The sequence below is a fragment of the Malus sylvestris genome, chromosome 4, assembly GCF_916048215.2.
Source record: "Malus sylvestris chromosome 4, drMalSylv7.2, whole genome shotgun sequence".
NCBI classification, from domain to species: Eukaryota; Viridiplantae; Streptophyta; class Magnoliopsida; order Rosales; family Rosaceae; genus Malus; species Malus sylvestris.
This window is the reverse complement of record NC_062263.1, coordinates 30,389,054-30,644,388: the sequence shown is the minus strand read 5'-3', so window position 1 is coordinate 30,644,388 and position 255,335 is coordinate 30,389,054. Positions and strand designations below refer to the sequence as shown.

General features: G+C 38.0%; 33 protein-coding genes, 4 long non-coding RNA genes and 4 pseudogenes across 82 annotated transcripts; 23 read left to right on the top strand and 18 right to left on the bottom strand.

Moving 5' to 3' along the window:
* Positions 1 to 3,148: 3,148 nt before the first annotated feature.
* LOC126618394 (CBS domain-containing protein CBSX6-like) lies at positions 3,149 to 6,065 on the top strand. Its single transcript, XM_050286447.1, has 3 exons — positions 3,149 to 3,732; positions 3,828 to 4,181; positions 4,961 to 6,065. Exons 2-3 carry the CDS (start codon positions 3,838 to 3,840, stop codon positions 5,892 to 5,894), a joined length of 1,278 nt encoding a protein of 425 aa, XP_050142404.1. The 5' UTR covers positions 3,149 to 3,732; positions 3,828 to 3,837; the 3' UTR covers positions 5,895 to 6,065.
* Positions 6,066 to 6,102: 37 nt separating this feature from the next.
* On the bottom strand, positions 6,103 to 9,342 carry LOC126618392 (probable glycosyltransferase At3g42180). Of its 4 annotated transcripts, none has more exons than XM_050286444.1 (4): positions 8,976 to 9,342; positions 8,645 to 8,808; positions 7,093 to 7,453; positions 6,103 to 6,836 (listed from the first exon to the last, which is right to left on the bottom strand). In XM_050286444.1, the coding sequence occupies exons 1-4, from the start codon at positions 9,213 to 9,215 to the stop codon at positions 6,174 to 6,176; spliced, it is 1,428 nt and encodes a 475-aa protein (XP_050142401.1). In that variant the 5' UTR covers positions 9,216 to 9,342; the 3' UTR covers positions 6,103 to 6,173. The 4 variants fall into 4 exon arrangements, with proteins under 4 accessions (XP_050142401.1, XP_050142400.1, XP_050142402.1 ...); XM_050286443.1 differs by having other exon boundaries at positions 8,645 to 8,811; positions 8,976 to 9,341; XM_050286445.1 differs by having other exon boundaries at positions 8,645 to 8,802; positions 8,976 to 9,341.
* A 1,885-nt stretch (positions 9,343 to 11,227) lies between these two features.
* On the bottom strand, positions 11,228 to 22,176 carry LOC126618391 (probable glycosyltransferase At5g20260). 9 transcript variants are annotated; one of them, XM_050286434.1, is made up of 5 exons: positions 21,992 to 22,172; positions 14,866 to 15,067; positions 14,617 to 14,771; positions 12,585 to 12,939; positions 11,228 to 12,022 (listed from the first exon to the last, which is right to left on the bottom strand). In XM_050286434.1, the coding sequence occupies exons 1-5, from the start codon at positions 22,123 to 22,125 to the stop codon at positions 11,354 to 11,356; spliced, it is 1,515 nt and encodes a 504-aa protein (XP_050142391.1). In that variant the 5' UTR covers positions 22,126 to 22,172; the 3' UTR covers positions 11,228 to 11,353. The 9 variants fall into 9 exon arrangements, with proteins under 9 accessions (XP_050142391.1, XP_050142394.1, XP_050142398.1 ...); XM_050286437.1 differs by having other exon boundaries at positions 14,866 to 14,984; positions 21,912 to 22,171; XM_050286441.1 differs by having other exon boundaries at positions 14,866 to 14,978; positions 21,912 to 22,171.
* A 6,300-nt stretch (positions 22,177 to 28,476) lies between these two features.
* Positions 28,477 to 30,934, top strand: LOC126618331 (uncharacterized). Its single transcript, XM_050286361.1, has 5 exons — positions 28,477 to 28,791; positions 28,921 to 28,980; positions 30,249 to 30,291; positions 30,623 to 30,733; positions 30,902 to 30,934. The coding sequence occupies exons 1-5, from the start codon at positions 28,709 to 28,711 to the stop codon at positions 30,932 to 30,934; spliced, it is 330 nt and encodes a 109-aa protein (XP_050142318.1). The 5' UTR covers positions 28,477 to 28,708.
* A 7,781-nt stretch (positions 30,935 to 38,715) lies between these two features.
* LOC126618330 (uncharacterized) lies at positions 38,716 to 39,476 on the bottom strand. Its single transcript, XM_050286360.1, has 2 exons — positions 39,075 to 39,476; positions 38,716 to 38,982 (listed from the first exon to the last, which is right to left on the bottom strand). The coding sequence occupies exons 1-2, from the start codon at positions 39,474 to 39,476 to the stop codon at positions 38,716 to 38,718; spliced, it is 669 nt and encodes a 222-aa protein (XP_050142317.1).
* Positions 39,477 to 40,927: 1,451 nt separating this feature from the next.
* Positions 40,928 to 43,322, bottom strand: LOC126618395 (LRR receptor-like serine/threonine-protein kinase FLS2). The gene is made up of 2 exons (XM_050286448.1): positions 43,172 to 43,322; positions 40,928 to 42,204 (listed from the first exon to the last, which is right to left on the bottom strand). The coding sequence occupies exon 2, from the start codon at positions 42,134 to 42,136 to the stop codon at positions 41,075 to 41,077; it is 1,062 nt and encodes a 353-aa protein (XP_050142405.1). The 5' UTR covers positions 42,137 to 42,204; positions 43,172 to 43,322; the 3' UTR covers positions 40,928 to 41,074.
* Positions 43,323 to 47,328: 4,006 nt separating this feature from the next.
* LOC126618396 (uncharacterized) lies at positions 47,329 to 51,073 on the bottom strand. 13 transcript variants are annotated; one of them, XR_007621674.1, is made up of 8 exons: positions 50,741 to 51,073; positions 50,543 to 50,652; positions 49,802 to 49,880; positions 49,425 to 49,489; positions 48,981 to 49,064; positions 48,692 to 48,809; positions 47,752 to 47,860; positions 47,329 to 47,396 (listed from the first exon to the last, which is right to left on the bottom strand). XR_007621674.1 is itself a non-coding variant. In XM_050286449.1 (6 exons), exons 3-6 carry the CDS (start codon positions 49,866 to 49,868, stop codon positions 47,822 to 47,824), a joined length of 303 nt encoding a protein of 100 aa, XP_050142406.1. In that variant the 5' UTR covers positions 49,869 to 49,880; positions 50,543 to 50,652; positions 50,741 to 51,073; the 3' UTR covers positions 47,650 to 47,821. The 13 variants fall into 13 exon arrangements, 1 of the variants encoding a protein (XP_050142406.1); XR_007621675.1 differs by having other exon boundaries at positions 47,752 to 47,854; XR_007621681.1 differs by lacking the exon at positions 47,329 to 47,396 and adding an exon at positions 49,605 to 49,708 and having other exon boundaries at positions 47,650 to 47,860; positions 49,425 to 49,507.
* Positions 51,074 to 52,181: 1,108 nt separating this feature from the next.
* On the top strand, positions 52,182 to 54,308 carry LOC126618398 (uncharacterized). Its single transcript, XR_007621686.1, has 3 exons — positions 52,182 to 52,544; positions 53,244 to 53,303; positions 54,078 to 54,308. It is a non-coding gene; the product is annotated as an uncharacterized LOC126618398 (long non-coding RNA).
* A 1,896-nt stretch (positions 54,309 to 56,204) lies between these two features.
* Positions 56,205 to 57,555, bottom strand: LOC126618329 (probable glycosyltransferase At5g11130; annotated as a pseudogene).
* A 1,220-nt stretch (positions 57,556 to 58,775) lies between these two features.
* Positions 58,776 to 61,748, top strand: LOC126618592 (flavin mononucleotide hydrolase 1, chloroplatic-like). 2 transcript variants are annotated; one of them, XM_050286703.1, is made up of 7 exons: positions 58,776 to 59,081; positions 59,384 to 59,460; positions 59,716 to 59,766; positions 60,663 to 60,704; positions 60,840 to 60,926; positions 61,040 to 61,127; positions 61,272 to 61,748. In XM_050286703.1, the coding sequence occupies exons 1-7, from the start codon at positions 58,936 to 58,938 to the stop codon at positions 61,405 to 61,407; spliced, it is 627 nt and encodes a 208-aa protein (XP_050142660.1). In that variant the 5' UTR covers positions 58,776 to 58,935; the 3' UTR covers positions 61,408 to 61,748. The 2 variants fall into 2 exon arrangements, with proteins under 2 accessions (XP_050142660.1, XP_050142659.1); XM_050286702.1 differs by having other exon boundaries at positions 58,777 to 59,081; positions 60,663 to 60,777; positions 60,856 to 60,926.
* A 565-nt stretch (positions 61,749 to 62,313) lies between these two features.
* On the top strand, positions 62,314 to 64,461 carry LOC126618593 (uncharacterized). Its single transcript, XM_050286704.1, has 3 exons — positions 62,314 to 62,694; positions 63,655 to 63,924; positions 64,135 to 64,461. The coding sequence occupies exons 1-3, from the start codon at positions 62,472 to 62,474 to the stop codon at positions 64,188 to 64,190; spliced, it is 549 nt and encodes a 182-aa protein (XP_050142661.1). The 5' UTR covers positions 62,314 to 62,471; the 3' UTR covers positions 64,191 to 64,461.
* Positions 64,462 to 64,532: 71 nt separating this feature from the next.
* On the top strand, positions 64,533 to 68,630 carry LOC126618591 (uncharacterized). 2 transcript variants are annotated; one of them, XM_050286701.1, is made up of 6 exons: positions 64,533 to 64,914; positions 65,470 to 65,570; positions 65,916 to 65,987; positions 66,433 to 66,504; positions 67,139 to 67,236; positions 67,625 to 68,630. In XM_050286701.1, the coding sequence occupies exons 1-6, from the start codon at positions 64,537 to 64,539 to the stop codon at positions 68,209 to 68,211; spliced, it is 1,308 nt and encodes a 435-aa protein (XP_050142658.1). In that variant the 5' UTR covers positions 64,533 to 64,536; the 3' UTR covers positions 68,212 to 68,630. The 2 variants fall into 2 exon arrangements, with proteins under 2 accessions (XP_050142658.1, XP_050142657.1); XM_050286700.1 differs by having other exon boundaries at positions 65,910 to 65,987.
* A 548-nt stretch (positions 68,631 to 69,178) lies between these two features.
* Positions 69,179 to 72,900, bottom strand: LOC126618590 (uncharacterized). The gene is made up of 9 exons (XM_050286699.1): positions 72,478 to 72,900; positions 71,781 to 71,872; positions 70,944 to 71,644; positions 70,761 to 70,831; positions 70,524 to 70,613; positions 70,260 to 70,448; positions 70,019 to 70,123; positions 69,717 to 69,852; positions 69,179 to 69,493 (listed from the first exon to the last, which is right to left on the bottom strand). Exons 1-9 carry the CDS (start codon positions 72,844 to 72,846, stop codon positions 69,330 to 69,332), a joined length of 1,917 nt encoding a protein of 638 aa, XP_050142656.1. The 5' UTR covers positions 72,847 to 72,900; the 3' UTR covers positions 69,179 to 69,329.
* Positions 72,901 to 74,281: 1,381 nt separating this feature from the next.
* On the bottom strand, positions 74,282 to 80,992 carry LOC126619244 (ATP-dependent RNA helicase DEAH13-like). Its single transcript, XM_050287548.1, has 11 exons — positions 80,757 to 80,992; positions 80,578 to 80,655; positions 80,424 to 80,498; positions 80,271 to 80,320; positions 80,104 to 80,164; positions 79,613 to 80,017; positions 78,955 to 79,200; positions 78,617 to 78,847; positions 77,853 to 77,966; positions 76,528 to 77,766; positions 74,282 to 76,043 (listed from the first exon to the last, which is right to left on the bottom strand). Exons 1-11 carry the CDS (start codon positions 80,844 to 80,846, stop codon positions 74,586 to 74,588), a joined length of 4,047 nt encoding a protein of 1,348 aa, XP_050143505.1. The 5' UTR covers positions 80,847 to 80,992; the 3' UTR covers positions 74,282 to 74,585.
* Positions 80,993 to 83,348: 2,356 nt separating this feature from the next.
* LOC126618803 (sugar transport protein 10-like) lies at positions 83,349 to 85,484 on the bottom strand. Its single transcript, XM_050286974.1, has 2 exons — positions 85,052 to 85,484; positions 83,349 to 84,876 (listed from the first exon to the last, which is right to left on the bottom strand). Exons 1-2 carry the CDS (start codon positions 85,173 to 85,175, stop codon positions 83,474 to 83,476), a joined length of 1,527 nt encoding a protein of 508 aa, XP_050142931.1. The 5' UTR covers positions 85,176 to 85,484; the 3' UTR covers positions 83,349 to 83,473.
* A 419-nt stretch (positions 85,485 to 85,903) lies between these two features.
* LOC126618804 (protein PELOTA 1-like) lies at positions 85,904 to 90,563 on the bottom strand. Its single transcript, XM_050286975.1, has 16 exons — positions 90,189 to 90,563; positions 89,980 to 90,062; positions 89,443 to 89,521; positions 89,295 to 89,369; positions 89,153 to 89,209; positions 88,972 to 89,017; positions 88,665 to 88,740; positions 88,238 to 88,313; positions 88,119 to 88,151; positions 87,967 to 88,035; positions 87,643 to 87,749; positions 87,227 to 87,299; positions 87,094 to 87,132; positions 86,520 to 86,614; positions 86,302 to 86,408; positions 85,904 to 86,197 (listed from the first exon to the last, which is right to left on the bottom strand). The coding sequence occupies exons 1-16, from the start codon at positions 90,237 to 90,239 to the stop codon at positions 86,124 to 86,126; spliced, it is 1,140 nt and encodes a 379-aa protein (XP_050142932.1). The 5' UTR covers positions 90,240 to 90,563; the 3' UTR covers positions 85,904 to 86,123.
* A 548-nt stretch (positions 90,564 to 91,111) lies between these two features.
* LOC126618802 (eukaryotic translation initiation factor 3 subunit B-like) lies at positions 91,112 to 94,969 on the bottom strand. The gene is made up of 11 exons (XM_050286973.1): positions 94,675 to 94,969; positions 94,231 to 94,468; positions 93,923 to 94,069; positions 93,701 to 93,829; positions 93,458 to 93,586; positions 93,289 to 93,372; positions 93,090 to 93,214; positions 92,805 to 93,003; positions 92,140 to 92,690; positions 91,953 to 92,061; positions 91,112 to 91,642 (listed from the first exon to the last, which is right to left on the bottom strand). The coding sequence occupies exons 1-11, from the start codon at positions 94,794 to 94,796 to the stop codon at positions 91,307 to 91,309; spliced, it is 2,169 nt and encodes a 722-aa protein (XP_050142930.1). The 5' UTR covers positions 94,797 to 94,969; the 3' UTR covers positions 91,112 to 91,306.
* Positions 94,970 to 96,360: 1,391 nt separating this feature from the next.
* On the top strand, positions 96,361 to 99,442 carry LOC126617790 (uncharacterized). The gene is made up of 4 exons (XM_050285844.1): positions 96,361 to 96,550; positions 97,015 to 98,501; positions 98,621 to 98,727; positions 98,896 to 99,442. The coding sequence occupies exons 2-4, from the start codon at positions 97,016 to 97,018 to the stop codon at positions 99,121 to 99,123; spliced, it is 1,821 nt and encodes a 606-aa protein (XP_050141801.1). The 5' UTR covers positions 96,361 to 96,550; position 97,015; the 3' UTR covers positions 99,124 to 99,442.
* An 831-nt stretch (positions 99,443 to 100,273) lies between these two features.
* LOC126618916 (uncharacterized) lies at positions 100,274 to 102,611 on the top strand. The gene is made up of 2 exons (XR_007621888.1): positions 100,274 to 101,300; positions 102,022 to 102,611. It is a non-coding gene; the product is annotated as an uncharacterized LOC126618916 (long non-coding RNA).
* A 4,223-nt stretch (positions 102,612 to 106,834) lies between these two features.
* Positions 106,835 to 109,764, top strand: LOC126618915 (probable UDP-arabinopyranose mutase 5). Of its 4 annotated transcripts, none has more exons than XM_050287134.1 (3): positions 106,835 to 107,159; positions 108,157 to 108,290; positions 108,532 to 109,764. In XM_050287134.1, exons 1-3 carry the CDS (start codon positions 107,046 to 107,048, stop codon positions 109,571 to 109,573), a joined length of 1,290 nt encoding a protein of 429 aa, XP_050143091.1. In that variant the 5' UTR covers positions 106,835 to 107,045; the 3' UTR covers positions 109,574 to 109,764. The 4 variants fall into 4 exon arrangements, with proteins under 4 accessions (XP_050143091.1, XP_050143089.1, XP_050143090.1 ...); XM_050287132.1 differs by having other exon boundaries at positions 106,836 to 107,159; positions 108,173 to 108,286; positions 108,386 to 109,764; XM_050287133.1 differs by having other exon boundaries at positions 106,837 to 107,159; positions 108,157 to 108,286; positions 108,386 to 108,681.
* A 2,535-nt stretch (positions 109,765 to 112,299) lies between these two features.
* On the top strand, positions 112,300 to 114,810 carry LOC126617619 (uncharacterized protein At4g13230-like). Its single transcript, XM_050285640.1, has 3 exons — positions 112,300 to 113,872; positions 114,048 to 114,107; positions 114,201 to 114,810. Exons 1-3 carry the CDS (start codon positions 113,750 to 113,752, stop codon positions 114,423 to 114,425), a joined length of 408 nt encoding a protein of 135 aa, XP_050141597.1. The 5' UTR covers positions 112,300 to 113,749; the 3' UTR covers positions 114,426 to 114,810.
* Positions 114,811 to 115,870: 1,060 nt separating this feature from the next.
* On the top strand, positions 115,871 to 118,013 carry LOC126618455 (probable rhamnogalacturonate lyase B). 2 transcript variants are annotated; one of them, XM_050286534.1, is made up of 2 exons: positions 115,871 to 116,232; positions 116,479 to 118,013. In XM_050286534.1, the coding sequence occupies exons 1-2, from the start codon at positions 115,881 to 115,883 to the stop codon at positions 117,927 to 117,929; spliced, it is 1,803 nt and encodes a 600-aa protein (XP_050142491.1). In that variant the 5' UTR covers positions 115,871 to 115,880; the 3' UTR covers positions 117,930 to 118,013. The 2 variants fall into 2 exon arrangements, with proteins under 2 accessions (XP_050142491.1, XP_050142489.1); XM_050286532.1 differs by having other exon boundaries at positions 115,871 to 118,013.
* Positions 118,014 to 118,112: 99 nt separating this feature from the next.
* LOC126618454 (DExH-box ATP-dependent RNA helicase DExH12-like) lies at positions 118,113 to 125,837 on the bottom strand. Its single transcript, XM_050286531.1, has 4 exons — positions 125,662 to 125,837; positions 122,480 to 125,470; positions 121,661 to 122,050; positions 118,113 to 121,506 (listed from the first exon to the last, which is right to left on the bottom strand). Exons 2-4 carry the CDS (start codon positions 125,438 to 125,440, stop codon positions 118,315 to 118,317), a joined length of 6,543 nt encoding a protein of 2,180 aa, XP_050142488.1. The 5' UTR covers positions 125,441 to 125,470; positions 125,662 to 125,837; the 3' UTR covers positions 118,113 to 118,314.
* A 7,418-nt stretch (positions 125,838 to 133,255) lies between these two features.
* On the top strand, positions 133,256 to 140,367 carry LOC126620008 (uncharacterized). The gene is made up of 12 exons (XM_050288463.1): positions 133,256 to 133,316; positions 136,407 to 136,503; positions 136,883 to 137,184; positions 137,284 to 137,434; positions 137,714 to 137,883; positions 138,096 to 138,231; positions 138,350 to 138,459; positions 139,082 to 139,181; positions 139,525 to 139,602; positions 139,696 to 139,775; positions 139,914 to 140,014; positions 140,138 to 140,367. The coding sequence occupies exons 2-12, from the start codon at positions 136,432 to 136,434 to the stop codon at positions 140,146 to 140,148; spliced, it is 1,311 nt and encodes a 436-aa protein (XP_050144420.1). The 5' UTR covers positions 133,256 to 133,316; positions 136,407 to 136,431; the 3' UTR covers positions 140,149 to 140,367.
* Positions 140,368 to 140,979: 612 nt separating this feature from the next.
* LOC126618448 (protein LUTEIN DEFICIENT 5, chloroplastic-like) lies at positions 140,980 to 146,676 on the top strand. Of its 2 annotated transcripts, XM_050286518.1 has the most exons (17): positions 140,980 to 141,262; positions 141,347 to 141,509; positions 141,862 to 142,078; positions 142,173 to 142,244; positions 142,357 to 142,467; positions 143,143 to 143,334; positions 143,459 to 143,620; positions 143,767 to 143,862; positions 143,937 to 144,038; positions 144,179 to 144,211; positions 144,337 to 144,417; positions 144,521 to 144,603; positions 144,920 to 145,051; positions 145,880 to 145,940; positions 146,036 to 146,101; positions 146,254 to 146,416; positions 146,512 to 146,676. In XM_050286518.1, the coding sequence occupies exons 1-17, from the start codon at positions 140,995 to 140,997 to the stop codon at positions 146,526 to 146,528; spliced, it is 2,019 nt and encodes a 672-aa protein (XP_050142475.1). In that variant the 5' UTR covers positions 140,980 to 140,994; the 3' UTR covers positions 146,529 to 146,676. The 2 variants fall into 2 exon arrangements, with proteins under 2 accessions (XP_050142475.1, XP_050142474.1); XM_050286517.1 differs by having other exon boundaries at positions 146,254 to 146,676.
* A 427-nt stretch (positions 146,677 to 147,103) lies between these two features.
* LOC126618449 (sterol 3-beta-glucosyltransferase UGT80A2-like) lies at positions 147,104 to 152,175 on the bottom strand. Of its 3 annotated transcripts, XM_050286520.1 has the most exons (14): positions 151,962 to 152,175; positions 151,696 to 151,868; positions 151,343 to 151,594; positions 150,943 to 151,054; positions 150,470 to 150,640; positions 150,006 to 150,069; positions 149,694 to 149,751; positions 149,422 to 149,599; positions 148,925 to 149,055; positions 148,484 to 148,586; positions 148,286 to 148,362; positions 148,001 to 148,048; positions 147,763 to 147,912; positions 147,104 to 147,629 (listed from the first exon to the last, which is right to left on the bottom strand). In XM_050286520.1, exons 1-14 carry the CDS (start codon positions 152,077 to 152,079, stop codon positions 147,456 to 147,458), a joined length of 1,809 nt encoding a protein of 602 aa, XP_050142477.1. In that variant the 5' UTR covers positions 152,080 to 152,175; the 3' UTR covers positions 147,104 to 147,455. The 3 variants fall into 3 exon arrangements, 2 of the variants coding, with proteins under 2 accessions (XP_050142477.1, XP_050142476.1); XM_050286519.1 differs by having other exon boundaries at positions 151,696 to 152,175; XR_007621722.1 differs by lacking the exon at positions 147,104 to 147,629 and having other exon boundaries at positions 147,812 to 147,912; positions 148,001 to 148,176; positions 151,696 to 152,175.
* Positions 152,176 to 152,650: 475 nt separating this feature from the next.
* LOC126618450 (ferrochelatase-2, chloroplastic-like) lies at positions 152,651 to 156,898 on the top strand. The gene is made up of 10 exons (XM_050286521.1): positions 152,651 to 153,110; positions 153,367 to 153,510; positions 153,660 to 153,761; positions 154,097 to 154,200; positions 154,281 to 154,407; positions 154,909 to 155,061; positions 155,679 to 155,779; positions 155,949 to 156,150; positions 156,326 to 156,527; positions 156,715 to 156,898. The coding sequence occupies exons 1-10, from the start codon at positions 152,757 to 152,759 to the stop codon at positions 156,768 to 156,770; spliced, it is 1,545 nt and encodes a 514-aa protein (XP_050142478.1). The 5' UTR covers positions 152,651 to 152,756; the 3' UTR covers positions 156,771 to 156,898.
* An 896-nt stretch (positions 156,899 to 157,794) lies between these two features.
* Positions 157,795 to 162,523, top strand: LOC126618524 (uncharacterized). The gene is made up of 4 exons (XM_050286619.1): positions 157,795 to 157,982; positions 159,628 to 160,676; positions 160,771 to 161,078; positions 161,157 to 162,523. The coding sequence occupies exons 2-4, from the start codon at positions 159,752 to 159,754 to the stop codon at positions 162,360 to 162,362; spliced, it is 2,439 nt and encodes an 812-aa protein (XP_050142576.1). The 5' UTR covers positions 157,795 to 157,982; positions 159,628 to 159,751; the 3' UTR covers positions 162,363 to 162,523.
* On the bottom strand, positions 162,463 to 175,849 carry LOC126618525 (putative wall-associated receptor kinase-like 16). Of its 3 annotated transcripts, XM_050286623.1 has the most exons (3): positions 175,545 to 175,849; positions 163,980 to 164,491; positions 162,463 to 163,753 (listed from the first exon to the last, which is right to left on the bottom strand). In XM_050286623.1, the coding sequence occupies exons 1-3, from the start codon at positions 175,847 to 175,849 to the stop codon at positions 162,627 to 162,629; spliced, it is 1,944 nt and encodes a 647-aa protein (XP_050142580.1). In that variant the 3' UTR covers positions 162,463 to 162,626. The 3 variants fall into 3 exon arrangements, with proteins under 3 accessions (XP_050142580.1, XP_050142579.1, XP_050142578.1); XM_050286622.1 differs by lacking the exon at positions 163,980 to 164,491 and having other exon boundaries at positions 175,033 to 175,849; XM_050286621.1 differs by lacking the exons at positions 162,463 to 163,753; positions 163,980 to 164,491 and adding an exon at positions 173,570 to 174,808 and having other exon boundaries at positions 175,033 to 175,849.
* A 3,639-nt stretch (positions 175,850 to 179,488) lies between these two features.
* Positions 179,489 to 182,240, top strand: LOC126617784 (general transcription and DNA repair factor IIH subunit TFB2-like). 3 transcript variants are annotated; one of them, XM_050285836.1, is made up of 6 exons: positions 179,489 to 180,735; positions 180,841 to 180,971; positions 181,187 to 181,296; positions 181,556 to 181,639; positions 181,765 to 181,848; positions 182,034 to 182,072. In XM_050285836.1, the coding sequence occupies exons 2-6, from the start codon at positions 180,878 to 180,880 to the stop codon at positions 182,055 to 182,057; spliced, it is 396 nt and encodes a 131-aa protein (XP_050141793.1). In that variant the 5' UTR covers positions 179,489 to 180,735; positions 180,841 to 180,877; the 3' UTR covers positions 182,058 to 182,072. The 3 variants fall into 3 exon arrangements, with proteins under 3 accessions (XP_050141793.1, XP_050141794.1, XP_050141795.1); XM_050285837.1 differs by lacking the exon at positions 182,034 to 182,072 and having other exon boundaries at positions 179,493 to 180,735; positions 181,765 to 181,872; XM_050285838.1 differs by lacking the exons at positions 181,765 to 181,848; positions 182,034 to 182,072 and adding an exon at positions 182,129 to 182,240 and having other exon boundaries at positions 179,766 to 180,735.
* Positions 182,241 to 182,312: 72 nt separating this feature from the next.
* On the top strand, positions 182,313 to 191,891 carry LOC126620015 (uncharacterized). Of its 3 annotated transcripts, none has more exons than XM_050288471.1 (11): positions 182,313 to 182,378; positions 183,288 to 183,377; positions 184,969 to 185,083; positions 186,177 to 186,235; positions 186,440 to 186,525; positions 186,649 to 186,711; positions 187,099 to 187,199; positions 187,345 to 187,459; positions 188,834 to 188,995; positions 189,190 to 189,325; positions 191,489 to 191,891. In XM_050288471.1, exons 1-7 carry the CDS (start codon positions 182,328 to 182,330, stop codon positions 187,109 to 187,111), a joined length of 477 nt encoding a protein of 158 aa, XP_050144428.1. In that variant the 5' UTR covers positions 182,313 to 182,327; the 3' UTR covers positions 187,112 to 187,199; positions 187,345 to 187,459; positions 188,834 to 188,995; positions 189,190 to 189,325; positions 191,489 to 191,891. The 3 variants fall into 3 exon arrangements, with proteins under 3 accessions (XP_050144428.1, XP_050144430.1, XP_050144429.1); XM_050288473.1 differs by lacking the exon at positions 188,834 to 188,995 and adding an exon at positions 188,364 to 188,464; XM_050288472.1 differs by lacking the exon at positions 191,489 to 191,891 and adding an exon at positions 188,364 to 188,464 and having other exon boundaries at positions 189,190 to 189,498.
* Positions 191,892 to 196,721: 4,830 nt separating this feature from the next.
* Positions 196,722 to 198,381, top strand: LOC126618035 (uncharacterized). The gene is made up of 2 exons (XR_007621634.1): positions 196,722 to 198,029; positions 198,179 to 198,381. It is a non-coding gene; the product is annotated as an uncharacterized LOC126618035 (long non-coding RNA).
* Positions 198,219 to 212,838, bottom strand: LOC126618032 (receptor-like protein kinase FERONIA). The gene is made up of 2 exons (XM_050286104.1): positions 212,809 to 212,838; positions 198,219 to 199,689 (listed from the first exon to the last, which is right to left on the bottom strand). Exon 2 carries the CDS (start codon positions 199,497 to 199,499, stop codon positions 198,342 to 198,344), a length of 1,158 nt encoding a protein of 385 aa, XP_050142061.1. The 5' UTR covers positions 199,500 to 199,689; positions 212,809 to 212,838; the 3' UTR covers positions 198,219 to 198,341.
* On the bottom strand, positions 199,980 to 205,150 carry LOC126618033 (receptor-like protein kinase FERONIA; annotated as a pseudogene).
* Positions 200,265 to 202,953, top strand: LOC126618034 (uncharacterized). Of its 2 annotated transcripts, XR_007621633.1 has the most exons (4): positions 200,265 to 200,615; positions 201,138 to 201,263; positions 201,615 to 201,651; positions 201,736 to 202,953. It is a non-coding gene; the product is annotated as an uncharacterized LOC126618034 (long non-coding RNA). The 2 variants fall into 2 exon arrangements; XR_007621632.1 differs by having other exon boundaries at positions 200,267 to 200,615; positions 201,615 to 202,953.
* Positions 206,997 to 211,346, top strand: LOC126618029 (putative disease resistance protein At1g50180). Of its 4 annotated transcripts, none has more exons than XM_050286101.1 (3): positions 206,997 to 208,246; positions 208,702 to 210,486; positions 210,716 to 211,346. In XM_050286101.1, exons 1-2 carry the CDS (start codon positions 207,214 to 207,216, stop codon positions 210,474 to 210,476), a joined length of 2,808 nt encoding a protein of 935 aa, XP_050142058.1. In that variant the 5' UTR covers positions 206,997 to 207,213; the 3' UTR covers positions 210,477 to 210,486; positions 210,716 to 211,346. The 4 variants fall into 4 exon arrangements, with proteins under 4 accessions (XP_050142058.1, XP_050142060.1, XP_050142059.1 ...); XM_050286103.1 differs by having other exon boundaries at positions 210,691 to 211,346; XM_050286102.1 differs by having other exon boundaries at positions 210,688 to 211,346.
* LOC126618328 (receptor-like protein kinase FERONIA) lies at positions 210,494 to 212,628 on the bottom strand (annotated as a pseudogene).
* A 56-nt stretch (positions 212,839 to 212,894) lies between the features above and the next one.
* LOC126618031 (receptor-like protein kinase FERONIA) lies at positions 212,895 to 214,504 on the bottom strand (annotated as a pseudogene).
* A 1,021-nt stretch (positions 214,505 to 215,525) lies between these two features.
* Positions 215,526 to 233,909, top strand: LOC126617597 (vacuolar protein sorting-associated protein 54, chloroplastic-like). Of its 4 annotated transcripts, XM_050285614.1 has the most exons (20): positions 215,526 to 216,532; positions 217,047 to 217,109; positions 217,225 to 217,304; positions 217,619 to 217,736; positions 217,894 to 217,971; positions 218,113 to 218,269; positions 218,450 to 218,538; positions 219,457 to 219,713; positions 219,952 to 220,123; positions 220,248 to 220,331; positions 220,420 to 220,838; positions 221,047 to 221,200; positions 221,502 to 221,583; positions 221,704 to 221,783; positions 222,156 to 222,317; positions 222,408 to 222,475; positions 222,646 to 222,726; positions 222,813 to 223,061; positions 233,572 to 233,687; positions 233,770 to 233,909. In XM_050285614.1, exons 1-18 carry the CDS (start codon positions 215,729 to 215,731, stop codon positions 222,946 to 222,948), a joined length of 3,084 nt encoding a protein of 1,027 aa, XP_050141571.1. In that variant the 5' UTR covers positions 215,526 to 215,728; the 3' UTR covers positions 222,949 to 223,061; positions 233,572 to 233,687; positions 233,770 to 233,909. The 4 variants fall into 4 exon arrangements, with proteins under 4 accessions (XP_050141571.1, XP_050141570.1, XP_050141572.1 ...); XM_050285613.1 differs by having other exon boundaries at positions 233,572 to 233,909; XM_050285615.1 differs by lacking the exons at positions 233,572 to 233,687; positions 233,770 to 233,909 and adding an exon at positions 223,225 to 223,571 and having other exon boundaries at positions 217,897 to 217,971.
* On the top strand, positions 224,285 to 224,947 carry LOC126618327 (F-box protein At2g02240-like). Its single transcript, XM_050286359.1, has one exon. The coding sequence runs from the start codon at positions 224,285 to 224,287 to the stop codon at positions 224,945 to 224,947; it is 663 nt and encodes a 220-aa protein (XP_050142316.1).
* Positions 230,026 to 254,815, top strand: LOC126618325 (uncharacterized). Its single transcript, XM_050286358.1, has 7 exons — positions 230,026 to 230,374; positions 244,802 to 244,991; positions 250,734 to 250,852; positions 251,053 to 251,506; positions 253,347 to 253,802; positions 253,915 to 254,033; positions 254,248 to 254,815. Exons 1-7 carry the CDS (start codon positions 230,097 to 230,099, stop codon positions 254,732 to 254,734), a joined length of 2,103 nt encoding a protein of 700 aa, XP_050142315.1. The 5' UTR covers positions 230,026 to 230,096; the 3' UTR covers positions 254,735 to 254,815.
* The last annotated feature ends 520 nt before the right edge of the window (positions 254,816 to 255,335 follow it).

Here is a 255,335-nt window from a genome sequence, read left to right as displayed (position 1 = left end):
GTTGATGCCGACTTGAAGAAGAAGAAGAAGAAGAAGAAGAAGAAGAAGAAAAGGATGTCGAAGGTCATTCGACTCAACTCAATAAGTATAATTGCATATTTTTGTCGGACTTAGAAATGCCACCATGCCGCCATGATTATAAGCTTTGTCCAGAAGAAGAAGAAGAAGAAGCCACCCTCAAGCATTTTGCACATACATGAGGTGTTTGCACCTAAAATGTACCCATTTTTTACTCATTTGGATCATTCAGGCTAAATATGGTATTTGGAGGATTATTGTGCAAGAGGGCTAACTTGGAAAGATATTTGGCTGCAAGTGGGGCAGTTTGACATTAGAATATTGTTTTTACCTTTTATTTGGGTGGTGGAGGTTTGCCAAGAAATTTGTTTAATCAAGACAAATGCATGTTTTTTCATTGCAAGTGGATGAGAATACACCACACAAACATTCATGCAGAGGACACGTGAAAGAAGTCACCTTGCCTCTTTTAATTATTAGTTTATTGCAAGCGGTGGAGACATGTGGTGGAAGTACAAGTTGCCCCTTTTAATATCATTTCCCATGCAAGCTGGCAGTGAAGTTTCTTTCGAGCAAGTGCAATGTTCTCAACAATCGGTTTTCTTAGATCTCTATATAAAGAAGCAGAGACACAAGGATTATGGACACTCAAACAACCAATCAATCAACTCTACTCAAATCAGCTCATCAGCTTCCTTGTGGACATTTAGCTTTAGTCAAGCATCTATTGCTTTCCTTGTTTATTAGCTCTGCTGCTCACTAGTAGTATTGATCTCCTTTGTAGTTCATGTACAACTCATTTTCAGTCATTTAAATTACAAGCAATCTACAATACCAGTCATTTACTTTCCTCTGTCAATTGCACTTCCAGCAACCTTGCCATTTACATATTGTTCCATCTCTCCATATAAGTAAAGTCCTTATCTTTAAGGCAAAGAAAGAATCTTGATTTGAGCCACTCTCACTTAATGGCACAATCTCTTGGTTGGAAGTCGAATTTAGGCACAACCTCAATCATTCAGATCTCGTCTACTAGCAGCACGCCCGTACCCACCAATTTCATATTTGAGTAAATTCCCGGTATGCCTGCAAGGCTCATGGCGAATTTAGGAAGCAAACAGGAGGCTTGCGTTATGTAGATATTGTGGAGTGGGAGGTCAACACGAGTACTTTAAATGCCCAATGCAGATGCAAAATGAAGCGGAAATGGCTAGCGTACCAATAAACCCCTCCCACGAGACAATATGATCATCCTGAATTGCTGAGGAATAGCTGAGGAATCAGGAAGACTGCATTGCATGCAGCTGTTGCATGATTAAGCTCCTTCGTATGTCATGTCTAGTCTTTATTTTCCTTGAGTTTCACCACTGTGTTCGTATGTCATATCTGTCTTGGAATAAGCTCCATCGTCATGCATGGATGACGGACGGATATATGGATACTTTGTTCATTTGTTATTTTCTCGTGTTTAATTTGGTTTTGTTTACTTGTACTGCTTGTCTGGGAATAGATATTACTATTAGTCTATTAGCGAGCAGCAGCGCTTGTTGTTTTTGGGATTTCCTACGTGTATAAGAAAACTTGCTCCAATCAAGAACATCATCAAATGGTACTGCATAGTAGTCGAAAATTAGCACCGGGACACCCTGCATACAAGCAGAAGTTGGTTTTTTCTCTTTGGTTTGTGTTGTGCCTATTTGGATGGATGCTTTGTTGACTTGGCGTGATTCCGGACAGAGAATAAGAACGGTTGTGGTAAGCTGGATCAGGATCACAGATTCGTGCGTCAATATTGATTGATCGATATCTAGATGATGATAAAACAAAACAAACAAGAAAACACTTAGAAATGATAAAACCAAATTACCGTAAGTTACCAAATGCGCCCATTTCCCTCCCTCTTATGAAAGTATAATTGGATCCAGGTTCTCAATGGTAACCACACGTTTGCCCTTAATGGTAACATTTTTTTAAGCTAAAACATTTGTTACACAAGAGTGTGCATTATTTTTAAATTATTTTTAATGATTATTAGAAGGAGGGGGGAGAATTTGAAACTATTAATTACAATAATTTAAAGGATGAGAGAGTTTCGAACCTTGATGGTAGAAACATAACACTCTATTCACTAATACATTACATTGGACCATATATATTGTACATTCTATATACTGCGTACTTTTTGTTTTAAATAGTATTATTAAGAGGATGAGAGAGGATCCCAAATTGTTACATTAATTTAGAAAGACGAAATGTTTCGAACGGGGGCGCATAGGTAGAAACCGGTTTTTCAATTTTTTTTCTTTTAAAAAAAATATTATTAAGAGAAGGGAGAGGATCCGAAACTATAATAATAATTTAAGAGAGAGGAAGTTTCGAACTCAAGACACATGAATGGAAACCCAACAGCATATCCACTAGAATCTTTGACCACATGCAAAATAATTTGAACCCAAAGTGCAGTAGATTGAAGAGAAATGTTATACCGACAAAGGTAATATATCGCTTACCTTCCTATAATGAAATGATATACAATAAAATATTACTTTTGTCTAAAAGGAAAATTCAATTTATTGATAAAAAAAATTCAATTTAAAAGACATGATCGTGGTCGTGAGTATAACCACATTAGTTGTAACATATGTACTCTCCTAATCCACTTGAGTTTGAATCCTTTCTCTACATTTTAGATTTATTTGAAATAGATATCGTTGCCACTAGAACTACAATCCATTGCTACCTCTCTATCTAAGAGAAAAATTTAAGTTCGACCCACATTAATAACAAACTTAAATCTAATTATTATTACTATCATGTGATTGACCAAAGGTGAAAACATACATAAAAATATTGTATAAATCACAAATTAATAAAAGAATAATGCTACACTTATTTTATTTTTCATATCATATTTATATCCTCTGTTGAATACAAGTAGTACTCGTTAACATATACGAGTCTCGTTTTTGTTAAAAATGTTGTAGAAATATAGTATAAATTTTTATAAAAATATCATTTTTGGAAATAAAAATCCAATTTGAAAATTACAACATTCCTGAATTTGAACTGTTTAATGGTCGACTGATCCACATCGAGGGCAATAATGTTAAAGGCCAAATCTTTGACTAAATATGAAGTGTCAATAAAAATCAGATCACCTGTTCGCTAATTAATCATGCACCGAAAAATCAGAATTTCTCTCTGATTCAGTCATCAATTCTCATCCACAACTCCTCAGAAATCACCAGGATCTGAGAGTTCGGAGAGACATTTGATGGGCCTTTACCTTCATCTTCTTCCCCTCCTCCATCAATGGCCAAACCTCCTGCTTTCCCTTCTTCCTTCTCTTTCCTGACCCTTCACAGATTACCCATTACCGGCGTCCACCTCCTCCTCATCTTCCTCCACTCCCTCTTATAACTCTCGTCCTCTCACCGGTCTTCCCGGTTTCACCTTACGTTTTCCTGCTTGTTTTCCAGAAAATTTTCTGTCTTGGCCTTTTTCAGGAACCCTTTATCCGATCTAGTTTATATTCGATCTGGGTTCTCTTCGTTTGTAGTTTTTCTTCTTAGAAAATAGAAATCAAACGCAAAGAAAGTTCCTTTCTGTTGGGTTTTCGTCACACAATTTTTACTGGAAAATTTGAAGTGCGATCAAAGAAGCTTGATTTCCCGGGAAAACGAGAGAACTCAGTTTTTTAGTTTGTCCCTTGAGGTAAATTTTCAATTTTTAATGAGTATTTCATTCCAATTGAACAGAAATGGAGAGATCAGTAGGAGTTTGATTGGTTTTGTTTAATTTTCGAACAGAAATTGGGGAATGGCGTCGGTGTTTCTGTACCATGTTGTGGGTGATCTAACGGTGGGGAAGCCGGAGATGGTGGAGCTCTGCGAGACGGAGACGATGGAGGCGGCCATAAGGGCAATCGGAGAGTCGACGGAATGCGGCATACCGGTGTGGAAGAGGAAATCGAATGTGGGAATGGTCGAAAACAATGAAATGTTGCAGCAGAGGTTTGTGGGAATCCTTAATTCCCTCGACATTGTTGCTTTCTTTGCTAAAAGTGAGTGCCTTGAGGATCATGACAAGGCTTTGAAGACTCCGGTGTCTGATGTTATTGTTCCGAATAATTCTTTGCTCAAGCAGGTTGATCCTGCCACAAGGTTGCCTACTACTTCTCAATCTTACTACTTTATATCGTGATGCTATGAATTTCTATTGATCTTGAGTGTTGTTTCTATGACTATCGATCATGGTGTTCTATAACTTATATGGTGTTCTGTGATTCGGTTTTGATATCTTGCACTTGGAAGTACTTTGTGGTGATTGGTGTTGTTTCGGTGGCTAATTGTTGTGGGATGATTTCTGTTGGATTCGGTTTGTGAGCATACTGATTGAGAGGTTAACTTGTTAGCTTTTCAGTATGAGCATTGTTTAAAAGTCTATGATTTGTTTTCTTACTCCTCCACTAAAGGAGGATTTCCTAAATGTTTTCAGTTTTGTTGGTTAGTTATAGATCTTTGTTCTTCTAGTTCTTTTGCTCATATTGATGCTTGTGTTAGCGTGCTGCTGTCACTATTCCGTTCTCGATGTGATGAGAAATCTGTTTTCTTTTCTACTGCTTCCATCCATCTGTTGATCATTGATTATTTTACATTCTGTTGCATACTTTGTCCGTGGTTCCAAATAGTCCTGATCACAAATAAAGATACAAGTTCTGATATTGGTAAAGCAAGGGAATTCCTTGGAATCTGCAGTTTTATAAATAATTTCTATTGGGTATATATGCATCGATTTCCTGACATCTCTATGAGTTTCGAGTTGTGAAGTTCTGTAGTATTGCTATCCATTTTAGATATACATTGTTTAGCAAAAGAAACAAGAAATGATTACTTAAAAGTGAAATGCGCATTGTTTCCAATTTGGATTTTGTTTCTGCAAGGTTGATAGATGCACTGGAGATGATGAAGCATGGTGTAAAGCGTCTTATTGTTCGAAAGAGTGTGGTATGGAAAGGCATGAGCAAACGTTTCTCTATGATCTATAGTGGTAAGTGGCTCAAGAACATAGATGCTAGTGGCAGCAGCAATAACCTTGCTGCCAATCCCAATCGGCCTTCCTCATCTTCCACTAGCAGTACCCGTGACAAGTTTTGCTGTCTCTCAAGAGAAGATGTCATCCGTTTCCTGATTGGTTGCCTAGGTGCCCTAGCACCTCTTCCACTCTCCTCTATCTCCTCTATTGGAGCAATTAACCCAAACTACCAATTTGTTGAAGCCTCGGCTGCAGCCATTGAAGCCACTAAAAAGCTTCCAGACGACCCTAGTGCAGTTGCTGTTGTCGAACAGACACAGGATGATGAGTATAAGATCATTGGAGAGATCTCTGCCTCCAAACTATGGAAATGTGATTACTTATCAGCAGCATGGGCTTTAGCTAATCTCTCCGCTGGACAGTTTGTGATGGGAGTTGAGGATAATGTGTCCTCAAGGTCGGAATACAATTTCTCTGTGCATCCCACTGCTGGAAATAATAACCAAGCTAATGGTGGCGGGTCAGCAAGGCCGAAGAAGTTCAGTAGCAGGAGTATAGGGTTCAATCCTGCGAGCCCAAGCTTGGGAGTGAGCAGAAGCATGTATAGGGGAAGAAGTGCACCCTTGACCTGTAGGGTTACGAGTTCATTGGCGGCAGTGATGGCTCAGATGTTGTCTCACAGGGCAACACACGTGTGGGTGACCCAGGATCATAGTGATGATATCGTCGTTGGAGTGGTGGGTTATGCAGATATTATGGCTGCTGTCACCAAACAACCAGCCTCCACAAACCCTGCACCAGGGCGGACGACTGAGGTTGCTGGTAATGACATTCACCATTGAATTCTTCATTCTTTTTCCTTTCTCCGACAGACTTCGTACATTGTACTCTCTGCACTTTATGTTTCGTGTGCAACTTGTGCTGGCCAGAGTCTAAAAATTGGTTTGAGACTGGATTTTGAGCTTTTTGTGAAACTTTCTTGCAATAATGAATAATGTAATAAGTGAATTAAATCACTTGTGTTTGATTTTACTCATTGAACAAATGGTATAAATGTAAATGCTATGAAAATCATGATTAAGATATTGAAAAAATGCTTATAACCCGATTCTTAATTGTAATCAATTTGGTAGCCTGATGTCAAGCCTCCTTAGCCATATTGAGTGAAGCACCATATGAAACACATCATACGGCTTCGCCGGTCGGTTCAGCATAAAATGCCTTCTAACCTGCATCACCCTCTTCTGCAACTTCAAGAACTCTGAGTGTGGAACGGCTTTCAGGATCCTCTTAATCTCCGGTATTCTCTTGGGCGGGATTTCGATCGTAAACTTACTCCAATCAAGAACATCAGCGAAGGGCAATGAATAGTAATCGGAAATGAGGACAGGGACGCACCCTGCATACATGGCCTCAACCACTCTAGGGCTAGCAACTTCGGAGCCACTGGGACACAAGCAAAACTTGGTCCGTCCCATAATCTCGTGGTAATTTTGGCCCCTTGGAAGGTACTCATGGACTTGGATTTCATCATCTTTGTCCCTCCAATGCTCAAACAAGAACTTCCTTATGTCTCCATGAGCACCACCGGCGAAGAAGGCTAGGATAGGACGCTTATCGGGGTGTTGGTCAAGGAGCGATGGACCAAGAGTGTGCTCCGGTATATTGTATTCCGGTAATGAGACATCTCTCTTGGGCTGGAACCCTTCTGAGGTATTGGAATTGCATAGTACTCTTATAAAATTCTTGTAGAAGTCACGGTCGTCGTCTATAATTTCTGGCGCCTGCAAGAACAAAGAAAGATGGATATCAAAACAGAATGGTATGGAACTCCATGCGTAGAAAACCGAAAGGAATGAACAGATGATGGCTGGTGCCCTGTTTTTCTTTCCTGACAAAACCAAATGTAACATGACATTCTTCGGTACATGCAAATCACAGTATGACACATGCAATTCACGCTTATTGGGCTGTGATTTGTCTGCAACGACGAATGCCACGTTCTTTTCTTTCCGAATTGGCTCAAAGAAGATACAGTACCCAATCATGACAAGAGAGCATGAAATGGTCAGCTCCACTGCTTCTATTCCAGTAGGGGTATTTCTGGGCAACCACATTGATGTAATCGGTGACGATTCGAACCAGTCGACCGTGAAATGTGTAGGGGTTAGGCCGGTCGTACAAGAAATCAGCTATCCTCTTCACACTCACAGGGACAAAGAAGGAATGGGCCTCGTCGTGATGTCGGGCCAAAAATGGGCTTTTGCCACTACTGTCCAGCTCATCGATGAAATGGCCTTCGATAGAGTAGATGTAGGACATAGGCCCATTGTGAAACATGGGTATCTCCCCTTCCTTGTAGGCCCATATCCTGAATCTTTTCACCATCTCTATGTGACTCCTGCTCATCCAAAATTATCCAAATCAAATTACTTTTGCATATATTTCAGACTGTAAATTGCAGCAAAGAAAAACGAATCTCACATATAAAAATTAATGAGATTTCTTTTACCTGGAAAATAAAGTAGTACATGACATGTTATAACATGAATGCATGACATGGTAAATAATTACTACTAAAATATATTTTCAACGTTCCTCTACTTTTATGATGACACAAAATGTAATGTACTGTGTTCCACACATATTAAAAAATCTATCGAAATCACCGCGTTAATTAATTACATTTATTGTTAACTCTTTTGAAAGAAAATCTAACCCTAGTGTAAATGAACGTAGATTATGACTAGAAATCCTACCATACAACCGGAGATATATCCAATCCCGAAAATATTTCATTGAAAAAGTATCAATGGCTGCGCAAGATAAAGCCAAAGAGCGCCACAATTATTTTGGGATGGAAGTAGTCACCCATACGCCACCGAAACAAACAAGAACCAAAACAAGTATTTTGTATATGGACCGACCCCCAATAATTACAAATTAAAATATTATTAAGAATAATGGGAAGATAATAAAGTCTAGGAAAAATGAAAGGGATTGCTTTGTTTGGAAGAAAAGAACTGGCATCAAAATTAGCCATAAACAAATCTGCTTTATTGTGGTATCAAAACCAATTAGACAAAAAGGTATATTATTCAAAACGCTACCATAAATAAATAAATTAATAAATTATTCATTTGCTCACACGTTACATCGTATTAATTAAATTTGCCTAGTATTTGTTATAAAATATTTATATCACTTTCCTTAAGAGAAACTTTTTTTTTATTATATATATATATATATATATAACAAAACAAAATTGGGATTGGAACTTGGAAGAAGGGGAGAGGGTTGACCTGGGAGAGTGGGAGATGTGGGTTAAAAAAACCTTCTTAATTTTTATTTAATTTTTAAATGAATGTGTTAGGATTAATTGGCTATGAGGTTTGTATAAAAAACAGTAAAATTTATATTATATGCGATTACTAAATTACCTATCATTTTATTCTTATTCAGGATCATAAGACGGTTAGAATAGTAATTTTCTAAAATTTTGGTTGAGAAACAGATTTATATTAATAAGTAGCTTTGGTAACCAAATGCAGAAGAAAAAGAAACTTATAAATAATAATTAAATAAAACTTACTGGTGAAAAGCATAGGGATTTCTGTAGATACTTCCTCTGGGGATGTAAATTTCTTGTCTGTCAGATGTGTAGTTTTTGGTACGAATGGCTTCGCGGATGGCGGCTCTGGCTCTCGCCAACTCCTCTTCAATCTTGCTGCTTGTGCTGCTGCTGCTGCTCTTTTCCTGCTGAATAAAATTATGGGCACAAAAAATGCAGAACCTAAGAAAGGGAAAGAAGTATAGAAGAAAAAAAAAACACCTCCAATGAAAAAAAAAAAAAAACCAGAAATAAAGAAAAATTGAAACTTTATCCGTGCAATTTTATAACAAGAAAATGTAAAGGTGGTTACTTGGAGATTCTCTGCAACAGTGGAAGGAGAGGGAGAGGGAGAGGGTGCAGGATTCAGAGTGGCATATTGATATGAGGCTGTGTGATTTCTGATTTGGAGAGGGGCAGATGGGGAAGAATGAGGATTTAAGGGGGTGAAATGGAATTGGTTGAAGGGGGAGAAGGAGAGGAGGAGAAGGAGGAGGAGGAGGAGAAAAGTTAGAGAGAAAAAGTAGGGTGACCGGAATTCAAAGGCTGCCATGCTCTACTACCCTCATAGTAAAACTGCACAACCAAGAAGCGTTTTTCTTATTTTTGTTGAGCGAATCAACGAGTCTCTCTCTCCCAATTCCCCTCCCTCTCTTATTCTGCCAAGTTATCGCACACCGTTTTTCCTTTTTCCTTTTTCCTATTACATCACACATAAACACCTCGTTTTTTTTTTTTTTTTTATGACAAAGGATAGAAATGTATTAATAATCAAATACGAATGGAAACATTTGCATCTTCTGCTATAACATTAAACAAAAATTCAGGTCCTAATTCATTCCAACCAAAGCTTCTGCCATGTTTAAGAATGTACGTTACCACCATATGGCTGCACGATTGCATTGTCGAGGGGTAAAGATAAACTTCACCGATTAGAATGACTACATCATAATCCAAATATCAACTAAATAGACCTCCATCAACACATAAACACCTCGTTACTTGGACAAAATGTCGAAGGTTCATCGGTTGATATTTCGTGCCAATAAATATGTAGAAAGAAAAATAACATGTCTTTGTATTATTAGCAAGGAATGCTAATTGAAAATGAACGCATGTTATATAAGTCATTCTCTAATACTAATCTCTTGGAAAGTTTGAGCATCTTTATTGAAGAAATACACATTTGAGGTCTCAGTCAAATTTCCATTCTTGATGAGCGCGAAATAAATTTGAGATCCTAGTTAAATTCCTTTCTTGGTAGGAGTTATGTAAATTTGAGATCTCTGTTAAATTTCCTTCTTTGATTGGCGAGATCAATCACCAATAAAATGTAAATTTAAATTTTTATTTACATCTTTCGATAAAAAATGAATATTTTACATTTCTCTATTAACGTGGAATACATATTTCAAGTGGCCCCACTCAAGTTTCATTCGGTGAGACGAAAAAATGATCGACTCCACCGCTCCCATTCCAATAAGGTTATTTGTTTGCTACAAACTGGTCAGTGAAGATTCCATCCGGTCGATGAAAAAAAGGTCTGGCGGTGAGATTTTTGCTGGAAGTCAGTGATGTTGGACACGCTCAACGCAAGAAGAATGCATGCATGGCCCTCATCAGGATGCTGCATTGCATCTCAAATATAAACTGCCAATTTATGGAGTAGATGGTGGTGGTGGGACAGTGGGACAATTGTGGGTCAATGGTAAATTTCCTCTATGTGACTCCTATTTTAACCAAGGTTCTAAAAATCGTTAGGCGCTAGTCGGGCGGCGGGTTGAGGCCTAGCGCCTAAGCGGTTAGGCGGATTTAAGTAAATCTATCATATTTTATGTAAATAAGTATCTGCTTCTACTTGAAATATATATAATTTCATCATAAACTACAAAATACAATGCATATATATCATGAAGTATTGGAACATAATGAAAACATGTGAAATAAGGATATAATGTTTGTTCATTCAAGTATGCAACAAGTCTCTTACAATTTATTGGAAAAAAACAAAATGCAAAATGAAAGTTATGTATTTTCTGTCTAAATAAGTTGCAACCTAGGCGGGTCTAGGCGGGTTAGGCGGGTGCCTAGGCGGGCTAGGCGGGTGCCTAGGTGGTCTAGGCGGTGGGCTGGGGCCTAGGCATTAATCGGGGCGGTGGGCTGGGGCCTAGCGCCTAGGCGGGGATTTTTAGAACAGTGATTTTAACCCAAGGTAACATCACATATTTAGTTGGTAAACAACCACACCTAGGGTTTAGGGTTAAACATCACATATTTATAAGGCAAAAGGAAAAATCTTACAAAACCATTAATTTTATTTTTGGTTAAATTGGATGGTATTCATTCTAAATCTTCTTAGCCATAGGTTATTACGGCGGTGCTCGATTAGTTTTGATCATCGTTGTGGTGTTTCAATTAAATCCATTGACCATGAGGCTCCTGCCTACTAGATGCAGGAGCAAGAGCTAAATTGGACGATAAAATAGAAGGATAGGAATGGTTGGACGAATCTAATTTGGAATCGTATGTATGGTCTACAGCATTCGACTTTTGAGTGCATCATAGTGAGTTTAATAAAATATCGTATATATTTGAAGATTCTGTCCTTAGTAATGAATCCAGCATATATAATGAGTTTTGTCTCACGCTAAAAAAAAAATTGATCAGAAACTTTACAAGATGCCGAGATGCTCAAAACCGATTTGGTAACCGAATGTTGAGCCTTTTAAGCCACACCGAGTGGAGCACCATGTGAAATACGTCGTAGGGCTTAGCTGGTCGGTTGAGCTCAAAATGCCTTCTTACTTGCATCACCCTCTTCTGCAATTTCAAGTACTTTGAGTATGGAACAGCTTTCAGTATTGTCTTGATTTCTGATATTCTCTTGGGCGGAATTTGTATCGAAAACTTGCTCCAATCAAGAACATCATCAAATGGTACGGCATAGTAGTCGGAAATCAACACCGGGACACACCCTGCATACATTGCCTCCACAACTCTAGGACTTGCTACTTCAGACCCACTTGGGCACAAGCAGAACTTGGTTTGTCCCATTAGTTTGTGGTAGTTCAGGTCCTTAGGGAGCTTTTCGTAAACTCGAACTTCATCATCTTTTTCCTTCCAATGCTCAAACAAAATGCTCCTGATGTCTCCATGAGCAGCACCAGCAAAGAAGGCAAGGAGTGGACGCTTATCTGGGGGTTCTCCGAAACGGGGCGGCCCAAGGTCAAAGGCTTTTAGGTTATATTCCGGCAATGAGACGTCTCTGGTAGGCTTGAATCCTTCAGAGGTGTTTGCGTTGCATAACACCTTAATGAGATTCTTATAGGGTCTCGGGTCATCGCGTGAGACAATTGGTGCCTGAAAAATCAAATACATAATAGTTGAGCAACGATATATATATTTTTATATGCAATTTAACAATCAATGTTATTTCATGATAATTATGATACGCTAATTCAATCATGTGCCAATTGAGCTCAAAGCCTGCTAACTTTAGTTGTGCTACAAAACCAACGAGTTACTAGGACCAACAATCAACCAAGTTATCTCAAAGTGCATGAATGTTCTTTTGCTAACTGACTTGAAAACGGACAAGTGATCCTCTCTGGATCTCACTATTCGAAGCCTAGAGACCAAGCAATCGGAACCACTCAAATTGAATTTGAATCTCTATTAACTCATTCGACGGTCATCTCACACAAACTAAGAGTCTCAATCTCTCTTCCACACAATTCAAAGACCTGAATTTCCTAGTTCGGAGAGATTCCATATTCCTTGGCAACCACCTAAACTAACAAATTGTCCAAGTAAGAAAACCAACTAATCTAAATTCAAATGGTTGATTTGTCCTTGCAAATCGTTGATAATAATAAATATTAAAGCAAATCAAATGATTGATGATGAATGAATAGTAGCTTACCCAATCATGGCACGAGACAAAGAAATGATCGGCCCCACCACTTCTATTCCAGTAGGGGTATTTATCCGCTACAACAAAAATGTAATCTGTAAAAGTACGATCCAGCCGATGGAAGAATGTCTCATGGTGAGGCCTGTATAGGAAGTCGGTAATCTTGGACACACTCAATGGCAGGAAGAATGCGTGGGCCTCATCAGGATGTTGGGCCACAAATGGGCTTGGCCCACTTTCCATCTCGAATATAAACTGCCCTTCTATGGAGTAGATGTATGTGGTGGGCCCATTGTGGACCATTGGTAAATCTCCTTCCTTGTAACTCCATATCTTGAACCTCTTCATCATCTCTATGTGACTCCTAATGTATTCCAAAATAATAACATAACAAATTAAATTAGTACGCAACCACACCACTAAGTTTTTGTAATTTCATATTAACGACTCGTTTCGAACTACTTTTAAAATGGCTGAAAGAGTTTTTTGTAAAAATGTTTTTGGAACAATCTTTAGTAAAAATGCAAATGAATTATGGAAAAACATTTTAAGTGTTTTTGAGACCCAAAAACATTTTTTTCTAAATGCGTTTTCAGTCATTTTAAAAGCACTTCCAAACGATCTCTAAATTAGTGGCATCACTTGACCAAATTTGAAAAATAACAAGGTTTCAATCAATGAAATAGAAAAATGAGAGATGTGAACCTAATTTCTCCATAAATTCACCTACACTTCAAATTAGGGTTATAAAATATGAATATTTAGTAGGATCTCACTTTGACACGCAATTATCTTAAACTAATTACTTATCGACATACCTCTAATTTTTTCACGTGTTAGATAATTGCGTCAAATTATATACATTTGATCAAATCATATAAAAAATTTGCTTGATGGAATTAATTAAGTAAAAATGTTAAAGACAAAAACGTAATTTTTGTGTTCAAATGTAATATGCCATATGATGACACACATCTTGAAGAAACGGCCAAGGCTAAAAACATGGGTCGAATGGGATATAGTACCAGCACCACCCAAGAGGAAGCCCACAAGCACATGTAAATACAACATAAGCAATAATGCCATTTGTTAGGAAAAACGTGGAGCGCTCCGGAAAGGGATTATCGGGAAAGGGACTTGTTTGGTTCTAACTTCTTACTTGTAAAGAATCAGTGGCCTAACAAAACCACCCGTTGGAATTATATTAACACATAACTGAATATGGTAGCTGATGGATTTGTTACGCTTAGACATACGGTTATATTGTAAAAATTCGTTAATGATCCTATCTAAAATATCTATTAAAAACTAATACACTAGTGGATAAGGTGTTGGGTTTTTACACATACGTCCGGGTTCGAAACTCTCTCTCTCTTAAATTATTGTAATAATTTTGAACTCTCCTGCTCCCCCTAATAATAGGGGTTTAGGAAAAGAAAAAAAAAATTGTTAGCCAAAAAAAGGTGAAAATATCAAATTAATCATGTCAACAAAACTAAAGAAAAATAACCAAAATAAAATTCATGAGCAATATAGTAAACTAAACACAAATAATTTTACTGTTTTTTTTTAGAGCTTCGCATCCAGGTAACCATGTTGGTTGCTCCAATTTTCTATTTCACATTTTTCTCATAATGAAATAAACCTTTAGTGACGAGGAATAATTATTCATAAATAGTCTCTAAAGATATGAACAACCTCTTTAGTGATGAAAAATCATTTGAAAGTTGTCACAAATTTTTTTTTGGAAACCATTGTATATTTCTTTTTGTAAATTTTATTTTCCTACTTTTAAAAAACACATACATAGTATGTGGACAATTGCTAATATGTAATTAATTTATTGTTTTTAATTAAAGAAAAGCATTTGGCATTATATGGAATTATTATATTATATCTGCAAAATAATTAGGCTAAGTGCATGTTACCCAATTGTTAATCACTCAATGCTGATTAACAAAGGAATAAAACCCAAAATATAGAATTGAATTTTTTTTATAGAGAAAATGAGATTAAAAATAAAATAAAAAATGGACTTAACTGATGAAAGGCATATGGATTTCTGTAGACACTTCCTCTGGGGATGTAAATCTCCTTCCGGTCGGAGGTGACATTCTTTGTGAGAATAGCTTTGCGGATAATCGCTCTTGCTATCCCCAACTCCTCTTCAATCCTCTCCGTTTTGCTCTTCTTCTTCTGGATTTAAACACAAATTAAAATTTACCCAGATAATTTTTTTATAAACAAAAAATAATAATAAAGCAGTAAAAAAAAATGGAAGCTTACGTACTTTGGTAGTAGCTTGACTGAGTTTGGAGGCGGTGGAAGTTGAGGAAGGCGCATGGCGGCGGCGAAGCTCGAGCGGTGGCTGGGATGTTGGGGATGGGGATGGGGAAGGTGCAGGTGCAGGTGCAGGTGCAACAGCATGCAAAGCTGTGGTGTTGAAATTGCGGGTGGTTTGGTGTTGGAAGTTAGACGGGGAGGAGGAGGAGGTGGGAGAAGAAGATAAATTGAGAGAGAGATGGTGTCGTTGGTTCAAGGGAGAGAAGAAGACGGCTACGACAAGGAGGAGGAGAAGAGTTACAGAGAGTAGATATGGAGAGCGAAAATCCAGGGCTTCCGCCATTTGATAGCTCCAACTCACCTCCTTAATTTATCTAAGACCAGCTAATAATACATATATATGTATATATGCGTATTATTTAAGGTAAGGTAAATGGCCAAATATTAACAAAACAAGGCTTCTGTTCGGTTTTGTGTTTGGTCACCGCAGGAATATTGAATAACCTTTTGTTTTGTTTTTCAGCTAGCGTGTTGCTTTTGTAACGGTTAAAGTGTTTTAAAATAACAAAGAGCATTCTGCATCGTTTGAAAATGAAAAAGAAATCTTGAAAATTGGTTCTGTATGATGAAAGCGCTCGAAGTTTTTATAAGTATTTCGACATATTGATAAATGATATTATTTTTTGCTCTTATATTCTCCTCATACATTTGTGTATTTGTTTTCATTCATGCATTTTTATTAATTTTTTTAATCACATGACCATAAATAAGAAGAATGCAAAGTGCAAACAGATAAAAAATAATTGTGAAAATGATTAAAAATTCTATAATTAAAGTTTCAAACAAGCCCTTAATTATTTATACGACCTCAAGACGTTTGCTGAAAACTGAAAAGAATAAAATGAATAAAGCTCTCCTAGGGCTAGGGGTTGCGTCTCATCGAGACAAAATTGGTCAAAATCAAATCATAAAATAAGGGGAACAAACAATATTCAAATCGTCTTAGCTCATATATTTCTGTGTTTCTTAATTTATTCAATTTATCTCCAATATAATAAAGAGATTTTTTTTTAAATTCCTTATGAATATATATACACATCATTTTTGTTTGTCATATAGATTAATGAGTAAACTTACTTTTGCGGGTAACACAAGGCCGAAGATGAATGTGAAGAATATTGAAACTGTTCTCAAACCATCACAGGAATTTTGATCCAACCACCCATAATTTGGTAAGAACAAAATGAAAAATAATGAAATTCCAAACAAACCCTTAAATACTATGTATGACCTCAAGACTGAAAAGAATAAAATTGATAAAGAAAGCTAGGGACAAGCTCCTCTTCAGATCAATTATCTGCTGATGCTTGGGACCAACTAATCTAGCCGTTGATATTAGATCTCGCAGTTAAGAACCATGTTTTAATTCTCTTTACCTTTTTTCTTCCTTGCCCATCCTGTTGTTCTTCGTCTTTCTGATGTTCTTCCTTGCCTATATTTTCTGTACTTTTTTCTTCCCTGCCCATTTCTGCGGTTCATTGCCCATTTCTTCTTGCTCGTCGTCTATCTACTATTCTTCTTCGTATTATATGTTTTTAAGGGAAGATTGTTATGAGTCACCTCCAACAAACGTCGAGTTTCCTCTTCATAGTCCTTTGCCAGGTACAAAACCATATGAAAAACAAAATATAAAACTAGATACTAATCCTTGAAAAGGATTTAGTTTAGACAAATACCATTTGCAAGATTAACAATTGAATTAAGTCCCTGACCAACATCAACCTACATAATTCCACATTAGTTGTCATTTATTTCTTTGTTATTCTTCCAATCATACCCCTTTGTCAATGTTTGTAATGAAGACCTTTTTTTTTTGTTAACAATCATAGGACGTCATTTATTATAGCTTGTTTTTACGATGTATATGATATTTTGTAGTAGTTATTTTTTTTTATATTCTTGTTCAAATTTCAAATTGATTTTAAGAGGGCTATGTATATAGTATATTGTAATGGCATCACCTTTTTTTTATCATGGGACCTAAGGTACAAATGTTTAGGTGCATTCGACTAGATACTGTGATTTAGGTGTATTGTGGTAGGTACTATAGTTTAGGTGCATTGTGGTAGGTACCATGGTTTAAGTGTATTTGACTTGGTACTATGATTTACGTGCATTCGACTAGATACTATGATTTAAGCACATTAGGACATGGTTTAAGTGCATTTGATTCTGTATAATATATGATTTAGGTATTTTTATTTCCTCTATGCTTTGGATGGTGATAATGAATAATTTGAATTAGGTACTTGTTTAATTCTTGTAACGTATCCCTAATCTTTTTTTGGACGTCTAGATGAGGTATGTTTATAGTTTGAGAAAGTCAAACAATAGTAAATGCCAAAAAATATGGAGCAAAATAAAACCAAATATTTAATATGGGCGTTATGGGAACCAAAAAAACGCATTAAACATTTAAAAACAAGAAAATGAACTTTAATATTTATGATGACATGGAAATTTAGTCAAAGGACTATAATGAATATATAATCTAACATAAGGTTTTAATTGAATTTTAATCTTTATCGAGGATTAAAATGGAGAAACCCCAAAACAAAAACCAACATTGACTCTGAACAATAGTTGTTGCTTAAGGATCTGAATTTGATCTGTAAGTCATAGTCATCACAAAGGCTCTTCTCAATAGAGCAACAAATCGAGTACAATCATGAAAACTCTTATTGTCGCAACAAAAAAGCGACCACAAACAAAAAGGATATATAGAAGGAAAAAATCAAGAGAAATTGCCGCCGAACCCAAGATTAATGGCCAAGGTCAACGACGGAGTGATTTTTCCTTTAAGTTTTATCTCTAGATACTGGCTAGATAATAGTGTTGTTGGTTGTGTGGATAACACCCCCCATTAACTTTCCGTGTTATTAACTTATTTGACCCTATAAGAAGAGTGTTTTTTACACTAATTTTCTATTTCTATAGTACTATTATTCATGACCGATGACTGTTAAATTGAATAAACCAGAAGAATCATCAAACACGAATGAATAATTAACCCGGTATAATCTGACATGACATGACCCGGTTTGAAAGCAGCACTACTTTTTTTTTTCACCCTAATTCCTGGTATAAAAGGAAAGTAATAATTTACCCCATCTCATTTTTTTTACCACATTTATGTCGTTGGAGAGATTTTTCAGTGTGATTGAAACACAAAGTGGTACACTACATGTCACTATACAAATTGTGGGATATGTGTGTTAAAAAGTTAAGAACATAAAAATAAAAATAAAAGATTCTGAACTTAGTAATGAATCCATCATATATAGTGAGTTTTGTCTCACGCTAAAAAAAAATTGATATGAAACTTTACAAGATGCCGAGATGCTCAAAACCGATCTGGTAACCGAATGTTGAGTCTTCTAAGCCACACCGAGTGGAGCACCATGTGAAATACGTCGTAGGGCTTAGCTGGTCGGTTGAGCTCAAAATGCCTTCTTACTTGCATCACCCTCTTCTGCAATTTCAAGTACTTTGAGTATGGAACAGCTTTCAGTATTGTCTTGATTTCTGATATTCTCTTGGGCGGAATTTGTATCGAAAACTTGCTCCAATCAAGAACATCATCAAATGGTACTGCATAGTAGTCGGAAATCAACACTGGGACACACCCTGCATACATTGCCTCCACAACTCTAGGACTTGCTACTTCAGACCCACTTGGGCACAAGCAGAACTTGGTTTGTCCCATTAGTTTGTGGTAGTTCAGGTCCTTAGGGAGCATTTCGTAAACTCGAACTTCATCATCTTTTTCCTTCCAATGCTCAAACAAAATGCTCCTGATGTCTCCATGAGCAACACCAGCAAAGAAGGCAAGGAGTGGACGCTTATCTGGGGGTTCTCCGAAACGGGGCGGCCCAAGGTCAAAGGCTTTTAGGTTATATTCCGGCAATGAGACGTCTCTGGTAGGCTTGAATCCTTCAGAGGTGTTTGCGTTGCATAACACCTTAATGAGATTCTTATAGGGTCTCGGGTCATCGCGTGAGATAATTGGTGCCTGAAAAATCAAATACATAATAGTTGAGCAACGATATATATATTTTTATATGCAATTTAACAATCAATGTTATTTCATGATAATTATGATACGCTAATTCAATCATGTGCCAATCGAGCTCAAAGCCTGCTAACTTTAATTGTGCTACAAAACCAACGAGTTACTAGGACCGACAATCAACCAAGTTATCTCAAAGTGCATGAATGTTCTTTTGCTGACTGGCTTGAAAACGGACAAGAGATCCTCTCTGGATCTCACTATTTGAAGCCTAGAGACCAAGCAATCGGAACTACTCAAATTGAATTTGAATCTCTATTAACTCATTCGATGGTCACCTCACACAAACTAAGAGTCTCAATCTCTCTTCCACACAATTCAAAGACCTGGATTTCCTAGTGCGGAGAGATTCCATATTCCTTGGCAACAACCTAAACTAACAAATTGTCCAAGTAAGAAAACCAACTAATCTAAATTCAAATGGTTGATTTGTCCTTGCAAATCGTTGATAATAATAAATATTAAAGCAAATCAAATGATTGATGATGAATGAATAGTAGCTTACCCAATCATGGCACGAGACGAAGAAATGATCGGCCCCACCACTTCTATTCCAGTAGGGGTATTTATCCGCTACAACAAAAATGTAGTCTGTAAAAGTACGATCCAGCCGATGGAAGAATGTCTCATGGTGAGGCCTGATTAGGAAGTCGGTAATCTTGGACACGCTCAATGGCAGGAAGAATGCGTGGGCCTCGTCAGGATGTTGGGCCACAAATGGGCTTGGCCCACTTTCCATCTCGAATATAAACTGCCCTTCTATGGAGTAGATGTATGTGGTGGGCCCATTGTGAACCATTGGTAAATCTCCTTCCCTGTAACTCCATATCTTGAACCTCTTCACCATCTCTATGTGACTCCTAATGTATTACAAAATAATAACAAATTAAATTAGTAAGCAACCACACCACTAAGTTTTTGTAAATGCATATTAACGACTCGTTTGGAACTGCTTTTAAAATGGGTAAAAGAATTTTTTGTAAAAATGTTTTTGGAACCAATCTTTAGTAAGAATGCAAATGAATCATGAAAAAGTACTTTAAGTGTTTTTGAAACCTATAAACATTTTTTCTAATAGCGTTTTCAGTCATTTTAAAATTACTTTCAAATGACCTCTAAATTAGTGGTATCACTTGACCAAAAGTTGAAAAGGAATAAGGTATAAATCATTGAAATAGAAAAATGAGAGATGAAGAACCTAATTTCTCCATAAATTTACTTACACTTCAAATTAGGGTTATAAAATATGAATATTTAGTAGGATCTCACTTTGACATGCAAGTATCTTAAACTAATTACGTATCGACATACATCTAATTTTTTCACGTGACAATGCATGATTAACCTAAGATGCGTCACAATAACATCGCACGTGTCAGCGTCAAACTATATACATTCAAACAAATCATATAAAAAATTTGCTTGTTGGAATTAATTAAATAAAAATGGTAAAGACAAAAACATAATTTTTGTGTTCAAATGCAAGATGCCATATGATCACACACATCTTGAAGATACGGCCAAGGCTCGAATGCGATGTAGTACCAGCACCACCCAAGAGGAAGCCCACAAGCACATATAAATACAACATAAGCAATAATGCCATTTGTTAGAAAAAACGTTGAGCGCTCCGGAAAGGGATTATCTGGAAAGGGACTTGGTTGGTTCTAACTTCTAACTTGTAAAGAATCAGTGGCCTAACAAAACCACCCATTGGAATTAGATTAACACATAACTGAATATGCTAGCTGATGGATTAGTTACGCTAAGACATAAATATGACCATTTTTGTGTGTTGATTTGCAAATATTCGTGTTGATGTCATTTCTCGGTTACATTGTAAAAATTTGTCAATGATCTTATCTAAACTATCTATTAACAAACTAATACACTAGCGGATAAGGTGTTGAGTTTTTACACATACGTCCAGGTTCAAAACTCTCCATCTCCTAAAAACTCTTTGTCAACAAAAAAATGTGAAAAGATCAAATTAATCATGTCAACAAAACTAAAGATAAATAACCAAAATAAAATTCATGAGCAATATAGTAAACTAAACACAAATAATTTTACTGTTTTTTTGTTTCCAGAGCTTCACATCCAGGTAACCATGTTTGGTTGCTCCAATTTTCTATTTCACATTTTTCTCATAATGAAATAAACCTTTAGTGACGGGGAATAATTATTCACAAATAGTCACTAAAGATATGAACAACCTCTTTAGTGACGAAAAATCATTTGAAAGTCGTCACAAAAATCTTTTGGAAACCATTTTATATTTCTTTTTGTAAATTTTATTTTCCTAATTTTAATAAACACATACATAGTATATGGACATTGCTGATATGTAATTAATTTCTTGTTTTTAATTAAAGAAAGGCATTTGGCATTATATGGAATTATTATATTATATCTGCAAAATAATTAGGCTAATTGCATGTCACCCAGTTGTCAATCGCTCAATGCTGATTAACAAAGGAATAAAACCCAAAATATAGAATTGAAAAAAAAAATTTATAGAGAAAATGATATTAAAAATAAAATAAAAAATGGACTTTAACTGATGAAAGGCATATGGATTTCTGTAGACGCTTCCTCTGGGGATGTAAATCTCCTTCCGGTCGGTGGTGACATTCTTTGTGAGAATAGCTTTGCGGATAATCGCTCTTGCTATCCCCAACTCCCCTTCAATCCTCTCCGTTTTGCTCTTCTTCTTCTGGATTTAAACACAAATTAAAATTTACCCAGATAATTTTTTTATAAACAAAAAATAATAATAAAGCAGTAAAAAAAAAAAGGAAGCTTACGTACTTTGGTAGTAGCTTGACTGAGTTTGGAGGCGGTGGAAGTTGAGGATGGCGCATGGCGGCGGCGAAGCTCGAGCGGTGGCTGGGATGTTGGGGATGGGGATGGGGAAGGTGCAGGTGCAACAGCATGCAAAGCTGTGGTGTTGAAATTGCGGGTGGTTTGGTGTTGGAAGTTAGACGGGGAGGAGGAGGAGTAGGTGGGAGAAGAAGAGAAATTGAGAGAGAGATGGTGTCGTTGGTTCAAGGGAGAGAAGAAGATGGCTACGACAAGGAGGAGGAGAAGAGTTACAGAGAGTAGATATGGAGAGCGAAAATCCAGGGCTTCTGCCATTTGATAGCTCCAACTCACCCCCTTAATTTATTTAAGACCAGCTAATAATACATATATAGGTAAATGGCCAAATATTAACAAAACAAGGTTTCGGTTCGGTTTTGTGTTTGGTCACCGCAGGAATACTGAAGTGGTGTGATATCCACACACCCTTTTTTACTTCTTCCACATCTTTTTGGTTTTCGGCCATCAGATCGGATGAATTGAAGATGATCAACGTACATAAATTAACAAGCCCTTAAATACTATATATGACCTCGAGACTGAAAAGAATAAAATTGATAAAGATAGCTAGGGACAAGGTCCTCTTCGGATCAATTATCTGCGGATGCTTGGGACCAACTAGATCTAGCCGTTGATATTAGATCTTGCAGTTAAGAACCATGTTTTAATTCTCTTTACCTTTTTTCTTCCTTGCCCATCCTGTTGTTCTTCGTCTTTATATGTTCTTCCTTGCCTATATTTTCTGTACTTTTTTCTTCCTTGCCCATTTCTTATTGCTCGTCGTCTATCTGCTATTCTTCTTCGTAATTTTATATGTTTTTAAGGGGAAATTATTATGAGTCACCTCCAATAAATGTCGAGTTTCCTTTTCATAATCCTTTGCCAGGCACAAAACCATATGAAAAACAAAAACCAACATTGACTCTGAACAATAGCTTTTGCTTAAGGATCTAAATTTGATCTGTAAGTTATAGTCATTACAAAAGCTCTTATCGACAGAGCGACAGATCTAGTACAATCATGAAAACTCTTTTTGCTGCAAAAAGCAACCACAAACAAAAAAGATATATAGAAGGAAAAAATCAAGAGAGATTGTCGCCAACCCCGGCCAAGGTCAACGGCGGAGTGATTTTTCTTTTAAGTTTTATCTCTAGATAGCAGCTAGATAATATTGTGGTTGGATGTGTAGATAACACTCCCCTCCATTAACTTACCGTGTTATTAACTTATCTGACCCTATAAGAAGAGTGTTTTTTACACTAACTTTCTATTTCTACAAACTTATTATTCATGACTGATGTCTATTAAATTAAATAAACCAGAAGAATCATCAAACACAAATGAATAATTAACCCGGTATCATTTGACCCGACCCGATTTGAAAGCAGCACCACCTTTTTGTTTTTCTAACCCTAATTCCCGGTATAAAAGGAAAGTAATAATTAACCTCATCTCATTTTTTTACCACATCCCTGTTTGCTGGAGAGATTTTTCAGTGTAATCAGAACATATGGTAATATATTACGTGTTATTCTACAAATTGTAAAATATGTGTGTTAAAAAAATTAAAAACATAAAAAATAAAATTTTCCACCACTTAAAAGTAGTGTACTACTTGTATTTTGGGATAGATTTTTCAGTATGACCGTTACACGAGGTGCATCACGTGTCTCTATATAAATGATGGGTTATGTGTGTTAAAATGTTAATAATTTAAAAATTAAAATTTTCCACTACTTGCATAAAAACAAGTGGTGTACCATCCGTGTTCCCGTCACAACTAAAAATTTCTCGTATTCACAATAAAAAATTTCTCCAGCCTCTGCACGCTCATTTTCACTTACGTCGCTGCCAAGCTCTCCTCTCTCAGATCCTCACTCATGGCTGCGCCATCGCCCACCTCCCTCTCTCAGCCAAAATCTCAGCCACCCAAGTCCCTGACCAACAATGACAATACGAAAGCCACCCCTTCACCTCCCCGCGTCATCAGAACCACAAACATCGGAATCCTCGCTCTCCTTTCCGGCTTCTCCATCTGCTTTTGTACGGCATCCCACAGACTGTCGCCTCCGACAAGCACCCCGCCGAATTTCTGATATGGGAAGCGGTGACGTGTGCCTGCTTCGCGGGTGCCCTGTCGACTCTGTATATTCTGGTTTCCGTTTTCCCGGAGCAGCTGTTGGTCAACAAGGTATTCTTTTCGGTCTACGTACGTTGTGGTGATGGTTTCGGTGGTTCCGCGCGTCCACTTTTGTGTCGGCGTTTCTATATATTCTGGTCGGAGTTTTGTTTCTCGTCCGCTGGTGTTTGCTTGGTCGTGCTATCGTCCCAACTAATTTGATGCTGCGTTTGTTTCGGTTCCGATATTGCCTCCGAAAGATCTGTGGATCATCTTTCGGTTTGATGCAGGAGTAATCACTGATTAGTAAATAAAAGTAGGATTTGCGGTAGGATTTTAGGGTAAATAAACGTAGGAGTCACTGTAGCTGCAGGTTTCGTGATGTAAATAACTGACTGATCAGTGTATTTGCTGGGTTAATATTATGGAATGAAGATTATGGGGCAAAAATGGAAGCTACATTTTATATTTATTTTTAATTTTTTTCTTGATTGTTTTGATATAAAAAGGGTATGAAATCCAAGTGTTTTGTGTTCTTGGGCCTCAAGTGCGAGACTTGAGTTTCATATGAATTCGGGCGTTTGTTTTGGGCTTCCGGGTTGAGATTGAGATTGGCCCAAAACGATTAACTAATTAAAATGATTAGGGTTAGGCATGGATAATTAGTTGTTGAAGGAGAAAACAAACCAAATGTAAGATTTTAGTAATTTCAAACTTTAATTAGGAAATAAAGCACATGTAGATTGGTAAATAAAGCGCATGTAGTTTGTGGTATATATTCATAATCTCAAACTTTAATTAGAAAATACAGCACATGCAAATGGGTATATTTAGTGGTTTCAAACCTTAACTGGGTGTGGAAAGAATTGTAGATGGGTAGATTAATTAGAATAGGAGTGAAAATTAAAACCACTTATGTTAGTTTGGGGCCTTTGGAGTAGGGGGTTGGCGCTTTTGGGTCAAATTTTCTTCCTTGGGTGGGCCTTTGTTTTGTTGACCTTGGGCCTGTGGTGGGGCTTGCCACCATTTTCCACAGCCACGACGGGATTTCCGTAGGATGTGGTTGCTAGAATTGGTCGCATGCGCTTCGTGCGTGGTGTTCGAGCCAGTGGGTCGAGTTTGATGATTTTTCATCAAAAGTTGGTTCTGCTTTTCAACGAGAAGTACAACATATATCAAATCCGAAAATTTAGTGAATTTATGTACCCTACATTATTGCTGCAGGACAATATTGGCGGCATTGAAGGTCGAATATGTATTCTCTAGGAGATCTTGTTCGATTAAGTCCTCATTACAGAACTTATGTAGTGATTGGATTCTACAAACTTCATAGTTGTATTCATTCACGGACTTAAAGTCTTGGAAGCGTAAATGTTGCCAAGTTTGCCATTTTCTTTTCTGAATATAGCCTCTTGAAATCTTGAGGAGCCCAATATTCGTCCTACAAACATTTAAAGCTATTAGTTATATATAATATATTGCAGCCATCTTCTGGTGCACAACTGCACATGTTCAACTCTAACAATTCTTGTGGATAAAGTTGGCTTTTGGTAAAAGGAATATCACTGCTGCAGATTATGTTGGTTATAGGAGATTATTGCAATTTACACATACTGCAACCTAACGACATAGAAGAAGCAAAAACTGCAGTTCTGCACAGATTAAAAAACTGCACAAAACTGCACAGATTCAAAAACTGCATTTTTACACAGATTCAAAAACTGCACAGATTCAAAACTGCATATAAATATATATATCCAACAACCGAATAAAGGAATTGACCTACTAACCACTCTTCAAGATAAACGAATAGCATTTCAAATGCATCAAACATAACCTAGCATCAAACAAAACTGCATTTTTCTTCTTCTTATAAACCTAATCCTAACACAAATAGTAATTAATATTCGAATCAACAAGCTGCTGAGGGATTAGTAAAGTGATTGTAAAAGTGAGTCTTTGGAGCCTTGGAAAATGGGCTCTTGGATGATCCCTCACTACCCGCACATCCGATTCTTTCACAAGATGGACACATAGTGAGGGTGGTTGTTGGCATATGCATGTTACATGTACAAAGGTTGGTTTAATCTGTTAGTGTTTCACAGAACTTCAAGAACTCACAGTCTACCTCAATTTGCTTAAGCTTTGTCCTACTATATCCTAATCGTTGTTTGGTATGAAATTATGAAAAGGTTGTGGCATTTCGTGCATCCATGGATATCATGGCTGAGCAATTTCCTGGAGCCTTCTCTGGGTATTCTCTACAAGTACTTTACTTTTCCCTTATAATTTGTTACTGACGCTAAATATATTATAAGAGAAACTCTAATTATTTGATAAAAAGGATCATTTTCAGTATAATATTTACATTCAAATGAAAAGAATGAGAAAATGCCTTGCGTGAAGAATGAAATCCAAATAACAATTAGCTTAAGAACTACAGTCCAATTCAAAACGAAAACCCACATTAGAATTACATACCTCCCAATAGATTAAACTACATACATCCCAATACATCCCAGATAACAATTAGCACAAGATATAATGCAAAATTTGGGAAATAGGTTTAGATTTGGCAGGTTTAAGCATCAATTAACATCAGAGGTTTAGATATGGCAGGTTTAAGCATCAATTAACACGAAACCTTAACAAAAACTAGAAGAAAAGAAAACCCAAATCTGCAAACGCAGTTATTGATCCAAATTCCAATTAAATTCAAAATTGCCTACTCATATTGAAATCCCAATCCCAATGGACCCAATCCCAACCAGTTGACCTAGCTTTTCAATTTTTGGAGAAGTAGACTTACGGTAGCAGTGTCGTCGACGGCGCAGGTGTTGTCGAAGATGAAAGAATCGAGGTTCTGGGACCTGGGTTCTCTGGGTCCTGGGATGTCGTCGGTGATGGGGTGATGGTGGTCGCGACGGCGGTGATGGGTTGGGTTCTTTGGGATGTCGTCGGAGTCGAGGCAGTCAAGGGAAAGGGAGTGACAGATGGTGGAGAGGTGGTGGGAGACTGGGAGTGAGAGTGACAGTGAGAGTGTGAGACTGAGGGCTGATTTGGTATTGCTGTGCTGTGAGAATAAGCGGCTGTGAAATAAATCAGTAGAGTGTTTGGTAAACTTTTTTGTAAAATTGCTTTTGGAAAAAAAAAGTAGTCTGATAGTGGGTCTTTTCATTAAAGGAGCACTGTAGCTCCGTGTGCTTTGAAAAAAAGCCAGTTTTCCAAAGCTGCAAATAGCAGCTTCAGCTTTTTCCTTTGATTTCAGTTTATTCTCACAACAACTTCCAAAATAAGCCATTTTTTTTTAGTTTACCAAACACCTAAAACCCTAACAACTTTTTTTCATAAGTGTTTTTTTTTAAGCACCTCACTCCCAAACCACCCCTGATTTTGGGGCTCGGGAACTAGGTTAAAATTAACGGTTAAGATTAGATTATAGGTTATCATTCAATCTTGACCATTGATTATAATTAGAAACAGGTCGGTCCGGGCCCCGTTTTCTAGGGTTTAGGACCCGCCTCGCCTCGTAAATGACATGGACCCGCCCTGCCCCGCCCCGTTTATTTTCTACAACATTTGGAACCGGCCTGTACCCGCCCCGAACCTACATTACCTGCCCCAACCCGCAGTTTCTCTACCCGTTTGCCCACCCCTATACCGCACCACTTAAAATTGCGATAAAATTTAAATATACAAAGCAGGGTGGGTGATTATTCCACACCACCTAAAATTGCAATAAAATTAAAAAGCAGGTAAATTTAAATATGCAAGATAGGGTGGACGATTATACAGTTCCACTTAAAATTTGCAGTAAAATTAGATATGCAGTCCAAGATAGGCGATGATAACGCACCATCTTGGATTGCATAAATAAACAGTGAGTTAGTAATCAATATCTTTGCCAAATAAGAAATCAAAGATCTAAGTAACTGTTCGTTTGAGAACTAGAAGTAAACATGGTGCAAATAGTTCTTTGCGAGGGTATATCCAGCAATTGAGGCAGAGGAAGAAGAAGAACAATAAAAACCTTAGAGGAAACATTTTTTTTTTGTTTCGGTGAAGGGAAATGAGAAATGATTAGAGAGTCGTGCTGATAATGTGTTATAAATAGACAAAAGTAGAGAAATAACCTTTGCTAAGAGCGAGGACGAAGTGGTGCAAAATATCACACTGACAAAAATATTGCAGATATTAGAAAATGAGGGATATTGAGAGTATTATATTTCTTCATTTTCTTTTCTTAATGTTAATGAACAACCAAAGTGCTCTATTTATAGAGCCATCTAAACGAAAACTTACAAAACTTACTATTCACATGTGATACTTTACTATATACATGTGATACTTAACTATACACATTACTATACACACGTGGGCAACCCACTATTTACAACACAAAAAACATTGTTTATTAACAGTAAAATATCGAAAATGCCCTTCAAAATTTTCCCCTCAGCGTTTTCTTCCGCTCCATTCCTTCTCTGCCTTTTGTTTGGGTTCGCTTCCCTTTCTCTCTCTATTTTCTCTGCTTCAACCCTTTTCTTTTGTGTTTAGCCTCTTCATTCTTCTGCTATTTCTCTCATCTCTGCTTTATCCTCGCATTTTCTCTTCGGTTTTTGCTTTTCCGTCTGTTTAAACCTAGGATTTTGGGTGTTTTCTCCGGCCTGGTAAACTTGCTTTTCAAGATTTCTGGGGTTGTGATCGGGTCTGAATATTTTGCGGTTTTTGCGTTTGTTTATGTCTGATTTGCACCGATTTTGTTTTCCGTTTGAGCACCGGTTGTTTTTGGATCGCTGGGAAGTTAATTTTCTGCAACCGAGGTATGTGTTTGATTTTTTTTTTCGTGCTTTGGGTTTCCCCTTCTGATCTGCTTTCATATTTGGTTTCCCCTTCTGATCTGCTTTCATATTTGGTTTCCCCTTCTGATCTGCTTTCATATTTGGTTTCAGCAAAAGTTGTTCGAATTTTGGCCTTTCTGTCCGCAACCTTGCAAGCTGTTTACGCTCAAGGTATAGAACTTTTATTTTTTTGGGTGTTGGATCTTTCTCCGCTGATGGTTTGTTTGATTGGTCAAAAAATGAAAGAAATACATTATGAAATTTAAATTGAATTATGCTTCATTTAATTACAGCTTTGGTTTTGTTGGATTGCCATTGTTTGCCCTGTTCTAAACTTATATGTCTTGGGTTGTCATTTTTCCTTTTATTTTCTGCTGGAACTGGAAGCACTATTATATTCATGCTAATTTTGATGAAAATTAACTGTGTTTAATTGAATGATTAAATATGTAACAAAAACACAACCAATAGACCGATCCAATACCTTGGCGGATCGAACCCAATTGGTGCACCACCCGAAGCCGCCGCAGCATCAAAAGCAATCGAAAACCTCCCGAGAGACTAACAAACCAAGTATAGAGCAGAGATAATAGAGAAATAGAGAGAGACGCAGAGAGAGAATGACGAATTGGGAATTGGGAATTGGGGTGGGGAGAGTAAAAAAAAAAAAGAATGCGGTGGGTGTCTCATTCGGGTAGAGAAACAGGCGGTGGAGGAGTTAGGGTTAGAGAAAGGGAAGAAAGAGATAGAGAGAGTGAGAGTTGGAGAATTTAGGGTAATGAAATGAGGAGAGAGAAAGAAGAGAGAGAAAGGAGGGTGGTGGAGAGAGAGGTAAAGGAGAAGAGAGGAGAGAAGGGGACCGGCTTGGCTGCCTGTGTTCACCATTTTGCTAATTCCACGACCCAAAAGCCCAAGTTTTTTTTTTCCCCGAAATTCCCCGCTGCCTGTGTCCTTTTTATTAAATTCTCTCTTAGATTACTGGCATAAAAGAGTGTTATAGTATTAGTTAGTAGTCAATTGCAGTTTGGCCCATTTTTCTTCAGCGTGTTTGACAGTCTTATTGTGGTCCCCTGATCACGTACACAAAAATTAGTAAATGAAAAAAAAAAAAAATTGGTTTGCTATCCACACACCTCTTTTTACTTCTCCCACACCTTTTGTTAATTTATGTCATTTGATTATCTTTAATTTATCCGATTAGATCCACAGTGTATCTTTTGCTCAGTGGATAAACAACTGTAAATGAGCTTGACTATGTCAAATTGAATGTTTTAGTGCCCACCACCTATTTGATAAAAGATAGCGGCAAAACTCCTCCAATATGTGTTCAAGCTGTCCTCCTTCTCTTTCTAATTTATACTGTTTCCATACACTCAAACCATAACACTAAATTCCCAATTTCTTGCCCACAATGATGTGTCTTATATCTCATGGAGAAGCTCTCAAGTCCACTGCACTGTCCAACTTTTTTGCCCACTTCAGGTACTGCTTTTAGCATCAAAATCCTATATATGTCTAACCTTTCTTAGCATTTTCAATTGTTTTAGTGCAATGATGTGCATGAATTAATACAATATAAACTTACATAGTTTGTGAGTTCAACCATTGAGGTTTCTAAGTGGGTTTTGATTGTTTCACTAAACTTTTATACGTTTTAAACATTGACGCTTCTAGCTGAATTTTCATTGTTTGGTTAAACTTTTATGCTTCATGGTGCCTATGAAATATAAGTTCACCATTGGTACATAATTAAAATTGGATTTGATATCATTCAAGTTTGATTCGTTCAACGCTCTTGATTGTTATTTTCAAGCCAACTACTACATTTTCCAACAAATTTACAAAGAACAACCAAGGTGGATTACAGGCAGATTCCGTCAAATTACATCACTATTGGTATTCCAGCTGCCCACCTTACAAAAAGGTTTGCTCCACTCTATATTTCTTTGATACATTTCATTCAAATTCATATATTCGGTAAGAAACAAACTTTTATATATTCCTTGAGTTAGGCAAAGTTGTAAATAGATTGAGTTAAGCAGAGTTGTAAATATAACTTTCTACATGTTTTATGCTGTTTAAAAACCCGCAGCATCGCATGGGCTCCGTTGCTAGTGCTTACTAAATCTTCAAGCACCTTCGTCATGCATAACTATTTTTTAAGTTTTTTTTTTTTAACAAACAATGCAGAAAGTTGTTTTAGAATGCTTTTGACCATTACAAAAGCAATAAGCTGAAAAACAAAACAAAAAGTTATTTACTTTGCACCAAACACATACTATTTTTAAGTTTTTTTTTTAAGAAACAATGCAGAAAGTTGTTTTAGAATACTTTTGACGATTACAAAAGTAATAAGCTGAAAAACAGAACAAAAAGTTATTTACTTTGCACCAAACACATACTATACCGAATCGGAACCTTGTTTTGTTAAATATTTGGCGAAAATATCTTGAATAAACACACATATACACTTGTATGTGTATGTACATATATATATATATATATATATATGTATTAGTAGCTATCAAATGACATAAATTATAGGGGAAGAGAGAGATGCAACATTAGAACATTTTGGGATTGTTGGCTATATTTGCAGCTTGCTTGTTTAAACCTTCATTCGGAAATCGGCATAAATTGGCTACAAATTAAGTATTTGATTCCTTTCATGCAACTAGAATGCTTCAAGATTGAAAATGTACCCACAGTAAAGATAAGGACCAATTTTTTTTACTTCTTTAGTTTTTTTATAATAAAAATGGATTAATTTTAAAATTTGGGTGTAAATTTTTATGTCTTTGAAATTTGGGTCTAAATAAATTTAATCCCTTTCATCTGTTTATGGATTTGTAACGTCTAATACGTAATTGTCCATGCCTTGCATACTTAGATTAAAATGTTGATTGTAACAAAATGTGGATGTAACAAATAAGAATTTGTGTAAAAAAAAACAAACAATAAAATACAATTTGTAAGATGTGCGTAAGGCGCGATTTAACAAACGCCTCTTATTGATTTTTGGTGAGAGAAACTCAACTATGTATGGCAATAAGTCGAAGCGATGATGGGGATGTAATTTCCATCCCCAATCCATTCTTTATACCTCTGAACCCTTGATTGGAAAAGAGAATAAAAGTTTGTTGGCAACCAAATATAGATTGGTATATTTAGTGGTTTTAAACTTTAATTAGGAAACAAAGCAAATATAGATTAGTAAATAAAGCACATGTAGATTGGTGTCACATCATGGCTCGAGCCCCCACCACATCCTGGGCTGGACTCCGTCATAGCACGATATTATCCATTTTGGGCCCCGACCACGTACTCACGGTTTTATTTTGGGACTCACACGAGAACTTCTTAGTGGGTCACCCATCATGGGATTGCTTTCGCGCGAACTCGCTTAACTTCGGAGTTCCGACGGAATCCGAAGCTAGTGAGCTCTCAAAAGTTCTCATGCTAGGTGGAGATGATAATATACATATAAGGCTTAGACGATCCACTTCCATAGGCAATATGAGATGTTACTATCCAACCCTTTTAGGGGCTTGACGTCCTTGTCGGCACACTTTCGGCCAGGGATTGGCTCTTATACCAAATTGTCACATCCCAGCCCGGGCCCCCATCACATCCCGGGCTTGACTCCGTCGTAGCACGATATTGTCCGCTTTGGGCATCGACCACGTCCTCACGATTTTGTTTCTAGGAACTCACACGAGAACTTCCTAGTGGGTCATCTATCATGGGATTGCTCTCGCACGAACTCGCTTAACTTCGGAGTTCCGACGGAACCTAAAGCCAGTGAGCTCCCAAAAGGCATCGTGCTAGGTAGAGATGAGAATATACATACAAGGCTTAGATGATTCACTCCCTTGGTCGATGTGAGCTCCCAAAAGGCATTGTGCTAGGTAAAGATGGGAATATACATATAAGGCTTAGATGATTCATTCCCCTGGTCGATGTGGGATGTTACATTGGTACATATTCATAATTTTAAACTTTAATTAGAAAATCCAGCACATGTAGATTGATATATATTTAGTGGTTTCAAACCTTAATTGGGTGTGGGAAAAAATAGTAGATGACTAGATTAATTAGAATAGGAGTGCAAAATAAAAACACTTTTGTTGGTTTGCTAGAAAAAATAGAAGTTTCTTTCAATTTCTGATTAATTGGAAGCAAAATAATAGCAAGGCTATCATATGAAGGGTTGTTTCTTCGGTGAATACCATCGGTCTGTTACCAAGCAAATGTAGATTGGCAAAATAATAGCAAGCCTATTCACCAAAGAAACAACCTTTTATGTGATAGCTTTGCTATTATTTTGCTTCTAATTAATCAGAAATTGCCAGAAACTTTTATGTTTTCTAGCAAACATACAAAAATGGTTTTATTTTGCACTCCTATTCTAATTAATCTAGCCATCTACTATTCTTTCCCACACCCAATTAAGATTTGAAACCACTAAATATATATCAATCTACATGTGCTATATTTTCTAATTAAAGTTTGAGATTATGAATATATACCAATCTACATGTGCTTTATTTACTAATCTACATTTGTTTTGTTTCCTAATAAAAGTTTAAAACCACTAAATATACCAATCTACATTTAGTTGCCAACAAACTTTTATTCTCTTGTCCAATCAAGGGTTTAAGGGTATGAAGAATGGATTGGGGATAAAAATGACATCCCCATCATTGCTTCGATTTATTGCCATGCATGGTTGATTTTCTCTCTCACCAAAAATCAATAAGAGGCGTTTGTTAAATCATGCGGTGCCCTATGCACAGCTTACAAATTGTATTTTATTGTTTGTTATTTTTATACAAATTCTTATTTGTTACATCCACATTTTGTTCCAATCAACATTTTAATCCAACTATGCAAGGCATGGACAATTATGTATTGGACATTACAAATCCATAAACAGATGAAAGACAAATTTATTTAGACCCGAATTTCAAAGATATAAAAATTTACACCCGAATTTTAAAATTAATCCATTTTATTATAAAAAAACAAAAGAAATAATAAAATTTAGTCCTTATCCTTATTATGGGTAAATTTTCCATCTTGAACCATTCGCGGAATGAAGGTTTAAACAAGCAAGTTGCAAATATAGCCAGTAATCCCAAAATGTTCTAATCTTGCATTTCTTTCTTTTCCCCTATAGTTTTTGCCATTTGATAGCTACTAATACATATATATATATACACACATGCATATATGTGTTTATTCAAGGCATTTTCGCTAAATATTTAACAAAACAAGGTTCCGATTCGGTATAGTATGTGTTTGGTGCAAAGTAAATAACTTTTTGTTTTTCAACTTATTGCTTTTGTAAGAGTAAATTGTAGCTATGGTCCCTGAACTTTACTCAAATTGGAGCAATGATCCTTCAACTAAAAATCCATTACCATTGGTCCTTCAACTCATTAAAACGTGCAGCTATAGTCCCTCAACTAAAAATCCATTACCTTTGGTCCCTCAATTTTAATTCAACTGGAGAAATGGTCCCTTAACTTTATCCCAATTGTAGCTGTGGTCCTTCAAACATAACTCGTTTTGACAAAATTTTTTACGTAGTTGATGAAAATGACCATAATTACACACTTTGATGAGTTGATGGACCCTAATTAAATAAATGGTTATTCCAACATAACATATTTTGACAAAATTTTGAAGAAATTAATGAAAAGGACTATATCTACACATTTTGATAAGTTGAGGGACCAATGGTAATGAATTTTTAGTTTAGGGACCATTACTCCAATTTGAGTAAAGTTCAGGGACCATTGCTACAATTTACTCGTTTTTGTAATGGTCAAAAGTATTTTAAAACAACTTTTTGCATTGTTTGTTATAAAAAAAAACCTTAAAAAATTGTTATGAATGACGAAAGTGCTTGGACACAAACAAACAACACAAAGATTTACCCTTTGATATAAGTATAGAGCAATGGCTAAGGTGTCCATACTCTTGCTTATTTGTTTATTCTTTGTGCTATTTGACGGTTGTTTGGGTGCACAAGATCCTCCTGTAACCAGAGTTGTGAAGAGCGAATACCCATTGGTTATGGGTAACCGCGGTTACCCGTCCATTTAAATTAAACGGTTACAGTTATGGGTATAAACGGTTATACATGGGCGGTTATGGGTATTAACCGCGGTTATAAACGGGTAACCGTTTACCCATTTATTTTATATATGTAAAACTAACACAAACCATGTTCTCGATCCAATAATACTTAGCACCCAATAAATTAGCAAGGAATTCATCGGTCATTCTCTCAATAACACTACTACATGAATGATGATTCTCATCATCAAGGAATTGGCCAAATTAATTTAAATTTCTTGCGGGTAATCGTGAAATTGAAAGAAATGATTTGACAGAAATGTCTTCTAAACAATTTTTGTAACCCAATAATACTTAGCAAATATTATATTTACCTTCATTGATAACAGTTAAAAATATCGTCCGTAAACTATTATTTCAATTATTGGAATGGTATAAGGACTTAAAAAATTAAAATATGGAAATGTATGATGAATGTACCTATAACGGTGTTTAATTGTCAAAAAAAAAAAAGTATGACAATTTTTTTTTAATTTTCAAGTTAAAAAACATGTAGATGGGTGAAAAAAGGGTAATGGTAAAAAAAAAAAGATAAACGGGTTAAAAAGGATAAATGGGTAAATTGGTATTAAACGGTTACTGTTAAATGAGTATGCGGTTATGGGTATGGTTAACCGTTTATAAATGGTTATGGGTATGTGTATAACCGTTTAGACAATTATCCAACGGGTAAACGGTTATGCGGGTATGAGCATAAACGGTTATGGGTAAATTAATCGCGGTTACCCGTCCGCCATAACCATTGCCCATCCCTAGTTGTGAACATAACTATTGACTTGGGGTCAAGGATTGACTTACTCCTTTACTACAAATTCCATGACTAAAACCTCGGCCTACAAACCCTCCTATTTCACCACTCCTTTTCTCATAGCTTCGAGTCAGATGTCGTCTCTCTCAAGACACGACTCTTTTGCCTCTTGTGGTGGAAAAATGGCAGCTGTCTTTGAATTGTATAAACCTCAACGAGATGATCCTCGTTTTGCAACTAAGTATTCTTGGAACATTAGACGCAAATGAGCTTATTCTTATGTTGAGAAAAACCGCCGATGGGATCTTCTCTACACTTGGAAAAAGTGAGACAAAACACTATATTATATTCCAAGGAATAAATAACACTCAGAGGTGGAGGAATAAATAAATGAAAAGTCTCTTCCCTTGACCCTTCTCTTCTCTTGCATCCACTTATTTCTATTTCTACCCTTGTTTAATTCTCGTTATTAACTTTCTCTTCTTTCTTTTTCTTGTACATTACATTTGTTTATTACTTCTCGTCGTGAGTGTCTTTCACAATTATTTTGTTTAGAATACAAATTTATAATTTGTCCGTGAATTTGCACTCAAATTTAAAATTCATCCTCGAACTAATATTTCGTTAAGTAACGTCTCTATTTAACGAAATATGTATCATTGGTCCTTGCAATCATCTTCCATGTACTAAATTGAATATGTGCCGGTGGCACCCACATGGGTGACACCTTATCAAAGTAATAAATTTTTCTTATTAAGGGACCGTATTTAAGAGGGTGTTAATTTTAAGGATTACTTGTGATGAAAACTCAATATTTTGGACCTATACTTGAAAACCCCTTTTATTTTTCAATGAAAGCTAGAGCATCAGCCCTAGACTTTGCACCAATAATAGTTTTGGCCCTGAACTAAAAATTTATGAGTATCGATCCCTAAACTAAAATTTGTGGATATTGGTACATGAACATGACACAATATAGAGCCATTATCCATTTTTAGCAACACCAATAGAGATTCTATCCAAAATAAAGACTTTAAAGAGCTAAAAAGGGAATTACCCATGGCTACACAATAATTATAATAACATTCGTTTAAGTAATACTCACAAATTTTTTATTTAGACCAAAGTTTCATTTAGATTAGTATTCAGAGACCATTACTTCAATTTCAATTTTGAACCTTTTAGATTTAAGTCCACAATTTCAATTCTGAACCCCCAACTTAATTTATTGAGATAATTGGAATAATGGTCTCTTAGTTTTCACTCAATTGGAGTTTGGTTCCTGAATTAGAACTTCGTCAGTATTGGTCATTGAACTTGTAATAATGTGAAACAATAGTCATTTTGGCGACCTCTATTAAAACTTCCATCTATTGTTTGCTCATTTAAACTCTTTATTTTTGGATGAAATTTTTTAGAGAGTTAGCAGAAAGATTTGCTCCCCATTATAATAAGTTCAGGAACAAATACTCATAATTTTTTAGTTCTAAGAACAGAATATTTGTTATGGCTTCTGATGAGGTGCAAGGCTTGCTGGGGAAAATGCATCTGTCCAAAAATATGTGCTTTCAAGTTTTATTGTATTAGAGATCAAATATGTAACATTACATTATGTTTGTGAGATTGGGAATGTGTTGTAGGCCTTTTCATTTTAAGAAAATTAAAAATTTTCATTTTCTCAATATTAGTTTCAAATTTTGATTTTTTTTTAATATTTAATTCATGTGGGCACAATTACAATATAAAGTGCCAACTTGTCTGGAAAAGGGTATCTGACAAGTTGTCAGAAACGAGGCACAAATAGTGGTCCATTTGTGCCTGCCTCTGTGAGCACCAAACAGTTTATTGTGCTCTTTGACAAATGGTGACGCCCATAGAGGGCACAGATACAAACTTAGTAGCTGCATTGTTGCTATTGGTCTATGGGCACATATGTTGGTGCTCTTTGGCCTCAAAGGGCACATATAATTTCTTGTGTGTAGTGGTCATATTTTTTGTAGTGTATCTACCCTTGTATTCACCTCCCTTATCAAACCTATCCATCTTAATTTTCTTTTCCAATTGATTGTCATCCTTACTTTTGTAAATCTTAAAAGTTTAAAGTGCATTTGATTCTTCTGAAACTAGGTTAAGAAATATTTATGTTCCTCTATAGGTTGGGTGGGAAAAAGACCACAAAAGTCTGTGTGGATGATTTCTAAAGTTTATTTGCTTCTTGTTTAGCCTTTCTTTTTACTACTTATCAATTTTTTTTTCTTTAACACAAAACTCAAAATCATTAAAAATTTAATGAAGGCAAAATTATCATTTTTGACAAGCAACTCCATCCTTCATAATGAAATATGACCGAGCCTCTTTTGCTATAAGTTTGAGATTGTTGAGTCTTAGCATGTTCATTTTGAATGTTTAAAAAATAACAATAAAAATACATTTAACTTTGTGGAGTTTTAATTTAAACATACCATCTTTCAAAAAATCAGTACCAACTTGAGAAGATTTGTAAAATGTGTTGAAGTCAATATTATTTATAGTAAAATAAAAACCCAACAAAAACTAACTTTGAAACTAAATTCAACTTCCTTCTCATGATGAGAAGGCACATGGACAACGTTTTCTAATTCTAAACAAAATCCAAATTTTAATTTTAGTGTCACATCCCAGTCTCGGTTCTGCCGTAACACAATATTGTTCGCTTTGGCCCTAGCCACGTCCTCAAGGTTTTGTTTCTGGGAACTCACACGAGAAGTTCCCAGTGGGCCATCCATCCTGGGACTGCTCTCGCCCGAACTCGCTTAACTTCGGAGTTCCGACGAACTCCGAAGCCAATGAGCTCCCAAAAGGCCTCGTGTTATATGGAGGTGGGCATGTACATATAAGACACATCATCCCCTCTCCGTTGGTCGACGTGGAATGTAACATTTAACCTAACTCTTCCTAATTAGCTTTGATTTGAACTCTTCTTTCATTGCCATTGCCAACTATGACATTGACAATATCCTTATTTGGTGTTTCTTTTAGGAGAGAGCCATTTTGGTAGAATCCTTTCTCGCAACATCATCATTTGAAGATTTGTGTGCTTTGTAGGCACCATGCATGAGATTGACCGACTCAACCTTTTCCTTTTTCATCCTTTCTTCACATATAGCAATTAACTCATTCGCATCCCATTTGTCACGCAAGGCATTATAAGATACTTTTAGTTGACTGTAGCTATCAGGTAGTGAGTTCTTTATAACATGCACTATAAAATTTTCTGATATAGGTACCTCGAGAGCCTTGAGCTTTCCAGCAACATCCATCATTCTCAAAATGTATTCACGCTTGCTTTCAATGCCATCATAGCTCATGGTGGTAAGTGAGTTCATGAGATTACCTGTTTAGTTTTTGGAGACTCCTTGTACTTCTGCTCGATGAACTTGAGAAAAACCTTTGTATTGGTAGCATCTGTCTCAGTTTCTGGTGACTCTTTGTACTTTTGCTCGATGGACTTGAGAAAATCCTTTGCATTGGTAGCATCAATGAAGGCTCCTCGAACCACATCAGTCATGCTTCTTTTGATAATCAGCAAAGAAATTCTGTTTGATTTGTGCCACTTTTCATACTTAAACCTCTGGCTTGATGTGCTATCATCGGTTGGTCCTGGTGGTTCTTCAGTCGTTAGTGCCAAGTCCATATCCATGACACCCAAAGTAGTCTCCAAATCCTGCTTCCATTTCTTGTAGTTAACACCAGTGGGTGGTTTAACCGTGTTGAGGTTCATGGAATTAGGGTTCATGGCTGTATAATCATGTAACATGATAAATATCAAACTTTAATCCCCAATCTTTATATCACAGACTCAAAAATCTTTGGATTAATGAGTTATATGAAAATTTTCTTTAGTCACAACACCCTCACACTCAAAATAAGAATATCTGTAGCCATAATTACAATCCTTTGTGGACTGCAAGAAGTGGCTGGATTCTCACTTGAAATATGAAGTGTCATGCCACTCGAGATCAAAACATGGACAACTGAACTTCTTTAGATGATCAGGGACAATGCTTTAAGCCCTAGTCCCATTACCAATTTGTATACCGAATGAAAAACACATAGAGCACATATAGCTTTAGCTATCATGTGCATAAATATGTTCTTCCTGTATAGTACATCATTAGTCCGTAACCTGCAACTTTAAACAATTCCTTATGCTTTCTCCTTAGGGTTAATTGGTATGTGAAAGCTCTGATACCAAATGTAAAATCAATATATGCGGAAACATGTAATTCACGATACCAAATTAACCACTACCCTTGTGACGCCATTGCTGCAATGAACTAAGGGTTCTTCTACTCTCTACACAGACCGAATGCACTGCTACAATCAATGGGGCTTGATATCTTTTGTGCGTAATTAGTGAGAGAGCAGGGGGCCCTATTATATATCCTAAATGGTGGTGTTTGATAAGGATACTTCCCATCATGTAATCCTTATCAAACTATCAAACTGATGACCCTTATCACCACGAAACCATATTATTCATGAATTTTTCCTTCTGTAAAAGTTACTCTATTTGCACCAGGAAGGCCCGAGTGTAATCATTTGCATCGATGCTCACAGCCTAGAAACTGGTAAACCTACATTGGAACAGAAGTTTCTGCAAAGATGATTTTCCTCCATGATGCTGGCAAAGTTGGGAAAGTTTATTGACATTTGACAATGCTAGGAATGGCTGCTGGTGGAGCATTCTCGTTGAGAAGTGGTTCCACCTGGATTGGATTCGACCAAACAGGGTATCCTTTAATTTTTCCCTAAATCATAATAATGTAAGGCATGTCAGTACTTTAGTGCCAAAGCTGCAGAAATTTTTTTGAAGCAATTTTTGGATGATGTGAGCTATTTCGAATGCTGCGATTCTATTAATTTCTTTTCTGCCATTTTCCGATATTTAATTTGGTTGAAAACTCACCAATTGATGGAGTTAAGCTATATATGTTTTTGTTTCTGGAAAGGTTCAGTCTTTAAGTGAAGGAAGCTAGTTGATACTTGATATGCAACAAGAAGAAATTGTTGTTGCTACCAACACTTAAGTTATCAGATAAAGTAGCCAGGGATTTAGGCATTTTCGTGTTTCGAACATTTCAAATTACATGTCACTGTACTTTAATTTTTCCGTGGCCACAGCCTTGTATTGATCGGATGCATAAACAAGGGGACTCATCAACAGAAAACTATGAGAACAACTGGTTTCTTGAAATCAATTTCATATTCATAATTTCATATCATGAATGCTAACAAGGTAGTCATCCGTAAGCCCCGAGCATGTACGAAACAAACTATAATAGCAAAGTTTAAAGGTTATTTAGCTACATATATTGGCGGCCTGGCCTACAACTAGATAGGCTTACAGGGAGTGAGAGGCTTTCCGCATAAGCCTGTGTTTCCGGAGTAGGAGCTCTTGGGAAAGTCACTGAGCGGTTTGCCCTCTGGAATTTTCCCCACGAGATGATTGTTTGATAAATTCAATACCTCCAGATTCCCCAGCTTCAGAAACTCGTCTGGAATTTTCCCCGAAAAGCGGTTTTGCTGCAACTCGAGCACCAGTAGCATGCTCAAGTTTCCCAGGGAGTCTGGGATTGCTCCTTCAAGCTTGTTGTTCGATAGGTCAACCTCTCGGAGCGAAATCAAATCTCCAAAGTTTGTTGGTATGCTTCCGGTGAGACTATTATTCGCGAGCAATAAAAGCTTGAGAGATGGCATTTTTAAAACTGGAATTGGCCCCTCAAAAAAGTTATTGTGCAACCATATAGTTACAACGGATGATAAATTGGCCATTGAAGGTGGAAGCTTCCCAGACAAAAGGTTTCTTGAAACATCAAAATCTAGCAAGGCCTGCAACTGACCAATTCTCTGCGGTATGTGACCGGTCAGAGAATTGTTACGAAGATCGAAGAGCACCAAATTTGTCAAATTTGTGACCGACTCAGGAATAGAACCCGAAAGCCGATTCGAGGCCAAATACAGCTGAAACAGATTCGTAAGACTCCCAAGACTTTGTGGAATTTCCCCAACAAGCCCAGGGTTGCCACCAATATAAAGGATTTGAAGGAAAGATATCAGAGTTATGGAAGCAGACAGAGAGCCTTCCAGGCGGGCTCCGGAACTCGAAGCTGGTAGATAGATTTCGGTAACTCTGCCGGTCCTGTTATCACAAGTTATTCCTTTCCACATGCAGCAACGGTGGCCAACCCACGATGCTAGGCGGTTGCCAATGTCGTTGTGGATGGCGGCTTTGAAATCAGTCAGCCCTTTCAGGTCCATCGGATTGCATGCGTTTCCCTCCGCCAGAACGGTTGAGAGGCTGATGAGCAGTACAAGTAGAAACTTGATCATCATTTTGCTAGTGCTCTTCGGCACCATCACCGCCCAAGAAAAATCAGCCAATTGTATAGCCATTTTAGCCTCCTCCGACGAGTATTTCCGAGCTCTGATCAATTCAAGAACGAGGGTCGCAAATCTGAAGGCTCAGGCCATCTCCAACCGAGGGCCGGAGCCTCTGGCCCTCCAAGATTCCTCAAGATATTAATATTTTAATGAACAGTACATGGTCATATTTACATCCGTCTCCAACCGAGGGCCAGAGGGCCAAAGGGCTCGTTTTAGCCCTGTCACAAAAAACCGTCTCCAACCGAGGGCCAAAGGGCCATAGGGCCAAACATAATTTATTATTTAAAAATTACAATTTAAATTCAAATCTAACGGCCAGGTGACGTCAAAACTATAATTTGTATGTTGGTTAATGTTATTTAATGTTATTTCATATTGTTTAATGTTGTTTCATGTTACTTAATTTAATTTAATGTTGTATAAATGGCCTAGGAAAAAAATAGAATTGAAAAAAATTATGAAACAAATTTTGTGAAATAGCCATAAATGGGGGTAAGGCTAGCCGACATTCACCTCTCCCAGACCCTGCGTAAAGCGGGAGCCTTGTGCACTGGGTACGACCTTTTTTTAGAAGTTATAGGAAAACAATAGAATTTAAAAAAAAATTGAAACAAATTTTGTAAAATAGAATTGAAAAATAATTTGATTAATATGAAAAGGAAACAAAAAGGGAAAAAAAAAGTTTAAATTCATTAAAAAAAAAAAGCCCTAATAATACAACGGCTACTAGCCGTTATATTAAAAAACATTCAAACTATTAGTGTCGGTTATAACCGACACTAATAGTAGAACTATTAAAAAAAATTAAAACCTCTTTAATGCTGTCGGTTTTAACCGACAGCAATAGAAAACATTAAAAAAAAAATAAGCCAGCCCGGGGCTGGCTGGCTAGCCGAAAGCAGCCAGCCCTCCAGCCCTCCAGCCCTCTCCGATCCCGTGGGGCCCTCCCAGATTCCAGAGCCCTCTGGCCTAGCCCTCGGTTGGAGACGGTTTTAGGGCTATTTTCGGCCCTCTGGCCCTCTGGACCCTTCGGTTGGAGATGGCCTCAATCTTTGGGCAACCCGTAGCTTTGACACTATCCTCAACTGCCACCACTGCTTCCAACCTACAGATCCTCACTGCTCTCACCCTCAGACTACAACAACTCTGCTCCGATTAAAAGAGAGGAGAAGAAATCATGTTTTCGCAGTTTGTTTCTGTGGAATTCTGAGGTCGCTCGGGAGTATTTATAGCCAAAAATTTATGCCCAAATTTTATAAATGTCAATTTTAAAACAAAATTCAAAACATAGCAAAAAAACCACAAGGAATAGACTCAAATACCCTCAAAATTAAAAACAACATAAACCTAAAATCAGAACCCTACTAGATAAAAGTAGAGTAAATTGTAGCAATGGTCCCTGAACTTTACTCAAATTGGAGCAATGGTCCCTCAACTAAAAATCCATTACCATTGGTCCCTCAACTTACCAAAATGTGTAGCTATAGTTCTTTTCATTAATTTCTTCAAAATTTTGTCAAAATATGTTATGTTGGAATAACCATTTATTTAATTAGGGTCTCTCAACTCATCAAAGTGTGTAATTATGGTCATTTTTGTCAACTACGTAAAAAATTTTGTCAAAACGAGTTATGTTTGAAGGACCATAGCTACAATTGGGATAAAGTTAAGGGACCATTTCTCCAGTTGAATTAAAATTGAGGGACCAAAGGTAATGAATTTTTAGTTGAGGGACCATAACTGCACGTTTTAATGAGTTGAAGGACCAATGGTAATGGATTTTTAGTTGAAGGACCATTGCTCCAATTTGAGTAAAGTTCAAGGACCATAGCTACAATTTACTCGTAAAAGTATGGAAATTTCCGGTTCTGATAAAAGTATGGAAATTTCATAAGATATTTCCAGGTTTACTGTCGAGAAAAGTTGTTGCATGCAACTATATAAACCTATTAATTTAATTCTGCCATTTATAAAAGGGCAATGCAAGTCAGAAAAATCAGTTTTTCTTGATTTTAGTGAAAAAGTGAAGCTTCGTTTGATCCATCCTCGTTGATATCACATACAGAACAAATGAATTATAGTGATTATAATAATTTAAATTTCATGAAGTTGATTTAGGTGAGTGGAAAAGAAAATTAAGAAAATCTCAAAATCCATTAACAATTTCTACAACGAAAAGAAATAATCATTAGTGAAGAGCAAGCCAAAGAGCTCCATTGAACTCCTATGACCGACATGTATTGATTTACAAAATAGATTTTCCATGTATTTAAAAAAAAAACCAAAAAGTTAACTTAAGAATTAAATATTTGGTCAAAGTACATGACCACACCAAGTTGGGGAATAGTACCCTAATTTTTTCACCCTCCATGAACGAAATAATTTAGGCGCTAACTAATGTTGGTAAGTGTTTTTGACATTTTTATGGTGTTGAAACTTTCTTGGTGAAGTCCACTTTTCGATAGTCCAAGTCAGTTTTTTATGATGAGAAGTAGCTTGTGCACCTTTCGATAGTCCAAGGACTCAGGCATGTTGTAATTGGGAGTTAATTTTAGGGCATTTAAATCTATTCAAGTGTGTTTTTAGCTATAACTGATAGTCTTAAAAAAATCTATAGTTTTTTTTTTCTTTGAAGAATTATTATTAATAAGTGAGATGGAGAGTTCGGAACTATTCCTATAATTTAAAGAATAAGAAGTTTCGATCTGGTGATGCATGGGTGAAGATCCAACACCCTATTTACTAAGATATTGAATCACATGCAACCCAATAAAACGTGTGAACACGATGGTATTCACCAAAGAAACAACCCTCCATCTGATAGCCTTGCTATTATTTTGCTTCCAATTAATCAGAAATTGCCAGAAACTTTTATTTTTTCTAGCAAACCAACAAAAGTGGTTTTATTTTGCACTCCTATTCTAATTAATCTAGCCATCTACTATTCTTTCACACACCCAGTTAAGGTTTGGAACCGCTAAATATACCCATCTCCATATGCTGTATTTTCTAATTAAAGTTTGAGATTATGAATATATACCAATCTACATTTGCTTTATTTCCTAATTAAAGTTTGAAATTACTAAAATCTTACATTTGGTTCATTTTCTCCTTCAACCTGCCGCACCCAAATAAAGTTAAAAACCACTAAATAAACCAGTAGTCTACATTTGGATGCCAAGAGACTTTTATTCTCTTTTCCAATCAAGGGTTCAGGGGTATGAAGACGGAGATGGGGGGAAATACGTAATGGGATCAATGGGATGGAAATGACATCCCCATCATCGCTTCAACTTATTGCCAGACATAGTTGAGTCTCTCTCACCAAAAATCAGTAAGATGCGTTTTTCAAATCGTCCTACGCACGACTTACAAATTTGTAATTTATTGTTTATTATTTGTATACACATTCTTATTTGTTACATCCACATATTGTTCCAACCAACATTTTAATCCAACTATGCAAGGCATGTTCAATAACGTACTGCACATTACAAATCCATAAACAGATGAAATCGATTAAATTTATTTAGAACCGGAATTTTAAGACATAAAAATTTACGCCCAAATTTTAAAATTAATCCATTTTATTATTAAAAAAAAACAAACGAAGTAATAAAGTTTGATCCTTCTCCTTGTAGTGGATAAATGTCTCTATCTTGCAAGTGATCTTTTATAGTTTCTGCCATGTGATGGTTTCTATCTTGGTCTTTCAATTTGGTTGAAAGGAATCAAATAATTTGTAGCCAATTTTGGTTGAAAGGAATCAAATCATTTGTAGCCAATTTTGATCTTTTATAGTTTCTGCCATGTGATGGTTTCTATCTTGGTCTTTGAATTTGGTTGAAAGGAATCAAATAATTTGTAGCCAATTTTGGTTGAAAGGAATCAAATCATTTGTAGCCAATTTAAAGAAACAAAAATGATGGTTTCTATCTTGAAAGCCTTCAAGTTGCATGCATCTGCATCGTTAGACAATTATTTTTTGCCGATTGCCGAATGAAGTTTTAAACAAGCAAACTGCAAATATAGCCAGCAATCCCAAAATGTTCTAATCTTGCATTTCTTTCTCTTGTCGTATAGTTTCTGCCATGTGATATGTGATAGTTTCTATCTTGTTCTTTCAATTTGGTTGAAAGGAATCAAATAATTTGTAGCCAAGTTTGGTTGAAAGTAATCAAATCATTTGTAGCCAATTTAAAGAAACAAAAATGATGGTTTCTATCTTGAAAGCCTTCAAGTTGCATGCATCTGCATCGTTAGACAATTATTTTTTGCCGATTTCCGAATGAAGTTTTAAACAAGCAAACTGCAAATATAGCCAGCAATCCCAAAATGTTCTAATCTTGCATTTCTTTCTCTTCCCGTTTCTGCCATTTGATAGCTCCAACTTACCCCCTTAATTAATTTAAGACTATAGCTACTAATACATATATATACATGTATATGTGTATGTATTTAAGGTGATAAAAAAAAAATTTAACAAAACAAGGTTTCGGTTCGATTTAGTATTTGTTTTCCAGCTTATTGTTTTTGTAACGGTTAAAAGTATTTTAAAACAAAAAACTACATTCTGCATTGTTTGTAAAAGAAAATAAACATTAGAAATAGTTATGAATGATGAAAGCGCTCAAAATTTTAATAAGCATTTAGACATATTGGTAAGGAATATGATTTTCGCTCTCATTTTCTCCTCATAAATTATGTACTTGTTTTTGTTCATTTCCAATTATTGATTTGTTTAATCGCGTGACCAGAAATAAAAAGAAGAGTGTAAACAAATAAGAAATAAGTATGAAAATCAGTTTTCATTGACGAGTCTATAAAATGAAGTTCCAAACAAGCCCTTATATATTATAAATAACCTCAAGACTCACGTTTGGTGAAAACTGAAAGGAATAAAATGAATAAAGAAAGTTAGAACCCTCGTGGCTACTTCCTTTATGTTCTTCAAGACAAAATTGGTCAAAATCAAATCATAAAATAAGGGGATCGACTAATATTCAAATCGTATTAGCTCATAAATTTCCGTGTTACTTAATTCATTCAATTCATTCCTAATATGATAAACTAATGAAAATATGTGCGTCTTTTTTCTCTAATTGATGTTGGGACCTTTAACCTTTTAGATTTGAGTGGTGGATTTCAATTTGCGAACATCTTAACCTCGAACTCGATTTATCAGGAAGAACTCCGACACTTAGAAAGCGACTAGCAAGACTACCCGCGCGATGCTGCAGTGCTACGTCTTGCTCCTGTACAACCTTATCTACAAAAGGAACAATGAGCAGCGTTGAACTTAATTCCATCATCAATGCCTTGAACTTGTAGGATCAAAATTAATATATATATATATATATATATATATATATATTAACATAGACCCTAAAATTTCTATCATGGAGAAAAATATTAACATTGGGAAAAGGCAAAGAGAGGAATTCTCAAAAGAAAACTGAGAGTATGGATCATATTGCATGGAAATCACAAACAGCAACCACATCAAAAATGAAGAATAACAATTGAAAAGGAAAATTATAATCGAACCATAACTGAAAAAGCTATCTGGTTTTGAATATTACAATTATGAAGCAACTCTTATAGGATGAGTGAGTAGAACTTACAACGTAGTTAGGAGTTACAATGCAGTTAGGAGTGTTCCATCTCGCTATCAATTTGCTAAACCAAGATCATCTATACCAAATGACAACATTTTAATCCTTCAAACTGCTCCTGGAAAAAAAAAGTAAATTAAATGCGGGGATCTATACCTTAAGACAACGGAAAAAGTAGATTAAAACTGAAAAGTATCAAACTTTACAACTTTCTCCAAAAGCATATATCACTACAAAAGTACCAATTTTTCGCATTAATCAGAAACTATGCAATATTATTTCATATTTTCCAATGAATTTGAAACCCTGAAATTGTCATATTTGGAAGTTCTTTACTTGAAATTTATTCAAGAAGCACTTGTCAAATGTTCGACACAATTTAGGAATTCAAACAAAATCCACATAGTGCAGTGATCACAATCGTCGAGACCAACATTTGAAAAATGTAGATAAATTCACTGATAAGGCGTATCATAAAATATCCATTGAGATTGAGATTACAGTAAATTGAAAACATTCTTATTAAAATAGCGTAAGTCACAAAACGCACAATCAAAACAACAACAACATAGATTGCTTTAAACTTGCACAGACTCCAAAGGAATACTGAACTCAGCTACATAATTAAAAAAAAATTGAATAATGGTAAAAAAAAAGGATCCATCAGGACAAAAAATTCTCACATGAAATTTAATCAACAGATGAAATTCTTAAGTTACCCAATTAGACCAACCAAGAAGAACCAGTCGTTGATCAAGAATTCACCAAATAAAACAATGCAAGAATTGACCAAATAAATGATAAAAAATTGATTGCAACAATTGGAACAAAGTAACAAACAGGGGGTAGGATTTGCGGCCCCACTGCAACAGTAGCATTTATGCAAAGGAAATTCAATTACGAATTAAAAAAAAAAAAGTGTGTGTGTGAGAGAGAGAGAGAGACGAACGTTCTTGCGGAGGCCAGAGGTTCCAGGATTGAGAAACAGATAGAGAGATCTGTACTTGAGTTCTCCACTGTGCTTAAGCCAGTGGAGAACTCCAGCTACATTGTTAATTCCAGGGTACCTACATAGTTAGCATCTTAATTAAAATTTAATTAGTATTTTATGCATTAATAAAAGCAAAGTCCTTGCATATAAATCAAACCCATCAAATTAAATGTACAATTAAATCCAATCCAGACTTGAAAATCCAAACTTTATATCAAATTGAGAATTTTTTTTTTTTTGAGCTCACCAGTCACCAGTTTTTAGGTGCCTGGAACCTCTAAAGTGGAAGCTAAATGCATCCCTTTGTACTTCTTTTTATCTCCTCATCTTCCTATTTGTAAAGTCCAAAAAGCTGAAATCAGAATTGCTTCAAATAATTTGCCAGATTTTACAATTCGAATGTGCTCACAGATACTGAGATCATAATTTAACCATTCTATATCACTGCGTATCATTTCTTTGTCAGTTTTTTTATTTTTATTTTTTATAAATCAAATCTAAACCAATCTCAATGGAAAAAATACCAAACAACACTTATTATCTCTATACGTAATTTAATCCGTACGGTCCAATGACTAATCAAATGATCAAACAAAGCAAAAAAACTAAATTGATCATAGAATTTAATCAGCAGAGCAAAGTCAGTGACAGTGAATTTTTAAATCACATGTGCTCACAGATAACTAATGACCTTGGTATTTGCAAATTGCGGATAAACTGATCTGGAAACAGAAGTTGTAGTATTAGTTTTGTAACCTGCAAGTGAACAACAATCTGTCAGGCCAATACTATTATGTTTTTGCATTAATCCACATGAATAAGACAGACTGCAATGCATAGGTTTAACAAATCAAACATACATCTAACCCACCTGAGATAAAACTCAAACATGTAAAAACAATTTGTGTCTTTCAAGGTAGCCAATATATGGATTTATCCATTGACATTGAGTTTAAGACGGAAGAGATTTTTGAACTGTGAAAAAGGAATAACACCAATTGATATGACAGCCAACACAATCAGAAAAAACTCAGTGAGAATGTCAATTTATAAATCACATGTACTCACAGATAAATAACGATCTTGGTATTTGTGAATTAAGGATAAGCTGATTTGGAATCACAATTTGTAACATTAGTCTTCAGACCTGTAAGTGAGCAACAATTTGTCAGAGCAATACCATTTTGTTTGTCCACTAATCCACATGAATAAGACAAATGCAGATACACAGGTTTAACAAATCAAACAGACATCTAACCCATATGAGATAAAACCCAAACATGTCAAAAAAATTTGTGCCTTTCAACGCAGTCAACACATGGATTTGTTCTTTGACATTTAGTTTAATGAACCATTGCTCTTTACCACATGGCTGCAATTTTTATATACAAACATTAGTCTTTTGACACACATTTTCAAGATTGTCTGCGCGTTCAGCAAAAGCACAAAGGCTTCCAAAATTCCAACGACCCTTTAATTTATTCTCAAAAATTCCAAATCCATTTTAATCCAAACTGGAAAAAAGCATAACCATAAAAAACACACCCAAATAATTTTAAAACAACTGCACTCACACAATTTATACCACCAAGAACATAAAAAAAAAATTAAATCACAATCTAAACTAATGTTTCCTCTCCTCCTCTCTGTGTTTGTAACCCCCTGCAGCATAAAACCCAGAAAAAACAAACCTTCACACAACCTCAACAACTCCTCCCATATTTTCCCCAAAAACTACGACTCCATTTAAATCCAATAATTATCAATCCATGTCCGAACCGAAAAAAAATAGAAGCGCAAAAAACATACCCAAAAAATTACAACAGCATTGCATATGCCAACAAATCCGAGATTTGCCAACCGAAGAACGACAATGCAAAATTCTCTTTTAACAGGGAAAACCCAAGAGAGCACCACAACTGGCAATAAAAGGAAACGATTAAGGTTTCATTGAAACAAAGGAAAAATCAAAAATAAAAACCGTAAGAAAATGATTATAAAATATACCTTGGCTGAATCACACTTGTTCCACAGTGGGGTGGAAAGACGCCACCCCTGAAAAGGGCTGGAAATCGGCCAAAATCATAGCCACAACCCAGAAATCCAAAACGGAAAAAAGGGGCAAACATCATGAATTCATTACCCTGGATCAGAGATGTCGAAACCCTCGGAACGCAAAAAAACCCCAAGTGTAAATAGACGCATAACGGCCCGGCAACCACAAAGTCCCTTAAACCACAAAAATCAGCAGACCTTTCTGCGAAACAAAGAACGGAGACCACAGAGAAGTAGAGGATTGGAAGAAAGACCGGGCAAAACGAAAAGACCAAAGCCGAAATCAGGGAAAGGCAATGAAGGAACAAAAGCCTAAGAAGACTCTCGAAGTCGAGAGAATAAGGATGACCGACACGTGGAAAACAGGGGCAAAAAGGTCTCTCCGGCGCACGAAGCAAGCGAGACAAACGGAAAGAAAACAGAGAAGCAAGGGCATTTCCGTCCGGACACTATTAATGAACAGTGCCGTTCCCAACCCAGTTTTAGTATATATAATTTCATCATTTCAAACTTTTAGATTAATTTAACTTTGCACGTAAGGCTCATCACATGTGCAGACCTTTGATGGTGGTTGTGGACATGTAAATTTCGATGAAAATAAATGTTCACCAATGTATTAAATTTTGGTATGCGAAGGCTTACGTGACATGTACTACGTGTCTCATAAATTGTACACATGGTATTTGACTCATCAAGAGGACAAGTGTCAACATATGACATAAAGGGATTATTTGATTTTAATTAAAATTAAACAAATTAATAATTTAAATGAATTGATTTATTTGTTTTATATTTATTTAAATCAAATATTAATTGATGGAGTAAAATCACAAGTCACGAACTGACACACAAATCAAGTCCTGATTTTTTCGTAAGCAAAGTTTGGAGAGTCTATAAATAGGAGCTCCAAGAAAAAGAAAATGGTCCAGAAATCATTTCACGTCCAGAAGTTGAAGCTTTGAAACTCTAAAACTCTCAGGGGGCGTTTATTGCGTCGGACTATCTCGGACTGAACTAGTTTCAAGGACTAAGCTGGACTGGCTTAGACTAGACTAAGCTGGACTAACTTAATGAAGCGTTTGGTGCAGTGTTGGACTAAGAAGCTGGATAATAACAAATTTTAATATTATATTATTTAATATATAAATTATTAATATTTTATTATGATCTAGGTGACCGGAGATGACGAGAAGTCTATCAGGAATGGTCGTTGAGCATGACGAGGACGAGAGAAGATAGTCTTAGCTAGTCCCATGGTTATTGGGGGGTCTCGCTAAGACCTCTTAGTGAAGGGTTTTGTCCATGCTAGTCCCCTTTAGTCTCATTAATATTTGAAACACCCCAACCCCTCTTTTATATTTTAAAATTGTTTTAAAGCCTTAATTGGTGAGCCCGTGGGGCCCACTTTGTTTATTTTTTTATATGTTTTCTGATCTCTCTCTTCTTCTTCTTCGTCTCTCCCTCCCGTAGCTCTCTCCTTCTCAGCTCTCCCGTCTCTCTCTCCCTCAACCTCTCGCATCTCTCTCTTCCCCTGGACTCACTAGGACCGAGTCACCATCGAAGAGAGGCTCGCAACGAACCCCGTACCCTGCCCTGCGAGTTCGACGGCACGGAGTAAGCTCCGGCGAGCACCGTCCCTTTCGAGGCCATTTCCGGCCAAACCACGGCGAGTTGGCCGGAGTGTAAGTTTCCGGCGAGTCCGACGGCTTTCGAGGCATTTTCCGGCCAAACCACGGCGATTTAGACGTTGTGTGAGGTACCATTTTCTTCGTCTCTTCAAGGGCTACAACTTTCATTTTTGTCTCGCTTGATTTCGTTGAGTAGTGACAAAGTTATAGCCGTTTAAAGTTAGGTGGTTTTCCGGCCGAATTTCCGGCCTTCTTCCTCGGCACCAGGCCATCCGGCCTTTCCCATTTCCCTCTCCCTCGGGCCTTAGGCCCGTGTTGTCCTAACCCAGTACCCCAGCCCATTTGGTTTTTCTTTTTTGTTATTTGTTTTTTTAAAACCCTAAAAGAAAGGCCTTGGGCCGGTTTCATTTAAAAAGGGCTTAAAGCCCTTTTTTTTTTAGTGAGGCCTTAGGGCCTTTGTGACCCTTGTGCATGTGTGTGTGTGTGTTTGGGCTAAAGCCCAAACCCCAATTTTTCCATCCTAAACCCTTTTAACCCAAAAACCCTAGGTTCCTAAAATCTATTAGGGCCTCATCCATCCAACTTAATTTCCTTATTTAGTTCAAACCCAATAAATCCTAATCTTATTTAACCTAAACTCTAATCCGGATTCAAGCCTAAAACCCGTTAGACCTAATTTGACCGTTGACTTTAGGGTTGACTTTTCGGGTTTTCGTCCGGGACCCTTCTTAGGGTAATTCGACGTTCTGAATCCGTTTCCAATGTCCGTTTTCCCAAATTCAATTCCTATTATATAGTTTTATTTATTGGACTCTTTATGTGCTTAGGGGCAATTATTGTGACGTTTCCGTCTTCGCTAGTGGCGCAGCTTTTGGCAATTAAGTACTGTGAGTGGACCCCTTCTAAAATTACATGATTTTATAGTAATTGCATAAATGATTAGCATGCCTACGAATTTATGATTTGATTTATGTGAAGCCTGATGATTTAAGATATTGATTATCGTCTCGTGTTTTTGGTGAGGAATTAATTGTGGCCTATATTGAGCTATATTTTAATATATACAGTATTTTTTTTTATAAAAACCATGAACTGGTAGACTATCTGATAGATGACGATAGGATGCTAGAACATGTTTTTGAACCCCTCTTTATAGTGTAGACGATGATCGGTAACCTACACTATGAAGTGGTATTTACGAGAGGCGTAACATTTTGTGCGTACCTAGTGGACACTATGCCGCCTGGGGCGAGGATCTGGTGTTGGCATTTAGGCCGGGAGAAATAATCCCTAGCTACGGGCTGAGGGACATGAAGAGGCATTGGGCCGGGTGGTAGTTATCTCTGGCTACGGGCGCAAAGACTGAGGTGCAGGCATTGGTCCGGGAGTTATATTTATTCAGTGATCTTTCTAGCAGCACACCGCGTTTACGAGACGATATACGAGATGTTTTACGCGATGATTTATATGATGTTTTCCGCGTTATGGCTTTTGAGATATTTTTGGCATGCTAGGATTCTGATTTAAATCCATCACTTATTATGCTAGTAGTTTTCATTTATATAAACTGTGGGGGTTAGTATCTTGATAACTGTTTTATTATTATCGTATATATATATATAAACTTGGTCCACTTACCTTTGTTTTGCGCCCCCATTCAGGACTTAGAATCAAGGCACCTAATCCCGGCGTCAAGACACTTCCGCAGCAGCATCTTCGGATCCTCTCGAATGTATGACTCACTCCTTTATTCATTAAATTTTATCTTAATTCTTTTTAGTGATTAGGGTTAGTTGTATGTTCTGAACACGTTCCTAAAACTGTTAACTCATTGTATTTCAAATTTCTAACCCTCATTTATTTCTTATTCTTAGCTTTTGTATCAATTAATGGCTTTCGTCACCCTTGGGTGTCGGCCAGCACGTGTCTATCCTGGTATTCGGGGAATATCAGGGTCGGGGCGTGTCAATATTAGTCCTAGCATGGAACAAACATGGTATTGGACTAACAGCTAGTCCAGTCCAGTCCAGTCCCACTTAGTGATGGCAAACAAACGCCCCCTCAAGCATCCAAATTACCAAACACTAATCAGAAGAATTTCTTCACCAAAACCTTTGAAGAATCATCAAGCACCCCACAGGTGTCAGTTCTTCCTTCGCCACAAGCCAAATTCGTGAGTCAATCGTTCATCTAAGATCAAATCATTGCCACCCTTGGATCAATAACCCCTACATTACACGTCTACACATTTTGAAGATCGAATCAGAGGATCAAATTGTAAAGATATTGTAACCCTATAAATTCATTAATACAATTATTACTTTGTACACGTGTTATCTTGTCATTTGTCGCAAGATTTTCATGTTTACAATGACTTACATAAATTTTAATTTGGAGTTTATTCCTTAAGACTTTTAATTCTTAAATTTTTAATAACAAGGTTATCTTTTAAATACCTTATTACCAAGGAGCATTTATCAGATTTAGCCCTTACAGAAAATGGGTGCGTACCGTGGAGATGCAATGGTAATAATCTATTGAATTTTTCATAGAAAAAAATTTAAAAAAAAAAATCAAACAGGTCAAAGATTGAGAGAAATGGTGAGGGGGAGGCAGTTGAATGATGGCTCAGTTCTTGAAAGTACCCGATCGAGATCCCTTTCACTCTAAGACGCAACAGCAGCAGGCCGAGCTCTTCGATTTCACAGAGCAACAACAATGGCTTTTACACCCCACGACGCCCACAACACCACCAAGTCCTACTCCTCTCATAGTACCACTCGAAAGCCTCCTTTCATAGTACTGTACCAGCGGCCCTACTCAAGTTTCAGTCGGTGAGAGGAAAAAATGATCGACTCCACTGCTCTTATTCCAATAAGGGTATTAGTTTGCTACAACATAAATATAAGTAGTCGGTGCAGATTCCATCCAGTCGATGAAAAAAGGTCTGGTGGTGAGGTTTTCACTGGAAGTCGGTGACCTTGGACACACTCAACGCAAGAAGATTGCATGCATGGCCCTCTTCAGGATGTTGCTGTTGCATTGCATCTCAAATATATACTGCCCTTATATTCTATGGAGTAAATGTTGGTGGTGGAACCGTGGGACAATTGTGGGTCAATGCTAAATTTCCTCTATGTGACTCCTATTTTAACCCAAGTTAACATCACATATTTAGTTAACAAACAACTACACCTTCTAAGTTTATAAGGCAAAAGGAAAAATATTACAAAACCATTCATTTTAGTTTTGGCTACATTGGAGGGCATTCATTCTGAATCTTCTTAACCATGACAGTGATTGATTAGTTTTGGTGATCGGAATAGTGGTGTTTCAATTAAATTGATGATACCCCGTATGCAGGAAACATTGAAGACTACTCTCTGAGTCAACTGCGACTTCTTTCAAAGAAGAAAGTAGAAGGTCCTTGTCGAGTTTACCTTTGGAAGGGATGTGACCCGATATGCCGTTACCTGATCAGCTTGGGGCCAGGCGTGACTACTATTTTTTTATTTTTTTATCAAACGAGAAATTTATTAGATTAGATGTTAGATTAGGGAGCCGACGGTGGGAAGGAGGGTTTTAATCCATGTTGTGGTACAAAGACAACACTTCTCTTTGTCACTATATGGTAAGGGGCCACTTGCAAGCGTGACTACCATTGAGTGCATCATAGTGAGTTTAATAAAATATCATATCTGAAGATTCTGAACTCAGTGATGCATCATATATAGTGAGTTCAATCTCATGCAAAAATAAATAAATTTATCAGAAACTTTACAAGATGCTCAAACCCGATCTGGTAATCTAACGTGGAGCCTTTTAAGCTGCACCGAGTGAAGCACCATGTGAAATACGTCGTAGGGCTTAGCTGGTAGCGTGGTTGAGCTCAAAATGCCTTCTTACACGCATCACCCTCTTCTGCAATTTCAAGTACTTTGAGGATGGAACAGCTTTCAGTATTGTCTTGATTTTTGATATTCTCTTGGGCAGAATTTGTATCAAAAACTTTCTCCAATCAAGAACATCATCAAATGGTACTGCATAGTAGTCAGAAATCAACATCGGGACACACCCTGCATACATTGCCTCCACAACTCTAGGACGTGCCACTTCAGACGCACTTGGGCAGAGGCAGAACTTGGTTTGTCCCATTAGTTTGGGGTAGTTTAGGTTCAGGGAGCTTTTCGTAAACTTGAACTTTGTCATTGTTTTCCTTCCAATGCTCAAACAAAATGTTCCTGATGTTTCCATGAGCAGCACCGGCAAAGAAGGCAAGGAGCGGACGCTTATCTGGGGGTTCTCTGAAGCAGGGCGCCCCAAGGTCAAGGGCTTTTAGGTTATATTCCGTAATGAGACGTCTGTTGTAGACTTGAATCCTTCAGAGGTGTTCGTGTTGCATACACCTTCATGAGATTCTTGTAGGGCCTAAGGTCATCAGTTGAGATAATTGGTGCCTGAAAAATTAAATACATTTTAGTTGAGCATCAGCATATTTTCCTAGCTGTACTTTAATTCAGCGACATAAAATTATATTGAAGATTGACATCTACACTCCAAAACTTGAATATCTCAAAATCAAGCATATGTATTAGGGGTGAAAGGCTCTATTGTTTCTAATTTGGTATACCATCTTCCAGTGAGGACAAAATATTTAAGGTGTATATACCCTTGACGAGAGATACACATAGAGGGTGTATACTCCGATTCACCATAGTTTTAAGTTCGTGTTACATGCAATTTATCCATCTAAGTAAAAAGAAAAGAAACAAAATAGAGAATAAAAGCAAAAATCATGGCTTGGCTAGCCATACTACTGTTAATTTGTTTGCCATTTCATTCTGTTCAATATAATAATGTCATTCGCTAAAGAAGCAACAATGCCATCATGCTCGTATTTGAGATGAGAAAAGAATTAATCTTGGCAATTAGTTAATGAGGATTTGCCATATATTTTATAGAAAATACATTTCTGCATTATATATTTGTTTATGGTAATTAGCATGCATGGCAGTCCCATTCCATAAAGAGCTTGTTTGACAAAAATATATAAGGGGTGCCTTGCTTGTTGCTTGGACACAAACAAACATTTACCCCTTGATATAGGTATAGAGCAATGGCAATTGCTAAGGTGTCCATACTCTTGCTTATTTGTTTATTCTTTATGCTATTTGAAGGTGGTTTGGGTGCACAAGATCCTCCTATAACCAGAGTTGTGAATATAACTAATGACTTGGGATCAAGGATTGACTTACTCGTTCACTGCGCATTCCAAGGTGAGAACCTCGGCCTACAAACCCTCTCGTTTCACCACTCCTTTTCTCATAGCTTCAAATCCGATGTCGTCACTCCCAAGACACGACTCTTTTGCCTCTTGTGGTGGCAAAATGGCAGTGATGTCTTTGAATTGTATAACCCTCAACGAGATGATCTCCGTTTTGCAACTAAGTATTCTTGGAGCATTAGACGCAAAGGAGCTTATTCCTATGATGAGAAGAACAACCGTTGGGATCTTCTCTATACTTGGAAAAAGTGAGACAAAACTCTATATTTATAATATTCTGAGGAATAAATAACACTTGAGGAGGAGGAATAAATAAATGAAAAGTCTCTTCCCTTCTCTTAACTTGCATTCACTTATTTCTATTTCTTCTCTTTAATTCTCGTTATTAATTTTCTCTTATTTCTTTTTCATTACGTTACGTTATGCTAGAGGAAATTGAATTTTGAACCCGTACTAAAACCGAATCTTGAACTTATTCTAACTCACTCACCACAGGACTAACCCCAATGTCCTTGACTTTTATTACTTCTCATCACAAGTGTCTTTCGCAATTATTTTGTTTAGAGTAAATTTAGAATTTGCACTCGAGTTTAAAATTCATCCCCAAACTAATTTCGTTAATTTACGTTCCTAATTAAAATTAGAGAAATTTCTTAGTGTATTTTAAGTATCTACAAATCTTACCTCTCTCTTCATGAGATTTTAAAAGAATTGAATCAATTTTGTACATAGAATTTTAAGATTATCTTAAATTCCTAATTGAATACACACTTAACTTTGTTATTAAAAAAATGTAATCTTCCGAATGTGCTATCACGTTTATCAGACTTAGCCAATCCGGAAAATATGTGCATACCGTGGAGGCGTGAAGATCCAATGGTAATAATCGTGGAGATCCAATGGTAATAATCTAGGGGTGTGTATCCTCACACCCTTTGTTAATTTCTGTCTATTAATTTTCTTCAATTTATCCGATCATACAGTTAAAAAATAAAAAAAAACGTGAGAGAAGTAGAAAGGGATTTGTGAATATCGTATCCCATAATCTATTGGATTTTTTCACAGAAAAGAAATAAAAACCAAAGTCAAACGTGTCACAGATTGTGAGAAATGGTGAGGGAGAAGAAGTTGAATAATGGCTCAGCTCTTGAGAGTACCCCCGATCCCCTTCCCTCGAAGTCTAAAGACGCAACAGCAGCGGGACGAGCTCACTTCGATTTCACATAGCAACAACAATGGTTTTTACAAAACACGACGCCCGCAACACTACCAAGCCCTCCTCCTTTCATAGTACCACTCGAAACCTTCCTATAATCCTCTTCGACATCATGGACACAGTTGTTCGTGACCCCTTTTACCGCGATGTCCCTGCCTTCTTCGGGTAACACAAATTCTCTTTCCTTTTCTGTTTTCCTCAATTGGGTGGTGTTTTCTTGCTCTTGGTTCAACTGGGTTGGATTATAATCGAGAAAAGATGAGAAATTTATTAAATTTCACTGGTTTCGATTTGGCATATCAACATCTCGGCTGCAAAACAATTATCGGAATTTTCGAAGTGAATCTTAGTTTAAGAAAATTGGATGTCTTGGAATGGTGGACTGTTCTGTATTTTCGAGAATTCCTGTCCTGTTTCTATTTGAAATCACACTGTCCCAGCTAATGACAGTGAGATTCTATGTGCAGAATGTCTTTCGATGAATTAATCGAATGCAAGCACCCGACTGCATGGATCGAGTTCGAAAAGGGGATTACTGATGAGGGTACACTTGGAATTGGTGTTGCAAATTTATGTTTAATTGGACTGTTAAGTGAAAATCAATATATGTTTGCTTGGCAATTTGGCTATGATTGCTTCCGAGAAGCTTTTGTGAAAAATAAAAGTTTGAACTTAAGTTAAAGTGTATAGTTTTGTTCAGTTTGAACGGAATTGAACGAAAATTATACCTTCGAAGTTTGTGTGTTTTGTCCTTGCTATAGCATGTCAAATTTCTGTCACAAAATTATTTTACCCCAGGTGGAGCTTGCAAAAACATTCTTTAAGGATGGAAGGCCTCTAGATTTGGAAGGTCAGTTGGAGTTCCTCACTATTTTCCAGCCATGTCTGCGGTCTTTTATGTAATTCAAATACTGAATCATTCGTTAGTTTTAACTTATTCCTTAGCCGCTAGAACAAGTAAGAATGTACTTTGTCTGACTTGAAAATGCTTTTCATGTTGCATCTTTTGTTGCTTATAATCTATTGTGTAAATGGTTCCCTTTCATGCTTGATGAAGTTTGGAAGTGATAGTGAAAAGAGCAATGGTTTATGTACTGTGGGATTCGCTTTTTTTTGGGAAAGTTTTATGCAGCTTAAATTGTTTGCCATCAAAATCTCAATACATGAGTATTTTTCATGTCTCTTAGGTATGTGGTGAATGTGAAACAGCATCCTATCTGCAAACATAATATAGCTCCTGTTAGAATCAATCCCTTTGATTCGCATTTGAAAAGGGCGGGGAAAATGATATCTTATTGTAAAATGTTGGCGGTGAGATTGGAACACTGTATTAAGTCTCTGCTAAAACTTGGCCAGGACTGCAAATTTTTCCTTCCTTTTGGTTGATTGGTCACGACTGCATTTGACTCAACGGAGTACATTGTCTTGTTCGTATGTCAGTGTCTTTTCCAGTATGTATCCCGAATTACATTTTTCTTGCAAAGTGTAGATACGTTGTACTGATTCCAAAATCATAAGTTATAATAGGAATTGATAATTTCTTTTATCTCCGTCGTTATGTTTGAAAGCTTTATCAGAAATTGCTTCTGAGCGACTTTCAAAATATTCTTTTGTCAATTGTATTGATTGGAGATATTGAAGAACTGAAGTTTGTACTTTGCCATGATTACGTTCTCATATAATTTGCTTTTATGTATGCGCTCTACTTCTGAATCTTACAGGAAAGTGCTTCATTGATCTTTGCAGGCCTGAAAAATTGCATGAGAAAAGGATACTACTATGTTGAAGGTGTTGAAGAATTGCTTTATGTATTAAAAGATAACAACTACGAGATGCATGCTTTCACAAACTATCCCATCTGGTTAGATGAAAAATCGACGATCTTGTTTTCTTATTAAGTCAAGCAATTTATCATGTTTTCAGGAAATTTATTTTGTAGGTACGAGATGATCGAGAACAAACTAAACATATCAAAATATTTATCTTGGACGTTTTGTTCATGTATAAACGGTACGTTAAGTGGTTTGACACTACACATTTTGAGATTCTCTTCCATCTGCTAGCTGCACAAGCATATCTACATGAACGTCTCATCTCTCTTCCTATTCACTTTTGCGTTTCAGGGAAGAGGAAGCCCGATCCAGAATTCTATTTGGAAGTTGTGAGCCATCTAAAAGTTGATCCGGGAAGCTGTATCTTCGTCGATGACAGGTTTGTTACGACACAATTTTCATTGCACTGAAGTTCTTGCAGCATTTCTTTTGGTTGGTTACTTAAGTTCATCTAGAGTGTCGGTTGAATTCAACACGTTGGTCTATGCAAGCTTAGTCGTGTCGTTTCATGGTTTCATCACAGGATAAGAAATGTAGAGGAGGCGAAGGAAGTTGGCATGATCGGTCTACATTTCAAAAATGCAGATTCGCTTCGTCAAGATCTTTCACTGATGGGGATTGACATTTCAACGAAACAAACCAATCTTCAACAACAATAGTTGTCTTCATCGTTTTCTGTGTTTCATTTGTCATTTATATCAATTGTTTTTCCAGTTGCTTTCTGGCTGGGAATGAAGATTTTCCCAGAACGAAACTAACTTTCTGATCAACTTCCAGATAGCTGGATTAACAATTGTCGAAGATAATAAGGCCTTCATTATTTCTTCATTGAAACTCATTCGCGTGTGGGACTAGTGTGAGGTTGAGTGAGACCAAATATAAGGGTTTGTCTTTTACAAGGTGCGTCAAACGATTGATGTGATCCGGCAATCGAATTCAAGCATTTTCCCACATGTAAGAGAAACTATTATGTCAATGAAAAATATTTTGCCAACCCAAAGAGGAAACTTATTTTCTGTAGCAATTCTACAAACATTTAACTTTTCTGTACTAACTTGTAGTCTTGTCTTGTATAATGACGGTTTAGTAATATTCATTTTCACTTGTAAGGACGAGGCTTCAGGTAGCAATGACATAATAATTATATTATTGAGTTTTCACACCTAATTTTGATTAACTCTTGTGTTGCTTAATCGAATACCTTCTACCCAGAGTCAAATATCTCATTGAGTTAGAATAGGATATCGGCGTATTAAAAATAGAAGTACTTATTTTTTTACTACTAATATTATAGTTTAGTAGTATTCATTTTCACTCGACAAGTTGTAGGTTACTCACAATATCGTTGTATCAATGAAAACTTTCCATTTCTATTTTTCTATTTTTGTTTACAAACAATGGCATGAGTGGGTTAATATGTTAGTTTTTAGGGAAGGAGGGTTGGTGAGGATGGTGTATAGACAACATCGTTTTCGACACTGCAATAAAACGTCATCAGCAAAAAAAAAATTCGTGTATTTTTTTTTTCAGGTGAATATTTGCTCATCCTAAAAAATAAATAAATTCCGCAACCATAAATATAGACCTCATCAGAGCGCCCGACTGACTGAACCTTTTCCCTCATAATTTTGTGGCTGCCACTTCTTGGAAATTTACAGAGGAGAGAGAGAGAGAGAGAGAGAGAGAGAGAGAGAGTTGAAGAAAGAAAGCAAAGTCTCGAAAGATGTGGTGTGTTGGGGCCTTGGACTCAAAAACCGTAACTCCGTCTGCCTCTATTCCTCTCGCTGGAGCTGCGAGCAGATCCCCTACCAATTCGCTCGCTTCACCCCACTTCCACGGTGCCTCTCGGCGTCCCTGCCCTCCTTCCGCCGTCTCTCTTTCATATCACTCGTCCTTCGGACCCAAGCTCTCTTCGAAGAAGACCCTCTCATTCCGATGCTACGCCGGTACGCCACTCACCTTTCTCTCACTACTTTTCTGCTGTTTATTGCTCTGATTCTGCAGTTTGATGTCTGCTTGTTGGTTGTTTATGTTGGGTAAATCTAGGCAGATTTTCTTGTGAATTTCGAGGTTTTCGGATTTGGGCTGTGTTTAATTTAGATGAATTTGATGTCATTGAATCGGTATATCGAAAATTAGGACGCTTCTTGTTGGACGATGATTACGAGAATTGATGTTTTGGTTAAATTCAACATGTGCAGAAGTAATTGTTCTAGTAAAATAATTGGTTGGCAGTAAGATTGATGCTAAATGTATCAACTTGGAGTCCTTTTTCTTCGAAAAAAAGAGACGTTGTTTGCGAATTATTCACAATTATCGTGAGGATCTCGGTTGGTGTCATGCTCTGATGAATGTAAATATTTGATTGTCGAATAATAGATGTTAAATCTTGGTTATGAAACAATTTTATGTTTAGTTTAGGAGAATGGCATTGGTTCAATGAGATTTGGATTCAGGAGCTATAGACCCAAATTTATGAATCTTATCTTTTGTCTTGATATGTATGATTGTGCGTTGGAGATGTAAACAAAGAGAATGAATGAGAGGGTTGAATCGGAATCAACCCTGTGGTTGGGGATTGAATGGATGTAAAATGTTGGATCTGGTATAAATTGGATAGTTGAGCAGCCCATTGCGGTTGTTAACTGTTGTCCAAAGTGGCATACTTCTTTCAAGTGATTGTTACGTTGCCTATTAGCACGATTCACTGTTGTTTAAATTGTGTGTCGAACGAGGCCTTCCTTAGCAACTGGTCGAGGAGAGAAGATTTATCATTTATGTACCTGTTATTTTAAAATTTCGGGATTGGATTATAGTGTCGGAAGTTCTTATAAAGTGTCCACATTTTTGAAGTTTCACAAGGTACTAACTCTCTCATCCCCCATCGCTCCGCCCTGTGTGTGCAGCATTAACTCCGGAGCTGAAGAACACATTGGACAAAGTTGTTACTTCACACAAAGTGGTTCTTTTTATGAAGGGAACAAAGGATTTTCCACAATGTGGTTTTTCAAACACTTGCGTACAGATATTGAGGTCTTTGAATGCACCGTTCGAAACAATAAACATACTAGAAAATGAACTTCTGCGCCAGGGATTGAAGGAGTACTCGAGTTGGCCAACATTTCCTCAACTCTACATTGAAGGAGAGTTTTTCGGAGGCTGTGACATCACTGTTGGTAAGTTAACCTAATTATTATGTATGTGAGCTTTTTAACTGCAAACTCGTGGTCTACTCTTCGTCTTCATAGTCACATAATCAACGGAATTAAGTACAATGAACTTGAGGATAAGAACTGAGAGTTAATGACGGACGGAATTAGGATGATGTTTCATTGACGGATAAGAACTTGAGGATATGAATCTTGACGAAACAATGTTGTTTGCAGATGCATATAAAAGCGGGGAGTTGCAGGAACTATTGGAGAAGGCAATGTGCTCGTAAACCGTTTATATGAAGATATGCAAAAGGTTTCTCTTGTTTTTATGGTGAATGGAGGTTTATGGATGTTGTGGAAGGAGGAACGGAACGCGTGACTTCGGGTGCTAGAAAAGTGCTTATAAGTTATAACCATTCCTTCTGTTCGGGCTTGGGACGAATTAGAACATTTTATTTGAATCCAATAAACAATGGACGATATCAATCTCTGTAAACTTAAACTGTTGTTAACATCGCAATTAACGTATAAACATAGCCACATTAGCTAAAGCTAAAACGATTGTTCTTCCCTATGCATTCGAGTTCGAACAATTCATTGCCAAAAACTCCACGAGGATAGAGTGAAGAACGTATGCATTTTTTGCTTTCCATGTTCAACATTCTCTTTTATTTTAAGAGCAAAAGAAAAGAAATTTGGGGCGGGCAATTGAAATTACCAAAAAGGACAAGAGGTACGTGGCAGGATATCATTGGTTTGTCACGTTGGCCGACCCTGAGATGGGTAAGACTATATTGCTTAATGTCCTCCGACAGACGCAAGTACGACGATAGATTGACAAGGGAGGAACCAACCCACGACCAAACACCCATCACCGTTGAAGCAAATCTCAACGAGGAGAGAGATTTCCGTACTCTCTGTCTCTCTCTGTCTCTCTCTCTAGAGGGACTGAGAAATTCCTGGAATTTGATTCAATTCTTCGACAACATGAGTTTGACCCAGTTCGCCATGGTATGTTTTTCGTTAGCTTTAATGTTGTTTGTTGATTGTTCTTTCGATTTTACTATGAATTTAGGAAAAAGTTGTGTAATTTTTAATGATGCTCCAATTATGCGTTCTGGGTAGTCCCTTTTTTTATAGAAAAAAATTTGTGTTTAATTTCTTGCTTTATGAACTAAAAATTATAAATTTTGGGAGTTTAGCGCTTCAAAGTTCAATTTACCTATCACTCTATTTGAAATGTTAATGATTTAAGCTTTTTAATTACGAAGCGAAATTACTACTCTAAACTAGGAAGCAGGGGCTAGGGAGGGTTTAAATCCCGAAGGCAGGAAGCTTTATATCAAACCCCATATAAGGTTATGTAATTTTAAGAGAGCTGTTGCATAAATCATTTCTTCTGCTAAATCTGCACATTGAACACCTCTGAGAGAATTTTAGAAAATAATATCGAAGCATCGGAAGATTAGACCAATCTTTGTCATTTGTATACATATGATATGCTTTGAGTGCGGGAGTTCGTGTTTGAATCTCGATATTTCATACTAGAATGCTACCGAAATGCAGGTTGAGGAATTGGCTTCTCTTGTCAAAGACAATCTTACGTGCAAGCATCTTATTCTCTCAGTGGAAGAGTCCTTGGTGGACTTCCTTCAGAGTGATACCAGGCATGTAAGACAAACTCCTAATGTTATTAGCATTGCCTTTTCTTATGAGATTAGTTTTAGAGTAAACTTAAGATTACATTGAGCAGGAGTGATGCAATTCTTTGTGGTATATCTAGGGTAAAACTGGAGAAGTCGTTAGTTTCGATTGGTGTTCTGTAGCATCTGGTTGTGCGTGTTACAGATGTTTTCGTCTTTTTTCTTTTTCTGCTGATCAGAGTAGATTCTTGTTGTTTTGATGTCGACCTTAAGAGTATTGGGAAATCCTATGAAGTTCTTTTGTAATCACTGTCTGTGCTGTGACTACTAATATGAACAAAAAAATAATAATTTGGGTTGCAGTTCCAGTGGGGTCTTGGAGTTGGAACCAATGAACTCATACAACCGTCTTCTGTTGCATCGTCTTGCAGATATATTTGGGTATTCTAGGGTAAAACTGGAGAAGTCATTAGTTTCGATTGGTGTTCTGTAGCATCTGGTTGCGAGTTACAGATGTTTCCGTCTTTTTTTTTTCTTTTCTTTTTCTGCTGATTGGAGTATAGTCTTGTTTTGATGTAGACCTTAATATTAGTGGGAAATCCTGTGAACCTCTTTTGTAATCATTGTCTGTGCTGTGACTACTAATATGAACAATAAAAAAATTTGGGTTGCAGTTCCAGTGGGGTCTTGGAGTTGGAACCAATGAACTCATACAACCGTCTTCTGTTGCATCGACTTGCGGATATATTTGGGTATTCTCCTTTCCATCATATGTTTTGTGTCATATCTTTCCTTTTCGTTGCTGGGTAAATAATGTTTTTGTTGAAGATTGTTGAGCTCACATGTTCTTGACTTCTGTGGGTTATCATATATTGCTTTTTGCTAGGTTTTCTCATGAATCTGTTGGTGAAGGAGAGGAGCGGCACTTAATTTTGGAGCGCTGCCCGGAGACCTCAATGTATGACCTGGAAATTTCTTGACATAAAAATTTTTCTTTACTTGCTGCACCTATTTGCTTATAAATCATGATGTATGATGTTATGCACAAAATATAATTACCGAGGCTTTGTTGGAAATGGCCATGTTGACATGCATTCACATTGTGGGACGGAAAGACATAAGTTGAATCTGTACTTATCAGACTCCCAAGAGTTTCCATGAACAGGTGTAGATATGAGAAGATTGTCTAGCTTATGAACAGTATGGCAAGAAAGATAGAAAATGAGTGCTCTTTTATAGACAGTAGAGTGGGATGAGTGGGGAAGGGTGAAAGTAATTTTGAAAACTGTAGCATTGGAAGTAGTAATAGACTGGTTAAAGGGTTAGGGTACAAGAGTTGGAATTTCGATGTAATCATGCTTTTTGATAGATGGCATAAGAGAAACTTGTCTTACTAGAATTCAACGCGTGTAGAATAGGTATCAGATTTCTTCGGACTGAAGCAAGCAACATCGATCTTGTTTTTCTTTTGGAATTTGAAGTCAACAAACTAACAGTGATTTGGGTTATGAAAGTGGTTTAGGATTGATAGACCTAATTCTCAGTCCAGCGTCCTTGTTTTTCTTCTGTTAATCAGTGTGTTTGGATTGCAGACCTTCTATCCTTGTTGGTGATATTTTGTGGCAGTATGATGAGCCCGATTCTCCAACAACTTCACACCTGTTATTAAAGAGGACCGAAAGCCCCCCAGGTAATGAATTTCCCTTATTTTTCCGTTCTTGCTGTATCTTGTGCAATATAATGACGCTTGATAGTAATACAATTAGTATTGTTCTCATGCGATCGTCTCCATATTGCACTAAAGGAATATTGTTGGTGTTCATATTATGAACTGTAATTAAATGCTCCAGCTGCAATAAACAATTGTACCATTTGCTAGTTTTCTTAATCTGTATTAATTTTAAAATCTAATGTTGTAATCTTGCAGTCTCAAGCTATGCTAAAGATGGTTAGATATCTAGTTTCATAACAGATTTGGTCAATCAGTTCGGTTTGATGTAGGCTATGTAGAAATCTGTTTTTTTTATCTCCCTATCGTTCTCTTATCCATGCTAAATGAAGCCTTTTGTTGTTTCTAGTGTTGAGAACAAAACCACCTTTGCTCCAACATTCACTTGAGGAGAGAGAAGCAGCTTATTTGGCTGCTCGAGAGCGAATATTTTCAAGAGACTTGGGCGAAGTAAACGAATCTGTCAGGCAGAAGCCACGTAGTGATCCTGTTGTTGCCCGCCGGATGATAGCGCATGCACTAGGCCAGAGAATCAATCCATCCAGTCAGGGTTCTCCTCACGAGGATTGCAAAGCTTCTGGAGGGCAGACTGATGAATTACATGTTCAAGGCAATGTTGTAGATGAGGCTGATTTGACTGCAGAATCTTTTCAGCATACAGTCTCCCTTTCGAACAGAGAAATGAACTCGCGTGGGGAAGTGAAAAACAACCACCGTAGTAATAGTGGCCCAGCTCTGACCCGAAGTGAAAAGAAGACATCCCAGAAACAAGGTGACAATAATGGAAGAAGTGGACATGGTGTAGATGAGGAATACATCAAAAGGGAGCAGGTGGGAGCAGCAAAGAGGATGTTTGCTAATGCCTTGGGAATGCGTTCAGGGAAGAATAGTTCTCTCTCGAAATGCAGCGAGATAAAGCATGATAGCACGGAGTAATGGTTGAAGTGTTTAGAAAAGTATATCGGTTTGCTGTTTCATTCATATTGTACCCGGAACACATCAAGCACCGGAGCATCTTGGATCTTCAGTCAAGTGAATGGTTTACGGACATGTGTTGAGAGTTCTGATGCCATGTGAGGAGATGCATGTCAAAGGGAGGGAAGCCTTTCGGGGGTGGAATGCTGGTGGCTGCTCAGTTCTGTATGGATGGACAAAGATTATCCTCATAGCCAGCCGATACAAGCAGCAGATTCTTAAGCGTCTGCCAATGTCGAAAATAGGTTGTGTTGATTATGGGAGTCCTCTTGTATTTGTCTTAACATTTTCTCTACTTCTCAAGCAAAAGATCTCTCGAAAACTCGAAAAATTTGTGTGTTTTAATAGAAGTGTAAGCTATAACTCACAATTTTTACTCAGTTTTGCGAATTCCTACAAAAACAATCACGATTTATTTTCGTGTTATTTCTGCATCCTAAGCTTGTTGAAGTTCACGAAATTCTCAAGAGGCATTTCGCCCGCCGGAAACATGTTCTAGACTCGATTATGAGAGCTATATATAACGAACAGTTCTCAAAATTTTTGACAGAACACACTTAAAACCTATTTTCTTGTTATTTTCGATGTCCCACAAGTTTCTTCACGTTCACGTCAAGAATTTAAGGAGGCCGCTAGAAATCGGTCCAGGCATGACCAGATGGCACACCAAACCAATATCGTTGTATAAAAAAAAAAATTTGTATTTATTAGTTGTTAGTGGGAGGCACTATTCTAATAATCCGCATTAGGCGGCTGGCCACCTCCCTGATTAATCTCTAGGCGTTTGAAAATTAAGAAATGATGTCTAGACCTGCTTAGATGTCTGCCTAGGCGCTAGGCACCAGCATGCCACCCGACTAGCGCCTAGAGTCTTTTAAAACCTTGATGGGAGGAGAATGAGTGGCGATCGAACTCACATTAAAGTATATAGGCATGACGAGTTTACCTTTTCACTCAACTCTGCTGCTTAACGTTTTCTGCACGATGATGGTTTTACAGTCGCTCTGTACTTGCATGGTCACTCGTGCCAAATATATGATGCGTAATCGGAGAGTACAGTTTACACTCACGCATGCAAGCTACGTTTGGGTTTCTGTTACAGAAGATGAGGATTTTGTAGCTGAAGAATGGAACAAAGACTGCGCAGCTACTAATTTTTCCCTCAACATAACGTTGTACTCGTGCAAACTTCTAAGACTCTTTTGTACATCAGACATATCCATTTCAGAAGCATCCTTCAGTTCTGCAGTGAAACACAAAATTTAAGGTAAGCACGGAAATCGGCAAAGAGCGCCAGCATTCCTGGTTTTAAATTGAAACTCAATGGCTGCATGTATCTGAAGTTTGTACTTCATCCAATCATTTCACCAGAGATACAAACTTAAAAAGCAAAAACTCCGACCTTGAATGGAACAAAAAAAAGATGGTAGCCCTATACAGCTATACTTCATGAGTTTAGCTCTTACCTAGTGACGGTGGTGGAGGAATGATATCATCGATTGTCGGAGTTAAGGCTTTAGGCGGGGAGGAATCTTCTTTAGACGCACGAACAAATTGCTGTTTTCCATCCTCTGTAGAGCCAAGCGATTCCATTTGCATATGCTGAAGACATAAGGTTGAAAGAGATATACAAAATTAAAATGTCATTCACTGATGAGTGACGTAATTGTAAGAAATACAGCATTTCGAAAGACTCTGTATAGATGAGTCGGAATTCTCAAATATTGATTTGAATTCCCAAATTTCGGGTTTAAGAAGAGTGACTCACAGGTCTGACTGCTGAATGCGATGAACTTTCTTCTGGGTTCGGTGTGGTTCCCGGTGTAAATGATTTCATACTCCCAACAGTGTCAGAGCACTCTTGAACCAGAGTCTGCAAGATCAATGAAAAGTTAAAAATAAAAATAAAAGGGTGACTTTCTTAAAAAGAAAGCACAAAACATTATGAATCAGAACCTGGAAAACAGGTTCCTGTGGATCTAAACAAAGAAAGAAACATAGAACATTACCTTCTTCTTAGGCAAGCTGAGCTTCCTGTTAAAACTAATCGCCGTTTCTTGTTGCCTTTGCTTATGTGATGATCCATTTCGATGAAATGACTGTGTACCAAAACTAACGCAACCTGATCCCTTGTTTATGTTCTCGTAATAATCATCCAATGCCTTGCAGCCCCATGTATACATCACATATTTCCTCAACTAGTTAAAAGCACATGTATCAGTGAGTGTTATTGTATGAATTTAACTAAAATAGAAACATTTGAAAGAAATTACTTTATCCCAGTGGTCTTGAGCTTTTCTCCGATTTCTGATCCTCCGCAACACGATATCTTCATTGCGGAGTTTTTTTATCCTGAACTCACACTACAAAAGTAAACAACAAAATTAGGAAACCATGAACATAGTTTTTTCACCCAGATTTTTGCATTAGGCTTTCCTTCTTCATAACCTTTATAATCGAACATGAACATAGCAATGAAGAAAAAAAAAATTTATGATCAAGTAACGTACTTGCACCAGAAGGCACAAAAAAATGCCAATGCAGATGCAATACAGGCCACCAAGATCCGCAAGGAACCTCACTGCATGTCAAGGTAGACAAAAATATTAGATAATCAAAACTTTAACTAAGATGTCGTAGCAAGAAAATCATTCATCTTTTTGGAGTCGTTTTCATTGATGTAGAATACTCACCAGGACCCATAATGTTTTGGTTATCTATCTCCACGATATAGGCAGAGAGAAAGTTGACATACAATGTACTGTTGAGCATTCCATCCTTGGAATTTTCAAGGGACGCTCGGAGCTGACTTGCATCGCTGAAAAATGAACCGGGAACAAACTCATGAAACAGAGGTTGGATGAGCCTTAGATCATGATGATTATGGTATATCCGGGGAAATAAACTGAATTTTAATATATTTGTAGTAGTTCCTCTGAATGTAACTGGTGTATCATCCAAACTACTTCCATTCTTTAGGGTTCCGCTAACAAAACTAACATGTTTTTTGTTAGCATGACTCCTTGTACTGAGAGTGAACTGAAATCCAGCAGCAGCAGCAGGATTATTAGGAAGATCGACGAACTGCCATGAAATGTACAAATTGTCTTGAATTGGTTGACAATTGCTGCACCTAAGATTTATAGTTGGTCCTATACTTGTATTCCGACATGAGTAGTTCCCAAATGTTGACAGAGGAGCCACTCTGTAGTCAATGAAGCCAGGATTTCCAGTAACTAAAGTACCAAGACCACGTAAGTTTGAACAGCTCATACTAGAAACCGTGGTTATGTTAAATTCCATGTCATTCTTGAAGGCGGCCAGATCAGGTGCATTTGTTGCTCTAATGTTATGCACCTCGATACTTCTTTTTGATATGGTTTTGTAGAGCAACCTGTGAAGAAACTGACAATCCAAGTAAATATAAGCTAATTTATAGAAACCCAGAAAAGATCTGCACAGCACAGCTAATAAAATCAGCACGAAAGAACTGATGATTCGAAAAAAAAAAATAATATCATAATACTCACGCAGCAAACAAACCAATGAAGAGAATCCAACTTGCTATTGAGAACATTCCACCAAGTTCCGTTTTCCGTTTCTTAACTACTTTCTGATCATCCTGTGCCAGAAAAGAAGCTAGTTAACATCCATTTGCATAACTTGAGATCGCGATGGAACACAAATCTACTTATAAAATTGAATGTCGAAACTACATTCAACAAGTAGCCACATAAACAATCCACAACAGATCAGTTCTCCAAATAACATCCATTGGCCTAGAAATGTTCTTAATTCTACTATATAGACTCAAAGAAACCAAGAACAAAGAAGATAAAAGAAGTTCAGATTCATAAACAACACTTGTTTTTCTATTTGAACAAGACGATATTCGAAGGAAAATGATAATCACACACTCTTTTTCTTCCCTACACATCCATGTTTAATTCTTTTTATTGTTTTCGTTTGATTTAATTAATTTAATGGCCATAAATAAAGAGGAGCATATAGGTAGAGAAAAATAGTGTGTGATTATCATTTTTTTATTCGAAACTACTCTATTCTACGGGAGGAGGGAATTCGAAGTTGCCCTGACCAACTAACCTAACACACATCCTGCCTTTTAAAGGCTGCATAATTTGCATCAAAGATTTAAATAACATCAATAAATAAAAAAATGGCTCAGCTAATAAAAGATGATTAATAAATAAATAAATAACTAATTACCAGCCAATGACTAGTGGCAAAGCAAACATCCAATCTGCTGATCCACCAGCGGAGCCGGAACCAAATGCTCCGACCATCGTTGTCGAGCTTCATAAACCTGAGGAAGAAGCAGAAGCAGAGCCAAGAGAGCAGGAGCACAAGCGTGGCCTCCAAGAAGACGGCTTGGGATTGCGTGAACTTTTTGATGGAGTCAAAGGAGAAGATGGTCTCCGCGAATCTTATGGCGTAGCTGTCGACGCCGCCGTCGGTGGAGATGGTGGAACTGGCGGCAAACAGGACGCAGCTGGCGGCGGTCTGGTTTAGAATGTACCCAACTGCGCAGGCGCACTGGCTGCCGTTGTAGCTGATGCTGTTTGGCGGACATGGCATTCTTTCTTCTTGTTTTTCAGAGAGAAAGACTGGATTTTTAGAGAGAGGGAGAGAGAGAAAATTTATATGTTTTATTGGTGGAATAAAGCCGAAATAATTTGTGGGGTTTGATAAGGAGGAACAAGAAAAGTGAAAGTTATGTCTTCCACCAAAACCACCTAATCAAGTGATTTAGATTTTTGAAATTTGATTTAACGGATAAAAATAAAGATTCTTTTAAAAGTTATAATAACTTTAACCGTTGAATCAAATTTCAAGGACCTAAATCAGTTGATTAGATAGGCTTAATGGAAGAGATTAGGAGATAATCTCTTTCCAGTTTGTTTATATATGGAGAGTTTAAAGTAATGATGATTAGAAACAGTGTATTTGTATTGTATTGTATTTTAGTTTGATTTTATTTTTTGGGTTAACAAAGAAAAGAAAATCGAACTCGGAATTTGAAGGTGTAAAACTAAATGTTTTTAAGCAATTGAACTACAAATTCCTTGCGAAAAGTAGAGTTCCCGTGAAAAACAAAGAAAACTTTAGAAAAGTAAGGTGGGTTGGGTTGGATGATACTTGTTGTGGTGCTTTCTGAGTCAAACTGCAACACCTACATGTGTGTGCTAGAATGTGTGTGAGAGAGAGAGAGGGTATTGAGTTGGGTTGGGTTGGAATGTGATGAGTTTTTTTATAGAAAAATTAATGAAAATGATTAAAAAAATTTGAGTTTTAAACAAAATAAAACGTAAAGTGAATAGTATCAGAATTAATTTTTTAGAGCAAAGTGGATAGTATAAAGAGAGAGAGAGGCTAATTCCTGAATGATTGATGGATCCACCACCCATCTCTTTCTTCTTCTTTTTCTTTGTCTTTTCTTATTATTATATACTGTTCTCCCCTTTTTATAATCAGAGAAATTTTTAGTTGTGACGGAAACATAAGTGGTATACCACATATTTTAATAGGAGTGGTGAAAAAATTTAGCATACATATCCCTCCATTTGTATAATGACATGATATACCACCCCGTGTACCGGTCAAACTAAAAAATCTCTCTTTTTATCAAAGCAACTTTTGAATTTACAAACCATTTTTAATTAATGGAGTAATGCTATCTAGACACGTGGAGTTTGACACACTTGTTGAATTACTTTCTCGTAGAATTAGCTCTCACATACAATAATAGAGAACCTCAACAAGTAGGCCAGTTTATCACATTCAAAGAGACCTCAACAAGTACGCCAGCTAATCACATTCAAAATATCTTGAGACATATAATGCCGATTATAAAAAAAAAAAATTCATAATTGTCAAATGATTATTTTTAATTTTTTTTAAACAAACGATATTATCTACACTAAGAAAAGAAGATGGTCTAATGTGATTTAATAAGTTGTTTATTAAATATTATTTTCTTCATTTTTAATGTAAATTCAATAGAATATAGATAGAAATTGAAAGACCAATTTTATTATATGAATTTAGCTACTACTTCGATTGGTTTGAGAGAGGTTTTTTTTTCTAGCATGATCTAAGACTCATCATTTACTTCAAATATTTGACTTTCTTTTTTGTCAATTCACGCATATAAATACATTTAAAACTTGTAAGTCGTGCATAGTACGCCGTAATTTAAAAAATGTCTTCTGCACGTACGTGAGCGAGTGCCTGAAAGCCAGTAATAGAGAACCTCAACAAGTACGCCAGTAAATCACCAGGGGTGTTCCAGTTATATCACCAGCACTTCTATTTTTTCACTTTTGCTCTCCTCTCCTCCTTGTCTTGGGGAATCGTTCTTGGGGCTCTAAAAGAACTTCAACGTGCATTTGCGACCAAAGAGTTTCAAAATACTTGCGGCGGAAACTCTCTTGAAACCAGTCTAGCATTTCTGTTTTCAATTCGCTGGGATTCTCCTTCCAGACCTTTCTTAACATAGCACAACTGTCTATCTTTTTCACTCTCAGCTTGGCCAAAAGATTCCCTACGCGTGCTTGACCTGCTGCCTCTGGCCTTAAAACAGTAGCAGGAGGGGCCGCCATAGACTCGACAACACATCTTAAACATGGCAGCACCTGGCCGTTCAGCAAACCATAAGCAAAAACAGATACTCGGTCTTTATGGTCTTCAATTGGATCAGCATGTAGTGGAAGCTCCCACAAATGAGGACCAAAGGCTGGAATGACATAATGTAATACTCGGTCATTAAGAGGCTCATAGTAAGGTTTGGTATCTGTTGGGGGTGCCGAGAAAGTGCACAGAGACCGAGCATACTCAACAAGCCATTCTGTTTTTACACTAGTAACACCGTGCATGTAAGGATGTCTTGTCTGTATCAACTCACTGTATACCAGAAACTCAGGGGCTGAATTAGAAACAGATGACCAACGGTGGAGAAACACTCTCTCTTTAAGCATGCAGGCTTGATATCGAACTGCATGAACTTTTCTATCTCCTTCAGATGACACTGAACTTCCTCTAATGCGTTTCGCCACCCTATCTGCCCAACCAGCACAGATAGCTTGGCGTAGGAGCTCTTCCTCATACAATGAAAGAGGGTTCTTACCGTGGGAAACCCTCCAAACATGTTCAACATCTTCCCGACTTCCAAAAGTCCATGAAAAGTCATTCTCGCCACCACAAACACCACTTTGATTAAAGACAAGCTGGAGTAGTTGCTTTCTCAGCTTGGACATTTCCTCCATTGTTTTCGGGTGTAGACCATTGGCATTACAGAATTCCACTGGGCTCTCTGCAAGTTCATAGCACTGCAAAGCAAAAGCTACGGACAGAGCATCGCTGCTGGGATTAGAAAATTTTTCACGGAACATTTTCACAGTTTCTTTTAGTTTCTTCCTCCCCAACTTCTCTAGCTTGTCTATAACTTTAATGTTCCCATCCTCGTTTAATTCATGGCTTTCTTTGTGGCTATCTTCAAACTGCCTGACAAAAGGATTTGACAAACTCAAAGCAGCAGCTGCTGCAACTGCGTATGCTAGTACTAAATTAGCTCCGGAACTCTTCTTCTTACTCAGGACTTGAATAACAGTAAGGAGCATCCTAGAGTGGCGAGGACTCATGGGGTAATGAGCCATGGCCCTCCCTAGAGGTGTCAGTCTTCCACCTTTGTCAAGTGCTTGAAGAATCTTCAAGCAACGCTCTGCTTCATCCAAGGCAGCACCATCTGGAGGAGTTGGAAATGGAAAATTGGATACCTGGATGCCGAAAAAACAAGGTCATATAGTATAACACCAGTCCAGGCGTAAAAGAGGAAGCATACATAAGACCATATAAAACATTATTACCAAATAGCATCAATATAAAAAAAATTAATATATTTTCATGTGAAACAAAACACTGCCTAAAACCTAGTAAGAACCATCCAAAACCATGAACAAAAGAAGATGGACGATACATCTACAGCCAATAAGATACCACACTTAACCCATGAGGTCAGTATTGTCAATTTTTATGCATAGTCGGAGAATGCACATGAAAATCTTGTGAAGTTAAACCATGTGTCCACCCCCCACAAATCAAGTTACTGAAAAAAAACTTCAAAATGTTTTATGGTACATTAATATCCTAGGGATCAGTATATGTCTACCCCCACTGTTGTAAATTGTTAACATGAAAAACAAGACAGCTAGAAGATTATAAGAGATATAGACCTAACACTAAAACACATTTTGCACCTACCTTGTCAATATTCATGGATTTCATGAGAAGGACAACACCATCCACAGGGACCTTAGATATTTCAGCCAGAGAAAAGTCAGGAAATATGTTACTATATGCTGCAGAAGAATACAGACGGTAACAGTGGCCAGGCCCCGTTCTTCCCGCTCTTCCTGCACGTTGAGCAGCTGATGCCTTACTTATCCACTGTACTTCATATGTTTCCATGCCACTTGAGGAATTGTAGTTCTTCACTTTCTCTTTTCCAGTATCGACAACATACTTTATCCCAGGTATAGTTAAAGAGGTTTCAGCCACATTAGTGGCCACAACAACAAGACGTTCTCCTTCCTTGACTTCTTCAAATACATGAAGTTGAGCTGCCGCAGGCAGCATTGCATAAAGAGGGAGAACATGCAATGCACCAGGAGAATTATTATCTTCAAACCGACACTTTTTCCCCATGCTAGGATTGGGTGGGTTGTAGCAAGAGTCTACAGTATCTGAAATAGGTTCTTTCACATCAGAGTTGGAGTTTAAAGAAGTTTTTCCAGCTAAAGCTTCAAAAGCGGCTTTCAGTGAAGCAATTCCCCCCTCCTCTCCTAAAACTTCAGAAACATTACTATCATTTTCAGGGATATCATGGAACAATGAATCACCATCCTCGCCAAAACTTTCCAGTTCACTCCCTGTTTCTGAATCATATGAGGCATCCAACTCATCCTCGTCTATATCATACTGATCTTCATCAATAGAGCTAAATCTATCAGTCTGATGGCCCTCTGAACTTCCATGAATCTCAAACGCTTCATTAATCTCCTTCATGTCTATTTCCTCAGCAGAATTTATCTCAGAAACTGCACTGGCATCACTCCTGTTATCTCCTTTAGATGTTTTTATAATCTGTGCCTTTGAAGCTCTACGCAGTTTTTGGCACAAGTACTCTACTTCCCTCTGCCCAGTGACAAAGACAAGTATGCCCCCACGTGGCAGCCTCTTGTGAATTGCCAAGACTTTTTTATATGCTTGCTCAATATAATCCTTTTCCTTAGTTCTCTTTGAGAAGTGAATGGATACAGGAAACTGTCTGGTGGGAACTTCTATAACTGGTGGGGGATCATGAAAAAGCTTTTTACCAGAAATGAAGTCTTCCACTCGCAAGGTGGCACTCATCAGAACAAGTTTCAATGGAAAAATCCGTTGATCAGGACTTATAGTTCTTCCTGAAAGCATTTCTTTTTGCTGCTCTGCATATCTTTCCTGCCACCAGATGCAAATCAGTACAACAAAAGGGTCAAAAACCATGACTAACAAAATTCTTGGCAATAAACATTCTTGAGTTTCACCTCGCGAGTACGAATTACACGTGAAAGCATTCCAATAAGTATGTCGGTGTTCAAGCTCCGCTCATGAGCCTCATCAAGAACTATGACAGAGTATCGCTTCAACAAAAAGTCATTCTGTACCAAAAAAAAAAGAGCTTGCTTTAACTACGCTGAACATATATTGCGGAAACGTGACAGCAAAAAAAAAAAAAAAAAGGGATGGAAATAGATCCCAAGTAACGATCAATCCTTGTACAATTGAGAAAGGGGGAAAACCAAAACCATTACATGTTCAGTTCAGGGCTTAATAAAAGTGGCCCATTTGAACATCTTCATGCAAAAGTATATTGTGCAAATAATATTTAATGATCTAGTAATTCCATCCTCATGGTTCAATAGTATGTATATAAATATATACATGCATATTTATCATATACTGCAACTTGACATTAATGGCTTCATTCTTATCCTTTGTTGGCTTTTTGATAAGATGAGAGAAACAAAGCAAGGAATGTGAGCAAGGAGAAGGGGGTGTTACTTTCAAGCAAAAAACAGGAATGATATTGTTGGTCTGATTCCATTATCTAAAACCATCTGTTTATCATGTTCCCTTCAAAACTAATCCTCCACACAGATGATGTAACATTATGTGCAAATAATTTGGCCCAAAAATCCTAATCGCACACGTGCACACACACAGAGGACAAGTAGCGAAAAAGTAATTGTTTGATGCACAGTTATTTATATCATGATATGCATTAGAAAAAACTGCTTGGCTATTGAACCTGAAGTTCCCGTAGTAATATTCCATCTGTCATGAATTTGATGGAGCAACTTTCACCAATCCTTTTGTCATACCTAACTTGAAACCCAACCTCTTTACCTAAATGAAGACCAAGCTCATATGCCACACGCTTAGCAGTAGCAAGGACTGCCACACGGCGAGGTTGAGTAACACCAATTATACCACTTCGTACAGAAGAGGAGCTAGAACCAAAGCCAGCTTCAAAAAGAAACTGCAATATGTGAACCAAAATGTAGAAATTAGGAGAGTAAAGGAAATCAAGACCAAGCATACACAGTAACGATAAATATAAAAACAATAATATGGAAATAAACCTACCTGAGGAACTTGGGTGGTTTTACCACAACCAGTCTCTCCACATATAATAACAGTGGAATGGTCATTAACAGCCTCCATTACCTCCTGCTCCATCATTATTATAGGGAGATCCTTCCTTGTGTTTTCAACTTCCTCAGGTCTTGATACATGGACTATGGTTGGGGAAATTAGAGGCCTCAGTGCAGGAGAAATTGATGATTTACTCACCCTGCTGACATTTGCTTTTGGTGTCTCTTTTATGTGGTCCTATCCAAATCCATCCCCAGGTACAGTTAGTTGGTAGCAGTCATATATAAATGAATGTCAGCCGGAAGATATACAAAAAATTGTAATACCACAGTTCTAACTACTGTTAGACAGTAAAGTATAGCATGTTGATTGTGTCTTGCACATTGTTAGTTTGTTACCCTTACTACTTATCCAAAATCCAATGTGATATTGGATTGATCATAGGCCGTTATTTGTTTGTTCCTGTTTTTATTCTCAACTGAGAAGGAGGGAGTATCGCTCCAATAGAATATAAGCCCAAAGAGCAACAAAAATTTCCCTTTTAAGATGCATCAACCAATAATGGGATTTGATGTAATCAGTTAGCAAAATGAATAACATGAAGAAAAGATACTTTGAAGAACTCATAATATGATGAAGAGAAACACACCGTCTTTGATATTTCATTATCACCATTCACACATGAAGTGGGAGAAATGTTTGTATCTTGTTGCAAAGACATTTCAAGTTTGTTGCTAATAGCATTTGTAATAACTGATGAGGCAGCAGCAGTTCCGCCATTGACGCCTTGCCCTCTGCCACAAACTTGACCCTGAGATGAGTCCAATGAAAAAGATGTCTTCTTTTGGATTTCTTTTTGTAATATCTTCGACTGCACCAGGTCATTCTTGCCAATATCCCGCCTTGATTGAGTTTTTTCTACCTCAGGTTCACTTTCACTAGAAGTTTGGTCACTATCTACCTTGTTAAATGGTTGGGGGTCAGTCATGAAAGCTTCAAAGCCAGCTTTGGAAAATAGTACGGCCTTCTGACGTTTCTCCTTTTTAGACTCAACCTAAAAACATGGTAATTAAACAGAATGAAACTCCTATTAAGAATGAAAAAATGCATCAAAATTTGATTAAATTGGCAAATACAAACCTTGCCAATATTCTTTGAAGACTGCAGAAGAGAATATGCAGCCTCTGGAAGCTCATATTTCCTGATAAACGTAAACAACACAAAATTAATTTCATCAAACCCCATCTGTATATCAAACAAGAAGAGGGGGGGGGGGGGGGGAGCAAGGAAGGTATATATAGGCGTACTCTAAGGCCTCAATGCTTTTGGAGATTGAAAGGGCTTTTTCCTTCTCATCCTGGAGAATTAAAAAACAGCAAACCATTCCAAATCCAAATCAACTTAAGAGAAAACCGAAATGGAACAAAACGAAAAATGTACAGATACATAGACCAACACACCTCCAACTTCTTCAGCTTCCTCTGCTGGGATTTGCTAACCATTGGTGCTTTTGATTTATTGGGTTTTCCACTCCCCTACGGTAAAATCAAATTAAGCGAAGAACGAACCAAAGATCAAAACAAACCGAAAACGCAGACAGATAAACCAACGAACCTCCAACTTCTTGAGCCTCCTCCGCTGGGATTTGCTAACCGTTGGCGCTTTTCTTCTTTTATTGGGTTTTCCACACTCCTAGGGTGAAATCAAATTAGATTCAGGAACAAACTAATTGGAATTCATTGACAGAAAAGAAAGAAAGCAGTGATATCAGTAAATTAATTTCAGTTTTTCACCTGATTGGTGCCCTTCCTTTTGTTCCTTCTCTTGGCTGGCAATACGAGGGCGTTGCTATCTACCCCGCCATCTCCCAAGCAGAGTTCCATGGTTGGTTCGTCGACTTACCTGCCGGCCTCTGCTTCACGCCACAGCCCCGGAACGACGGTAGAACAGGCTGACGTCGCTGATTTGATGTTCAATTGACAGGGTTTAGGGTTCAAGTAGTCATGTCAATAACAATAGTTGCCCATAAACCCTAAACCCTGGCCGCCCTATCGGATTTTTTTTTTTTTTTCAAAGAAGACAATTGGTGTCAAGTTACGGTTACTTAAGAGTCGGAAGACTCATTGAAACATTTTAAGCTGCCCTATCGGATTTTTATTTTATTTTTTTAAAGAAAACAATTGATGACAAGGCACGGTTACCTAAAAATCAGGAAAACTCACTGAAACGTTTTAAACTCTCATTGACCACAAATTTGGGTTCCACACTAACAACGAATTTCAAACCTGAGAGCTTCAATTTTTAATTTAAAAAAAGAAACCTTGTAAATCGTTATTTACACTGAACCACCAGCTCATGATTTTTCTATCCAAAATTTGGAAACATAACCTTTTTGAGAACCACATAATGCAATGTAGCCTATGTAATCCATTTGTTATAAAATTAACCAAAATTGAAATGAAAGGACTTAATTACCCTCAAGTGAACTCTCTCTTCTCCTCCTACCTCGACTGTTTGTCTCCAACGCACCTAATTCCTCAATGCTAATCTCAATCTCAATCCCTCAATTGATTTCGAATCAAAACCTTCAATCGGTTGGTTGCCGAGAATCTGCACGCGCATAATAGAAACGTTGACTGTTTGGCTGCCGAGAAAACGCAAGAAAACGATAGGATTACAGTTGCAATTTGAAAATCAATCCGATCCACTACCTACCTGTATCCGGAAAGTTACGAGTCAAAGGGGAAGAGCAATACATGCTATCGTAATCTAAGGGGTATATTCAATTGAAATTTTGAGAGATTTTAATTATTTTAATGAACAGAATTTTAACAAAAAGCTCACAATACTGATTCAAGATAATTGAATCAAAATTTTATATGAAATGTCTACAAATCAATTAAAACTCTATAAATTTATAAATTCATTAAAATCTCTCAAATTCTTAATTAAATATACCTCCTAAATTGTCTAATATTTGCTATTATTGTCTTCCTCCCTTGAGGAATTCAGTTTAGAGCAAGGAAATGAGAAAGTGTTGTGTTGGATTGGATTTGGGCGATTCTTCTGCAAAAATGAATGCTTTCTCTTTCTTCAACCTCTTGGAGCGTAGGAGACGAACAGTAGAGGTAGGAGGAGGAGAGAGTTTTAACATACGGGTAATTAAGTCTTTTTCATTTCAATTTTGGTTAATTTTATAACAAATGAAAAACATAGGCTATATTTCATTAGGTGCTTCTCAAAATGTTTATATTTCCAAATTCCCCCTGCCCTACTAGCGCTAGTTTGGTGTTGCTTACTTTATTAAAAAAACTGTGAAAATAAAGTAAAATAAATTTATTGAGTATTTGGTAAATTGGTATTTTGGAGTTTAGATCCCATTCGGATAGGATTCTCACATCTTATTTATTTATCGTGCATCATGCAATCATAAACCATTTTGAATTCTTTATTTAAAACTAAACACAAACATTACCTAACGAAAGCTAGTCGCATGATGTACGATGAACAGATAAAATCTATCTTGTCCTCACAAGGAGGATCCGAAGAGGATCCCCATCCATAATTTGTAATATATGTGGGAATATACTTGTCATTTGAAAATTCATTATATGGACACTAATAATTATGCTTTTAATAAATAAAAAAATTATAGAATCAAGAAAGACACGGCTGATCCATATTGACTTATTCCAGGATATAAAAACTATGGAAAAAAGGGAGTGTCAATTGAAGTGGGTGTCAGCTGTAGTAACAGATTTTGTAATTTTTGTTAATTTTAAATGCATTTAAGTATCACAATACATGATTGACTTATTTATAATTAATATAAATATTGTTGATATATTATTAATATTGTAAATTTTTATTGATTTGACACAAAATCACCCTAAAAATAAAAAGGGGTGTGATATCCACACACCCCATTTTACTTCTCATACTCCTTATTTATAGGAAAACTAATGAAAAGGATTTGAAAACTTTGAGTTTTTAATGATAAGGACAAAATAAAGGGTAAAGTGAATAGTACCATGATTGACTTTTTAGTGTAAAAATGTGGTTTTTTGTTAAAGTGAACAGTATCAGGTGCTTTTCATTAAAGTTCCCTTAATTTATAAGGTGTGATATCCACACACCCCATTTTACTTCTCACACACCCTTCTAATTTTCGGCAGTCAGATCGGACGAATTGAAGAAGATCAAGGGACAGAAATTAACAAGGATGTGTGAGAAGTAATTTGGGGTGTGTGGATAGCACACCCCTAATTTATATTATTTAATATTCTTCAATTCATTCGATCCGACGGTCAGAAATTAAAAGGATGTATAAGAAGTAAAAAAAGGTACGTAGATAGCACAATCCAATAAAAAAAGTCTCCCAAAACTAATGCTCATCAAGTTCATTTATGGACAAAGAAAGAAAGTACACATGGTAAATTTGTACATTTAACTTGCACCTAGAGTCCACCCTAGAACTTTGTCAAAAAATTAACATGAGATGATCTTTTGATTAATTCATCTCACAGTCAGAAACCTCCTGCGGCTCGGGTATATACCTCCCCCAGAACCAATGCTCCCTCCACACCCTGTCCATGTCTTCCATCCGAAAGTTCTTCGTCTCTGGCACGAAAAAGAACACGAAAACCGTCATGATCAACACGAATCCGGCGAAGAGGAAGAAGAGACCGAACTTGAGGTGGCAGAACATAGTGAGGGAAGATTGAGCAATTCCAAACATGAACAACATGTTGACAGATACAGTCAGTGCTTGCGCTGCTGATCTCACCTCCAATGGGCATATTTCACTTGGTACTAACCATCCCAATGGCCCCCAAGACCAAGCAAATGCTGCTACGTAGAAGCAAATTAAAATCACCAAAAAATCCGCTTCGCTTTTCGACATGTTCCCATGTCCCGAAATTCCAAACTTGATCGCCATCATTGCTGCCACCGCCATTTGACATATAAACATCTGTACACCGCCTACAAGAAACAAGGGCCTCCGTCCGAATGTGTCCACACCCGCGACAGAAACACACGTAGCAACAACGTTCACAACTCCGGTTATAGCGCTGGACATAAGTGAGGCCTTGTGACCGAACCCTAATTTCTTGTATAGGGTCGGCGCGTAGAATGTGATGGCGTTGATGCCGGCGAGCTGTTGGAAAATCGGAATAAAGATGCACATGACAAGGTAAGGCCTGTACTTGGGATGAAACAAGAGATTTTTCATGGGCGAGTTTACTTTTTTCGCAGCCGCGGTGGCGAAAACAAGGTCTTGGAACTCCACCTCCACATTTGACGTGCCGTGAATTTTCCGTAACAGTTTCTTTACCTTGTCAGCCGGTTGGCCTCTGTCAAGCATGGAGTTGGGAGTGTCCGGCAGGAAGAGAGACCCGACCAAAAGCAGTAGCGCCGGAATAATTGCCGATGCTAAAGAAACTCTCCCTCCCCATCCACCTTTTATATGTCCGGCGCTATAGTTGACGAAATTCGCCACTAAAATCCCAATTGTCACATTCAGTTGGAGTATAAAGTTGAGAGCTCCTCTGATAAAAGCCGGCGCCATTTCTGACAAAAAGATTATACTCGACTGAAGGGCGAAACCAATGCCAATGCCGAGGAAAATGCGACCGATGATGAGCATTACAGCGTTCACTGCGGCGGCACTGAGGATGGCACCGATCAAGTAGGTAGCGCCGCTAATGCTCATGGAAATGTTTCGACCGAAGGCCCTGGTTATTGGAGAAGCAACCAGGGCGGATACCATTGCTGCAATGTAGACAGAAGAGGTGAACAAAATCATCAGATGGTTGTGTGGTTTGCAGTACATGTTTTCGTTGTCCGCTTCCCTTTCTTTGAATGCCGATGGAAAAAACTTCCTCAGAAAAGCTTCCCTCGAAATCACACCTCCTGCAAAACATTTCCACCATTACATAAATACCTTCTTCTTTAAAAGAAATTCTCTAAGCAAAACGAACGGATGCACATCAACATTGTATTGATTGCGGTGAAAAATGTATTTTGATAACATGTTAGTACAAAATGTAAAAGGAAATTATATGGTTGATAAGAGCTTGAGGGCAACCTGAGTCATAACCAAAGAGGAGACCAGCCCAGGCAGCAACCAGGCAATTCACCAACACGAAGTTGGTGATGTTACCGTCATTTTGCCGTACCCCGCTTACAACCACGACAGCCCCTCTCGACATCTTTTCAACAATCTAAACAAATTTTTCTTTCTCCTTTTTTCCTTGTTTCTTGTTCTTCAAGAAAGGGTTTGGTAATACACCAAACTTTTGCCGTGGTAGCGGGGGGAAGTACTATAGCTTTCGAGCCGTACAAATGCTTTAGCCCCCTCAAAAACAACAATCTACGGAGAGGTGATTAACTTTCTTAGCCAAGTAATGCTGTGAATTTAAGATATTTGTTCATGGCATTCGAGCGTAAGAAAGCTAACCACCACTTCCGTTCTTGTGGATTACTCTAAAGAGGAAACGAAAGAAACAACGAAACTGCAATCTTTGTATCTCCTCCTAATTCAATTTTATCCCTCATTCTTCGGGATACAGATGAATTCCTCTTAAAATAGCCCCTCAAATTATAAAGTTCCAAAAATGTAGGTTATCCATTCATTTGTTTTCACCACCTGTGTTTGTAGCCAACTTGGTCAAATATCACCTGTTTTAGGAGATGGAATTTACTCTTGTATTTCTGGATAGCAAACCCCTTTGACTTCCATTGATTTGCCGTCTCCACGGGATGTTCCGAAATTTCGATACAACTTCATAACATGATAACATGCTCGGTGTCAACCATAGTACATGGATTAGTAACACGAGGTGGCAAAAGTTTTCGGACCAACCACAACTCGGAACACCCCGTTTTTTCATGTACCCATAGCACCTAAAGATAATTAAAAGAGCCGGGAGTATTCGAATTAAAGTCAAAAATATACTTCACTCAATATGATTATCGTATTACGATATAAACAATACTCGTAACATTTTAACGAGTCGTGGTCAAACAAATGAAAATGACAAGAAATTGCTATAAGCCCGTTACAACTGTTATTTGTGTAGGTGTAACAAATTGAAGGCTAACTATAACATATACGTTACAACACAAGCCTGATGATTTCCAACAGATCGCTTGTTCCGTTACATCTCTATATCGTCCAGGTCGGGTAGAGGGAAACGAAGGATTGCAGCAATGCCAGTTATTTGTGCCAGTTCTGTTCATATGATAAGATGATTAGAAAGTTTGGTTCAGAATTTTTTTTTATAAAAAGTGTCAGATACTTAAAGCAGCATTGGTACGAACGATGCAAATACTTACGTTCTCCTGAAACATGCAAAGAAGAAAAGATATGAACAGTGCCCCCTGAATCCTTCACCGATTTCACCAGATTGGCATACCTTTGCCTCGCTACAACATCGGCATTCCTGTCCATCGAGAAATTCTTATTGTTACAGCCTTTAAACTACATTTCTCCTATAATAAAAGGATCTTTTGGACCAGTTCATTGATAGTAAAGAAGAGACAATTAAACTAACCTGAAGAGTTCATCTGTTATCAAAAGGGTTTGGATAGCCATTCGTTCATGAGCAACTTCAACATGCTTCGGTCCATAGCATGCACGATCTGGATCCTGCACGACAACAATAATTCAATAACTATGCTAAAAGCTTGAGAATACGAGTAAAAATTACAGAGATTTTATTCCTCCGACAGACTAATTGACAACTTATATTAACTTTTAGGGTGGAGGGAGTAACTACTGAATTGCAGCTGCCTTTTAACTCATTTGCGGCTGTTACTCTCCATCCTATCTTAGTTTTCTTACTATGACCAGATATGTTCAAAGCTTCTTTTGTATTTACCTACCTACCTATACACAAATCCCTTTGCAAGACCTTGTATTAAGTGATTTCTTAGATATCATGAAATCAATCAAACTTCAATGCTCGCTAAGAGGTACAACCCACATTTTTTGGTCTTCAACTATCAATGACTTAGTATAAATGCTTATCAAGAACAAGCCTCCAATCATTGTTCCAAAGGATGGTAAGTTGGCATCTAAGTATAACTTTAAATTAAAGCAAAACATATTTCAGTTTAGAACCTGACATTTGAAAGCATGCCGAAGAAATCTTGCAGAACTCGAACCTGAAGAAGAAAGGGCCCAATACAATGTTATTTTTCTTTATTTTAGCAATGACAATTATGGAGTTACGAATATTAACCAAGTTGGGTGTTGTACCTCTTGTGCTGCTTGAGTATCTTTTATCATAATCATAACATTTGGAGCATCCAGAACCTCCCTTAAGCTATGCCTGTCATTGCAAGAAGATAAAATCCACACACGTGTAAATTAAGATTGAAAAGCATAGACAATCACTGAAATAGTGTATTGATTCTCAAGTCAGGAGCAAGATTAAATAATAAAGAGTAAATTAGTATCACATGTACTGGATGTATGAACTGGTAAATCCCATCACCCTATAAAATACAAAGTTATAAACATGATGTGTTCACAGCTCATTGCTAAAAAGTAACCCCAGTAGCCCCAACTCCAGCAATGGAAAATGAAGACTGAAAAATGAAAATGATACAGGAACAAGGAATCCAGAACATTTACAACATAAATATGGTAGTAGTTTGAGTATGTGACCATACTTGTAACCTGAGCTTGTGTGCACAAGAATTATCCGTGACTTGTTCTCAATAATATTTCTCAGCTGTTTTCTTTCTGCCTCCAATAATAGGTGACGATGAAATTGATCCTGAAGCAGATAAGAACGCATATTAATATCAAATAAATTGTTTTACTATTTACATAAAAGTCAGTTCTTAAAAAAAGGTAAAGATTGATTCCACAAGTAACTAATTTTAGAAGAAAGCTCTATATGTAGTGCTAGTCCACTAGTAAAATAAGGCCTGAAGGAAATTCACAATTTCACACTAATGAGTTTCAAAGGCTCATACAGAGTCATATCACACCTTTGTGAAACCTGGACTTGCAATCACAGCACACCGAACAACACTGAAATCAACGTGCTTCAAGAAAGCCTATCACATACAGAAACCTGCCTCATTAGATGCAAGCTATGTTTGTGTGAGGAGCTTCTGGGAAAAACTCAATTTGAAATTACCTGTAACACATTCTCAAAGAATTTATTCAAAGCCTGTAAAAGATGGAAAGATATTAGTAATGCAATAATTACAGAAAACTTGATTTCAGAAAAAAAAAAATTCTAAAAGAAAAACGTACCGATTCATAACCTGCAATCCCAGGTCCGTGCTTGCGAGGAATTGAAGTTTCTATTCGTGAACGAGTAATTGTCATACTGATAGAAATAGTTGCAAGAGCATTAGTCTCATAAGGTCATAATTTCAGGTTCATGGTAAGTAATGCAGGATAACAGTGTGCATATGCACAATCTTGGCTTTTGAGCTTTTTTGAGTGATATTTTCAAAATCCACAATTTCATAAAGAAGAGACTTTAACCAATCTGTCAAGCAGTTTTCCTAACACACATTTTAAGGATATAACCAAGATCCTAATGCAAATAACTACCAGAAAAGAGGGGAAAATAATAACTACAAGAGTAATGTATAGGGATGGACAATGGGTCCGCACCATCACCATCACTCGTCACCGTTTAAACGAATCATGTTGGGAATGAAGTAAGGCACACCTTTTACCAATAAGGAGAATATGTGCTAATCCTTCTTGCATTAAAATTACAGCTAGATCAGCACTTGCACCAGGATCTGAAAATCGTAGAAACAGGAGCATCAAGTAAGTATTAGACCTAAACATCAATCTCTATCCCTATAATAAAGGAGGAGGTTATGCATTATACCATTTCAAAGAGAAATTGGTCAATATCACAAGAAAGAGGAGTAACATTAATTTAAGAATCTAAAGAGTTTATTTATTTATCTTAATATATATAAACAGGGGAAAACGGAGGAGGCTGGGGGGCAAAATAGAGTATATACCGGAAGCTTGACGGAGTTCGTGCAAGGCCAATGAGTCCCAGACATCCTATAAAACATATAACATAGCATGACACAAGTCAATGCATTGCATAACAGGTTTATATCACATGAAACTCAAAAGATTCAACAGAAAAATAAATATGGATTGTTATAAACTTATGCAGATCAACAAAAATCATACCTTTCTTAACACAAAAGGTCGGTGCAGCTCAAGCTCCAAAGTGTGAAATGCTCCTATCTACATTAGGAAGATGAGAAGCTTAGAGCAGAACTTGAAAATTCCCAATTGATCAGTATTAAATTCAATTTAAGACGACATTCACCTTTACATGTTCATTCTCCAGGATATTCTTCCCACGTATACGCAAGACAGCTCCTACTTTGTCATAATCAGCAACCTAAAAGGAACATACAAAATAAGAACATAACACCGAACAAAAAGCATAATTAGAGCAAATTTTTTCTCCATACCTCTTCGACTTTGATTTCTAACTTCAGCTTCACGCGCTCTGAATCTCTTCCACCAGCAGCCGCTTCTCTCAGAACTTTCCTATTACACAATGCATACGGTTGTCATGAAAATTGCCACTGGATGCATGTTGACCAATCAAACTGGTTCCCGAGCACATCTTAATAAAAAAGAATTCGTATACCATCTCCGAATATAAGAAAAAATACACTCAGAATTATAGAAACATTCGACTTGCACTGATTGCAAAGTAAAACTTGTCCTTTCTTCCTACAATTTCTCAGACAATGTTATCACAAGTACAAATACACTAATGTTTTCACTCAAGCTTACTCCTTGAAAAAAATTTCGAGCGAATAAAAAAAAAAACAATGAAAGTTTTTTTAGAAACAAATTAAATGCAGCTAATAATTAAGTTCAAATTCCTCCAATTAAATTATTAAATTTGAATTCAGCTGGATTTGTAACAAGTAAATAAACATTAGAACTACAATTAATCAGTAAATCAGAATGTTAAGGAAAAAAAAAAAGGGTTTTACCTAACAGTGACAGCCATGACTGTGTCTCCCGGAGCAATCAAATTATAAGCATACCACAAATCATCGGAATCCAGCGGTATCATCTGACACACCCACCAATTCAAAATTCACCCAAAATTCAAATCAAAATTACAGATTTACACCAAAACCAGCGAAAACGAATCACTGTATTAACAGTAACAATTATGAAGTAATCAATCATAAGTTACCTTAACGCTGCCGGGTCCGCCGGGAATATAGTCCTTCCGAACAATCTTCATCGTCTCGCTGTACAGGATTACTTGTCCGAATAAACTCGACGGAGAAAGTTTTGATTTTTGGGTGTCCCGACGACGAGGGGAAGGAAGACGAAGGAGGAGAAGCGTAAGAAGCTTTCGGTTTGAGTGGCGGTAGTGGTGCGCCCGTGCACGTGCGAAAGACTCCTGGGTCGTTTACCCGGGGCTCCGGTAGACCCGTGCTATTGCTCGAGATTAAACCTATCACAGTTTGACGCGTATATAGAAACCATCCCTTTGTGCTTCGATAACTCGATTGTATAAAGTTTATTTTTTGCGCTTTGATAACTTGTTCGTATGAAAAAAATTCAGCAACGTTTTGTGACGACGTCTTTGAGCAATGAGAAACTTAAAAACAGTGGTGTCGTATGGTTGATCTTGGATTGCACCTGCTGTTGTAGGCCTGATTTAACTGATGAATTGTAGAGAGAATAGAAAGGTGCGGCAAACATAGAGAAACAACGAATTTGGTGAATTTTGAGATGTGTTTTCCTATCTCATTGTGCATTTATTTATACTAACAGGAAAGGTTAATTCTTTATTTCAATAGGATTACAACTCTAATAAGGTAATATATAATGTAAGAGATATGATATTGGATTACAACCCTAAATTAATATCTAAAGTAAGAGAGATGGTAGAATCTGACAAGGTTAATTCCTCACCCCAGTAAGATTACAATACTTGCTTTTGAATGTGTAACACTCTCCAAATGTATAAATACTCAAATAAATGACGCATCAGGTATCTAAACTTTTAATTTGGGTTCGACCGCCCATAAACTTCCAATTCATGTCAACATATCACCCATCAATTTTGTTACGGTTTTTAGCTAAATTCATCACTCGCAAGACATATTATACAGTGTTCGAAACAAATTATAACGCTTTTGGTCAACACATTAGTTCAGAAACAAAAAACGGAACATGGATGAAGATCAAAATTCATCCAAAGGCTCTAAAGCATAATCTAAAGATGTATTAAGTACTCATACAGTGTTCAAAAGACAAGATCTAGATTCATAAGCTCCAAAATTATAATCAGAACACCACTCATTCTTCGAAAGCAACGACCTCCTCTACCTGGTTTATCACCTCTTCGACCTCAATAGCTTTAGCCTCGTACTCCTCTTCCTCATCACTTGCTTCTCCGTCCCTAAGATTTTTCCTCACCTCTTTCTCTTCTTCGTGCTTCTGCTTCCACTGAGCCACCCACTTCTCCCATTCCTCCTTCAACATTCTTCTTTTCTCGCGATCCTGCTCGCTCAAGAAGATTGAAACATCCTGGTCCTCTGCCTCGTACTTCTTGCTGTACTTCTTCAAGTTCTTTGCAATCTCCTCCTCTTTCTCAGGAGTCAAGAATGATGGTGGCCTTGGGCGCCATAAGAACTACAACAAACGGGTACACAGTTAGAGCATGAATCTATTACAACTAGAATTTATATTTTGTCACAAAGGGATCTGGTACTTCCAAATCTCTCATCACAAACTTCATTGCATACAACACTACGACGTTACAATGAGAAAAAAGAATTTGTAAACTAAATTATTTTATACCCAATTCCTTCATTTCTTTTTCTGTTGTAAGAACCTTGATGCAAATTGTAATAGAGATGATTAAAGTTTTTAAAAATTGAGTAATATGTCAGAATATAGAGCATGCGAATAAGATTCAGTGCCTCCTCTATAATGGCATTACCTGAAAGAAATGATCCTTTAGTGTCCGATAAAGTAGCTTGCCATTGAATGTCCAGATGTTGAAGCCGTTCTCCATCTCATGGACTGAGGTCACTGTAGTAGCTACGTATCTGAAAGACAAAACTAGCATGTCAAAATCAAGACGCAAGTAAGAAACCAACTGACAAGTAAGATATCCAAAATTATACCTTCCGGTTGGATCCCATTCGATATCCGTCGCCATGAAATGTTCAGCGGTGGCCATGGTTTCCAGCTCATCTACATTGTAAAACTCTAGCTGCCCATTAAAACCTTTCAATCCTGCCAGAATGATGAAGCGGCCGGTAGGTGACCAGTAAAGGGCATTTGCCTGCTTTCCCTTGAGAGTAGTGAGCTTTGAAACACGGCCAGTATTGTGAGCACTTCGCATGGAGTAGAAACTTATGTCGGGCCTTGGGTTGTTATTCGCGTTCGTGTTATCACAATGAATTACTGCGAACCGGTGGCCCTTAGGCTCCCAAGCGAATGCAATAATTTTGTCATTCTTATTCTCCAATTCCAAGACTTCGATAGGAATGTCCCGCTCCTTGATTCTGAAAAGCTCAAATCCAGTGTATGTGCTTTTCTTTGTTTTGGTGTAGCGGTCGACTTTAACAGCTAGATACTCCCCATTGCTCTGCCAATACATTTTGCAATCGCTGACGCTGAAAAGATTCTTCTGCCTCAACTCCTCCTTAGCAGGGATTTGAACAAGACTCACCTATTTGTATCAGCGAAGTATTAGTTTAACTACCCTACAGTGAAATACAGAAAAGGGGAAGAGGAAAAGACCAGATCTAGGAAAACAGAAAGTAAAATGGAACAAGATACACACCCTAGCAGGCTGGTTGCCACCACCCAGTTCTGGAACAAATAGTGCAAGAATCGGATCAGTTGGTGACCAACTGAAGTCCATGACATTTTCCACCTTCATTGACTTTTTGTCTACAAGAGAAAATGTTTCCGTCTCGTATACAGAAATAACATTTTTTCCCATCCTGGCAAAGTACTTGTCATCTTTTCCCCCGGCCCATCTGCAAATATTAAAAGAAAGGTAAACCATTAAAATACAGTTAACACTCAAAACACTCAATTTCACATTTGCATCATATAAACTTACTTGAAAACAGGCCAAGACACCCCAGCAACACCTCCAGCTCCTCCAATAGCAAAATCATCTGGGCTTCCTTTAAAATCTCTCATTACCTTTCCGGTCCTCACATCAAAAATGTTTATCACGACCCTCTGTAAAATAATTTCACATTAGAAGCATAAACAAGGCAAAAGAAAAATCACAAAAAGTATTGAATCTCACTCACATTTGCATCACGAGGATTGCTTGGTTCATGGCTGCTGTATGTCACCAAGTATTTCTCACCAGGTGAGAAATCAATCAGTCGAACCTGCAGTTGACAGTTAGAGGTAAGGACCGAGAGAGAAAACAAATACAGATACCCCCTAAAATTGAAACCAAAAACCAAAAATAACCTGGGAATGAGCATAACGCATCAGACGATTGAACGTAGAGGCGCCTCCCCAGACTGCAGCACCCTGCCTATGAACGGTGGCCAGGTAAGTCCCCAGAGGGGACCACTGCACGAAGCTCTCAGTCCAGAACTGTAACAGATAATACATATGATTATTCTCGGTTGAAGTATCCAATATAAGAGAAGGTGACCGTTTAGAGAGAAAACATTAACAATGTGTAAAGGGGAATAGACATCCACTTACAGTGCGTTTGTAGAACGGTTCCGGCTTCAGGTGCCTTGCATCGTTCCATAGCACTTCCGTGTCCGCACCATAACGAATGACCAGTTGGTCCCTGGCCTTTTCGTCGGTTAGCCACTGTTGAAGGTTTTCCTGTAATGATGCCCAAGAAGATAACATAATAAATACCAGAGCTTATTTCCAATTCATGATGTCCAAAAATTTGATTGATTAGAGCATAATTACCCCTGGTGTATACGGTTTACTTTCTGGAGGGGCCCATTGATCCGGAACACTCATGAACCGATCAAAGTCGTTAAAAATGTTGACAACAAAAATATGTGATCGATCCAGCTTGTATCCATGAGTCCTCTCTTTGGCAAGCTCAGCTTCCTACAATCACAACAATGCAAGGTTACATATCAATCGTTCGCACACAGAGACATAGTTTGGGACCCAAGTGATGATTATTCATTACGCGTATCTATCAATCTGCGAATTTTCATTGGAAACACAATATACACACAATTTGCCATTTATGAGAGAAAAGATACCTGAGGAGTATTAAACTCAAGGAAGCAATACCCCAAGGTTTTATTGGTTTCGGGGTCAAGAGGCATCCAAAAGCCGTCGTCTTTTATCACACCAATCTGGCTATAGATTTTACGAATGACGTTTTCGAGCTTCTCAAACTTTTCCAAAGGAACAACAGGGAGGTTATCAACAACAATTATGTTGCCAAACCCTGCGTCCAACTCCGAATTGTCCACATTGTATATATCCTCATCATCACTACGCAACCATAAAAACCAACCATTTAATTAATTAAAAAAAAAACTCAAATCATGCTTCTACAGAGCAAAAACACAAAATTAATAAATTCCAAAAAAAACGAACTTCCGTTATCAAACTTATGGAACCACGATAGGGTTTGGAAAAGAACAAATCTTGCTATCAATTTTCTGGAAAGTCAGGGTTTGGTTCGGAGCTAGGATTACCTGATAATGCCAAAGTCTTCGCCGGCAGGGAGGCGGATGGAATCGAGGTCGAGCTGCGAGAGGTCGATTCCGATTCGGGCCGCCGTCGCCTCTATGTCATTGTACGTCATGACGTCCGCCATGTTTATATCGAAGAAGCCGGATATTTGAGAGGGCCTCGCGCAGCAGTGCGACGGAGGTGAAGAGGAAGCTTTTTAGGGTTTTGGTGCGACTGTGTGTAGCAGCTATCGCTTGTGTTGCGGATGCGTTATTTGCTCTCAGTTGGAACTTGGAACTTGGAACTTGGAACTTGGAACCTGGTCCCCGCGAAATAAAACGAAAAGATAAATATTTATGTCTTTTTGTCTGTAATTGTGTTTGGTTGGGATTTTGAGAGATTTTTTTTTAATAAATTTAAAAGTATGTTATTTAAGTTTGAAATAATTTTTTGAAGTTTAAAGTGTATTAGATTAGAAATTTGAGATAGTTCATCGAAATTGTTAAAAATTCGGATATATTCAAGTATAGTTTTAAAGAAATTTATAACATTAAGTGTTTCTAATTAAGAATTAATTTTAAAAAACTTTAAAAGTTGAGGGATCGAGAGAGTCGGATACTTTTTACTTTGTATTTTAACATTCGTTGAATTTCGAGGAATCAAAGTTTTATGTGAAATTTCTCCTATCAACTAAACTTCATCAAAACCTTTTAAAATCAATTAATACATACTTAAGTAAGGCCAAGCGCAAAAAAAATAATGACAATCATGGGCCTGTCGCCAAAATGATTATCATGGGCCTACATATTGTTTCCAAAACTGTGCAACCAAAGCCCAATACTAGCCATGGCCTTGAGTCTAAGTGGTATGCCTTTCCTCGTTTGAAAGTACTTTTAATGAAAATATTTTTGTAATTCAAAAGCACTTGAAATGCTTCGTACAAGAAGCACCATTATGTGCTTCATGCAGGATGCACTTCAAGTATTTTTTCAAGATTCACTTGCACTTTTACTAATTTTTTTAAAAAAATAACCAAAAGCACTTTCAGTCATTTTAAAAGTACTTCCAAATGATTCAATTTTAGAACTTGTTTGAAACTGTTTTTGTAAATGTTAAAATTATTTTATAATAATTAAACATGCTTCCGACTGCATATAGCAGATCATGTTTGGAAAAAGAAAAAAAACTGCGTATAACAGAAAAACGTAGAAGCAGTTCTCGTTGTAAAATCATCTTTGGTAGTCTCCAAAACCGTGCAACCAAAAAACCCAATAAAAAGGTTCCTCACGATTGGCTTGTTTTTAGTACGAAAAAATTTAAGTATTCCGGACCATAAAAAGGGTTGTATGAAGTACTTATTACGTGCTTCTTCTTCTTAAATAGTTAAATTTTTAGTAATATTTCTACATATTCGTAGTAGAAACAGTCTTCAATAGGTGCTTGTGATATAAGCAATTCTCAAAACAGAGACAAAACTAAGGGCATTACAGGACCGAACAGTTTCAGAAATTTAAGTGACATACCGATTCGTCCTAACATATTATATGGAAGGAGTTAACTGTTCTGTGGGGGTATTTTTTGCCTAGTCAGAGGCGGAGGTGCAGGTGGCTGTGCTTTCTGCAGCCACGTTGAGGACAATTATACGATCCTATCCGTCTGCATGTCGCATGCAGACTTTTATCAACGCGTGTCGCATGCAGACTTCATCCGCCGTCTGCTTTAAACCCTTCCTCTCCATCGACTACGAGTTATTTTTATTAGGGTTCCTCCTATGCTTTCCCTTCAGCCGAAGAGCTTTGTGGTGGTAATTATAAAATTCCTATAGATTTAAATTTACCGTTACCTGGATTTACCATGAAACCAAGTCAAGCAAAGTAGCAGCTCGCACAGATCGATCAGGTAATTAGACCTTACGTTTAAGATTATTTTAGTTAATTTGCTGAGGTTCTTGAATATGTCTTGCTAGGGGAAAACTAAATTCCAGATTAATGGATTAATTTATCATGTTTGTTTCTATTTATTTTTCATTACTTGGGATAGTGTTATTTTGTTCGATTGCTTGCTATATGATGCCTAGAAATTTCTTCTTTAAATTAATTTTTCGCTTTTTCCAATCAATTTCCAAGCAATTCAAGTGAATAAGGTTTATCCAGGATACCCTATTTGAAGATTGTATTGTTACATAATTTCTATTAAAATCCATTGTCGTTTGCCCTCAAACGTGAATAAGGGGATTGATGTATTTCAATTTAGAAATTCCGACGTTTTATTAAAATTCCAAGTTTATTTACCTCGTCGAAATCCAAAATTCAATTCATTAACTGGCAATAATTTGGTTGCTACATGTATATATATATTCATAGGATGGAGGATCCAAGTGGGGAGTCCGAGCTAGAAGAAGACTGCCCTGAAGCTAACTATGGGAAGGTGAGGTGGATCTTGAACAAAGGATGGGGACTTGGGTTGAAAATTCTGGTGACTGGTATGGTAATTTCTTCTGCCCCAATTGTTCTTCCGCCGCTTGTGGTTATTTCCGCAATTGGGTTTGCCGTTTCTGTTCCATCCGGTGTTGTCTTGGCAAGTTATGCTTGCACTGAGAAGATCATGAGCAAGTTGCTCCCTTATGGTGAACCTCCTCTTTTGTCGGAAAATAATGGAACGTTAATGTCGAATAACGAAGAATTCGAGCAAGATGAGGAATGGGAACAGGACACATGGGTAGGAGGGAAGACTGACATCGAAAAGGAAGAAGGGTGGGATTGGAGGGATAGACTTGAAGGTGGCGAGATGAGAGTAGAATTTGTAGATGAGGAAAATGATGCCATTATTGCAGAGGATTCACAAGGAAATGTAACTGAAGATGCGGATGAAATTGTAGAAGAAAATGGATATCAGGAGGATGTTGATGAGTCTACGAACAAGGAGGAAAAGCTAATATTGGATAGTATTTACGAGGTGAAATTTGAAGGATTGACTGATGATTTTAAGGATGATTCTGTACTCGATGAGAATCAAGTCGATGAGGTGTGTGGATTGGTGTTGAATGTGCTTGAGGGTGATGAAACTGATGATCAAATGGGAGTGGCACGGATTGAAGTGACTAGCGTAGTAATCGAAGAGAGCGAGGGTCAAGAAAGAGTAAGTGATATTGTAGAAGAGGAAGAGTTGGTGGAAGAGACGAGGGGAATGTTAGAAAAAATTAGGGATGAAGGCAACGCTGATAATGCAGTGGAGATGAACAAGCAGTATGTGGGAGAAACTGAAGGAGGTGGGGAGGTAAGAAATCAAAAAATTGGTTCACATGCTGAAGACATTGAGATACTAGTTGAAGCTAGAATTGCTGATATTGGATCACAAGAACCAACTAGTACCATGGAAGGTGGAGTTGGGGAAGTTCCAGATGAATGTGAAGCTATGCAAGGATTCCAAGAAATGAGATATGTGAACGATGCAACGACTGTTTCCAAGGATGTCAACCCAACTAGAGATATTGGGAGTGTTTCGGAAAGCAAGAATGCTGAGAAAAAATTAGAAGTGGAGAAGCCAATAGGGGAAACCAAGAATGTTAACGATGTTTTAGAGGAAGAAAAGAAAATGGCAGATAAGAGAAATATGAAACCTGTGGTGAGCAGCATTGTGGAAGACGAGCAAAAGCCCGTGATAATCAGAGAGGAACCAGTACAGCAAGGAAGGAGAACCGAGGATACCATCAGTGACGTAGATTTTCAGTTGATTAAAGAGAAGGAAACTGTGGTATCCTCAATTTCAGATGCAGGCGGGCTTCATTTGTTCAATGACAAAAATGTTTCTGGTCAGCAAGACTGGTGTGCTTCTTGTGAAACTTCCGAAGGTAAGTTTTTAAAACGATCATCACAGTAATTTTATACACTGTAGTTTCTTTCCCTTGCAAATAATTTGTTCCCAGTTCAGTAATTCTAGTACTAACTCATACTTTTGGAGGACCTTCAGGTAATGTGGGTGATGAAGCTACAGAGCTTCCCGTTTCAGGCATTGCACATGAATCTACAGATTCTGGGATGTCATCCGGAAAGGATTTCAACATGCAACCAAATGGGGTTAGAGTTTGTTTCATGTTCTATGTGCTTAAATAATAATCTCATTTAGAGGGAAACACAAACTGGTGATAGAAGCCTGCTGATCGAATAAGTGTATTTAAAGTTGCAAAGTGTTTCAATTATTTAATGTGACCGATAGCTGAGTTGCTTCACTCGCTGCATCTTCAGGTACTGTACGATGATGCTAAAATAAGGGAGAAGATCGGTGCTATGCGAAGTATAGTCGGATACAAGGGCACACCCCATGCAACATGCATAGAGGAACTGAAGGCTCTTTACCTCTTCACCGGTGTGGAACTCCCGACGATATCATTTAGTGACCCTCCTGATCTCGAACAAGTTAATCACAAACTTCGCTTTCTCATGTCCATCATCGGAGTTAAACTGGACTCGTGAATTGCTGGCGGCTTGTACTTGTAGATTTTGTGTTGTCTGTTTCCGTTTTGATGTCACATTAAGGGCATTAATTAGTAGATCATTAGATCGTGTGTATTGGTTTAGCTTTTGTAAGCTGCAGATGCCAGAAAACGTTTTGATCCAAAGTTTGTGCTTCCCACAAGCTACAAACTGTAAGGTTTCATATCCTCTGCCCGTAGTGCGTTTTAGTCTCGGAAGTCTCAAGTTATCTGTAAACTTAAGTACCTGTAACTGCAAGAGTTGTGTATTTGGCTCTACTTTTACCATTTTCGTCGGTCGATATAATGTTTGCTTCTCATGGTGGTTTCTTCTGTATTTGTTTTAGGCTTTGAATCTCTGTCTACTAAACATGTCAAAGGTTTGCGATTTAAAATTCAATTGTAGAACTGCAGAAAACCTAACAAATTGACTTCGACATAAAAAAAAACAAACCTAACGAAATGGCTCGGTTCGGCTCTTGCCATAAAAGAAGTCAAAGGTTTTAATAAGTGCTACAAACTTTTCTTTAGGAATTTTAGTCGGGGAACTCACTTCTAACGCCTAACTTTTGCATCTTGTACTTCCCTTTTATGGAGATGAATTGTCTGTCCTCCCCTGTCCATGCTCTTCCCATATTTTCATGTTTTGTACGATCACGGTTAAGTCACGTCAATATTTATTTTTTACCTCATTATTTTTATAAAAAAAATTTAATATAAAATATTGACGTAGCTTAATCGTGATCGTACAAAACAGGAGGGCATGAGAAGAGTATGAAAAGAAGAGGGCAGACAATTCATCTCTCCACCTTTTATTTCGTCTTTCACGTGGGTGTGCCTCCATCCCCACTCAAAGTTGTCCCTATCTATAGTCCTCAAATGTGAGCAAACTTTTGAGTACTCCCGCCAATTCCTATAGTATAGGAACTAGGGCTCTGTCAAGCCACAAAGTCTCCAAATTTAAAGACGTAGTGGTAAGGACTGCATTTAAAGATTTTATTAGAGATGCTTTTAGAAAAGTATTTGAAATACTTCATGTAAAAAACATATAATTGTGCTTCTTACAACAAGCACAGTTAGGTAATTTTAAAACTCCAAAACATTTTCTTAGTGATGTTAAAGCACTTACAAACAATCGCATACTTTTTTTTATACCAATTTTGTTGTAAATATTACGTGGATGGTCCACATGAATAGTTTGTTACTATTTATGCACAGTATTTTCACTATTCATTTGTGGAAAATTTGTAAAGTGAATAGTGCTTTCTTTTGTTTATATAAAGAAAGAAGAGGGGATGAATGAAGAGAGGTTCACGGGAGAGAAAGGAAGGAAAAGAAGAGAGAAGAGAGAGAGAGAGGAAAGAAGAGGAAGAGAGGAAGAAGAGAAAATGAGGGGGAAATTAAAGAGAGTTATCTTTGTACTCCTATTATTTCAGATTATAATGAAAGCACCACTGCTGCCCCGAGGACGTACTCCAGTCACACTGACTGTAGAGGAACCTCGTAAATTTTGTGTCTTGTTTCATTTATTCCGCTGCACCCACCGTCGATTTTACAACACGTTATCAGCACGAGAAGCTCTCATGTCGGTGGAAAGCACTACTTACCTCTCACATCTATCGGCTGGAATCTCACAGATAAGAAAATCTTTTCATTTCATTCTCATATCTCTAAATGACTAATTTTCTTAAAGTAAATATACATGTGGTTATATAAGTATTGTCATTATTATTGGCAGAAAATCCGACGATCATATGAGCTTTGAAACTTCAACTTCCAGTGCTCATACAGAAACCATTCCTTCATAAAAGTTGTTCCTTATCCTCTCTCCCATAACATACCAAAATTCCAGAACCATCCAACGGTTAAATCATTCCATATCTTAGAAATAATACTACAGACTCAAAATCCGCAGAAAATTTGGCAGCCATGTAAATAGCCACTGAACTCCAACTTCCTGACATCCGATTGAAATACTTTCTTCTTGAAAGTTGTTTGTCCGCCTAGTACCTAGAACATATCCAAATTTCAGAAATTGTCAACGGTGCGATCGTCGTAGATGACTGAAACTTCAACTCAGCTTCCATTTCCGCAGAAAACTGGACAGCCATCTTATGAGTACCAAACCTTCATTTTCAGAAGCTCAGCTCGAAACTGTTTCTTCACGAAAGTTGTTTGGTATCTTCTTATCCATATCATACTAAATTTTGAGTTAAATCTAACGGTTTGATCTTCTTATAAGTGGCAGACAAAGAAAAGTGTGATTATTTTGGGTAGTTGGAAAGAAAGAAAAATATATATATAAATTGAAAAAGGGAGCAAATGGATGGTGTGTCGGTTTGACTATTTAAAGAAAACAAAAAGGTTTTGGAAGTGAGTTGCACCATTCTGAAGAAAAAAAATAATAAAAACAAAAAAAATAAAAATAAAAAAATTGGAAAGGTGGATTTTTGGTGCATGATGTTGTCACAAAAGGAGAAAAGAACAAATATTATTGGATGGTACACGGCACCATGTGAATGAATAAGAAACGAAAATATATATTTATTTATGTGAATGGTGTTGGCTTAAAACACTTTCACAAGCTCTATTTATTTAAAGCAATTTATTTACAGTGGGTAGCATTATTACCTTTTGCTTTAAAGCTTTGATATTTATGTGCATGGTGTTGGTTTAAAGCCCATGTCACAAGTTCTATTTACTTTAAAGCAATTTATTTATCATGGACGGTTTTACCACCTACTGCTTTAAGTTTTGATTTCTGTGAATGGTGCTGAATTAAAGCCCTTGTCACAAGCTTTATTTACTTAAATGCAATTTATTTACTATGGTTGGAATTACCGCCTAGTGCTTTAATTTATTTATTGTACTTATCTTTTGTTACTATGAGTATATACAGGACCTGAAGTTCCTTGATCAGATCAGAACCTGCAGTTTCTTGATCCTCATCATATAAAATGATTGGACCCGAAGTTCCATCATACAAAAGGATCTGGCATGAAGTCCCTTGATCCTGAAGATCAGGACATGAAGTTCCTAGATGAGTACCGTAAGTTTGAAGTGCCGCAGTGCCTTAACTTAATTGTAATAAAAGCCATAAGAGTCTTAGTTTACAGACTATTAAATATGGACCAGAAGTTCCTTATGTCCATACTCAAAATGGTTTAGCAGAAGCCTTTATTAAGCGAATGAAATTGATTTCCCGCACTCTGCTCATGAAAACGAAATTGCCAATTTTCTACATGGGGACATGTAAACTTTACATGATGCATTATTAATTCGGTTGAGACATGTTACCGACCATCAATACTTCTCAGTACAACTCGGGTTTGGAACCAACCAAACATTATACATTTACGAGTTTTTGGTTGTGTTGTCTATGTGCCTGTAAGACTGCCACAACGTACTGAAATGAGGCATCATTGCAGATTAGGCATTGATGTTGAACACCATCTATCATTCAATATTTGGAATTCTTGATTGGGGATATGTTTACCGCATGGTTTGCGGACTGTCATTTTGATAAGACAATTTTCATGCCATTAGGGGGAGAAAATAATATCGTTCCAGAAGAACGATGAGAAAATATCATTCCAAAAGAATGATGAGAAAAGACCGTTCCAGAAGAACGAAGAGAATTTGTCTTATTTTGATTCACGAAGCAATCAATAAGAAAATGAAATATGAATAATTGAATGATGCAACGAAAGTGATGAAATCATATATACTTACTGCAAATGTGCCTACAAGAATTGATGTCTCTGTTGGATAAAATAATGAGACAGTAAATGATTTATCTGTTGCACGCCTGAAGCGTGGCAGATTTTTAGACTCAAAAGGTTCAGTTATTCGAAAGAAGAATAATATGGCACTACTGAACTATTGCATTCCCGAAGCATAACTGTTGCATGCCAGAAGCATGACAGTCGCCGCGTGGATACACGTCCCAGATAGGACAATCCACAGACATGGGAATATTGATGTCTCATGCATGAAGCATGATTGACGTATAGGTTCTAAATGACTCAACTCTTGGAAGTGGAGATTAAAATCCAAGCTCTATAACGCTCAAGAAGAGGTTATGATCCGCATTCTCTAAACTATGACTATCCTGGAAGAGATAGTGTAATGCCCTTGAAGAGGCAATGGATATCCAAAGAAATGAAAAGCTTTTATGCATGCGCATGCACATGAGAATATGGGATCACGGATTGATGATAACCGATGGTAATTTTGGTTTTTACAAGTAGCTACTAAATTCATCAATGAGCTGTGTTAATATTGAGTCACGTTCTTTTGTTCGTCGACAAAAGAAAAATTATTGGCCAAAATGGAGAAAGGCAATTCCATTACAATTTTGTAAGAACGTGGGCAAATGAACCTATATATATTTGAATACAATACAAATAGCCAAAAGATGTTGAACCAAGGAGATTATATATGGCATTTGTAATACAGTGTAATACACTTACATGATATGACACAAGGTTGTAAACGAGTTCATATAAATGGAGAATTATATATGAAGGGTTGTGAGTCACCCACATCATATCTCCATAAGTAAATCCCTCAAATATACATGGGAGCAAATTGCTCTGTATAAATTCCAAAGGAAAATGTGTCATGAAGTGTAGAAAATCTCTGAATGATTCAAATTGCTTGAAGTAAGCCCCCGAAGGGTAAAGCATAAATTATGTACTCAATATCAATGGATGATATAAATTGCCTTAGTGAGTACTATCATTATGATATTGTTGCAACATACTAAAATCTCTTGCAAGAGTCAATGACATTAAATTAGAACTCTTGAAGAGTTGATGATATTAAATTGGGACTCCTGAAGAGTCTAGAAAAATTATAAAGTGTTGAAGGAATTATTGTCTCGAGCTGCAGATCGAACAATCTACCAACACGAATCTTATCCATGATATTTATGATATTAAAAGAACCATATGGATTGAAGATTATGAGTTGAATACTCATATGATGAAGACACTAAGAATAATCATTTATCTTCGTGAGGGTAAAGATAAATTAATACTTGGTCCAGAAGTACCACATCTTAGTGAAGTATATGCTTTATTGTATTTGGCACAATACATTGAATGAAATAAAGCTTATTTATTAATATCTCCAAGAAATTACAGATATATACATACACATGAGTTAAAATAAACAAACAGGATGAAGCCTTCACAAAGGTTGCTCATGTGCAGCCTCAGTACTCGGAAGTACCCCAGAAGGGGGAGGCACTGGAGATTGATCATGTGGCACCCCAGTACTTAGCAAAACACCAGAAGGGGAAGGCATCAGTTGCTTTCGGAATCTAGCAACGAACCTCTGGTGATCACTTTGAATCCGACTTTCGGATTCCTGCAGTTGGACGAGCTTTCTTTTCATGCTCGTAGAGTAACTATTTGCAAGCACGTGTAACACCCTATTCTCGTGCTTGAGCCCTCTGATCTCTTGTTTAAGACTTGCCACCTCCGCCATCAATGATTCAACTTGGCGAGTTTGAGCAAGTAGGCGTTGGCCCATATTGGACACAGAGCCAGCACACTGAACACTGAGAGCCAAGGAGTCTTGAACAGCCGACTCTTCGGACCGTTCTGAAAGGATCTTGTTATCCCTTGGAGTGAGAAGATTCCTAGCTACCACAGTATCGGTTATGTTATTCTTCATCATAGAGTCCCCAACCGTAAGAGGACCATTAGAAGATAAGAAGGACGGGCGCCATATATTATCTTGACGCTGCTCGTCTGTATCACTCCTAAGACTCAAATCTAAGCAAATGTTAGATGGGCAAGTCATTTTTCAGAAATGATGAAGGAAAAACAGAGGTCAAATAAAATTTCAGAAGTGCAAGAAGGTGGAAATTTCTCAGGCAGCAACTTTCTGAGCATACTCTTGAACGCAATTGATGTCTCTATAAAAGAAGAGGCAACAGAGCCGCTTGTTCAAAGATCGAAGCGACACGGCTCTCCGAATTTCAAAAAGCCAGATTTTCCTGAATAAAGTTCGTTGGCATTTTTCAGACATAATCCCAGTTTTTCAGATGTCGCGTGCAATTTTGTCAAAGATCTCTGACAAAGTTGAAAACGCGTAAATCTTACTGTTCTATTTACACCACAGTTGCTGACAAGAGTAAAAGCACAGCACCACCACTTGCTATTGGGAAATCTCTATATATGTCGACCTCTGTTCTCCATAACAAGGCAGACCTGCAACACTGCAAGAATACCTAACTCTTCCTCATCTCCGAGAATGCATCTTCAACATAGCATCTCGAAATACTTAGTTTTCTTCCTCTCCGAGAATACCTCTTCAAACATGTCACACCAGAGCAAGATTATCACATATCTTCAGGGACCAGAGCAAGATTATCTCATATCATGCAATCTCCCTGTCATTTCCTTTGTCCATGTTCTTGCCTGCAAAGACAAGGATAAAGAAAGCAGTATGTCGGAACCTCCACTCAAACTCCAGGTAAGGAACCGACTGCCTGGAACCTTTCCTGATTGCTTACCTAGTATTGCTCTCGAGTAGTCATCTTCAACGGTTGGAGTTGGGTCCCCAGTCACCAAGAAGTGATGAACCATTCAAATGCAAGGGTTTGCATTCCACTCCTGCATCAGGGGACAAATCCTACAAGAGAAGATGCCACATATGCATGGGGGAAAACCAGGGAAAATACTACTGAAGCCAGGGGAGCAAGTAAGGAAAGTGAAAATGATACATTGAAGCATGTGGAGACAAGTGCAATGAACACGTGTTGATTCATCCACAACTAAACCGAAGAACCCTTGTCACGTGAAGCTCCTTATGGTCCAATTTCATTCAAGATCAAGCTTCGAAGGTCCTTAAAGAAATTACAAGTCCGATTCAAGATTAAGTGTCCACCACACTTGAATCAAATCTGCTCCAGATCAAAGGAGTAAATTCAGACCTTTGGATGCAAGTCTAGCAGAAAGTCCTACAACCCAGTTCAAGAAAAAGGCTGTGGAAAGTTAACAATAAGTAAAGCAACTCTTTTAGCAACTCTTCTTACTAAGAGACTAAAGCAGAACAATCAACGATCAACCTAAATGATTTGAAATCAGGGGGAGATACTCATCAAGGGGAGCATCCAAGACAGATCAAGATTTTAACGAGTCAATCGAAGACTTGTGGCCATCCAAGGGGGAGTGTTGTAAATATTACGTGGATGGTCCACATGAATAGTTTGTTACTATTTATGCACAGTATTTTCACTATTCATTTGTGGAAAATTTGTAAAGTGAATAGTGCTTTCTTTTGTTTATATAAAGAAAGAAGAGGGGATGAATGAAGAGAGGTTCACGGGAGAGAAAGGAAGGAAAAGAAGAGAGAAGAGAGAGAGAGAGGAAAGAAGAGGAAGAGAGGAAGAAGAGAAAATGAGGGGGAGATTAAAGAGAGTTATCTTTGTACTCCTATTATTTCAGATTATAATGAAAGCACCACTGCTGCCCCGAGGACGTACTCCAGTCACACTGACTGTAGAGGAACCTCGTAAATTTTGTGTCTTGTTTCATTTATTCCGCTGCACCCACCGTCGATTTTACAACAAATTTTACGTTAAATAGAACTTTATTGGATTATCCAAGCTTCAAATAAAACAAGTCGGTCACACGTGCGAACGACAAGTGACGTGCAAACCCAAACACAGGTGGCCAATGGCCATGATAGACGGAGAAAACACAGTCAGAAATCCCGAAATCCAAAAAACCAAAAAAAAGTTATCTTCCTTCTCTCGTCTTCCCCGCAGTCTCTGCAATCCCGGACAAACCACGTTGGACCAATTATTCTCTGCTATTAATTTTCTAGAGAGAGAAAGAAGAGAGAGAGAGAGAGAGAGAGAGAGAGTGATTTCTACGCATAAATATTCATGTTTGTACGAATGAGTGAATGAGAACTCCGCCTTCTCTGCTATCTCTCACCATTGACTTAGCTGTCCTCAACCTCCCCAGTATATCCGATCTCTCTCCTCTCCCTGACCACATCCTCCTCGATCTCTTCCTGGTACTCTCTCTATCCTCCTCTATTTCTCCCTTCTGTTAGGACCTTAGAATATTAGACAGCTGATTGGTAATTTGGTATTCTTGTTCTTGATTTTACCGCGAAAGTAACTTTCTTTTGGGTCTCAAATGGATTGTTTGTTTTATTGTGGACATGGGCAGGCTTGATTTGGTGAGATATGAATTGGGTTTGTCTTAATTTTTGAAATTTTGATGTCAATCGACGTGGGTTGAATGAATTGCTGATTCGCATGATTTGGGGATTTTAGGGCTTTCTACCTTTTTTGGATTTTGGGTTTGTTTTGTAATAGCATATGTATGTTGTCATCCTACATACATTTACTGAATTATTTCTTTTAAAGACAATTTATCTGCCTAATCTTTTATGGTAAAGAATGTTGAATATGTGTTAGCTTCCTGAAGCATGGAGTGCTACCTGTATCATGTAAATTTGATGACTTTTCCAATGTTTATATTCGATCTGTAGCTCCACATGGTCAATCATGAGACAGATGTGGACTGCCTATGATCAAGATTGTTGTGTTTCCTGCAAGTTGTTGTAAAAGATTGCTCTCATTGATCACTAGTGGATAATGTCGATTTAGCAGAGAGAAAATAACATCATCCCCACCCTCAGCCCCCAACCGATCCCTCTCCCCATTGTGAAAGATCAGCAAGGTGTTCTGTGTTAGTTACATTGTGAAACGTTGTGCTTGAGGAGAATTATAGATTGAAATTTCAGATTTAGCTGAAAATGAAAAATAGTGTTTGATTGTTTGATTCTAATCAAGAGAAAACCAGAACATCACTTTTTCATAGTCTGATGCCGGCGTCATTTTTTCCTTCTTGCTTTCTATACTGCTGTGTTGATTTGAGACATTTGTCAAAATTGCAACCACACCTTCGTCATTTTGCCTTTCTAAGGTCTCTGTTTGCCTTCCGCTTTCATGTATGATTATGCATTTGGGATATGGGAATAGTAATATTCAGTTTAATGGCAGAAAACTTTGAGAGCAGGAAAGCTAAATGAGAAAGTGTTGAAGCTGTTTGTAGCAACTGGCAAGGAAGAAGTCCTTTCACTAATCCAGTCACTTAATATTCGGCAGACCCTCACCCCTGTCCTTCCTACCAGTAAGTTTTGTTTGAAAATTTCCAGTGTCCTTCCTTTCCTGTAATATTTGAAACTGATTTTGGCGGCCTTCTTCTGACCTATAATAATATCTCGTGCAGGATGCTCTGAAAAGTTTTGAGATTGGGTGTTGTTGTGTGGGCAGAGTATATAACTTTTGGAAGACAAAGATCAACTAATCAAACAAGCACGTGCAAGTTTTGTTGTTTTTCTCTCCCAACTCCTGTTTGAAGATGTCTGACACAAGCATCAACCCTAGTGAGGTTGACATCGTGGTTGCGGCAATCAACTCCGACCTGACTCCATTCTTGAATGAATGGAGACCAATATTCTCCCCGTTCCATCTGATTATTGTCAAAGACCCTGATATGGATGGGGAGCTCCATGTTCCAGAAGGATTTAACGTGGATGTCTTTACCAAATCTGACATAAACCGGCTGGTGGGCTCTTCCCATTCCATTCTCTTCTCTGGTTACTCATGCAGGTATTTTGGTTATCTGGTCTCAAGGAAAAAATATATTATCTCAATTGATGATGACTGCATCCCGGCTAAGGACAACAATGGTCATATAGTAGATGTAGTGGCACAGCATATTGCCAATCTCAAAGCTCCAGCTACCCCATTCTTTTTTAACACACTCTATGATCCGTATCGGAAGGGAGCAGATTTTGTTCGTGGTTACCCATTTAGCCTGAGGAGTGGGGTCACATGTGCGCTATCATGTGGACTGTGGCTCAATTTGGCAGACTATGATGCACCAACACAGGCCCTCAAGCCAGAGCAGAGGAATTCTCGATATGTGGATGCTGTAATGACTGTTCCGGTGAGATCTTTAATGCCTGTAAGTGGAATAAACATTGCTTTTGATCGTGAGGTGGTGGGGCCAGCTTTGTTCCCGGCTTTGAGGTTGTCAGCGGAAGGAAAGATCAGGTGGGAGACCGTGGAAGATCTATGGTCTGGAATGTGTGTAAAGGTCATATGCGATCACCTGGGAATTGGCGTAAAAACTGGGATACCTTATGTATGGAGAAAGGAAAGAGGTGATGCCATTGAAAGCTTGAAGAAAGAGTGGGAGGGTGTGAAGCTAATGGAGGAAGTGGTTCCTTTCTTTCAGTCAGTTAGGTTGCCACGATCAGCGGTCACTGCAGAAGACTGTGTTGTCGACATGGCAAAGGCGGTGAAGGAGCAGTTGGGAAAGGTAGATCCTATGTTTGCTCGTGCAGGTGATGCCATGGCGGATTGGGTGAAGCTCTGGAAGTCGGTGGGATCCAGTGCACCGGAAGTTTAATTCCTAAATTCTGATTCAGCCTCTTCTGTTTTATTCCTTCCTTATTTGATACAGATTTTTCTAAGCTTCTAATGATGATCTCCCTTATAGACTAATGATGAGATTATATGTGGGTGAAAATAATTGATACCTTGTTTGTTGTTGTTTTCATGAAGATGGTTTATATAATTTGGTCTTTTATGTTTTTCTAATTACTATTCTTCTAATAGAAGCAATTGTACTATACTAAGTTAATCTAAACTACGGGGAGGGGAATTCGATCTTGGGTATCAAACGGATGATCGCTTTAGAATGCTTGCTCAACTAATCTAAAACTGCATGAAATATCAGACCGGTAAGACTAAACACAAAAGCTGATCCGAAACTAGCACGTAGAAGTATATATTTAACAATGGGAAGTGATTTTAGTGCATCATTTTTCTTTTCTTTTCTTTTCTCAATTGACCTCACAGTGGGCTTGTCATAATAATTTGGTTCGAATTAGACTTTTGACGAGAATCGAACTTACTTCTAACTTACAAGTAAATATGAATATCATTAGACCGTAATACTAAGTGGTTATTTTGGGCCTTTTAGATTGAATAAATCATAATAGAATAAAGAGAGAAATAAACATGGTGTGCAAAGAGAAAAAAGGGCATGCGGAAATCAATTCACCAAACGATAAACTGTCAGAAAACATGTACCAAAGTTAGCAGCTCACTCGTATGAGAAACAAAATACATAGCCCGATTTCTTTCACGCTCCGGCCTTGAAAAACAAATGACCTGCTTACCAGTTAGCAGCTCACTCCGAAACTATAAACGTCACTCTTTTCTATCAGCTGGCTGCGCAGAGAGTATACCGGGTCCAAATATCCAAACGTTCCTCGTGCTAACGTAGTTAACTGACTCTCATCGATCCAAATAAGCCTCGAAGTTCCAAAGTTGGAGATCTTTGCCGTGTAATCCTCATCCAGCAATATATTCGCAGTCTTCACGTCTCGTATGATAGGTATGGAAGTTTCCGAGTGTAAGTACGAAAGAGCTCCTGAAATCTTTATCGCAACTTTAAGACGTGTTTGACACGAAAGAACCCGGGAAGAATCTCCTTGCTTCCGATCATGAATGTGTCTGTAAAGATTCCCGTTCGTGATGGACTCGTAAACAAGTAAGGGCACCTCCGTCTCCAAACAACAGCCTAAAAGCTTAACCACATTACGATGGTTTATCCAAGAAAGCACGATCACCTCGTTAACGAATGTTTGGATTTGCCTTTCGCCACAAATTTTGGACTTTTTTATGGCGACCACCGTGTTATCTGATAGAACTCCTTTGTAAACTGTTCCAAAACTTCCTTGGCCATGGACATTATTTTTATCATAATTGTTCGTGGCCTTTTCTAGTTCCTCCGCGCTAAAAATTTCGTCTCAACGGGTTCTCTATGATCGGAGAGTTGTTGTAGCAATAGCCCACCATTTTGTTTGAGCTTCATGAACCTTCTTCTCTTTGTTCCCCAATAAATCCATAAACAGTCCCTATAACCGCCAAAAGGCATTGGCAAATATATGCCTGAGCAAAATCTGAAAATGCTTACGATTTCGTTTTTTTTAGAAGAGGTCGGGCACACTATCATGACTAATTATCTTAACCCACAAATGCGAGAAATGTTAGTATTCAAATCAGACGAGCAAATCCCTCAACCTATTATCATATCATAAACTGCTACATGTAAGAAGCAAACGAATATAATGAAATTATTAAAGTACTTAATTACCTATTGCAATAGCAAGCCTTTTAAATGCAGTATCATCGTTTCGGACGCAACCTTTTTCACTTGTCAATCCATCCCCCTTGAATCCTTTTCGACATTTGCATTTTGCGTCTCCAACTAAGTCACTCTCTTGCGAAAGTCTAGAAGATCTGAAGACGAAAAGTTGTATTCATCAACTTCTACAATAAAGAATAATCGCACGGATGGCTATGTTGGAGTTAGGGAAATATGGTTGTCGTTGTCCGTTTTCTCTACTGTTACAAGCAATGAGAAAGGTTAATTCTAGAGTTGTGCCAAAAGGATAGGGAATGTCGGTAAGATTGCCATAATTGCTTGAGCATCCGGGCATCACCATGATCATCATCATCATCATCCGGAATACTCGTTCGTGTTCTCTCGTGATCTTCAGTTATATATATATATATATATATATATATATATATATATATATATATATAATATATATATATATATATATATATATATATACTGATAATTAAGTATTGGCCGCAGCCAAATGTATATTAACATATACACGTATACATTACAAGCTAGGGTTTCAGCTCTAATAATGTAGATGTATCTTCTGCACAATTTTCAGAATATTTTGATATTATTTCTTGCCGTAAGTTTGGAGGTTTGTGTATTTAATATTTACCGAGTGAGAAAGAAATGGGGACCCTTCCTAACCCGCTCACTGACAGACTGGAAGTTTAACAAACCCTATGTTTTGCCCCTCAGTATTACAGCTGTTGGTATTCAAAGTTTACTAACTCAATACCAATATATGTGGGTGATAAGTTTACAAACTCTATCACACCTCTCACTTTGCACTCTCAATAAAATTGGACAAAAAGAAAAAAAGAAAGGAGGGAAGCAACAAGCTTCGGCAAACAATGCACTTTGATATATTTCAAAGAGTTTCCAAACTCAATTGCTGAAATGGAATGGCAATCAGATGTAATGTCCTAAAGCCTTACAAGAGGCTTAGTTATACATGCAAAAAGTGACTAACCACTCAAGTGCTTTTAATAAAAAATACAACAACACATGCAATGAATGATGGTGTTTACCATCTTTACACTCTTTCACACATGCACCAGCTACTAGACACTTTCAACACACTTTCAGCTAGCACATGGAGGAAACTTTAGTCTTTGTAGTTGCAGCAAGTGTGAATACAACCTGTAAAGCAACTAACAGCTAGCAGCAACCATTTACAACCTGTTTTTATTTGTATTTCCAATAACAGCTTGGTGATTTTTTTTTTTTACTTGTAAGCGATAAGTCCTAGGTTCGAATCTTGTGAATGGCAAATTCAATACTAAATTAGGTTGCCCATTGTGTTGCTTAGCCAAACTCTCCCCACCCCCCTTAGTGTAAAATATATCGTTGTACTATTAAAAAAAAACCCTAAGTTTTTATTTATTTAATTAAGTTTTTTATACAACGAGACTATTCATGAAATTTGAACTTACCTCTCACGATTACGGATGAAAAAAAATATCATTAAACTGTAGTTGTTTCGTAAAGAATATTATGGCGCCTAACCCTAGCTAGCCAGCTTCTGAAATCAGATGTAGAAGGCATAGTGGAGCATATCCATAGGGATAACTACCTTCTTTTATCGAATAGTTGGTATAGATAGCAAATTAATTAAAGATTAATATTATTTATTAAAGACTTTGGGTGGAAATTTATATATAGATAAAAGAAAATGAACATATTCTTGGAGAGGTTACTTGATTCCAGAAGGGTTCAAAATCAATAATAAATCAAGGGAGAATCCAAATCAACAAATCAAATCCTGTATGAAGGCAACATTAAAACTTAAACATTTACAGTTAAGTGTCAGTTAAACCATGATATTCATCTTACTTGCTGAGCATTAAGTTAAGCAATTTCAATCTTTCTAGCTTTCTGGCTTAGGTTCCGTTTTTGGCATATATAATACAAGCAATAGGAAAGTAGGGGAGAATCAAATTCGACACTCAGGTCTCGAGTTCAAGGGTAAAAGCTCTTAACAAACTGAGCAACATACCTCTTCCTTCTAGCTTAGTGTTTAGGGCAAACTATTTTTAGCTATATAGCCTGTGGCCCCTGTATAATAAGTCATGTCTAAGAACAGCGCCTACTATTTTTACTAATTAATTAGCATTTAGCAAATCCTCAGAGTAATTTAGTGACAACATTAGTGAATCCCATTTCTTACTGACTGGGTCGTCCGATCGACCGTTAAAAGACCAATTTTCCAGCCAACCATTTGCGGAAAATGCTCCTCGATGCAATTTGCATGCATGCACATCCAGACCATCTCACTTCTCTTGCTTCTGTATATATATACTTGGCTTCCTGCAACCTCTTACAAATTCAGTACAAGAATTAAGAAGCAAGTCAACATTAATTAAGGATCGAAAAACAACTATGGCAAGCTTAACTAGTCTGTTTACCACCGTCCCCAAATCCGGCCTTGTCGGAGCATCCGTTGCAAGGAACGCCACTTCAACCCCTAGGATTTTTTTGGCTACAGCCCCTAGACGTATTCAAGTAAGCATAAAATATATCACTAAACATGTCCCGATTTTATTGTTGTATTTTTTTTGTTTATACAAGCGATCGATACTTAGGGAGGGGGAATTGAACTCGGAGCCTCGGTTGCAATTTAGTGGACTTGATGACATTACATGTATTGAAGAACAATTAATTTGGTTCATGATCGCAGGCAAGTTCACAGCAAGATGCAGCTGCAGAAGTCAATGAAACTAGGAATGCTGCTGAAAATGTAAAAACAAGACTTACTCTACTGCGGAGCATGTAATTAACCACAAATTTCTCGGGAAATTTATAGTATTGACGATTCATCGTGTGATTCCAGGTTTCGCAGACAGCCAAAGACATGGCCAGCAAGGTGTCTGCAACCGCACAAGATGTGTCTGAGAAAGCAAAGCAGACAGCACAAGATGCATGGAGCCAAGCTAAGGGCACCGCCCAGAAGGCGGCAGACACTGTGATGGGCAAGGCCGACGAATCCAAGGAATTCGTCAAAGAAAATGCTGAGCAGGTCAAGAAAAGCATGAATACCAAGAAAGAGACCATATAATTCATCCTGTCCCTTGTTCATATTTCATGTTAACCCTCCTTTTCAAAATTGTGTTATATACGTATTTCCCGTTTCAAATGTATCCACTATGGGAGAGAGACTTACCTACATTACCGGACGCATGGTGTTTTAGATTAATAACATGATGGCACGTTTTAGCCTCGTATAATTGGTCTAGAACACCACCATCTTAGGGTTTCACGTAAGTCCTTCTCCTGTTGTTGAGATATTTTGTTCCTTTTTTCCTTTTGTTTTTTTATTTTGTTAAATTGGGATATTGTTCCTTACACTGCAAGAAAGTGTTTGGTCTCTCTCTCTCTCTCTCTTGTATCAAATGTAAAGGAAATTCAAGTGTCAATAAATCCTTCCCAATTATCTGTACAAATAGTTCAAAAGCTGTTATTATTTTGAGTTTTTTCGTTCTCAATTTCTCAATAATTTAGATTCATGAGCGGCCACAGAAGAATATCATAAGAAGATCCTTGGCACAACCACAAGCCGAGAAAAATAAGGCATTAGGGGTTGCTGTAACCATTCACTAGAACCGAAGGCAAGCGAATTTTAGCAAATGCTTGCCTTACAGATGCGAGATTTATCATCAGCCAACATATGAGCCAAATGTTATAGAAACAGATAGCGCGTGGAAATCAAAAACCATAACAGAAGGAAAAATGTTCAGAAGAAAAAAAAACATCTCATCCTCTCCCCGCAGAAGGAAAAATGTTCTGCAGGAGCAGCAATTCAAGCTTCACCTACCTTGACCTTTCTTTGCATCCTAACTCAACAAGGAAATTCAAACCGAACACTAGACGGATTATCAATGGAGTATTACAGGAAACTAGGAGTTGGAAATTCTAATTAACAAAGAAACATAAAAGGGAAAGGGAAATCCTAAATCAACGAGGAAAATCAGATGTCACCTGATCCTAGTCTATCCGAAGCTGTTTCATTTTAGCAAATACTAGGTTAAATTCGAAGGGAAACACCAACAGCTGGAACATGCTTAGCAGCACTCGAATCAAACCCGAGGATTTCAAACACAAAAATTATATTCCAGAAAGCAATCAGAACTCTGCCAAAAATCAAACCCCCTAACCTGAGAGCAAGTAGCAGCCAAACCAACCAAACGGAAATCCCAACTTAACCACGAAAATTCAAACCAAATCCTAAACAAATTATCTACCGAAAATTAAAAGGAACAAGACTTCCTAAATCGTCCAGGAAAACTTTTAAGTAACAAAGAAACATAAAAGCGGACGTATATTCTAATTTAAGGAAAATCAAACCAAACTCTATATTAGGAATTCCAACAACACGAGGAGTCCTAACTACATGAGGATGAATGTGCCTGACTATATAATATCGAATATAATCAGTTAATCTCAAAACAGAAAAACTACATTGATTTGTTATTACGAACAAGTACTCTATTTTTCCAAGCGGAGAGAGGCTGACATGCTTTCGATGGAGGAGGTGAGGCAATGGAGGAGATGGGGTATCCTCCGAGTTTTCTCAGTCGCACTATGTTTGCTCTTCTTCCTCCACAATAATAATGGTGCTTTTGAGACGATAACGATTTCTGGAAGGCGAGCACTAAGGAGTGTTAATGGTAATGAGCTCAATTTCAACCAGATGCTAACACAACAAACTCATAACACGGTGGAGCTGAACAATGGCATTGTCCGAGTCACTTTTTCTTATCCTGGAGGAGATGTCATTGGAATTCAATACAAGGGAATTGACAACTTGCTCGAAATCAAAAACCCCCCAAGCAATAGAGGTTACTGGGATCTTGTCTCGAAAAATGGCTTGGACAGACTACAAGGAACAACATTCAAGATTGTTACATCGACGGCAGACCAAATAGAGATTTCTTTTAATAAAACTTTTGATATTTCCCTCGGTGATTGGACGCTACCCTTAAATGTTGACAAAAGATACATAATGCAGCGTGGCCGCGCTGGGTTCTATGCATATGCCATATATGAGCGTCTAGAAGGGTGGCCGGAATTGCACCTAGGTCAAACAAGACTCGTTTTGAAACTTCGAGAAGATAAATTTCAATTCATGGCTGTATCAGACGACAGACGAAGATTCATGCCAACAGCCAAAGATCGCGACGGAGACCACGCTCAGGCCCTTGCCTATCGCGAAGCTGTTCTTTTAACTAATCCAAGCAATCCCGACTTTAAAGGAGAGGTGGATGACAAATACCAATACTCCAGTGAAGTCAAAGACATCAAGGTTCACGGTTGGATTAGCACTGACGATGCTATAGGTCTTTGGATGATCACACCTAGTACTGAGTTTCGTTCAGCGGGGCCGTTCAAGCAGGAACTTACCTCTCATGTGGGACCAACTTCCCTCACTGTGTTTCTTAGTAGTCACTACGTCGGGAGAGGTTTTGGACTGACCTTCGCAGAAGGTGAGGCATGGAAGAAGGTTTTTGGTCCTGTCTTTGTGTATCTTAACTCGGACATTCCAAGCTCGAATGCCTCCTTCTCTCTCTGGGAAAATGCAAAGGAACAGATGTATGAAGAAGTAAAGAGTTGGCCGTACAATTTCACTCAGTCCGAAGACTTTCCTAGCTCCGATGAACGTGGATCAGTTGCTGGTCAGTTACTAATATGGGATTCGTACTTCCACGAGGGCCTAGATTCAGCAAGTTATGCTTATGTGGGATTGGCTGCACGCGGATACGCGGGATCATGGCAAATGGAATGCAAGGGTTATCAGTTCTGGACTCAAGCTGACAAGCAAGGTTATTTCTACATAAAAGATGTTCGACCGGGGAACTATAGTTTGTATGCAACTGTTCCCGGCTTCATTGGGGACTACAAGTACGAGCATGATATTACAATTGAACCTGCAAGTGAAATCAACTTAGCTAATATTACCTTCGAACCTCCGAGAAGTGGTCCAACCTTGTGGGAGATTGGCATCCCCGATCGGTCAGCCGCAGAGTTCAACATACCGGATCCATATCCAACCCTTGTGAACCGTTTGTTCACCGACAATTACGCAAACAAGTTTAGGCAATATGGCTTGTGGGAACGATATGGAGATTATTACCCTGACCATGATCTCATCTACACCGTCGGCACAGACAATTACAACGATGATTGGTTTTACGCTCATGTGACAAGAAACAGAAACGGTACATACGAGGCAACGACATGGCAAATTGTATTTCAACTTGAAGACGTTTGGACCGGAGATTATACGCTCCAATTGGCATTGGCTTCGGCCACCTATGCTGAACTGCAGGTTCGATTCAACAACCAGACCGACACACCTCATTTTTCGACAGGACTAATAGGGAAGGACAATGCCATAGCAAGGCATGGAATTCATGGTTTGTACTGGCTTTTCAGTGTTGATGTGCCGAGCTATCGACTACAACAAGGATACAACACCATATACCTTACTCAATCAAGAAACTGGGGACCTTTCGCCGGAGTTATGTACGACTACATCCGACTGGAAGGACCTCCACCGGAGTGATTGCACTTTTATGTATTACAGTTTTATAGTAAATACGATTTACGATTTCTTTCAACTGACCTCACTTAGCGAGATTAGACTTGATTGTTGTATAATTTCTTTCATATTTGTTTCAAATATGTTTCATATTTATTTCAAATTAGAACTCTATAAATACAAAGTTTCGATAAGTTAATAACAAAATTATAAGCAGAAAATATATTGTTAGAAAAAACAGCCCCAACGAGCCCTTTAATCTGAAAGGGGGCATGCGTGCAAAATTATCGTCATCCAGTAGAGTATATTACATCATATGGAACATACGAACCATAACCTTTAAGAAACAGAAACAGCGGAAATCAAAAACATAACAGAAGAGAAAATGCTTGGAAGAACAGGGAACATATCATTCGCTGCCGCTGTCGTCGTCAGGTCCTGCTGCATCCTTAATATCAAGAGTGAAATCATATTCCTGATCGCATCCCAAATATGAATCGCACATGAAGTAAAGAATGAAACTCTTCTCTCCGAGTTCGGCAGGAGCAGCAAACTCGAGCTTCACCTTGGCCCTCCGTTGCAGCGAAACTCTCTTGATGGCGAGCAGCGAGTTTGTCTTGGTATCGCCGACCACAAGCCACCAGCCCTCTTCTTTGGCCTTGGGATACCTCAGGGCATCCACAGGACCTACCTCAGTCCTCCCTTCAGGGTCACGTTCGAGAGTGACTAGCAGAGTGATTTCTTCCCCGGCCCTTATGTTATCCCTATCAAGCACCTCATATAGCATATCAATGTTGGGAAAGCGGTTGCAAAATCGTGCAATATCCAGCAGCTGTGAATCTGACATCTTAAGTAGGTCACGCCTTTCGTCATCATCCAACTCAACCAAATCAAACACTGTCTCTATACTCTTTCCAGGATTTTCCTGGCATCTCTTTGCCAACTCCTTTGTGAAGTGAGGAAGCTGTAGAAGCATCGAGTCCCTGTCCCACATGCCCTGAGTCACCATCTGGCTGACTTCCATGGCTAAGACAGCAAGGCTTAGCCAGCCATTGCTGGAAATGACATCAACCATCGCCTGAAGCAACCTACTAGCGGAAAGGATCACCTCTCGCTGGTCCAACGCTAGGTTACCACCCAGAGGCTGCCTAGCAAAGTGGGCCTGAAGCAGAGCATTTGCTTTAACATGAGGATCTGTGCATTTGGGATTATCAAAGGAAAACCTCTGGTGGTTAATTAGCCTCCGAACTACCTCTTCCTCCCCTGGTCGAATAGGAAGTTGTGAATACTCCGAAGCGTGAGTTAGAATCTCAAGAAGACCCTTCATCTTTGTTTTGGAAGTTAAAGACGAACTGAAACGCTCAATGGTGGTATAACTGATGTAATAGTATGAAGCTATCATGCCAAGATTCAAAGGAGAAAGGTCCATGTCATCCTCGATTGCAACACACTTGCTTGCCTCCAAGTCACTCAGCGTATTTTCAATAAGCTCCGAGAGGTGATCAGAAAGATGCCGCTGAGTAACTCCCTGAAGATTGTAATAGTTGGGATTTTGTGTGAGCCTCCGGTACAAGAAAGTCCATGTAAGGTAATCGACAGCATCTTGCTTGTTCTCAATTATTCCTGCAACAACTTCTGCATTCAGATTATCATGTAGATAATGGTGCAAATGGCTTTCAACAGGGAATGCTTCGTACAAGAACTTCTTGTAGTATTCTTTACGAGGCGCGTGGCAGAGGATGACACATTTCCCAGAATTATCTAGCAGAGGGCGACTAGCATGACCCATCATCTGCAACAGATCAGTAACAGGGTAATCAGTGTGAACATTTTCCCGGCCATCATAATACTGAGTTCCCATCACAACCACCAAATGGGCTGACAACGGCACTCCCCAGCACATTGAACTGCTCATGACACAAACTTGAATCCACCCAGCTTCAAACAGCTGTGACACAACTTCTTGGTCCAAACTGCTTAAACCTTCATGCAGGTAGCCCACTCCACTGCGCAAAGTGCCTTTCAAAATTTCATCACCAAGTCTTTCAATGAAAGGCTCAATATCGTCTACAGACCGCAACAGAAATGACGGTTTCTCCCCACCGTCTGCATTTGAGTAGGTCATCAGATCCACAGCCGTTAGTCGAACATGTTTCCTTGTAGGAACATAAACAAGAGCTGGTTTCCCATTCTTGGCATGCTGGACAATTGCAGTGTATGTGGGTTTTGCCATTGCTTGCATCCTGGCTTCAAAATTAGCCAGATCCACCCCCTGAATGTGTATTTCCAGAGGCACTGGGCGCACACCAGGAGGAAAATTGAAAAGGCCATGAGAGCTAGCCCCTATCCATTCCCCAAGATCCTTTGCATTTGCAAGAGAAGTTGACAGAGCCACAATACGAATCTTGTTCTCAGGTTGACTCGCTATGTATCTCATTCTAGAGACTATTACCTCCAAGATGGGACCACCCTGACCACCAATCAAGTGGAGTTCATCTATAATAAAAAGACTAACCTGTTGAACATGCTTTCTCTGTTTCCAGCGGCGGGATAAAGCATCCCATTTCTCTGGAGTGCTGATGATAATCTGACCTTTCTCAAGCAGTTTTAAGTCTGTGGCTGTTTCCCCTGTTAATAATTCAACTCGCAGATTGAGACCCTTTCCAAACTTCTTCTCCCAGTCACGGTAACGTTCCTTAGCAAGAGCTTCAATAGGTGCAATATACACAACACGCATGACATTATCAGAGCCCTTCTGATGATTCCTCAATAAAGCAAACTCTGCACATATGGTCTTCCCACTCCCTGTTGGTGCAGCAACTAGGACATTGTCATCTGAATTGTACAAAACAGTGAAAACCTGAGTTTGAACAGGATTGAAATGCTTGAAATCTTGATACAGAGCTTCATATAAAGGATTCCTTAATGCAGTCACGGGAAGTGGTTGCAAGTCCAATAACTCTGTTGGTGGAGGATACTTTTCAGGTAAAATGAGGTGTCTGAAAGAAACAGGTAAAACAGTCTGGGACCCAAGCCACCTATCAGACACAACACGAATGAAGTATTGAGGCGGAAGGGGCTCATATATTGGCACTGTAAAGTTCAAAGTATGATCCTCATCAATATACTGCTTCTTCAGCAGAAAATATTCATGATGAAGGACAAACTCACCATCATTATCCTCCACTATTACCCAAAATGGCTCCACATATCCATGAACTTTGTCCTCCCATTGGAAATCTGGTGTTATAGTGAGCTCCACCCTCAATACAGTGCGAGTAATTGGCTGCACATGGGCTGCAAGGTTTAATTTGGGGAACTGGTGGATGAACTTATGAAGTGTTCTTCCCATCTTTGGCATACGAATAAGCTCCCCTAGCTCCTGCGAAGAGAGATCATAATACCTATCCCAGGCCAAATCCTTCTTCTCCAGCTTCATCAAAATATCATTTGAAATACCAGTGAATTGGCGAAGAGGTGTTTGGACACTCCACATCTTCTTGTTAACCATCTTACACATGTTCAAAGCCTTTTCCGCTAGTTGAGCCCATCCTCGTTTCAAGACAATCTCAAAAAGAGCTCGTAGAAGACGCCCTGCACTCTGAACAAATCCAAAACCGAAAAAAAAGAAGCAGAAAATGAATAACAGGATAAGAGAGACAAAATATATACGTAAACTAGAACAAGCTGGCAGCACAATCCAAACCGTATCTCAAACAATAAATGAGAAAAAAACACGAAATAATAATACAAACCTGAGTAATGTAGACCATATCTGATGTCAACGAAAGCCCCTCAAGCTTCAGCTGTGAGATATATGCTTGCAGCAAGACATTGATCTTGGCACTGGGCTCTTCCAGGCTTTCCTTCACCGGAATGGGAACACGATCCAAAAGCTTTGCTAGCTCCATCTTTTCATCCTGCCGCACAGTAACATACTTAAATTCTTCACTGAGCGAGAACAATCGACAAAGCTCAATATCCCCCATCGTAGGCTTCAAATGCTCATTATATGTGGATATTGTTCCATGAGTTATATAGTAATAACTCGCAATGCGACCCAAGTCTGTAACTTGGAAATATCCACTTTTTCTGTCGTACTTAATCAAATTATTCTTGTCCAAGATGGTTGCAGCAGAATGGATCTGCAAAATGAAATGGTTGAGACAAAATGAGAGGTCCATAAGAAATACAGAATGCAGGAATCCAGATAAATGCTACAAAGTGCCACAGCAACGATAAGAACGGAATGGACGAGCACTAAATGAGTCGAAGAGAAACCAGATAGAATTAAAGATGAAATATATCCAAACCCAAAAACCATCATGGTCAACACAGACTCAAATGCCATAAAATATCTAATAGAATGGGACAAGCAAATTCCTATAACAATACTACTTTTTGACATTACTATGTCAAGCCCCTTTTGTTCGCGTGTTTCCTCTCCATTGATATGCACTTGTTTGTTATCTAGTGCAATTAAGAATATGGTTATATACTATACTACTATTACTAATGTTGCAAGGGAATGAAAATGTCAACAGCAAATAATGCTAAGTTTGAGCAATTCTTACCAAATCAGCTCGTCTCTCCTCCAATGTAATATCTCTGGAGAGAACATCAGCTTCCAAACCATAGAGTGTGGGGTTACGTAGCATGCGAACATACAGGTAAGTGTATCCTATCCAATTGCAAGCTTCTCTAGCATTTTGAACAGTTCCAAGAACGATTTCAGCATTAAGTTGGTCAGCCAATTTGGATATGAATTGACTTTCAATGGGAAGCTGTTGGTTCATCAAAGAAAGATAGTACTGAAGCTCATTGTGGCCAGTAATGATAATCCCTTCTCCATACGAATCATACTGAGGTCTTCCTGCACGCCCCAACATCTGCATAACATCCAAAGGACTTAGTTCAGTCCATGCTCCCTTTTCTGGATCATAGATCTGAGTCCCTTTGATTATCACAGTGTGAGCTGGCAGATTCACGCCCCAAGCAAGTGTTGCTGTGGAAACCAGAACTTGTACGTGCCCATCAGCAAAGAGATCCTCAACCAGTTGGCGATCTGCCCTGTTCAATCCAGCATGATGAATGGCAAAACCGTACGGCAGAAGATCTTTGAGATCATTGCTCTTGACCAAATCTGTATGAGTAGTTAGAATCTCTCGGCTAGCACTGTCTTCTTTAAGAAACCTGCCAAGGGTGTCCTTGGCAAGTGCAGTATCTCTTATAGCTCGAGCTGTTTTGGCTGTTTCTTTCCTCGAATGGACAAAGATAAGGACTTGATGTTTTCCAGCTACAGCGACGACCTTCTCATAGCAGAGATCATTCATCAACTGGAACCTCTGTAATGGTTTCCTCACCATGATTCCAATATACTGTTGAGATAAGGGGACAGGTCTGTAACTGTTATCAAAATAAAACAGTCCCTTCTTAAGGTCAACACGCAAGAACAAAGCCACATCTTCATAGTTAGGGAGAGTAGCAGATAACCCCACCAACCGAATATGATCTTTAGTGGTCTCAATCTGCCTAACAGTTCTAGCAACGATACTTTCAAGAACGGGGCCTCTATTATCATGGAGGAGATGAATTTCATCAATGATAAGAAGTTTGACCAGTTGAGTGTAAGTCCGGTCTCCTGACTTTCGGGTAATGATATCCCACTTTTCAGGGGTTGTGACAATAATTTGAGTTTCTTCAATCTGTTGGCGAGTCAATGTCTGGTCACCACTTAACTCCCGCACATTGACATCATAATCCTTCAAACGATTAGAAAGATTTCCAACAACTTCCGCAACAAGAGCTTTCATAGGTGCAACATATACAATCTTATAATCACTGTGGTTTATGGAACCGTCCTCCTTGTTCATGTTCAGCGCAAACTGCTGAAGTATAGTGAGCACTGCAACATTAGTTTTTCCAGCACCAGTAGGAGCACATAGCAGGATATTGTCCGCTTTGAAAAGGGCAGTCTCATAGACTCTACTCTGTACCCTGTTCAACTGGGTCATTCCTTTGAAAGCCGGCTGAGCCCACTCTGGCATGGCAGATATGTTTACAAGCTTCTCATCAGGATTAAATGGTCTCTGTTTCAAGGCTGGCACATGGATTTCTTCATATCCCTTGCTGGGATGTCTGTAAGACCCATCTGGAAGCACGCACTTCTTTGACACCAAAAGTCTACTTTGCTCTTGTGCAAGGCTGTCAAGATCAAGTAGCTCTGCCTGCCCCTTCAACCAACCACTGTCAGCATCTCTATCGACAAGGCCCCTCCTACCCCTGTCCCCATCTCCACCACTCTCATCCTTCAACCTGCGAGCCTCTTCTCTAATACTCTTCTCCAAGTTCTTTTGCCTCTCCTTTGCACTAGCCCTTGTGGCATGCAGCTGTTCTACAATTGCAGCCAAATCTGGACCCAACTGCAGCATTTCCTCCTCAATTTTCTTCCTCTCATCTTGGTCTTCGGCTCTGGCCAAACGCGTGCACCAGACAATCTTCAGCCGGTTTCGACATAGAAACTTAATAAGGCTGAATTTGTCAAATTGAAGGTGAACCAACAGCTTGGTTTCAACTTCCCTGTCATCACCTTCAGCGAGTATCTTGAGCACCTCTTCAGCAAGCTTCTGGCATTGTTGTGGATCAATCTGTTTCTCATAAGCTTCAGATATCTTCCTCTGAAGCCAATAAGCATCAATGTCCTGAACATTAAGGCTCATACCCTCATTTGCTTCCTGCATTTCATCGTCATCAATCCCACCACCCATTTGCATAGCCCCAGACTGATGTGGTTCAGCCACATCATCATCGTCCTCTTCGTCGTCCTCCTGGACCATATCAAGATCACTCTCCTCATCATCATCTTCATTTTCTTCAAACTCAACCGCAACACCCACATCGTCATCTAAGGCTTCATCACCATTAGCCACGGCAGACCCTCCAGCATCACCCCCATCTTGGAAGTCAGTAATCAACCTCCCAATTGAAACCAACTGATCAAAGACGGTGTTGGGTATAGGATTCAACATTTTCTCAATCTCCTTTTTCTTATCAGCATTCTTAAAGTTCTCGTTCTTAAGAACGGCCAAAATCTCGTCCGCGGCGCCGCTTATGATACTCGAAGGCTGGCCACCCAGCTGCTGCTGAATGACGCTGAGCATAGCCTCATAGGCAGCCCTGGTTTCCTTGGTCTTAGGCTGATAAACCCCTTCCTCAGTGGCCGTGAGCACGCTCTCTTCATGAAGCCGCCGCTTTTTACTCTGCCGAACTGGAGCAGGTTCAGCATTCGGGTCCCGCTCCTTCTTCTTCTTCGACTTCTTAAGCTTGTCATCGAGCTCCGGCGGTCTTCCCCTGTAAGCCCGGTCACCGAAGTGCTTGGGGTCAATCTTTCCCCATAGAGACTCCGGCTCGCCGGTGGGCTCGTGCGTATCACGTGGGCGAGAGTCGGTGGTCAGCACCAAACTCGAGTTAGCACGGTACTCGTATTGCTTGAACCGGGCGTGCGCCTCCGCACCGCCGCCCAAGTGCTGCGCCATTTCAAGATCTCAATCCGAATCTCAGAAACCCTAGTACACAAATTCAAAACCTCCAAACAAGTCAGCCTAGGGTTTTACTGCAACTCCAATTTCAAATAACGACGAAAACGTAAAATCTGAAATATATATATATAATTAAATTAAATTAAAAAACCAGAAAACGCAAACAGAAACCCTAGCTAAAAACGATGCAGAAAAGTAGAGAAGATGAAAGCACTCACAGCGAGTAGCGGTTTAATTACGAGCGTGCAACCGGTTCTTATACTCGCTCTCCGTCGTCTCGGACGCCGCCTTCGGAAAGTATGGCAGCCAGGTTTTTACTATTGGCCAGTCTGAGAGTGTAAACCGATTTTAAATTTGATTTTCTTCCTCCAATTTTCTTGTTTTTATCTCGGCTCTGACACCCAATTTCCACAGAAATGCGTAGAGAAATATGACCCCCTTGGATTACTTGGGCCTAATGATGATTTGGGCTGCTTTTTGTTGTCGATCAAGTGTAGCGTTTTGTAGCCCAATATGATTTCTATCTGGTTTGTTTTGATGGGCTTCGGCACACAAATTACCCAAAACAAAAAAAACTTTAATTTTTTTTTCCCCTCTGTTCTGCATTACTATTATTATGCATATTTACTAATTAGTCGTTAGAGTGGGATGAATTGAATGGAGATTAATGAACTGAATTGAGGAGAAGTTGGATTGAAGAAGAGTCATAATCGGATTTTTGTTGAAGTTATTTGTTAATTTATCTAAAATCACAGTATGAATTCGTCTAACTCTATCATATAAGCTGTTTACTAATTTTCTTGGATCGAAATTAATAACTCATACACCCTTTGTGCTCTGTTTTTTTTTTTTTTTGTTATAAAGGGGCCCAAAGTCTAAGCAAAAATGCTAAACAAGGAAGAACATCAGCCCAAAAGGCTTACACAAATAGCCCGATTCCTAGCAACCCCGGAAATATCATCTAGAAGTAAGCAAACGATTGAAGGAAGAGGGTCATCCAACATAACATAGCCCAAGTCCAAAGAAAAGCTCAAATTTGCCAAACCATCTGCCACAATATTCCTTTTTCCTATAAATATGACTTAAATTACATTGATCAAATTAAGTAATCAAGTGATTACAGCCATATAACAAAGAAGTCAAGAGATGCAACTCATGCCCAATACATTTGACAAGTGACACTAAAACAGCAGAGTCAGATTCCACAAGTGTTCTCCTAGCACCCTTATCCAAAGCCATTTTCAAAAGCCTAAAAAGAGACCCCACAACTCAACTTCAAGGACTTCTCCTACTCCCATATTAGCTGGAAAAACCCCCTAATCCAAGAGCCCTAACGATCTCTAAGTACTCCCAAACCGATATCATGGTTTTGTCCTTGGCAAGAACCATCAATATTCAATTTCAACCATCCCTCATTTGAAGAAACCCAAGCCAACTTTTCAAGAATTATGGGGCTCATAATGACTAACCTTATTAGCATCGGTCCACTCCTATGCATACTTCAAAATAGTGTTCACAATGTCAAAGGGAGCTTGATATAATGGATTGAAGACAATACAATTTGTCCACTTCCAAATATGCCAACACGCAAACCAGAAAATATTACATCATTCCAACCCTTGGTGACTAAAGAGTTTTACAGTGTATGTTAGCAGCAATCCATCCTTCCAAGTTTAAATTGAAAGTAGAGCAGATATTACTAGGAGCCTTCAATGAATTCCAAACAACTATAGCTTTAGAGCACTTCCTCAAACGATGAATTAAATTTTCATCAGGACCACCACATATAGGACAACTAGTATCCAATATGAAAAATTAAATATGTCAAATTAGTAATTTGATTTAAAGTAAATTAATTCAAATAAAAAATTAAATCCATACAATTAAATTAAAATTCAAAAAATTTACTCTACGAAATATTTCAATTGCGCGAAAGATTAATGTAACAAACAATTGATATAATTAGGTTTTGCGTGATAAAATTTTTCACCACTCATTGCGCAAAATTATGAGATAAGGACTTTCTTGATGAATCATGCGCCGCGAATTATTTTTCATCGCAACAAGTGTTTTTTGTAGTAGTGGTAATACAATCTTCCTAACATTTTTCATATTGTTCAATTTAATACACAATTAATTGACTAACTCTTTGACATCCACAACACGTTTTCCGATCGATCGCATAATTTTTTATGTACAAAAGTAAAAATAAATGATACGGCCCATTGAACTGTAAAGCTGGGCATCATTTTATGCCACACTAGATATCTATTAATTAAGAAAACATTAACATATATGCATATAAGAAATGCGACCAAATTATATGCATCCTCCCAACTTTTTATGGTAGATATAATTAAAACTTCATATGTAATTACCTTAATTGCTTAGCCAAAAAAAATTTACCTTAACTGATTCCATTACTAAATGTTGTTACAGGAAGATATTAGAAATATATTAGTGAAAACAGTGGACTATTGTGTCAACTTTACTAGTGAATGCGCTGTAAATTCATGAACTTTATCTGAGTAATTAGCTAGGCTAGACATCTGTAAGTACACTTGTAAATAAAATTTTCCATTTCTGAAATTAGACTTAATTACATGTGTCATCAAATTATTTTCTAGATGAGTGCTTTACTTGTGATGTTAATCTATTCGATGCCTTTGCTTTCCTTGTAGGTTATATAAATAGGACTACAAAGACAAAGCAGTGGAGTACTTCGAAGAGGCCAGTGAAGGTTGGTTTCCAATAGTTATTCGCTATATCAAGGCTTGCAGAGACATCAGAAACTTGCTCAGCCAACTAATTAAAAGGCTTTGATTCTGATTTCTGTGATGCAGATCTAGCCTTTTTATGTACCATTTTCATCATCTTCTCTTTTTTTTCACTGTTTTTTTTTTTTTTTATCAGAAACGCAAACTCTGATTTACGTGATTTCTTTTTGTGTGGATATACCTTTGATATATAGCTAGCATTCTCATTTTCTTTTTGTTAATGTTTAGCATTTCACATAGCCAACTAAAAGGCTTTGGTTTTGATTTCTATGATGCGTATCTAGCCTTTCCATATAACATTTTCATCATTTTTTTTTTTCACAGTTTTTTTATCAGACACATAGATAACCAACTGATTAAACAAGTTTTGATTTATGTATTTTATTCTTTTGTGTAGATTTACCTTTGTTATATAGCTATAATTCTCATTTTTCTGTGATGCGCATTTAACCTTTGTATATAGCATTCTCATGATTATCTCTTTTGCTTCTTCTTTTTCTCAATCAAATCATACATTTTGATCATGTTATCTATCCTTGATGAAGAGATATTTAAGATCTGTATGTGTATCCTATATTTTCTTGTTATATATTCGCTCTAACCCCTCCTCTCTTCATCATGATCTGCAGGATTCAAGGTACTCAAGCTTGAATTCTTGCAAGCAACTAGCTAGAAGATAAAAAATTAAAAAGTCAGTATGCTCTCTTTGACACTTGTAGTAAGATCTGTGCATGCATAGCATCAACTGTTCAGCATCCTACTAGCTAACCTCTCTTAGTTGGTAACATGATTTCTTTGACACTTGCAATGCATTATTCATGCATGACACAGTTTCCATGCTATACTTCTACCTAATTGTCAGATTTTACAAAATTTTGTTCTTGTAGATGACGACGGTGATGTACAATTACCATTTTAAATCATATTTAATTGTAGATAAACTACAAAATCCGACCTATCAATTAATTTATCAAATGTCTGCACTCGCGACTTTCCATATAGGATCATGTTTCACTTCTTTTGATAGAAAAATGTATGCACAGGTGGAGCATGTCATAACTACACGCATCTTCAAATTAAGTGTACGTTATAGTCTTTTATGAACTGAGTCTGAAAAAAGTGAAAGGATTGTAACATACACTTAATTTGAAAATAGATATAGTTATAACATACGTCGTATGTTCATAATTAGCATTTATATTAAAAAAAAGGTACGAAATATGATCCTATTTGAAAAGTAGAGCTCAAACATCCGATAAATTAACATTAAATTTTTTTAATTCGACACATTAAAATTTTGCATCCAAGTTGGATATCAGACATGCCATAAGCATTTCGATGGATCTGAGTTGAGTGGTTAGTTGTTGCCTTAAGAACTAGGGTAATGAGAAAGAAACCAATATCTGGTTGATACGTTGAAAAAAAATCTTGATTTAAAATGGCCAATCATCAATTGGGGGGTGGGAAGAAACTCACATCTCTCTCTTTCCCAAAAAAAAAAAAAAAAACAAAAAAAAAAAACCTAAATCTAGAAGCTTCACAACCGTGGGCCCTTTGCTCCGGCTTAGGGCTGGTGGCAACTCCTTTCTTCTAGCCTCCCTTCTTCCTCCCCTCTGTCCTCATTCCTCACCTTCACTCCCTATGTTCTTTCGTCCTATCTTCCCCTTCTAGCCAATTCCTCCTCCGCCTCATCTCCTATCCCATTTCCTCTTCTTCTATCGGCTTCTACAACACCTCTTTCTAGTTGAGTAGTCTCAGGTTAATATTATCTTTCCTATTGATAACGACCTAATTTTGTTTTCTTCTGCACTACTGAGCGTGGTGGTCGTGTCCACGGCGATGGTAGTTTGGGTGTTCGTGGTTGTTCGATGTGCATGTCTAAAGCCATTAAGGCTCTCTGTTGGTTGGATTGGGTTTACTAAGGCATGCCCTTTACAAGCTTGAGCTCGATCCTTTGGTTTTAGGTTAGTGATGTTGGCTGGCTACAACGTATTTACGGTGTTGTCAGTGGCTTTGGCGCCGCATTCCTATGCTACGCACACTACTCTTTGATGTCTTTGCCAAGCACATGGCCTCCAAGTTGAGGCCATTGCCATTGCCATTGAAAATTTGATGCACACTTGCCCAAGTCATTGCTTCAATTTATGCGTAGTTGTAGGAATAATGCAGAAGATGACTTGAAAGATTTCAATTTTTTCATGTGACCTTGGTGTTCATAGATCTTAGATTTTTTCTGGTCAGCGAAAACCCTTGGTGGCTTTTGGTGCTAACGACTTTATACTTGTTACTATGAGCTCGTGGTGGCGACTGCTAAAGATTTCAATAATATATATATATATATATATATATATATATATAATAGACTTAGTGCTGTATTGTGCAGCATATCTGTATGTATAATAGGGAAAGGCTGCTGCGGTGCGCAGCAAGCCTATAGGCGGAAAGGTTGGATTTCAACCTTTGTACATCTTGTTGAATGGTTACAACTTTTGGTTAAAAGATATGATGCTTACTCAAATTGTATGAGTAAAATGAAAAGATATAATTAGTCAATATTTATTTTCTGAAAATTCTAAATAGAAGACATGTCTTTTAGATCAACACTTTTAAGAAGAGTTGTATATCTTTAATTAAAATGAAAGGACTCGATGAACGGGTGCCTTAATGCCTATAAATACCTTTTGTGGCATAATGTTTCATACACAATTTCAGAAATTTGTTGTCTACATAATTTCTTTGCTATCTTTTCTCTCTTCACCACATTCATACAATTTCTTTCTAGTTATTTCTAAGGGAATACAAATCGGTTTTGCTAATCAAATATTTCATACTTTGTTGTATCCTAGAAGTGATTTGCCAAGAACCCTTTAGCAAACTAATTCGAGTGGGGGCAAATAACACTTTAAGGAAACGATTCAAGTCGTACCTCAAAGTCATCATTCAGATTATTCTCTATATTTCTATATTTACTGTAACAATCTTAAAGTGTTATTTTTGTCATGGATAACAAATCTGATAACATGGCTTTGAAGATTATCAATCAAGATGTCTACGAGTTAGACAAATTTGATGGATCAAATTTCACCCGATGGAAGGACAAGATGCGTTTCATGCTTACTGTTCTAAATGTCATATATGTGTTGGACCCGAAATTGGAGCCTATTTGTGAGCCAAGTGACAAAGACTCGGACAATATAGTTGCCGATCGAAAGAAGCGTGAAGAAGATGAATTGGTATGTCGAGGACACATCTTGGGCACATTATCCGATCATTTATATGACATGTATGCACACATTCAATCTCCAAAGAAAATTTGGGAAGCACTTGAACACAAGTACACAACGGAAAAAAGAGGTACCAATAAATTTTTAATGTTCAAATATTATGAATTCACTATGTTTGATAACAAACCCATCCTAGACCAAGTTCATGAATTATTGGTCTTGGTCTCAAAGCTTCGTGAACTTAAAATAGTTATTCCGGATCCTATGATAGTTGGGGCTATTATGGCAAAATTACCCCAAACATGGAATAACTATAGAAAGAAACTTCTACACATGGTGGAAGATATTAGTTTGGAGAATTTGCAAAAGGGTATTCAAATTGAAGAGGAAACTCGAAATTGTGATAAGAATTTTGCAAATCAAGATTTCTCTAAAGTTCACATTGTCGAAGGAAACAAATATAAAAAGAACCTTAAAGTCATCATTCGGATTATTTCATCATTCGGATTATTCTCTATATTTCTATATTTACTGTAATAGCGACGATGACAACGTACGGTGGCTCTGGCGTGTTATGGGAAATACTCTGCCACTTAAGCCCCAAGCCTTTATCGTCCTTACTACCCCATGCACCCACATGTTCTTGCAAACCACGCCTTTTGCCACGTATTTATGTACTCATGTCTTTCCTGGGGACATGTCATCGACTCTAGTTTAGCTTTAAGTATTTGTTAGTAGTGCTGTGAGCGAGTTGGGTTAGTAGATTTTATGTTGCTCCGATTATCTGTTTGTGTCGTTTAATCGATTTGTGTGGCCTTGATGACTTTATGTCAGGGTACCGGTGTAAGGATTGTCGCATCTGTCGTTTTTGCGACAGTTTTACACGGTACTTTTGTTTGTGTTGATATATTATGGTAGCTGTAGAGAAGTTTAAAATTATTTGCATCTTATACAAACTATTTCCAGATCAAGAAATTGGTCATTGGATAAATTGTACCTATATGGCACCTCTTGTATTAATTTGGTTGTTTTTAGTAATGAAACACTCTATCGCTTCTATTAAAAAAAAAAAATTAAGTGTATAGACCACCCTAAACATTGATTCGGCCAGTTTGTGGTCAAAACGATCACCCTCAGATAAGATGAATATACCCAAACCAAAACTACTATTGCTTAAGGAGAAGGATCTATAAAAGCGAGAGCCACTTGTGGGTTTTTTCAAGAAAAAAGTTGGTTACACTATAAAATTATATGGTATCAAAAGGAGTAACCATGAGGGGTAGGTCTTGCAGTCGAGCTTCTTTCTACTTTTGCACTCGAGAGCCAATCTCCGAATGACCCAAGGAAAACCTTTACATGCATTTGTTACCTTTTAAGAGGCCTACGGCCCATAAAAACTATTTACTTGAGACAGTCTCTTGACCAGTAGGTCCTGACACAAAATTAAAATTCTAACTCTTTCAGAGTGATATCTCATTAATGGCTTAGACCCTCCTCAAGGGGTCTTCTTTGTCTTCCACCCAAGCTGCACAAAAAACCAAAGCCAATCCCAGGGAAGCCTGTATGAATTTTGACCTATCACTAGACTTTGTCTTTCACACGTTCTCACAATCTTTCACACATTTCTCACAATCTATAAAGGAAAAGAATAGACACAGCACGAATGGTTGTAAAAGAATTAGGAGTGAACCCCACACATATATATATATATATATTTTTTTTTTTTTGTGAAAAATAGAATTCTTTCTCCTAACGCCACCTGCTTATGTTCAATTAGGTACCGCTTGGTACGCAGACGGGACGGAACAGAACAGGACGGGACAGGACGGGACGGGACGGAACAGAACGAAATGGAGGTTCGTGTTATGTTTGGTATGCATAGGACGGAATGGTTCGGATTTCGTGTTAAATGACTAACTTAGCCTTGTTTGTACAATTTCTGTAGCTTTGTCGTTTTCCTTCGTTTTCTCGGCAACCAATCAGACCCCCAAACAATTACAAGAAGAAAAAAAATGACGAATTAGACCCCCAAACAATTTCTTTCTCTTCAAATCAAACACAGAAAAATTTCAAAATTCATTTCAATCAATTTCTGCAGCGTCGTCATCATCCTTCGTGCAGCATCCACCTTCTTCCCTCCGAACCACTAAACTGTTTCACTCTCTCTCCCCAACTTTCCTCTCCAAATCAGGCGACTCCGTCCTAATCCAATGGTCCGGCATCGACTCGCCCTCCTGACTCGACTGGCTCAGCATCTACTCGCCCCCTTCCTCCCACCACGACAACTTTATAGGATGCAAGTTCCTCTCCTCCGTCCCCACATGGAAATCTGGGTCGGGCTCCATTTCCCTCCCTTTGGTCAATCTCCGATTCAACTACTCCTTCCGGATTTTCGGCTGGAACGAGTCCGAGGTCGACCCTAACCACCTCGACCAGGACCACAACCCCCTCCCCGGCACCACCCACCTGCTCGCCACCTCAGATGACGAGCTTAGCTTCGAATCGGGTCGTGTTCCGGATCAGATCCACCTCGCTTACACGGACGGAGATGACGAGATGCGGGTCATGTTCGTGACGCCAAACGGCATCGAAGAAGAAGAAGGTTTGCTATGGTGACGTCGTCGTTGTTGGATGGGTTTGCTGGGATTGGGTTAGCAGTTGGGTTACTGGGTTTGTGGTGGAGGAAGAGGAGGGCTACGGGAGAGACAAGGGTAGAAGAGAGGGAGGTTACGGGAGAGAAAAGGAGGTAGACAATGTAATTAATGAAAAATAAGAGGGGTATTGTTGTCCAAAAAAATATAATTTTGTGTCCCACGAGATGGAAAAACCCGTTCCAGGGGGGAAGGGGGAACCAAAATCTAACCCATTTTCGTTCCGTGGGACACGCGTTCCACATAATTTTAGCGCACCAAACGTGGGATGGAACGATTCCGTCCCATTCTGTTCCGTCCCATCCCACGTACCAAACGCACCCTTATATACAAAATGAGGAACTGACAAATAGATTAGGATAAGTCTCTTGTACTCGCATCTCTGTTCATGTGGTCTTCGATAAATAATCATGTGGTCTTACTATATCTAGATATTCCATTAATTTGTTAAATGCACATATTCTTATTTCTTCTTATATTAACAATTTTCCGTAAGGAATTTTAATTTGATTGCCATACGTACTAGCTGTTAAAAAATGGATATGTCAATATATTTATGCAATTATGGCAGCTTTTTAAATATTTACTTTCTATGTTTTATTCTAATTGTCTACCTTATTAATTTTTCAAATTTAAAATTATCATATAAAAATTTTAAATTTATTTTATCTATAATATGCATGCAAATAGTTACAGCATTTAAGTTATTCCCTTTTCGGGGTTTCCCTCCTAATTCTAAATATTATACTACTTATGTTGTGAAACTTAACAAGAATCGCAATTGTCTTCTGGATTCACTAACCATTGTAAATTTGTAATGTAGATCATGGTAAATAATAATATTAACGCCAACGTGGGATTTCCTTATTTAGTTTTTTTATTTCATCTTCTTTCCCTTTAGTATTTCTTTACTAAAAATTCCAAAGTTAGTATTTCGACCGGCCTGTATATATATCGACATAAATATTTTATCGGGTTTAAGAATCAATGCCGCAACGCCTCCTCCGCCAATATTCAGTCCTTTGTATGTTTTGTTTTCTAGTAGTATTTCATCTTGCAAGTACTAGTTTAATTTGTAACTTTTTTAGTTTTTAACATTTCAAATTCAAGTTTATGCAAAGGTTATCCAAAATAAAGAGTAGGCGAATATGCATAAAGTAGTTTAGGATTGCCGGCCGAGATGCTCTAGACATGCAAAATGTAGTTTAGAATTGTCGGCTGTATGCTGTGGACAAGCTAAAGGCACCTTAGTGTGTTACCATTCGGAATTTCAAATGTGTCACATCCCGGTTTGGGACGGATCACTTTCCAGGTTCGCTCCACCACCGTAGTAAGATATTGTCCGCTTTGGGCCCCGACTACGCCCTCACGGTTTTGTTTCTGGGAACTCACACAAGAACTTCCTAGTGGGTCACCCATCATGGGAGTGCTTTCGCGCGCTACTCGCTTAACTTCAGAGTTCCGATGGAACCCGAAGCCAGTGAACTCCCAAAAGGCCTTGTGCTAGGTAGGGATGAGAAAATACATTTAAGGATCATTCCCCTGGGCGATGTAGGATGTTACAATCCACCCCCTAGGGGCCCGACGTCCTCGTCGACAAACTTCTGCTAGGGATTGGCTCTGATACCATTTGTCACATCCCGGCCCGGGGCGGATCACTTCCCGTGCCCGCTTCACCACCGTAGCAAGATATTGTCCGTTTTGGGCCCTGACTACGCCTTCATGGTTTTGTTTCTGGGAACTCACACGAGAACTTCCTAGTGGATCACCCATCATGGGAGTGCTCTCGCGCGCTACTCGCTTAACTTCGGAGTTCCGATGGAACCCGAAGACAATAAACTCCCAAAAGGCCTCGTGCTAGGTAGGGATGAGAATATACATTTAATGATCACTCCCCTGTGCGATGTGGGATCTTACAGAATGTACAAAAAATAGCTTAAGGTTTTCGCCAGGGATGCTCTTCAAATGCAAAATGTAGTTTAGGGTTGTCGGCCGAGATATTCTGAATATATAATTTTATGGTTGCTGACGACAATGCTTTGAATAATATGGTGTATCATATGGAAAAAAAGGGTCCACGAGTTTTGTTTGCATTTTCCTTGTTTATTTATTTATTTTTTGAGAAAAGATTTATTATTTTCTTTAGCATATTGTATATTGTTTATGTAATCACATTACATTTTCACTTAGTTCTTTGTGATAACTATTTTTTTTTGGTATAATCGTTCATTTTATTTTGAACTTTTTTTGTCATACTTTTATTTTGTACGTAAAATTTGATTGACATTTTTTGTATTTTTTTTTCCTTCAGGGTCTCTATATATACTTTACTAGCTATGTCAACCAATCAGAGCAACTCCTGCAACAACATCCTTGGAGTCACTTCAAAACCTACAACCGAAAAAGGGGTAATGCGTGAATTCTAGCTTCAATATAAATGGATTTGTAATATGCATGCTTGCCTCCCATTATATATATACAAATCTTAAGAATTTAACAATTAATTATTATTTTAATGTAATAAAAATTAATTATAACTCATTAAATACAAAAACAAGAGCATACATGGCAACGTCAAGCATCAGTTTGAGTGTTGTTCAATGAGATCGTATTATGATTTTGCTTATTATTTTTTAAAATGTTTACTTTTAATCATTTTTCAGTAAGAGCATACAGATGGTACTAAAGTAGACGCATATAGCTAATTAATTATTATATAAAAATAAGCTGATCAATTGTAAAGAATTAAACAAGTTGATCAAATTTTCTTATAATTAAATCCTGCAGCGGGAGCAAATAGAAACTGCTGACCAGCATGTAATGGATGTAACTGTGGCTGATCCTGATTTTAAGGAACAAGTGAAAGTTGCAGTTGATGAGAAAGTTCACGTTGTGGAAAATGAGCAAGTTGTTCTGAACAATGAACAAGTGGACGATCTAGCTGAGCAAATAGAGATGATGAAAGAAGATGAACAGGCAAATGAGAAACCAATTATTTCTGAGAACCAAGAGAATTTAATTGGCGGTGGTGGATTCGATGATGATGAGCAGGATTCTGCAGCAATGCTGCTTCAGCCTCATGATCAACAGTAATATTTATACATATCGTTTTACTATATAGATTAATTCGTTCTCTAATTTTGGGACTAATCATAGATTTAAATTGACATCTTACAATACACAAATAGGCCGGTGGTGGAAGAGCCCCAACCCCAAGAGGCATTTGAGATAGGTGTTGGCGCTGGCAGCAGTCCGGTTACTCCAGGGTTCTACGAGATCCCTTCACTCTCCACTGATTCTGCATTAGCAGGGCCATGGTCACCTTTCTCTTCATCTGCGGTATTATCTCTCTCGTGTACTACTTTATATATTTATATGTATTTCATGTTCAGTCTAATATTATATAGTTATTTCTACAAATAAATTCAAAGGAATTTTAGAATGATATATTTTTGAAATGCTATCCTCACTCTTCTCAACACAAGTTTTCCCTAATATTTTTGTAAATTTGAAGTGCATGACATATTTTGAAATGCCCAATACACAACAACTTCCATATGCATACATGTTATTCCTTTTACTCAATGAGAAATTACCACAGTTATTATTATTGTTTAGGTGGATTATGCACCTGCAGCCAAAGACTCCATGAAGTACACAGTCAACTCTGAGCAAATTCTCATGGGCCATATCCTTGGAATTAATCAGCAGTCAAGTGTTTCTCTGCCAAGCGGCATCCAGCAGTCTTTTCACCAACACTTTCAACAAATGCCTATATGTGTGTGTGTGTAAGCTAACTACCTCAGCATTTTATATTATATTTTTTTGGACAATATTATATAATTAATATTGACAACCATTTTCGGTGCCATATTAGCTATCAGTTATTCACCAATCACTATACTATGAATACTACCAATTCAATATAATTTATAATTAAGATAATTGGTTCCAAATGAATCACATTAACCCTAGCTGCGTTTCTTACTTCTTTATTTAGTTTTCAACAAAACATGGCATCTGAAGACAGCCGAAGCAATCGTATGTTTTTTCCCATTGATGATCAAGTTCCACTGAGGAGCTTCGAAACTGGCATTGCAAGTGGTTACACAAATGCCACCAACAACATCCCAGTGGTGAGGAATTAATTGATATTATTTTTATTTGTGAAATTCGATGATAAAAATGGTCTTCATATCTTACATAAATTAATTTCATATTTTCTATTATGTTGGTTCTTGTCTATATATGCAGGCACAGTTGGATAATGGAAATGGTGGATCCCCCTACATGAGGACGCAGGCAATTGCTTCCTTGAGTTCCCAGCAACCCATGCAGCTGCATCAGCCTGCAACTCTTTCTGGGTATAATTAATTAATCACGTATCAAAAGTGTCCATGAGTTTAATTCTTATAATATATCTCTGTGTGTGTGTGTGTGTAAATTATACATATTTGAATTGAATCTTCTAGTTAATTATTGTCTTATAGTTAAATAATTTTCTCCTATTGATTTTCAAATTTTAATTATTGTTTATAGTTAATTCCCGATTAATCAACCTAGCTGTTGGTATTTTTTTTATTTTTTATGCTGAGTTATTTGGTAATTGGTAGTCTTTTCTTTTTCTGAAAGAGAGTGAGCGAAATGTTATATAACTCATATTAGTTATATATAAGAAAACGGAATGTTATACACAATATTATTAATCCCTTATATTTATATTGGAAAATAGAGAATATGTGACTCGATACATTGGACCTTCTCTTTTAAATTAAAAAAAGTTGAAAAATATTACCTTTGTATCGAGTCATATTTCAATTAAAATAGACATAATATTAGCCAAATTAAATTCCGAAATTTCAAAATTCTCCAGTCAAAATATTAGCTTTCCAAATATGGATTAAATGGAAATTAGTATTCACTAACTCAGTATTGTACTTGCTTTGGAAAAAAAAAAAAAAAGTAATGTTGTTGCATCATATATAGGTCCCCAGAAATCCAATTTCATGGGCTGATGGCAAATCAGTCTACTGCAGCATCCAATGGCAGCCTTCCATCGGCCGGATACCAGAACATCGTCATTCAAGTAAGCATTATTTCTTCCTAAACTTTATAGTATCTCTCTACATAATTTTGTTTCCTTTGACACTGACAATCACAGAACATATATATCACATTTATGAAGTAAATGTGCTTGTTCTTGATTACGTTTAATTGGTCCTCACAGGAACGTGCTTTAAGTACCTTACACACCAGTAACACTTAAAAAACCATAGAAGAATATTCAAAATATCATCACATTCACCTATAGAGAGTAGCTCTGCCTCCTCCATATAAATACATGTAGCAATATTTAGACCTAGCAGACATACACATTACTTTCCACCACCGTCTTAGATCGATATATATGGTTCCGAATCCTTTTTCAGCAAGGGAAGCCTTCGAGCTTTACGAGCGTGAATGCGTACGACCAGCTAGCGGGAGAGTTTCAGAGGCCTGCTGCAACGGTACGTATAGTCTAATTAATCTAATTTAGTGGTTTTTCGTTTTATTTCATTTTATCAGTGATATGATATATATTCTCCATCACATATACGTAGATTCCAATGAACAACTGGCAAGGGAGCATGAATTTTCCAGTTCCGAACTATAGCAACAGTGCTCCAGCTCCTCCCCCTAGGTAATTAATTATTAATCATCTTTTATTATCAAATTCATTGGTTAAATTAATTTCATATGCATGTTATTTTCACTGTCATGTGTACTTTCTATATTCAGCAGTAATCTTCTCAAATTAATTATGTATAATTTCCTGCAGGGCGATCATGAACTCCCTGTATGATCCGAAGTACGAAGCCATGGGGTTACCCATTGATCCGCATCTGCGAATGTTTCTTGCTCAGCAGAGGCGTGAAAATGGTGGGTATTCTCATTAAGTTCTACAGTAATCAGGGTTTATACGTACCAATTAATTAAGTTCGAAAATAGCTAATAACAAATATATTAATATATTCAGCTTTATTTTTTGTGGTTGCATTGCAGGGGGAGAATGATAAGCCATTAGAGCAATGCGGGACAAAACAATAAGAGTTTAATCACTATATTTTGGCTGGAGCCGCTGTTGCAGAAAAGTTGTCGTCTGATTTTTATTTAGTAGTAATAAAATGAAGAACCCCGGAAAGGGATGTGAGACCCAATATCATATACATTGGTGTTCTGGAAACTATATTTGCACTGCATGGTTTTTATTGGTATTTTCGGATGATTAATTGTTCGGTTATTTTCTTTATAGACATATTAAGTTGAGTTTTGGTTAATTATTTTGTTTATTGGTGTGAATATTTGATTGCATGTTTCCGTTTTGATAATCTTAATTCCCATAACAAATAGTCATCTTGCATCTATAATTCAGAACGTACGTATGGATGGTGATTTTGTTGCAATGTTGAATGCGTTGCGTAATTGATGATCAACAAGTGAGTTATACTTGTCTGTATACAATATTGAATACTAGTACACATCCGCTTTAGCCATTTTAGCTACGGTCACTTTTGCAATAAATTATTTAATTTTTGTTTGTTTCAAGACAAGACAACAGATTAGGGTCTTTATGACAAGAATATTTGAGATTAGGACATAAACCGAATTGTAAAGGTGTCATGCATGCGTTTTGGAGAGATTTTTCAATGTGACCGTCATACGAGGTGGTGCATCACATGTTTCTATATAAATGGTGGATTATATGTGTTAAAAAGTTAATAACTTAAAAATTAAAATTTTCCACCACTTACATAAAAACACGTGGTGTACCATCCGTGTTTCTATCACAATTAAAAATTTCTCTGCGTTTTGGGTCGGGTGGGTGAGAAGATACCGAATCTCGACGCAATTGGATTTTAATGGGCGGGTATCTAACTACGAACCCAGCCAAAAGATACTCTATTGCCAACTTCTTGTTGCGCTTGAAGACGGCCACGTTTGGCCTCTGGATTATCATCTTCTTCTTCTTCCTCCTCCCTTCCTCTCTTCCTCAACCGCCAATCCCGACGGCTGAAGGGACACCGCCAATGGCCACTGCCGCCACTATTCCTCTGCTGCAGTTCGTCCCCGCCAAAACCTTCCAGGCCAAGCTCCACTCCAACAGGCTCCGACCCATCAAACAGAGAGGTCCATTTCTCCTGAAAGTTCCGATCTTTGAGCTTTTGCTTAATTCGTACCTTTTTTTGCTGATAAGTTTGGTGGGTTTTGCAGGAAGGTTTGGGTTGTCTACGATTACATGCTCCTCTTCTAATGGCAGAGAGCCTGATTCTGTCGACATCGGTGTGAAGAGCGTGGAGCGGTTGCTGGAAGAGAAGCGGCGCGCCGAGCTTTCTGCTGGGATTGCCTCAGGAGAATTCACTGTGGAGAAATCTGGGTAAATGATTAGTAGTGATTGAAATTCTGCGTTTAGTTTTGATCTGTTTTGGAAGTTTCAGCTGCTTTCGATCAAATTTGCTTAGTAGTTTGTTTAATGAGTTTTGATTATACTAAATTATAGCAAAAGCAAGATGTATAGGTTAAATTTTACTTAGATGTTATGTATTTGGTGGTGAAAAGTCGAAAACTTTTTTTGGTGTTCTTAGTTGTCTGAAGAAAGTCTATTACTTTCTTTTGTTGGATTTGTGGAAGTAGAATATTATCTGGGGAAGCTTTACTTTTGTGTTATTATACATCCACATTTGTGTTTATGCATTCGTAACTCTGAGTCTCTTGAATGTCGTAATTAGTTTTCCATCTCAATTGAAGAGCGGTTTGTCAAAGGTTGGTGTTCCTACGGGGATACTAGATTTCTTGTTCAGCTGGGCTGATGCACCTGAAGACTATCCAAAAATTCCAGAGGCAAAAGGAGCGATCAGTGCCATTCGAAGTGAGGCCTTTTTCATCCCACTATTTGAGCTTTACCTCACATATGGTGGAATTTACAGGCTGAAATTTGGACCAAAGGTTTTTATTTCTAATTTAGACCTCAAACTTAATACATCGTTCCGATGAAAAAAGTTGCTATTCTCAGTGGATTACTTGTTGATTCTTGCTGCAGTCCTTTTTGATAGTTTCTGATCCGGCGATTGCCAAACATATATTAAGGGAGAATTCAAAGGCTTATTCAAAGGTTAATCAATTTGTTAATTTCTTTTCCTGTCCTCTCTCTCTCTAATTTCTTTTCCTGTCCTCTCTCTCTCTCTCTCTCTCTCTCTCTCAATTAATAGATACTTTGTGCACAGGGAATCCTGGCTGAAATTCTAGAATTTGTCATGGGGACTGGTCTCATTCCAGCAGACGGTGAAATATGGCGCAGACGGCGACGTGCTATAGTTCCTGCATTGCATCAGAAGGTAGTTCGTTCCTATCCGTTCTATCTCAGTTGCACCTTTTCAATCTTGTGGAAAAATGTCTCTGTTTTCATTAATTCAATGTTTCCAATAGCAAAACCATCGGCCAAGGCATCCCCAGGACAAAACCTCTTTTAAAATTGCATATCTATATTTGTAGTACAGGGGAAAATTTGGATATTAAACATGACCAAGATCTCTGATATGGAAACCGGAATTAGAATGATTCCGAGAAATTCAATTGTTACTTGCATGAGAAGGTGTTGTGCACCTTGAAATTCTGATGCCACAGTTCTGTGCATCAGAAGGAGCAATTATGAGGACTAGTCATTCTAGAACAGGCATTCAGTTTTTCTCTAGAATGGCAACTCCTCCAAATTGTTCCTTGCAGTTTCTAAGATTAAAATATTTTATACGGTAACCAATCTTCAAAAGTTTGAAGAGCATACTGATTTTGTTCATATATTAAAAAAATTGCTCTTCCTTTATAACAAACACACTTGATTATTAAGAAAACTGCACATAAGAATCTTATGAGCTTGTTCATTTTCTCATGCAATTTGAAGCTACCTCACTGTAAATGTAAACCTTGACACATGCCATAGGAACTATTTGTAACTTTCGTTTAATTGATCAATTTTTATTGTTGATATCTATTTTCATATTTTGTAACTGTAGTATGTAACAGCTATGATTAATCTCTTCGGAGAAGCTACAGACAGGCTTTGCCAAAAGCTAGATGCTGCTGCATCTGATGGGGAAGATGTAGAGATGGAGTCACTTTTCTCCCGTTTGACACTGGATATCATTGGCAAGGCACTTTTTAATTATGATTTTGATTCATTAACAAATGACACTGGGATCGTTGAGGTACTCCTTTCCATTCCTTTTGTCTTAGTTCCAGTTATACAAGGTTCTTTCCTGTTTAGCTTCCACTTATCTTCAATGATTCTCATGATCATTTATTGGTGTCAATCTATTTTGGCTAGAGCAGGCTGTGTACACTGTCCTGAGAGAATCAGAAGATCGTAGTGTTTCACCAATACCAGTATGGGAGATCCCAATATGGAAAGACATTTCACCACGACAAAGAAAAGTCTCAACAGCCCTCAAATTAATTAATACTGCACTGGATGATTTGATAGCAATTTGCAAGGTAAAGCCATCTCAATTGTTTGGCAAAACATGTTTCTGATCACACTCACGCGTATGTATTTTCCTTCAAGATCATACATGGCTGGGCAAGGCTGCTAATCTGGTGCATTATTGCTTTATTTATTATTTTTCATCTGTCATCTGCAGAGAATGGTAGACGAAGAAGAGCTACAGTTTCATGAGGAGTACATGAATGAACAAGATCCTAGTATTCTCCATTTCCTTTTGGCATCTGGCGATGATGTATGTAACCACAAACTATCAGACATGCTCGTCACTAGCTCATATGGTTGAACTTTTTGCTCCCCTGTTTGTAGGTTTCTAGCAAGCAACTCCGTGATGACTTGATGACAATGCTAATAGCTGGACATGAAACATCAGCTGCAGTCTTAACATGGACGTTTTATCTTCTTTCCAAGGTAGCAAATTTGATGCTTGGTAATGGAACTAATTTCTCAATTTTATATTCTTTAGAACATCGTAATACGAATTTTTTACTTGAAGTGCATAAATATAACAACTTGTAAATCTCGGGTGCTTGCTAAATTACTGGCTGCAGGAACCTAGGGTCATGGCCAAGCTCCAAGAGGAGGTATGTTAATGTCTTAATATTATTATTAATGCATCCATATTTTTACGAAAAGATCGATAGGAGTCATGAATACTTTAGCCTATATCATACTGTTTCTTTTTAATTATAACACTTCATGTTCTTAGGTTGATTCCGTTCTAGGCGACAGATTTCCAACCATTGAAGACATGAAGAAACTCAAGTATGCAACTCGAGTGATTAACGAAGTAAGCACATGATCTTTTCTCAGAATGATTAGAAGGTTAACCTTCTAATTAATTTTCAATATGATTGTTTGTTTTTGGTTTGACCTTCCTTCTTCCTGTGTAGTCCTTGAGGCTTTACCCACAACCACCCGTGCTAATTCGTCGTTCTCTTGAGGATGACAAGCTTGGAGACTTCCCTATTAAAAGGTCATACCTGGGATCTATTGATATATATATATATATATATATATATATATTTTTTTTTTTTTTACAAGAACTCTAGCCTTTTCTTTCTTAAACGAGCATATTATTTTTCAAAAGAAAATTTTCTTTCTTGATAGTATGAAATTATCGTACCTAGAATTCACGGTTTTTTTGGGTTTGATGTATAGATTATTTGATACTATTGGAGAAGCATGCTTCTTATTTTTTGCTGAAGAAAGAGAAGCATGCTTTTAGAAAAACACATACATTGAATATTACTATGCAAAAACTAATTCCTTAATTATATTTTCATTTACAGGAATGAGGATATTTTCATTTGTATTTGGAATCTGCATCGCAGTCCAAAACAATGGGATGATGCAGATAAGTTTTACCCTGAAAGATGGCCATTAGATGGACCCAATCCAAATGAGACGAACCAAAATTTTCGGTAATTTTTCTCTCTGCCTCTTGCATGAATCGGATTCATGTCACAAGATAATGTCTGGTATCATTACACTTTTAAATGTGAAACATACAACATCCCACTAAGTGGGGTCAGTTGTATGACTAGAATGTCATTGCGCTCAGTTTTAAATGTGACCTAAAATTATAAAATGGGCTACTACTGCAAATGTTAAGTTTCTTAAGTTACGTATGAAGTTATTCTGTTTTGGAGCTAACGGAGGACTTGGCATAACACCCGACCATAGTGGTGTTCTCGGATTCATACAATTGACCCTACTTAGACCTAGTTTGGGAGTGAGGTGCTTAAAAAAAAAGCACCCATGAAAAAAAGCTGTGAGGGTTTTAGGTGTTTGGTAAACTGAAAAAAAAAGGCTTATTTTGGAAGCTACTGTGAGAATAAGCTGAAATCAAAGGAAAAAGCTGAAGCTGCTATTTGCAGCTTTGGAAAACTGGTTTTTTTTCAAAGCACACGGAGCTACAATGCTTCTTTAATGAAAAGACCCACTATTAGACTGCTTTTTTTTCTTTCCAAAAGCACTTTTACAAAAAAGTTTACCAAACACTCTGCTGATTTATTTCACAGCCGCTTATTCTCACAGCACAGCTGCTTATTCTCACAGCAACTTTTTTTCAAAGCACAGCAATACCAAACCAGCCCTTAGTGGGATAAGACTTTGTTGTTATCATTGCTTGAAGTTATTTTGTGCTATCTTCGTTGAGATGGGATTGAGGGTTAGATTTTCTTTTGAGGTTTCATGTAAAGTATCTACGTCTTTTTACAGATGAATGACTCTGGTAGTTATTGTTTCAGTTACTTGCCCTTTGGTGGAGGACCACGGAAATGCGTAGGTGACATGTTTGCCACATTCGAGGTAATGTAAATATTTGAACTTGGTGAATGAGAAACACTTACTTTTTCATGCTCTAACGACGACCGTTTACAAACTTTAACGTTGCTGATTGACAGACTGTTGTAGCTCTTTCGATGCTTGTTCGAAGATTTAACTTTCAAATGGCACTAGGCGCTCCCGAGGTAAGTATCCCTATGTTGTTTCGTGCGTGTATTATTTATAGCCTAACCGGAGCTTTTCGAAGCGTGATTCTTAAACACGGTAGTTGTTAGTGGTGTTGTGAAGAACCACAAGAAGTTTTATGATTCTATCTAACGAATGGTTCTCCGAGCAGGTCAAGATGACAACGGGAGCCACCATTCACACGACGGAAGGGTTGAAGATGACAGTCACTAGGAGGATAAAACCTCCGATCGTTCCCACATTGGAGATGCCTTCATTTGAAGTGGATACGCCCGTCGGTGTCCCAAAAGGGGATTCTGTAGTTGGTCAGAAAGGTGAGGTTTCTTCTGCTCATCCTTGATTATTTTACGTTCCGATGTGTTTGATGTGCTTCGGTTAAATCTTATGCTCGACGATGTGAGGTCTGTAGATAATGCTATAAATTGAGAGGGCGGCGCTAGTTAATAAGATGCAAGTGCATACCCGCGGTCCTGCCACAGACAAGGGTTGCAAAACTTAGAAGAAAATGTGTTTGTATAGTTCATTTGAAGCATATTTAACTCATCAATATAGTTCTTAATCAGCATTGTTGGTAGAGTCCCCCCGACGAGTCATCGCGCTCTGTAAATCTGTCAATCTACTTTGTTTCTCGTATGAATGGGGATCATTTGCTCGGAATTCTCAACGAACGGGAGGGACTTACTCCAGTAGTTAACTAACTTGACGGAACATACTGATGAACGTATCAAATGTCACCTGATCCTACTCTATCTGAAGCTGCTCAATTTTAGCAAATGCTAAGTTAAACTTCAAGCGAGAGCCAGCAGCCAGAACCTGCTTAGTAGCAACCGAACCCACCCGAGGATCTCGAACACAAAAATTTTAAGGAAAACTAATGTCAAAAGCTTGAAAACTTTGAGTTTTAACGATAATGACAAAATAAGAGGTAAAGTGAATAGTATCAGATTTGACTTTTTAATGTAAAAATGTGGTTTTTTGTTAAAGTAAACAGTACCGTGGACTTTTCGTTAAAATTCCCAAAATTTTATGCCAGAAAGCAATTAGAACTCAGCCAAAAACCAACCCACAACCTGAAGAAGCAATACAATGCAGAGAGAGCCAGTAGCAGCCAAGCCGACAAAAGGAAAATCCTATCAACCAGGAAACTAGGAACAAGTATTCTACTATTGCAAGCGAAAAGATACTAACATGCTTTCGACGGAGAAGGTGAGGCGATGGAGGTGGTGTAACGTTAAAGAAACCTACGCTTACCAATTACAGGATAGCGGAACTTGACATGGTCTGATTAGTACTGGATTAGTGATCAGCCTAAACATACATGGAATCGTCGCTGTCGAGAATCATGTGTGGGAATTAGCCAAAACATCTCCTGATGGATAATAGCCCTTTTCTAGCTGGCAATGACTGATCGGGTTCGCCATCATCGGATCTATTGCAAGGAAAGTGCCTATGAAAGGCCTTCACCGCTCCCCTGACCCCGTCTTCGTTATCCATGGCCTTCGCAATTTCTATGGCGCACTCTTTAACCTTTCAATGGAGAAGTTACGTACTTGTTAAACTACTGCGTGTGCGGGTGTGAGAATTTTACACGAAAAAATGACAATTCAAAGCACCAGACATATGTGAATCACTTGAAGTTAGAAAAGAAAAAGGTAAGTACCTTTGGATCTAACATAAAGCGTATGGCATCAACCAACTTGTCAAGCGAGAATTCCTCAACCGGGATGGGTGCAGGACCGACACCTCTGGCATGCACCCTCTCACCCCAAAACGGCTGGTCCCCGAAGAATGGTATAATTGTAGTCGGACACTAAAAAGAACACAAGAGTATCACCCATATATAAGCCACTAAATCATTCACAAATATAAGATTTCCTAAGAATAGTATTATCAGTTACCGCAGCTTTCAGACCAGCAGCAGTTGTTCCAGCACCGCCATGATGTACCTAAAACGAATTTCCATATCCAATCGAAACCAAGTTCATTCGGAAAGCAAACAAAGTACAAGCAAAAGCTAAACCAAGGAGGAAAACCAACGACAAAAAAGTGCGTCCAGCTTATGCATGACAACAGACTGCAAGGGAGATACCATTTCGGCACAACTGTGAGAGAATGACGTCGTGCACACCGTGCAGTGAAGTCTCAAACAATCAAAAAGAGTTTAAAAGCAAATTAGAATTTACCACAGCAGAGCATCGTTTGAATAGCCAATCATGGGGGCAATTGTCCACCAAGTACACAGAATCACTAGGTTCTACCGCTGGAAAGACAAATATACAATGGTTTTCAGATGTAAAGAAGCAACAATGTGCTTGTGAAAACCATAGATATAATATTATATGTATAGATTTATCTTGTTTTATTAAAGAATCAAGACTTACAATTACCAAGGCCACCCCAGCCTCTGTTGATAATGCCTCTCTGTCCAGTTATTTCCAGAGCTTGAAGAATAATATCGGTCATTTTCTCCGGTTCTTGAAGAGGCTGTTACAATACCGCAACAAAGGGAAAACATTAGCATGTAGCAAGACAATTTAATAAATGTTCAATCAATTGACCTTAACTATACAATTCACGGGTATCCTCTGCATTAGAAATGTCTCATTCATATCAGATATTGAACAACTGAGCAAAGTGGACAATTTGTCATGAATAAAACCCCCACAGCCTATTGGTTGGGGGGGGGGGACCGACATGATGGCGATCAGTCGGTGGTGATGTGTGGTTTTGGCTATTACGGTTTCGTTGGAAATAAACAAGTAGGTTTTTGAGTGTATGGAGGAAACAACATGAATAGAAAAAGCTGCAAAGAAAAAACTCACCAGGCTACCAAATCCAATATAGACAGGCTCGTCACCAGCTTCAAGCCACTTCGCAAGTGGCTCTGGGGGTTCATAATTTGAAGCAAGGTCAAGAAAACAAAACCCAACAACATCAATATTCGGTCCCCAATCTGCCAGACAAGTGAAAACCAAAGCATATTAGCAAATAATCAGCACACTGTGTTCTCATTTGGTCAAGCTAGTATATTTCTACCCTATCAAATCAAATTCCAGGAGGCTTCTGTAATAATATTAGCACATTATTTCTGGAACAAGAAGCCCATGTATCATGACAAAGCTTATCTAGTTCGCAACCACTATGAGTATTTTGAAATGACCATGTATCTCTATCATATCTTCAGCAAGAAATTCTAACCAATTAATTTTCCATTACGACATTCAATATCAGTTCATTTAACATGGAAGAATCTGTGACTTCATATCAAGTCAATACATGCAAAGTTTTCATCTGAAGGAAAAAGATTTAAATATACGACCTTTAGGTTTGGGAACAAGATGAGGACTCCATATATACCCATGGGGCACGTCAGGTTGAGAACTATAGTTTCCACTTAAATATGTGATAGGTCTCAGCTTCAGCATTTTCTTCCTAAACTCATTTATCATGTCTCGAATTCCTAGCCAAATTAATGCATCGACTATTTGATATGATAGCTGGAAAGAAAAGAAAAATCTGTTTAATTACATAATATAGGCCTGGCAAACAAAAGTATCAGTAAGGTAGAAAAGGAAATCATATGAGACTCACTCTATATCCAATCGGTTGCGTGACACGGGATAGAGGATGGGGGAATTCATTCGTAGGCCTGAGAAAAGGTAAATAGTTATCAAGCGATAAATCAAACAACACAGAATATTTCATGATTTGCTGTTTTTCTGTCTTTTATCAGTACGTTTAAAGTACATATGCATGAACAGTCCATATATTGAATAATCAACTGTGTGGGGATGAGAAATGTGTCACACCAAAATGAACAATGGACGATGCAACCGAAATCCAAGAAGATAATCATTGAGCAAAATATATCAGCATTTGATCTAACACAGAGACAACACTTACGTCCATGGCATTGTAAAGAATATATGAAGCGGTACTTTTAGTGCCTCAGCGACATGAGAGTGCCCTGGACAAGTGTTGGCAAAGTTAGGAGTCCACTAAATGATTTCAAACAATACATATATTCATTCTTCTTCTGATATCAAATCAACCATGCAGATAATATATAAAGATATTCTCGTAATTGTTATCTCCAAAGAACATAGGCATGGAGACTTTCGGAGCTTTTCAAGTGGTTAAGGCTATTACCCCATGCATCCATCATCATTGTCAGTGGAAGACTGCCTTAAACACATCAATATGTGCTGGAAGGTTCTTCAATTATTTCAACGGTAACAGAAACCACAAACACATAAACACCTTGTGCTCTTATTAAAGCCAAAAATTGCGTGTGGCCAATTCAATTTTTTGAAGAATGATTGATGCTTAAAAACCCAGAAGAATATTATAAGATGACGAAATCTAACCATAGGCTGGTGGGTTGGCAATTATTGCTTCTGCTTTAAATGGAACTTTGGAATCGGGATCAGGTTCCTTGCATGCAGGAAGTAAAGAAAAAATTATTTCCCTTAACTGCTGTCGCTGAATTGATATTTCCGAAGGTCCTGATGGCAAGAAACCTTTATTCTTGACCATATCTGTAAAGAAACAAATGCATAGCATCAATACAAAACCCATAAAAAGACAGGCATGTTTACGTTTGTGTGTTTTTTAAGTAACATACAAACAAATTATCCTGAATCATATGTGTTTATACGTCCAAGATTGCTTTGTAATGATCCAAGCAAGGAGAACAAGGTACATGAAAATTACACCCTCAATGTCTAAATAAGTTTGCAAAACAAGAATTTTAGCAATTACCAAATGATGAAATAACCAGACCAAAAACTCATCATTAAATTACGCAGGGTACAGAAAAGAAAACAGAATCTGCACTTACAACCAGCAAGAACTTTTGGATCTCCACCTAAAGGATAGAACTCCAACCCAGCAGTAAGGACAAAATCTTTGAAATTTGCATGAGTCGCTAGCCTAACCCTATGGCCATATTCCTGCAAGCAAACACATCCATCAATTCACAAAAAGTAAGGGGTAAGCCTCGCAAGAAGAGCTATATTTTCTTTTCACCCATCGCCTCTGAAATTTCCACCATGAAAAGTCAAATTTTCAAAGGACTCAACTGAGAACATTAAGAAACCCGAACACGAGCATATATCCAGCAAAAGATCACAAATTCTCTCACAAATGATGTCAACATTGCTAACTAACTAATTACACGAAAAATCATGAAACATTTCACTGATAAGTTCTCAATAGCTAAAAGAAAATCAATGCAAGACCTGCAAACGTTTTCCAATGGCAACAAACGGCTGCACATCTCCTCGCGTGCCGACAATAAGCATTACAATTTGCAACGGAGGTATATCTCGAACTTCAGCTTCCGTTTCGCCGAAAGCTTCTGCACCAGAAGCTGCTTCACTGTGAGCAGCTCCAGTTCCGAAATCCAGATACTGTGGTTTAATATCTCCGGGAACGTCAAATTGCACCGTTCCGTCATCTTTCACTGTTGCCAGCTGCTTTATATATTTCCGCTGCAGAATTTCAAAGTAGTTCTAATTCAATCCTAGAAATTTCAAGTAGTAAATTCTAAAAATATTAAATTTGAAAAACTTAAAAAATTTAAATTCAGTACCTTTTTTCTAAAAGGAGTTCTTTGATCGAAGAGCTTGGCGAGAGTCACAGACAACGCCTGGTTCTGACTCAATCTCGCGCTGGCAGTGAGTTGACTCGAACCAGACGATGTACGGACGGCGGATGATGATTCTCCGGATTTTCTCTCTGTTTGCACATCCCTCTCCAACTTCCCTACGAAATCCGCATTTTTCCACAAATTCGAAACCAAAGTTACGAAAAAGACAATGCCAATGAAGAAGAAGACTAAGAAGGCGACGACGGAACCTGAGGAAGCGGTGGCATATTCGTCATTAGGATTGGGAGGGACTTCGGCTTCGAAATAGACGGACATGTCGCTGGAGCTGCCGGAATGGCTCCGGCGGTCGTCGGCGGAGGACCCCATAATGGATTCGCGGCGAGAGATATATTCTCTCTCGAAGTTTGGCGATAAATGGGGAAGGTACCGGAATGCTCTTTCTGCTTCGAGTTTTTTTTTTTTTTTTTTTAATTTTTTTTAAGGCAAGACAAGGGTGGCACGCCACGAATATCCACTCACTTTGAGCGCCGAAAAAACTTACAGATGTATTTTAATCTTTTTCAATCGTAAGATTAACTTTTATATCACAGCAAATTTCGAACACTAAATTCCTAATTTTTAATTTTAAAGAAATTTCATAATCCGTAAAAAAAAAGAAGAGAAGAGGAGAGAGGTGTCACGTAGAGGAAAAAGAGTTGGAATTGCCTACTGGACACGTATCTCAAAGGGAGGGCGCCAAATACAACGTATTAAACCTGACCTAACAACCGACCACACCGGGAAAAATGGATTTTTTTAAATTTTTTTTAAACCGCGAATCCGGATAGGATTAAGTGATGGGAGCGTCACGGGTCCGGTTCAAACCCGATTGAATGGGGATTCAAATCCTACAGAAGAGAGAGAGAATGAGAGTGGCTCGAAGCACGCCACGTGTATTAACCGCGCACTCAGCACCCGTAGCCAAACGCCTATCTCTTGTTCTCCTCTCTCTACTCTGTACACTCTGCAAGTTGCCCTCTCACTCTCAATCGAGGCCTGGGGCAATGGCGGCCGAATCCATAGCAAGGCTACCGTGGACAATCTCCTCCTCCATCGACCACCGCCTTCAGCGGCGCGGAGGTTTATTCTGTGCCTCTCACAGTCACACCTTGGCAGCTCCAGATAGAAATTGCGTCGTGGCCAGATACTCCTCGACGCAATCCTCTCTGCTGCTCTCGAAGAGCTCTCTTCGGAAATCCCTGCCGCCGATAAAGGCGTTGGTGGCGTCGGAAACTTTGGATGTTGCAACGACGCCGATCAACGGCGATGATAAAGTCGGAGTCTTGCTGCTTAACCTCGGTGGGCCCGACACTCTCGACGACGTCCAGCCCTTCTTGTTTAACCTCTTCGCCGACCCGGTAACTTCCTCGGGCTTTTATTTTCGGGATTTTTTGAGTTTAATTTCTCAATTTAGTAACTTTAAAGTGTGTGAATTTGAATTTAGTAACTTTATAAGTGTGTGAATTTGAATTTAGAAAATTTTAAGTGTATGAATTTGACTGTAGTGAATTTAAAGTGTGTGAATTTGAATTTAGTAACTTTAATTTGTATGGATTTAAATTGGAACTTATTGTATTGGGTAGTGATTTTGAATGTGTGTGGAAAAATGGGCAGGATATCATTAGACTGCCAAGGTTGTTTCGGTTTCTTCAGAAGCCATTGGCGCAATTTATATCCGCACTGAGGGCGCCAAAGAGCAAAGAAGGCTACGCCTCCATTGGTGGCGGCTCTCCTCTGCGACGAATAACTGATGCACAGGCATGAACTCTCTAACTTTCTCTTCACATTGACCTCAAGTTCTGTTAAATAACTTAAATTGCATGCATATCGTAGAAAGTGTAGCGCTTTGAGCTTGATGGAAATGCTGTCTAATCTGAATTTCATTTGGTTCCCTTTTCTTCATTCAGGCAGAAGAGTTGAGGAAGGCCCTTTATGCGAAGGATGTCCCGGCAAAAGTGTACGTGGGAATGCGTTATTGGCATCCATTTACTGAAGAAGCTATAGAAGAGGTATTTTGGTATGCTTTCATCTTGATTTTCGATGTATCTGTCAATGATATCTGAGTTATGTACTTATTAGAGTTTACATTGTCTTGTACAATAAACAAATATATAGTTTTTGTTGAATCATCCCACTTCAATTTTTGCTTCACAAATTACTTGAGACATGCTCTTCTGTCTTTAACTATGGTGCCACTTAATAATAATGGTTGTTCCGCACTGTTGTCAAGTCTTGGGTTAAGTCCAATTGAACAGGTAACATGCAAATGTGTTATGAGATTTAGATTTTCGATTGGGGTTAAAAGTTCATGGATCAGGTTATTGATTTTAAAAATATGTTGTAGATTAAAAGAGATGGAATTACAAAGCTTGTTGTCCTTCCACTTTATCCGCAATTTTCAATATCGACTAGTGGTTCAAGCCTTCGGCTCCTGGAGAGTATATTCCGGTGATGTCTAACTCTAACTATGTTTTCCCATATCAGTGCCTCAAATTATAATCTTTAAACTGACCCGATAAGTTCATCAGGGAGGATGAATATCTTGTCAACATGCAGCACACAGTTATACCATCTTGGTACCAGCGTGAAGGGTACATAACGGCAATGGCAAATTTGATTGAAAAAGAGCTTCAGCGTTTTGACAGCCCTGAGGAGGTACTGTTAAATCGTTCTTTTTTGCATTGATTTTCATGTCTCTAAGTGAGTTACTTATCCTGCATTTTGAACTAAGTGAAAGAAAAACTACCTCTTAGGGTTTTACAATTCTCATGGCAGACCAAAGGTTCCTTTAATATCTATTTAGTGGGGGATATTGGGAATCGTCTTATTATGCCATGTTTGCTAATAAGTTTTCGAAAGAGGCTGCCGCAAAAATCATGCTATCTCGCTGTAACTTTCCTTTCTTCCATTAGAAAGTGACACATTTGGATATGGTTTCTTAGCGGTTGAGTGTTACTGTAGTAAATTTTTAGTGCTGCAGGAGACTACGGTTATGTCCTCTTCAGTTTTGGTGTATAAATGTATGGTATAATAGTCAATTTTTTTCTGTTCTGCTGTAGCTTTTCTCTTACTGACACCGAAGTTCCAAAACGAAATTACTTGTCATATCATACTGGTGTAAATGTCAGTGTGCTTATTTAGTAATGTGCATTGCAGGTAATGATATTCTTTAGCGCACATGGGGTGCCACTTGCATATGTGGAAGAGGCTGGTGATCCATACAAGGCTGAGATGGAGGAATGCATAGATTTGATAATGGAAGAGTTGGAAACGAGAAAGATAACTAATGCGTACACCCTTGCCTATCAGGTGTGTTTGTGCTTTTAATTTGATCTAATTTTAATTATCTTCACGTTTAGAACTATCAATAGTTAAAGTTCACTTTATCTAGAGCTCTTTTTGTCTTTTAAATTCCAAACATTCTGGTAAGTATGTTCAAATGAAGAGAAGAGTCATGGAACAAATCAAAACATCATAATATATGAGAAGAAAGGGAAACTAGAACTTGCTTAGTGCAGATGCAGTGGCCATTGAGTTGTGACTTGTGAGTCCACAGTGATGGAGAGGTGGAAGAGTGCAAAGCAATTCTGGACAATATATTTATGTAAATAAAAGAAGTAGCAGTTGTTGTAGCCCCTTATGCGCATGTATACTTAAGAGTTTTTTTCTTAAAGAAGTACATCAGAAAGTGATCCTTGATAAACAAGCAAACAAAATACTAATTCAAAATCGGAAATAATATCTAAATAAATCCTAGGAAACATGAATAGGGATACGTTAGGGCTTTCATGAATAGGGATAGATTTTTCAAATATCATGTACTTATCATTTTTTGTTTAGATTTATTTATTGTATTCCATATCTGTCTTATACATCCACGATATATTCTCTGTGACTTGGTTGATAGTTAGTGAATGTTCTTACAGAGCAGAGTTGGACCTGTGGAGTGGTTAAAACCTTACACGGATGAGACAATAATTGAGCTTGGGCAGAAGGGAGTTAAAAGGTTGCTGGCAGTCCCAATAAGGTAATTGTTGTCATCTTTTGTTTCCCCCATTGCTAGCTGTATATTAACTGCATCCTCTCTCATATTGTGGAAATTAGTTCCGTGTCATTAAACCCATTCCACATTCGAACATATGTATGAATTGTGGAAATTAGTTCCGTGTCATGAAAGTTTGATGCCTGATCCACAGCTTTGTCAGTGAGCATATTGAAACTCTAGAAGAAATCGATGTTGAGTACAAAGAATTGGCTCTGAAATCTGGTATAGAGGTTTGGGGGCGTGTTCCCGCACTAGGATGTGAACCCACCTTCATTTCCGACTTGGCAGATGCGGTGATTGAGAGCTTGCCATATGTTGGAGCTATGGCAGTCTCACATATTGAAGCTCGACAGGTAAACTCTCTCCTGAACAATGTTGTGTCGTGTGTGCCGTCTGCATGCTTGAGTGCATGGGTGGTGGCAGAATCTGACTTAATAGTATCAGTTTTCATTTGTTTGTCCCTGCTGTTTTATAGTATCAGTTTTCATTTGTTTGTCTTTGGATGGTGGTTCGGGTATTTTATTGCAGTCTTTAGTTCCACTTGGGAGTGTGGAAGAGTTGTTAGCGACATATGATTCACAGCGTAGGGAGCTACCGGCACCTGTGACAGTTTGGGAATGGGGTTGGACAAAAAGTGCCGAGACTTGGAACGGAAGAGCAGCTATGTTGGCAGTGGTGGTTCTTCTGGTCCTAGAAGTCACCACCGGGGAAGGGTTTCTGCACCAATGGGGTATATTGCCCTTACATCGTTAAATCTAACCTCTATATCTTTCTCCCCTCTCCCTTGCCCTCTTCTTCTTTCTATATCTTACTTAAATGTACCTCTTCATAGCATCGAGCCTCCTTTTTTCTCTCCTCCCATACATGTAAGTTACATACTGATGCATTTGAGTCCCGCTTACACGATCGGATTTCAGCTGTCCAGGTGCAGCACTCTGTGGGGAAAAAAGTTGAAAACTTGTATGATGTATAAATCGTCTGTAATTCGTATCGCACAATGTTCTGTGAAAGTTTTGAGCTCTACTTTGACACGTTTTCTTGGGGTTGAACTCTCGTTGTTCAATGGCAAGAAGCTAGCCTAAATTCAAATATTCAAAGCAATTTGTGCACTTAGGCAGATGATTACTGGTTGAGTAGGAACCAACCTTACATGGTTTTTGGTTATTTTCGTCTAGTTTGAACGTTAATGTGCGCACATTGTTATATATATATATATGTATATGATGATTATTTTTAACTGTTGGATCGAATGTGAATGAATCGAAAAAAAATCAAAGCACATAAATTAACAAGGGATGTGTGGGAGACAAAAATGTGTATGGATAACATCACTCTGACTAAACTACAGCAAACTAATATTAAACCGTGCAAGACAGAGAGGAGAAGGTCACATGACACGAGCATAATCTCACGATATTGAGGACGGTATATCCATTGACGTTAGGTATACAATATTATATATCTATTCTACCATTTTCACAATATGTTACCGTTATATGATTCGTTTGGAAGTGTTTTTAAAATAACTGAAAACGTTTTTAGTGAAATTGATTTTGAGTTCCAAAAGCACTTTATGTGTTTTTTGACAGAATGTCAGATATGTGCTTTTGCAGAAAGCACTTAAAGTGCTTTTTGAAAATCCACTTTAATTTTTAATAAAAATTAATTTTAAAAAACATTTGTATTAAAAATATTTTCAATTATTTAAAAACAGTTTCAAACCAGCTTGTAATATGCCCCGATAGTTCTTAACAAGTGGATGTTCTTTCACATGAATAATTTATCATACGTTGATCTATGTATAGTGTACATTTTTTTGTACTTTTTGTACTCACATTAAGTATTAAACGTGATATTAATCATTCTTTAATATAAGAGAGCAATTTATATAAAATAAATTTAATTAAATATTATATTATATTATATTATTAAATTAAAAAGTCACGGTGTCCCTTCTCTCGTGGTTGGGAGACGTTTAAAATTAGAAGCCGAAAAAGACGAAAAAAGAAGAAACGTTTCGATGAGTCACTCTGTCACTTCACAGTCACTGATAGATGCTCTCTCCCTCTCCTCTGTCTTTCTACTGAGGAACAGCAAGTAAAGCACTCAAATTTTTGTACAGAAAACAGAGGTCTCACCGGCGGTGGGTGCACTGCTTCGACGTCGTTTTGCTCGCCGAGCTCCGGTTTGATCCATCTCTCTTCTTTTTTATCCGATGCTTTCTATTCAAGTGTATGTTTGTTTGTGGAAATTGCACAATTTTCCTTTGATTGCTTCGTGAAAAATGAGGTAATTTTTTAATTGCTTCGTGGAAAACGAGGTTAGTGCTGGAAAACAAAAACAAATTTAGAAAATTTAAATGCTTGGCTGCTCAATGGAACATTTTGGGTGCTTAATTAGCAAACCCATGTGAGAAAATGTGTGTAAATCGCCCTCGAATTGCCAGAGGACATGGAGTTCTCTGCAATTTTTTAGCTTAGAGAGAAGTTCATGGATTCAAAGTTGAATATTTAAGTAAAAGTTCTGTTCTTGGAATGTTTTATGGGTTTTGATTTGGTGGAGCATGTGTTGTTTATAAACAGGTAATGCTTTCGTGTTGGGTTTTGGTTAAAGTAAAAGTTGTGTTCTTGGTTGAATTTCGAGCTCTTCCTTGAAGTTCATGAATTCAAAGTGGAATACTAAAGTAAAAGTTGTGTTCTTGGAATGTTTTATAGGTTTTCGTGTGCTAGGTAGTGTAAGTGTGCGTGTTTCGGTTTTGGTTTTGGGTAAATTTTGAATTTCTAGCTCTTACTTGAAGTAAGAGTTGTGTTCTTAGTTGAGTTTCGAGCTCTTCCTTGAAGTTCATGAATTCAAAGTGGAATACTAAAGTAAAAGTTGTGTTCTTGGAATGTTTTATGGGTTTTAATTTGGTATAGCATGTGTTGTTTGGAAACAGGTATGGTTTTCATGTGCTGGGTAGTGTAAGTGCGCGTGTTTCGGTTTTGGTTTTGAGTAAATTTTGAATTTCTAGCTCTTCCTTGAAGTAAGAGTTGTGTTCTTGGTTGAGTTTCCTGCTCTTCCTTGAAGTTCATGAATTCAAAGTGGAATATTAAAGTAAAAGTTGTGTTCTTGGAATGTTTTATGTTTTTAATTTGGTATAGCATGTGTTGTTTGGAAACAAGTATGCTTTTCGTGTGCTAGGTAGCGGAAGTGTGCGTGTTTTGGTTTTGGATTTGGATAAATTTTGAATTTCCAGCTCTTCCTTGAAGTAAAAGTTGTGTTCTTGAATTTTGAGCTTTTCCTTGAAGTTCATGAATTCAAAGTGGAATATTAAAGTAAAAGTTGTGTTCTTGGAATGTTTTATGGGTTTTAATTTGGTATAGCATCTGTTGTTTGGAAACAGGTATGGTTTTCGTGTGCTGGGTAGCGTAAGTGTGTGTGTTTCGGTTTTGGATTTGGATAAATTTTGAATTGGCAGCTCTTCCTTAGCATATAGAACCCAGGATTTACAGTAGAGTAGTCAAATTCTACATGGACGCATGGACTATAGGGCCTATGTTTGACGACAATGAATATCATGAATATGAAGAAAAAAGAAAGACGGAATATATGAAAAGTAGAAGTGGGAACAAAAATCTCGTTTTTTCAAATTTAAATGCTTTTAGCTAGCAAATATTAGCGCTTAAAAATGCCAAGTACCATTGGTATCTGCTGCAGTCCTTGTAAGACTGATCGCCATTCGGGAATAGAATGGGAATCTATCTTTTGCCTTCATCTGTCATTGTATTGTGTTTTATATGAGTTTTAAATTGCTTTTTAGTTAACTAGATCTTCTTCCTTAACTTTTGCAGGTTTTTCTGTGTTGTAAATGTTAATGAATAGCGGAAGAACGAGATATTTCATGTTGTAGAAGTGTGTTTTTGGATGGGGTCCTAAGGTTTGGAATTGCTGCAAGATTTCTCTTGAGAAGCTTCAATGTCAGGGACCAAAGTGATTTTAACGTACAAGCGAAAGCGGCAATCAAGGAAAGGTCTTGTAGAGGGACATGAGTGCCATAATGCTCTTTTTGTTGCTCCGAGTGATACTTCTCCATGTAGAGAAGACTTGCAAGTTTATTTGATTGAAGAGCGTTCAGCCAAAGACTTTAGCAGACTGGAGGATAAGAAACAAGTTAAAGTACCTGAGCCTAGACAATTGTCAATTAATTCCCATAAATTTCTGACAAGTCTCGATGAGGGTCCCTCCGAAAGGGATACGTATGGATCCTCTTCTATGGACCTATCATTGGAGAATAAGTCAAGTCACCAGAAATTTGGCTCGTCCTCAAATACTAATAGTGAAGCGTTGGTTGATGATAATAATGTTGGAGGGAGGTTAGTTTGCGGATTGACAGGGAATGCCACTGAAATGACTGCTGATTTTGTCCGACCAAAATCATTATCATCATCATCATCATTTGAAATAAAAGGTGGCTCTAAATGTGTTGGTATATCGCTAAGATTGAATGTATCAAACCTGGAAGACACTGATTCACTCTCTAAAAATAAGGTAGATAACTCATGTGGTGATTCAGCTGTGCAGACCAAGTCGACTGCCCCATTGATTACTTTCTGCCGAAGGAAAAAAAGAAGAAAGGATACAGATAAGTCTGAAATACGAAGCAAATCTGTGCCTGTGGAAAACAATTGCTCATTGGTAACCAAATTGAGTAATTCTGTTTGTGCTAATGCCGCTTCGTGTGACGAAACTTCCCCTGAAAACTGCTCAGTAAATCATGAGACAGATTTGAAGCACTCCATAGACGAAGCTCAAGTTTTGTCAAGTGATGATCTTAAAGCAACAGAAATCCCTCGTTTAGGCAGATCGCTTCCTTACTTGGACCTGTCTGTTATCCCAACTGGTAAGACTTCATAAATTTCTAGGCATGCATTATTGAACCAATAACACTATTAATTCACATTCCTTTTTTACTGACAAGACATTCTTACTAGCAGATTCATGCGGCACTGTGGACTGCAATTTTGACTTAAACTTGAGTCCTGCTAAGCAACCTGACACCGATGCACCAAAAGCTGTGGGGGACTCGTTGGATTCTACTAGCAGAAATCATGCCTTTGTATTACATAAACCGTCTCCTCCACAAATGTCGGCTGAGAGAACTGGAAGAGTGGAAACTCAAGCTTCACAATTACACAGAGATGGATTTGAATGTTTAGAAGTTGGTGCCAGCTGCAAAGATGATGATGATAAAGTTGGTTCTCTGATTTCCGAGGAGAATACTTCCAAAAATAAATGTCTGCAGGTACGTTTTGTAAGTCTTCTTGTTTGAATATTTGGGGATAGTTTGCCTGCCAAATAATTTTATTTTATATCATTTCAGCTGTTTCCAGAAGAAAAAACCAGTGGCATTTTTGGCCCGGTGATAACACATCCTGAGGTAGTTGCTTCTGTAGCTTCAGAACGGAGAAAAGTTCTTCAGTTGGGAGGCCAACATGATCAACCAAAACAAGGATCTCCTATGTTTTTGGGTCCATCCACCGAAAAACCTATATTTGCAGGATGTGCTGCCAATACCTGCTTCAATACATCTCCCTTCTTGAACTCCATCATTAGAACAAGAGAATTCATCCGAGATGCAGCGCTCCAATCTTCTTCAAGCCGTTTACCATCAGTTTGGAGGCACAAGCTTATGCATGACAGTGTAGTAAGCCAAGCAAGAGCTTTGAATGAAGGGGGTGGTTTTCATGACAAATATATGCCATATAATACCATGTGGTCTGAAGAAGAGTTGGATTTTCTATGGATGGGTGTGAGAAGATATGGACAGGACAATTGGAATGCTATGTTAAGGGATCCAAGATTGCACTTCTCACCACGGAGGGTGGCAAGGGACTTAGCTGAGCAGTGGGAAGAGGAACAATCAAAACTTTTTAGTGGCATTTGTGTTCCCCAATTGGGATGCAACTACTTCTCGGGTCCAAAAAGAGGAATATGGAAAGAAAATACAGCAGACCTGACCCAAGTTTCACTTGGCGATGTTGATGCTTGTAGAGGAGGTGATGTCTCGAGGAGGCCACTATTCAATTCGGCTTATACTTGCAACAATGGCAATGAAAACCACCGGAGGCCTCTTGGTTACACAAAGAGGACATCTCGTTTTGAAATGGGAAGGGACACACATGAAGATGATGAATTTAGTATTCTAAATAGAAGTAGAAGTATTCGGAGGGGCAAGTTGTTATCGACTGATGTCCCCACAACTTGCACTGGACCACAGGGAAATTTGCCCCACTGGCTCAGAGAAGCTGTTGCTTCTCCACCCCCAACTGTGCCTTCAACTGTTTCATCAATTGCTCATTCAGACAGGTTGAATGTCACCCTTGCTGGTTTTGATCGTCGGGAATCACATTTGGTACCAAGGAATGAAATGCAGGTAAATGCTCCTCTTTTCAACTACTCATCGGTAGGACTTGGGACGGGGAAACAGAGAAGGGATCATTCTCGTCGTGCGGGTAAACAAGACAACGTAATTATTATAGCCAGCGATGGTTCTTCTGAAGAGACTATATCTGATGATCGTAGGTAGCTGGGCAGGTGGAAATCTGTTTGTTTACGGGAAGCTGTACAAAGGTGGTGTACACAGTTTGTTAGTCAGGCAATTTGTTAACGAATTTTAGTCTTTGTAATTCCACTAATAGAAGTTTAATACCACTAGACCGCAACTTCAGAAATTTAAAATATTTGATACGACTGTGCTAAATTTCAACAAAATATTAACTTACAAATCTCGTCGTACTGAATGGAACTACAAAAAACTAGGGAAGCAAATTAAAATAGTTGTGTATCAAATTCAAAGCGATGCAGATTCAATTTCCATGGGGAAATCAATATTTTGCTCTATAGGATCTTCTCGGAACGTTTCAAGGCATCTTTGAGCGTTCCTCAATCCTTCCAACTCTGTTGATACCTCTTTCATACTAGGCCTCTTTGCCCCATTCAGCCTCAAACACCGTTTTGCAAGCTCTGCAATCGTGCGAATTTGCTTAACATCTGCATCTCTAGCCACTTGAGGATCCAAAATCTGAACGAGTTCATCTTCCCTCGTCAATGAAATGAACGCTGCAACCAGGTTTTCTTCTTCATGTTTTGCAAAAGAATATGGGGTGTGTCCAGTTAGTATCTCCACGAGCGTAACTCCGAAACTGTAGGTATCACTTCTGTCCGTGAACTTACAAGATTGGAAGTACTCGGGATCCATGTACCCGAAAGTCCCCTGTACTTGTGTCGTCAAGTGAGTTTTGTCAAGGGGAACTGATTTGGAAGTCCCAAAGTCGGATACTTTAGCACTGTAGTTATGGTCTAGAAGTATGTTAGACGACTTGATGTCTCTATGATAGATGGGGATTGAAGCTGCTGAGTGCATATACGCTACTGCTCCGGCAACTTCACAAGCGATCCTTAAACGGTATTCCCACGAAAGTGATGATTCGGTTGAGTCTTTCTTCTGACGGATATGATGGGAGAGAGTTCCATTAGAAATATACTCATATACTAGCAATGGAACCTCCGTCTCCAAGCAACAACCAAGCAATTTCACGATGTTTCGATGATTGATTTGAGTTAGAATGACAACTTCATTGATGAATTGCTCAATCTGATTTTCGTCTATCGCCCTTGACCTTTTAACCGCTACTATGGTTCCGTCAGGTAACATCCCTTTATAAACTGTGCCATAACCTCCTTCCCCTAGAAACCGGCTCTCGTTGTAGTTATCCGTTGCTCTCTCCAGCTCCTCTGCAGTAAATAGTTTTGCATTGCTACTAATTCCATAAGATGAGAATTTTTCTCGCAACAAGAAGCCCCCATTTTGCTTGAAAAAGTTCTCCTTACGGGTTTTGGTTCTCCTTCTCTTCAGGCATTGATATAAATAGTAGCATAAAAGGAACACGCATATGAATGCAAACCCAATCCCAATACCTGTCAAGCAAATTAGACAACAAAGAAAAACCAATTAGCTCACGTCCAAGTTGAAAATTCAAGTAATACAGAGACATAGTTGTTAGAAGAATGTAAAGTCTGATATTTGAAACGTGACAAAATAAAATACGACATATAATGAATAATTTTACTACTAATTACATCGATGCATTTTTGTACATCGGCCTGCTAGACTGTGTAAGATATAGAGGATACATATATATACCTAGCAGTGTGACCAACTTCACCGGAAACTTTTTGCCGTTGCGAATACAATCGACATATTCTAGGATACTTCCATTTGCAACGAAATTCCCATCAGAAGTAGGGCATTTCTTTCTTTTGAGGGGAACAAGAACAGTTGTATTAGGGTCGATAATGCTGTCCCGTGACAACAAATTTGCCTCTAGTATACTTTGATTGTTGACCCCAAATCTCTCTCCTATTCTTGCAATTGTGTCGTTCATGGCTACTGTATATGTCAGCAGGGATGTAATCCCATCTGCAGTTTGCTTTTCGCTCGGGCAAGCGCATCTCATCGGAACTGTTAACACTGCTCCCACCGTAATATTTACAGGGTCATAATAGTTCTGACCTATCATAGACTGACATGTAGCCAGGCCTTGGAAAGTGTAGACGGCCGTCTTATAATACGTATCGCCTTCTGTCACGGTGTAAGTAGAGAAGTGCTGGGAGATACTGCCCGAACATGAACAAGAAACTGGAACTACAACCAACCTGTCGCTTGGAATCTTGTCACTTGCTGAAACCTTGTTAACTGAGGCAATCTCTGAGGCTTCGGAGGCGAGGAGAGAGGCGATGCTGATGGCGGTGTCATGGGGCGGCTGCGATCTGAACGTGACGAAGGACTGGCAGGACTTGACACTGGAATCACAGAGGTACCCTTTTGATATGCGGCTATCATCGCAGTACTGTGTGCTGTTGAGGTATACCTGCTGAGCGTGTGCTGGTTGATAAAATAGGGACATACACAGGCAAGCATAGAGGAAATCATAGAAGGAAGATAGGTTCATTGTATGTGGTTAATGGAGTTTTAGTTTTTCTTTCGAAATCTTAGGGCAAGCGACAAGTAAGCAAGCTAAGCTAGCTTGAGCTCTTGATCCTTTACTAAATCTATATATATATTAAAAAAAGAAAAAAAAAAGAAGAGAGCTTAGGTTTGGCGTGAATTTCCCACTGATGTCCAAACTTGTAAAGGTCGGCAATATTCTGGTCTAGTCAGAATTGTCAGCTTGAAGATTTGGCATGAGAATTCGGATCCTTGTTCGATTCTTTTTGTGAGGATCCAGAAATATGTAAATCGTGTTCGTTCATCATATATCGTGTTATTAGAAATTATTTTAAATATTTTTATTTAAAATTAAACACAAACAGTACTTAATAAAAACTGACCGCACGACATACGATGAACATACATGATTCACAGATCCTTAAAATCCTCACAAAAGGATTCGGAGAGGATTCTGTTGGTCTCGCCGAATCCTCCTTGTGAAGATTCTAGGAATCTTTCAATCACGTACGTTCATCGTATAACGTGCAGTCAGAAATTATTGTAAATTTTTTATTTAAAATTAAATATAAGCATACTTTACAAAAATTAATCGCATGATGTACGATAAACAAATGTGATTAAAAAATCTTTGTAATCCTCACAAAGAGTATTCTCTCTCTAAGATTTGAAAGGTATTGGATTTTTTTTTCTTTGTCATAAGAAAATTCTAAAGACCTGCTTGCACAACTTGAATTGTCGTGTGACATATGGGCTAGTGTCTGGTCAAATTGGTTTAGGACACGGCAATGAACTTTTGACGCGTTTACTTAACGCTAATGAAAATAAGAGGAATTGAATTGAGGAGAAGTTGGAATGAGGAGAAGTCAGAATCGGATTCCTGTTGAAGCTATTTACTTAAATGTTCTGGAATCGGAATAGAATTCCATAAAGCTGTTTACTAATTCAGTAGAATTGGAATATAAACTAGTATGATTACTAAAATGCCCTTGTTCCAAATCAAATATTTTATATACTTTAATGGATTTATAAAGGATAATCTTGGAAATAAAAAAAGTAAGTGAGGGCATAAAGGGAACAAAATTATCATTCTGATTACCCAAACAATCAGGAATTGGATTACCACCTATATCTAGGGAATCCAATTCCACCAATACAAGGAATTGAATTCCAAAATTTGTGTGGGCCCCACTACTTTTTTTATTCCTCTATGTTTAGTAAACACCTGAGTATTCTGTAATCGGAATTCAATTCCACATTCTTATTCCGATTACGGATACGTGAACGCGCCATTAATTAATCTTGGATAATATTTTTAAATATCTTTCTTTTATTTTTCTTTTTATTTGCTAACTACTTTATTTTTTAACAAATTTGCTAACTACTTAGACCATCTCCAACCTTTGGGCTAAAAGCCAAAATTTTTAATTTAGCTTTTAGCCCAGAAATAATTTTTCTGCTTCAACTCTTCTCGCCTAAAAATTTAGTCTGGGATTATTAAAAGAATTAACTTAGACTAATTTTTTTTCTTAAATTAACTTTTTTTTTAAATGTAGACTATCGTAAATTAATTTTATGAACATTTTAATCTAAAAATATTTAAATTCCAAAAAATATTGAAAAATCACTAAATTTTCCACAACCATTCAACCAAACTTTCAACTTTCACCAAACTTTCAACTTTTATCAACCGTTCAACTACTAAACTTTCAACTTTCATCAACCGTTCAACTTTCCCCAAACTTTCAACTTTCACCAACCGTTCAACTTTCATCAATCATCTTCTATATAAACACATGTCTAATATCAGTTGATCACACAATCTTTCAACCTTCAATCATCCTTTATATTCACCAATCTTTCAACTTTCAAAGTGTTTTTGTTTCCTAAAAATCCTCAATAGAAACTCATGCCAAGTATAAAGCAACATCTTCCTTACAGGTCCAATTACGACCTCTAATATGCTCTTTTGCCATGTTGAACAATTTAGAAATGGAAAGAAATGGTAGAAAGATAAATTGGAAGAATTGTAGGAGAAATTTGAGTTTTGTGGGGATGTTTGAACAAATACATAGGTATTTATAGAGTTTTTGGGTGAATTTTGAGTTAAATAATTTTTTTAAATTATTTTAGCCGTTGGATTTAAATTTGGGCTGTTAGATATTTTTTTTTACCGTTAGATTTGATTATAGTTGATTTTAGCCGCTGGATTCAATGTATTTAAAAATAACATTTTAAAAAAAATTGAATCTGGACCGTTGGATCAACCAACGGTCCTTAAATGTCTACCGTTTGATGTGGGAAAGAGTCGTTGGGCTCGAGGATGTGGCCAACAGCAGCCATGATAGTGGGCCCCCCGCTGTCGAGCGTTGAAGGCAGACGGGCCACGTGGGGCGCGTACTTAACTATGGATTGAACTACAATCTCATACCTCATGTTTTAATAATGACAATATCATTCCTCATCTTACCAATTTGTTGCAATGTCATACCTCCGTCAGTGTTTGTTAATTTTTTTGTTAAATGCTAACGTAACTTGAGACAATACCCACTTCCTAGTCAAGTGAATAAAAATATTAATAAATTATTTTAATATTTTTATTTTAAATCATGTGGGACCTACCCCCTATAATTCTCTCCCTTTCTCCACTTTTTCTTCTTGATCCGAACCCGTCTCTCACTCACCTTTTCTGCACCAAATCTTCCTCCTCCGATGACCCATCTGACCAAAAGGACCAATCTGACCCGAAGGAACCCACAAACCCAAATCCCCAATCCCACTATTCCTCTCGCTCTTCCTATTTCAACGACGTCAAAGCCAGCCTCTTGCAACACCAACAACAGCAACATTCTTCTACGGCTTCAGGTCCCATAACAAATCTCTTTTCAAGAGCTCTACAAGAGAAATGTGCTTGGCAAGGCCGAGGGCGGCAATGCTGATAGTGATGGAAAACTCTCTTTTGATACGATTCAAGAGGCTTTGAGGAACAAGATCCTGACTTTATCCCATCATTGTCGTCATCCTCGTCACCTCGTTGACCTTGTCCCCAGGCCCGACGGACCCGTTACAAAAAAAAAATCCTAGGTTTTCTTGGTCCAAATTTTTTTTAAATAAAAAGGTGAAGAATGGATGAAGGAAGAAGGTGAAGAATGAAGGTGAAGGTGAAGAATGAAGGTGAAGGTGAAGATGGAGGTGAGAGAGATATGAGAGAGATTGGATGTGAGAGAGATAGGAGAGAGAGATGGAACGCATTAGGGGAGAAATGGAAGAAAGGGAGTTAAAATAAAAATATTAAAATAGTTTATTATTAATTTAGGATTAAACTCTGTTTACTACCCTGAAGTTTTATGGTTTTCAACATTTAGTACATCAAGTTTTTTTCGTCGCAAAGTTATACCTAAAATGTCAATTTTGGGACAGTCTCATACATCCGTTAGTTAAACTGTTAAATCTCCCGTTAACTGTGACGTGGTACCCATATTGACAATGACTGGACGCCAAATGTCATTCACGTGGAAATTAAAAATAAATTATTTATAAAAAAAATAAATTATATATATATATATAATAAAATAAAAACCTTCATCTTCCCCAAATCCCACCCCCACCGTCCCACCGTCCCACCCTTTCTCCCACTCCTCTAACAATCTTTCTCTCGCACCACTCCTACTCGGACTCCCGCGACTCCTTCCATCTCTCCCACGAAATTGACTGCCACACCCCCGACCAACCCCACGCCGCTCCCTCTGCGACACCCCTAACGACGCCGATGGATCCTCTTTGACGGCTCCGGTCATGACTTTAGTTCAGATTGGGTCTCCTGATGTATCATCTCCGACGGCTCCGGTCACTGCCTCGCCGACAAATCCCAATTTCCTGGGGCTCGTCATACCGGAGAACTGGTGATGTCTCAGGCAGAGATTCAGAGGCAAATCCAGGAGTTGCAGATGATGCAAATCGTTGCTGGTCACGAGCTGAGAGGCTTCGGTCCATCAAACAACACAATTCAAAATTCATTCTACATTTTTTTCCTCAGATTCTCACCATTCAAATAAACTCAAAAATCCAATAAACAAACAACTAACAATCAAAACTCACTCCATAACTGTCAAATCAGCTATGCGTTTCGGAGAAAATCGAAGCCTGGATTGAAAAAATGGGAAATTAAATTTAAAGAACAAAATACCTCGTGACCCATCTGGGAATTGACTGAGTGAGTGCGAAAAAACTGGAGAATGGCAATTTCTGAACCTGAGGAAGAAGCAACAGGAAAGCAAGAGAAAGAGAGAGAGCGAGGAAATGGAGTGTTATGATCCCACATTGACTACACTTATGGGAGTGTAGGGGTTCTTAAGTCTTTGGGTCCTCCCACCTATTGGACTAGTCTTTTGGGTTGGGTTCTTCCTTTGGGCTTGAGTACCTAACATTGGTATCAGAGCCTAGGTACCCGACACTGCGGGTCTTGGTGACGTGACGTGCCGCCTCGTGATTACCGCCTTGGGAGTATGGGCTCCAAGGGACTTGGTGACGAGGGACTGGGCGACGTGATTACCGTCGTGGGCGTCGGGTCTTCCGAAGGGTGGTGTAATGTTATGATCCCACATTGACTACACTTATGGGAGTGTAGGGGTTCTTAAGTCCTTGGGGTCCTCCCACCTATTGGACTAGTCTTTTGGGTTGGGCTCTTCCTTTGGGCTTGAGTACCTAACATGGAGGAACAAGGAATGCAGGGTCGGCTTCAGAAAAGCAGGCCAGGCATCAGCTGGCGGGCTGCCAACCATGACTTAAAAATTGCTTTTTGGGAACGATTGTTAGGGTTTTGGGCGCGGGTTCTCCTCGTCTTCGATCTCCTGCGGCAAGGAATACCTTCGGATTCTGGTGCCTCTCTCTACCTCTTCTTCCCCATTGATGGTGTTGTGGCTGTAGGGGAAGCTTTTTCTGCTATTGAAACCCCCGCCACCTTGATTTCTTCAATCTAAAACCCTAACTATATCTTAATCAAATTGTGTTTTAGTAGTCGATTTGGATATGGAGGGTCTGGATTTGGAGGTTTAAGGTTTGGGCGATGGCGCTGAGCAAGGCAACGGGGGCGATGTAGTTTGGGTTAGGGTGGGTGAAGGTTGATTTGGGGAGAGAGAAGGCAGAGGGGTGAAGCGGGAGGAGTTGGAAGGATCAGGGAAGAGAAGAGGGAGGAAAAGAGAATAGTTTTTTAATTTTTTTAATTTTTATTTTTATTTTTAATTTTTAAATATTCACGTGGACCCATATTAACACGTGGTGCCCAATCATTGTCCACATGGGTGCCACGTCACGGTTAACGGGAGACTTAACAGTTTGACTAACGAATGTATGAGACTGTCCCAAAATTTACATTTTAGGTATGACTCTGGGACGAAAAAAACATGATATACTAAATGTTGAAAAACACGAAACATGAGGGTAGTAAACAGTCTTTTGCCCTTTAATTTATTAATATTTTTATCCACTTGGCTAGGAAGTAGGTCCCGTCTCAAGCTAACTCAGCATTTAACAGAAAAATTAATAGACAAACTGATGGATATATGACATTGCAACAAATTTGTAAGATGAGGTACGACGTTGTTATTTTTAAAACATAAGGTATGAGATTGTAGTTCGACTCATAGTTGAGGTAGTTTTATATAATTTACTTTTTTTCTTTTTATTTGCTAACTACTTAGTGAGTGTTAGATACTCAAATACTGTTTGCGTATTTTTTTTTTATTGATGATTTCTAAATGTAATCTGAAAAATTAGTGTCTATTTATCATTACTCATTAGATAATAAGTATGTAGAGTGTAAAGTTAATTTTTAAAACGCAACACAAAATTTAAGAATTTGGGAATTAAGGAAATAAATTTTAGTGTGTGTTGATGAGTGATGACTAGACTAGGAGATTAATTGTCTTTGTCGAGCTATATATGCAATTAACCAACACTAACGCCACTGTAAAAACAACTTATACAAAGTAATAGAGGGCACACGAGTGATAAAATAATCTTTAAAGGCTGAATTAGTTTTAAGAAACGAAACAATTTAGTAAAAAAAATATAGGGGACTTGTGTTTTTCTTGAACATGCACCCGGTTTCTTGGACCTCTGGTTTCGAATTCATGAATTCCCCCTATCAATTGTGTGAAAAACAAAAAAGATGTGTCGCCATGCATGTAGAGTATTGTTTCCTAGCTTAACCCGGTTAATTATAGGGTTTTTATCACAAATAGTCCCTGACATTGATCAAACACATCATTTTGGTCACTCACGTTGAAAATCAATAGAAATGGTCCCTGACATTGATCAAACACATCACAAATGATCCTTCCGTTAAAAACTTTTTGCGTAATTTGCAAAGCTTCGTAACTCAATCGTTTCTTAACCAAATTCGACCCATGATATATCAAAATGAAGATAGGAACGTGTAGAACAAGATTAGGCCTATTTGGAAGCCCAATGGTTGCTGGAGATGGCCGGAAAATAGCCTCAAATGTGACTGGTCAACAAAAAAACTGGAAAACTCGCCTAAAATGGCGTAAACTTTAAACATTCATAACTTCTTCAATAATCAATAAAATCGAGTGATTCAAAAACGAAAATCATACTTCTCGACGAGACTAAGAGAATGGTATCTTTCTTGATGCTAACTCGTCGTAGTTTGGCCGGAAAACGACTCAAAATTGGCTAACTCGAAAATGGTTATCCAAGTTCGAGCCATTTTCCGGTCAAACCACAGTAAATTAGCATTAAATAAAGGTACCATTCTCTTTGTCTCATTAAGAAGTATGATTTTCATTTTTGAATCACTCAATTTCGTTGGGTATTGAAGAAGTTATGAATGTTTAAAGTTTACCCCATTTTAGGCGAGTTTTCCAGTTTTTTCGCGGACCAGTCACATTTGCGGCTATTTTCCGGCCATCTCCGGCAACCATTGGGCTTCTAAATAGGTATAATCTTGTTCTACACTTTCCTATCTTCATTTTGATATATCATGGGTCGAATTTGGTTAATAAACGATTGAGTTACGAAGCTTTGAAAATTGCCCAAAAAGTTTTTAACGGAAGGACCATTTGTGATGTGTTTGATCAATGTCAGGGACCATTTCTATTGATTTTCAATGTCAGGGACCAAAATGATGTGTTTGATCAATGTCAGGGACCATTTGTGATAAAAACCCTTAATTATATAGTTCCAACTTCTATTTTTGTTTTAGATTACCTTACAAGTTTCAGAAACAAGAAAATGGAAATGTTCTAATACTTTTTTACATTTGTTTATTTTCCTTATTAATTTCTATTTTTGTTATTGTCATCAAGTACATCGTCTTAGTCCATCTGATAGCGGGATTACACAACTAATTCCAAACAGTAAAAAAGAAAACAAGGAGGAAAGGAAACAACCATGAAAACTTGAAAAATTAACAAATACAAGAAGATACCCGTTGTGTGTATTCATGAGAAATCCAAAACCTGCTACTTAGTACTACGGTCTAGTGATATTCATCTTCATTTGTAAGTAGAGGTCTTAGGTTTGATTCTCGCCAAAAGCACATTTGAACTGCATTATTGCTAGCTCATTGTAAGGCTAAGTTCACATTCTCTCCCTTAGTGTAGATAATAACGCTCACTCAAAAAAAAAAATTCCAAAACCTAACCCTAACCCTCTTTAACAACCCTTCACCCCAACTACAAAATGACTCATCAGTTTTGAGGCACAAGCTTATGCATGACAGTGTAGTAAGCCAAGCAAGAGCTTTGAATGAAAGGGGTGGTACGTATTCGTGACAAATATATGCCATATAATACCATGTGGTCTGAAGAAGAGTTGGATTTTCTATGGATGGGTGTGAGAAGATATGGACGGGACAATTGGAATGCTATGTTAAGGGATCCAAGATTGCACTTCTCACCACGGAGGGTGGCAAGGGACTTAGCTGAGCAGTGGGAAGAGGAACAATCAAAACTTTTTAGTGGCATTTGTGTTCCCCAATTGGGATGCAACTACTTCTCGGGTCCAAAAAGAGGAATATGGAAAGAAAATACAGCAGACCTGACCCAAGTTTCACTTGGCGATGTTGATGCTTGTAGAGGAGGTGATGTCTCGAGGAGGCCACTATTCAATTCGGCTTATACTTGCAACAATGGCAATGAAAACCACCGGAGGCCTCTTGGTTACACAAAGAGGACATCTCGTTTTGAAATGGGAAGGGACACACATGAAGATGATGAATTTAGTATTCTAAATAGAAGTAGAAGTATTCGGAGGGGCAAGTTGTTATCGACTGATGTCCCCACAACTTGCACTGGACCACAGGGAAATTTGCCCCACTGGCTCAGAGAAGCTGTTGCTTCTCCACCCCCAACTGTGCCTTCAACTGTTTCATCAATTGCTCATTCAGACAGGTTGAATGTCACCCTTGCTGGTTTTGATCGTCGGGAATCACATTTGGTACCAAGGAATGAAATGCAGGTAAATGCTCCTCTTTTCAACTACTCATCGGTAGGACTTGGGACGGGGAAACAGAGAAGGGATCATTCTCGTCGTGCGGGTAAACAAGACAACGTAATTATTATAGCCAGCGATGGTTCTTCTGAAGAGACTATATCTGATGATCGTAGGTAGCTGGGCAGGTGGAAATCTGTTTGTTTACGGGAAGCTGTACAAAGGTGGTGTACACAGTTTGTTAGTCAGGCAATTTGTTAACGAATTTTAGTCTTTGTAATTCCACTAATAGAAGTTTAATACCACTAGACCGCAACTTCAGAAATTTAAAATATTTGATACGACTGTGCTAAATTTCAACAAAATATTAACTTACAAATCTCGTCGTACTGAATGGAACTACAAAAAACTAGGGAAGCAAATTAAAATAGTTGTGTATCAAATTCAAAGCGATGCAGATTCAATTTCCATGGGGAAATCAATATTTTGCTCTATAGAATCTTCTCGGAACGTTTCATGGCATCTTTGAGCGTTCCTCAATCCTTCCAACTCTGTTGATACCTCTTTCATACTAGGCCTCTTTGCCCCATTCAGCCTCAAACACTGTTTTGCAAGCTCTGCAATCGTGCGAATTTGCTTAACATCTGCATCTCTAGCCACTTGAGGATCCAAAATCTGAACGAGTTCATCTTCCCTCGTCAATGAAATGAACGATGCAACCAGGTTTTCTCCTTCATCTTTTGCAAAAGAATACGGGGTGTGTCCAGTTAGTATCTCCACGAGCGTAACTCCGAAGCTATAGGTATCGCTTTTGTCTGTGAACTTACAAGATTGGAAGTACTCTGGATCCATGTACCCGAAAGTCCCCTGTACTTGTGTCGTCAAGTGAGTTTTGTCAAGGGGAACTGATTTGGAAGTCCCAAAGTCGGATACTTTAGCACTGTAGTTATGGTCTAGAAGTATGTTAGACGACTTGATGTCTCTATGATAGATGGGGATTGACGCTGCTGAGTGCATATACGCTACTGCTCCGGCAACTTCACAAGCGATCCTTAAACGATATTCCCACGAAAGTGATGATTCGGTTGAGTCTTTCTTCTGACGGATATGATGGGTGAGAGTTCCATTAGAAATATACTCATATACTAACAATGGAACCACCGTCTCCAAGCAAGAACCAAGCAATTTCACGATGTTTCGATGATTGATTTGAGTTAGAATGACAACTTCATTGATGAATTGCTCAATCTGATTTTCGTCTATCGCCCTTGACCTTTTAACCGCTACTATGGTTCCGTCAGGTAACATCCCTTTATAAACTGTGCCATAACCTCCTTCCCCTAGAAACCGGCTCTCGTTGTAGTTATCTGTTGCTCTCTCCAACTCCTCTGCAGTAAATAGTTTTGCATTGCTACTAATTCCATAAGATGAGAATTTTTCTCGCAACAAGAAGCCCCCATTTTGCTTGAAAAAGTTCTCCTTACGGGTTTTGGTTCTCCTTCTCTTCAGGCATTGATATAAATAGTAGCATAAAAGGAACACGCATATGAATGCAAACCCAATCCCAATACCTGTCAAGCAAATTAGACAACAAAGAAAAACCAATTAGCTCACGTCCAAGTTGAAAATTCAAGTAATACAGAGACATAGTTGTTAGAAGAATGTAAAGTCTGATATTTGAAACGTGACAAAATAAAATACGACATATAATGAATAATTTTACTACTAATTACATCGATGCATTTTTGTACATCGGCCTGCTAGACTGTAAGATATAGAGGATAGATTTATATACCTAGCAGTGTGACCAACTTCACCGGAAACTTTTTGCCGTTGCGAATACAATCGACATATTCTAGGATACTCCCATTTGCAACGAAATTCCCATCAGAAGTAGGGCATTTCTTGCTTTTGAGGGGAACAAGAACAGTTGTATTAGGGTCGATAATGCTGTCCCGTGACAACAAATTTGCCTCTAGTATACTTTGACTGTTTACCCCAAATATCTCTCCTATTCTTGCAATTGTGTCGTTCATGGCTACTGTATATGTCAGCAGGGATGTAATCCCATCTGCAGTTTGCTTTTCGCTCGGGCAAGCGCATCTCACCAGAACTGTTAACACTGCTCCCACCGTAATATTTACAGGTTCATAATAGTTCTGACCTATCATAGACTGACATGTAGCCAGGCCTTGGAAAGTGTAGACGGCCGTCTTATAATACGTATCGCCTTCTGTCACGGTGTAAGTAGAGAAGTGCTGGAAGATACTGCCCGAACATGAACAAGAAACTGGAACTACAACCAACCTGTTGCTTGGAATCTTGTCACTTGCTGAAACCTTGTTAACTGAGGCAATCTCTGAGGCTTCGGAGGAGAGGAGAGAGGCGATGCTGATGGCGGTGTCATGGGGCGGCTGCGATCTGAACGTGACGAAGGACTGGCAGGACTTGATGACACTGGAATCACAGAGGTACCCATTTGACATGGGGCTATAGCTAGCATCGCAGTACTGTGTAATGTTGAGGTATACCTGCTGAGCGTGTGCTGGTTGATAAAATAGGGACATACACAGGCAAGCATAGAGGAAATCATAGAAGGAAGATAGGTTCATTGTATGTGGTTAATGAAGTTTTAGTTTTTCTTTCGAAATCTTAGGGCAAGCGACAAGTAAGCAAGCTAAGCTAGCTTGAGCTCTTGATCCTTTACTAAATCTATATATATATTAAAAAAAAAAGAAAAAAAAAAAAAGAGCTTAGGTTTGGCGTGAATTTCCCACTGATGTCCAAACTTGTCAAGGTCGGCAATATTCTGGTCTAGTCAGAATTGTCAGCTTGAAGATTTGGCATGAGAATTCGGATCCTTGTCCGATCTTTTTGTGAGGATCCAGAAATATGTAAATCGTGTTCGTTCATCATATATCGTGTTATTAGAAATAATTTTAAATATATTTATTTAAAATTAAACACAAACAGTACTTGATAAAAACTGACCGCACAAAAACTGACCGCACGACATACGATGAACGGATATGATTTACGGATCCTTAAGATCATCACAAAAGGATTCGGAGAGGATTATGTTGGTCTCGACGAATCCTCCTTGTGAAGATTCTAGGAATCTTTCAGTCACATACGTTCATCGTATAACGTGCAGTCAGAAAATATTGTAAATTTTTTATTTAAAATTAAATATAAGCATATTTTACTAAAATTAATCGCACGATGTACGATAAATGTCACATCCTGGCCTGGGGCGGACCACTTCCCGGGCCCGCTCCACCACCGTAGTACGATATTATCCACTTTGGGCCCCGATTACGCGCCCTCACGGTTTTGTTTTTGGGAACTCACGAGCAACTTCCCAGTGGGTCATCCATCATGAGAGTGCTCTGGCCTCCTTCTCACTTAACTTCGGAGTTTCTACGGAACTGGAAGCCAGTGAGCTCCCAAAAAGCCTCGTGCTAGGCATGGGCGAAGCTACAGAGGAATATCTTCAAGGTCATAGTAGTTCTGACCTATCAGAGACTGACATGTAGTCAGGCCTTGGAAAGTGTCGAGGGCCGTCCAATAATACGTGTCGCCTTTTGTCACGGTGTAAGGAGAGAAGTGCTGGAGGATATTGCCCGAACATGAACAATAAACTGGAACTACAACCAACCTGTTGCTTGGAATCTTGTCATTTGCTGAAACTTTGTTAACTGAGGCAATTTCTGAGGCTTCGGAGGCGAGTAGAGAGGCGATGCTTATGGCGGTGTCATGGGGCGGCTACGATCTGAACGTGACGAAGGACTGGCAGGACCTGACACTGGCATCACAGAGGTACCCTTTTGATATGGCAGGGTTACTAGAGCAGTTGAACTGTGTGTTGTTGAGGTATGCCTGCTGAGGGCGAAGCTACAGAGGAGCAAGGAGGGGCGGTCGCCCCTCCTCTCGCCGGAAAAGAATCCCAGAAACGGGTAGCCGCCCCTCTAGTCAGTCAGAAAACCTGCAAATGCCCCTTGCTTCCTCTGCTGCTGTACATCATCCGTTGTAGGCCTTCAATTTTTTTTTCAATCCCAACTACTATTGGCGTATAACGAAGAAATAAGACGAAATATGGGCATTTCCTGTGCGAGCCGGAGCTGCGTTGCAGAAGCGGCGGTTCAAATGATTCGCGAGGAAGAAGAAGGGGCCCAACTATTTAAGTTGAAACGCACAGTTTCATTTTTGTTGTGGCTACCAATGAAAATACAGCTGCAAGCCACTTCTGATTATTTTCTTATTTTTTTATAATTATTTTTTAATATTAACAAAAGATTTCAGAGCATTAATTTTATTAATTTATAGTTTAGAGTTTTATAAAAAATAATAACTCACTATAAGAAGTGTACTTTTCTCGTACTATCATATTCACTAAATTATTAAAATAAAATTTTGATAATTTTGAATGTTATATGTTAAATAATAAGCTTAGTTAAATATAAAATTGAAGCTTCAATACAAGTATAATTTTTTAAGGTGTAAGACACTTATGTATATGATATATACATAATAAATTTACTCAAATACGTCTAGGTTCCTGCCTAGGCGTTAGATGATATATAAATAAATTTACTCAAATTTGTCTAGGCGCTAGGCTTCAGTTCGCTGCCTGCCTAGACCTAGCGTTTTTTAGAACCTTTAACCTTAATTATGAACGACATTAATATTGCCTACTATCTAAAAGGATTTGATTGTTTGCACTTTTTTGGGACCTTTTACAGTTCTAAATTTCGCCCCTCCTCCTGACTATTTTTGGCTTTGCCACTGATAGGGATGTGAATATACATTTAAGGATCACTTCCTTGGGCGATGTGGAATGTTATAATAAACAAATGTGATTAAAAAATCTTTGTGATCCTCACAAAGAGTATTCTCACTCGAAGATTTGAAAGATATTGGATTTTATTTTTTTTTTGAAAAAAAAAAATCAATATCTTTTCATAAGAAAATTCTAAAGACTTGCTTGCACGACTTGAATTGTCGCATGACAGATGGGCTAGTGTCTGGTCAAATTGGTTTAGGACACGGCAATGAACTTAATTAATCTTGGATAATATTTTTAAATATCTTTCTTTTATTTTTCTTTTTATTTGCTAACTACTTTATTTTTTAACAAATTTGCTAACTACTTAGACCATCTCTAACATTCGGACTAAAAGCCAAATTTTTTTGTCCGAAAAATTTAGCATTTAGCCCAGAAATAGTTTTTCTGCTCAAACTATTCTGACCTAAAAATTTAGCCCGGGATTATTAAAAGAATGAACTTAGACTAATTTTTTTTCTTAAATTAACTTCTTTTTTTTTTAAAAATTATGTAGACTATCGTAAATTAATTTTATGAACATTTTAATCTAAAAATATTTAAATTTCGAAAAATATTGAAAAATCATGAATTCGAAACCATAGGTCCAAGAATCAGGGTGCATGTTCAAGAAAAACACAAGTCCCGTATTCGTTAATGTCTATATGTTTTTTTACTAAATTATTTCATTTCTTAAAACTAATTAAGCCTTTAAAGATTATTTTATCACTCGTGCGCCCTCCATTACTTTGTATAAGTTGTTTTTACAGTGGCCTTCGTGTTTGTTACTTGCATAAATAGCTCGACAAAGACAATTAATCTCCTAGTCTAGTCATCACTCATCAACACGCACTTGCGTTTATTTCCTTCATTCCCAAATTCTTAAATTTTGTGTTTACGTTTTAAAAATTGACTTTACACTCTACGTACTTATTATCTGATGAGTAATGATAAATAGTAGGCCTGACAATTCCTGACACGATCCGATAATCCGACACGACACGACACGAAATTAACAGGTGTTCGGGTCGACACGATAACGAATCGGGTCGTTATTGGATAACTCGATAAGCACCTGTTAAGATAACGGGTTGGTTCGGGTATACACGTGGGTAACACGAAACACGATAAACAGAATATTAATTTTATAATTTTATAACCCTAAAAAAATAATATAAAAAATATATATATTAGTTTAACAATGTTATACCCCTAAAAACTATAATATATATATATATATATTAAATTAACTATAATACATATATATATATATTAACTATAATAATTATAATAATTATAATAATTATATATACTCGAATAATTATACCCCCAAAATATGATGAAATATGATGGAATATGGATGTGCATTAAGGCGCGACATAAGATGATGTAGTAGGATGAGATGATTATCACATTACTTATTCTAAAGTAGGGGGGAGGGCAGGCGCTATTCACCTTTGTTTTGATTTTGCTTTATTTACAACAATGCCAGCTGAATGTGGCTGGGTTGGGGGGTGATTCTCAAAAATTCAGAGGGTGATTTTGTCTTTTGAGGTCAATTCCTCCCCCCTCGATTTTGCTTTATTTACAACACAACCGTGGGATTTGGGGCTGGGTTGGAACGTAGTTATTAAATGTTAGGAGGGTAATTTTGTCCTGTGCATTTGAGACGGATTGGGGTGGGTTTGGGTTTGCTGTCATTCAGTGAGGGTTTCGGGGATGGGAGGCCATGCCTCCGATAGAGAGAGAGGGAGAGGGATCCTGGCATGGGTGAGTGGAAGGGAGACAGTGAGAGAAAGAGAGAGGGAGGGGTTGGATGATGAACAGAGCCGAGTAAGGTCCCCTCAGTTCATGAATTACTCTGGATCGTCCGTTCCCTTTTGCATGTCGGATCAATGGCTGGATTTCGAAAGCTAAGTTCCATTTTTTATTCCATTCTTTGCTGTTACCATGGATGTGAACTGTTGGGTTAGGTTTTGGGGGTCCCTTTGTTTCGTTTTCTCTCATTTTCTCTCATTTTGGGGATGCATCTCTCTGTTCGGTACATTGTCTTCTGTTTTAAGGTCAGTTTTCTTCTTCTTTTTTGTGGCTTTTTTTTTGGGGGGGGGGGTTTCATTTTTTTGTTGATCTTTCACTCTGTATTTAGATTTTTCGTTCGTGAATGATTAAATGGGTATTGGGTTTTGGTGGTTGAAAATATGTTTTTTTTTCTGCTTTAGCTTCTTGCTCATTTTCCTGGGATTTTTGGTTTTCGCTTCCACAAGGGTAAAGAGAACACTAAAATCTCAGGTTAAATGGGTATTGGGTTTTGGTGGTTTAAAATATGATTTTTTTCTGCTTAAGCTTCTTGCTCATTTTTCTGGGATTTTTGATTTTCGGTTGCAAGGGTAAAGAGAATGCTAAAATCTTAGAAATTGGTATTGGCAATTGTATTAATTCATTTGCATTTTCGTTGGTTTGCAGTATAGGTGCATTGAGACCTAAAAATATTTGCGTGAACTTCATCGTTGAGGATGCCTCTTCTCGAGTCTTCTGCTTCATTCCGTTTCTCTCATCCAAAAAATTAATCGCTGCTTCTCAAACTCTCTCTGTCTCGCACCGCCACACCAGGCGCCGCAACCGCTCAAAGGCTTGGGTCTCCAAAGGCGGCGTTTTGTAAAACCCTCCCCACTCAAGGCAAGTAATTTCATGCCCAATTTGGAATTTAAATCTATTTATTTTTTATATGTATGTATGTATAGAATGTGATTTGATGATGTGTGTTTGCTGATTTTGGTGCAGATACAACTTCGTATTGTTCCCAAGCGATGTATTGAAGATGGGGATGCCAACTTATAGCTTTTCAGTTCAAACATCACATTTGACTTCCATGGCGGAAGAAGGTTTTGATTTCAATGCCTGCATATATAATGGTAAACCTCCCCTGTGAAGTTTTGGTGTTTAATTTCACTCCCCAATTTCTAATTTTGTGGAATATGATTTTACCCAAGTTAATATTTTTATGAAAACTAGAGAAGTTACATTAGTTAAGAAATTGTCTCGATGAATTTGGGAAAGTGTAATTTGGGATTCTGCAAGTCTAACTTTTGATGTTGTTCTGATATTTTGTGTTTTCTTTCCTTCACAGTAGCTATGTTGGTCTCTCCTCACCTCTCCTTTTTGGCGCAGGAGCGTGGATTAGATTCTGCAGATTTGATTTCATTCCTGGTAGAACTTAGTTTTCATGTTAATGGCGAGGTATTAGTTATATGCTCTTTATACATGACTATTCCTTTGCCGTAGCATATGCTTTATTGAATTCCTCCATATATTTTTTTGGCTTATAGTTATTTCCAACTAAAATATGAATAGTGCTGCAGTAAATGTTGCCATAAGAACTTCTCATAGTATTCATTTTTTTATTTCTTTTGTAGAAAAGTGTTTTCTTCCACATGGAAAGTTTCTACCTGGAATTAATCTCTCACCTCTTGATTCTATTCTCTTTTTTGTGTGTCAGGCATATAACATAAATACATTCAATGAGAGGCAAAATAATATAGTCAAGGATCTTGCAGATTTGGGACTGATCAAACTTCAGCAGGTTATACTTTTGTGATTTATTCTTGGTATAACATGCACTAAATTGGTAATAATTTCCCAGATGACAGTTTTAACCATTTCCTGACCTCAAGTTTTAAATTTCTATCTTTTTGTGTACTTATCCAGGGAAGGAAAGACAGTTGGTTTATACCTACTAACTTAGCTACTAATCTTTTAGTTAGCTTGACAGACTCATCATCGAGGAAACAAGTTAGTTATTTGTACTCATTCTAATCGTTTATTCCACAACTAATTCCTAATCATCAAGAAAACTGATCTCCCCTTTTAGGTACAATTACATGTTTTAGTGGAAACAAACTTCAGGCTCTATGCCTACTCAACATCTAAACTACATTGTGAAATTTTGTATTTTCCTAGCTGCTCTCCCCTTTTAGGTACAATTGCATGTTTTAGTTTGATTTTAGGGAGCTCTTGCAATGGAATCTTCCCCTTTTGCAATATATTGAACATAAGACCTACACCTACGCAGGGGCGGATCGACGTTGGGACAAAGTTGGTCAGTTGACCACATGGACGCTGGAAAGTTGGCTAGGGAGAGCACCCAAATTGTTTCCCGCATCTTGGTTAAGGTCTGTACTGAATCTTGCTGCTTTGGAACATTTCTTTTAATTGTAAATAAGAAGTTTGTTAAATGTTTATGAGTGTTGTATTGATGTGCAGGCAAGGCAATGCTGTCTCCTGATTTCAGCCTTTGTCTCTGCTTAATTCCAGAAAGAGTGGTATAGTTCTCTCATTTGCTTTCCCCTCTAAGTTTAGTACATACTCGGTTACAATTTCTTTATTTTCTTTCACATGGGTGATCGGGGTTTCAAATAGGTTGTGCATTCTGTGTGTGCGAGCCAGAATTGTAGTATGGTTTTCAAGTTGCATGTTTATTAATATCTCATTAGTTTCTGTTTCTCTCTTTTATCATCTCCACGAATTTCGTTATCAAAATTTGAGATATTTTTGGATGTGAATGTTATTCAACGTTGGCCAACGAAGGTTATTCAGCTAATTCCGTCTATTGTGTACTCTAATTCTTTATTAGCAAATGGATGAGCAGTTTAAGACACTAATTGTTTTATCTCACTACTTGGAATTATGTTTGTCTCTGTATCCAAACATTTGGCATGTTGTTAGTTTAGGTCAGAGGAACTCATAGCCACACACCTTACCAGGAACAATTTTCATTTTAAGGAAAATTAATAGAAAGGGCTCCAAAACTTTGCATTTTAATAAAAAAACCATCTAATAACTTTATTTAATGACAAGGACAATAAGAAAAAAACATAAAATATAAACATGTGTGCTCAACGCGCGTTAAGTTTCATAAACAGTGTAGTACTGTTCCTCTGTCATCTTTTTTGCTGAGGATTTCTTTTGAACCTTGCGGAATCAAAAAGACAACTTGAGAGCCCAAGTTTGAATTTTTTGCTATTTAGTAGTGAATTTGTAGCACAATAGAAATATGTGGAATGATATTTTTGGCTTTCAATTCTAATTGGCAATATGCTGCGCATTTAATTTCAGGTTGCATTATTTTTGTTATTATGTATATTCTTGATTCATGATTGTAGATGAAGATGGTTGATATTGATACACACTATCTGTCTGTTTTTGGTTTTCCGTTTATTTAATTTGGATAGGGTTTTGGAAAATTATCTTTGGTTGCGGCATTGGCGGCTCAGTTGGCTGCAAGTGTAGTCCAGGCAGGCACAAAAGAGATCACTACTAAGGTATTTTTCTATCCATTCTTAAATTTGTTAGATGCTAGACGATTGCTTTGCTACTGGTGTTAGCATTTACAAAACATATTGAGGAAGTATTCTGAATTTGGACACATTATGCTAATGGTAATCTCATCATGCTTAATTACCATTCTTTCTTCATGTCATTATTTTCAACGCATTACCATATTAGATAGGTGGTGTTAGCACAGAATCCCATGTGTATGTTAGGTTGTACCATTAATATCATGATCTGAACATGAGGGATTAGCACAGTAATCATACTAAGTAATCATGTTATGCATGACATCAAGGCCTGTACTATTAACTTCCAATGGTTGACGAATTTGGAATTTGTTCATCGAATTGGGTTTTCTGGAGTTTTTAAGTTCTTGGATCTATTCGAGATTTTAAATGGGATTTTCCTTTATTACACTATAATTTTGTGCGTAGGAGACCATCTGAAGCCGCTTGAATTTTTTTGCGCAGGAACTTTTTAATAGAGCTTTAAGCTCTTCTTATTCTGTTTCAATTGTTAGCTTCTGTTTAGTGTGCTGTTAGTTTTGTTGTTAGGTTGCTGGCATTGTTTGTTAATTATTATTAACAAGTTTTTGTTGTGTGATTTGAATTTGAACGAAATTAGTAAACACAACAGAGAAAAGTTTAGCGCAAAGTTTTGTCCTGTGTTTTCAGCCATTGATCTATAGTAGGACAGTTAGAGTCTCCAGTTTTGTAGATTCTTTTAGATTTTGATTCTTGAATTTCAGTTTCTTCATGACCGACAATTTGAGGTTCAGTTATACTTACAAATGTAATCGACCTTACAAGAATGCTTATAAAAAACTATGTATGTTATAAAATAAAAATAATCACAGAAATTTTGCTCCCCTAATTGGTCATTAGGTTGTTGTTTTTCTTTAACATCTGAAGAACATTATATCAAAGACATCTAAACTTTTAAATGTGTCATAATTGATCATCAGATTAAATCTAAGTGCCATAGTTGAAAAATCTTGGGATTCAAAGCTATGGCGCCAACAGTACCACCACACCCAAATATATGAATAGAAATATAGTCACTATAGGCTAACTAAAGAACCCAGGCTTGAACATAAACCAGGGCATAAGACACTTACCAAACTTTTCAAATGACTCAATTGTTCACTTAGCTTGATAACTACTTCCTACAATTTATAAATCACATCATTAGATGCAATAAAAAATACATGAAAGTGAAATGCACTTAATTTGATTTGCACTTTGTTTTCTTATACGTCCTACTGTTACGGGATTAAATTTAACAGACATCCATACTAACAGCTTCTGTTTTCAAAATTTGTGGAAACCAGTTGTGATATGTTGAAGGAAAGTTCAGAAAAGAAAACACCTCTACATACCGAATATTATGTCTAACTTTAGCATACTTGAAGCCGGTATGCTATGCCATCAACTGCTTCTAATTTTGTAAACAGTTAATACTATCTTAAAATTGAAATTATGAATCCTTATAATTGAAATGCCAATGATTCAAAGCTCATGATTGAATTATTATAGTTCTGTAAGATTTATTGAATACTTTTTTTCAAACTTTTTCTCGCAGCGGAATCACTGCCACCAACAGCTATGGCTGCGCAGTTCGTCGTTGTCCAGTATTCCTCCGAAATTCCACTATCTCTCTTTACTCTCTCCGACTCAGTGCGTCTCTATTTTTCCATGTACACCCATATCTATATCCCAAACGACTCTTTATATGTATCTATTTGTTAGATAAGGATTTTGCCTTTTGGGTTCAATTTTATCTGCTGTCTGCATTTGATTTGATGTCTTCTCAGTCCTTATTTTTTTTATCCAGCAATGGAGCTTGCATTATCGCTTGAGAAATTGGCAAATGAAAGCTGCTTCACTTGCACAGTGTAAAACATTCATTGTTATTGTATGATGTCTTCTTAATATAAGATGATTAGGTGTAGGTGATTATATTTTGTACCAGTAACATCGATTGGTTCGTGTTGTGAATTAACAATTATGTGATTGTGAGACAATTGTACAAAGATAAAGTATTGGATTGTTGTTTGGTGTGGGTGCAAATTGTGCCGGAGAAATTATTTTGCTTAGTGATTTGGAGCATCATTTTTTAAAAACATATGGTCAAGTCAGAGAAAAATGTTAGTTATGTGCTTATATACTGTAAAGATGCTTGGGCTGGTAAATATATTTCCACATATTGTATTGGTAGCCACAAACAGTTGTGTTTTAACCGGCAGTGTGATGCCATTTTTATCCCAACAGATTCTGGAAGTGATCTCTGTTTCTGTTATCAAATGTTGTGTAGTTTCCTATTTTTTTTTTCTTCTTTTGGCTGGAAAGTAATGGAGAGGATAAAATTTGAAAGACACAGTTGGCGTGTTTACCTGCTATTGATTAATTCTTGGCTACCTTTACCATCTTTTGAAAGCTGTGGATGGGCTGAATGATAACATGTTAACAGTAGTTTTAAACCAATATGATCTTACCCCATTTCGAAAGCAAATTAAAGAAATAATGATGGGCATGCATGTTAAAAATATTATGAATTTAAAAAGGTGAAACCCAACTCACAACTACTACCTGTTTAGTTTAACACAACTTTCCTATGCTTGGTTGTTGAGAAAATGTTGGGAAACAGAGGAACTTAATTTGAGTGCTATTGTTTGGATGGATGCTTATTTTGACGAGCTTATTAAGTCTTGGATAATTTATGAATTTAAGATCTTCAACTTTAGTATTTAAGAAATAATACGTGTTATTTTTTATTTTTTTTTTGTGCAGCGGTTAAAGAAGAGTGCGAGGAAACTTTAGAAAAGATTAAGGAAGGTGAATTGATCATGGTATTTAAGTTTTAACAATTCAATTTCTTAAAATTGGGTAAATGCTGGCATTTAATAGTACTTTGAAGATGGATTTTTGACAGAGTTTTGACTCTCCATGCGCATTTTTTTATTTAGTCTTTAGCAAGCCATCATATATGATAAATAAAATAATTGGGTTTTAGTAAATATTGATTTTATAAAATTCTGTGTTTAAATTTCTAGGTTCTGATGAATTCTCATTTAGAGTTGGTGACCACCAATCAACTCACCATCAACTTTAGATCAAGATTGAACTATGCCTTAAATGTGTAAGTCATGTTTTTCATTCTATTTTGTTGATTTTTTCATCACAATTTGTTAAAAAGTTGGGATATCAGTTAATTTTTAGTCTTGGATTTTAACTTTTTATTTGTATTTCTGGAAGATTGCAGAAAACTTGCATTAAGATTCAACTCTTCGATTCAAAGGACCTTAGAATTGAAGGCTGAATTATTGTAAGTCTGTCTTCTGTCACAGGTTTACCCATATTTTTATTTCCAATCATTTCTTGACACTATATTAGTAATCCCAATTATTATAGGGAATTAACATATTAAGATCTATTTAGACAGTGGACTCTGTGTTGTCTCAAGGTGATTTATGCTTATTTCTCCATTTGTTACGGATGAGTGGATGCCTATGATTAAGTGAAAGTGAAATCTAAGAGTTTTTAATTTAAATGCACTCATTTAGCACTCACATTTATCTGATTGAGTAGATGAAAAAAAAGGGAAACATGGATTATGTATGCACCTTCATTTTGTTTTCTTATACGTCCTACTGTTAAAAGATTAAATTTAACAGACATCCATACTAACAGCTTCGGTTTTCAAAATTTGTAGAAACCAGCTGTGATCTGTTGCAGGAAAGATTCAGAAAGGAAAACATCTCTACATACTGAAGATTATGTCTACTTTAGCATACTTGAAGCCTTTTGAAGCCGGTATGCTATGCCATCAGCTGCTTCTAATTTTGTAAACAGTTAATACTATCTTAAAATTGAAATGCCAATGATTCGAAGCTCATGACTGAATTATTATATGTCTGCAAGATTTATTGAATACTTTTTTTCAAACTGTCTCTCGCAGCGGAATCACCGCCACCAACAGCTATGGCTGCGCAGTTTGTCGTCGTCCAGTATTCCTCCGAAATTCCACCATCTCTCTTTACTCTCTCTGACTCATTGCATCCCTATTCTTCCAGGTACACCCATATCTTTATCCCAAACTACTCTTTATATGTATCTATTAGTTATGTGCTTATATACTGTAAGGATGCTTGGGCTGGTATATATATTTCCACATATTGTATGGGTAGCCACAAGCATTTGTGTTTTATCCGGCAGTGTGATGCCATTTTTATCCAAACAGGAACAGGTTCTGGAAGTGATCTCTGTTTCTGTTATCAAATGTGTGTAGTTTCCTATTTTTTTTCTTCTTTTGGCTGGAAGTAATGGAGAAGATAAAATTTGAAAGACAGTTGTGGTAATCCTTGAGATAAAAGTAGATGATCCAAGGATTAAAACATATATTTCAAGGAATTAATGTTGGATGCAAAGAACAATGTTACAGTTTCACTATCATATATCCAAATATCGTAAGTTTGGGACTTAACGTAAGCTATAGTTAGCAAGACCACTTACAAGTTATAAATGTTTTTTTATTTTTTTTTGCCCTGGGGGGGGGGGGGTGGGGAAGCAATTGAAAAACTTGATATCACCTTTGCATTTGTATGTTATCAATGTAAAGATTATTCTTTTGATCAGTTAGATGTCACAGTTTTTATAATCAATGCTTTTGGTTAACTATAAATCCACACACCATTTTCATAAGATTTGTTTTTCTGCCAACATATTAATTTTGCTCAATGATTGAATATTTTTTATAGAAATGATGTAATGGGTTAATCTAAAATTCTGAACTGAACTCTTACATGACTGCTACTGCACATGCTCCTTTTTTTGGTTGTTGGGTTTTATTTTTATTTCATTTTTTGGTAAATGCAATTGTTGGTTTTGCAAAGAACTGACTTTTGTCTTATTTATAGTTCTCTATGCATGTAGTTTCACCTTTTTTATCTCGACTATCTGGTTGGCTTTATTTATCAGGCCCAGGGTAGTGATTCTGGATGCTGACATGATTAACCACCGGTTGGTGTTCCTTGGGAACTTGGTGCGGAGAAATGCAAGCATGTTGCAGCGTATTATGGGTATATTACTACAACTTTTTTTTTCCCCTTTCTGTAAATGATACTAGATTTTAACCGAGACCAGATTGTATTAATCAAACAAAAGCATTGTTACAAGATTCTTTTCCATAAAAAAAAGACTAGGTATCCATACTGTATGGTTATTTTCTTTATAGTATAAACCTGTTGAATCAACCATTGAATTGGTTTTGGAGTTTTCGTTTGATCAGAGAGATAGAGTGTTTTTTTGGGTGAAAGTTTTAATCAGTGAGACTTGGCAGAAAATGGAAGAATTTTCCTTTTCTATGATCTAAGAATCAGACCCTATGCATTCTTACTGTTTAATGCTGAGAGTTTCTATTTTGTTATATTATAATGGAACCAATGTAGGTTTACTTCGACTACATGAGGAGCTTCGGAGTTGAATTTCATGAGTTTTTTTAGGAAGGAATAAAATCAGAAATTGAAGTTGGAGTAGGTCCCTGTGGAGAGCTACGGTATCCTTATCCTGAACGGCATGGTTGGAAATATCCTGGTATTGGTGAATTCCAGGTACCTTAATAAATGGTGATCCCTCCTTTCATTAGTGGCATGCATAATAGGTAGGGACTGACGGTTATTTCTAAATGTTAAGTTAATAGCCCTTCATTCATCTGTGGTTATGACCTTAAGCCTATAGCTCATTTGATTTTTTACTTCTATCTGAACTTTGAAGTAGTTCTCTGATTCAACCTGGTTTGGTGCAGTGTTATGACCGATACTTGATGAAGAATCTGACGCAGGCTGCAAAAGCAAGGGGCCACGCCTTCTAGGCCAGAGTACCAGATAGTGCAGGTTCTTATAATTCCCAACCACATGAGACAGGGTTTTTCCGTGACGGAGGTGATTATGATAACTACTATGGCAGTTTCTTTCTTAATTGGTACTCCTGTGTGTTGATTGATCATGGTGATCGGGTATATGAATCCTAGAGCACCATTGCGCTTGGTAGATATAGGATCCTTATTGAATGATACAAAAAAACTCAATCTTTTCTATATATTGGTTACTGGTAATTTGGATTGGGTCTGAGATTTAGAGAATGGCTCGCATCTTTAATTTCTGTTTCCTTCATTATTACTGTTTTCAATATTTTTACTGCTGGGTATTGATGATTTGTAGTCTGTGAGGGCTTCAATCTGTTGGAATTTTGAATGGTTATTGCTTCATTGGAATTTGGGTGGTCCAAATTTTGAATTAGAAGAAAACCCATTTGATTAATATTTTAGGTGGATTGGCTCTGTGTGTTTCGTCTGTTATTTCTTCCCCAGTTGGAAAGTGGAAGCCCCAACTTTGAGCTTAGAGCTTGAATTTCTCAATCATTCGTTTCTCTGCACTCTCATCAGTTCACTCTCTGAGGAACTGGGTACTTATCCAGCTCTAACGAGTAATACTCCATTTAATTGCTTAATTGAGGTTTTTTGTTTCTCTTTTTCGCTCTTTCATCAGTTCATTGGCTTTTTGGTTTCTCTTGATCCTTCTTAATTATCATCTATTAATCTTTCCATTCATAATGAAGCTTAAATGTCAACCTATTTTGAGGTAGCCACGTGAACCATTGCAAGAAACGTGCTGCTGACTCGGGATTTGACATTGCAGGTTTCATTGACTTCCTATCCTGTGCTTGCTTATTTTTTATTATCTGATTTTAAACTTTTAACAGCATAAAGCTTATGAAAATTCGAATGTATTTGACCACGATATAATTTTAGAGGATTTAAAACGTTTTGGTGGATGTAGAAGAATGTTTTAAGTCTAACATATTTTAATGTGGACTATCCTTTTATTTGGGTCAATTTACATTGTCGATCATTGATAATATTAATGTTGCAATCCTTGATTCCCAATGAAAAATGCCTGTTTTGTATCAATCATTATTGGAAGGAAAAGAGAGGCGAGTGAAACATTAGCTGTGTAATAGTTTTACTAAACAAACAGAATTATATCACACATTTTGTATCCTACAACTCATCACAGTAATCATAGTTGGTCAGTTTAATTATTAGCAGCTGATAAGTGTTTGTAAAGAAGTGTAGCCATGGGAATTTAAACAAATTCAAATTTATAGATTCCAATGGGTCAAGGTTGATGTGGTAAGGAATTTATGGACAGTTGGACACACACACACACACACATATATATATATGTGTGTGTGTGTGTGTGTGTGTGTGTGTGTGTGTGTGTGTGTGTGTGTGTGTGTGTGTGTGTGTGTGTGTGTGTGTGTGTCCACCCTATACGTATTCTTTTGTCAAGCATTTCCAAAGTTCTACTAGCTTAGATACTGGTTGTTTTTCAGAAATCAAACATGCAAAATTTCTATGCATGTTTTAAAATTGGTTGTAGGAAGTACGCTTCTAAGTGGACATTCTGTGTGAATGTTGTTTTGGTCAGATATGCAATAGAAATTTGCGTCATTGGGGAGTCTGGTGTCTGTCAATGTTTAATGGGCTTCTAGCTTTAAAACCCCACAATTAGCAAGTAAGGCGAGGCTTAAATTGTGGTCATGTGGTTGGTTATTGATTTTTTTCTCATGACAATTCCAATGTTTCTTTACGTAGAGCTCATGATTGTATATCATGGGCTTCCAATAATAAAAAATTCTTAACACACAATAAGAGTGCTTCCACTTTGTTAAGGTGTTTTCTTTTCTCAATAGCAATGAACCATTCAGCCTACATTTATTTATTTGAGAAAACTTTAGAATTAGTCTTTGAAATTTTTACTCTAGCATCTCTTCAAGAATAAAAGAACAATTACCAAATTAAAATCCCTATAGACATTGCTTATATCTTCATCTCCGTAAGACCCTAATCCAGAATTCCCAGGGATGCAAAAGATTCCATATCTATTTGGTCATTTTGCTAAATTTCATTAGATTTGGCCCTCAAATTTGAAAAAGCTTTCATCTTGCTGTAAATTTAAGTCTTTTCTCTCTGTGTTGGTCCATCTCCTTATATTTGAAAGTCTCAGAATTGCTATTGGATTTATTGTGTTTGGGAATTTCAGGATTTTGGATTTTGGTCGGTTTAGGTTGCTGCAGATGGGGGCTTTGGATGTAAGGCGGTGGTTGGCAGACACTGAAATGTTGATTACCCTCCTTATGGAAGGAACTTTGTGAACCATCAACCTACTGGAAGGTTTTGCAATGGCAAACTGGACGCTGACATCAATTGTAAGTGGAAAATTTAGCTTCCAAATAAATTGCTTTTTATTTAATGTTGATCTGTGTAGTGTTTTTAGTTAATAGAAATTGACTGGTAATTAACAATATTACCATTTAGATGCCTTCAGTTGTTCTTATTGAAAGTATTAGTTGAATTCTACTATTTACAGCAAACCATATAAACAATGATATGTAATTCTAAGAGGAGAGATTTAATGGCATTACTATGTTTTTAGTTCGATTCAATGATGCAAACTGTTAATTTCCTTTGCAGTTACTTTTATTTCAAGACAATGCACTCTTCTTTCAATCCCGGATTCTTATGAATCCTCGAAATATTATTTTTGCGCAGAATTAGTTTGCCAAATCCACATTACAGTGTTAAAATTGAGAATTGTTAAAATAGTATGATTTACTTGGAATCTGACGGTGCTAAACTGCAGCAAATAAATTTTTCCAGTTGTATTGAATTTTCGAAGGGCTTCCTTTCCACTTTTGATAACTCAGCAGCTGAAAGCAAAGCAGAGAGTTTTTTTATTCAAGAGCAACAATCCAGAACAATTTCCATGGGAAGAGTCATGGATTCCTATTTCTTAGCTCTCACTGCCATTGTCACTGTAACACTCTCTCTCTTCCTCTGAAAGATAAATCTGAATTTTTGAGCCCTGATTTGTTAGTTACACAGTCCTTGGAACGGAATACAAACACAACTCGACAATAGGGTCTTCATGTTGTCCCACATCGGAGGATTATTATAAAATTTATAAACTTTATTAGGGTTTACATTAGGCTTTTCATCTCCAAATAATTCTTTAAATTTGGTTCCCTTATGGCTTAGATATGCATACAATCATCGTTTGGAATTTGGTTTTGACTGCAAATTTGGAATTTGGTGTTTATAGCATTTGATTTTCTCGGATTTTTTACATGTTTTTGTGATGACACGGGGGACGAATTCTAGGATCAAGGTGAAAGGATTTGGAAGAATCAGATATGCCTATTCATTTGCAAGGTGATTGTTTTACAACTTAAAATACCGTGCGAGTTTATTTCACTAACATTGCATTGATTTTTTAATTTGATATTTTTTTTGGTGTGTGAAAATCGAAGAACTTTTAAATGTTTGCAAATTTGGTTGACACTTAAGTGCAATTCATTTTGGTCAAGGCTTTGGTTTGTGGCCAGTTGGAATTCATTTAGCTAAAATAAGATAAATATCTTTTTGAGCGAATCTAGGGTTTTGTTAGGTGTGGGTTCTTTTGGCCTAATTTTTTTTAATTGATTTGGGGTTTTGTTTTGTTTGGTTTGCTAAGATTTGGTTCCCCAAAATTAGTTTTACATGCAATAAGAATACTACGGATCAAATTGTAGGTCCAAACGTGTCTTGAAGTAGATGTATATACCTGATGAATTGCTGAAGCATGATCTGGATGGTAAACCTTCTGTTGATATACCAAGCTGCCCAGTTTTAGTGTTTGTTGATGTAAAAGATGAAAAGCTTGGAGGGATCAATTATTTTTCTTTTTTTGTTGTTGATTGAGGTGGGTTATAGGAATAAGGTGACATTTTAGAGTTGAAATTGTTAGTGTTTTTCGTGATGCTCTTTCCTTCTCTTCTTAGTGAAAAAACATACTAAAATAACAACGCAATGGTGGTGAGAATAAGCGTTCTCAGGTATCTATGGATGTGTGCTATGAATTAGGTGGATGATGTTGAAGCATCAGTCAATAAAAAACAAATAGGATCTCATATATTATACATTAATCCTTCCATTAGTGCTTGAAAGATTAGCTGTTGAAACAAGAACAACACACTTTTTTTGCTTTTTTGTTTAGCTGTTAAAACACGTGTCTGGCCTGCTGGACGTATATTTTGCTATCTTAACTTGAAGGGCAATATAAGTGTTAAATGCATGTTGCTTATGTTTCTCAAGAAACAGAGCATTTTTTGCAACTGTATCTTTTGTAAACAGCTCGGTTGAATGTTTATAAAACCCTAATTGCTCATCTTACAGACACATTTTACTCATCTATCCCTTTTGTTCGTTTATGATTATGTTGAATTTATTTTTTTAGGTTAAATGTCTTATTCATGTGGTTAAGGCTGGTGCATTCAAGTCCCGCAGCAACGCGCGGGCATTTTTGCTAGTGAATACAAATGGTATATGCCTTTTGATTCTTCCCACGTGGAATGCATCAGTAGGAGATTTTGACTCCTTATGCAAGTATGGGTTTGATAAAATAAAGGACATAATTATATCTCCAAGCAAATAGTACAATTCAAATTGATTTGGGATGTGTGGTGTAAGATCCCACATCGCCCAGAGGTGTGGATCATGTAAGTCTCATATGTATATTCACATCTCTACCTAGCACGAGGCATTTTGGGAGCTCATTGGCTTCGGGTTCCGTAGAAACTCTGAAGTCAAGCGAGAATGGCGCGAGAGCAATCCTATGATGGGTGACCTACTGGGAAGTTCTTGCTGAGTTCCCATAAACAAAACTGTGAGGGCGTGGTCGGGGCCCAAAGCAGATAATATCGTGCTACAGTGGAGTCGAGCTCGGGGTGTGGTGGAGCTCGGGCCGGGATCTGACAATTTGGTATCAGAGCCAATCGCTCATTGGCTTCGGGTTTCGTAGGAACTCTGAAGTTAAGCGAGAATGGTGCAAGAGCAATCACAAGATGGGTGACCTACTGGGAAGTTCTCGCGTGAGTTCCCATAAACAAAATCATGAGGGCGTGGTCGGGGCCCAAAGCGGACAATATCGTGCTACAACGAAGTCGAGCCCGGGCCGGGATGTGACATGTGGCGTGTGGACGTGTGGATTGGATCAGTTTGGTTGGCAGATTCAAGTGTGGACGTGTGGACGTGTGGCTTTTATCTTGTTTGAAAAGTCAGCCATCTGGAAGATAGGCTTTAGCCTATGCCACGAATCAGTCTCTCATTCTACGTGTGGATTTGATCAGTTTGGTTGACAGATTCAAGTGTGGACGTGTGGCTTTTATTTTGTTTGAAAAGTCAGCCATATGGAAGATAGGCTTTAGCCTATGCCACATATTAGTCTCTTAATCTACGTGTGGATTGGATCAGTTTGGTTGACAGATTCAAGTGTGGACGTATGGACATGTGGCTTTTATCTTGTTTGAAAAGTCAGCAATCTGGAAGATAGGCTTTAGCCTATGCCACATATCAGCCTCTCATTCTACGTGTGGATTTGATCAATTTGGTTGACAGATTCAAGTGTGGATGTATGACTTTTATTTTGTTTGAAAAGTTAGTCATCTGGAAGATAGAGTTTAGCTTGTGCCACATATAAGTCTCTCATTCTACGTGTGGATTGGATCAGTTTGGTTGATAGATTCAAGTGCAGACGTGTGGCTTTGATCTTGTTTGAAAAGTCAGCCATCTGGAAGATAAGATTTAGCATATGCCATAGATTAGCCTCTCGTGCTACTGGCACCATAAAACCAATGTTCTGAATCGTAATGGATGAGGGTGTGGAAACAACAGAGGAATTGATCAGAGAAACAATGTCAGGGGAAGGAGATGAAGAGTCTGCCATGGAGAAACAATGGCGGTTAGGGTTTGTGCAAAGAGGCGGTGAGAAGAGGCGGTGCAAAAGCGATTAGGATCGGGAGAGTCGGTAAACAAATGGCAATGAAACCATGATAAAGTCTAGAGAGAGAGATTCTGTGGAAGATAGAAATGTAGAGAGAGAAGTAAAAAATATAAATGTGATTGTATTTCACTCAATCAATAAGATTACACTTGATGCTTATATATACATTTATCAAAGAACTACTTAACTAACTAGAATAACAGAAAGTTCTAGCTAAGTTTTATCTCTTGCAATACTACCCTTATTAAGAACCTCATTGATACTAACTAGTCTAGACCGTGCAAATCAGGCTATAGAGAGGACCTCACTGCTACTAACTAGTTCCTAGCTTGTTTAATTATCTCTAATTTTTAGAATTTTCCTATGTCTTTATCTCAATCTTGAGAATTCAGGAAAGAAATTCAACTTCATGGGTATTTTTTTTACACTTGTATGTAATCACATGATAAATGAAAAAAAAAAAAAATTCGTGTTCCCAAGTCTATTTTTCGTTTGTTTATCTGCAAATGCATCTCAAACACTTGTCGAAATTTATAAAATACAATGAAGTTTAGAAAAATCACTTGATTTCTTATAAAAAAAAATGAAGAAGAAGCATGAATTCTACACCTCCATAGAAATTTACAAGTTTATGATGGTAGTCTATAACTTTAAATATAATTAATACTCTTATATAAGAAATATATAGTATTAATTTTCCCACCTTAAAGCTTCATATATTTTAGGAATGTTCATTTGCATTTTTTGACTAGAATTTACTTTTTTAACAAAAGAAAAGATATTTGTCCAAAAAAAAAAGAAGATAATTTGTGCGGCGCACAAGTAAATTGAAAACAACGTCAATGACCGTGCATAAACCTAGTATGTGAAATCTTTTCACTTTAACTAAAGTATTATTTTCACCAATTCTTCCAATTGACTATATTCGAGTTCATTTTTTTTCTTTTAAACAAATTAGCGGTTAACAGGAATTACAAAATAATATCGCCAGGTTAAGTCCGTCTTAAAATACCTTTGCTATAGCCTATGTATGCATATACCTGGTATGTGAAAATGTATTTGTGGAAAAAAGGTAAAATAATTTAATTAACGAATAAAAAATTGGAAATACAAGAAATTACCAAAAAATGGCAAAAAGCAAAGAAGAAACACACACACCACCGCTGTCAAACCTAACCCTTATACTTGAAAAAAGAAAAATCCTTAAAACGCCTGCACTCACACCTGGCCTTCTCAACCTATAAAGGAATGTATTCAATTGAGATTTTAAAAGATTTTAAAAGTGAACGATTTTGATGAATTTCATATATAGTCTGATTTAGTCTACAAAATTATGCTTCTTCCAGTGAGATTTTGGAGGAATTTTGCTCAAAATTCACAGGAGGTCCATGGAAATCCATTAAAAATCCATCAAACTCCATATGTTTATAATTTTTTTAAATCCTTTTATTTTATAATTTAATGCATACACTAATTTTTTTATTTTTTATTTTTTATTTTTATAACAAACGATAACGTTAGTAAGTTAAATTGTTAATTATTAGGGGCAAGGGATTGGTGAGGATCAAACATGCACCGTAGTGCATATACATTATTTCTTTCCATCACTGCGATAAGTGTAATTTGCTAATCCAACACTAATTAAGGTAATAGCCTGTGCGCAAACGAAATCTGAAGTAGATATGATAAGAGTAAGCTTGATATAAATTTATATTTTTTATCTGAAATGACAAAATTGGTATAAGAAAAGGAATTGAATAACTGAACCTAGTCTAAAAAACAACTATGTTGTTGGACCCCAACCTAAAAGACCCGCATGATAATTGGCATGTTGTGTAGGGTACCTTCCTTTCTTCAATCCCTGTAGCCATTTCGGATTTGATCAATTAACATATTTTTTTAATATTTGGTCACTGGATGTAATAGCTGATTTCTTTTCTTTTGTATCCTTGATGGCTAGGGTTTGATGGTGGCTAAATCTAGTTAGAATTGATCTGGTGATATATAGTTTTATATGGAGATGTTAGGTGCAATGCAATGATCTAAAGTTCAGACCCCAAAAAATTTATAATTGGATGATATAAAGCATTTATGCAACAATAAAAAGGACAGTGTCAGGACTCAAAGACTCGGGGAGTTGTTGGAATAAATATGTTTTTATTTAAATATTTTAAATATATTTATATTTTGATTTATTACAAATTTTAAATATAAAACGTAAGTAGTAATTAACTTTATAAATTTATTATTAACCTATGATTTGACAATTGATTTATTTCCACAAAAAGAAACGTACTAAAGCTTCTCATCTTAAAGATGAGATTCCTTCTATAAAGATAAAGATCAAGTCCATGTACTTAATTTCATTCCGTTGTTGATTGTACGTATTGATTTCTTTTGCTTTAATTCCTTGCGGTTATATATATATATATATATATATATATATTTATTTATTTATTTATTGATCTCCTGTACAAGGAGATGCAGGAAAAAGAAAACAATAGTTTATATAATTTTCAAAACAAAAATTGAGTTCTGAAAGCAACATTTTGAAAAGGGTGTGAAGTTCGAAGGTTCATCCAGTGTGCAAGGAAGAACCTTATCAGAAGAAGATGGTTTTGGGCTGTTTTATCTTAGGGACGACGTGGTGTTTGTGAACTGCTTCCACACATTGGGCAGAGCTGCGAAACGTCTTAAAGAGAACGACTTAGTCCGCCACTCATCCCAAGAATCATTCTACACTCAAGGCTTCTACATTTTCCAGGTAATTTCGTTCCTTTCAATTTCAGTTTACAACAGGAGTCAAGCAAACGGTCTTTTGCTCTCGGTTGATTGATAGCTGTATGAATTGTCAAGCCCTGCTTGTAGATATAGTGCTCCCAGTAACACTCAACTCTTTTTGTTTTTGGTCAGACAATTTGAAGCACCTAAGTTAGAAGAAAAAGAAACAAAATTTACCAAATCTTCGCTGTTGTTCTGAAAGTATGTAAATACGAGCCTACTGTAAAAACAAATGGATTTAAGGGCATGGTATACATGAAAATGTCTACATTATTGTTGCCCTATTGGATTTGAATCAACCATCATCAGAAGCAGAAAAATCGATGCTATTCAAATCAAGAGTTGACGCATCCGAAGTTGACAGCTGCCTAACCAAAAATGAGAAAATATCTTCAATTTCACAAATTGACATCCCTTGGTAGCTATAGTCACCTGCAAGACCAACAGAAGCGTCCTTCTTGGCATCTGCACTGTCTTGCAGCTCCAATGCGCACTCGAGTTCCACTTGCACTTCGCCCACTGAGGGCCGCTCTGCTCCTGTAGGACTTACACATCTGTAAACGATATCCATAAATTTTTGCAAACAATCAGGAGCTATTTTACCCCTCAAAGAAGGGTCCATTATATCGCATAAGGTGTCCGGCCTGCCTGTGTATGTCTGAAACTCTTTTGCCCATTTGGCAGTCAACACTTCCAGCAGCACCATTCCAAACGAGTAGACATCAGATTTTTCTGTAAATTGTTCCAAATGGATATACTCGGGATCAGTATACCCGAAAGTGCCCACGATCCTACCAGAGGTCACTCGTATGAATTTATTTGACAAACTAGGAGGACCCATCTTGAACGTTAGTAAGTTTGAAACCTTTGCTTCGAACCTTTCATCCAATAGTATGATGAAGCATTTCACGTCGCGGTGGACAATAACATGTTTTAGCCCTGCATGGAGATAATGCAATGCGCGTGCTACCCCGATACATATGTTCAGCCTCTGCCTCCAGGGCAGCGGATCAAGATCCGCTCTTTTGAACAGCTTAGAAGAGAGGGCACCTTCGGCCATGTAGTCGTAGACAAGGATGAGTTCCTCCTTTTCTTCACAGAATCCAATAACAGGGACAAGGTTGGGGTGGCGCAGCTGGCAGGACAGCAGCACCTCATTCCTGAAGTCTTGTCTGCTGCCTGTAAATCGCTTGATTGCAACAACAGTTGCCCCGCCGTTGATGTACCCTTTATAGACTGAGCCCATGGTATTGCTACCAATATGGAACTTGTCGTTGAAGCATTCAGTGGCTGCTATGATCTCATCTAGCGAAAATCGGCGGCATAATTCCTCCATAAAGGCCCAATCTTGGTTTTGTCTGCGTTTTCTACTTTTATCCCATGATGCTAGTTTCTTCCACGCAGAGAAGAAGAAACATGAGACGGACTTTGCGGTAGTACTGAAACCCATCATTGTGCTAACTGTTGTCTAATTCCAAGATCAGGAGCTCAAAATCTTAGATTTAGACATTAAGAATCAATTGATGATGATCATAAGTCTTGGCACTCCTGGGCAAAGGGGACTTACTTTTGAAGCGGCATCCCCAATGAATTCGTAATGGGACATGGAAATAAATGCAAGAAAATTCAGAGCCAAGTAATTTCTTCGAAACTGGCCAAACTTCGTGTCACATCCCGACCCGGGTCCACCATATTCTGGATTTGTTTCATCACCGTAGTACGATATTGTTCGCTTTGGGTTACCATTTCCTTACAGTTTTGTTTTTGGGAACTCATAGATCACCCATCATGGGATTGCTCTCGCACACTACTCGCTTAACTTTGAAGTTCCAATGGAACTCGAAGTTAGTAAGGTTCCAAAATACCTCGTGCTAGATAAGGATATGAATATACATTTAAAGATCACTTCCTGAACGACGTGAGATGTCATACTTCGAGTTGGATTAGGATGCCCGCAACGCAGACGTCACAAAACAGACACGTAATAATGGCACTATCAAAGCAGACAGATGCGCTGAATGTCGTATTTGAGGAGCTTGAAAAATTCATATTATACCTATACTAAAACCCAAACGCCACTGTACTGTTCACGGACAGTGCGTGGACGAAAATGCCCCTCAATTTGTTTGTTAAGCCAAATTTTTGCCATCTTTTCCACAGTGAAATGACTGCCTTGTCCTCGGAGGCCACGGGTTGATCCTCTCCTGTTTTGATTTCTTTGGATGCTTCGGTGCTCTTTCCTTTTTTCTTTATTGTAGTCGTCGTTCTCACCCATTTTGGGATTAGCTTTCTTTATCTCTCAAACCCTAAATTTTCTCCCTTTTTGATCTCATCTCTGTCCGCTCGCGCCGATCAATCGGTTTGTAAAAATTTCCTCTCTGTCTCTGCTTGCTATCAAAAGTTAGCTTTGCTGTGGTGGGGCACGGTCTCAAACCCTAATTTTTCTACCTTTCTGATCTCATCTCTCTCTGCTCGCGCCGATCGGTTCGTTTGTAAAAATTCATCTCTGTGCCATCGTTGTCACTGCTTGGTATCCAAAATTGGGTTTGCTGTCTTCAGTTCCTTTTTGGTGAGTTTTGTGATTTCCTTACCGTCTGCAGTTCTTTTTTTTTTCCTTCTATATGTTTACATGGGTTTTGTCTGTCAATTTTTTTTCTTTTCTGGATATCGTTTGGATCGATGGTGTGAATGTGTTCTCTGGTTTTGTTTTTTATTTCAGAAGGTGTGGCTGTTCATTTTTTGACCCTTTGTTATCTGCTGTTGTAACATTTTTCATGATTTCTGGAATTTGGGTTTTGAACAATTGGAATACTGCTAGATTCTTATCATTATGTGTAAATTACTGGTGATTTGGATTGGTGTCTGAGATTTAGAGAATGGCTCGCAGCTTTAATTTCTTTTTGCTTCATTTTTACTGTTTTCAAAATTTTTTTATTGCTGGCTATTGATAATTTGAAGTCTGTGAGAGCTTCAATCTGTTGGAATTTTGGGTTATTGCTTCATCGGAATTTGGGCGGTCCAAAATTTGAATTAGAAGAAACCATTTGATTAATATTTTTGGTGGATTGGCTCTCTGTTATTTCTTACCCAGTTGGAAAGTGGAATCCCCAAATTTGAGCTCAGAGCTTTAATTTCTCAATCATTCGTTTCTCTGCACTCTCATCAGTCACTCTTGATGCTCTCTCAGAGGAGCACTGCATATTTAAAGGTGTTGTTGGTATGTGATTCCCACTCCATCTCATCTCTTTTTTGTTTTTTAAAACTTACTGGGTAATTTTCAAACCTTTTATAGTAATTTTCCAGCTCTGTCAAGTAGTTCTCCATTTGATTCCATTTGATTGCTTAATTGAGATTTTTTGTTTCTCTTTTTTGCTCTTTCATCAGTTCATTGGCTTTGATGTTCGGCTTAAGGAAATGGGAAATCATTAATTGGCATTGTTCAAGATATAATTCTGTTTTTTATTTATTTGTGAAACGATTTGGCTGGTGAAGAGAGTAGTTTTTTGTATATAGATTACACACATATGGGCTGATCTATCTTTCCTAATAAATTTCCCATCTGTTTCAGGTATAAAATTGTCTCATCTATTTGCAGACAAGTTTGGGTATGTTCTTACTTCTCGCAAAATGTTTTGTTTTTAGTAATTAGGCAGGCTTAATGTATATGACATTATTTTTGTTTTTGGCAGCAAATCACAGTACAAAGGTGAGCCAATTATTCTCATGGTCTTTTTTTTTTTATAATTTATTTCCTTGGTTAATTAATTAATCTTAGTGAAGGTGTGATTATTGTGTAATTATCTTTTTTTCTTGATTTTATTCCTTTTATTTCTGTGATTTTAAGCGGTGGGAGGCTGTTGCATACCTTGCATGCAATAAGTATAAAATTTGATGTCTTTTTCTGAGCCTTCCCAACCCCTCCCCAAAAAAAAAAAAAAAAATTATTTTGAGTGGAAATGCTCAATCTTTTTGTTTACAAAGGATATCTCTGATTTCGGCTTGGGTATCAGGCCTTCTTAATTATCATCTATTAATCTTTCCATTCATAGTGAAGCTTAATTTTCAACCTGTTTTGAGGTGGCCACGTGAACCATTGTGTATTCGTCTCTGCGTTCTCTCCTTCTTTTAAGAAATTACATTTCCTTTCCCAACTTCAACCCAAACCATTAAGCAAACAAAGATACTCACGGAGGTAGTTGGTGGTTCAAATACCAATTTCAGGCATTGATACTCCAACTCTGTATCAACATTTTTTGCGTTGCATAGGTTATTTTTTTGCAGTTGATAGTAACGAAAAATCTCTTTAGTTTTACATGTGCTTATCTATCATTGTTACTGGTTAATAATTTCTTTACTGCCCTACATATTTTGGCTTATTAGATTGGCCTTCATAAATTGAAGTACAAATGAACTCATTGCCTGTTTACCCCTGCTATTATTTTTATCAGTGGTTTAACCTTCTGTTTTAAATGCTTTAACTACGTTAAGGGTGGAAATCTGTATATGTTTCAAAAACCAATTTACTTAACAAATTTCTTTTATATCTTTTCCATCTTCCTCAATAAGTTTTCTTTAACAAAACTAAAATCTTTCAGTTGTAACAACCAAAACCAAATGAGCCAGTTACATTTTCCTTTATTTTGCGACAATTTCAAACATGTATGTGTAATTTGATATGCATTGATGTAAACTGTAGTAATTGAAACCTTTTTCAGTTTTTAGTGTCTTTATGTATTTCAGTTTTTACTTTTCTGTGTATATATTATGTCTTGCATTCTTTCATTTAGTTTTCAAACTACAAGTGAGTATACCAGAAGACTACAGCTTTCCATTCATAAGTAATACTATTATTCTCTCTGTTGCCAACTTTTCTTGAGTGATAGTTTAGTTAATTTCTTAATACTTTCTTGCAGGTTACATACATATGGTTTATACAAAGAGTTTCTGGTGATGGGAAATTTCAGGTATATGCAATAATGAGAATGCAAAGTAATAGGTTTGTCGTCTTTTGATTTATATTAATTTCTTATTGTTTCGCAGATTAATAATTATGCGACTGATTATATTTTATTGTGTTAATGTGTAGTGTAGATAATTTTAACCAACATTATAGAATCCAATTTCTGTTGAAAATTTTGAATGTTCTTTGATGGAAAAGGTTATGATAAATTGCAAGATAGAATTTCTATTATGAGTTCTTCAGCTGATTTGGGGCATGTTTCTTTACTACGCTTAATTTCATTCGGAAACGAATAGTGTTTATCATCACCAAGTGGTATAAAAAGTATTTTAAATTATTTTTAATCAATCTATTGCCAAGTTTCCCAACGGGTTTCTTATTTTATTTTCCATTATTTTGCAAGAAACCAAAGTCTTTCCATGCTCGACAGTTATGCGTGCTCAAGAGTTAACCTGTTTTGTTTGATCATTCTGTTATAATATTCTATGTGGTTGCAAGTTTGAAAAAAAAGGAGGATAGGTCTTTTCGTTTGTTGAGAAAAAGGGGAAATGTAGGGAGACAGATCAATTATGAACAAATTAGCATGGTTCGTCCTAATGCTTATAGTTAGGTTGCTGATTTGCTTCCTCATTTCTTCATTGGTGATTTGTGTTTTCAGTGATTTTCCATTCTTGGGTAATAAGTATATGTCAAGAGTTAATGTGTTTAGTTTCTTTTTTTTTTTTTTTTTTTTTTTTTTTTTATCGTTGTGGTTTTGTGTCGTGATTAGAGGTTCCGAAAGAGAAATATGACTTTTTTTTTTATTTGGACAGAGGAGGGGGGCGAGGAAGTTTTGTTCAAATTTGGTTTTTTCCGATGGCTTAGGAAGAAATGTCACTATTGATATTGCAGGTGTCCAGCTTGCAGAAATTACAAGGTATGCTACAATCTATACTTCTTTATTAGATTTGATTCAAATTAATAGATTTCGGTGAGAAAGAAACTTTTATCTTTTCTTTCAGTTAAGGACAGTTAGGACTTCAATTTGTAAAAGATATGAAGTATTAGAACAATGGCAATAGAACCGTCAATCCATATGGTTGTAAATAGATTTCAACATATATCTAAATAGTATTGCATATCGTATGTATTTAGAACTTTCCGCATGTTTCTACAGTTTTTAAACCCGCAGCATCGCGCGGGCATCGTTGCTAGTCAAACCTAAAACTCAACATCCAAACCTAACCAACGACTGGTAGGTAGCTATCTAGGAAGCCACACCCCAATTTCAATGCGAAATTCGATTAAACTAATACAAGAAACACAAGACTAATAAACATTCGATAGTTTTTTTCTTTTTTTTTTCCTTTTTTTTTTTCCAACAGCATCGCGTTTTTCTACATAAACTTTAATTATTTACTGGCCAGAATATTCGAATTCAGAGCTACCGTCGTCATCAGAAAGTACTGAAAAATCAGCAGACCTGGTTGGGCTAACTACTGGACCCATCTTCGACAGCCGGAAGTTAGAAAGCTTGGCCTCTAAGTTTTGGTCCAATAGTATGTTGTCGCATTTGACGTCTCGGTGGATGACAACATGTTTAACCCCTGCGTGAAGGTAGTGTATTGCGCGTGCCACTCCAATACAGATATTCAGCCTTTGCTTCCAAGACAACGGATTCTTATTATCGTTACAAGGATTGAAAAGAGAATCAGAGAGGGAACCGTTGGACATGTAATCCTAAACAATGGCATACTCTACCTTGTCTTGGCAGAAAATCCGATTAGAGAGATGACATTGGGGTGGCGCAACTGGCACAGTAGCTGCACCTCTGCCTTGAACTCGCGCCCCTGCTGAATATTGAAATGTGCACCGGGGATGCGTTTGATTGCAACCGTGGAAGTTACCCCGTTGAGATTGGTGTATCCTATGTAGACATCTGCATTGCCCCTCCCTAGAATTTTATTGAAGTTTTGAGTTGCTGCTAAGATCTCTGCGAATGAAAACCGACGACACAATTCTTCTGGAAACGCCCATTTAGCTTCATCTCGATCTGTATCTGTAGGTTTTCTTCTATGATCAGATGAATATGGTGCACATTTCTTCCACAAATTATTGAAGAAACGTGACATATCTGACTGTTTAGTACTACTACTAAATATCATAATCCATAAAACAGAAATATAACATGGATCTTAATTCGTTTAAACCAAGTTGGCTAACTAGTCTTGATGCCTGCCATTGTTGGGAAGATTCTTAGCTATATATCCCGAGATTCTTAGGTAATTGTTGGGAAGATTCTACTTTGGCACGACCGTTGAGGGATCCTGTGTAGGTCTTACTCCACGTCGGATTTCAACGATCCAACTGTTCAACTTTTAAGTTTTTTCTCAAAGATTATCTCTACAAAAATCATCCAGATTCAAAATCGTTTAACTGTTGGATTAAATGGTAATCGTAATAGTATTTCTTTGAAAAACTGTATTTGTTCATTTCTTAATTGGATGCCTTAATATTTTTGAATTTGTCTAAATTTTTACAAAGGTGATCTATGAATGATGTGTACTAAAATATAGACGGTTTGGATAGTTGAAAAATGTTACGGAATGAACACCACATTCAAAAGGAAGAAAATGAATGAATGAATACAGTTCTAAAAATAAATACTTAAAATGACTACCATTGAATCCAACGATCGTATAATTTTAAATTTTGATGATTTTTCAGAAGAGATCGTCTTTGAGGGAAGGAGACTGTATATGTATGTGTATCCATACACACAAATATGACAAGGACCTCACGCGTTGCTCTCAAATATTAATTACTTTAAAGTGGAAATTAATTGAAGGGCTGGGTGGGTACTATATGATGATAGAATAGCCCTAGCCCCACATTCACATCAAAATAATTCCAGTCACGCACGCCAGATTGGACCATTCACCACCCTCCCAACAAGTGGAGAGAAACTTCTTGCTGTAAATTCCCTTCTAACGACCAAGGTATAAAATATCGATGATATCGGAAATATCGGTAGTTAAAAAACACGGAAATTTCGATGGAAATATTGGGATATTATCGATATCGATAAAAATTGAATAAAACCACGGAAATTGTAAGAAAAACTTGGAAATTTTTATTGAAACTTTTCAGGATGTTTATTTAGTCAATTATCTATTAGTTTATCACAAAAAATTGGAAGGAAGTGCATTGTATGATAGATATAACTGATTTAAGTTGATTATATAGCGAGCTGGCAAACATGGTTAGTGTAGAAAATATGTAGTAATTAATGAAAGAAGTTTAAACACACCATAATCATTTATATATGATGAATTAGTACAATATTTTACACTTTATACATTGCATGGTAAGATACATGAGTGACTTAGCAAGATCTAAAATATCGATGATATCGGAAATATCGGTAGTCTAAAAACACGGAAATTTCGATGAAAATATCAGAATATTATGGATATTTTAAACCATGGTAACGACAGAGAGAGATATACACAAACAAATATAAACTCGGGATATATAGTTAAGAAGCTTACCAATAATTACCTACTGAAGCAAACTTGGTCTTGTTTCCAATTATTTTTTCTTCTTTCTTCACGCGTTGCCCTCAAATATTAATGTACTCTAAATTGGAAAATAATTGAAGGGTTGTAAGGATATTATATGATAATATAATAGCCCCACATTCACGTCAAAATATTTGCAGTCACGCACGCCAGATTGGACCATTCGCCACCTTCCCAACAAGAGAAGAGAAACTTCCTGCTGCATAGACAGACACAAGCGGATATAAACTCGAGATATATAATTTAGCCATGAATCTTCCCAACAATTACCTACTGAAAGGGACTCAGTCTCGTTTTTTTTTGGAAATTTTAACGAAAAGCAGTCGGTACTGTCATTTTAACGAAAAATCATATTTTTACACTAAAAAATCAATCATGATACTATTTACTTCACCCTTTATTTTGTCCTTATCATTAAAACTCAAAGTTTCAAGATCTTTTATGTTTTCTTTTTTTTCGCTTCTTCCTTCTCCACTGAATGAGACTCGGACGGTGGAAAATATCAAAATAATTGCCAGTTGGTTATACAAATCACAAAGAAAGAAAGAAGGGAAGAGTTTTTTTCTTCTTCTTTTCTTGTGTGTGTAAAATCAACCTTTGTTTTGCTGTAATTTTGAGGATCAGGAAGTAGCTAGCAAGCACAAAGCATGGCAGAGTCAGTGGTATACTTTGTCATTGAAAGGCTTGGGGACCTGCTGATTGAAAAAGCCACCTTCTTACACGGGGTCAAGCAAAACGTTGAGCAGATCCGAGTCGAACTGAGTCGGATGCAATGCTTCTTGAAAGATGCCGATAAGAGGCAAGACGAGGATGACAGCATTCGGAATTGGGTTTCCGAGATTAGAGAAGTTGCTTATGATGCAGAGGATGTCATTGGAAGTTTTACCATCAAAATTGCAACACCAATTTCCAATCCGCTAAAAAGGTACGCTTGTTTTTTCAACCAAGCTTCAAACCTTTATGGAGTTGGGTCCGAGATTGAGGCCATCAAAGCTAGAATTTCTGACCTTACTAGAAGTACACAAACTTACGGCTTGACTGTAGTAAGAGATCATCAAGGCTCGTCGAGTATTGCGTTTGAGAAGCAAAGACAATTGAGGTGGTCTTATTCCCATGTTATTGATGACCATATCGTTGGTTTACAAGGAAGCATAAACGAACTAGTGGCGGAGCTCATGAATGAAGAAAAACACGGTCGAGTTGTGTCCATTTGTGGGATGGGCGGTTTGGGGAAGACCACTCTTGCCAAGGAAATTTACCGCAATGATCATGTTAGGCGTTATTTTGACGCTTCTGCGTGGGCTTATATATCTCAACAATGCAAACCAAGAGATGTTTGGGAAGGCATTCTGATTAAGCTAACCTCTCCATCGAAAGAGGAGAGGGATCACATTTTGAAATTGAGAGACGAAGAGCTTGCAAAGAAGCTTTATCAAGTTCAAATAGAGAAGAAATATTTGGTGGTTCTTGATGACATTTGGTCGATTGAGGCCTGGAAAATTCTAAGTCCTGCCTTTCCATCGTCGGGAAAAGGGTGCAGCAGAATATTGCTTACAACTCGTAATAAGGACTTAGCTTCCTTTGTAGACCGAAGCGGCCTTCATGAGCCGAGGAACTTAACTGAAGAAGAGGGTTGGGAGTTGCTTCAGAAGAAGGCATTTCCAAGAAATGGTGATCCAGGTAGTTTACCATTCCAATTTCTTAAGTATGCATCCGGATTTTGTATCAATATGCATTTCCTAATTATATAAATAGTACTAAGCGCTAACTAGTTAGAAACTTAATACGATCTAACCCAGAAATTAATAACTTCTCTTCTTGCAAGGTATATAATTTGAAGTTTGTCATTAAAATCTACCCTACCAAGGATCCATAAATGAATAAAATGCCATCACTACTTCAGATTTGCAATCATTTCTTCAGTTTCACGGATCCTAATTCAAATTCTTGATTTCCTATATGCGAAGAATTTTAAAACAAAAAAATAATGGTGTCTCAGAAATTTTGGGAACCTACATATATTGTTTAGTTGTTGATCCTTTATGTGCATACTCTGTTTCATCACATTTTCTTATAGGATTGCTATTCCCAACTGAGAGAGTTTTGCTAAATTGTTTTCTTCTTTAATATTGCAGATTTTATCAGAAGCAAAGATAAGGAGCAGTTAGGGAGGGAAATGGTGAAAAAGTGTGCTGGCTTGCCTTTGGCCATTGTTGTGCTTGGAGGACTTTTGGCCACTAAAGAAACAGTGCACGAGTGGGATATCGTCCTCAGAGATATTCTTTCGTATCTAAAGCGAGCCAAAGGGCATGAGCAACACTCTACGGTACCTGAGGTTTTGGCTTTGAGTTATCATGATTTGCCTTTTATATTGAAACCCTGTTTCCTTTATTTGAGCCATTTTCCGGAAGATTTTGAAATTCCGAGGAGAAAACTGGTTCAATTATGGATTGCAGAAGGCATTGTATCGCCACACCATGAAGCAGAGGGAGATGAAACAATAGAGGATGTTGCGGAACGCTACTTGGGTTACTTGATTAATAGGTGCATGGTTCAAGTGGGAGCTCTCGGCTCAACTGGAAGAATTAAAACTTGCCGCCTCCATGATCTTATGCGTGACTTGTGCTTGTCGAAAGCAAAGCAGGAAAATTTTCTCCAGACTGTTCGCTGTTTGGATGAAGGTATGATGGTGGATTCTTCTTCTTCTTCTCGCATGCTTTCTGAAGCAAAATCAACTGGTAAAACTCGCAGACTTGCTGTCTTCTTACCTTCAGATGTCGATAATCTTATCCCGTCTAAGTACAAAGAAGATTCCAACCTCAGTCTCAGGTCACTTATATATTTCCATGCAAGCAAGTGTAGATTGGTAAGTTGGCAGCTTACAAAAACAATTTTGGAGTTCAAAATGCTCAAAGTTCTCGATCTTGAAGGTGTCAAGGGACCATACGAAAAGTTACCTAAAGATATCGGGGGATTGGTTCAGTTGCAGTTTCTAAGTTTGAAGAAAACACGTATACAAGCATTGCCATCATCCATCGGCAATTTGATCCACTTGAAAACTCTAAATTTGCAAACCTTAAGCAAATTGAGTTGGGACCCAACAGTGCAAATTCCGAATGTGATTTGGAAGATGGAAGGGCTAAGGCATTTATATCTTCCCAAGTGGTGTGGCAATGCAGTTGATAAGCTGCAACTGGGAAATCTGATCAACTTGCAGACACTCGTAAACTTTCCTGCAAACAAATGCGACGTAGAAGATCTTCGCAAGCTGACCAATCTTAGAAAATTGGTGTTGAATGATCCAAAACATTTCAATAATTTGTTGAAAATTTTCAATCCCCAAAACAGAACGTTAAGCTGCCTTGAGTCTTTGTCCTTGACAAGTGAGACACTTTCATTCCCTGATGAGGTTGTTGATGTTACACAAGTAATGTTAAGCTGTCGTCGTCTTAAAAAATTGCATGTGGAAGGGCGGATAGAGAAGCTGCCAGAATACCATCAGTTCCCTCCAAACCTTGCCAAGTTAACATTGTGGGGCTCTAAACTTGAGGAAGATCCAATGCCAACACTGGAAAAACTGCCGAACTTGAGAATTTTAAGCGGATGGCAAATGTTCATGGGGAAGAAAATGGTCTGCTCTAACCAAGGTTTCCCAAAACTCAAGTCTCTACTCCTCCGAGGGTTTTCTAAGTTAGAGGATTGGACGATGGAAGAAGGAGCCCTGCCTAGTCTTTGTCGTTTGGAAATATCAAATTGCACCAAACTGAAGACGATTCCGGATTCTCTGAGGTTTGTGAAAACACTTCAGGAATTGGAGATATACGGATGCTTATTCAAGATCAACATTGGAAGTGAAGGAGAGGATTTTTACAAAGTGCAACATGTACCGTCCATTGTAGTACGCAACTGAAGTTAATTCGGTAAGAATTGTTGAAGAATGTAAAAGAAAAGAGTTTATTTCTTCATTGGTTATTTCATTGTACCTCTTGTAATGTTCTTGTAGTGAGAAGTAATAGCTACTCCTATGCACTAACAAATCAGTACCAAATGAATCTCACAGCCACTCCCGCAAATATATATTTGAGAAATTTTCATTGATCTCAGTAAATGATGTATCTTAGTAGGTATAGTCTTCCATGTCATGGGCAGGAGGAGGAGGAGGGGCAAGAGAAGTGGTTGTAGTTGTCCCCGACTCCTTGAGCTGCTTGATGGCATCTGCACTCCCCTGCAGCTCCAGTGCACACTCAAGTTCCACCTCCATTTCACCCATCATGGGCTGTCCAGCTCCTGTCAGCGTGCACATCTATTAGCGATGTTCATAAATTTTCTCAAACAATGTGGAGCTACTTTTCCCACCAGAAATGGATCAATCATAGCAGCGAAAGTCTCACCCTTGTCCACGCATTCAGGTATCTCTGTTGAAGAAGATTTGGCACACAACGCTTCAAATAACACCATTGCGAATGAGAAGAGATCAGATTTTTCAGTAAGTTGTCCGGACAATGCATACTCTAGATCAAGATAGCCTATTGTACCGGATACCCCCGAGTTCAATTTGATTAATGCATTTGACAAGGTAGGAGGACCCAACTTGGCAATCCCCAAAGAAAGCTTGAGCACCAAGTTTTGGTCTAATATAATGTAGGAGCATTTTATGTCTCGATGGATGACAGCATGCTCAACCCCATGCGTGGAGGTAGTGTATTGAACGCGCCATTCCAATACAAATTTTCAGCCTTTGCTTCCAAGTCAAGGAAGGGAAAGGGATCTTTATTTTTAATATTGGAAGGATCAAAGAGTAATCACAGAGGGAACCGTTGGGCATGTAGTCGTAGACAATGATACACTACATTTTATGGGCGGAATCCGATGAGAGGTGAGGTTGGGATGGTGCAGCTGTCACAGTAGCTCAGCTGTACCTCCGCCCTGAGCTCACGCATTCCCTGTTTTGAAACTCTGGAAATGCCCTTGATTGCAACGACGTCTTTCCTGTCATCACCCTCATAGACCTTAATATATCCCTTGTATATTGAGCCAATGCTACCCATACCAATACATAAGCTCTCGTTGAAACATTGAGTTGCTGCACTGATCTCAGCATGTGTAAAACCATGGCATAATTCTTCTGGAAACGCCCAATCTTTTTGTTTCTTCTTCCGAAGAGAGAAGAAATGTGAGACAGACTGCACAGTACACCCAATCACACATCGAAACGTGGACGCAAAGTGATCCTCCTCATCCTATAATACATAGATATTTGAGAGAGAGAGAGAGAGAGAGAGAGAGAGAGTCCAAAATCATTAACCAGCTGCAGCATGCTGGTTTCTTCTTCGAAGACCTGCTGCAAATAGCAGTGTCAAGACTCAAAGCCTTCCAGAAGATCAAGACTTTAACTTAAGAGAAACTCAATTCAACTCAACTCAACTGTCAACAATATGATTTTTTCCGATCCATCCAAAAAATGCGAGCTGCGTTCACATCAAAGAGAAAGTCCCTGCTGCTTTATATAATTGAAGGGTTGTGTGGAAACCATACAATAGGATAATATCCCACATTCACAGAAACATAGAATCAGTGGCGGTGTTTTAAGTCAATCACGGACTATCATGTGTTTTAATTTACTCACATCAATGATCGATGCATGATTTACTTGTGATACCACCACGTTCATAGGGTCCCAGTGCTAGGAAGTTGCCAGATTGGACCATTCCCGTAGCCCAGCTTTTAATTATTTTTCCTTTTTGTTAGAACTAATGGCTTGTTTGATCTTCAATTTTTTGTTTTCAGTTTTTGAAATACAAACAGAGCAATGTCTCTCTCTCCAGTGTGAAAATACAAACAGAAGGTTTGATCTTCAATATTTTCTTCTTCTCTTCCTTGTCAAGATTCCGACAAGCAGAACCACTAGGTCCACCATAATAAACTGATGAAAGATGAGTTCCATTTGAATCAACAAATACATATATTTCGTCTCTGCTTCCAGGGAACCAGTGGTGGATCTTTTTTATGATCACGCGACCAGTTGTTGGGAATAGGCTGGAACAGAGGTCAGCGTTGGACATCCAGTCGTAGAACGTGATGAGAGGAACAGTAGCACCATCGTTGATGTACCCTTAATTTATAGAAATCGGCGGCATAATTCCTGCTACTCATACGCGTGTACATGGCAAGTTGGTAATGCTGACACGGAAAGACAATGCGAGAAAATTCAAACCCAAGTAATTTCTTTGAAACCGGGCAACCTTTGAGTTGGATTGGGATGCAAGTAATGCTATAGCGATGAATATTGAATTAGATGAGCTTGAAAATTTCATATTAAAGCTCAAACTCAACATACAATTACCGAACGACTGGTAGCTTGAAAGTATTAATCAAATTAATCAAATTAATCAATGCTGATATTGGATTGGTGACAATACAAGTGCTAGCTAATACAAAAAATACAAGACAAACTATACTTAACAGCATCACATTTCTCTAAATTATTGTTTACCAGCTAGAATATTTGAATTCGAAGCTATTGTCATCAGAAGGTACTGGAAGATCATAACTATTTGAATCAAGGTCAGCAGACCCAGTGGAGCTAACTACTGGATGGCGTGGAGTACGCGGACGCATATCCAACGAGGAGAAAGCATCATTGATTTCAGGAATTGATAGAGAAGGGCTGTTTGACGGCGTCTGCACTTTCCTGCATCTGCAGTGCGCTCTCTAGTTCCACCTCCACTTCCCCCATTGAGTGCCGTTCAGCTCCGCTAGGGCGAACACATCTCTGGATGATTTCCACAAATTTCTTCAAACAGTCCGGAGCTATTTGTCTCGTCAGAAATGGATCAATCATATCAAGAGAAGTTTCACCCGTTTTCAGTGAATTATAAATATCTACTGGCAGAGATTTTCCACACAAGGCTTCCAATAACACCAATCCAAATGAGAAGACATCAGATTTTTCCGTGAGTTGACCATAGAAAGCCTCTGGAGCAATATAACCGTATGTACCATTTACCATCACGGAGTCCCATCTAATTAATCCATTCGACAGAGTACGAGGGCCTGTCATGCACCTCCCAAAGTCGGAAAGCTTTGGCACGAACTGTTCATCCAATAGAATATTGGAACTATTCACAAATCGATGGACAATAGAATGCTTAACCCCGGTGTGGAGGTGTTGTAATGCACTCGCCACCCCGATGCAGATATTCAACCTTTGCTTCCACGACAGCTGTAGGACTGGATCCCTATCGAGGGGATCATCAAGGTACTTAGAGAGGGCACCATTGGACATGTAGTTGTAAACGATGAGGCACTCTTCTTTTTCTTCGCAGAATCCGATGATAGAGATAATGTTTGGGTGGCGCAGCTGGCAGAGTAGCTGCACCTCCGTCCTGAACTGCTCTTTTGAATCTCCCACAAAGCGTTTGATTGCAACCACTTTGTCGCTGCCGATAGTACCCTTGTACACGGAGCCGTTGTCATCTGAAGCAATACGTAAGCTGTTACTGAAACATTGTGTTGCTGCTCTCATCTCGCCGAGTGAAAAGCGACGGCAGAAGTCTTCCGCAAAGGCCCGGTTTTGGCTTTGTGCTGTGCGGTTGGATCTGGTCTTGTTTTGATCACCGTCATTACTCCGAGGAGAAAAGAAACGCGAGATAAACTGTGCAAGAAACCCCATCAGGCATCAAAAGTTGATGTCTTGTCTTGCATCTACTTGAAATATAAAATGTCAGAAAACGAAAGCCCTCTGCAGTTACAGTTGGCTCAAAAGTCGACTCATTCATACTTTTCCAAATTCATCAAATAATCTCAAACGAGTACAACATGTCAGCAAATCATGATCGAGAGATCCAAAACTAGGTTTCGTGGAAACTCACCCATTAGTTCTGTAACTCAATGTTCAACCCAACGACTTGTAGCGATAACGGGGGGAATTCAACACCCCACTTTCAATGAGGATATTGCTCCAAAAATTAAGGGATGTTCATGTTGAAATATCCCATATCGACCGTATCAACGAGAAAATAAAAGTTTAAATATCATAAACCCACTCCAACTAGCACCGATGCATTTTGTGATAAAAACCTCACATCTGATGGATTGTGCATGTGATAATTATCAAGTTGGAGACAATATCAGTATTGTTGGAAATGGACCGTATACCTGATGGATTGTGCATGTGGTAATTATCAAGTTGGAAACAATATCGGTGTTATTGGAAGTATGTCGTATGGCCTGTGATAATTCTACAGTTCACGTTTAATCGCATTCGTAAGAGAGACAAAGAGATGTTTATATCTCTTAACAATGCTATGATTCTTGATGACATTTGGTCAATTGAGGCTTGGAAAATTTTGTCCTGCCAAGTATTGCTTATAACTCGTAATAAAGAATCATCGTAAATCAAAAGGGAAGATTGATCGGTACTTATAATAGTACTGATCATTTCACATTAAAGAGGCGTCCCTACTTAGAATTAAGTGGTAATGTATTAAGTCAATCACGTACTATCATGCATTTTAAATTTGTCACATCAATACATGATTTATTTGTGATGCCACCACTATACGTAGAGTCCTAGTGCAAGGAAGGTTGTCAAATTGCACTTAAAACATTTTTCGTGGCTGAGACTGGACTCCAAGAATAATGAGATTTGTGAGTTTAAGTACAAGAATACAAGCTAGCGGGAATTGTTGGAATCTAAAGGGGTAGAGAAAGACCTACAAGAATACAAGCTAGCATTCAAGTTCGAATCTTCTTAAATTAGGATGCTCGAATAAAAACAAAAAAAACAAAAGAAAGGAAAAATAAATTGGGCTTAGGCCCACAACCCATAGTAATTGGATAAAAACTTATTGGGCTTCAAATTGCAAAACCAGCTTTTCATTCACACCAATTCCTGCCAAGCCGGGTCGGCCCGGTTTTGCCCTGTCATAATTTACGAACCATCATCACGAACACCACCTCGTCCCGTCTCTTCTGCGATTTTATCAATTAAATTACCATTTTCTCCTCCACTCACCTTCCTCCTTCCCAGATCCCACACGAGAGAGAGATATGATCACCTGCAACAACACCAAATCCCAGATCCACCACCAGCACACGCATTCCCCTCCTCCGTCGTAGGGTTTATCCCACTCGCCCCGAGTCGACTCACCCGACTCGCTCATGAACCAGAACCACAATTACAAGAGCAGCAGCAATGCCTCCAACAAAGAGATGGTAATCATGGACGCCCGACCCGGAAAGCTGAACAGCCGATCCAATTCCATATCCGACCCCAACACCAGCCAGAGCCTCGCCTCCATCCTCAACAACCCCAATGCCTCCGACGCCTCCTCCTGGGTCGGCTGGTGGTCCTCCTCCGCCTCCGTTGCCCCGCCCGAATTCGCACCTCTCGTGCCGAAATCTGCGTCCGACGCCGTGACCCGATCCGACTTCCAGCCCTACCTCGCCTCCGTCTCCGATCACTACAACCGCTTCGAGGACATCATCAACCACGTGAAGAAGGAGAAATCCGACGTCGATTCCATCGGTGGCCAAGGCGAAGCTCTCGTCGCTTGCCTCCGGGAGGTTCCGGCGCTCTATTTCAAGGAGGACTTCGCCCTGGAGGATGGCGCCACGTTCCGGTCGGCTTGCCCGTTCACGAACGTCTCAGAGAACCTGGGGCTGCAGGAGAAGCTGTCGCATTACTTGGACGTGGTGGAGCTTCACTTGGTGAAGGAGATCTCACTCCGTTCCAACTCCTTCTTTGAGGCGCAGGGGCAGCTGGAGGACTTGAATGTCAAGATCGTCGAGGGGTGCGGTCGGATTCGAGAGCTCAAGGAGACGATTCTGCTCTTGGATGTCGATTTGGTCGAGTGCGCAACGCAGATTCATGATTTGAATGAAACCAGGAGCAATTTGTTGGCTCTGCAGCAGAAATTGAGGCTCATTTTATATGTTAATCAAGCTCTTTCGGCACTTAAACTGGTATTGCATTGCGCTTCGATATCTTTCTTTCGGTTTTGTAGTGTACCGAATTGTGCATGTTTTGATAATTAGTAGCTATTTGGTCTAGAATTCACTTCATCAAGAATCGCCAATTTGCGATGTTGGATTTTATCTTTGTTTTCGTAGTAGATTCACTTCATTTGAAAATCGGTTCGTAGCATAAAACTTGATGACCATTTACGTTTCTTGCAAATACTAGTAAGGGCCAATTTAAAGCACTGATATGCACTCGGTGGCGTTTTTAGTAGTTTGATTCGGATTCAATGATAGGTTTTGAATTTGTTGCCCAACTAGTTTAAATTATAATCCACACAAGTCTTTTGTTGCAATTTTATCCCCAACCTGTTCAGATGATTAGTGGCTTGTTTATCATCCCTTTCTATAAGAAATGCTCATGATTTTCATTTGAGGAGTTGCGTAAAAGTGTATACTTGTCATTTTTATAAGTAGCTAGTTTCTTGATATAAGTTGATTTACATTTTCTGTCATACAGCTTGTTGCCTCTGCAGATTGTGCTGGAGCCTTGGACGTCACAGACGATTTACAGCATTTGCTGGTATTTTTTTATTTATGTTATGTTTGATCTGCCCCCACAAACTAGTACTAAAACAAGGAATAGTTTACTGGACTACACTTTTTTTGTACCTTATTGATGCCAATGCGTTTAATAGGATGGAGACGAGCTTACTGGTCTACATTGCTTCCATCACCTTAGGGATCGCGTAGCGGCTTCAATTGAATCCATAAACAGGTATGTTTTCCTGTTGCAGTGACACTATTTTTAGTGAAATAAGTGACACCGTTTGAGTTGCTTTTGATTTTTTTTAATTCTGATTCCATAATTATTTTTGTCCTTCTCGTTTTAAATATATGCGGTTCAATATTTTGGGACTGGGGTTGGCAGCTTTTAATTTTTTCTTCCGAGAGTCTGAAATAGATATGCTTTTCTTCATCCAGTTTGGCTTCTATTGACCAAAATATTGGAATTAACGTTTTTCAGTCTTTCAAATGGAATAATATGATATGAGGCATGTTTATAGTAACTTATTAAATTTATTCTTGTAGCATTCTTTCTGCAGAGTTTATGCGTGCTTCAATACACGATGCTGGAGATACAGATGTTATAATTATATCCAGAGCGAAAGCAAGGGCATCTAGTCTGATGAACGGAGAAGATGGTGAAGTAAGCTCAAGTCTTTTTCTTAAATGCCACAATATTTCTTTACTTCATTACAAGTCTTTTCTCTCCTGCGAGGAGCTGCTCTCCACTGATCGGAAAAGCAGATAATTAAGTTTTGTAGCCTTTACATGTGAACTGATCACCGTTATTTTTGTATCAGCAGATTAAGTTGGATGATGAAGAAACCTCCAATTTTCAAGATCGTCTTCTTCCTGTCATTATTGGGTTGCTTAGAACAGTGAGTAATTATCGGTTTGTCAAACCTAATATTTTTCAACATATATATAGTTCTTCCTTTGGGATGAAGTTTAGTTCTTTCCATGATCAGTGAGTACCTTTGGTGATCTTTTAAGTAAAGATGGTATTCTTTTACTTTCAGGCCAAGCTCCCTTCTGTGTTGAGGTTATATCGTGATCAACTTACAGCTGACATGAAGTCTGCTATCAAAAATGCCGTTGCAGAGCTGCTTCCCATTCTTGTTTCGCGACCACTGGAGTCAGATTTTACACCAGGGGAGCGAATAGTTGATGCAGATGGTGAGAAATTTGTAATCTTGTCTATCATCTATGCCTATGACTGAGAATTACACCTAATATAGGAGAAAAAGTAGATGTTATAATTCTCAATTTTTATGTTTACATTCTGTCTTGTTCTTTTCTTTTTGTACCATTTTTTACAGATGAATTTGTCTTTGATCTTTTAAACATGTTTTTTAGGTTTTGGCGCATCACTTGCGAGCAAGTTGAGGAGCCTGTCATCTGAAAGCTTTGTTCAACTTTTAAGTGCTATTTTTCTGATTGTAAGGGTATGTGTTCTAGACTATTCTTGTATTGTTTTCTAGGCATTGTATGGTTGACAAAAAAAATGCTTTATTATTAGTTTGTTGAATTCCCAGTATACTAACTGTTCGTTTTATTGTAATTTAGTGTGCATCTAGAAGTTAAATTTGACATTTCTAATGATTATCAGTGATTGGGGGATGGATACAACGTACAAGCTTTTCTCCTCGATGAACAGCTTAGGCTTAGCTTGAAGATAGATTTGGCTTGGGGTTGTCTATGATGCAAAATAGTCAATTTCCCACTCATTACTGAGCTTAAATATTTAAGCATCCAGTTCAATTTATCACCAACTTTTATTTATTTCTACTACAATTTTTGTTCCCAGTTGCAACTACATAAACTAATTACACGTTTTACTACGCTGTAAACAGAACTTTTTAAGGCACTATGATTGTCCTTTTGTCCTTTATATATTTTGTTTCTTGCAAGTTGCAAACCATTGACTAATTCACTAATTTGAAGCACATAATATCACTTCTTGTAATTTTTCAACCACTTGAGAGCCAGCTGAATCAATTACAGATATTTTCTTTAACCCTAATGCGAGTAAATAGACACGTTTTCTCGCCTGTGTACATTTTGGTCACTCCTACTCCTTCATTAATATTTCAGTCTATCAGTAGAATTCATTTGGTAGCATTAGGGTAAACAACCGGTTTTAAGTGTAACGGTTCTTATAAAAGAACGGGTACTGTCACATCAACTCATCATACATACATTATCTGTTTTTAGATTGTTCGATAAGCTATTATCAGATGGCATATGTGCTGTATTTCATTCATTTTTTGTTGTGCTAGCTTCATCTAAGTTCTTGTCTATTTTCTTTAAGCGTCAACCACTATTTGAGTGTGATGTCATATGATTTATTTTAGTGAATGCAGGCACATCTAGTGCGGGCTGCTGAAGTGAAGAAGGCCATTGAATGGATTATGTGCAACCTCGATGGTCACTATGCAGCCGATTCTGTTGCTGCAGCAATTGCAGTTGGTGCTGCAGCTGCAGAAACAGCTCAAGAGAGTGATGGTCAAGGTGGCTTGCTTATGCCATATTCACCTCAGAGGGTTGCTACAAAAGCCCTTTCAATTCAAGGGAAGGCAAATGATGCAGCAAGTCCTTCAAACATCTCTAAGAATTTTAGGTGAGGTCTTGTCTCTTGATTATGTTACTTTGATGTCTAAAATTTCACCTTTGCTGAAAACCTTTTGTATCATTTAATTTTAAGATTTTGTTTTGTGCTTGTCTTGTCAGCAAAATAAATTTTACCCTTATGAATGTCAGAAATTCTTTTGTTAATTTTAGGGTTTACTTTTAATATGCCCCCATATTAGAGTGTTTCCAAATGTATGCATATTCTGAAGAAATGTGATTCTAAACAGAGCTGATGTATTACGAGAAAACACAGAAGCTGTTGTTGCAGCATGTGATGCTGCTCATGGAAGATGGGCAAAGCTACTCGGGGTTCGTGCTCTTCTTCATCCTAAGTTGAGATTGCAGGAGTTTTTGAGCATATATAACATCACACAAAACTTTATAACAGCTACGGAGAAGGTATTCATATTTTATACTTTTTGTCTGTCCCCTTTGTTTTCTTGTCCTTTCTTCTTACCTTTAGTTTTAAGATCAACAATGTTATGTCTCTGGTGCCATTTTGTGGCACTGCCAACCTAAACAGATAGGGGGAAGGCCAGGATTTAGCATCAGGGGAACACTACAGTCACAGGCCAAAGCCTTCATGGATTTTCAGCATGAATCTCGAGTTAGTTTCTGATCGTGTATACTTATACTTCTCTTTTTATTTTACCTAGTATGTTGCTATTAGCTAATTGTTTTTATGGTTGTTGTAGATGGCAAAAATTAAAGCTGTTCTTGACCAAGAAACGTGGGTGGAAGTGGATGTTCCTGATGAATTTCAGGTCATGGTCACTTCACTATTTAGTTCTGAATCATTGGTAACCGAGAACCTGGATACTGTCCAAGATAATACGGAAACAAACTACAATGAGGTGGCCACACCCAGTAATAGTTCACATGCAGCAGATACAGGACCATCAGTTGCTGAACAGCAATCTAAAGGGGCGGATTCTAGTGAAACATCTGCAGGTATTACTGCAAAGGAGACACCAAATTCTGATGGAACTGAGAAAAATAAGGCTGATGTTGCAAACTCTGTTGCTCAAAATAACCACAGCCACGTGAAGGAGCGAGGAAAATCAACCTCTCAAACCCTTTTCTACAAAGGTGTTGGTTTTCACATGGTAAACTGGTCAGTTGCCTTAGTTTTCTATCTTTCTGTTTCCCCCATTTATTCTTTATTTTTTATACCAATCCTGATTTGCAATTTGGAGTTTTGATTTGTACTCTTCTTTTCCCCATTGAGGAACTTTATTAAATTTTTTCAACAAGTAAAAGAATTTTTCAGTATAAGCCACCCTTTAGTTACGTTTTCTCCTTGTTCTTGGTTTTTCTTCCAGTGGCTTGATATTGATGAAGATGTTGTCAGAGTACATTGATATGAACAACTTTTTTCCAGCACTGTCCTCTGAAGTTGTTCATCGTATTGTAGAAATTTTAAAATTTTTCAATACAAGAACGTGTCAGCTTGTTCTTGGTGCCGGTGCCATGCAGGTACAATTTCTCTCAATAATAGATGATATTGTTGCAGACTATGTAGTAACTTTCACTTAGAAACTCCAAAAGGGTTATGCAACTGAGCTAATCAAATATCTACTGTTCTTCAATGTACATGTATCAAAAACTTGTTTCACGGGTTTTATATGTAATTTTCTTTCTTGAGCTCCTAAATGCTTTAAGTGATTGTTTGAAACCCCTTTAGATGTTTTTGGTTACTATATCCTGTTATATCTACTGACTATGCTCCTTGGGGTCATTCTCGCGGCTTTTTGATAGATCACATGTGCTAATGCAGGTATCCGGTTTAAAGTCTATCACTTCTAAACACTTGGCCTTGGCAAGTCAAGTCATCAGTTTTACATATGCTATTATTCCTGGTAGGTGACTACAAAATTTTAAAAAATTGTTGGTTTTGCTGTGAATGTATATATGTATTTATTTGTAGTGTTATACTTTGAGCAATGGAGTAATGACTTTATTCATTCCGTTTCTGCAAGAAATCAGGCAAATTCTTTTTCTAAAAGTGCCAGAGACAAGAAAAGCATTGTTGTTATCTGAAATTGATCGAGTAGCTCAGGTTTGTCTTTTCACACTGGGCAACAGATTTAATATTTTCAGGGATTTGTATTCTACTTTTATTTTAGTTATATATTTTTTCCCTTCATTTTGATGGTGTTTTACAGGATTGTGGTACCATGCTCTTTCTAGATAATTATTTTTTGGTACCTTTTCATGAATTATCGAACATGTTGCATGTTCATGCCTTTGTGTTTCATGACTCTGACCATGATTGTGTAATTTTACATGTTTGTCAAGTTTGTTATCCTTTCAGAATGCATCAGTATCTCAAAGTCTAAAATCAGATTCTTTGAGCTCATAATTACATTAGCCAAGTATTGTGCTCATATTCCAGAAACCATTGTGATGTTTATTCATTCAATTTAAACAGGATTATAAGGTTCATAGAGATGAAATACACAGCAAACTAGTTCAGATCATGAGAGAAAGGTTATTGGTTCATCTACGCGGGTTGCCTCAAATTGTAGAGAGCTGGAATAGACCTGAAGAGGCTGACCCACAGCCCAGCCCATTTGCTCGATCCCTTACCAAGGTACCTTTTTGCTTTATATAAGCACTTAGTTATTGTATTAGTTTCTTTATCTTAATTGATCTGATGGGGCCTTGCCCAACTGATTTTCAGGAAGTTGGATACTTGCAACGTGTTCTAACTCGAACTTTACATGAGGTCGATGTTCAAGCGATTTTCAGGTAGGGTTCATATAACTCGAAATTTGCTTGGGAATGTGGTCAAGACTCAAAGGATCATCCAATTCCATTTGTTAGCTTGACGTTCTTGCTTCTTCCCTCCACATTTTTAATCAGTGTGATTTGGTTGATGAAAGGGGCAGTTAATGATTACTGTGGTTTGTAATTTTCAGGCAAGTGATTTTGGTCTTCCATTCACAAATATCAGAGGCATTTTCACGGTTAGAGATCAGCACACCACAAGCCAAGGACAGGTACTACCTTTTCAGTTTCCCCCCCCTTGTGCGCATACAATTGTTAGGACGCCTTAATAAACACAACTTTTCACTTTGTCCACCAGGCTGCGCCGGGATGTCACACACATTCTTGGATGCATTCGATCTTTGCCGTCTGATAAAATGAGCGAATCTAGTATTCCAAACTGGGGTCAGCTAGATGAATTCTTGGTGCAGAGATTTGGCGCGGAAGCTGGTTAATGTTGTTGTAAAGTAGTGAATCGGTTGCTTCTTTGGAGATGGCTAATCAATTTTTTTGGATGTCAGAACCAATTTCGGTGGTCTATGCATTTCCCTTGTACAATTTCATTGAGGTAACTTTCGGTCCATATTCTCTGTTTATCGTGTCATGTTCATGCTGCATAAATTACTTTTCGTCCAAACTTCAGTTCTCTCTCTCTCTCTCTCTCTCTCTCTCTCTAAACACACGCACCGTCTATTTTTTCTTTTAGCTTACCAGAAGTCTTTAATTTTCAGGTTTTGCATTTTTTCTGAGATGTATAAAGTCAGTGTATCAGATCCAAATATTGCGAGAAGAAGGTTGTCGAAACCAGAATGTCTGTTCTGTAGCGGTCACACTTGAATTACCATTTGTATTTACCAGGACTCAAATCAATGTTTATTATAGTTTTTGAGTTAAAGGATGACGACAATTGATTTTTTTTGCTTAGTGAAGGGACAACGAGCAGTATCGGCTTTTGAATTCTCAACTTCCGTTGCCGGAATCGCATCTGATTGTATCAATACTCGAGTTATTTGCATGAATGCCGTTCTTAAATGGTTAAAAGGATAAAAGGTGGTTTTTCCTGCACCATTAGTATCTACCAGCTAAAGCTTGTTATTCTTCGTGTTGGGCTTTTCTTGTTATTGGGCTTGCTAATCTTTGCTATCTTTGGGCTTTAATGAAATTACTTTTAGGCCCAATATAAAAAGTTGGATCATGCTCCCCAAAACAAAAGTCAACGGAGAGTATCCACTCTTGAAAGTGATGCTCCATCCTCTCTTTTAATATTGCTTGTACGAAAAAAGAATCAACATTTCTAAACTAATTTCAAAAATCTTACGTTGTGGTGAAAGTTGTTTGCAAGTGAGCTTATTATTTTATTGAGAAAAACAAATTTAAATTATAAATTTCCAAAAAAATCAGTTCCTGTCTAAAATGCAGCAATTTGGCGGCCAATTTTTTTGAAATACAAATGGTGTTAGATAGTTAGTTGTTAGAAAGAGTGTGAATTGATCACACATCATAGTCCATATGTGATTGTTTTTATTCCGTTGCGGTAAAATCTCATATGCTCTGAACTATCCTAATTTAATTCTAGGAAGCTTACAGTGTGTCGAGAGTGACAGATGCAAATTTTGGAAATAGTTTTCTACAAGGTGTAGCGTTTGTCAACATTAGAAAAGGAACTCGAGGAAAAATTGAACCGTGACTTAACGCGTAAGGCCTCTCTCCCTACAAATATGACAAGTTTCTTACGCACAACAGAACACGCACGACCCGAGAGTCAACGTCACAGACAGACAGACAGAAAACATGAAGAGACACCGCCGCGACGGAGATCAACCAGAGATGCAAAAGAAAACAGTCGACGCCGGTGCATCAGGAGGAGGAGGAGGAGAAGGAATCACCTGCGGGGGCTGCGGGACGCCGGTGTCGATGGTACTCGATGACGATCATCATCACGTTCACATGGATCTGCAGGAGTTCCCCGAAGGATGCATAGCTAACGTCGTCTCCTTAACGACGCCTCGAGACGCGTGCAGGTTTGAGGAGGTGCCTGAGCTTATAGTTGTTTGGTGGCTTGACATTCGTGGCAAAATTGATACACGGATTCTTTCCCCCTCCACTGTCTACAAAGCTTATCTTGTGTTCATGTTAAATGAAAGGGCTAGAGGATTTGGTCGTGACGATCCCTTGAAGGTCAAGGTAGGACTTTTTGGGGAAGAAGAGACTAGTAGTAAGCGCATTGTGTTTCCGGGGAGACAGAACATTACCGGGAGACCCATGGAAATCGATGAAACTCAATATCCAAAGAAAAGGCCCGACGGCTGGCTGGAGGTGGAGATTGGAGAGTTTTTCTATTCAGGAGAAGAAGATGGGGGGTTAATGGAGATGACATGTATGGATGTTGACCTTCATAGAATGAAGAGAGGCCTTATTGTTCAGGGGATTGAAGTCAGGCCCAAAAGAGTGTAGAAAGTTGAGCCTTTTTTAAGAACTTACATGTAATGGGTGCATTGTCGATATTACATATCAGGAAAATTACTAGTAAGAGAAATAAAAAGGCTCACTGTATTATAATTTTGTTGATAAAATGGTTGCAATTGCTCATCTTTGAACTACATGGATTGAATTGAGTCTTACCAAACTACCCGAAATGCTAGCTAACGTGTTCTTACACAACGATCACAGTAGGGCTACTCGAGATCACAATAGGGCTCCTCATAGTAAAATTTTCACTCTCTTCTTCCCAAACAATTGCACCAAATGAGATGGTTTCTTCCTCGGAGCTCTTGTACTTGATTGCCAAAGTGTAGTCTTGCTTCTCTATCTCTTACCGGACACCAATTTCTCTGGTCACACCGCGACAACCGCACCCTTTTGGTTCTTTAACCTTGGCATTATAAGTGGCTGAACCTTGATCATTAACGGTGGTTACAGTCCTCTTGAATAATTATTTAATGATTCCTTTCACCTTTGAATACTAGTTGTAAAACGTTATAAACTTATTTGATGGATGGGGAGATTAGGAGATGTGTTATCACACGTATAGTTTTTTGACCTAAGAATGCCTGCATTCTCTTCTCGGCCAAGTTCATGGTGCACAACAAATTGAACCGAGGTCATATGGCATCGCGTCACAAATCAAACCGAGTTCAAGTGCTCGATTTGGACTTTTTACTAACGTCGGTCTGCCACTGTCAGTGTTATTTCATTAAATTTGTTAACAAGATAAGTTGAATTTGAGACTTCTAACTTAAAAGAATATACGCTAGATACTAGATAGTGCTGATGACTTATTAAAGTAAAAAAAAAAATTGAAATGAAAGGGGAAAAGGAAACCCAATAACCTCTTCTCTTATTTTGAATAGAGTTATCTGTTAATTTTCCCCTAGAAATTTAAGCAGTTGCTAATTTTCTCTCTTATTTTGGAAATCATAACAACTGAGTTCCTCAGCACTGTTCATCACCAGTGTCTGGACGGATTTGCCCTCGGTTGATTTGTTTTATTTCATTTCTGCCTCTGAAGCACTTTCACCGACTCTCTGCCACTACTCTTAATGTACACGTGTTGGTAATCGTGGGGATGGCAGAAGTCCACTAGCTCTCTCGCTGGAATAAGGATTGTTTGCCCTTCCACTTCCCGTACCCTCCTGTTTTGTGTGGTCACGGTTAAGCTATGTCAATATTTTATATTAGTAATATAAAATATTGACGTGGTTTAACCGTGACCACACAAAACAGGAGGCACGGGAAGTGGGAGGGCAGACAATCCTTGTCCCTGTCGCTGAGAACACGAACCTAGCTCGAGTTCTCTCCCTAGTTTTTTCTTCTCTGGGTTAATCTATGTTCGTTCTCACTTATCGACAATGTTTCTCCACTTTTTTCCTTCATTCTGTTTTCTCTGAACCAAAGAACGATGGAAGGGCAATGAACTCAAATCAATTCAAATCCAATCCGACACATTCATGCAATGCAATCGAAGGTCAGTGCCTTCTTCAAACCCTTATCTTCCTCTTCTTCTTCACCCAAAACCAGCAGCTTCACCTCCAATTGTTACTGATGGAAACGACGACGAAGTGACCGTCTGAAAAAGACGCAGCACCATACTGTTAACACTTATGAGCGAAGAGTTCCAAACCCGCAAAGGTATTCTGTTTTTTTTAATTTTTATGTTCGGGGCTTTTGAGGTGTTTGGATCCCGAGAATTTTTTTTTCATTTTTTTCGTTATTTTGTTTCTGGGTTCGCTTCAATTAAGAGAACTAGAAAATGGGTTTAGTGTGAATTTAAATTCTGGGATGCCCCTTGCAGAAAATTTAATTTTTATGAATATTTGTATTGTTTCACTGACCCCTTTTTTATTTGTTGGATTTTGTTTCCCTTCCAATCTTTTCTCTGCGTAGTAAATTAGTGGAAGGGACAAAAGTTCTGTTCACCAATTGCTGGTGAAACCCTTTTCGGACGACAATTCTGGGAAGCCGGAATGGACCGCATTGGGAACAACAGTGATCAAGAACAAGAAGAGATGATATGCTCAGTTCTATTTAAACTTTGGTCAGTTTGATTTCAATGTCACGTTTAGAATGATTTTGAGAATATTTGACTCATTTTGTGATTTAATCATGTATGATTGTCGAATTCTTATTTCTTATTTCTCAGTGTTCCCATGTTATTTACTGTCAAGTATTATTCGGGGATTAATTCAAACTTTGGACAATATAGGATAAAAATACACTAGATTTAGTGAAAATACTATCTTCATCATGAAAATAACGAGATAATGAATATATTCTAACAAGTTTCAAAGTAATCCGACAAAATGAGGAAGTATCCTTATCCATTGTTGAAGTATCCTGAGTTCCTTCTGCTTACTAGATTTTACAAGGAAATATAGTGAATGTTCATGTTGTGTCTCTATTATATATGTATATAGTGTTTAAAACCCATATATATTGTTTACAACCTTCCTATCCCTATTCAATGTTAAGCGAACTGTTGTAGGTCGATTATATTATTTGCCCTGGAGGTTGTGTTTTAGATGAATCCGTTTCGGATTGGAAGAAAACTTAAACCCAGAAAATGTTGGGTTTCCTGGTGAGTTGTCCGGCAGATTTCAGGTTGCTAATTTCGTGATTATAGTTAATTTTGCTTCATGACATTGTGGTATGCTATCGAATCTAATTGGCGATTTTTTTGTATGGTTTTTGTGTGGATGCAGGTCGGCAACGAACAGGTTGATCACGTCTTGAGTTTTCCGACTGATTTATTCCATCCTATCGGTTCTCATTTTGTCCCTCCATAGCATTTGCAGCACCATCTACCTTGCTCTCATCACAGCTTGACTTTCAGTTCCTCAGGTAAAGTTTCCACCTTTTTTTATTCAGGAAAATAACAAAGATTCCAAATTTATTGAACTATTTAGTGATTTTCTGTTGAGTTTCTTCTTAAAATTTTTAATTTAAATTTTTTGAATTGGAATAGGGGGAATGGTGGATGTGAGAGTTTTTTTTACAGCAATTCAAAGGGAATAGCTTGAGAGACAGTGAACTCTTCCCCTATTCCTCCACATTCACTTTTACCAATTTCCAAGAACACATTAAATTCCCCCAAAATATAAGCCGAGGTATGGAAAAGCTTCAAATTCCTTGGTTTCCTCCAATTAGTATGTAGAACTCTCAAAAAAGAAAGAAGTGAGGGTTGAATGTCTACCCTTGTATATACGTAGAGAGATATGGAAAAGCTTAGAATGGTGAAGTGAGGGTTCAATAACTTATTACTCATTTCGGTCTATTTAAATAAAGTTTGCTGATTGGGTTGATTTGTGTTGTGTGAATATACTTCTTGGGTTTATTTCTTTTTTATGGACTTATTTGTTTCTGTATCGGTTGCTGACAGAATGGATAGGGTGCCAAAAAGAAAGGTGGCATTAGGAATAATGGCTTTTTGATAGAATTAGAGTTTGATCTCTTCATTTTGGTTGTGCATATTTCGTTTGATCTCTTACTTTGGGTTGTGCAGATTTCGTTTGAATTAATTTGGGTTGTGAGGAAGTGAATAATTATTTGAATTAATTAATTTCTCTTGGGTTGTGCATATTTCCTTTGAATTAATTTGCGTTGTGCTTGAGCATTGTACAGACATGAACGTGGGTAAAGAGTAGGATAAAGGGAAGAGAAAATGATGTGATCATCCACCTCAATCGATTTGTTGAGGTAGTTTTTTTACCTTTTTTTCTGTTTATAATTATATGTTTTTCATCTTTTTGGAGTATTTCATCAAGGATTTGCCACGAATTTCTGAGAGTTTCATTTCATCCAAACAATGGGCGTTGGAATGGTAGTGCCTTTTTATTCAAATTTTATTTATTTTGAATATTATGTGTTTAAAAGTGTAAATTTGCATAATTGAATCTTCGCTCCAATTTTATACTTCATTTCTTTGCGACTTTCTGCAGAACTTAGAATTAACTTTTCACATAGCATGGATGATGAATATAAGAAACACATACACAAAATGACTCCATCAAGGTATATACAAATTAAAATCATAACTTGCGTCAATATAGAAGTATAAATGATTTTTTAGCACACAACTTTGACATAATAATTTGTCTCATAATTTATAAAATATTGTACAAATTTATGCTACCTGGTAATCAACGACTAATATTACTTCCAAGAAGGCAAGATCAACATATGGTATGTCACATCGGTATATTTTCCAAAAACATGTGGTAAAATTGTACCCATCACATTAGGCAAGTTTCAATATTTTTTACTTCTATTTTAACACATTTCTAATTAACATTTCATACTAAATTTTGATTAGGCTTGATTTAAATGTTTGCTTTCAGAATTTCACAAGTTGAATTACCATCTCAATAATTGGAAAAAGTACATTTGATCTCCGGTTATAAGGTGACTTCACCTCTCTCTCCACCCTCTCTCCTAAAACTCAAATTTGAACTTTTTATGCTTATTTTTTTTTAATCATTGGCTAACTGTCTTTTTTATCTTTTGCAGTTGTATTCACAACTTTCCAAGAGACGACAACAGTTTTCTTTGGAAACACCTCAAACTAGGAACAAGTCTTATCCAATTACATTCATTGCATATAGCACTTGAAAAAGCTAATGATGTTTTTCAACATTGTTTAGCCTGTAGCAAGCTTAGTTGGACTGGTATACTCTCAATACTGCATTTGTAATTTATGCCGTTATCATTGGTCCAACTTTTTTGAATAAACAATTATCTCTTTACACTTTGATAAAATAGAATTTTAATTTTTCTTTTGGTATCTAAGTTTGTTCCGATCATGATAAGGTTACGTATAAATTGCATTGTCATTCGTAATTCTCTGTTTTTCACACAAACATTATTTATGAAAATTGAAGCTATCAAATATTTCATATAATTTTTAATCCCGCAGCATATCGCGCTACAAATTTCTAATATAGTTTTCTAGACGGTGTAGCGTTTGTCAACATTAGAAAAGTAAAACACCGTGCGCTAACGCCCAAGGCCTGTTTCCCTACAAATATTATAAGTTTCTTACACACAACAGAACACGTACAACAAAGTACACGCACGACACGAGAGTCAACGACACAGACAGACGGAAAACATGAAGAGACTCCACCGCGGCGGAGATCACCCAGAGATGCAAAAGACGGAAAACATGAAGAGACTCCGCCGCGGAGATCACCCAGAGATGCAAAAGAAGACAGTCGACGCCGGTGCATCAGGAGGAGGAGAAGAAGGAATCACCTGCGGGGGCTGCGGGACGCCGGTGTCGATGGAACTCGATGACGATGATCATCACGTTCACATGGATCTGCAGGAGTTGCCCGAAGGATGCATAGCTAACGTCGTCTCCTTAACGACGCCTCAAGACGCGTACAGGTTTTCGGCGGTGTCTAGGAGTTTCATGTCGTCGGCCGATTCCGACGCTGTTTGGGACAAGTTCCTTCCCCCTGATATCCCCTCCATCCTATCTCACTCCTCCTCCTCCGAGAAGAAGCTTTACCTCACTCTCTGCGAAAACCCTGTCCTCGTTGACGACGGCAAAATGGTAATTTTATACATTCTTTTTTCGCTTTTGTGGTGGGATTAGGGATAGCTCCCAAAATTTGAAACATGAATATATTTGAAGATTTTATTTGTTTCTCTCTACTTTCTGATAAAGTTTTAGGGGTTGTATTCAATCAGGATTTTAAGTAATTATCTGAAATTTAAGGTGTATTCAATTAGAATTTTAAGATAGTTTATTAAAATCCTTAGAAATCTGAGTGTATTCAATTAGGATTTTAAAGAAGTTTATAACATTTCAGGTGTATTCAATTAGAAATTGATTTTAAAGAATTTGAGAAAGTTGAGGAATTAGAGGGAATTGAAGAGATTTTGTAGTGTATTTTAAGCATTCACAAATCTAACCTCTCCCCATGAGATTTCGAGGAAATTGAATCAAATATTTTTATGGAATCTCTATAAATCAATTAAACTCCATAAAAATCTATGGATGGATTTATAAATCTATTAAAGTCTCAAATTCTCAATTGAATACACCTTCATATATTAATATGAAAATATGACTTTAGACTTTGAGATCGTGCCTGCTGGAACTAATGCATGAAAAACTAGCCAGAATAAGTTTTTGTAACCTTTTCCAATCTGTTTCTATGATCTATATATGCAGAGTTTTACTCTGGACAAATGGAGTGGGAAAAAATGTTACATGATATCGCCGAAGGACCTTATGATTATTTGGGGTGATAATCCTGAGTACTGGAAATGGATTTCTCTTGCCAACTCCAGGTCTGTAAACTTCTTCATTCATCTTACGTTTTGTTGGTTTGATTAAGCTAACAGCTACGCTTTTAAGATGTTGAGAAAGCGTTTCCATATCGTGCTTATTCTGCGGTTGGATTTGTTTTAGCGATGTATATATATAGATTGAAATATTTGTTTATGTGTGTAATTAGGCAATTAATTAGTATATGTCATGTTAAATGAAACAGGTTTGAGGAGGTGGCTGCGCTTGTAGTTGTTTGGTGGCTTGAGATCCGTGGCAAAATTGATACACGGATTCTTTCCCCCTCCACTGTCTACAAAGCTTATCTTGTGTTCATGTTAAGTGAAAGGGCTAGAGGATTTGATCGTGACGATCCCTTGGAGGTCAAGGTAGGACTTTTTGGGGAAGAAGAGACTAGTAGTAAGCGCATTGTGTTTCTGGGGAGACAAAACATTACCGGGAGACCCATGGAAATCGATGAAACTCAATATCCAAAGAAAAGGCCCGACGGCTGGCTGGAGGTGGAGATTGGAGAGTTTTTCTGTCCAGGAGAAGAAGATGGGGGGTTAATGGAGATGACATGTATGGATGTTAACCTTCATAGAATGAAGAGAGGCCTTATTGCTCAGGGGATTGAAGTCAGGCCCAAAAGAGCGTAGGAAGTTTAACTTGCCCAAAACTTTCTACTTTGACATTATAAGTGGCTAAACCCTGATCATCAACGGTGGTTACAATTCTCTTGAATAATTATTTAATGATTCCTTTCACCTTTGAATACTCGTTGTAAAACGTTATAAACCGGGAGATCTGTTATCACAGGTATAGTTTTTTTTACCTAGGAATGGCTGCATTCTCTTCTCGGCAAGTTCATGGTGCACAACAAAGTAATATTTTCTTCTTCTCTTCACCTAGTTGACTCCGTATACTTTTTGTTTGAATTAGCCATAGGAATCCAACTCGCAGCTGCAAAGTACTGACTTTGCGCCGAATTTACCAAAACAAAATTATCTTTTCCCCGTCATATACTTGTCATGTGATGTTCGCGTGATCAAGATGGATGGAAGATCAGATAAGAAATTTCAAAATCCATTTATAAAAGTTTAGGGATAATCAACTAAATTAAAATTCATGATAGATATAAGTAGCTATATACAAGTTAGGAGGGCAAATCAACAAATAGGTCTTTTGAAAAAATAACCTTTTATATGTGCATCGAATATAGGCTGAATCATGTATTACTAATTCTAAGAGAAACAAAATCCATTCTTATTAATTAGGCTGATACTCAAAATTTAAAACCATTCTATAATTTTATGCATCCCCAGAGACTAGGTCAAGGTCTTTTCTATTTGTATTTGATCAAGAATCCAACGAATTTAACGTTTCTATAAACCTGGTGCATACCATATACCTTGATGCGTTATAAAACAACCCTAAACTTGACCCCTAAGACTTCATCTAGATGATATATTGTTGCAGACTATTTAGTAACTTTCAATAATAGATGATATTATAGCAGAATATTTATAAAACAACCCTAAACTTTCAATAATCGATGTTCAAGCGATTTTCAGGTAAGGTTCATATAACTTGAAATTTTCTTGGGAACTTGGTCAAAGACTCAAAGGATGATCCAATTTCATTTGTTAGCTTGACGTTCTTGCTTCTTCCCTCCACATTTTTAATCAGTGTGATTTGGTTGATGAAAGGGGCAGTTAATGATTACTGTGGTTTGTAATTTTCAGGCAAGTGATTTTGGTCTTCCATTCACAAATATCAGAGGCATTTTCACGGTTACAGATGTGCACACCACAAGCCAAGGACAGGTACTACCTTTTCAGTTCCCTTCCCTCTTGTGCGCATACAATTGTTAGGACTCCTTAATAAACATAACTTTTCACTTTGTCCACCAGGCTAAGCCGGGATGTCACACACATTCTTGGATGCATTCGAGCTTTGCCGTCTGATAAAATGAGCGAATCTAGTATTCCAAAATGGGGTCAGCTAGATGAATTCTTGGTGCAGAGATTTGGCTCGGAAGCTGGTTAATGTTGTTGTAAAGTAGTGAATCGGTTGCTTCTTTGGAGATGGCTAATCAATTTTTTTGGATGTCAGAACCAATTTCGGTGGTCTATGCATTTTCCTTGTACAATTTCATTGAAGTAACTTTCGGTCCATATTCTCTATTTATCGTGTCATGTTCGTGCCGCATAAATTACTTTCGTCCAAACTTCAGTGCTCTCTCTTTCTAAACACACATGCACCGTCTATTTTTTCTTTTAGCTTACCAGAAGTCTTTAATTTTCAGGTTTTGCATTTTTTCTGAGATGTATAAAGTCAGTGTATCAGATCCAAATATTGCGAGAAGAAGGTTGTCGAAGCCAGAATGTTTGTTCTGTAGCGGCCACGCTCGAATTACCATTTGTATTTACTAGGACTCAAATCAATGTTTTTTTGTAATTTTTGAGTTAAAGGATGACGACGATTGATATTTTTTTTTGCTTAGTGAGGGGACAACGAGCAGTATCGGCTTTTGAATTCTCAACTTCCGTTGCCGGAATCACATCTGATTGTATCAATACTTGAGTTATTTGAATGAATGCCGTTCTTAAATGGTAAAAGGATAAGAGCTTGTTTTTCCTGCAAGATTAGTATCTACCAGCTAAAGCTTGTTATTCTTTGTGTTGGGCTTTTCTTGTTATTAACTCCGCCTATGTCTTACATGGCCGGTCCCAAGCCCGGATAAAGGAGGAGGGGGAGGGCGTCAGGTAGTCGACAGCCGGCACTCCATGATCACGTCGAATCCTTATGAAAATGAATCCAGAACAAAATCGCGCTAAAGCTAGGGCGTCACCCGTAAGTGGCGCGCTGTGTGGCCTGAGCACAGTGATAAGTGAGCAAGGGTCGCTGCATCTCCATCGGCACCCGGATGCAGTGTTAAATGAGCAAGGGGGCCATAGAAACTTCTTTTCGAACGACTCCACTCAAAGTTGTTTGGGAGCATATGCTCCTATCAACTTTACCCGGGACACACAAAAGAAGTACTTTGATCCTATTAGACGGGGGAGGGTGAAGAAGCTAGGACAGAAGGGTAGAGTTCAAGAGAGCAAAATGCGTTTAGGAACGTGGAATATAGGAACCTTAACGGGAAAATCTATGGAAGTAGTGGAAGTTATGGTGAGGAGAAGGATAAATATTATGTGCCTACAAGAAACTAAGTGGGTTGGTAGTAAGGCAAAGGATCTAGAAAACTCAGGGTTTAAACTTTGGTATTCGGGCACAAATAGAACGAGAAACGGTGTTGGCATCATCGTGGACAAGACCTTGGTACAAGATGTTGTAGATGTCAAGAGGGTAGGAGATAGAATCATGGCAATCAAGATTGTAATAGGACAAGAACTTATCAATGTGATTAGTGCGTACGCACCTCAAGTAGGGTTGGATACGAGTTCGAAGGAGAAATTTTGGGAAGATCTTGGAGACTTGGTGCAAGGAATTGCTCAGACGGAGAAGTTATTTATAGGAGGAGATTTAAATGGACACGTGGGCAGGGAGACAGGCAACTATGGAGGTTTTCATGGTGACCATGGTTTTGGGGAGAGAAACGAGGATGGGGAAGCTATCTTGGATTTTGCAATGGCATATGATCTCTTCTTAGCCAACACCTTCTTTAAGAAGAGAGAAGAACATGTGATCACCTACAAGAGTGGGTCGTCAAAAACACAAATAGATTTTCTTCTAATGAGGAAAGGGGATCGTATAACTTGTAAGGATTGCAAAGTTATACCAGGAGAGAGCGTGGCTAATCAACATCGCTTGTTGGTGATGGATGTACATATCAAAAGAGTAAGACAAAAGAACAAGACTTGGAAGTGCCCAAGGACTAGATGGTGGAATCTAAAAGAAGAAAAACAAGTCATTTTCAAAGAGAAGGTAATCACCCAATGTGTGTGGGATAGAGAGGGGGAAGCTAGCCAAATGTGGGATTCCATGGCTAGTTGTATCCGAAAAGTAGCAAAAGAGGTATTAGGAGAGTCCAAGGGCTTTGCCCCACACCAAAAGGAATCTTGGTGGTGGAATGAGGAGGTACAAACAAAGGTGAAGGCTAAGAAGGAATGTTGTAAAGCCTTATACAAGGAGAGGACCGATGAAAATGGTGAAAAGTATAGAAAAGCGAAGCAAGAGGCGAAAAAAACTGTCAGAGAAGCTAAGTTAGCGGCTTACGACGATATGTATAAACGACTAGATACCAAAGAAGGAGAGTTGGATATCTATAAACTATCTAGAGCAAGGGAAAAGAAGACAAGGGACCTAAACCAAGTGAGGTGCATCAAGGATGAGGATGGAAAGGTTCTTGCTACAGAGAACGCGGTTAAAGACAGATGGAGAGGTTATTTTCATAATCTTTTCAATGAAGGACATGAAATGAGCGATTCTTTAGGGGAGTTGAGTAACTCAGAAGAGTGTAGAAACTACTCTTTTTATCGTCGAATCCGGAAGGAAGAAGTGGTTGTAGCTTTGAAGAAGATGAAGCATAAAAAAGCAATAGGCCCAGACAATATACCAATCGAAGTGTGGAAACTTTTGGGAGAGACAGGTATAACATGGCTCACTGACCTTTTCAATAGGATTTTGAAAACGAAGAAGATGCCAAATGAGTGGCGAACGAGCACTTTGGTGCCTATCTACAAGAACAAGGGCGACGTACAAAATTGCATGAACTATAGGGGTATTAAGCTAATGAGTCATACAATGAAGCTCTGGGAGAGAGTCATTGAGCATAGATTGAGGCAAGAGACACGGGTTTCGGACAACCAATTCGGGTTCATGCCAGGGCGCTCAACCATGGAGGCAATCTATCTCTTACGAAGATTGATGGAAAGATATAGAGATGGGAAAAAGGATTTACACATGGTCTTTATAGATTTGGAAAAAGCGTATGATAGGGTCCCAAGAGACATTCTTTGGAGGATTTTAGAGAAGAAAGGAGTACGAGTAGCATATATCCAAGCTATAAAGGATATGTATGAAGGAGCAAAGACTGCCGTAAGAACTCATGAAGGACAAACCGAAAGCTTCCCCATAACTGTAGGATTACATCAAGGCTCATCCTTAAGTCCTTACCTTTTTGCGTTGGTAATGGATGAGTTAACAGGACATATTCAAGATGATATTCCTTGGTGTATGCTTTTCGCAGACGATATAGTGTTGATAGATGAAACTCAGGAAGGGGTAAATGCAAAGCTTAACCTTTGGAGAGAAGTGTTGGAATCTAAAGGTCTTCGCCTAAGCCGATCAAAGACAGAATATATGGAGTGCAAGTTCAGTGCAAATGGAGGCCAAAACGAGTTAGGGGTGAGGATCGGAGATCAAGAAATACCAAAAAGCGACCGTTTTCGTTACCTAGGATCTATCTTGCAAAAGAACGGAGAATTAGATGGAGATCTCAACCATAGAATACAAGCTGGATGGATGAAGTGGAAGAGTGCATCCGGTGTGTTGTGTGACCGCCGTATGCCATTGAAGCTCAAGGGAAAATTTTATAGGACGGCAATAAGGCCGGCGATGCTGTATGGCACAGAATGTTGGGCGGTGAAACATCAACACGTACACAAAATGGGTGTAGCGGAGATGAGGATGCTTCGTTGGATGTGTGGGCACACGAGAAAGGATAAGATTAGGAATGAGGATATCCGGGGTAAAGTAGGAGTAGCCGAAATTGAAGGAAAGATGAGAGAAAATCGGTTACGGTGGTTTGGACATGTGCAAAGAAGGCCTACTGACGCTCCGATTAGAAGATGCGACTATGGGACAGAGGTTCAGGGCCGAAGGGGTAGAGGAAGACCTAGGAAAACTTTGGAAGAGACTCTAAGAAAAGACTTAGAGTACTTGGATCTAACGGAGGACATGACACAGGATCGAGCACAATGGCGTTCTAAGATTCATATAGCCGATCCCACTCAGTGACTTGGATTTTCCAAGTCTCCAATCGAGAAGTTTTCCTCACTCGGGAAATTAAGGGAACACTACCCCAACCTACATGCTCCACTCAGAAAGCTTCAACATACAAGCTTCAACAAAAGAAAATTCAAAGAACTTAGCGAAGAAGGCTTTGGTGTATTTAACACAATACGTTGAAATGAAGGAAAGCTTATTTATTGATATCCCCGATCAGCTACAAATATGTACATATACATGAGTCAAAATAAACACACAAGACGGAGCCTTCACAAAGGTTGCTTAGGAGAAGTCTCAGCAGTCGGTAGAGCCCCAGAAAGAGAAGGCACCGGAGGGGGATCATTTAGAGCCTCAGTACTGGACAGAACCCTAGAAGGAGGAGGCATCAGAGGTTGATCATTCGGAGCTTCATTACGCGGTACAGCCCCAGAAGACGAAGGCAATAAATGCCTTTGGAACAAACCCACAAATCTCTGATGATCAAGTAAAACCTGACCATCAGTTTCCTTCATCTGGTCAAGCTTCCTCTTCATGTTTGTAGCATAGTCATGTGCGAGCCGGTGTAACTGTTTATTCTCATGCTTGAGCCCTCTAATCTCCTGTTTGAGACTCATCACTTCAGCCGCCAAGGATTCAACTTGGCGGGTTCGAGCAAATAGGCGTTGGGCCATATTAGACACAGAACCTGCACACTGAACACTGAGAGCCAGCGAATCCTTAACAGCTAACTCATCAGACCGTTTGGAAAGTAGTCTGTTATCTTTGGGAGTGAGAAGGTTCCTGGCCACCACCGCAGCGGTCATATCATTCTTCATCACGGAATCCCCAACGGTAAGAGGACCAGTAGGGGAGACGAAGGATGGGCGCCATATGTTGTCTGGAGAAGGCGGGGCTGCCTCTTCAACAAGGTTCAAGTCAAAACGACGGTCGGAGGGGCCAGACATTTTCAAAGGTGTTGAAGAGAGAAGAGGTCGGACAAATCAAGATCTTAGAAGTGCAAGAATGAAGCTTCTACTGGTGGAGATTCAAGTGTGCTTTGGAACTTAATGTCAGCCTCTATAAAAATCTGCATTCGACGGAGCTTCGGAAATCGAAGAGGCGCCTGCTCAGAAATCGAAGAGGCGTTTGCTTTCTCAAAAGCTGGGCTGCTTAGAGATCACGAGGGTTGATCTCAGAAATCGAAGAGGCGTTTGCTTTCTCAAAAGTTGGGCTGCTCAAAGACCACGAAGGCCGATCTCAGAAATCGAAGAGGCGCTCGCTTTCTCAAAAGCTGGGCTCCCCAGAGACCACGAGGGCCGATCTCAGAAATCGAAGAGGCACCTACTTTTCCAGCCTTGTCAGCACCCGTCACACGTACACTCAGCTTTGCAGAAATTATGGGCATTCTGTCGAAGACTTCTGGGGAAGTAGAAAACACATGAATCTTACTGTTCAATCACCCACTTCCCACACGCAACAATAGCTCATGGGTACCACAGATAACTTTGCCAAAGTTCTCTGCCAAAGTTGAGCACGTGAAGCTTGCAGCTCCCACTACATCGCTCTGACCAAGAAAGGTAAAAGAATAGCAAAGAAACAGCACTAACAAAGTTTAGACCCATAAATTTTGAAGGTCTAGCTACCATATTATTACCCACAAGGGTAAAGGAACAGTACCACTGCTGGATAATTGGAAAGTCCCTGTGTGTCAACCTCTGTGCTTCGTGGCAAGGTAGACTAGCAAACATGCCCAACCTTTACTCACATTCGAGAAAACACTCCCAATAAGATTGCTTGCTCCAAAATCGAAGAGGCACCGTCCTCCGAATCTCGAGAGCCAGACTCCCAACATGACTACTTTCTTAAAAATCGAAGAGAGGGTAAAGGAACAGTACCATTGCTGGATAATTGGAAAGTCCCTGTGTGTCAACCTCTGTGCTTCGTGGCAAGGTAGACTAGCAAACATGCCCAACCTTTACTCACATTCGAGAAAACACTCCCAACAAGATTGCTTGCTCCAAAATCGAAGAGGCACCGCCCTCCGAATCTCGAGAGCCAGACTCCCAACGTGATTACTTTCTCAAAAATTGAAGAGACACTGCTCCCCGAATCTTCGAGAGCCAGACCCCCAGCATGATTGCTTTCTCAAAAATCGATGAGGCATCGTTCTCCGAATCAATCGAAGAGGCGCTCGCTTTCTCAAAAGCTGGGCTGCTCAGAGACCACGAGGGCCGATCTCAGAAATCGAAGAGGCACCTACTTTTCTAGCCTTGTCAGCACCTGTCACACGCACACTCAGCTTTGCAGAAATTATGGGCATTCTGTCGAAGACTTCTGGTGAAGTAGAAAGCACATGAATCTTACTGTTCAATCACCCACTTCCCACACGCAACAATAGCTCATGGGTACCACAGATAACTTTGCCAAAGTTCTCTGCCAAAGTTGAGCACGTGAAGCTTGCAGCTCCCACTACATCGCTCTGACCAAGAAAGGTAAAAGAATAGCAAAGAAACAGCACTAACAATGTTTAGACACATAAATTTTGAAGGTCTAGCTACCATATTATTACCCACAAGGGTAAAGGAACCGTACCACTGCTGGATAATTGGAAAGTCCCTGTGTGTCAACCTCTGTGCTTCGTGGCAAGGTAGACTAGCAAACATGCCCAACCTTTACTCACTTTCGAGAAAACACTCCCAACAAGATTGCTTGCTCCAAAATCGAAGAGGCACCGTCCTCCGAATCTCGAGAGCCAGACTCCCAACATGACTACTTTCTCAAAAGCGAAGAGAGGGTAAAGGAACAGTACCATTGCTGGATAATTGGAAAGTCTCTGTGTGTCAACCTTTGTGCTTCGTGGCAAGGTAGACTAGCAAACATGCCCAACCTTTACTCACATTCGAGACAACACTCCCAACAGGATTGCTTGCTCCAAAATCGAAGAGGCACCGCCCTCCGAATCTCAAGAGCCAGACTCCCAACATGATTACTTCCTCAAAAATCGAAGAGACACTGCTCTATGAATCTCGAGAGCCATACCCCCAGCATGATTGCTTTCTCAAAAATCGAAGAGGCATCGTTCTCCGAATCTCGAGAGCCAGATACCACAAACCACTTTTTCAAAGTGCTCTGACAGAGTTAAAACATGTGAAACTGGCAGCTCCCACTACCGTGCTATGACCAAGCAGGGTAAAGGAATAGCATTACTACTTGTTGTTAGGGAGACTCCTATATATGTCGACCTCCATCTCCAACGGACAGGCAGACCTGCAAAAATGCTCAACCCTTCATCATATCTGAGAGGGCACTCCCAACGAAGCCTTTCGAAATATTCAGCTTTCTTTCCCCCCGATAATACCTCTGCAAACAAGCTATACTAGAGCAAGAATATCTCATATCATCAGGGTTAAAAGCAAGAGTATCCCATATCATGCTTTTTCCCTGTCTTTTCCTTTGGCCTTGTTTTTACCTGCAAGACAAGGAGAAAGAGAGCAATCAGTCAGCACTTGGATCAAGCTTCCAGCCAGGAACTGACTGCCTGGAACCCCTTACCTGATTACTTACCTGGCATTGCTCTCGAGTACTCATCTTCAACATCTTATGTTTCCAGGGAAGATTTCGCATCTGCTTGAGGAACAGATAGGGCAAGTGCGAAGGATACAAGGAAGCATGTGGAGACAAGCGTAACAGCACACGTGCCGATACACCCATTACTCTGTCAAAAGCAAAAGTATCCCATATCAGCAGGGTGGAACGTACTCTAGATTTGATGGACTTGTTTTGACCCTCAAATTCTTCAGTCGGCCTTATACTCTGGAGGAAACCAGAAAACCCTCCAGCTCAGTTCAAGAATAAGCCTGTGGAAAGTTACTTCTTCAAAAGCAAAAGTATCTCATATCATCTCTTCTCATTTTTCTTCTCTTTATCCTTCATGCTGCTGCAAGATGGGGAGAAGGTGAACAATCAGTCGGAGCTCTGATTGCTTACCTTGTTTGTCACCTCTTTCAGCAGACCCCCTAGCTCGGCGACTTGGGGGACTCCTACTACATGGTTTGTATCGCGCTTGACCAAGCCTGAGACTACAAGTAAGCTCCAAGTGAAATTGATACATTACCTTGTGCATCTCCACCAGTTAAAGATACCACCCCTGGATGGAGGAAGAGTACTTCCAGAGAAGATGCCACATCTACCTATGAGACAGATAAGGCAAGTCAAGACGACACCACACTCCGATACTTAGAAGTTTCGTGATTACGAGATCATTCTCCCACAATATTTCCTAATGTCATTTGTACTAAATCATTCACTTGTACTCACTAAAGGAGAGCTTGAACCTATGTACTTGTGTAAACCCTTCACAATTAATGAGAACTCTTCTATTCCGTGGACGTAGCCAATCTGGGTGAACCACGTACATCTTGTGTTTGCTTTCCTATCTCTATCCATTTATATACTTATCCACACTAATGACCGGAGCAATCTAGCGAAGATCACAAAAAGCGACCGTTTTCGCTACCTAGGATCTATCTTGCAAGAGAACGGAGAATTAGATGGAGATCTCAACCATAGAATACGAGCTGGATGGATGAAGTGTAAGAGTGCATCCGGCGTGTTGTGTGACCGTCGTAGGCCACTGAAGCTCAAGGGAAAATTTTATAGGATGGCAATAAGGCCAGCGATGTTGTATGGCACAGAATGTTGGGCGGTGAAGCATCAACACGTACACAAAATGGGTGTAGCGGAGATGAGGATGCTTCGTGGGATGTGTGGGCACACGAGAAATGATAAGATTGGGAATGAGGATATCCGAGGTAAAGTAGGAGTAGCCGAAATTGTAGGAAAGATGAGAGAAAATCGGCTCCGATGATTTGGACATGTGCAAAGAAGGCCGACTGACGCTCCGGTTCGAAGATGTGACTACGGGACAGAGGTTCAGGGCCAAAGGGGTAGAGGAAGACCTAGGAAAACTTTGGAAGAGACTCTAAGAAAAGACTTAGAGTACTTGGATCTAACGGAGGACATGACACAAAACCGAGCGCAATGGCGTTCTAGGATTCATATAGCCGACCCCACTTAGTGGGAAAAGGCTTTGTTGTTGTTGTTGTTGTTGTGGGCTTTTCTTGTTATTGGGCTTGCTAATCTTTGCTATCTTTGGGCGTTAATGAATTTACTTTTAGGCCCAATATTAAAAGTTCGATCATCCCCCCCAAAAAAAAACAAAAAAAAGTCAATGGAGAGTATCCACTCTTGAGCGTGATGCTCCATCTTCTCCTTTAATATCGTTTGTATGAAAAAAGTAACAATATTTCTAAACTAATTTTAAAAATCTTACGTTGTGGTGAAAGTTATTGCAACCGATATTTTTATTTTATTGAGAAAGAAAAATAAAGTTAAATATTAAATTCCAAAAAATAATTTGTGTGGGTAATATAGCAATTTGGTGGCCAATTTTTTTGAAATACAAATAGTGTTAGTTAGTTGTTAAAGAGAGTATGAATTGACCACACACCATAGTTCATATGCATGATTGTTTTTCTTCCGTCGGTAAATTCTCATATGCTTGAAATATTCTAATTTAAATCTAAGAAGCTTAGCGTGTCAAAAGCAATGACTAAAATATCGATAATATCGGCGATATTTGTTTTTGTGAGAGTCCGATATTTCTACACCTATCCACTTGATTATCGTCAATATATCGAGATAATATCGATAATATTGCGATAATATCGATATTATCTCAATATATTGGGCTGGGAGCCGGAGACTTCTCGGAGGCGCCACCCTGAGCGCAGATCCGAAGGCCAGAGCGGCGACGACGGTGGCGACGACGGTGGATATGAACGAGGGGGAGATGGATGCGGCGGGGGAGGTTGGGATGGGAGCCGGAGACTCCTGGGAGGCGCCGATGGCAGAGAGGACGGCGAAGAGGACCGCCATGAGAGCGACGACGGAGGATGCCTTTGAGACTACCATTGTTGATAGGGTTTGGACCTCTCTGTTCGGGAATCTAAAAGGGCAAGGAAAGTCGTTCGTTCAGGAATCTAGGGTTCTTGAAGATGCAGAGAGACTGAAAGCACAAAGTGGCGCAAGTTGGATTTGAGATCCAATTTTGAGGTTCTGAAAGTGAAAGGGCGAAGAAGAACGAAGATGAGAGAGAGAGAGAGAGAGAGAGAGAGAGAGAGTAAAAGATTCAATTTTGAGTTTCTAAAAGGGCAAGGAAAGAAGAAGAAACGAAATTTTCTTCTTGGGTTTCTGAAAGGTCAAAAGTTGGTGATGGGCGTAAGGTGGACAGCTATTTTTATCAGATGGGTTATTATGAAAACCACCCACTTGCAAGTTGCATGGGCATGGGTTTTTTATATTTTAAAAGTTTGGGAGGTATATTATATTATTATATGTATATAAATGTTATATAAATTATAAATTATTAGGTATTTTTTTTCTTAGGCAAGCATATTAGATATGTACATAAAACATTCACGTATGTATGTTCTTTTATAAGAAATAACATATTATTCAATAATTATTTACATCTGATATAGTGAATTTAATTAATTCATATAATATATAAGAAATTTACCTAAATCCGCCTAGACCGCCTAGGCGCTAGGCGCCAGCCCACCACCCGACTAACGCCTAGCGTTTTTTAGAACCTTGGTATTTATAGCTGGGGTTTTTTGTGGGGAGTGGCGGGCAGGTCGGGCAGCTGCCCGTTAGAAACAAGCTGGCCAATTGTTATTGGTTCGGCTCAACAGCTCACATTGCTTAATCCCTTGCTTAAATGAGTGTAAAATATTGTACTAATTCATTATATATAAATGATTATGGTGTGTTTAAATTTTTTTTATTAATTACTACATATTTTCTACACTCACAATGTTTGTCAGCTCGCTATATAATCAACTTAAATTAGTTAAATCCATCATGCAATGCATTTTCTTCCAATTTTTTGTGATAAACTAATAGATAATTGACTAAATAAACATCCTGCAAAGTTTCAATAAAAATTTCTAAGTTTTTCTTACAATTTCCGTGGTTTCCATATTATTTTTATCGATATCGATAATATCCCGATATTTCCATCAATATTTCCGTATTTTTGGACTACCGATATTTCCGATATCATCAATATTATATACCTTGGTCGAAAGTGATAGAGAAATAAAAAATTTAAATAGTTTTCTATAAAGTGTAGCGGTTGTCAACATTAGAAAACGAAGTAAAACTACTCGAGGAAAAACTGAACCATGCCTTCACGCCTAAGGCCACCCTCACTAGTCCCTACAAATATGCAAGTTTCTTGCACACAACAGAACACGTACCACAAAGTACACGCACGACACGAGAGTCAACGACAGACAGACGGAAGACATGAAGAGAATCTGCCGCGGCGGAGACCACCTAGAGATGCAAAAGAAGACAGTTGACGCCGGTGTATCAGGAGGAGAAGGAGGAGAAGGAATCACCTGCGGGGGCTGCGGGACGCCGGTGTCGATGGTACTCGATGACGATCACCATCACGTTCACATGGATCTGCAGGAGTTGCCCGAAGGATGCATAGCTAAAGTCGTCTCCTTAACGACGCCTCGAGACGCTTGCAGGTTTTCGGCGGTGTCTAAGAGTTTCATGTCGGCCGCCGATTCCGACGCTGTTTGGGACAAGTTCCTTCCCCCTGATATCCCCTCCATCCTATCTCACTCCTCCTCCTCCTCCTCCACCTCCTCCTCCTCCAAGAAGAAGCTTTACCTCACTCTCTGCGAAAACCCTGTCCTCGTTGACGACGGCAAAATGGTAATTTTATACATTCTTTTTCGCTTTTGTGGTGGGATTAGGGATAGCTCCCAAAATTTGAAACATGAATATATTTGAAGATTTTATTTGTTTCTCTCTACTTTCAGATAAAGTTTTGGGACGTCTATTCAATTGAGATTTTGAAGGATTTTAATTTTTTTAATGAATCTAGGTAATCAATCAGGAAGTGATTATCTGAAATTGAAGGGGTATTCAATTAGAATTTTAAGATAATTTATTAAAATCTTTATAAATCTGAGTGTATTCAATTAGGATTTTAAATAAGTTTATAACATTTCAAGTGTATTCAATTAGAAATTGATATTAAAGAATTTGAGAAAATTGAGGAATTAGAGGAAATTTGAGAGATTGTGTAGTATATTATAAGCATCCACAAATCTAACCTCACTCCACGAGATTTCTAGGAAATTGAATCAAAATTTTCTATGAAATCTCTATAAATCAATTAAACTTTATAAAAATCTATTTAAAGTCTCTCAAATTCTCAATTGAATACACCATCATATATTAATATGAAAATATGACTTTAGACTTTGAGATCGTGCCTACTGGAACTAATGCATGAAAAACTAGCCAGAATAAGTTTTGTAACCTTTTTCAATCAGTTTCTATGTTCTATATATGCAGAGTTTTACTCTGGACAAATGGAGTGGGAAAAAATGTTACATGATATCGCCGAAGGACCTTATTATTATTTGGGGTGATAATCCTGAGTACTGGAAATGGATTTCTCTTGCCAACTCCAGGTCTGTAAACTTCTTCATTCATCTTACGTTTTGTTGGTTTGATTAAGCTAACAGCTACGCTTTTAAGATGTTGAGAATGCATTTCCATATCGTGCTTATTCTGCGGTTGGATTTGTTTTAGTGATGTATATATATAGATTGAAATATGTTTGTATGTGTGTAATTAGGCAATTAATTAGTATGTGTCATGTTAAATGAAACAGGTTTGAGGAGGTGGCTGCGCTTGTAGTTGTTTGGTGGCTTGACATCCGTGGCAAAATTGATACACGGATTCTTTCCCCCTCCACTGTCTACAAAGCTTATCTTGTGTTCATGTTAAGTGAAAGGGCTAGAGGATTTGATCGTGACGATCCCTCGGAGGTCAAGATAGGACTTTTTGGGAAAGAAGAGACTAGTAGTAAGCGCACTGTGTTTCTGGGCCAAGAAAGGAGCCGAAAGAAAAGGCCCGACGGCTGGCTGGAGGTGGAGATTGGAGAGTTCTTCTGTCCAGGAGAAGATGGGGGGTTAATGGAGATGACATGTAGGGATTTTGACATTCATAGAATGAAGAGAGGCCTTATTGTTCAGGGGATTGAAGTCAGGCCCAAAAGAGTGTAGAAAGTTAAAACTTTTTCTAAGGACTTACACGTAATGGGTGTATTGTTGATGTTACATATCATGAAAATTACTAGTAAGAGAAACAAAAAGGTTCATTGTATTATAATTTTGTTGATAAAATGGTTGCAATTGCTTATCTTTGAACTACATGGATTGAATTGAAGTCGTACCAAACTATCCGAAATGTTAGCTAACGTGTTCTTACACAACGATCACAATAGGGCTACCCGAGATCACAATAGGGCTCCTCATAGTAAAATTTTCACTCTCTTCTTCCACCAAATGAGATGGCTTCTTCCTCGGAGCTCTTGTACTTTATTGCCAAAGTGTAGTCTTGCTTCTCTGTATCTTACCGGACACCAATTTCTCTGGTCACACCGCGACAACCGCACCCTTTTGGTTCTTTAACTTTGACATGGGCTGAATCCTGATCATCAACGGTGATTACAGTCCTCTTGAATAATTATTTAATGATTCCCTTCATCTTTGAATACTTGTTGTAAAACGTTATAAACTTATTTGATGGATGGAGAGATCGGGAGATATGTTATCACACGTATAGTTTTTCACCTAAGAATACGTGCATTCTCTTCTCGGCCAAGTTCATGGTGCACAAGGTCATCTGGCGTCGCGTCGCAAATCAAACCGAGTTTAAGTGCTCGATTTGGAACCAATTAGACTGATTTCTTTTCTTCTTTTTTCTTTCCCTTTTTTTGTTGGGGGTGGTGGGTAATGGGGGTATTTGGCTAGAAACATTGCATGGGCCCTTGGAGGGGAGGGAATGGCCACTTTTTATCCTAACTTGGGTATTTCACTGTCGGTGTTATTACATTAAATTTGTTAACAAGATAAGTTGGATTTGAGACTTCTAACTTAAAAGAATATATACTAGATACTAGATAGTACTGATGATTTATTAAAGTAAAAAATTTGAAATGAAAAGGAAAAAGGAAACCCAATAACCTTTTCTCTTATTTTGAAAAGAGTTATCTGTCGATTTTCTCCTAGAACTTTAAGCAGTTGCTAATTTTCTCTCTAAATTTTAATTTTAGTTGATTACCCTCCTAAACTTTTATAATTAGTCAATTTCCTTTCTGACATTAGATTTAAAAAAATTCATTCAATTTCCTACCCATTTTAGTCTGATGAAAAATGTTTAAGGGTAATAAAGTAATATTAACCTAATGTTCTCTTCTGCTAGTTGACTATGTATACTTTATGTTTGAATTAGCCATAGGAATCTAATTTGCAACGGCAAAGTACTGACTTTGCGCCCAATTTACCAAAACAAAATTATCTTTTCCCCATCATATATTTGCCATGTGATGTTCGCGTGATCAAGATGAATGGAAGATTAGTTGAAAATTTTCAAAATCTATTTATAAAAGTTCAGGTATAATCAGCTAAATTAAAATTCATAAGGGAAATTGGTAGGTGTATACAAGTTCAGAGGATAAATCAACAAATAGGTCTTTCGAAAAATTAACCTTTTATATGTGCATTGAATATAGGCTGAATAATGTATTACTAATCTAAGAGAAATAATTAGGCTGATACTCAAAATTTAAAACCATTCTATATTTTTATGCATCCCCAGAGAATAGGTCAAGATCTTTTCTTTTTGTATTTGGTCCAAGAATCCAATGAATTTAACGTTTCTATAAACCTGGTGCATACCATATACCTTGGTGCGTTATAAAACAACCCTAAACTTAACCCCTAAGACTTCATCTAGGAAATCCCTGCATATATTACACAAGTTTACAAACACCAAAACGCAATACAATATAAAAAGACAAACTACAGAAACGCCGGCAATGGATCTGGAGGCGTTGCCAGAAGGATGCAAAGCCACCGTGGCCTCCTTAACGACGCCTCCTGACGCGTGCAGGCTTTCAACGGTGTCTAGGGGTTTCCGGTCGGCCGCTGATTTGGACGCCGTTTGGGACAGGTTCCTTCCGCCTGATGTCTACACGATCCTCGGCAAGTCCTCCGTACAGCCTCAGTCTCCCTCCTCCCTCCCAGTCCCTACTTGCTCTTCTTCTTCTTCCAGTTGGAAATCCAAGAAGGAGATTTTTCTCTCTCTCTATGTGACAACCCGGTCCTCATCGATCAGGGGAAGATGGTAACGTCATATTAACTATATGCCTTCGTTTTTGTTATTAACTTATTGTGATTAATTTTTATTCATGTATTTAATTATAATTGATGTCATGCATATTCAATATTAATTGCAGAGCTTTTCAGTGGACAAATGGAGTGGGAAAAAGTGCTATATGATATCTGCAAGGAAGCTTAAGATTACTTGGGGCGATACTCCTCAATATTGGGAATGGATTCGTCTGCCTGAATCCAGGTCTGTTAATATTTTTCATCCATATTCTAATTAAGATTCTGTTTTTTTTTTTTTTTTTTTTTAAGTCGCCAACGAGGAACTTTTATTAAAACAAACACACACTTACAAACCACACAAAGGTTCAATTATTCCTACAAATAAACAAAGAACGGGCCTAAAAACAAAGAAAACACAGAAAATGAGCCCAACAATAGTGAAGCCCAAACAAACAACCGAGAACCATCCACTGTGCTCTCCACCATCAACCCGAGAATCAGCCAGCCATCCAATCCTCCATCCACCGTTGATCATCACCTCCACAGGCGCCACCTGCACACAGCCATCAATAAGAGATAGTCGGCGAGAGAGAAGCCAACCATCAGAAAGAAGCTTTGGGAAAATCCCGAGCAACACCGCCGAGAACGGCAGACAACAAGGAGATCGTGGTGGTGTGAGAGACACCCGAGCCGGATATAGCACCGGAACTCTACACATGAACTCAACAGAAACCATGGCTGAACAAAGCAAGGAAGGGCCATGAAGAGGGATACCCACGGGGTTGAGGAAGGGAAAATGCAGAGAGGAAAAGGAGAAGAACCATCAGCAGATGGAAGAGGAGAAGAAAGAAAAAGCAAAAGCAAAAAAACCAGAGGAAAACAAGAAGGACCATCAGTAGATGGAAGGGGAGAAGAAAGAAAAAAGAAAAAAAAAAAACCACCCACCGATCCCAGCATCAGCTAGGATCGGCGGCACCACTCAGAAACAAGATCAGGAAATCACTCACACTAGATGGTGAGAAGCACCCTCAGACAGAGGGAAGAAGTCATGAATTCATACAGCTGCTTTTGTTCTAATTAAGATTCTGTTTGACATTGCTCGTAGACAACCTAAAAGCACTTTATATATATAACTGTTAAAGCGCGTTTAACTATATTTGACTGAAAAACTTAAAAATGCTTGTAGATCATAAATGCCAATTTTTTTGAAATACAAATAGTATTAGATAGTTAGTTGTTAGATAGAGTGTGAATTGACCACACACCATAGTTCAAATGCATGATTGTTTTTCTTCCGCTACGGTAAAATCTCATATGCTCTGAAATATCCTAATTTAATTCTAAGAAGCTTAGCGTGTCGAAAGTGACAGAGAAATAAATTTTTTAAATAGTTTTCTAGAAAGTGTAGCGTTTGTCAACATTAGAAAACGGAGTAAAACTCGAGGAAAAATTGAACCATGCCTTAACGCCTAAGGCCTCCCTCCCTAGTCCCTACAAATATGACAAGTTTCTTACACGCAACAGAACACGTACCACAAGGTACACGCACGACACGAGAGTCAACACCACAGACAGACAGACAGTATAGGTTATGAGACCCCGCCGCGGCGGAGATCAACCAAAGATGCAAGAGAAGACAGTCGACGCCGGTGCATCAGGAGGAGGAGGAGGAGGAGGAGGAGAAGGAATCACCTGCGGGGGCTGCAGGACGCCGGTGTCGATGGTACTCGATGACGATCATCATCACGTTCACATGGATCTGCAGGAGTTGCCCGAAGGATGCATAGCTAAAGTCGTCTCCTTAACGACGCCTCGAGACGCGTGCAGGTTTTCGGCGGTGTCTAAGAGTTTCATGTCGGCCGCTGATTCCGATGCTGTTTGGGACAAGTTCCTTCCCCCTGATATCCCCTCCATCCTATCTCAATCCTCCTCCTCCTCCTCCACCTCCTCCTCCTCCAAGAAGAAGCTTTACCTCACTCTCTGCGAAAACCCTGTCCTCGTTGACGACGGCAAAATGGTAATTTTATACGTTCTTTTTCGCTTTTGTGGTGGGATTAGGGATAGCTCCCAAAATTTGAAACATGAATAAATTTGAAGATTTTATTTGTTTCTCTCTACTTTCGGATAAAGTTTTATTGTCATAAATTAATATGAAAATATGACTTTAGGCTTTGAGATCGTGCCTACTGGAACTAATGCATGGGAACCTAGCCAGAATAAGTTTTTGTATTCTTTTCCAATCAGTTTCTATGATCTATATATGCAGAGTTTTACTCTGGACAAATGGAGTGGGAAAAAATGTTACATGATATCGCCGAAGGACCTTATGATTGCTTGGGGTGGTACTCCTGCCTACTGGAAATGGATTTCTCTTGCCAACTCCAGGTCTGTAAAGTTCATTCATCTTACGTTTTGTTGGTTTGATTAAGCTAACAGCTATGCTTTTAAGATGTTGAGAAAGCGTTTCCATATCGTGCTTATTCTGCGGTTGGATTTGTTTTAGCGATGTATATATATATATTGAAATATGTGTGTATGTGTGTAATTAGGCAATTAATTAGTATGTGTCATGTTAAATGAAACAGGTTTGAGGAGGTGGCTGAGCTTGTAGTTGTTTGGTGGCTTGAGATCCGTGGCAAAATTGATACACGGATTCTTTCCCCCTCCACTGTCTACAAAGCCTATCTTGTGTTCATGTTAAGTGAAAGGGCTAGAGGATTTGATCGTGACGATCCCTTGGAGGTCAAGGTAGGACTTTTTGGGGAAGAAGAGACTAATAGTAAGCGCACTGTGTTTCTGGGCCAAGAAAGGAGCCTAAAAGTAGGATGGAGGAGACAGAACATTATCGGGAGACCGAAGGAAATCGATGAAACTCAATATCCAAAGAAAAGGCCCGACGGCTGGCCGGAGGTGGTGATTGGAGAGTTTTTCTGTCCAGGAGAAGAAGATGGTGGGTTAATGGAGATGACATGTATGGAGGTTGATAGAATGAAGAGAGGCCTTATTGTTCAGGGGATTGAAGTCAGGCCCAAAAGAATGTAGAAAGTCAAACTTTTTTCCAAGGACTTACATGTAATGGGTGCATTGTCAATGTTACATATAAGGAATATTATTAGTAAGAAAAACAAAAAGGCTCATTGTATTATAATTTTGTTGATAAAATGGTTGCAATTGCTCATCTTTGAACTACATGGATTGAATTGAAGTCATAACAAACTACCCGAAATGCTAGCTAACGTGTTCTTACACAATGATCACAGTAGGGCTACCCGAGATCACAGTAGGGCTCCTCATAGTAGAATTTTCACTCTCTTCTTCCCAAACAATTGCACCTAATGAGATGGCTTCTTCCTCGGAGCTCTTGTACTTGATTGCCAAAGTGTAGTCTTGCTTCTCTATCTCTTACCGGACACCAATTTCTCTGGTCACACCGCGACAACCGCACCCTTTTGGTTCTTTAACTTTGACATTATAAGTGGTTGAACCCTGATCATCAACGGTGGTTACATTCCTCTTCAATAATTATTTAATGATTCCTTTCACCTTTGAATACTTGTTGTAAAACGTTATAAACTTATTTGATGGATGGAGAGATCGGGAGATGTGTTATCACACACACGTATAGTTTTTTGACCTAAGAAGGCCTGCATTCTCTTCTCAGCCAAGTTCATGGTGCACAACAAATTGAACCGAGGTCATCTGGCGTCGCAAATCAAACCGAGTTCAAGTGCTCGATTTGGAACCAATAAAACTGAATTTTTTTTTCTTTTGTTTTTCCTTCTTTTTTTGGGGTGGGGTGGGAGGGGGAGGGGGGGGGTGTGAATGGGTGTATTTAGCTAGAAACATTGTTAACAAGATAAGTTGAATTTGAGACTTCTAACTTAAAAGAATATACACTAGATACTAGATAGTGCTGATGACTTATTAAAGTAAAAGATTTGAAATGAAAAGGGAAAAGAGGAAAACTAATGAAAAGAGTTTGAAAACTTTGAGTTTTAACGATAAGGACAAAATAAAGTTTAAAGTGAATAGTACCAGGATTGACTTTTTAGTGTAAAAATGTGATTTTTCGTTAAAGTAAACAGTACCGGGAGCTTTTCGTTAAAGTTCCCAAAAGGAAACCCAATAACCGTTTCTCTTATTTTGAAAAGAGTTATATGTCGATTTTTCCCTAGAACTTTAAACAGTTGCTAATTTTTTCTCTGAATTTTAATTTTAGCTGATTACCATCCTAAACTTTTATAATTAGTCAATTTCCCTTTTGACATTAGATTTAAAAAATTTCATCCAATTTCCTATCCATTTTAGTCTAATGAAAAATGTGTGAGGGCAATAAAGTAATATTACCCTAATGTGGATAGTCGATTGTTTTCTTCTTCTTCTTCTCTTCAGCTAGTTGACTCCGTATACTTTATGTTTGAATTAGCCATAGGAATCCAATTCGCAGCTGCAAAGTACTGACTTTGCGCCCAATTTACCAAAGCAAAATTATCTTTTCCCCGTCATACATTTGCCATGTGATGTTCGCGTGATCAAGATGAATGGAAGATTAGATGAAAATTTTCAAAATCCATTTATAAAAGTTCAGGGATAATCAGCTAAATTAAAATTCATGAGGGAAATTGGTAGATGTATACAAGTTCGGAGGGTAAATCGACAAATAGGTCTTTAGAAAAAATAACCTTTTATATGTGCATTGAATATGGGCGGAATAATGTATTATTAAATCTAAGAGAAATAAAATCCATTCTTATTAATTAGGCTGATACTCAAAATTTAAAACCATTCTACATTTTTATGCATCCCCAGAGAATAGGTCAAGATCTTTTCTTTTTGTATTTGGTCCAAGAATCCAACGAATTTAACGTTTCTATAAACCTGGTGCATACCGTATACCTTGATGCATTATAAAACAACCCTAAACTTAACCCCTAAGACTTCATCTAGGAAATCCCTGCATATATTACACAAGTTTACAAACACCAAAACGCAATACAATATACAAAGACAAATTACAGGAACGCCGGCGATGGATCTGGAGGCGTTGCCAGAAGGATGCAAAGCCACCGTGGCCTCCTTAACGACGCCTCCTGACGCGTGCAGGCTTTCAGCGGTGTCTAGGGGTTTCCGGTCGGCCGCTGAATCGGACGCCGCTTGGGACAGGTTCCTTCCACCTGATGTCTACACGATCCTCGGCAAGTCCTCCGTACAGCCTCAGTCTCCCTCCTCCCTCCCAGTCCCTCCTTGCTCTTCTTCTTCTTCCAGTTGGAAATCCAAGAAGGAGCTTTTTCTCTCTCTATGTGACAACCCGGTCCTCATCGATCAGGGGAAGATGGTAACGTCATATTAACTATATGCCTTCGTTTTTGTTATTAACTTATTGTGATTAATTTTTATTCACGTATTTAATTATAATTGACGTCATGCATATGCAATATTAATTGCAGAGCTTTTCGGTGGACAAATGGAGTGGGAAAAAATGCTATATGATATCTGCAAGGGAGCTTATTATTACTTGGGGCGATACTCCTCAATATTGGGAATGGATTTGTCTGCCTGAATCCAGGTCTGTTAATAATTTTTCATCCATATTCTAATTAAGATTCTGTTTGACATTGCTCGTGGACAGCCTAAAAGCGCTTTATATATATAACTGTTAAAGCGTGTTTAACTGCATTTGACAGAAAAAATTAAAAATGCTTATGGATCATAAGTGCTTTCTAGAAAAGTTTGTTGGTTTTTTACTAGTGTGTAGAATTGAAGTAAATGGAACTGTGCAGGTTTGACGAGGTGGCTGAGGTTGTGCATGTTTGGTGGCTTGAAATTCGTGGGAAAATCGATATGCGCATCCTGTCCCCAGCCACAACGTACGAAGCTTATCTCGTGTTCAAGTTGAGGGAAGGGGCATACGGATTTGAGGTGCCGGTAAAGGTCACAACAGGAGAAGATGGAGAGCCCCCAATTGACAATAAGAACAGTACTGTGTTTCTGGACCCAGAAGCCGGAAGAAGAAGGCAGAAGAAGAAGAACAACAACAGAAAAAAAGAAGAAACGCATCGGTTTCCGAAGGAAAGAGCGGACAGCTGGTTGGAGGTAAAACTGGGTGAGTTCTTCTGCCCAGGAGGAGGGGATGGGAAGTTAACGGAGATGACATGTAAGGAGGTGGCTGGTGTATTAAAGGCTGGCCTCATTGTTCATGGGATTGAGGTCAGGCCCAAAAAGGACAAAGTAGAACATTTGCTATCACATGCATTGTCAGCAACATGAGAAAGACTTACTTGTATTGATGCCATTTAGTTGGCACCCAAAGTGGAATTAACAATTGAATGAAATATGTTGGCACCCAAATCCTAAAGTTTGAAAATGTTCCACTGTACCCATGTAGTTTACATTAGGTTGCGGTTTGGTGATCTTTAAACTACATGTATTGAGTGGAAAGTCAGACCCAACTACTGGAAATACTAGCTAGGTAGTGTGTTCTTAGCCAATGATAAAGTAGGGAGATCATGGAATTAGAAGATACTAATTACTAATAGATAAAACCAGTGGCATAGCCAAAATGTTAACATAATGGGGTCATAATATCAACCAAAAAAGCTTTATAGGGCCATTTCATCTAGTACCTAGTAGGCACTTGCCAATCCTTACATATACATAAAGTTTATGCCAACATATGTCGACAACTATTATTATTTGTAGAGGTTTGTCGAAGGTGGATGCAGAATACTGTGAAGTAATGTTCATGACTACTGATGACACACCCCGATCCCGATAATTCCCCGAATACCAGGATAGGCACGTGCTGGCCGACACCCGAGGGTGATGAAAGCCATTTATTGAGTGCAAATGCTGAAAACAGGGAATTGAT

Coding starts and splice junctions, on each gene's coding strand:
- LOC126618394 (XM_050286447.1), top strand. CDS start 3,838: ATGGCGTCGGTGTTTCTGTACCATGTTGTGGGTGATCTAACGGTGGGG. Junction 4,182..4,960: donor CAGGTTGATCCTGCCACAAG/GTTGCCTACTAC, acceptor TGTTTCTGCAAG/GTTGATAGATGCACTGGAGA.
- LOC126618392 (XM_050286443.1), bottom strand. CDS start 9,215: ATGGCAGCCTTTGAATTCCGGTCACCCTACTTTTTCTCTCTAACTTTT. Junction 8,812..8,975: donor CTGTTGCAGAGAATCTCCAA/GTAACCACCTTT, acceptor AATTTTATTCAG/CAGGAAAAGAGCAGCAGCAG. Junction 6,837..7,092: donor TGCTCTCTTGTCATGATTGG/GTACTGTATCTT, acceptor TTGTTCTTGCAG/GCGCCAGAAATTATAGACGA.
- LOC126618391 (XM_050286434.1), bottom strand. CDS start 22,125: ATGGCAGAAGCCCTGGATTTTCGCTCTCCATATCTACTCTCTGTAACT. Junction 15,068..21,991: donor AATTTCTCTTCTTCTCCCAC/CTACTCCTCCTC, acceptor TTCTTCTCCCAC/CTCCTCCTCCTCCCCGTCTA. Junction 12,940..14,616: donor AATCCATATGCCTTTCATCA/GTTAAGTCCATT, acceptor GGAATACATTAG/GAGTCACATAGAGATGATGA.
- LOC126618331 (XM_050286361.1), top strand. CDS start 28,709: ATGTCTGATTTGCACCGATTTTGTTTTCCGTTTGAGCACCGGTTGTTT. Junction 28,792..28,920: donor GTTAATTTTCTGCAACCGAG/GTATGTGTTTGA, acceptor ATTTGGTTTCAG/CAAAAGTTGTTCGAATTTTG. Junction 30,734..30,901: donor GCTGCCCACCTTACAAAAAG/GTTTGCTCCACT, acceptor AAAAACCCGCAG/CATCGCATGGGCTCCGTTGC.
- LOC126618330 (XM_050286360.1), bottom strand. CDS start 39,476: ATGAACCCTAATTCCATGAACCTCAACACGGTTAAACCACCCACTGGT. Junction 38,983..39,074: donor AGTCTCCAAAAACTAAACAG/GTAATCTCATGA, acceptor GTTGCTGGAAAG/CTCAAGGCTCTCGAGGTACC.
- LOC126618395 (XM_050286448.1), bottom strand. CDS start 42,136: ATGGCTATACAATTGGCTGATTTTTCTTGGGCGGTGATGGTGCCGAAG.
- LOC126618396 (XM_050286449.1), bottom strand. CDS start 49,868: ATGTTACAAATTGTGATTCCAAATCAGCTTATCCTTAATTCACAAATA. Junction 48,810..49,410: donor ACCAAGGTCATTAGTTATCT/GTGAGCACATGT, acceptor CTAACTATGTAG/GTACCCTGGAATTAACAATG. Junction 47,861..48,691: donor CCTCTGGCCTCCGCAAGAAC/GTTCGTCTCTCT, acceptor TTTTTTTTCCAG/GAGCAGTTTGAAGGATTAAA.
- LOC126618592 (XM_050286702.1), top strand. CDS start 58,936: ATGGTTTTTACAAAACACGACGCCCGCAACACTACCAAGCCCTCCTCC. Junction 59,082..59,383: donor GATGTCCCTGCCTTCTTCGG/GTAACACAAATT, acceptor TTCTATGTGCAG/AATGTCTTTCGATGAATTAA. Junction 60,927..61,039: donor GTTTTGTTCATGTATAAACG/GTACGTTAAGTG, acceptor TTTGCGTTTCAG/GGAAGAGGAAGCCCGATCCA.
- LOC126618593 (XM_050286704.1), top strand. CDS start 62,472: ATGTGGTGTGTTGGGGCCTTGGACTCAAAAACCGTAACTCCGTCTGCC. Junction 62,695..63,654: donor CTCATTCCGATGCTACGCCG/GTACGCCACTCA, acceptor CTGTGTGTGCAG/CATTAACTCCGGAGCTGAAG. Junction 63,925..64,134: donor AGGCTGTGACATCACTGTTG/GTAAGTTAACCT, acceptor TGTTGTTTGCAG/ATGCATATAAAAGCGGGGAG.
- LOC126618591 (XM_050286700.1), top strand. CDS start 64,537: ATGCATTTTTTGCTTTCCATGTTCAACATTCTCTTTTATTTTAAGAGC. Junction 66,505..67,138: donor CGCTGCCCGGAGACCTCAAT/GTATGACCTGGA, acceptor TTTGGATTGCAG/ACCTTCTATCCTTGTTGGTG. Junction 67,237..67,624: donor GAGGACCGAAAGCCCCCCAG/GTAATGAATTTC, acceptor TGTTGTTTCTAG/TGTTGAGAACAAAACCACCT.
- LOC126618590 (XM_050286699.1), bottom strand. CDS start 72,846: ATGCCATGTCCGCCAAACAGCATCAGCTACAACGGCAGCCAGTGCGCC. Junction 71,873..72,477: donor TTGCCACTAGTCATTGGCTG/GTAATTAGTTAT, acceptor TTTCTGGCACAG/GATGATCAGAAAGTAGTTAA. Junction 70,832..70,943: donor CCAAAACATTATGGGTCCTG/GTGAGTATTCTA, acceptor CTTGACATGCAG/TGAGGTTCCTTGCGGATCTT.
- LOC126619244 (XM_050287548.1), bottom strand. CDS start 80,846: ATGGAACTCTGCTTGGGAGATGGCGGGGTAGATAGCAACGCCCTCGTA. Junction 80,656..80,756: donor AAAGGAAGGGCACCAATCAG/GTGAAAAACTGA, acceptor ATTTCACCCTAG/GAGTGTGGAAAACCCAATAA. Junction 76,044..76,527: donor AATCCATGAATATTGACAAG/GTAGGTGCAAAA, acceptor TTCGGCATCCAG/GTATCCAATTTTCCATTTCC.
- LOC126618803 (XM_050286974.1), bottom strand. CDS start 85,175: ATGTCGAGAGGGGCTGTCGTGGTTGTAAGCGGGGTACGGCAAAATGAC. Junction 84,877..85,051: donor CCTCTTTGGTTATGACTCAG/GTTGCCCTCAAG, acceptor AATGTTTTGCAG/GAGGTGTGATTTCGAGGGAA.
- LOC126618804 (XM_050286975.1), bottom strand. CDS start 90,239: ATGAAGATTGTTCGGAAGGACTATATTCCCGGCGGACCCGGCAGCGTT. Junction 88,741..88,971: donor CGAACTCCGTCAAGCTTCCG/GTATATACTCTA, acceptor TACGATTTTCAG/ATCCTGGTGCAAGTGCTGAT. Junction 86,409..86,519: donor ATAACAGATGAACTCTTCAG/GTTAGTTTAATT, acceptor CTCGATGGACAG/GAATGCCGATGTTGTAGCGA.
- LOC126618802 (XM_050286973.1), bottom strand. CDS start 94,796: ATGGCGGACGTCATGACGTACAATGACATAGAGGCGACGGCGGCCCGA. Junction 93,587..93,700: donor AACCGTTCTACAAACGCACT/GTAAGTGGATGT, acceptor TATCTGTTACAG/TTCTGGACTGAGAGCTTCGT. Junction 93,004..93,089: donor GTGTCTTGGCCTGTTTTCAA/GTAAGTTTATAT, acceptor TAATATTTGCAG/ATGGGCCGGGGGAAAAGATG.
- LOC126617790 (XM_050285844.1), top strand. CDS start 97,016: ATGGAGGATCCAAGTGGGGAGTCCGAGCTAGAAGAAGACTGCCCTGAA. Junction 98,502..98,620: donor TTCTTGTGAAACTTCCGAAG/GTAAGTTTTTAA, acceptor GAGGACCTTCAG/GTAATGTGGGTGATGAAGCT. Junction 98,728..98,895: donor TCAACATGCAACCAAATGGG/GTTAGAGTTTGT, acceptor CTGCATCTTCAG/GTACTGTACGATGATGCTAA.
- LOC126618915 (XM_050287134.1), top strand. CDS start 107,046: ATGAGAACTCCGCCTTCTCTGCTATCTCTCACCATTGACTTAGCTGTC. Junction 107,160..108,156: donor TCCTCCTCGATCTCTTCCTG/GTACTCTCTCTA, acceptor GTTTAATGGCAG/AAAACTTTGAGAGCAGGAAA. Junction 108,291..108,531: donor CCTGTCCTTCCTACCAGTAA/GTTTTGTTTGAA, acceptor GTCTGACACAAG/CATCAACCCTAGTGAGGTTG.
- LOC126617619 (XM_050285640.1), top strand. CDS start 113,750: ATGGCAAGCTTAACTAGTCTGTTTACCACCGTCCCCAAATCCGGCCTT. Junction 113,873..114,047: donor CAGCCCCTAGACGTATTCAA/GTAAGCATAAAA, acceptor TCATGATCGCAG/GCAAGTTCACAGCAAGATGC. Junction 114,108..114,200: donor CTAGGAATGCTGCTGAAAAT/GTAAAAACAAGA, acceptor GTGTGATTCCAG/GTTTCGCAGACAGCCAAAGA.
- LOC126618455 (XM_050286532.1), top strand. CDS start 115,881: ATGCTTTCGATGGAGGAGGTGAGGCAATGGAGGAGATGGGGTATCCTC.
- LOC126618454 (XM_050286531.1), bottom strand. CDS start 125,440: ATGGCGCAGCACTTGGGCGGCGGTGCGGAGGCGCACGCCCGGTTCAAG. Junction 122,051..122,479: donor AGGAGAGACGAGCTGATTTG/GTAAGAATTGCT, acceptor TTCATTTTGCAG/ATCCATTCTGCTGCAACCAT. Junction 121,507..121,660: donor ATATGGTCTACATTACTCAG/GTTTGTATTATT, acceptor GGATTTGTTCAG/AGTGCAGGGCGTCTTCTACG.
- LOC126620008 (XM_050288463.1), top strand. CDS start 136,432: ATGTCAACCAATCAGAGCAACTCCTGCAACAACATCCTTGGAGTCACT. Junction 137,435..137,713: donor CACCTTTCTCTTCATCTGCG/GTATTATCTCTC, acceptor ATTATTGTTTAG/GTGGATTATGCACCTGCAGC. Junction 139,603..139,695: donor TTCAGAGGCCTGCTGCAACG/GTACGTATAGTC, acceptor ACATATACGTAG/ATTCCAATGAACAACTGGCA.
- LOC126618448 (XM_050286517.1), top strand. CDS start 140,995: ATGGGCGGGTATCTAACTACGAACCCAGCCAAAAGATACTCTATTGCC. Junction 143,863..143,936: donor TTTTGGCATCTGGCGATGAT/GTATGTAACCAC, acceptor CCCTGTTTGTAG/GTTTCTAGCAAGCAACTCCG. Junction 145,052..145,879: donor GAGACGAACCAAAATTTTCG/GTAATTTTTCTC, acceptor TTATTGTTTCAG/TTACTTGCCCTTTGGTGGAG.
- LOC126618449 (XM_050286519.1), bottom strand. CDS start 152,079: ATGGGGTCCTCCGCCGACGACCGCCGGAGCCATTCCGGCAGCTCCAGC. Junction 150,070..150,469: donor TGCCAACCCACCAGCCTATG/GTTAGATTTCGT, acceptor ACACTTGTCCAG/GGCACTCTCATGTCGCTGAG. Junction 149,752..150,005: donor TTCTTTACAATGCCATGGAC/GTAAGTGTTGTC, acceptor ACCTTTTCTCAG/GCCTACGAATGAATTCCCCC.
- LOC126618450 (XM_050286521.1), top strand. CDS start 152,757: ATGGCGGCCGAATCCATAGCAAGGCTACCGTGGACAATCTCCTCCTCC. Junction 153,762..154,096: donor CTGAAGAAGCTATAGAAGAG/GTATTTTGGTAT, acceptor AATATGTTGTAG/ATTAAAAGAGATGGAATTAC. Junction 156,151..156,325: donor CACATATTGAAGCTCGACAG/GTAAACTCTCTC, acceptor ATTTTATTGCAG/TCTTTAGTTCCACTTGGGAG.
- LOC126618524 (XM_050286619.1), top strand. CDS start 159,752: ATGTCAGGGACCAAAGTGATTTTAACGTACAAGCGAAAGCGGCAATCA. Junction 160,677..160,770: donor CCTGTCTGTTATCCCAACTG/GTAAGACTTCAT, acceptor TCTTACTAGCAG/ATTCATGCGGCACTGTGGAC. Junction 161,079..161,156: donor CCAAAAATAAATGTCTGCAG/GTACGTTTTGTA, acceptor ATATCATTTCAG/CTGTTTCCAGAAGAAAAAAC.
- LOC126618525 (XM_050286622.1), bottom strand. CDS start 175,849: ATGAACCTATCTTCCTTCTATGATTTCCTCTATGCTTGCCTGTGTATG. Junction 163,754..175,032: donor GAAGTTGGTCACACTGCTAG/GTATATAAATCT, acceptor TTTGCTTGACAG/GTATTGGGATTGGGTTTGCA.
- LOC126617784 (XM_050285836.1), top strand. CDS start 180,878: ATGGGGATGCCAACTTATAGCTTTTCAGTTCAAACATCACATTTGACT. Junction 180,972..181,186: donor CAATGCCTGCATATATAATG/GTAAACCTCCCC, acceptor TTTCCTTCACAG/TAGCTATGTTGGTCTCTCCT. Junction 181,640..181,764: donor GACTGATCAAACTTCAGCAG/GTTATACTTTTG, acceptor GTACTTATCCAG/GGAAGGAAAGACAGTTGGTT.
- LOC126620015 (XM_050288471.1), top strand. CDS start 182,328: ATGCTGTCTCCTGATTTCAGCCTTTGTCTCTGCTTAATTCCAGAAAGA. Junction 182,379..183,287: donor GCTTAATTCCAGAAAGAGTG/GTATAGTTCTCT, acceptor TAATTTGGATAG/GGTTTTGGAAAATTATCTTT. Junction 183,378..184,968: donor CAAAAGAGATCACTACTAAG/GTATTTTTCTAT, acceptor TTTTTCTCGCAG/CGGAATCACTGCCACCAACA.
- LOC126618032 (XM_050286104.1), bottom strand. CDS start 199,499: ATGATGGGTTTCAGTACTACCGCAAAGTCCGTCTCATGTTTCTTCTTC.
- LOC126618029 (XM_050286101.1), top strand. CDS start 207,214: ATGGCAGAGTCAGTGGTATACTTTGTCATTGAAAGGCTTGGGGACCTG. Junction 208,247..208,701: donor TCCAAGAAATGGTGATCCAG/GTAGTTTACCAT, acceptor TTAATATTGCAG/ATTTTATCAGAAGCAAAGAT.
- LOC126617597 (XM_050285614.1), top strand. CDS start 215,729: ATGAACCAGAACCACAATTACAAGAGCAGCAGCAATGCCTCCAACAAA. Junction 217,305..217,618: donor TCAATTGAATCCATAAACAG/GTATGTTTTCCT, acceptor TTATTCTTGTAG/CATTCTTTCTGCAGAGTTTA. Junction 221,201..221,501: donor TTGGTGCCGGTGCCATGCAG/GTACAATTTCTC, acceptor GTGCTAATGCAG/GTATCCGGTTTAAAGTCTAT.
- LOC126618327 (XM_050286359.1), top strand. CDS start 224,285: ATGAAGAGACACCGCCGCGACGGAGATCAACCAGAGATGCAAAAGAAA.
- LOC126618325 (XM_050286358.1), top strand. CDS start 230,097: ATGAAGAGACTCCACCGCGGCGGAGATCACCCAGAGATGCAAAAGACG. Junction 230,375..244,801: donor ACGCCTCAAGACGCGTACAG/GTTTTCGGCGGT, acceptor AGACGCTTGCAG/GTTTTCGGCGGTGTCTAAGA. Junction 251,507..253,346: donor AAGTCAGGCCCAAAAGAATG/TAGAAAGTCAAA, acceptor TTTCTATAAACC/TGGTGCATACCGTATACCTT.